Here is a 253,712-nt window from a genome sequence, read left to right as displayed (position 1 = left end):
TTTGAACACCCCCCCCCCACCGCTTCTTACCCTCATCTGGGCACCGGCATGTCCTGTGCTTGGTGCCGGTGCCCAAAGATCGGCCTTCTCTTCTGCTGGGCCTTGAGCATCTGCACATGCTCAAGGCCTGCGAGTTCACGTTCTGAACAAGACCAGGGTAAACAAGACCAGGGTAGGTTAATAAGACACGTAACAAAACATATAAACTTACTTCACACAAATGGGAAAAAGGGCAACAACTACAATCTTCGGGTAGCTACTACATAGCATCAAACAGCAGGTCTTCCCCAGAACCTTTCATTCTACTTCCGGGGTCAGGCTTGCTTGGGGACGCTGTGCGGCGGCTGCTGAACATTTAAAACTAAAGTGCCGGGAGGAGGTGAGTAAGAACATAAGAATTGCCGTTGCTGGGTCAGACTCGGGAGCTGCTGAGAGGTCGTGCGCTAGGGCGGAGTTCCTGGGCCCCACCAAACAAAGCAGCGTTCCGCTGCCTATGTGGTAGTGTACCCTGATTTGGTCTTCCCATATTTTGTCTCTTGGAATAATTTTTTTACACAGGATGAAATATGCCAATCTGATGGATCTAAACACAGACCATCCATATTTTTCCACAAATTTCTAATGCAATGAGGGTATTAGATTGCATGCATTAAGTTTACGGGAATTGCATTTCCTGTATCCCCATGTTTGTCCTGTTACTCGGTTAGCTTTAAATAGGTAAGTTAGAGATGTTGAGGGGGGGGGGGGGAGGGGGTTTGATTATACACTAGAAGTGATTCAGTGAATGCGTTTTCAGTGTTTCATCCATAGTAAAATATTACAAAACAGTATTTTGAGAGTCCTTAATGCTGACTTTGAGAACAATAATAACAAAATGTACCTGGCCCATTTGCTTTTTCTCTTTATATCAAAGGAGTTGTTCCCTGTCTGTTTGTGTAGTATGCTTCATTATCTATCTGAAAGTCTAGGAAAGTGACCCTATTGGATGAAAGCACTGCAGAGAGAAGTAAGCAGTCATGAAAGGATAACTTTTTAAATAGAAACATGGCTTCTTTTCTAGCAGCAGCAAACTTTAAGGGGTCCTTTTACTAAGGCAGGGGTAGGGAACTCTGGTCCTCGAGAGCCGTATTCCAGTCGGGTTTTCAGGATTTCCCCAATGAATATGCATGAGATCTATTTGCATGCACTGCTTTCAATGCATATTCATTGGGGAAATCCTGAAAACCCGACTGGAATACGGCTCTCGAGGACCGGAGTTCCCTACCCCTATACTAAGGCATGCTAACCATTTTAGCGTGCGCTAAATATTAGCACGCTAAACGCTAATGCATCCCTTATATTCTATGGACATGCTAGTGTTTAAAAGAGGAGGGTTTGTGAAACTTGGGAGACTGTAAACATATGCAATAATATGGAAAGAATACACAGGCTATTTGTTAAGTGAAAATTATGTTGATGGTTACTTTTAAAAACTCATTCATCTTCTAATTTCATTGCCATCTTCCCAAGCTCTTCTCTTTTTATTTATTTTTTTATTAGGTTTCAAATTAAATACAAAACACAAACTTTGAAGAGAAACAAAGTAAAATACAACCAATTTCCACATTGGATATTGAAATATCTATCAAAGAAAATAAGTACACCATATAGTCCTCAATCTGGCTAAGGGACAAAGATGCTAATCCTCCAGGGAAAGGAAAAACACAACAAGAAAAAAAAAAAATACTGTAAGTGAAATCGAGCCACACCCTTCAATTTCTATTTCTAACGGACTTGATTCTTATGCTAGATTTCCTTGGGTGCATATGAAATCCCCTTTCCTTCCCAAAAAACAAACAAACAAAAAAACGGAGCTGAACTGGATCATAAAATATATATCTAACATCCTGATAGGAAATAAAACATTTACATGGGAATCTCAACTGAAATATAGCTCCTAAGGAAAGAACTTTATCACAATAAGCTAGAAATTCCTTTCTCCTGACTTGAGTCCATTTTGAAACATCTAGGAAGATGTATATTCTTTCATCTAAATAGGAAACTTGCTTTAAGTTGTAAAATAACTTCAGGACCATCTCTTTACCTTGTTGAAAGACAAAGTTAACTAACCATTTGATGATTCCAGTAGGGCTGTTATATCTAGCTCTTCTCTGGCTTCATTCATATCCTTAAGAGTCCTTTTCAAAAAATATATTTTTTGTATTGGAGGCAACTTTGACTCAGGAAGCTTTAGTATAGTAATCAGGAAATTTTAAAAAAATTTCCCTTGAAGACATAAATATAGGAAATGGGAAGTTTAAAAATCTCAAATTTAAATTCCTATTTTGATTCTCTAAATTCTCAATTTTCCTTAGAAGTAAAGCTTTGTCCATAGTTTGTTGTTTAGTCACACTTTTTATTTCATTAGTAGTTTTCTCAATTTCTCCTATCTTCTCAGCATGTTTCTGAACTTTCGTTTCAAGTTGAACTATTACAGTTGATATATTTAAAGTTAATGAGATACAATTAATGCATACCATATGGAGATTTTCAATAGCTGCCCACAGGAAATCCAGCGTTATCACCAAGGGCTTAGAAAGTGGCTTGAGGTCAGGCAAACTTGACTGTTCTTGATCAGGCCTTAGGTTGCCTCCTAAGCCCAAGTATCCTCTGAGCTTACTACTACTTCTCCTCGGGATATCTTCACTGCTAAGCAGCGACGCATCAACCAGCATCGAGATCTCTCCTTCCGGGTTTACTGCTAGTGGTGTTCCCTTCCCTCTCGCGAGTACACGTGAGTCTTCCATCCGAAGGTACGCCTCCACTGCCTCTCTGGGAGCTGGGGGAGGAACAGGTCCCATTGGGCTCAGCGAAAAATCACTGTCCAAGCTGTGTCCTCCCTGCGGCACAGCAGCAGATTCGCCCAACATCGTTGAAGGTACTGTGGAAGTTGTTATAAAAGTTTGACGCGGTGTTGATGTTGCAGAAAAAAGTGGAAGGTTACTTCTCTGTCTCCCTCTTCTTTTAGGCATCGAAAAAATGTGCAGATAGCACTTAGTAGAGGAAATTATATTAGAAGAGCTTGAGCCTGCACTCACTCGTCTTGCCCCTCTCTTCTCTTTTATGAAAGAAAAGACAGAAATCATTCTCATTCACATTTCTTTGAAGGTCATTATAAAAAAAACACACACAACTAAAAATAATATTGACAAACCAATCAGGAATATGCAATCCATATTGGTTTCAGAAGGACCCTGAGATCTGAACATTGGTATTAAATCATTACTATAGTAGATGACTAAACAAACACATGGTTGAAAGCATTTATTTTTATACCTCAATAGACAAATTGCACAATACAAAGATTTAAAGAGTCTTAAAGGCAATATAACTTATTTTTCATGGGTCGTCAATATTCTATGAAGGATGGCCTATGTCTCTCCATATTGTAGCAAGAGTACTGGGGAACTAGAAACAGGGAAATCTTATTTTATAGCACTTGAGTTCTTATGTGAAATTGGGAGCCTATGTAATGTCTGTGACCTTTTGTTCTCAGTCTATAGATATGTTTTACTGCACTGTAACTTTCTGATATGAAGTCTACAGATATATAGTAAGTGCAGTCATAAAATCATATTTTACTATTTCTTAGAGCTATGATAAAATCAAGCGTGGAAAGACAACCAGTGATTAGATAAGGCTAGAAGCACACATTGCAAATTCCCTGGCAGTAAAATTCAATCTTGCATCATTCAGCTTGGGCCTTAATAGAAAAAACTCGCTTTACTTTCCTTAGTATATTGATTGTAAATCATAACTTTATCAAATTAAGTACATGATTTAATGCATACATTTGCAATTAAAGGACACAATTCAGACAACTAGGGAAAACATCCATCTTTTTCACAGAGAGAATTTTGCCCTCAATACATAAATCCTTTTACTACAGGAATATGCATCAGTCATGGTGTTGTTGTTTGTTTGTTTGTTTTTGTGTGTGTTTGTGTGTGGGGGTTGTCCCAAACTGAGCAATTCTCCGAACTATGAACTATACACGACAATTAACATAGAAACATAGAAATAGACGGCAGATAAGGGCCCACGGCCCATCTAGTCTGCCCACCTTAATGTCCCTCCCCTACCTTTGCCCTGTGAATAGATCCCATGTGCCGATCCCATTTGGCCTTAAAATCAGGCACGCTGCTGGCCTCAATCACCTGTAGTGGAAGACTATTCCAGCGATCAACCACTCTTTCAGTGAAAAAGAATTTCCTGGTGTCACCTTGTAGTTTCCCGCCCCTGATTTTCAACGGATGCCCTCTTGTTGTCGTGGGACCCTTGAAAAAGAAGATATCTTCCTCCGCCTCGATGCGGCCCGTAAGATACTTGAACGTCTCGATCATGTCCCCCCTCTCTCTGCGCTCCTCGAGCGAGTATAGCTGTAATTTGTCAAGCCGTTTTTCGTATGGTAGATCCTTGAGTCCCGAGACCATCCGGGTGGCCATTCTTTGCACCGACTCCAGTCTCAGCACATCCTTGCGATAATGCGGCCTCCAGAATTGCACACAGTATTCCAGGTGGGGCCTCACCATGGATCTATACAATGGCATAATGACTTCCGCCTTACGACTGACGAAACCCCTTCGTATGCAGCCCATGATTTGTCTTGCCTTGGATGAAGCCTGCTCCACTTGATTGGCAGACTTCATGTCCTCACTGACGATTACCCCCAAGTCTCGTTCTGCTACCGTTTTTGCTAGGATCTCGCCATTAAGGGTATAAGACTTGCATGGATTCTGGCTGCCCAGGTGCATAACTTTGCATTTTTTGGCATTGAAGTTGAGTTGCCATGTCCTAGACCATCGCTCCAGTAGGAGTAGGTCGTGTTGTCGGGCACTGAATCTTCGTCTGTTGTGCATTTGCCCACTCCATTACTCAGTTTGGCGTCATCGGCGAATAATGTTATTTTACCTCGAAGCCCTTCTGCCAAGTCTCTTATAAAGATGTTGAATAGGATCGGGCCCAAGACTGAGCCCTGTGGTACTCCACTAATCACCTCCGTCATTTCGGAGGGGGTGCCGTTCACCACCACCCTTTGGAGCCTACCTCCAAGCCAGCTCCCAACCCATTTCGTCAATGTGTTACCTAATCCTATAGAACTCATCTTGCTCAGTAACCTGCGGTGTGGTACGCTATCGAATGCTTTGCTAAAGTCCAGGTACACGATGTCCAGGGACTCCCCTATATCCAGCTTCCCCGTTACCCAGTCAAAGAAGCTGATCAGGTTGGATTGGCAGGATCTCCCCTTAGTAAATCCATGTTGTCGGGGATCCCGTAGATTCTCCTCATCCAGGATCTTATCTAATTGATGTTTGATTAGAGTTTCCATTAGTTTGCTCACTATCGATGTTAGACTCACTGGTCTGTAGTTTGCTGTCTCCATCTTTGAGCCTTTCTTGTGGAGTGGAATGACGTTAGCCGTCCTCCAGTCCAACGGGACGCTGCCTGTACTAAGGGAGAGGTTGAAGAGCGCGGACAGTGGCTCCGCCAAGACATCACTCAGCTCCCTAAGCACCCTGGGGTGCAGGTTGTCCGGCCCCATTGCTTTGTTAACCTTGAGCTTTGACAGCTCACCGTAGACACTGCTGGGCGTAAACTCAAAGTTACTAAACGGGTCAACTGAGCCAACCCTTGTCTGTAGCTGAGGGCCGAGCCCTGGCGCTTCTCGGGTGAAGACTGAGTAGAAGTATTCATTTAATAGTTGGGCTTTTTCCGAATCCTTTTCCACATAGTCTCCGTCTGGTTTCCTAAGACGTACAATCCCGCCTGAGTTTTTTCTTCTATCACTGATATACCTGAAGAAGGATTTATCTCCCTTCTGGATGTTCTTTGCTAGAGACTTTGCATGAGGAATTTAGCCTCCCTGACTGCTGTTTTGACGGCTTTTGATTTGGCCAGGTAGTCTGCTCTAGAGTCCTGCTTCCCTGATTGTTTGTAAGAGATGAATGCTTTTTTCTTCTCCTTGATCAGGTGTGTGAATTAAGACCATATATGTTTAGAATGTTAGTATATGTGCTTGTATGCTAGCATGCTTCTTATGGGAATATTTGCAGAATGGCAGTCTTAGCGTGCGTTAAATGCTAAGATGCCCATAAGAATATAATGGATGTCTTAGCATTTAGTGCGTGCTAATCTTTAGCGCATGGTAAATCAGTTAGCATACCTTAATAAAAGGACCCCTAACTGCCATTCTACAAATATTCCCATAAAAGGCATGTTAGCATACAAGCACACATACTAACATTCTAAACATATATGCACCTCCGTCTGTCCGGCAGGCCTGCCTTCATCTGAATGGTGGACCTGCCCCTTCCCAGTGCATTGTGGGATGCACCGGGGAGGGGCCAATTGTAATATTAGGCCTGTCTCCCAGTGCATTGTGGGATGTGCTGGGAGTAGCCTAAGATTCTGATTGGCCAGATTCCATAGGCCCCTCGTATTTTCATTAAAGGGGGTGGGAGTGGGGGTGTCCGGCAGGAGGGACTGGGCATCTCTCCTGCTGTGGTCATTACAGGAGGGAGGGGGAGGGTTCTGGCAGGAGGGACTGGGCATCCCTTCTGTCAGGGGATGTGTCAGCGGGGTGGTGGCAGGAGGAATTAGGTACTCTTCCTGCTGTGGAAATTCAGAGTCCTCCTGCCGGTAGTCTTTGCGCGGGGGACAGGGGGAGGGTTGGGCCACAGTCACTAAACTGATCATGGCAGGGAGATCCCTTGCTGCCATCAGTTCAGCGGCAATGCGATTCTCTGTCGCTTGTAATATGGGTGAGGGTTAGAGTGGTGGTTAGGCGGTTTAGGACACGGAGGCCCTATACTGAATCCGGGCCTTAAATGCTATTCTATAAATGGACATTTTGGTTCCATGCGGATCCTCCATTTCTACCCTTTGCATCCATTAGAATGCTTTTACATGTCACACATTCAGCATAGTGGTATCTAACATTTGGCACCATACATAGAATTCCCCTGTAAGTGAACTATATTAGGCATCTTGGCAGGTGTCTACCCTTGATGACCTGTTATAAAGTTATCCTCCATATGTAAGGAACAAATTTGGCTTCCCCCCCCCCCCAGTAATCATTTTCCATGCTATTCTGGGTTAAGTGGAAATGTGGAAATTATAGTAGTTCACATTTTCTGCAAAGACACCCTGTTATCTGCTACAGCAATGCCCATATTAGCTGATATCTTGTGTCATCTGCTATTTTAGCCTCTAATGCAGCATAGTACATAAGCTCCTATGCACCTGAATAAAACAGAGAGAAATATGCAAAGTGTAGGCCATGGATCTCATTTCAGAGAACGAGATTTTCTAACCTGAGGAAGAAGGGGTTACTTTCAAAAGCTAATCATAAACTACATTAACCCCTTCTTCTACTAAACCGCGCTAGTGGTTTTAGCGCAGAGAGCCACTATGAATGGCCCGCACTGCTCCCAATGCTAATGAGCGTTGGGATCAGCGCGGCTCTCTGCGCTAAAACCCCTAGCGCGGTTTAGTAGAAGAGGGGGTAAGTTAGTTCAATTCATAAACTTCATTAAGGTTCCCCTTTTAGGAAGCCACATCAGGCTTTTCTAAATCACTGGCTGCGATGGTATTAGCTCCGACACTCATAGGAATTCTATGAGCGTTGGAGCTTTAACCGCCGCAGCCTTTGATTAAAAAAAAAAAAAAAAAAGCCTACCGCAGCTTCATAAAATGGGGATATTAGTCTAATAAAAAAGGTATTCATTTTTTCCTTTATGTGTTTGTTTTAATTCTACATATTACCTTGTAGAAGGAGAATTTTTATTTATACAGAATAGTATCATATCAGCAGTCCCACAGAATCTCAGCCTATGTGGGTAAGTTTCAAACTCCTTACCTTTAGGACTAGGACTTGAAGATGGAATTTCAAATCATAGCCTAAATATCCAATAGTTCCTTTGAATTTCATATACATTTTTTCTATAAGTGCTTTCAGGTTCTCAATATACAGTATGCTAATCGTAACTGAAAGGCAAAATTTCTGCCTGGTGTTAAGGTTGCCTTAGCAACCAGCTGAGTCAAGACTCTGGCCTAAATGTTTAAAAGGTTGTGCGGTGACAGTATGGACATTTTGCAGAATATATTCAGAGACAGGCAGGCCAGTTCAACTTAGAGCTGAAAATGGTTTGTCCTTGCAAATGATTCATTTTACTTGGCAACCTCTTAAGTGTAATAAATTTGGAAGTTTGGTGGGTTTCTCCAATGATTTATGGTTTAGATTACAAAGAAGGATCTGTGTAAGGAAATATCAAACAATGCAATTTATCTTTTCAGTACTTGGATATTGATAAATAGAGTATATAATGCATCTTTTCTATGAAATGTTTGTGTGTCTATTACATATGCATATATAAACTACAGACCATTGTGAAGATGCATTGCAAACTCTATCAACTCGTATGCAGACCTATACAAATAAATAGCATTGTTTGATTTTTATATACACAAAACACGTTGGTACAAACATGATGTATGGTATTACACATATGAAATTGAGGAATTCATGCTAGCTGGTGTGCACTGTTAGAGGATTTGTTAGAATTTTTAAAAATCCTTTCTGCTTCTACATTACAGGAACAGGGTCTCCTTTCAGTTCTCACCTCTTCGTAGGCTAAGACTCTGTTGAAATCAAGTTTTCATAGTAATACAATACAGATAGAGATCTTGGTCTTTCTTCACCCATAACCAGTCTGGCTCCCATCCCATAACATAAAACGCAGTTAGAGCGCAAATTAATGTGCGCTGTCATGACTGTTGCCATGCTTGGGCCTAACAGTGTGTGCTATTTTGCTTATTAAATTCTTGACACACATTAATAAACAGGACCTAAGATTGGGAGGCATTTCAGAGTAACATGGGGAGTGGGGAGGTTGCTCAACCCTCTACAACTCACATCCCTTGAGGAACTAATTGCTGAAAACACCATCTGTGATGAAAGCAACCAGGTGCCAGAAGCAGTGATGGAATCTCAGTCTGGGAAACTCAAGAGCAGCCTGCAGCAATTTGCACTTATCACCTCTCACCTAAAGGAAAGGATGCAACGGGACCTGCTCAATCAAAATGGACAGAAATGTTTGATAGCAGAATGCTTACGCTATAATTTGGTGTCATAATGGTGCAAACTGAGGGTGGTAGATGCGTGGAATGGTCTCCCGGTAGAGGTGGTGGAGACATACACTGTGTCTGAATTCAAGAAAGTCTGGGATAGGCACATGGGATCTCTTAGAGAGAGGAAGAGATAATTAAGTTTCAAGTTTATTATAAATTTGATTGATCACTTATTCAAAATGCTAAGCGAAGTACACATCAATAAAATTACAAATTTTTAGGGTTACTGCGGATGGACAATAAAACTCTCATTGTCAATGACAGAATTTTGATATGCTTAAATAGTGCCCCCATTCCCCCATTATCTTCTATTAAAAAAGCAAACAAACCTTTCTTCTTTCACCCCCTCCCTTCCAAATATTTAGAAAAGTCTATGATGAGCATCTACAACTTAAATTGACATTGCCTCTCCTTGCAAAGGGTCGGAATAAATAAACTTCACAATTCCAACGAATTCAGAAAAGCTGAACGGACTTGCATAGTGAGCATATTATGAAAGGGAGTCCACAGCTTAAGAAATCTTTTCTTAACCCTTCTGCCCAGAAGATCCACTGAGAGGCGTTCCATGTGCTCATGTACCTGATTTTGCCACCACCATAGTGTGGGTGGAGAATCTCTAATCCATTGCTGCGTGATACTTTTCTTAGCAATCAGAAGTGCTTTGTGAAGAAATGAACCTGACAACTGTATGCCTTCCACTATATAATTCATGGTATCAAGAATACAATTTTTTGGTGTAGCTGTTTAACGGGTTCATAGACAACGGCGCGAAAGACAAAGGCGCGCGCCGATAACTGAGCGCAAGACGGAGGCGCGCGCTGAAGAAAATTACAGTTTTTAGGGGCTCCGACGGGGGGTTTTGTTGGGGAGCCCCCCCAGTTTACTTAATAGACATTGCGCCGGCGTTATGGGGGGTTTGGGGGGTTGTAACCCTCCACATTTTACTGTAAACTTAACTTTTTCCCGAAAAACAGGGAAAAAGTGAAGTTTTCAGTAAAATGTGGGGGGTTACAACCCCCCAAACCCCCCACAACGCCCCCACAATGCGGCACGATGTTTATTAAGTAAAGTGGGGGGGTCTCCCCCTACACCCCCCCTGTCGGAGCCCTAAAAACAGTAATTTTGAGCGGCGCGCGCCTCTGCGCTGCGCCTCAATTGTCTGGGCGTGCCTTTGTCCCGGCGCACTTTTGACCTGACACCGTTTAACGTCTCCTAAGCATATTACTAAGCCAGAATTGATGAATTTGTGGGTAGCCCCATAAGTTCAATGGAGTTTAAGAACAAAAGAATAGCCTTACTGGGTCAGATCAATGGTCCCTCTTGCCCAGTAGCCCATCCTCATGGTGGCCAATCCAGGACACTAGTACCTGGCAAAACCCCGAGTAGAAACATTCCATGCTACTGATCCAAGGTAAGCAGTTTGCTTCCTCCATGTCTTTCTCAATAAGAGACTTAGCAGGAACCTCTTCTGCCCAGTTACTTTTACACAGCGACCCCTAGGCACCCAGAACCAGCAGTATGCAGATCCAGAACCCAGAACCAGCAATGCAGAACCAGCAACCCAGAATCCAGAACCAGCAGTATGCAGATCCAGAACCCAGAACCAGCAATGCAGAACCAGCAACCCAGAATCCAGAACCAGCAGTATGCAGATCCAGAACCCAGAACCAGCAACCCAGAATCCAGAACCAGCAGCATGCAGATACTGGCAAAAGACATTTATACTTGATTCATAGTTGTTGTAAATGTGCACTTATTCTACTCAACTACTTGTGCATTTTACAACAGATGCTCTGCTCCACCCATGCAAGACTCCTAGTAACACCTACAAGCAAAACACCTGTAAAGTAATAACGTACCATGCTAGTCCTAGTACAGGCCAAGAAAAACAGAAAAGGCGACCTGAATAACATGTGACAGAAATCAAAATAATAACATTTTAAAATGAAAACTTAAAAGCAATAAATATTTTTTTAAAAATTAAAATTATGAATAACAATGCAATGCTTTGCACACGCCATATATATGTGAATATAAGTCGATCCGAGTATAAGACGAAGTACCCTTTTCGCCCACAAAAAGAGGAAAAATGGTTGACTCGAATATAAGATGGGGGGGGGATTATTATTCATGTGCCCTGCCAGGATCTGTGCCCTGCCACCCCCTTCCTCACTCCCTCCCCTGCCAGGCTTTGCACTCAGCCCTCCTCACTCCCTGCCAGGCTCTGCACCCAACCCCCTCCCTCCCTGCCAGGCTCTCCACCCTGCCCCCTCCTTGCCCTGCCAGGCTCTCCACCCTGCCCCCTCCCTCCCTACCAAGCTTTCCACCCTTCCCATCTCCCTACCCTGTACCCTTTCCCCCCTCTCTCCCGATGTCCTGCAGGCCTCCACCGAGCCAGCCGTATGACCAGGTGGTCCACTGGTAGGCAGGGACAGGAGGGATCCCTCCCATCTACTGTCCTGGCTGACTCTAACAATTCTTTTGTCCTCCCACTGCCTTCCCCAGTGTACCTTTTTGAATCTCTGGTGGTCCAATGATGAATCAAGCAGGAGCGAGTTTTCTGTGCTCCTGCCCCAAGCTTAGCCCCTCCTTCCCTGAATGGCTTCCTGAGTTCTCATGGCCCAGTGGTGTATTGGGCAGGAGCAAGCTCTTTGCACTCTTGCCCGTTCCTGAGCCGCTTCCTGAATGGCTGCCGCCAGTTCTCACATGAGAACTGGCGACAGCCATTCAGGGAGCGGATCAGGGCCAGGCAGGAGCGCAAAAACCTTGCTCTTGCCCAGCGGTTTTCAGCACCAGCTGTGGTGGTAACAGCATCGGAGCTGTTATTGCCATGGCCGGCAGTAAAAACTGCACTATGGTTTTCTATATAGGGGGTGGGGGGAGTTAAGATTTTTTTTACAATGCAAGTTTTTGGTTGTCTTGGGAAATGTAAAACAAATTTTATTTGTTTCTTCTCAATTATCTTTCTTTTTAGAGTCCAGACATCAGGAACTCCATAGTTATGGGATGCCCTATTTGGGGTCTGCTGCTGATGTTGAAACCCAGGTTCTCATTGACGGGTTAGTCAAAGCTTGATGGAGTTGCGTCCTCCTAAATCTCTTCTTGCCCTGTCTCATTTGATATTGTGGAACTCTAGGGAAGCAAGTATGTAAATTACAGAAATGCGGTATTTGTTGGTTGGTTTGTTTTTTTATCTTTGACCAGGATTTTAATGTGCCTTCTCTTTGCTTGCAAACTTTTGATTTTGGATTGATGATTATTCTTCAAACAATGACATGAAAGAAAATGCTAATATGTTTTCACAGATAAACTCCAGGCACATTCATCTAAAAAGCAGAGTTGTACTTTCCATTGATAGTAAAGAAACACAAGACATGTTTTACAATGAATATAACTCCCAAGTACCTTTAATAGATCAGATACTCATTCTCTTCAGTTCTATAATCCAGAAAACGGCATCATTTTTTTTTTTTTTTTTTTCAGTAATAGAATGTCAGATTAGTTCACAAATGCATAGTAAATATAATAGTTTATAATGTTATCTCTAATAAAAAATATCATCCATAAAGTGATTAACAGGAAGCTGCTGAGACCATTAGGAGGCAATTAATTTAATGAGGTACTTCAAAATGCTTATTTCACAGGATCAACAGCTAGTGGTTGATATTCAAAACCAATTATGTGGTCAGAGGCAGGGCCAACCCAATAAGTGTGTTCTTAAAAAACAACAAAACTCCAGGACGTTTAAATGGGTAATTTTGGATGCACTGTATTTTCACGTAGATAATGCGCACCCGTGTAAAACGCGCATACGGGTATAGCGTGCGGGAAACCGACATATATGTAAAAAAGTTTTGTATACCGCGCACACCTGTATACCGCACATGCTGCCCCGACTCTCCCGTCACCGCCCGACTCTCCTTTCACCCGCCCCGACTCTCCTCTGGCCACCCCGACTCTCCTTTCGCCCGCCCCGACTCTCCTCTCCCCCTTGAAGTCCTGTCCCCACCCTGAAAGCCTGATGCCCCCCCTGATGTCCGATTCACCCCCCCGCAGGACCGCTCGCACCCCCACCCCGAAGGACCGCTCGCACGCACCCGCACCCCCACCCCGAAGGACCGCTCGCACTCACCCGCACCCCCACCCCGAAGGACCGCTCGCACTCACCCGCACCCCCACCCCGAAGGACCGCTCGCACCCCCACAGCCTCCCAACCCCCCCCCCCCATCATGTAGAAGCTCCTACCGGTGTCCTGCTGCTTCCTCTTGGCGGTCCCGGCCCTTCTGTGAGCCCTGCGCCTGCGCTGCTTCCTCTTCCAGCGGTCACGCCCTTTCTCTGACGTCAGAAGTACCAGAAGTGGCATTAGGCAGACTAAAGCGGGAAAGGGAAGGCCTGCCATTTTGCAGGATCACAAGGAGCAGTGCAGGGTTTGAACCCACAGCTGCAGGGTGTCTGAGGCTGTAGCTCTAACCACTATGCCACACTCTCCACCTAACTCAAAAACACACCCGTGATCCACCTCCAACCATGACCACTTTCAGACCTGGATTCTCGAACGGCCGCCAATGTCCTAAGCACTGGTAGGCACCCACACCTCAGTTAAAGACGCCATCCAAATTGTATTTTTAACTGAGATTTTGAGGTGCACCTGAATCACGCCTATGTAGGCACTTTAGGCCGCCAAACACCAAAGTAGGCGTGGCCAATGCTAGAAGTGGCGTTAGGTGGCCTAAAGCACCTACGTAGGCGGGATTCATGCGAAGATGGGCTGCATCAGAGCGATTCTGAAACTGGTGCTGACGCGTGATTGACATGCGATCAGCAGCCGCTTTTACGGCAGCTGCCGATATTGGCGTCAGTTCTAGAATCTGAGCCTTACCCTCTCTTTTACTAAGGTGCGTTAACCAATTAGCGCTTGCTAATCGCTAATGCATCCATACATAGACTAACATGCACGCGTTAGCATTTAGGGCACGCTAATTGATTAGCAAACCTTAGTAAAAGAGGGCCTTAGTATAGGCACTTTGGGCTACATACCTACTCTTTATAGAATCAAGCTTTTTGAGTTAGGTTCTAGTTAGGTGGTCTAATTAAAACCCATTGTGAGGTGTTGAGTACCAATATCAGCATCAATTAAGTCTATTGATCAGTTAAGTTAGGCGCCAATATCGGCACACAACTTTAGAGGAACTTTACGGAATCAGGGCCTAAGTGCTCCCATTATCATTTTTTGCAGATGTTGAGCACTAATGTACAAATTAGCACAAGGTCTGCAAAAATTAAAAAAAGAAGAAAAATCCCTATTGTACTGCTGCATTAATAATGGGATTAGTGTGAAGGAAAGCTCAGAATTAAAATGGGCTAGGCCCATTTTTGTAGTAAAAAATCACCTTAGATAGGTGGGAACAACTAACCTTGATAGGGAACAACCTTAGATAGTGGAACTAACCTTAGATAGTGGAACTAACCTTAGATAGGGGAACAACTAACCTTGAGTTAACTACAGGAATACAGGATGTCCGAGGAGTTACTTGGAGAGACACCCAGGAAAGAGACTTGGGAGTGCTGGTAGACAGGTCGATGAAGCCATCTGTGCAATGCGCAGCAGCGACGAAAAGGGTGAATAGAATGCTAGGAATGATTAAGAAGGGGATCACGAACAGATCAGAAAAGGTTATCATGCCGCTGTACTGGGCCACTTACGCCCTCACCTGGAATACTGCGTCCAGCACTGGTTGCCATACATGAAGAAGGACACGGTACTACTTTAAAGAGAAGAGCGACTAAAATGGTTAAGGGGCTGGAGGAGTTGCCGTACAGCGAGAGATTAAAGAAACTGGGCCTCTTCTCCCTCGAAAAGAGGAGACTGAGAGGGCACATGATAGAAACATTGAAGATACTGAAGGGAATAGACTTAGTAGATAAAGACAGGTTGTTCACCCTCTCCAAGGAAGGGAGAACGAGAGGGCACTCTCTAAAGTTGAAAGTGGATAGAATCCGTACAAACGTAAGGAGGTTATTCTTCACCCAGAGAATGGTGGAAAACTGGAACGCTCTTCCCGAGGCTGTTATACGGGAATACGCCCTCCAGGGATTCAAGACAAAGTTAGACAACTTCCTGCTGAACCAGAACGTGTGCAAGTAGGACTGGTCTCAGTTAGGGCACTGGTCTTTGACCTAGGGGCCGCCGTGGGAGTGGACTGCTGGGCACAATGGACCACTGGTCTGACCCAGCAGCGGCAATTCTTATGTTCTTAAACCATTAAAAAATTACATTGGAAAAACAATACTGATACAAATCTCTTATGCTTTGTAAGAGTACTAAAAAAATCTCTCAATTGGCCACTGGGTGGCAACAAGACACCACTGACAAACTCATGAAAATAACATTACATGCAGTTTTACACATTCTAAGAAATCTAACTTTGATAACAATAGCAATGTTAATTCAAATAAACCTATAGAACTTTCATACTATTCTGGCTGGTTTAGCATGTAAAGGCCATTAGCATTAGTTTGAGCTAATGACTATCTGCTTAGCAAGGTTTAATAAACAGGCCTCTAAAGGATGACATGAATCTTCCGTCACAAACACCTAGGGATGTGTCTGGTAGTTGACTGCCTCATCTCAAATGTATTCAGTCAGCTGTGCCGCAGAAATGGTCTTACATAGGTGCTTTACATCAGGGCTTCTTCTTTGGCATTTAGCAATGTTTCTGCGACTTTCTTCGTGGTCCAGTGTAGCACTGCCAGTGAGCTTCCAGGCTGGATCTGGACACACGCTATTAGAAATTAAGAAGGGGGGTGAACAATGATCATGCGTAAATAAACCCGTGGAAAACTAAAATGTCTGAGTTGTTAAAAATTGAAGTAACTGCAGATATAATCTCAGAGAAGGAGACCATTAATTTGCAATATACAATGACTTTATTTATAATTTGGCAGGTCCTGGAAGAAGAATATTGTAATTTGGTGCATTTTTTTTGTTAAAGATTATTTAAAGCCGTCCTTTGGCAAGGTTCACTGCTGCTTGTGGAACCTAAATTGGGAGGGGGGAGGGGAGTGTTCTAGTGGTTAGACCTGCTGCCTCAGCACCCTGAGGTTTCAAGTTTGATCCCAGCCTGCTCCCCATGACTCTGGACAAGTCACCCAACTCACCACTGTCCCAGATACCACAATCAGATTGTGAGCCTGCCAGGACAGATAGGGAAAATACCCAAGAGTGCCTGATTATTATTCAATGTATCGTAAACCACTTTGGGTGAATCTCTTCATGAAAAGGCAGTTAATATAAATATGTACCTGGTTTCGCAGAATGCCTCAGGTGTTCTTCTCACATCTCTCTGTCATCCCTGGCTGTAATATAAGAACCAACACTCATGAGATGGTCCAAAACAATCTTTATTTATATTTTTTGCACTTCAGCTTAATCTACACAACAGCCTAGGAAGGAGAGCTATTGATGATGATAATTTTAGCAGCTATTTCCTGAATCAACTGATGAAACTTTGAGAGCAATGAAAGAGTGAAACTTCTGTTAACCTCTGTGTTTAACCACCATGCAATTTTGTTTCATTTACTTTCTTGGAGTTATCTATTCCTGGACAACACAGCAGTCCTTAGGGCATGATTCTATAAATGGGATCTAAATCCTCAGCACTGTTTAGAGCGGTTTTAACTGAGATTTGAGGTGCATACCTGCGCCTAGAAAAACGGCACTGGAATCACGCCTACTTAGACATTTAAGGCTGCTGAACACCAAAGTAGGCATTGCCAATTCCAGCAGTGACATGGGATAGGTACGTATGTACAATTCTGGAGACCACACCTTCAAAAAAGGATGAAGTCGGTCCAGAGGAAGGCTACTAAAATGGTGTGTGGTCTTCGTCATAAGGCCTATGCAGACAAATTTAAAGTTCTCAATCTGTATACTTTGGAGGAAAGGCGGGAAAGGGGAGATATGATAGAGTCATTTAAATACCTACGTGGCATAAATGTGCATGAGCTGAGTCTCTTTCATTTGAAAGGAAGCTCTAGAATGAGAGGGCATAGTTTGGAGTTACATTACATTACATTACTGACTTCTATTCCGCCTGTACCTTGCAGTTCAAGGCGGATTAAATCAGAAGATGATTGGACATTTCCAGGAAAAATTACAATTTAAAGAGCTGGTTACATAAAAGAGTCGTGAGGAGGGATTAAAAGATAGGTAGAAGAATAAGGGTTACGTTTCAGAGAAGTTACGTAGTGGAAGCTGGATGCTTTGATGAGTTTTAGGGGAAGGTGATAGGTTCAGGAGTAATCTAAGGAAACACTTTTTTACAGAAAGGGTGGTAGATAAATCTGGGTACATCTGTATTCTATATCCAAGGAATTGTTTCTGTCTATTTTTAAAGAATAGTCTCAAAATCCATGATTTATCTGTTTGTAGAGCTACAGTTATTATAAAGGTTGCTGGATTAGCAATTTCTTTGTCTGACGTCTCAAGAAGAGCTGAGACGTCTATAGCTTCTTGGTTTAATAGTCCTTGATTTGAGGGTTGATCTCTTGAAAGTAGATAATAAGCCTGAGAAAGTGGAGGTAAAAGATCCTCCGATATGCCCAAAACCTCTTGAAAGTATTTTTTAATCTTTTCTCTCGGGGCCCCCATTGTGACCCTAGGAAAGTTTATCAACCTTAAATTATTACTCCATGACATCTATATATATAAAATCGGAGGTATGTATGTGTGTATGTATGTGTGTGTGTATGTGCCGCGATCACGCAAATCGGTCAAGCCGATTGGTATGCAGATCCCTCACTACCTGTGGTGATATGTTCTGGGGGTCTCGCGGCCCACCTGCACACGTGGGCGGAGCTACAAACAGAAAATCGGATTTCACCCATTCATGTCAATGGAAAAAATGTAAAACGCTGCCATTCTCACAGTAATTCAAAAACGGCTTGACCGATTTGAACGAAACTTAGTATGCAGATCCCTCACTACCTGGGGTCATATGTTCTGGGTGTCTCCTGGCCCCCCTGCACACGTGGGCGGAACTACAAACAGAAAATCAGATTTCACCCATTCATGTCAATGGAAAAAATGTAAAAAGCTGCCATTCTCACAGTAATTCACAAACGGCTTGACCGATTTGAACGAAACTTGGTATGCAGATCAGTCACTACCTGGGGTGATATGTTCTGGGGGTCTCGCGGCCCACCTGCACACGTGGGCGGAGCTACAAACAGAAAATCATATTTCACCCATTCATGTCAATGGAAAAAATGTAAAAAGCTGCCATTCTCACAGTAATTCAAAAACGGCTTGACCGATTTGAACGAAACTTGGTATGCAGATCCCTCACTACCTGGGGTGATATGTTCTGGGGGTCGAGGTGGAAGATGATATCTTTCTTCTGAAGGGACCCTCGACCACAAGAGGTCATCCACTCAAACTCAGGAGAGGGAAGTTTCGTGGAGACGCCAGGAAGTACTTCTTCACGGAGAGAGTGATTGAGCATTGGAACAAGCTTCCAGTGCAGGTGATCGAGGCACGCAGCATCTCAGACTTCAAAAATAAATGGGATACCTATGTGGGATCCCTACGAGGGTCATGCCAAGGGATAGGGTCACTAGGGTATAGACTTGAAAGAGCGGGTCAGTAGAGTGGCAGTATAATTACAATTATACTTAAGGGGGTCATTAGACTTAATAGGGAGGGTCAATAGTGTGGGCAGACTTGATGGGCTGTAGCCCTTATCTTCCGTCATCTTTCTATGTTTCTATGTTTCTATGCCTAAATTTTAACTGTGGGACTGGCCACTACATGTGTTCTATGATTTGTGCCTTGCTTTAGGCATGATTTATATGAGTGGAATAGCACCAAGCACATTTTTTTTTGTGCCAACCTTTTTGGTCCCATATACAGTATAGTATCTGACTAACTGAGACTAGCCCTACCTGCGTACGTTCTGGTTCAGCAGGAACTTGTCTAACTTTGTCTTGAATCCCTGGAGGGGATATAGAATATCAAAACACTTCTCTAAAAAACAACTAATCAAAAGGTTGTCATGAAATCACCAGTCTTAACTGATATTGCAACTCGACAGCATTTCGATCATAAGTCAAATTTTCCAGCAAAATACCGAGCCAATGATGATCTCAAACAGGGGTGATCTCAATATAATATCCCAAAAACCCTGATGAGGATACCAGTCTTCAGGGGTGTCAAATTTTTCTGCTCAAGAAACAAAAAATATATTCTTATTTCTTATCATAACTCAACTAAGTATCAACAAATTATAACAAATGAATACGGCGTACAAGTGGGCCTTCACCCAACAATGCAATTCCAACAGACACAAGACAGCCCCTGCCACATTTTTTGGGGCACAATTGTACTTCTATTCCTACTCTACATTGCCAACTCCCACCATCCCTCACATCAAAGTCAAGAATCTGCTATCCTCCTATCTGCTCAAGAGCCCATCACTCTACCACAAGTTGAAAAGACCTGCCTCCTCCTCCTCATAGGCATCATCCCGAGGTGGCATGGGAAGGCAAGTGCCACCTCCAAAAAACAGCTTGCCACCCTAGTTTCATCACCACATTAGATCTCCAGGCTTGGGCTTTGATTGATCCCATTTCCTTCCTGTGCCTCTGAGTCTGGGAACCTGGCAGCAACCAGTGCTAATTTCAATGCCACAGAGATTTCTAGGCTATTTACTTGTGTGTTTATTCTGCTCTGTACCCACTATGGCAGGAGGATGGCTTTTGTGAATGCAGATTATATGTTTAAAATTATTATCATGCTGGTCCAGTTTACAGAATCAGGAGTCATTATTTTGCAGGTTATATCATTTAATTGCAATAATTTTAACCCTTTTACATGCTTTGCTGCTGGGAACAGGGGTGTGAGCCATGGATAGTCAAACCATCCCCTTTGATTGGCATTAAAAAAAAAATGCACTTGATAAAACCAATCCTGAGCACAGAGCCCACTCTGGCCCAAACGTTTCCTCCCTTCCCATCCCTCAGTACAATAGCTTCCATACCTCTCGACCTCCACCTTCCATACCAACCCTTCCCCCATCACTGTTCCCTCTAAGAATAACAAGAGTCCTCCACTTACAGTCGAGCTGTTTCATTATCACATTTTCAAATAGCGAGGGACAGGCAAGCTTTGCAGAACTCCAGGAAACCTGCCTGTCCTGAGTGATTGAAAATGCAATATTAAAGTACCACCTCCTACTGGCAGCAATGCAGTTGAAGGACTCCCGCTCAGCTTTGAGGGAACAGTGCCCACCATTGCCACATCACCATTTTGATGTGCAGAAATGTCATTTTGGCCTGCCATTTCCCATATGTATCTTGCTTCCCCTAAATATTTCTGTTGCCACTGCACTTCCTCCCCTTAAGAACTTAAGAACAGCCATACTACCGTATTTCCACAAAAATAAGACAGTGTCATATTAATTTTGGGTCCAAAAAATGCATTAGGGCTTACTTTTGGGATGTCTTATTTTTTTCATGTACAATTATCTCTCCCTTTCTCTCCTTCACCCCAATTCTTTCTCTTTCCTCCCCACTTCCCCTATGTGCAGCATCTTTCCTCCCCTCTCACTCATCCCCTTGTGCAGCATCTTTCTATCCCTCCTTCCCATCCCCTGTCCCACCGTGAGACAGACATACCTCCGCTCTGAGGCCTCCTAAAGCAGCAAAGGTGGGGGTTGCTGAATTGACGAGTCCAATTTTTTCAGCAAATCAGGCAGCACTAGTGTCAGGGATGGAGTCAGGGAGTGTCGGATACATTCAGTGGTGGGGGGCTTGGAGGGGGATCGATCTTAACTAGGGCTTATTTTGGGGGTAGGGCTTATAATAGGAGCATCTTTAAAAATCATGCTAGGGCTTATTTTCGGGATAGGTCTTATTTTCAGGGAAACAGGGTAGGTCAGACAAATGGTCCATCTAGCCCAGAATCCTGGTTCCACACTGGCCAATCCAGGTCACAAGTGCCTGGCAGAATCCCATACAGTAGCAACATTCCATGCAGAACCCCAAAGAATAGCAAGATTCCGGAATCCTAAAGAATAGCAACATTCCATGCTACTGATCCCATGGCAAGCAGTGGCTTCCCACATGTCTGTCTCAATAGCAGACTATTGCCTATTCCTTCAGGAACTTGTCCAAACCTTTTTTTTCAAACCCAGCTATGCCAACTATTGTTATCACATCCTCTGGCGAGTTGGGGAGGGGTGGGGGCTAAATTTACTAATTTGCTGCTGGTTCAATTTGTTTTTCCAAAATGGCATCATTGGTCCTTTGCATATTCAAGTTTCAAGTTTATTAATTGGCTTGTTCAATCGCTTAATCGGATTTCTAAGCGATGTACAATAAAATATACATACATAAGGAGACAAAAACATTACATACACTTAATTAATTATAATATAAACAAAAGGAAAGAGGGGACGAAATCCATTTTTATAGTAAAGAAAGGACATACAGGGAAAATACAAAAGGAAGTTGGAAAAATAAAAAATAAATAAAAAAAAAGCAGAATAATTCACTAAAATAACATTTTATACTAAAATTTAATTAAGTTGCAAATGCATCTTTAAACAGAAAGGTTTTTAATTCGCTTTTAAATTTCCCAAATACCTTCTCCTCCCGTAAAAACATGGGAAGCGCATTCCAAATCTGGGGAGCTGTACATGAGAAGATAAATTGTCTTCTTGTACTAATAATTTTTAGCGAGGGAATTGATAAAAGGTTCCGTTCACTAGATCGTAAGGTTCTTTTAACTGAATATGGGATAAGTAACCTAAATAAAAATGCTGGAGTCTTATTTTCTAATGTTTTAAAAATAATTGTACATAATTTATGTGTAATTCTATGAATGACTGGAAGCCAATGAGCCTTTTTAAGGAGTGGTGTCACATGATCAAATTTTTTAGATTTTGTTATTAATTTGATAGAAGCATTTTGAATAATTTGTAATCGTTTAATTTCTTGTAAAGCAATTCCTGTAAATAATGAATTGCAATAATCGATTTTAGACATCACCAGAGAGTGAATAAGAATATTAAGTGCTTTGGGACAAAGAAATTTAGAAATAGATCGAATTTTCCGCAACCTATAGAAGGTAGTTTTAACAATACTACTAATATTGAACAACATGTAGGAAACATACAGTATACACTCAGCTGGGATTATAGATAAGACATTACCAGAAACGTTATTGTTTCATTGACTCAGTTGTCCTTATTAGAAACAGATACGGTATCTTATCAAAAGCACCCAGCAGTAGTCAGACATTAAGGCATCTACCAGGAACAAAATTTAGAATCCCTCACTGCTATTAGATAAAATCTGTTCCAGTCCATTACTGTAAGTAATCAATACCGATAAGCATTGCTGTCTTTTTTTTTTTTTTTTTACCTCATCAAGCAATCTCAAATGTAAGAGGAGGAGATGTATAATTAAAGATGTTTTCAAGGTTCATTTTTATGAAAATGACGCCTTTAGTGCCTGACAGGCTGCTTTAGTAACAGTCATTTATTACTGGGTATTTAGTCAAGGTGCAGAGGCAGACAATTGACAGGAAAATGGCAAGTTTTGAGAGTTAGACTTTGCTCATTATCAGCCCATCTAGTTTCCCACTGAGACCATCAAATACCTGCTCACAGTTACATGCTAATTGCATGCATATTTCATTAGAATAGTGGCATAGACACATGGATGTGGGCATATATGCATATAAATGGCAGCACATATATTTTACAGATAGGTTTATTGCTTATTTGAAAATGTCGATATACCGCTGGTGCCTTATTAAAGTCTGGATAAAGTGGTTTACAATTACAAAATTTCAAATGAAAATATGAAAGAAAAGGATGCCAAAATTAATAGGAATGAGACACATTCACAACTAAAATAGCAAAGTGAAGATAACACAGGGGAAAAGGAAGAGGGGGATGGGTGGTAAAGTCTGGCCTCAAACTATAAATACAGTATTATCGGACCTGAGGTATAGACCAGGGGTGGGCAACTCCGGTCCTCGAGGGCCAGAATCCAGTCAGGTTTTCAGGATTTTCACAATGAATATGCATTGAAAGTGCATGCAAATAGATCTCATGCGTATTCATTAGGGAAATCCAGAAAACCCAACTGGATTCAGGCCCTCAAGGACTGGAGTTGCCCACCCCTGGTATAGACTCGTATGCCAGTGTTATGGCAGCCATGACAAGGAGTGGCGAAGTAGCCTAATGGTCAGTGCCTGAGAACCAGGGGATGAGGGCTTGATTCCTATTGTAGCTGAGTCTCCTCGATTACTGCAACATTATCTATCAAGTGCTTAGAAAAACATGACTAATCTAATCCCCTCTTTTACTAAGGTGTGCTAACCGATTTAGCGCTCGCTACACGCTAACGCGTTCATAGACTAACATGCACGCATTAGCGTTTAGCGTGTGCTAATTCGATTAGCGCACCTTAGTAAAAGAGGGCCTCAGACTGATTCAGAATACAGCGGTTAGATCAGGGGTGGGCAACTCCGGTCCTTGAGGGCCGGAATCCAGTCGGGTTTTCAGGATTTCCCCAATGAATATGCATTGAAAGCAGTGCATGCAAACAGATCTCATGCATATTCATTGGGGAAATCCTAAAAACCTGACTGGATTCCGGCCCTCAAGGACCGGAGTTGCCCACCCCTGGGTTAGATCGATCTTTAGCCTGAAGAAATAGGATCAAGTTACACCGTTCTATTGTGAGTTGCACTGGCTTCCTATGGAGGCTCGAGTTATGTTCAGGTTGCCTGTGTTACAAAATTGCTTTTGGCACTCTCCGCTCTATTTGTCTGATAGATTTCTCAGAGCATCTTACAAGAATAGTAGATGGTCACATGTCCTTTTCATTTTCCCATCTGTTCAGGGTTGCAAAAGCAAGAAATGTCACGATCATACACTTGCATACCAAGTCACTTCTCACGATAAAGAACTTTGATTATTGTTGCTTACATCTTTGCTCTTATCAACATTTTAGAGCGTAGTTGAAAACCTATCTTTTCTCCAAATATCTGGCCTATTAGCTTTTATTCTGCTTCTTTTATCATTTTCATTGATAATCTTTTGTAAACCGCATTGAACTTATGGTTATGCGGTTTAGAAGCATGATGTCATGTTATGTTATGCTTCTTGTGACTGTGGGCAGGACACTTAGGGCTCCTTTTACTAAGATGCGCTAAAAGTTTTAGTTCACACTAACCATGCGCTATATGCTAACGTGTGCATGTTAGTCTATGGATGCGTTAGCGGTTAGCATGTGTGTATATTTAGCGTGTGCTAAACATGCGCTAAAACGCATAGCGCACCGCACCTTAGTAAAACAGGGGGTTAATCTTCCGTTGACCCAGGTACAAAACAAGTACTAAACTAAACTAAAACTTACCCCCTCTTTTACAAAGGTGCGCTAAGCTTTATAGCGCGCACTACATATTAGCGCATGCTAAATACACGCTAAATGCTAACGCATGCATGTTATACTATGGACGCATTAGCGGTTAACGCACATGTTGATTTAGCGCGCGCTAAATCTGCACTAAAATGCTTAGTGCGCTTTTGTAAAAGAGGGCCTTAGATTTGCATACCGGGTCATCACCAATAGGAGCTCGACTCGGTTGACAGTGATAAAAAAAATAAGTTAAATTAAAAAGAAACTAATTTCCAAAATATTTAGAGAACAAAAAAAGTGTTCAAAGCTTTTCGGAATGAAAGGAAAAGATTAAAGGTTCTTAATGGATTAGGTAAACTATTCCAAAGCTCAGTCAGTTTGAAAGTAAAAGATTGACTAAATTTTCTGTACCTGTACCTGTATATAATATGCAAACAGACATGAGGGGAGCCACTACTTACCCTGGGATCAGTAGCATGAAATGTAGCTAGTCCCGTGTTTCCCCGAAAATAAGACACTGTCATATTAATTTGGGGCCCAAAAAAGGCATTAGGTCTTATTTTTGTGGAGGTCTTATTGTTTTTTATGTATATTATCTCTCCCTTCCTCTCCCCCACCAAAATTCTTCCTGTTTCCTTTCTCTCCCCAACATGTGCAGCATCTTCCCTCCCCTCTCACCCATCCCCTTCAGCAGTATCTTTCTATCCCTCCCCCTCCCTCCCATCTTGACTTGGCATGGTCAAGAAGGAGCATATAGGAAGGTTCACAAATAAACTTGTGATTATAAAATACCGTCATCAATGTTTGTACTTGTGAACATTATGCACGAATATTTACACCTGCATTCAAAGTGCGAGTTCTGCAAGATAAGCTAGCATTTTCTAAAGATGTATACTGTAAGCGCTTATCCTTGGAGAAAACGGGATAGAAAATGAATGAAATAAAATATTAAAAATGTGTCTTTATAAAATAGGATCTAAATAAGCACCTACCTGGTCTCTTAATATGCTCAGAAACAAATTTCTACATTGTTAACAGCACATGTTTAGGCCTTTTTACTAAACCACAGTATGGATTTACAAATTGGCAGGTCTTCGCATCGTTTCAATAATTTTTCAAGAATGCCATTCTTAATTAGGGCTCCAATTACAAAGGTGTGCTAAGCATTTTAGCGCGCGCCAACCACGAGCTAAACGCTAACACGTGCATGTTAGTCTATGGACGCGTTAGCGGTTAGTGTGCGCGTAAATTTAGCACACGCTAAAACGCATAGCGCACCTTAGTAAAACAGGGGGTTAATTTCATTCCGCATTATTTTAAATCTACACATCCTATGCCCTGAAAGCAAAATAAAACAAAACAAAACCCCCTGCAGCCTATATATGTTGCCCCCAGATCAGATGCACACATTTGGACATATATCCTATATCTGCAGGCAAACTAGTTAATCAATAATTGGTGTTAATTGGCAGGTCATTTGGGTTTACGCATGAATCTGCCCTGCGCCCTGTTCTATAAAATGCACACCTAAATTTTATAGCACGGAACTCATGGGAGGGGCGTGTGCTGGGCAGGGGCATTGCAGCACTAACTGGGTGTAATAGTCAGACAAGCATCTGTAACTTGTATCAAGGGAAAGAGTACACCCACTGCTGCCAGCCAGTTTCAGTTTTCCTCAGTCAGGTAAGAGTCTGGCCCCAGCAAAACCTTGAAGCAGCTCACAGGTTTTCCAGCAACAAACGGCATATTGGCTAAAGCAGAGATCTAAGGGTTGTAGTCAAGATGCACACAGGAATTATCTCTTCCTCCTTCTTTCCCTGGGGCCTCCTCTATCTAGTTCTGGCCCAGTCTCTTATACTTCCTGGTTCCTGTCTCCCTGACTCCTCCTTCCCGTGTCACTTCCCCCTAAAGAGGAGCTACCTATATTATGTTGGCTGTGGCATTGTGAGAGAGTATCCAGCAGGGGGAGTGGTAGTGTTCTACAGCCTCTCACACCCCAGTTGTTAGTAACTAGGTCTCATTGCATAAAATGAGGTCTGGGCTAAAATAGTACGAGTTATTGGTAACATTTATTTATCTATTTAAAAATTAATATACCACATATTGACTATATGGTTTACAAGCATAATAGAGGATAGCAAATAAAGACCTGTACGTTCCATCTTTTCTGCTCAACAAGATAAACTTATAGCATAAGGTATGATGTAATACTACATACGCATACTTGATCTTGATTTATTCTTGCCATTTTCAGAGCGCAGGCCATAGAAGTCTGCCTAACACCAGCCTTGTTCTCCAGCTACTGAAGCTGTCATCGAAGCCCCACTGCAGCCCATTCAGATCTTCCCAGCCATAATCAGTGCGGTGATCAGTGATCTGTACATCTATTTAGCAGTGCAAGCCATCCAGATAGCCACAGCCAGCATTTTTAAAAAAATGCTTACTACTTCAGCAAAATATTTTTCGGCAACGGTTAAATTACTAACTTAAACTCATGTACTGTGCTTTTTAAAGCAGTGTTCTTCAACCTTTTGACACCTATGGACTGGCGCAAATAAAATAATTATTTTGTGGATCGGCACCGGTCCGTGGACCTGCAGTTGAAGAACGCTGAGCTAAATCGTGGGCCAGACCCTGCCCATCTCTACCCAATCTCTGCCCCAGACCCCACCCCATAATAGTACTAATTGTAACACCATTTTTTCCATTCATTTTTCATATATATATACACACACACACAATATAATCGTATTAACAACACATAATGGTTAACCACAAAATTAAACTACACAAAGCACACTGTATGCTTCTCAACATTCATTCCTACCAGAATGCAGATAACTCCATGCAAATATGGGACCAAAAACTAAAAGTACTAATATATACAAACAAACCCTAAGATGCAAGACTCTGCATGCAGTACAACCCCAGAGGAAAAGAAACATGCATTTCTTCCTGAACAGACAGCACATGTAAATCAATCACTAAATAAAAAAATAAAATCATCCCCCCTACCGTTGTTGTCTCCCTCCTTCCATGCTGTGCCTTGCCTTCTGGCCTGCCCCCCGGTGTCATCTTCGGGCCGGCTTCCTCTTCCTCAGTGCTGCAGTGCACAAAGCCATGGGCAGCGACTCCTCGCGTGTCCCGCGCCTCATCATGAAACCTTCCCTCTGATGTTGCGACGTCAGAGAGAAGGCTTATGGTTCAGGTGCAGGACGCACATGGGAGCCTCTGCCTACGGCTTTTGCACTGCAGCACTGAGGAAGAGGGAGCAGGCCCGAAGACAACGCCGCATCGATCGCACCGTGGGTCGGCAGCTGAAGAGCACTGTCTGGGACCCAATGCACGTGCCGGCCCTGTGGACCGGCAGGAAATTTCTGAGGACCGGCGGTTGAAGAATACTGCTTTAAAGTATTGTGACTAGGCAAGGCCAAGTGCACCCAGTGCTGTAAGATTTCAAAGCACACATAATTTGTTTTAAAAAAAATTGGTTGAGCAACAGAAAAACTAAAATAATAATAATAAAAAAAAATAAATAAATATATATATGCCCCGTTTAGTTTTCTGTAGAAAACAGGTGTTGTCTTTCACTATTCTTACTATATAGTATGTGTTCATAGTGCCAGGGTAAGATAACATTGAAGTAAGGATCAAAGTACGATATGTGTGCAATTCTAATCTGAGTGCTGATAAATTCAGAAGGTTAAACATGTAAGAACTTTGGTAGAAGTTCCAATATTGTAGTTTTAAATGTTTTAAATATTGTAAATCTTCTAGGCAATCAGTATCAGGTGACATTGGCTTTATATAGAGCAGTGTATCGCAAACTGTGTTGTGGCACACTAGTGTGTCGCCCGAGATGCTAGGGAGGAGAGGCACCGGCGCCGGATGACCGCCTACAAGACGTGCCTCTTGTGACTAGCGCCACATCCTGTTGGCAGTCAGCCGGCACTAGTGCCTCTCCTGCTCTCTGTATGTCTTTCCTTCCCTTCCCACTGATGGCTCAGGGCCCTATCTGGAGGGCCTTCGCATTTGTGTGGACGTCGACGTGATGACATCACACATGCGTGCGACGTAGGGTTACCAGACGTACGGATTTCCCCGAAAATGTCCTCAAAAGGAGGACATGTCCAGGGAAAAATCCGGCACTTTGTCCGGGTTTGAAAAGCCTCCTCAAATCGTGTTGGGCAGAGAGGAAGCCCGCATATGCTCAGATGCTGCGCGCGATGTCATCGCGTGCCATCCACGCGTGCGCAGACTTCTTCCCTGCCTGACAAGAGCAGACAGCGGGAGGCGGGGACTAGGGCGGGATTAGGTTGTTAGAGGGCAAAGATGGGCGGAACTGGGGAGGCCTGACAACCCTAGTGTGACATCATCGCGTCAACATTCGGGCACTTCCGGATGCCTCGAGCGGCAGCCAACACGTTTAGTGTGCCGCGGCTTAGTAAAATTTGCAAGACACTGATAGAGAGCATTTCGATATACAAATTGTATCTAAGTTGGACAGTGCAATAGAATTCATGTCAGGCTTGCCGTAGATGTCATCACTACCAATACGTATTTTACAAACCCTGCACTAATATTATCTCAGAATAACTCACTTTTCAGCTCTTCACCATAGTGGCAACTCCTTTCACATGGACTACTCAGTCCGTAATTTGTCTGCTTCCTCGTAGGTCAATATTTAACAAACTATTTCAAGACCATGGTTCCATTTTTTCTCTTTCTCTTTTTAAAACTTATTTTCATAAAGTTACGCTTTTCTTAAATGATCAAAATTTTCACTTATGTTGTCATAAGGACCCGCTGCCAACATGAGCTCTGTTTTACCATTAGCTGCAGCAGTTGCAGGTGACACAACAATTGTAGGCAACCCCAAACATAACAGGATCGTATCCTGATGTTCCTAATGGTGAAACATGGTCCATGTTGGAGGCTGGCCTTTTTCACGACTTGTTAGTCTTGTTTGCCATCCCTTTTCTAATAATTCCTAGCATCTTGTTTGGTTTTTGGGCTGCTGCTGCACATTGGGTAGAAAGTGTCAGCATATTGTCTACAATGACACCATTCAAAATTAGATACCATTTGTTGAATCGTGCTTAGCGGCCCCTAAATCGAGTTAGACTCAGTCTCCAACTTAGGTGCTGGTATATTAGGCCAGGATTTTAACATGAGAACATAAGAATAGCCTTACTGGTCAGACCAATGGTCTATCAAGCCCAGTAGCCCGTTCTCACGGGCCAATCCAGGTCACTAGTACCTGGCCAAAACCCAAGGTGTAGCAATATTCCATGCTACCAATACAGGACAAACAGTGGCTTCCACAATGTCTTTCTCAATAGCAGACTATGAACTTTTCATCCTGGAAATTATCCAAACCTTTCTTAAAACCCAGCAACGCTATCTGCTCTTACCACAACCTCTAGAAACACATTCCAGAGCTTAACTATTCTCTAAGTGAAAAAAACATTTCCTCCTAATGGTTTTAAAAGTATTTCCCTGTCACTTAATTGAGTGCCCTAAAATACCAGCACCTAAGGTAGATGCCTACCAGCGCTTAACCCAATCCACACCCAATCTCTGCCCCCTAACCACACCTACTTTTCAGGCGGGTGTCGCTAGGTGCCTCAGTGTAAACGCCTACATGGTGCCTACCGAGTTAGGTAACTGCTGGAAAATTAAATTTTGAAAATTGTTTTTGGGGTTTTTTTTGTAATAGTGCAGTTCAATTAACAGCACCAATTGACCTAATTAAAAAAATTAAATTAGGCGCCTAGATTAGCTAGGCATTCTTTTTAGAATCAGATCCTTTGTGGTGTTTTTTTTGTCATTTCTGTAAATGTTTGTTTTATTTGTTTATATTTGGCTATTTTTTTTTTTCATGGAAGCAAAATCATTGAATGCACATTGCGCCCGCATTCATGAATAGTTTGCTCATGTGCAACGGAAGCCCTCTTTGTAAATAGTGTACAACAGTGGTTCTTAAACCTGTCTTGTGGGACCACCAGCCAGTCAGGATTTCAGGTTTCCCTAATGAATATGCATGAGGCAGAATTGCATACCTGTAACCTTTATTATATGCAAATCTACCTCATGCATATTCGTTAGGGATATCCTATACACCTGACTGGCTGGTGGTTCACCAGGACAAGTTTAAGAACCACTGGTGTGCGGTCTCTCCAAAGGGTATGTGGTGCAGTGGTTAGAGCTAGAACCTTAGCACCCTGAGGTTGTGGGTTCAAACCCTGTGCTGCTCCCTGTGACCCTGGCCAAGTCACTTAATCCTCTATTGCCCCAGGTACATTAGATAGCTTGTGAGCCCATCAGGACAGACAGGGAAAAATGCTTGAAGTACCTGTATGTAAACCACTTTGAGTGTGGTTATATAACTACAAAAAGGCAGCAAAAGATAAAACACACATTTTTATTTGATGATGTCATTGACATTTCCCATATTGCTGCAAATGAATGATCATCCCTACTGGGTACACGCTATGGGCTCCTTTTACAAAGCCGCGCTAGGGCCTTAATGCGCGGAATAGCGCGTGCTAAATTGCCGCATGCGCTAGCCGCTACCGCCTCCTTTTGAGCAGGCGGTAGATTTCTGGCTAGCATGCGCTAATCCGGTGCGTGCGATAAAACCGCCAGCGTGGCTTCGTAAAAGGAGCCCTATGACTATCTCACTTGTGAGATGGTTTGCAAACCCAGTGTCCTACCAACAGCATTGTTGAAATGCAGTAGAGAAACTAGTGTCTGAAGCAGTGGTCTCAAGCTCAAACCCTTTGCAGGGCCACACTTTGGATTTGTAGGTACTTGGAGGGCCTCAGAAGAAATAGTTAATGTCTTATTTAAAGAAATGACAATTTTGCATGAGGCAAAACTCTTTATAGTTTATAAAGCTTTCCTTTTGGCTAAGTCTTAATAATAGTATTGTCATTTATAGCTAAAGAGACATATGGTCAAGAAACTGTTTTATTTTACTTTTGTGATTATGATAAACATACCGAGGGCCTCAAAATAGTACCTGGCGGGCTGCGAGTTTGAGACCACTGCTATAGGCTAAGGCTCTTTACACCTGCATTGTGATGTCATAGAACTTTATGGTTTCAGAAACATAGTAGCTTGATAGCAGATAAAGGCCAAATGGCCCAACCGCAGCATCCACTATCTCCTCCTCTCCCTATTGGCTCAGGCTTTTAACATTTGCATCTCCTCTTCCTATAGGCCAGTGGTTTCAAACTCAAATCCTTTGTAGGGCCACATTTTGGATTTGTAGGCACTTGGAGGGCCGCAGAAAAAATTAGTTAATGTCTTATCAAAGAAATGACAACTTTGCATGAGGTAAAACTCTTTATAGTTTAAAAATCTTTCCTTTTGGCTAAGTCTTAATAATAATATTGCCATTTATAGCTAAAGAGACAGATGATCAAGAAACGGTTTTATTTTACTTTTGTGATTATGATAAACATACCGAGGGCCTCAAAATAGTACCTGGCGGGCCGCGAGTTTGAGTGCACTGGTCTAAACTAACCCAACCTTAGCCATCTGGTACTGTAGAAGAGTCCCAATTGCGACTGATGTCTTCTTGGTGTTGCTTCTTATTATCAGTGGAAAGCAGCTCATGGCACAGTGAAAACTGTTATTGGCTCTTTTTCCTGTACAGTGCAATAGAGGGATACCACGGAAGTCCTAAGCTTTGCGTCACTCCTGATGATGTGGTCTCCCTTAGTCTAAAGATGACCAGATTAGCTGCAAACCATGCCAATGCTTACATACCCTACCCAATAAGAGCCAGCTCTGTGGCTGCAGTGGGTGCCGAGCACGGCCAATATTGAGCATTCTCCTTCATTATGACCAGAGAGGAATGATCCACATGGCATTTGGCATCCCAGTTATTTGAAAATAGTGGTGCCCATGCCCTATCTATCCCATAATTGGTCCTGAAATCCTGACATCCCTCCCTTTCTCCTGTTCTTTCGCAGGATTTTGCTTCCCTCACAGCTTAAGTTTCACCAAGGCAGGAAAAAAAAAAATAAGGAAGGTACAGGGCTTAAGAAACAGAGCAAGTTCCAAAGCATTTTGGGCTGGAACCTTCAGCGCTGCGTACATCTAGCAACGCTACAGAAATGATAAGTAGTGGGTATATTTTTGTTTACAAAGTCTGTTTATTCTGACTCCTGAATTGAACTGAACAAAGACAAGGAAACGGGAAGGGGTAAAACGCGGACCTTACGAACCTCGCGGATCTAAAACTGCACGCCCTTAAAAATCTGAGGTCCGTTCCACTTGTAGTTTCTGGCTCTGACAGACCTCGATGACAATTTAGCTCTGACGGATCCTAATGCTTTTCCCTCCTTATGCTGAGACTAGCGACAAAACTTTTGCCCTAAGGTCTGTGCCACTTTTAGTTTCAGCATAGGGAGGGAAAAGCATTAGGATCCGTCAGCGCTAAAAAGTCATAGAGGTCTGTCAGAGCCAGAGACTAAAAGTGGCGTGGACCTCAGATTTTCAAGGATGTGCAGTTCAGATCCATGAGGTCCGTGAGGTCAGATGCACTGCAGACCTTTACACACATTTTTAACCCCCCCCCCCTAAAACCCAGCTATTTGCCATCCAGTGTCATATCGCGGGGATTCTCGGAATCAGCCCGGAGGGAGAGATCTGGAGGAAAGGACGATCGGGCTAATTAGCAAAAGCCACGGTGCGCCTCCTCCCTCCATAGCCATTAGGGAAGACAGAGCCAGGGGCCTCAGCTGAGCGTGCAGGGAGATCGGTGGAATAAGCTAAATGCCGGACTCGTCAATGCATGGACCTCAGATTTTTAAGGACGTGCGGTTTTAGATCCGCGAAGTCCGTAAGGTCCGTGAAGTCCGTGTTATACCCCTTCCCCAAGAAAACATTAGCTATCAGCTGAAAGGTGAAACCATTTACTGGGGTGCTGTCAAATATACCATTGAGGAACCTAAAGCACATGAAAATTTAAAAGGTCGGGCTTGGGAGAGTGAGGGACAGAAATTCAGGTGGAGAAGTTTTTCCTTTCATTTAATGTCCTATAATGCTTACACAGTCGAGCATTTCTTTCACTGCTGAAGAACAGCTCGTGTGAGGATCTGAGATAGTTACTGGCTTCAAGCCAGTCTCGTCCCTGTGGGTGGAGATACACGAAAGCTTAGAGCACTTCCACACAGCCACTTCCTGCAGCTTTCTTGCAACACTCCTGAAAAAAAAAAATATTAGTGTGGCTGCCGTGAGCAAGAATAGTAGACACTAAAACGTAAGTAATGATTCATTTCGGTGCAAGAACTGACAACCGTCACGTGATTATTTTAAATTCACGATCGAGCAAAAAATTTAATAGCTTGGAAAATAATTCACAAGCTTGAGCAGCAGACAGCACCAAACAGTTAAGAAAGCAGCTGGCTGCCTCAGAAAGGATTCTTGCTGCCTTTCACAGTGCATTATTTCGCTCTTGAAGATTTTCTTGACTCTTTGTTTCTGGAAAGACTGATTTGCAACATATTTTAAGATCAAACCGTCCATTGTAACTTCTTGGGTAACTGACCCAGCCTTTTGTAATGTAATCTGACCTTGAACTGAATAGGTAAAGGCAGAATAGAAAACCTGATTAACATAACATCAGAGAAATCATCCTACTGAGTTGTGTGCTCAAAGCATAGATTCAGAAAGCTGAAATGTATGAGGCTCAGTAAACATTACCCCCCCCCCCCCATGCTATTTAACTTATTTATAAATGATCTTGAAATTGGAACGACGAGTGAGGTGATTAAATTAGCAGATGACACAAAACTGTTCAAAGTTGTTAAAACGCATGCGGATTGTGAAAAATTGCAGGCAGACCTTAGGAAATTGGAAGACTGGGCGTCCAAGTGGCAGATGAAATTTAATGTGGACAAATGCAAAGTGACGCACATTGGGAAGAATAATCTGAAGCACAGTTACCGGATGCTAGGGTCCACCTTGGGGATTAGTGCCCAAGAAAAGGATCCGGGTACAAAACCACGGAAGCAGTTTTTAGCACAGGCCGCTATGCTGAATGCTCTGCGCTGCTCCCGACACTCATAGAGCAGTGCAGAGCATTCAGCGTGCCAGCCAGTCTTAAAAATCTCAATCATACCGGGTCACCCTCTTAAAAAGAAGCTCGACTCAGTTGACATAAAGAATACAGAACATAGACAAAGAGGTTTTGTATAAGGGGGCGGGGAGGGGGGTAAATTCCTTATGATTTTTGATAAACAGTCTAAAAAACTGATAACCAGTTAAACTGTTATCTCTCCCTGGAAAAATAAGTGCAACACTGCAAATGTCAGGGTCGGTTCTGCAGTACAGCATTTTGGAAGGACAGGAAATTCAGCCCTGTAAAAGAATGTATAAATACAGAAACTAATCTCTCAGATAAGGAAGGATCACAGTGTGCAAGCTTTCATATCTATCTAGTATTCTATGTGTCACTTCTGCAACGCAGGGCTCCTTCCCAGATCATCCCAGCAGCTGTGGCAAGGAATCACCAAGCCCCCTCACCCGTGGACTGGGCTGGTAGGTGGGATGCCCAATTCCTCCTGTCGCCACTCCTGAACCCCCCCTCAAAGTCCCCCGGCAGGAGGGATGCCCACTTGCTCTTTGCGCCAGCCCTGTCGATCCCCCAAACCCCTGACACTCCCCAACACCCACCCGACACAACCAACACTCCCCAATACACTCTTGACACCCCAACACTCACCCTACATTCCCCAACACTCATCCAACACTCACCTGACATTCCTCAACACCCCCCCCAACACTCCCTCACACCCCAACATCCCTCCTGATACGTCCCCAACCCCCTCCCGTACTTTAGGAAATGGCCAGCAAGAGGGATGCCCACTCCTGGCTGGCGGGTCTTCCCCTTCTCGGTGCATTCTGAGAAATACCGGGGAGGGGACTAAGGCTCTGATTGGCCCAGGTACCTAAGGCTTCAGCTAAACTTCAAAGACAGTTTAATGCTAATGTAGTATTGCAAGAAAATTAACTCAATAAGCCCACGAAAAACTTGTGACATCATCTGAGATCCTAGCTGGTCTGTTATGGTGGCATAGGCAAAAAGCCTTTCCAATTTTTTTGTTTCCTATTAGCTAGGAAGGCAACAATGGCATCTTCCATGAGAAGTTTACTGTCAGATGGACAACAATACGCAGAAACATTCCATGAGTTCCTTAATCATTCAACAGAGCACCAGTGCATGCTAGAATTCATTGAGAAGAAGCTGCCAGCCATTGTGCAAAGGTAAACAATAAAACATTTTGTAATAAAGGAAACCTCTAAACCAGGGGTGTCTAACCTTGGCCTTCGCTAGGTCGGGTTTTCAGGATTTCTCTAATGAATATGCATGCAATCTATATTTCATACAATGGAAGCAGTGCATGGAAATAGATCTCATACAAATTCGTTGGGGAAATCCTGAAAAGCCAACTGGATTGCGGCCCTCGAGGACCAAGTTTGGCCAACCCTGCTCTAAACCAATGAAACCTAGAAACATGATGGCAGATCAAGGCCAAATGGCCCATCTACTCTGCCCATCTGCAATGAATGTAAATGTAACCTGTGATGGCCTAATATATGGTGAAATGGGGTTCATGAAATTTTTTCAGCAACCGCTAGTATATTTTTGCTTTTAGGCACCATCTATGAGAATGCAGTTTTAGGAACAGGAACATAAGAACATAAGAATTGCCATCTCCGGATCAGACCCTAGGTCCATCAAGTCTGGCGATCCATGCACGTGGAGGCCCCGCCAGGTGTACCCAGGCATAGTTTTAGTCCCCATATCACTCTATGCTTCTCAGAAGGAGAAATGAATCTAGTTTACCCTTACCCGTATCACTCTATGCCACTCATAAGGAGATGTACATCTAGCTTACCCTTAAATCATAGAACGGTGGATTCCGCAATTATCTCTTCTGGGAGAGCATTCCAGGTGTCCACCACTCGCTGCATGAAACAGAACCTCCTGATATTTGTCCTGGACCTGTCCCCCCTCAGCTTCAGTCCGTGCCCTCTTGTCCGTGTCACATTGGACATTATAAATAACTGTTTTTCCTGCTCTAAATTGTCGATTCCTTTCAGAATTTTGAAAGTCTCGATCATATCCCCTCACAGTCTCCTCTTCTCAAGGGAGAACAACCCCAGTCTCTTAAGTTGTTCCTCGTAATCCAGGTTCTCCATATCTTTCACTAACTTTGTTGCTCGTCTCTGCACCCTCTCCAGCAGTTTTATATCCTTCTTTAGGTATGGAGACCAATGTTGGACGCAGTATTCCAAGTGTGGTCTGACCATCGCTCTATAAAACGACATTATTACTTTCTCCGATCTACTCGTGATTCCCTTCTTTATCATGCCTAGCATTCTATTTGTGTTTTTTGCCGCCGCCGTGCCTTACGCCGACGGTTCTCAGGGTCCTATCAATTAGTACACACAGGTCCTTTTCCTGTTCGGAAGGTAAATTATTTGCTGTTACTTGTAACTATTGACAACATCCTTCAGTATATACTGGAACTTAAGATGAATATGTATGCATTTGAATAATCAAATAGTAACCAAGTTTAAAAATGACTAGAAATCAATATTTTATTATAAATGTGTGTTTTGTATATGCTACTGCTATAATAATGAATTCCAACGATCAAAGAGGTTTATCCAACAAGGAATTGTCTTCAGTTAATAGAAATAGGTAGGGCATTCAGGTATGTAATTAAACATTTCCTGATTCAGAGATTTAATGACAGAACTTAGGACTTTTGATTTTCCAATTCTAGTAGAAATATTTATACAGGGAGAGATTCTATATATGGCACTCAAAAATTAGCACTGGAAAAAGTTGGTGCTATGTGCTATTCAAGTTTCCTAGTTATTTATATACAGTGGCGTTGCGAGGGAGGTTGGGCCTGGGGCGATGGTGCCTGGCATCGCTGCACCATGCACCCCCCCAGACTCTTCCCCATTGCATGGGCACCCCCTCCCCTTGTACCGCTTGAGATGTTCACCATAATTAGCAGCATATCTCACCTGCTGCTCGTGCTGACCTTGGCTCCATTTTGATGTCATGTTCTGCTCCCATGACCAGGAAGTGACATTAGAAGGGAGCTGAGGCCAGAACGAGCAGCAAGTGGAAGATTATTAAATTATAAAAAAGGGATTAAATTATTAAAAAAGGGATGATTAACAAGACTAAGAATGTTATAATGCCCCTGTATCGCTCCAAGATGCGACCTCATCTGGAGAATTGTGTTCAGTTCTGGTCTCCTTATCTCAAGAAAGATATAGTGGTGCAAGAAAAGGTTCAAAGAAGAGTGAACAAGATGGTAAAGGGGGTGAAACTCCTCTTGTATAAGGAAAGATTAAAACAGTTAGGGCTCTTCAGCTTGGAAAAGAGATGGCTGAGGGGAGATATGATTGAAATCTACAAAATCCTGAGTGGAGTAGAACGGGTACAAGTGGATCGATTTTTCACTCTGTCAAAAATTACAAAGACCAGGGAACACTCGATGAAGTTACAGGGAAATACTCCTAAAACCAATTGGAGGAAATTTTTTTCACTCAGAGAATAGTTAAGTTCTGGAACGTGTTGCCAGAAGATGTGGTAAGAGCAGATAGCATAGCTGGTTTTAAGAAAGGTTTGGACAAGTTCCTGGAGGAAAAGTCCATAGTATGTTAATGAGAAAGACACAGGAGAACCCAATGCTTGCCCTGTATTGGTAGCATGGAATATTGCTACACCTTGGGTTTTGGCCAGGTACTAGTGACCTGGATTGGCCACCGTGAGAACGGACTACTGGGCTTGATAGACCATTGGTCTGACCCAGTAAGGCTATTCTTATGTTCTTATGGTGCTTCTGCCAGTGAACATTTAGGGAGGTACGGGGGAGGGGGATGGAGAGGAGGAGAGGCACCACTGCCCTCCGTGAAGACAGTGCCTGTGGGTCCGTCCCACTAGGGACAGAGAAAGTACCTGCTTATAATGTATATAGCGCTGACTACATCTAGTAGTGCTAAAGAAAAGATTAGTAGTATTAGTAGTGAAACCAGGTGTAATCCCTGGTGCCCAATTTGGGGGCACATACCTGGTATTCTAAGCACTGCATGCAAATTTTAGGAATTATCACCTAGTCAGTGGCACTAATTGGCTCGTTAGTCAGTTAGGTTGGGCGGAATCCAGGGTTGTATGTGTAAATATGCAACTTTTTTTTAGCACATTTATCCAATTTAAGGGTCTATTTACTAAACTGTACTAAAGTTCTGCACTTAGGATATGTTATGGTATTAAAAAAAACCCTCTCTGTGTTAATTGTTTGGGGATTCCCCACACTTGGGGTGTGCGACTAACAAGCAACAGGGGAGTGTGTGGCACAGTGGTTAAAGCTACAGCCTCAGCCCCATGGGGTTGTGGGTTCAAACCCACGCTGCTCCTTGTGACTCTGGGCAAGTCACTAGAGCAGTGATGGTTAACCTTTTTGAGCCCGAGTGCCCAAACTGCCGCCCAAAACCAAAGAATTTCCTCAAAGTGCCAGCACGTCAATTAAACCTTAATAACAAGATTTTAGTATCTAAAAACTCTTTATAAAGTTGCCTGAACTATGTAACATCATTTTTAAAGGTTGGAATCTTTGTATTGTCAGAGAATCAATTTGATTCACAATCCTTTGGTTTTCATTTCAATTTATTGGCAATTTATAATGTTTTAATGATTTCATTCAATTTAATGAATTTAGGAAGAATTTGATTCAGTTACACAATATATTTTAAATGTATTATTCACATAACATGTCAAATGTATCCTGAGTAAAAAAAAAGATAAACTTCTTAAAACTGTTAACTGTGTCGAGACTCGGTGTGTATTCCCAAAGAGTCTATACATGTTTTTTTGTAAAATTTACAATCAAATTAGAAAATAGTTAAATCATTACATTTCTAATAATATGATGTAAAGAAAACAAAAGAGCTTTCAATTAAACCAACCGTTTTTATTGGAAATTCCAGATTGGAATACAACAGGGCCATGTAAAGTCCCTTTTTTAAATAACATCTTTAAATAATATTTAAATAACTTAGAAAGTGTCTTAACTGCAAACTGAAAACACTGCTTCATGTAAACATATGCATTGGGCATGCTCTGAAAAAAATTAATGTGATTTTTGTTGTTGCATGCATGCTGATAACTTGTCAATCCTTGGCTCATAGTGCGTTAATTTCAGAGCAACACATGCAGCACTCATGTCATCCGTTAATCTGTTTCTAGCATCAGATTTTATATGATTCAAAGCCGAAAACAGCTGCTCACAAGCATAGGATGACCCAAACAAAGTAAGAAGAGCAATCCCAAGTGCTTTCATGGACTTAAAATTGTCTGGCAGAGAATTCCCCGTGAGGAATCCCTCCGTCCCCACCCGTCCCCGCGAGGAATGTCCTCCATCCCCGCCCGTCCCCGTGAGGAATCCCCTCCGTCCCCGCCCGTCCCTATAAACTTCAGAAATAGTTATTTCATTTAATTATGCTACTGAATTAAAGGCTCTGGTAGAAACCCATTTACAAATAAGCAAAAAGACTTTATTAATTTGGAAATATTAATTGGGAAGAATACACACTTTGTAAACGGGTTTCTACCAGAGCCTCTTTGTTTATAAATTTTTATCAACACAACTAATATACTACTTTATCCTGAAGCAAAAAAAAAAGAAAAAAAGAAATAGAATTCTTTTCCTACCTTTGTTGCCTGGTTTCTGCTTTCCTCATGTTCTCATTCAGTTCCTTCCATCCACTGTCTCTCTTCCTTCTGCGTCTTCCATTTGCTCTGTTACTGTGCCTCTCCCTTTCTCCCCCCTTCCAAATTGGTCTGGCACCCATCTTCTTCCCTCCGCTCCCCCCATAGTCTGGCATCTCTGTCTTCTTCCCTGCCAGCGTCTTCTCCCCACTCTCTCTTCCCCATTTCCTTTCAGCGTCCTTCTCCCCCCCATCTTCCCCATGTCCTTTCAGCATCCTTCTCCACCCCCCCCCGTCTTCCCCATGGCCTTTCAGCGTCCATCTCCACCCCACCCCCATCTTCCCCATGTCCTTTCAGCATCCTTCTCCACCCCTTTGTCTTCCCCATGTGCTTTCAGCGTCCTTCTCCCCCCGTCTTCCCCATGTCCTGTCAGCGTCCTTCTCCCCCTTCTGTCTTCCACAAATTCTTTCAGTGTCCTTCCCCCCCACCCCGTCTTCCCCATGGCCTTTCAGCGTCCTTCTTCACCCCTTTGTCTTCCCCATGTGCTTTCAGCGTCCTTCTCCCCCCCGTCTTCCCCATGTCCTATCAGCGTCCTTCTCCCCCTTCTGTCTTCCACAAATGCTTTCAGTGTCCTTCCCCCCCCACCCCGTCTTCCCCATGGCCTTTCAGCGTCCTTCTTCACCCCTTTGTCTTCCCCAGTGCTTTCAGCGTCCTTCTCCCCCCTCCTTCTCTCCCGCCCCGGGTGCAGCACAGCCGGCCAGGTCCCCTTACTTTTGTGGTGCTTCCGCGACCGACAGACCGACAACAGCCCCGGTCTGACAAACCTCCCTGCCCTTAACCGCGAATCTAAATTTCCTTCTTACAGCTGCTGTAAGAAGGTAATTTAGATTTGCGGTTAAGGGCAGGGAGGTTTGTCGGACCAGGGCTGTTGTCGGTCTGTCGGGTTAGTGCCACAAAAATAAGGGGACCTGGCCGGCTGTGCTGCACATGGGGTGGGGCGGACCGCCCCCCTCCCTTGGTAGCCACTCGAGCCGCGAGGCTACTCCTCCTTACCTACCCTGCCTGCAGTACAGAGCCGAATGGAAGTCTTCCCAACGTCAGCGCAGACGTCGGAGGGAGGGAGGGCTTTGTTTACCGACGTCAGCGCTGACGTCGGGAAGACTTCCGTTCGGCTCTGTGCTGCAAGCAGAGCAGGTAGGGAGAAAAGCCGCGCGACTTAGTACATCCAGCCCCGCAGGAACCCCGCGACCCTCGGAGGCGTCCCCACGGGATCCCCGCGACCCGTGCAGCTCTCTATTGTGGACCTTCCTGCGTGCCAGCTGCAAGGCCTTCGCGTGCCACAGCTGGTACGCGTGCCATAGGTTTGCCATCGCTGCACTAGAGAATGACACGGGGAAAAAATTTGTCCCCGTCACCGCCCCGTCCCCGGCCGACTATCCTCTGCACCGCCCCGTCACCACCATTCCCTTCACCGCCCCGTCACCGTCACCGCAGCATGCATAAAAGCCTCAAACAGGTATGATTTTATATACTTATCTTTATTAATGTATAAAGGAAACATTCTTTACAACTTTACAACTTAGTTAACTATACAAAAACAAAACACAACCTGTACTTTTAATTGTCCTTATTTTTTAACCCGTGGATGAACAACAAATCATCTGCACAATGGGTTAAAATGCAAACCTGCTACCATGAAATCTGATTTTTAAGGGCATGCATTCGTGCAATTGTGCCACAGCAAATGGACTTTGGTGCATTTGCCAAGGGAGAATCGCTACTGTGGCTTTGTAAAAGGGGCCCTTACTGAGTGAAGTCTATAGTCACCTAGACCAGTGTTTCTCTCAACCAAGTTTCCCAGGCCAATCTCCACCCCTGACCCCCATCCCCATCATAATAGTAAATAGTACTAATTGTAATGCAATTTATTCCATTCATTTTTCATGTACACTACTGTATATAATATTAATTCATTATGGTAACCACAAAATTAAAAGAAACACAAAGCACCCTGTATGCAGAGAAAATATTAATTAATATTTGTTTCATTTTTCAAAGAGGTCAAGACAGATGACTAAAATATGCAATGTCACTTCAGAAACAAATATAGAAAAATAGACAAATATAATGCAAAATATAGATAACTGATATAAATTCTCAAAACTGACACATTTTGATCACTAAATTAAAAATAGTCATTTTCCATACAATTTTTCTATCACTAATCTTCCCCCACCCCATATATATTCCACAGGTTTTCAAAGAGATCAAGGCAGATGATTTTATGCAATGTCATATCAGGAACAACTATACAAAAATAGACAAATATACCCCCTCCCCTTTTACTAAATCGCAATAGCGGTTTTTAGCGCAGGGAGATGCGCTGAATGCCCTGCACTGCTTTCGATGCTCATAGGCTCCCTGCGCTAAAAACCGCTATTGCGATTTAATAAAAGGGGGCCATAGTGCAAAATATAGACAGCAGATATAAATTCTCAAAACAGACACATTTTGATCACTAAACTGAAAATAAAATCATTTCTCCCACAAGTGGACATGCTCTATGGCTGCTTTAACTGTAAGGCGCCTGAATCTAAGGCTATATGCTACCATTCTGTAATGGAACCTGCTATAGAATAGACGTTCCCTGCACAGTCTCAGGGTGCCTACTAGGAAGAACCCACTTGGAAAATTGCCCCTTATTTTTTAAGGATTATAAAAACAGAAGCAATAATATGAAAAACAAAACCCAGCCTTAAAACAGGCTGAATTAATTTGTGAACCATTATTTAAAGGATACTCAGAAAAAATATTGTTTTCCCTTAACTTAAATGAAATAAACATATTCCTATCCATCATTTGACTATAGCTAAAGGCAAAAGAACCTCATAGAGCTGCAGTGAAATAGAAAAGTGATTTTGTTTTACTGTAATCTCTGCATTAAGTAGATTTGCACACCCCAAGTTCCTTAAATCCTGATGCACTTCTAGCTTTTCCTGTATCAGACTTTGCAAGATTAATAAATGGAGCATTCTTCTGCCTGCCAGTTAAAGGATGAAAAAAAAAAAAAAGCCTATAAAGTTCAAATCACAGCTTGACTAAATTCAAACTTTTTTGATTTCATTCTTCTTGGCTGACCACAATAAGCACCAAGGTTGGGGAAGGGGTAAAACGCGGACCTCACGGACCTGACGGACCTCGCGGATCTAAACCCGTACCGCCTTAAAAATCTGAGGTCCGTGTCGGTCCATGTCCGTGGCGAGAGCAAGCAGAATCAGGTCCAATGTCCATGAGTTGTTTTTTTTCTCAAATTGTATACCACTACACTTGCTGCTTTTACTTGCTTCGGGCCTTCCTCGTTGCTGGGACCTGCCTACTTTCTGTTTCCGCGAAGGCAGGACCCGGCAGCGAGGAAGGCCCGAAGCAAGTAAAAGCAGCAAGTTGTAAGCTTCCCTCCGGGCCGGGGCTCTATCGTATGCGTGCCGGCTTCCCTTCTCTTCCCTCCAGGGGGGGGTGGGGGGAAGAGAAGGGAAGCCGGCACGCATACGATAGAGCCCCGGCCCGGAGGGAAGCTTACAACTTGCTGCTTTTACTTGCTTCGGGCCTTCCTCACTGCCAGGTCCTGCCTTCGCGGAAACAGAAAGTAGGCAGGATCCGGCAACGAGGAAGGCCCAAAGCAAGTAAAAGCATGCTGGCAAAAAAAGGCAGGCGTCAAACAAAATTTTCGGTGGCGAGTTAGCCCGGGAAGGAGCATCGGCGGCATGGGTGGTCATCTAAATCAGCCGGGGAGAACGCTTACTTGTACCTGACGAAGTGAAACGAGTGAATCCAAGCGAGGCAGCGACTGCAAACAAAATTCAAATCCTGGGCTCGGCTCCGAAATCCAATCGCTATTGCTGCACTACAACCCATTAAATATCAGGTATGGCAGTAGTGATTGGTCCCCTTCTTTGAGCAAAAAGAACTGACCAATGAAGAGCCTGTATATTAGGGGGCGGAGTCAATGCGGCAACGTGCAAGTCGGGTAGAGACTAGAGAGTTGAGGAGACAGACCACGCGGAGACAAACATGGCCGCCGGAAAAAATCTGACACCCGGTCGCGAACTAAAGACTCACGGTGAAGACAAGGTAAATAGCGGTACATAGAAGGGGGTACATTTGCCTGCAGGGACAAATCTTTTCACCGTTTTTGCGGGCGGTGAAAACTTTAGTCCCCGTGTCTGCGGCGATTTGGCTATGGAGTCTCCAAAGCCCGCAGCCAAACCGCAGCCACCCCGCGGCTCCCTGCGGGGATCGCTCCCCGTGTCATTCTCTACAAGTCACTAAATCCCCCCATTGCCCCAGGTACATTAGGCAGATTGTGAGCCTGCCGGGACAGACAGGGAAAAATGCTTGAGTACCTGAATAAATTAATGTAAACCGTTCTGAGCTCGCCTGGGAAAACGGTATAGAAAATTGAATAAATAAATAAACAGTGATCATTACTGGAGAAGGCTGTGGGTTGCTTTAATTATTATTGCATGGTTGGTATGTTTTAATAACTATGTTAACATATAAAACAGCTTAGTTATAATAGTTAATAAGCCCCTTAGAGTGGATTTTTATTCACATTAACAGGTGCATTTTCAAAACACTATGATGTCCCAAAAATGGCATAAACCGGCACTTGGATGTTTTTCTCGCCAGAACTTCCAAGTGCTGATTCTCAAAACCAACTTTCTGGACATTTTGCTAGGCTTCCTAGCCATTGTGTGTCCAAAATTCAAGGGGGTGGGGAGGTGGGGGGGGGAAAGTCGTGTTGGAAGCATTTTATGTGCGGGCTTTGAGAGTGCTTAGACTTGGACGTCTTGTACCATGGTGAGGCCCCACCATGGTACAAGACGGTGAGGCCCCACCTGGAGTACTGTGTGCAATTCTGGAGGCCGCATTATCGCAAGGATGTGCTGAGACTGGAGTCGGTGCAAAGAATGGCCACCCGGATGGTCTCGGGACTCAAGGATCTACCATATGAAAAACGGCTTGACAAATTACAGCTATACTCGCTCGAGGAGCGCAGAGAGAGGGGGTACATGATCGAGACGTTCAAGTATCTTACGGGCCGCATCGAGGCGGAGGAAGATATCTTCTTTTTCAAGGGTCCCACGACAACAAGAGGGCATCCGTTGAAAATCAGGGGCGGGAAACTACGAGGTGACACCAGGAAATTCTTTTTCACTGAAAGGGTGGTTGATCGCTGGAATAGTCTTCCACTACAGGTGATTGAGGCCAGCAGCGTGCCTGATTTTAAGGCCAAATGGGATCGACACATGGGATCTATTCACAGGGCAAAGGTAGGGGAGGGACATTAAGGTGGGCAGACTAGATGGGCCGTGGGCCCTTATCTGCCGTCTATTTCTATGTTTCTATGTTTCTTGTGGCGACAATCAAACCTTTCCCAAGATTTCCAGGATGGAACGTAGACGTTGAGCTAGACCTGTTTAAAAAGTGTCTAAGTGCTAAAAAGATTCCCAAACTGACCAGATGACCACTGAAGGAATTAAGTAATGACCCCCCCCCCCAACACACTCTCCCAGGGGTTACTGACCCTCTCCCTCCTCCCAGTAGTTGGAACCTAAGCACAGTACCAAGTAGAGTTTTGGATTCTTGCCCAGAAATAGCCAAGATGAAGAAATAAAATTTAAATTGAATTGGGTTGGACTGGATGGACCTTTTGGGTCTTTATCTGCCATCATCTACTATGTTACTATGTTACAAAAATCTGGATGAAACAGATATCTGTCTCTAGAACAGAAGCACCTGTTATGGGAAATCCTAGTAAAGCATCACACAGGTATCTTAGGTAGCCTAGTGTGTGGGCTAGTGAGCCATAGAGAGGAGGAAAGTGTGAGCCCACCAAACTCCACCAAAATCTTAATATACTGCCATATGGGTGCCACCTGCATCCATAAGGGCTATTGGGGTAGTAGACAGGTGTGTATAGTAGGTTTGGAGGGAGTTTTAGAGGGCTCAGTATACATTAAGGGGTTATGGTGAGATGTACTTCTGGCACCCTTTATGTGAAGTTCACAGCAGTACCCTTTAAGGTGCCCCACTGTTCTGTTGGCATATCAGTGTGACCAGTCTATTACAATGCTGGCCCCTTCTTTGTCCAAATGGTCTAGATTTGGATGTTTTCTTTTATGGTTGAAAGTGTCCAAAAAAGTTAGGTGTACCAAGGTTGGAAGTCCTGACAGCTAAGATATCTAAGTAGGCGATTTTTGGGGGGAAAAAAAAATTGGACATCTAATGATTTTGAGAATGGACATTTTGGGAATTTGGATTGTGGACGTAATTCTCAAGATGTTCAAAGCTGGACTTAGACACACTATCGAAAATGCTCCTTTAAGAGTCTATTTTACTAGAATTTAGTCCACTCTAAGGACTAAATTCAACAGTATATGTGACACCCAAAATATTGGCACTGCAAAAATCACTATTCCATAAACCGCGCTTAAAGTTAGGCACAGTTTATAGAATAGTGCTTATACTTGGAAACTATGGGCTAGATTCACTAAGCAAACCCATCGTCTACCGATCGGTTTGCGACCCGATTTTACTCCAGCCCGATTCACTTACCTCTCTGCCGACCATCCTCCGATCCTCGCATGCAAATGAGGGGAACGGCATGCAAAGTAGGCAGGGACGTGATTCACAAACTGAAACCCTGCAACACTGACTGGGCTGACCGATCACAAACAAGCGACTGCTGAGAACCAAACGCTCAAGCCCTTTCCGACTGCCCTGCCTTCTGCCGCCCTGCTCTCTGCTCTGTCAGCCCCGATCTCCTACCTGTCCCAAACTCCTGCAGCCCCGACTCTCCCAACCTTCCCCGCAGTGCAAGTCGTATTTGTGTAGTTTGAAGTGGAGAGCTCCATCTTCCCCACGGCCAAAAAATTTTTGATGAGCTCAATCAAAAGTCAAACAAATGATGATTTTTACTTATGATCATGAAGGCATCATCATCACAGACAAAGTTCCATGTGGAAGAAGTGTCACAGTAGTGGATTATTGTGATTTTTTGCAAAAAATGCACAGAAAAATGCACAAAACCAGACCTCAGTTGCTCTTGGCTGGGCCACTCATTCTTCACAACAATGCTTGCCTGCACATAAGGATAGTTGTCATTGAAAAACTACACAAATATGGCTGGGAGGTGTTACCTCATGCTCCCTACAGTCCAGACATGAATCCACCAGACTTCGACCTTTTTCCAAAATTGAAACAACCTATACGTGGACATCGTTTTGCATCTCTGGAAGAGCTTTCTTCCGCCGGTACCCGAGCCATTTGACAACTGAACAAAAACAGTGTCTTGGATGGAATAATGAAGTTTCCTGGCCGTTGGGACTCGGTCATTGCAAAGCAGGGACACTATATTGAAGGAATGTAAAGAAATACTTGAAAAAAAAATAAAACATGTAAATTTATAAAAATAGTTTGCATTATTTATGAAATGACCCTCATATATAGGTAGGTTTAGGCAGAAATAGAAATAGAGGAATCTGCCTTTTTGGAGAAAAAAAATCCCTTTTGAAAATATTTATTTAATAAAGAAAGTTAACAATAATAATTTAAAAAAGAATTCAAAAATAATAAGTATAAGGAGGGGGATGGAGGCCTGTGACGTGAGCAGGAGTAAGTGAAAGATTTTCATGATAGAACCCGAATTGGGTAGAAGACTCCATATTCTGTAATTTAAAGGAATGCCCACAATCCACCATTGACACCCTCCATTTCCGCACCCCCTTTTTTGACTTTTGTATAAAATTTAAGCGCAGATCCTGTGTCTAAATTTACATGCATAACCCTTAATTGATTCTAATTAACGCCAAGAATTGTTTCCTAAAATGCCAATTATTGGTGTTAATTAGCTTGTTATTCAATTAAACTGCGACCACAATTTGAGCATGTGACCCAAATTGCGGTTCATAGACAACCCCGCGAAAGACAAAGGCGCACGCCAACAACTGAGCGCAAGACGGAGGCGCGCGCCGAAGAAAATTACAGTTTTTAGGGGCTCCGACGGGGGGTTTTGTTGAGGAGCCCCCCCCAGTTTACTTAATAGAGATCGCGCCGGCGTTGTGGGGGGGTTTGGGGGGTTGTAACCCTCCATATTTTACTGTAAACTTAACTATTTCCCTAAAAACAGGGAAAAAGTGAAGTTTTCAGTAAAATGTGGGGGGTTACAACCCCCCACGCCCCCCACAACGCCCCCACAACGCGACGCGATCTATATTAAGTAAAGTGGGGGGGTTTCCCCCCCACGCCTTCCCCCCGTCGGAGCCGTAAAAACAGTAATTTTCTGCGGTGCGCGCCTCCGCGCTGCGCTCAATTGTCTGCGCGCGCCTTTGTCCTGGCGCGCTTTTGACCTGACACCCAAATTGCATGCACAATTCTCGACGCGTTTTATAGAATTAGGGGGTAAAGGCCAAGAAGACCATTTTATATCTATGGGCATTTTAGCAGTTAGCGCATGCTAAGCTTTAGTAAAAGAGCCTAATTTAACTGACAATGGGCTTTAGTGATTTGCTCCCTAATGGACTGTCAGGCGACATCTATGTTTTACAAAATAAGAAGACGCACCTATTAGTTCTTTTGCTTGTTAGGTTATTGCTACAAATAATAAAACATGAATGATTAGCTCTTTTTAATTGTTTGTGACTTTAGGCTTGCCAAAATCTGCAAAGAAGATAATTGTGCCGCCTTGCTTTCCAGGTTTGCAAACAGAAAGTCTACAATCGAAATCCTTGGTGTAGGAAGTGGAACAGGTGTGTTTCATGTCTTAACTGCCTGCTTTCATTTTTAAACATTATTCTCTTTATATTCTGAAATTTTGACTTTATGTTACCTTTCCTGTCTGTTTGTGACATAAGCTGAAGGCCTTTAACATATGTTGTAGCTTTGTATGCTGAAATTAATCTGCGTGCTCCATCTGATAGGACTAGAAAATCCTGTTGGTGACCTCTTGCACATTACCTAATCACCCAACAATTCATTTCTCCACGGCAGATATTTGAAGTTCATTTGATTAAAGAGTTTTACCATGCATGCAACATGGCAGAACCCTGGATTTTAATAATGTAGGAAGGCTCACCACGGTGTATCTAGAAGACATCTGTTGTAGAGCGCTTGCTTGTTACCTTTCCTATTTCTTTTTCTGTCTGGCAATATTTACTTTGTGAGTGATAAATATGAAAGGAAAACCATTGGTTTCCCTTAGTTTTTCTAGCACTATACTATGACTGTTACCTATTCTGGGCCTTGGGTTCTTTTAGCTTTGTCCATTGATGGAGATTGATAGAGCTGCGGTGCAGGAATAGATGAGGCATAGGAAGCCTGGAAAGGCGCACAGTCTGGTCTTGTGGAAAAATGAGGAGTACAGAGGTTAATTTGGCAATCCTTGTTGCAATTGCTCAATTACTGCCTGATAACTGCAAATTACTGCGGGCTAACTGTTGGGTTTCCCAAGAGTAAGTACATACCAAAAGAAGGGCTTGGCAAGATGTGCACTGGGAATTTATGAATAGCACATAAGTTGGGTGTGCATTTTAGGCCCAATTCTATATAGCGCGCTTAAAAATTCAGCGCCGACTAGTTTAATGCTAAGTGTGATTCTCTAAAAGTGAGGCAACCTGTATAGAGCAGGGATCTCAAAGTCCCTCCTTGAGGACCGCAATCCAGCCGGGTTTTCAGGATATCCCCAATGAATATGCATTGAAAGCAGTGCATGCACATAGATCTCATGCATATTCATTGGGGAAATCCTGAAAACCCGACTGGATTGCGGACCTCAAGGAGGGACTTTGAGACCCCTGGTATAGAGACAGGGGTGGGCAACTCCGGTCCTCGAGGGATGGAATCCAGTCGGGTTTTCAAGATTTCCCCAATGAATATGCAGGAGATCTGTTTGCATGCACTGCTTTCAATGCATATTTATTGAGGAAATCCTGAAAACCCGACTGGATTACAGCCCTCGAGGACCGGAGTTGCCCACCCCTGGTATAGAATCACACTTAGGGGGAAATTCTGTAAATGGCAGCTAAAAAAATAGGTGCTTATTGTGTATCAATCATTCTTAGGTGCTCATTACAGAATTGCAGTTAAAACTTAGGCACCTGTAATGTAGGCCAAGGTTTTAAAGACCTACATTATAGGCACCTAAGGGCTAGATTCACTAACCTGACTTCCGGGTCCGATCGGGGGCCGATTCCAGCAGGCCCGACCAATTCACAACAGCCAAATATTGTAATGAGGGCGATCAGAGGAACGCCCCCCTCTGCCCGCATGGATCGCTAGTGTGCGATCCTGACGCATGTGCAGACCATCTGCTTTCCCTGCAGATGGTCTGCGCATGTGTTTTGTGCCTGTTTTTTTTTTCTGGGTTTTTTTGGGGGGGCCCCTGATTCTCCTGCTTTCCCTGGGAAGGGCTATCCCCGGCGGCGGCAGCAGCCTCTTCCCTTTCGCCGACACTGTCAGCTGGTCATGCCCTGCTCTCTGTGCCTTCCCTGCAGTGTGAGCCCGCGGGTTTATAGCGAGGCTGTACTGCGGCGTGCAGCCCCACTTTAAACCCGCGGACTCACACTGCAGGGAAGGCAGCAGAGATCCAGGGCTTGGAGCAGAGAGGACATGGGGGAAGAAAGCAGGGCTGGAAGATCAGGACTGGACAGGCTTCCATTTGCTTGCAGAAAAAAAAAACCCGAGACTGACTGGAAGATCGGGGCAGAGTGCAGGGCGCCAATGGAGCAGGAGAGTTGGCCTAACTTTGACTAGCAGAGCATCTTCTTCCTTCTCAGGCTTATTCTGGGGTGGGAGAACTCACTATACCTGGTACCTGGGTAGAAGAGAAATATGCCTAGAATGTGCCAGGCCCAGGAATGGCTGGCCAGATGCTTTAATCTCCAGGTATCCTACCCAAATTGTAATTGTAATGTTGGGAATTACAGGCCAGTTAGTCTGACCTTGGTAATGAGTAAAGTAATGGAAACACTTCTTGAGTGGAGAATAGTGAGATTTCTATAATTGAATGAACTGCAGGATCTGAGGAAGTATGGTTTTACGAGAGGCAGGTCTTGTCAGACAAATCTGATTGATTTCTTTGACTGGGTGCAGAGTGATGTTTTTTGGGGGGTAGAAATCCAAGGGAACCATATGTGCTGGGAGGAAAGAGGCTGATATGCACGGACAGGGAGAGTGACTTTGGGGTGATCGTGTCTGAGAGTCTGAAGGCATTGAAACAGTGTGATAAGGCAGTGGCTGTAGCCATAAGGATGCTAGACTATATAGAAAGAGGAGTAACCATCAGAAGAAAGGAAGGGTTGATGCCCCTGTATAGGTCTTTGTTGAGGCTATACTTGGAGTATTGTGTTCAGTTTTGGAGGCCGTTTCTGGCAAAGGATATAAAAAGACTTGAAACAGTACGGAGGAAGGTGACAAAAAATGGAAAGGGATTTGAGCCAAAAGAAGTATGAGAAGAGACTGGAAAACCTAAATATGTATGCTGTAGAGGAGAGCACGGACAGGAGAGCTATCATACAGATGAACATAAGAACATAAGCAATGCCTCCGCTGGGTCAGACCTGAGATCCATCACGCCCAGAAGTCCACTCACGCGGCGGCCCAACAGGTCCAGGACCTGTGCAATAATCCTCTATCTATACCCTTCTATCCCCTTTTCCAGCAGGAAATTGTCCAATCCTTTCTTGAACCTCAGTACTGTACTCTGCCCTATTACGCCCTCTGGAAGCGCATTCCAGGTGTCCACCACACGTTGGGTAAGGAAGAACTTCCTAGCATTCATTTTGAATCTGTCCCCTTTCAACTTTTATGAATGCCCTCTTGTTCTTTTATTTTTTGAAAGTTTGAAGAAGCTGTCCCTCTCTACTCTCTCTATGCCCTTCATGATCTTGTAAGTCTCTATCATATCCCCTCTAAGTCTCCTCTTCTCCAGGGAAAAGAGACCCAGTTTCTCCAATCTCTCAGCGTATGAAAGGTTTTCCATCTCTTTTATCAGATGTGTCGCTCTCCTCTGAACCCTCTCGAGTAACGCCATATCCTTCTTAAAGTACGGCGACCAATATTGGACGCAGTACCCCAGATACGGACGCACCATCGCCCGATACAAGGTATTAATATAGAATCAAGTCTTTTCTACAGAAAGGAAAATGGTAGAACTAGAAGGTATAAATTGAGGTTGAGGGGAGGAAGACTTAGGAGTAATGTTAGGAAATTCTTTTTCATGGAGAGGGTGGTGGATGGCTGGAATACTTTCCCAAGGGAAGTGGTAGAGAAGAAAACGGTGACAGAATTCAAAAAGGTGTGGGATAAACACAGAAGTTCTCTAATTAGAAAATGAATGATATAAATTAAAGAACTAAGGCCGGTATTGGACAGACTTGCATAATCTGTGCCCCATATTTGGTGATTTTGGGAAGGGCATCAATGGGAACTCCAGTAATTTGGAACATGAGGATGTTACTGGATAGACTTTACGGTAGGTGCCCTGCAAAAATGGGACGGTTGGATAGGCTGGAGTGAGCTTAAAGGGCAACTTCAGAAGTTGTAATTCAGGACAGTGTCAGGTGGACTTTACAGTCTATAGTTCAGAAATATCAAGGAAAAAAGATAAGTTAATTTAATCATGAATTTATAATGTGCATAACTAATGGGCAGACTGGATAGGTCATTCAGGTCTTTATCTGCCATCATTTACTATGTTATAGAATTGGTTAGTGGTCTTGTCATAAATTGTATGGGGACAGAGATCTTAATACCGTGTTTCCCCGAAAATCAGACTGGGTCTTATATTAATTTTTGCTCCAAAAAATGCATTACGGCTTATTTTCTGGGGATGTCTTGTTTTTTTCATGTACAACAATCATCTCTCCTTTCCTCTCCTCCACCCCAATTCTTTCTCTTTCCTTTCTCCCCTCCACCATGTGCAGCCTCTTTCCTCCCCTCTCACTCATCCCCTTGTGCAGCAGAACCCCACTGACTCTTCCATTCGTGAGACTGACATACCATACCTCCGAGGCCTCCAAAAACGGCAGCAACGGTAGCACTCTGAATCGGCTGCTTGTGGCCTTCCCTCTTCTGCATCACTGATAATGTCATCAGTGATGTGGCAGAGGGAAGGCCCTGGCGGGGAAAGCTGCAAAGAAGCACGTTTAGAGCACTGCCATTGCTGCTGCTTTAGGAGGCCTAGGAGCGGAGGTAAGTCAGGTCTTACCAGGGTGGGGGGGTCGCTGAATCGACGAGTCTGATTTTTTCAGTGACTCAGACAGCATTAGTGTTGGGGAGTGTCAGGGACATTTGGGGGAGGCTTCGAGGGTCGATCTTAACTAGGGCTTATTTTGGGGGTAGGGCTTATATTGGTAGCATCTTTAAAAATTATGCTAGGACATATTTTCAGGATAAGTCTTTTTATGGGGGAAACAAGGTATGTATACTCTGGAAGAAAGATGGGAGATAGAAACATTTAAATATCTCTGTGGTGTTAATGTACTTGTGAGTCATTTTCAATGGAGAGGGCATAGCATGAAGTTAAGAGATAGGCTCAGGAGTAATCTTAGGAAATACCTCTTTACAGAAATGATGGTAGATGCATGGAATAGTCTCCCAGTAGAGGTGGAGACAAAGACTGTGTCTGAATTCAAGAAAGCATGGGACAGGCATGTGGAATCTCTTAGGAAGAGGAGGAGATCGTAGATGCTATGGATGAGCAGACTGGAAGGGCCATTTGACCTTTATCTGCAGTAATGTTTTTATGTTTCTATTAACTACCTTTATGAAGAGCATCGCCTAAGGCCGTGAACAGAAGGTACAGTGTAATAAAAAACTTACAGTTTTAACAGCATAACAATAGTGAAATGACCAAAGATAAACATACATACAACAAATGAGGTAAACTTGGAAACATCAAATTGAATCTAATAATAGGATTGCCATGAAACAGTATCAAAAACATACACATTTTACAGCAGAATGACCATGTAATAGAAATATGATAAATGTCAGTACAAATCAAACAATACCATAACCAACAGAATGGAAGAACATTCAAATAACAGATGTAATATGATGTCAGCAGAATGTCAATGAAATGCCTATAAGCACACGTTAGAATATTCGTAAGAACATAAGAATAGCCTTATTGGGTCAGACCAATGGTCCATCAAGCCCAATAACCCATTCTCCTGGTGGCCAATCCCGATCACTAGTACCTGACCAAAACCCAAAGAGTATCGACATTCCATGCAGAATCCCCAAAGAGTAGCAGGATTCAAGAATCCCATAGAGTAGCAAGATTCTAGAATCCCAAAGAGTAGCAACTTCCCATGCTACCGATCCAAGGCAAGCAATGGCTTCCCCCATGTCTTTCTCAATAACATAGATGTGATGTTGCTTTTCTACAATACAGATTCTCATATAATCCACCTTGAATTGAATAGGTAAAGGCAGAATAGAAAACCTGATTAATATAACAAGGAGCCAAGTACAGATATGCAGATTGGGACAAGATAACTAGTAGAGAGTCAGTTGGGATAAATAGATGGGTGGCTAAACTCAAGGCAAGTTATTTGTACAGTTAAACATGATGCAGTATAAGGAACTAGTCTAAACTGCAGTGTGTGTAGTAAGCTAGTCCAGGTGCAGAATGAGTGTAGACCAGGGGTCTCAAAGTCCCTCCTTGAGGGCCGCAATCCAGTCGGGTTTTCAGGATTTCCCCAATGAATATGCATGAGATCTATGTGCATGCATTGCTTTCAATGCATATTCATTGGGGAAATCCTGAAAACCCGACTGGATTGCGGCCCTCAAGAAGGGACTTTGAGATCCCTGGTGTAGACTATAGTCAGTCACACTGTGTATTAAAGGCTTGGGAGAAGATCTAGGGCTTTCACCTACTTCCTGAAGTACAGATAGTCTTAAGTTAGAGGTAGCCCCTTTGGAAGTGAGTTTCAGAAGGTGGGAGCTACTCCTGAAAAGGCTTGGTGGTGGGTATCACACCATACAATTTCTTTTGATGAGGGTACAAAAAGTGATACTCCTTGAGAGGACCTCAGGGGACTCAAATATGTATAAAGTTCTAACTTATTCTTTAAGTACTCTGGCCCGTTTTGACTACGGACCTTGACATAGAGTTTTTAAATTGCTCCCTGTAATATACTGGTAGCCGCCTCCCCCCACCCACACCCCCACCCAATGTTGTGCCAGATTCTGACCAACCCTGGTATCCTGTTTAGCATGTCTAAACAAACTTCACCACTTTGCTTGGCCAAATTGATAGCTAGTTGCTGTGATAGCTACAAGCAATTAATATTCTTTTTTTTTTCACAACATTCAATGATTCACTCAATCCCCATCCAAAATGTATTATGAGAATCAGTTTGCTTTGACAATTTAGGAAGCCTTTTATATTATAAAAAATATCCCGAAAGCTCAAACTGGATAATGTTTTTCTTGCATATCCAGAATTTTCTTAGATTTGTATTTCATAAGAACATGAGCTGCCATTCTGGGAGAGGTCAAAGGTCCATCAACCCAGTATCCAGTTTCCAACAGTGGCCAATCTAGGTCACAAGTACCTGGCAAGATCCCAAACAAGTAAAAGCAAGATCCATAAAGATTCCTGTATATTTTCCCGATGTTGTTACACCTTTAAATAAGAAAAAAACCCAAAAAGCCTTTATTGTAGGATGACTATCCATTTTCTGAGCATATTCAATTACAGCCTTAATAGTGAACGTTGTGGTAGCCTTTAAAATGCAATTATAGTGAGTTTAAATAATTGCAAGAGCCCAAATGCCAAATTGCTGATAATACAAGCTGCCACATCTTTCACTTCACAGTGCTTCCAGACCGTTATTTGTATGCAAAAGAGCAAACTGAAAACCATAGATTAAGTAATTACTTAGTTATTTAGGTTAAAAGAAGTGCTGGGCAAAGACGAGAAAAAACCCAATATCTGTTTAATAAAAACATACAAAATGTATTTGTATTCAGCTAAAATTCAAGCCTGTAAGATGATTTTAGATGTTTAAGGGGGGGGGGGAGGTTCAGCCAAACCTGGTTGGAAGTGAAAAAAATTGCCTTAAAATTTCAGTATTACATATTAGAATTTCAGTAAAGTTCAGTGTGGAAGTAGTGTTGATGGCCTATAAACTCCTTCACAGATCAAGGTAGTTTAAAGTTCATATTAAGGACTCTGTTCCCTCTAAGTCAGTGACTCTCAAACTTTTTTAGCTCTGGCACATTAAATGGAGCAAATGTTTTTCGTGGCACACTATAATTAAAATTGCAAAAACAACAAAAATTAAATGTGAGAGTTATTTAAAGTTCTTTAAACTATGCATGGGTAATTGGAACAACAGTGAAACTAAAGTAGATAGAATAGAATTTCTAATCAATGCAATGGATGTGTTTGTTTTTGAGTGCAAATTAACTCAAAATGCAGCTCGATAGCTGACAAGCAAACACACATTTCATCATCCACCATCTGCAGTTGTTCTCTCTTTTTTTAAATTTGTCTTTTATTTACATCAGAGCTGAAAATCCAAGTTCGCAAAGATAAGATCCAAACGGTAACAAAATCTCAATTGCTTTGTTACTGAAGTTAAGATAAGTACTGCATATAAAATAAGAATAAAATTACTTACATTACATTACATTACATTACATTAGTGATTTTTATTCCGCTTGTGCCTTGCGGTTCAAAGCGGATTACATAGGAAGAGAGCTGGACATTTCCAGGAGGGTACATGACATTGGAGAATGCAGATTGAGGGTATAGACTTAATGACAGAGTGAGTGTGTAGACATAATAACAATGGAAGATAAATCAGGTTATATTACTATGCATATCAAATATTCTGTTTCCATACGTTGGTAGGTAATCGGTTTCGGTAGGGTGAATTAGGTTCCAGGTATTTTTTTTATTTTTATTTAATTATTATTATATATTTTTTTTTTTTTAATATGTATTTTTTGTTGATTGATGGTATGGTGCCAGGGAGTGAGCAAACCTGGTTGGTGGAAGAGGAGAGGGAGATTAGGTAGAATGTAAATACTTTTTGAAGAGCAGCGTTTTGATTTCTTTACAGAATGCTTTGAAGTCAGATGTTGAGGTTAACAATCTAGTGATGGAGGGTTCGAGTTTTGCTGCATGCGTTGCTATGAGGTTATCATAACTTGCAGTTAGTTTTGAAGGACCAATCACATCGAAGAATGATGCTTGTCTGGGTGGTTGTATATCCTTATGCATACAGACACTCATAACATTGTGTACATGACATACATGTCATCTTTACTAGTGTATACTTATGAAGGGAATTTTTAAAAATAAAGTAAAATTCTGGAATCTCTCATGGCACACCTGGAATCTCTTTGGGGCACACCACTGTGCCATAGCATACAGTTTGAGAGACACTGCTTTTTGCAGAGAGGGTGTCCTGTACCTACAGTCCTGCCAGTGGGGGGTGCTGTTTCACTATTACCGTATTTTCTTGCATATAACGCGCGCGTTATACGTGGTTTTTACGTACCGCGCATACCCTTGCACGTTATACGCGTGTGCGCGTTGTACAAAATTTTTTTTACATAGTTCCCCCCCCGACGTCCGATTCACCCCCCCACCGCAGGACCGCTCGCACCCCCACCCCGAAGGACCGCTCGCACGCACCCGCACCCCCACCCCGAAGGACCGCTTGCACGCACTCCCACCCGCACCCCCACCCTGAAGGACCGCTCGCACCCCCACAGCCTCCCGACCCCCCCCATCATGTAGAAGCTCCTACTGGTGTCCTGCTGCTTCCTCTTGGCGGTCCCGACACCTGACACGATCGGGGCAAGAGGGAGCTCAAGCCCTCTTGCCCCAGCCAACCGCGGCACCCCCGACACGATCAGATTTCCTTGTTATAAAAAGAGGACACATGATCCCACCCTATACTGCCCCCCACCCCCACATGAACCTTATATCTTCTTCCCTAAACTTGGGGCTGTATCTGGAGGGCCTCCAAGCATGCGCGGATGCAACATGTAACATTATCGTGTTGCATCTGTGCATGCTCAGAGGCAAACAAGCTCCAACTAAACGCCTTACAAACTGAACTCCTTTGGATCCACAAAGAACATTGCACCTGCAACTGCCCTTCTCTCCTCTGGGAATCAACTACCATAACCACCAAAGACCAAGTCCACAGCCTAGGGGTACTTCTCGACTCTAACTTATCACTTACCGACCATATCTTGCAAGTGGTCTCATCTTTGTTCTACTATCTATGACAACTATGGAAATTTTATGTTGATGCAAATGGCCACGCCTAAAGCTAGACATGGCTTCTAGGCGTAGGTGCTATTCTATAAACCATGCCTAACTTTAGGCACCATTTATTGAATAGTGCCAAGGCTTTTTTTGGTACCGATTTTTTAGCCACAAAGAATTCAGTCACTAATGTGTGATTAGTACACACTAACAGGCTACCGCAGAAAGCTTTAAAGAGTTCTGTGAAATTTAGCCTATTTTCACATTCTAAACTGCATGTTACCGATTTTTTAGAAATATATTTGCTGGGGCATGTCATGGGTGGAAAGCGGGAATTAGCAATGTTATCTGGCTAGATCATCTTATTTCGCATGCACTAACTAAATAACTTGAGGGCTAGATGCACTAAAGTCTCTGATCATCTAACGATCATCACTAAACCAGTTTGATTAGTGTAGTGACCGATCTTATTTGCCAACCCGACATACAAATCGACTCAACATGTGGTTTTCCATACGATCGCTCATTTTCTGATTCCAGCATGCAAATGAGGGCATTAATATTAAAACCAGCCATCTGACTAATGTCCTAACTTTGCATGCCAGAATCAGATCAGAAAAGCCGACAAGTCTAGATCTGTCTGTAACACAGTTACCGACAGGTCTGCCTAGTTTTTTTTCTTTTTTTTTTCTATGGGCATAGATGTGCCCATAAAAAAAATGGCATGTCATGGGTGCCTGGTGGGGCTTTAGGTGCGGTGGGGGGGGGGAGAGTTCACCATGGCAAGAGGGAGTGGGCATCCCACCTGCCAATCTTCAGTTGGGGGTGTCAGTTTGGGGAGGTTTCTGGGGTTTGGGAGGGCCAGCGCTAGGAGGGAGTCAGCCATCTCTCCTGCCATTCATTGTGTCAGCGGTGTCATGGTGTTGGCAGGAGGGGGGAGGACTGTCATCGGGGGAGGGGGCTTTTTTTAATGGGACATATATTTTGTAACACATCTGTGCCATTAAAACAAGAAAAAAGCCCCAACAGCTGAGTTACAGAATGGGTCTTCCCTTGTCACTCATCTGTTCAGGCTTCCCCACATTTGCCCTGCACATGTGCCAAAGTTGCTCTGATAGCGACTGGTCGGTCGGGATTATGGTGAACCTCCGTGCAAATCATTTTCATGGACACTTGTTGGAACATCGATTGCTGTTCTACATTCATCCAATAAATCGTTCTTTTAGGAAATCATGTTAAGTCTGACCATCCTACTTGGAAAAAGATCTTTGAAAATTGCCCTTCCCAAGTGCAGTGAGATGAGTTAACCTGAAAGTTAGACTACGCTGAAAATATTTCCTTTTTGTGCTAGGTGAAATTGATCTGCAAATGATCTCACAAATACAGACTCACCTTCCGGGTGTTCTTCTCAACTATGATGTTATCGAACCTACCCAAGAGCACATTCTCAAGTTCAAAGGTGAGCTACTCCTGTTTATGAACTTGTAGCCCTATGGATTTTATTTTATGAAGGTGTATATAGAAGGGATCTATGAGCTTGTTTAAGTTCATTTCACCTTAAAAGACCATAGCTGAGGAGCTCAAGGCAAGTTTGGGATCAGGGAAAGAACTTAGAAACTCAGGTTTAGAAGTGAACAGGAAGGCCCAGATGACCTCAGCATTATGCTAAATATGTATGTATAAAGTACTAGTGTTTAAGCCCGTTACATTAACGGGTGCTAGAAAGCAGCCCCCTTTCCCTCTCCCCCTCCAGTTCCTCCCTGACTGTCTCTCAGTGGCCCCCTTCTGTCTCCCCCCCCCCAGCAAAGCTGCCTGCTTCCCAGCACACCCCTCCCCCCAAAGCAGCCCCCTTTCCCTCTCCCCCTCCAGTTCATCTGCCCCATTTCATCCTCTTCCCTTTGATCAAGGTCTCTCCCTACCTGTTAAGATGCATTATCTCTCACCTCCCAGTTCTGGCCCCTGTAATTTAGCATAGCTGTAAAAGATCGGCCCTCTCCCTTGCTCTTCCCTCAATTTCATACCCTCTTCTCCCCCTCCCTTTCTGCGGGTCGGGCGTCATCCTTACATTGTCCGCTCCCCGCCGGTATGCAGGTCGGCAAATAACCGGCAGAGCCAGCAAAATACAGGCTGCTTCCGGGAAGCATGGAAGAGAGGCCGCCGCTGTTCCTCCTCGCCTGCCTTTGCGTCCCCTTGTTGCTGGGCGGCGGCAGCGCCCTGGACCTGCACTTTTTGGGCCTCGAGGCTGAAGTGGCACTCAACCTGTTGCTGGGGGCGGACTGGACACGAAATTCGTGGTGCCGGAAAGGCTCTGGACGCAAGCTGGGAGGAAGACCGGCGGTTGCTGAGGCTGCGGCCGCCCGGAGATTGTGCTCAGCTGCCCAGGAATCCCGTTACACTCTCGGTGCGCCTCCGGGTCCATGTGCACGGCCTGCACTGCACACTCCAAAGAGGGGAGCAGAAGGAACGGCAATGGCGACAGCGGTTTGTTTTGCAGTGAGTAAGGGCGGGAGGGGGGGAAGCACCAGAGTGTTCCCTGCCGCCGCGTTCTAAAATAGAATCTGCCCATGGATCACACACCACAGCAGCAGGGAACACAAAACCTTAAATGCGCATGTGGCGCTTAGGGTTTTATTATATAGGATTTAGCTGCAGTCTTGCACTAAGCCTGGAAGGTAAGCCAGACATGTTGATATAAATAAGCATTTTTTCCTTTCATTCTGAACCTGGGCTTGGGTGGCCTTATTTATTTACACAAATCTTATCATAGGCCTAGAATCCTGACCCTTGGTACTCCATTATTGTACTCTCTTCTCCATTTGATTCATTACATTATATTTGACTTGATATTTATTATTTATTAAAAAATTTTTTATACTGCTTATAAGAAATAAGTAGTTTACAATCGACATATATAATTATTTAAAAACAACACATCTTATATCTATTTAAAAAACAACCTACTACTATCCACATTGCTGACCAAGTTATTCTTATCCATGTAATGCCATCATCAAAACAATGGTTCCGCTGATCTTTATCAATATCACTGCTCCTATAAAGCTAACAGTCCCACAAAGCCTTTTCACATAAACGTAGCGACAAATAATTGAGTTTTCAAAAGTTTTTTAAAAATATCTCTCGGTCTACACTAGCTCAACTGTCCTGACAATTTGTCCCACAAATTCACACCCGCAACAGAGAACATCGAATCTCATCATATTTTCAGATCTTAGTATCTTTCTTGGATCGTATATCTCCAACAAATCTTGAAAACATATAGCACTTGTTATAATATGAGTCATTCTTGCAGCAGAATTCATCAATACTTGCAATGCTTTACCTAAGTAACAGGCTTCTTTCTACCACTATTACAAATGAGGAAAATTAAAAATAACCTGATGCCAGTATTCACTTGGCTCTGTCCTAGTAGAGAGAACTGGACAGGGTTGCCTAATTAACTTTATTGGGATGTTCGGCCCAACTCCAAGCACTCTTCCTAGAACAGCACTCTGTGCCGATTTTTTTCTGGCACCCAGATTTGGGCACCCTATACTGAGGAGTGTGTGGCGTAGTGGTTAGAGTTACCGCCTCAGCACCCTGTGGTTGTGGGTTCAAACCTCAAACTGCTCCTTGTGACTTACTGGGTAAGTCACTTAATCCTCCACTGCCCCAAATTAGATAGAATGTGAGCCTGCTGGGACAGATAGGGAATATGATTAAGTATCTGATTTGTGACCAGTTCTGAGCTCCTTTGGGAGGATGGGCTAAAAAATTGAATGACTAAATAAATATGTGATTTACTTGTACTGTTTCTAGAATAGTGCCTAGCACTTAACTGCATCATGTTACTGTCAATTACTGGTATCAATAATGTGTGTAAGTGCGAGTATTCTATAAATATACTGTGCGTGCTATATTGAGACCTGATTCTTATAGTGTGACCAAAGTTGCACGCATAAATCTGTGCTCATTGCCAATTTGCGCGTACAACTTAATTGTTTAACAAGCTAATCAGTGCCAATAACTGCCAATTAACAAATAATAATTGGCACTAATTAGAATTTGCACGCACAAATTTCTAAGGCCCTCTTTTACTAAGCTGTGGTAGAGGTTTCTACTGTGGCCCAGAGTGCTACGTGCTCTGGTGCAGCTCTAACACTCATAGGTATTCTATGAGCGTCAGGAGCATTTAGCGCTCCGGCCTGTAGTAGAAACATCTACCATGGCTTAGTAAATTGGGGGGGAGGGGGGTCGTAAGTGCATTCTGTAAGGTGGTACACTTCTAGCGTGCCATTTCTAAAGGGGGTGTGGCTAAGGAAGCAGCATGGGCAGGTTGTGGGCATTCCTAAAATTTAGATACACTGTTATAGAACATGACTGATCTGAATATTTAGGTGCAGGTATTTAGGCCTGGTTTTCATTAAAAGGTGCAGGAATGTTTATTAAAAAATCTATACAAAATTGTAATCCAAAGAAGTGGCTCTCATATACATGGAGTACGGACCCAACACAGTCTGTGTTTCGGAGAAACACTCCTTCCTCAGGGATCCAAAATATCCTATGTATCACAGAAAGAGAGTCATATGGAGAACCAATTAAAATTTGTGAGTCGAAAACAAAACTTCTTCCGGGCTAATGCACAGTGTGAATACTGCAACCGAAAGTGAAAGGTTTTCATAAAAACATAAGATTTGCCACTTCTGGGTCAGACCAGGTCACACGGCGGCCTTTAGGTCAAAGACCAGTGCCATATTTGGTCTAGCTTTACTTGCGTATGTTCTGTTCCAGTAGGAACTTATCCAACCTTGTCTTGAATTCCTGAAGGGTGGCTTCCCCTATAACAGCCTCCGGAAGAGCGTTCCAGATTTCTACCACTCTCTGGGTGAAGAAGAACTTCCTTACGTTTGTACGGAATGTTTTCCCTTCTAACTTTAGTGAGTGCCCTCTCATTGTCTTCACTATGGAGAGGATGAACAATCTCGCTTTCTCTACTAAGTCAATTCCTTTCAATATCTTGAATGTTTTGATCATGTCCCCTCTCAGTCTTCTCTTTTCAAGGGAGAAGAAGCCCAATTTCTCTAGCCTCTTATTGTAGGGCAGTATCCCCAGTCTATTAACCATTTTTGTCACTCTTCTCTGGACCCTTTCGAGTAGTACTATGTCCTTTTTCATGTATGGCGACCAGTGTTGGACGCAGTATTCCAACTGGTGACATACCAATGGCCCAGTATAATGGCATGATAACCTTTTCAGATCTGTTTGTGATCCTCTTCTTAATCATTCCTAGCATTCTGTTTGCCCTTTTCGTCGCCGCCGTACTTTGCGCGGATGGTTTCATTGACTTGTCTACAAGTACTCCCAAGTCTTTTTCCTGGGGGCTCTCTCCGAGTATAGCACCGGACATCCTGTATTCGTGCATATGATTTTTGTTACCGACATGCATCACCTTGCACTTATCCATGTTGAACCTCATTTGACATTTCGCGGCCCATTCCTAAAGCGTATTTATGTCTCTTTGTAGGTCTTTGCAAATCCTTCTGTGTCCTCACTACTCTGAATAACTTTGTATCGTCCGCAAATTTAGTCACCTAAATGTTAGTTACGCTTACGGGCGCTATGTATGATTCTATAAACTGTGCCTAACTCAAGAGACAGTTTATAGAATCACAATAAGTCCCATTCTTTTTGGTGTTGATGTTTTAGGTGACATATATAGAACTTGGCCTTTGGGGCCTCTTTCTAAAAAATAAAAAAATGTCTGCCATTAGGTGCCTAGATTGGCACATCTAGCAACTCTAGATGTCTAACTTAATATTTTAATTGATCTAATCAGTGCTGTTAATTTGACCACAACATTAAAAACTAATTTAAAAAAATAATAAAATTTCAGAAATGCGTCTAACTCGGTAAGAGCCATTTTAGGTATCTATACCGAGGCACCTACCCAAAATGTAGGTGGAGTTAAGGGTGGAGTTTGGGCATTGAAAAAGTTAGGCTCCAGTAATTTGGGCCAAGGAAAAGCTGGCCTAATGTACCGGTGCCTAAGTTAGAGATGCCTAACTTTGCTTGACATGCAGTAGTTGCCGCTTTCAACAGCACCTATCAGTTTAGGTACCGTTTGTAGATTCAGGCCCTTGATGTCACTGTTTACAGTCACTGTTTAGAGAGCTGCCTTTATAGACTATTATCCTCTAAAATAAAACCCTAAGTGCATGTGATCCCTGCCTCCGTGATTTGTGCTTCCGTGGCCGTATTCCATTTGCGCCGCATGCGGCTGTTTGTGGCACATGCGGCGGTTAGAAGCTGGTCTCAATGAAAAAAATAAACAATGCTGGCCTACATGAAAAAAAACGCTGCCCACGGAAACGAACAGGAAGTGAAGGACCGCCGCATGCAGTTGCGCAATCAACTCTAACTCATTATCCCTCTCTCCTCCTCTTCACCCTGATGTCCCGGACTCCCTCTTCTCCATCATCTGCCCCTGTCCATTTCAGGGGGGGGGAGGGAATCGAGCACCCTGGAGCAGGAGGACAGGGAGAGAGTGTGAGGGTTGGAGATAGCGATGCTGCAGGAACCCTGGCAATGGGAAGAGGAGGAGAGGGCCCGATGATCTGGATGATAGGGAGAGACCGCTGGAATTTGGAACAAATGGTGCTGCTGGACAGGGGGAAGGTAAAAGGAAGGGAGAAGTGCTACTGCTGGACAGGGGGAGTAGGGAAGAGGTGCTGCTGGACAGGGGGGAGGTAAAACCAATGGAGAAAGGCTGCTGCTGAATAGAGGGAGCAGGGAAGGGGTGCTGCTAGACAAGGGGAGGTAAAAGGAAGGGAAAAGACCTACTGCTAGACAGTGGGAGCAGAGAAGGGGGGGGTTGCTGGATAGGGAGGAGAAAAAAGTAAAGAAGAAGGGCTGCTAGCACCCGTTAATGTAACGGGCTAAAAAAACTAGTTATTTAATAATATAATAGCTTTGAGCACTCATTTAGAAGTGAAGTTATCAATGTGGGTTTTTGTTAAGACGTGTTATTTTACCACAGATATCATTTTACGCATTGAGGTCTAGTTACTAGTTAGGAGTTAAAATATAATAACATGTCCTAACTGTAGCCCACAATGATAGCTTTGCCCCATAATCTGTATTCACATTAAAAGCAAATAAAGTAGTTTGAAATCAGCAACTAAAGTTTAAGTACTGCGTTTCCAGATCTTGTTGCAAAGACATCAGATCTCAAGAATATAAACTTCACCTGGCATATGAAGACCTCAAGTGAATATGAAAAAGACATGAATGAAACCCAGGAATCCAAAACATTTGATTTTATTCACTTAATCCAGGTAACAATCTTACTACTCTGGCATTAGCTATGCAGTTGTGATTCTGAAATTCATCTTCCTAAATTCCAGATCATTGAAAGGGTAATTCTGTAACAGGCCACCTAGCCTGTACACCAAATATACCAGCCTTCAAAGGAAAGATGTCTGAGAATTATTCTTCAGAAAATACGCAAATGCGTTTACACCTGCTCTTTAGGACACACAATGGTTCTGATATTCGGCTGGCCAAGGGGGTTATTCCTGGATATTCAACGTTGGGCCCTATTGGGCTTCAGCTTTGAATATCAGGTTATTTTTGAACTGGCTAACCCATAGCTGCTTAAGCCAATATTCACCATTTAAGCGCCATAGGTTAACTGTAAGCACATAAAGATAGGATAGACTTTTATGCGGCCCCATTTATGTGCTTAACCTGGCCGTTTAAGGGCTGAATATCATTGTAAAATGCTAAAGTATGCAAGTCTGTCCGTCAACCAGTTTCTAATCCAGTTAAACATAGAAACATAGAAATAGACGGCAGATAAGGGCCCACGGCCCATCTAGTCTACCCACCTTAATGTCCCTCCCCTACCTTTGCCCTGTGAATAGATCCCATGTGCCGATCCCATTTGGCCTTAAAATCAGGCACGCTGCTGGCCTCAATCACCTGTAGTGGAAGACTATTCCAGCGATCAACCACTCTTTCGGTGAAAAAGAATTTCCTGGTGTCACCTCGTAGTTTCCCGCCCCTGATTTTCAACGGATGCCCTCTTGTTGTCGTGGGACCCTTGAAAAAGAAGATATCTTCCTCCGCCACTTTGGGTCCTAACTTCAGCCCGTCAAGTTTGTTCAAGAGGCTCCTATGAGGAACCGTGTCAATCGAGCACATCATGCAAAGAGAAAAATCAGTAGAGAAAGATACTGTGCTTTACAAGGATGAAGGTCAGCACAAAGGAGAAAGACCAGAAACGCAGCTAAAGATGTCTCTCTATCAAAAATTAGCTACCTGACTAAAGACCATAAAAAGGTTCAGGACAACTATCCATAGATTGTGATGTCCTTTTACTAAGCTTTGCTAAGAAATGGGTTTAACAAGCGGCTACCCGGGACTTTCCCTGACGCTGTGCCTATTTTTAACATAGCTGTCATAAGGGGCACTTTTGCATTACTTGAATTTCTTTGCGTGCACTAATGTTTGCATTAGTGCAAGCCCGTTAAAAAATCGTTATCACGGGCGCGCTTACTGCTTCCTATTTAGGTTAGACACTCTAACCAGTTAGGGCTCCTTTTACAAAGGTGCGCTAGGGCCTTAACACGCGGAATAGCGCACGCTAAATTGCTGCACGTGCTAGCCGCTACCGCCTCCTTTTAAGCAGGCAGTAGTTTTTCGGCTGAGACTGGAGTCGGTCCAGAGAATGGCCACCCGGATGGTCTCGGGACTCAAGGATCTCCCATACGAGGAACAGCTGGATAAGTTGCAGCTGTACTCACTCGAGGAACGCAGAGAGAGGGGTGACATGATCGAGACATTCAAGTACCTCACGGGCCACATCGAGGTGGAAGAAGATATCTTCTTTTTCAAGAGTCCCGCTTCAACAAGGGGGCATCCGTGGAAAATCAGGGGCGGGAAACTGCACGGGGACACCAGGAAATTCTTTTTCACTGAAAGGGTGGTTGATTGCTGGAATAGTCTTCCACTTCAGGTTATTGAGGCCAGCAGCGTGCCTGATTTTAAGGCCAAATGGGATAGACACGTGGGATCTATTCACAGAGAAAGGTAGGGGAGGGTCATTGGGGTGGGCAGACTAGATGGGCCGTGGCCCTTATCTGTCGTCTATTTCTGTTTCTATAGCGCGCGCTAATCTGTTGCGTGCGCTAAAACCACTAGCATACCTTAGTAAAAGGAGCCCTTAGTGTGGCATCAGTGTATACATGGTAGCTGATTAACATATCCCTGCCATTTTCCACTCCGACATGCCCCACTAAAAAATATAAAATATAAAAAAAGCCATAATTAGCATACAGCATGCAAAGATGGCAAAACTAACATGAAGGATTTAGCTTAGCCGTGTTAACCCATTTTTGCTGCATTAGGCACACCTTAGTACTTAATGCAGCTTAGCAAAAGGAGTCCACACTGTGATATAACACGCATTGTCTTAATTGCCTATAAGGAGAGCAAGTTGCAGAATGTGTAGCCTCTTAAAAACCTTAATTATGCCTTAGCACTTTTTTTTTTTTTAGTTGCAGTGACAAAGTAAAATTGTGGGCACTATACTAGCCTTTCATAAAATAGATCAGCAACTTAAATACACCATGCAAATTATACAGTATATATATATATATTTTTATTTATTTATTTATCATCAGATGATGTATTATGTAAAAGATGCATCTTCAACTCTTAAATTCTTCAAGAGCTTATTGGCATCAAATGGGATACTTCTTATCCTTATTATTTCAGGTAAGTGGACTCCGCATAGAAAGAATAGTTTAAACTAGCTTTGATATTTTGAATCTAGGAAATACGGACACGTCAATAAGACTCACGAGAGAGCCAGTGAAAAGAATTGAGCAACAATATAAATTACCTTGTAATGTAAATTGTAAATTCATTTAAAGGGGGATGTTATCATAGGCAGGCTTTTAGAATACAGTCAAACCTCGGTTTGCGAGTAACGCGGTTTGCGAGTGTTTTGCAAGACGAGCAAAACACTCAAGCACATCGTGCTTCGCAAACCGAGAATTGACTTTAATTAATTAAAAGGCTTGATCGGCACTGATAAATTAACAATTAGTACCTTGTAACTGATGTAAATTGGACTTAATTGGAAGGTAGGTACCTAACTTGGTAGACGCCTAGTTCAAGATGCCGGTCAGAAAGTAGGCATGGTTAGGGGGCAAATTGTGGGCGTATTTTTCATGTAGACGCCTAACTTATGCGCACTCATGTAAGCTAAGAAAACCCTGGCATAAATAGGGTGCGCTTAAAGTTAGGATACCTATCGACACCTAAGCCCACTTTAGGCACCGCTAAGTGTGATTCTATAAAGTGTGCCTAACATTTATAGAATCACCCATAAGCGCCACACTGCTCAGTGCCTAAGTTTTAGGCACTGTTAATCGAGGCCTTACTGTTTCCTATTTAGGAGGCGCTAAGTGCTCCTGGGTTAACAGTGCATTAGGCACAGTAAATATAATGTGCTAGCTGGCCAAAACGTCCACTCCCGCTCTCTACCCATGCCATGCCCCCTACATGAAACATTATGAAAAATTCAGTTGCATGATGGCCAGTTTCTGTGCATTGACCCCTCATTAAGGGCTTAACAACCCTTAGTAATAGGGCTCCAAGGTCTCCTTGCATAAAATGGGACCTTTCCTAAATTAGCACATGTTAATGGTAAAATAACATATCATAATGGTAGCTCTTAAGCAGTGATAAATTGCCACATCTGCATTCAATCATTATTGTTGATGCTTATGCTAGTATTTTATAAAACACATAGGCCCTGATTCTATAAATGGCATCTAGTGGCTAGGCGCTGCTCGGTGTAGCTGTCAATCAAAAGCTAGATGTCGTTTGTAGAATCGGCTTTAGCAGCGCCTAACTCAAATTAGGCACTGGAATATTAGGCCAGGGTTTTCTTGGCCTAATGTACTGGCGCCTAACACAGATGCCTACTGGCGCCTAATACAATCCATAGGGTAGGCACGGGTAGGCATGAGTAGGTTCCTTGGTGTAGACGCCTACATGGCGCTTACCAAGTTAGGGACCTACCCGAAAATTAATTATTTTTTTAATTAAATCTTTATTGATTTTTAATCTAAAACAGTGGCATACAAATGAAAGAACAGTATGTGCATCTACATCAGTACGAGTCCCGATCTAGGCACCTATTGGTAGGCACTGTGTATAGAATCAGGGCCATAGTCCCTTATTTGTCTTTATGAAAATGCTCAGATGGGGCTGCTGAAAAGTTCTCAGCCCAACCAAGAAGAGAATGATGTGGAGCCATGAAATGCACATGTTATTCCACACTTTATTTGGCACTTTTCGTTTCAGTGATATGAAATAAAACGAAAAGTGTCAAGAAAAAGCATGGAATATTGTCACACCCCCGGTACCGGGTAGTCAGAATGGCTACCGGGCAGTGTGCAAAAACACAGTCACTGGCGTGCCTTCGCGGGTTGAAGGCCCTGCTGGTACTAATATGAGGAGCAAAAATAAAAATCAGAACAGCCTGATTCCCCTCAGAATGATAAGTCTTTAATGCACAACATAGCTTCATTCAGCCATGTGCTTAATGCTCAAAAGTTTAAGGCAAAAACACAAGAAACAAATACAAACAGAACTTGATCTTGCATGAGACTGCACTCAGCCTTTCCTCAGGTAAGTACAATAGTCCTCAAACAGCTTTTTCACAGAAGAAAAGAAAAACTGCAAAAACAGGAGCTGATAAACTTGCACAGTCTTTATAGCAGTCATTCATGAAAGTTCATTACTCTCAATAAAGCACACTGTGGTTGCCTGGCTCCAATCAGGCTTCTCCAGCCGGCTTCAGTAACTGGTGGAGATGGGGAATTGCTGAATCCACAATTAAAGCTGCCAATACTGGCCCCACAATCCCAACCCAAGGATCTTCTGTGGATTCTCCCCACACAATTCCCACTAACACACTCAGTGGCACAGTTCTCCAAACAGAGTAAAAGAAAGAAAAACCATACTTCACATGGAAGATTGCACAGTCCTTCAGCAGTGAGCTTGGCAATGCTCACTCTCCCAGCACAAGTCTCAGCATTCAAAAAACAAACACAGGGCCAAAATCAAACTTAGCTTTGTTCCATAGGCACCTCCTCAGGTTCCAGGTAAGTGTCCATAACTTCCTCTGCCTGAGAGCAGACCGGCTGGTTCACCAGAGGGACAGCTTCTAAGTCTTCCATTTCAATCTCATTCACTTGGTTGTCCCGGGAGCACCTGGCCATAAGTCTCCTTCCACTGCTGGATCCAGACTGCCTTTTCCAAGCTTGCTCTGCTGACTTTGATTAGACCTGAGAAAGCCACGCCCTAACCTGAGGGGGGGATTGGCGGGCTTTTGCTGAGCCTTCTGCTGCTGCTCAATTAACTTCAGCAGGTGAGTACTAGCATGATTAGGAGTCTGCCTGCTAGGGTGCATTTTGCTAGGAGCTGCTCTAGGCTTAGAGAAGTTAATAGGCTCATCCTGCTTCCCCTCCTCCCAGGGCTCCTGCTCTTGGGCACTCTCATAAGGGCTAGAGTCTTGCTGTCTGCTGTTGGAAGAGCTGCTGCATTGATCAGTTCTTCTCAAGGTTAGGGGTTTTTGTCCTTTCCCTGGCACAAACCTAACTACAGTGCCGGGTTTGTGACAATATCTTGAAATCTTCATGGCTCCACATCATTCTCTTCTTGGCTGGTCTGAGAACTTTTCAGCGGCCCCCTCCTACTGTGATGTCACAATGCTTCATTCCACCAATGCCTAAGAGCCAACCTCATCGTTGATGTCACAATGGCTTCGTTTCCCTATACTTGTGCCCCTTTACTAGATGCATTTGCCTCACTGAGATGAAAAGTGTGGAGTATCTTGAAAGCTTCATGGCTCCACATCATTCTCTTCTTGGCTGGACTGAGAACTTTTCAGTGGCCCCCTCGTATATAGGCACCTACTTGGCCTCTTAACCCAGGTGCCCAGTTATAAAATTTTCTTTATTACATCCTGATATGTTTGTTTTAAAATGACTGATCTTTTCCATTTGGTATGGTCCTCAAGTTTCTTTTAAAGATCCTGTTGGAAAAATCTATTGATGCCGCAGTCTGACCTGGAAATACATCTTCCCATCAAAATTTGACCTTGTTCTTTTTGTAATGTGTTATTTACCGTTTACTCTCATTGTGTGGACTAGCACAGCAACCCCACGACATATGTTTTGTGTAGAAACTTTGACATTTCCTCATGTCAACAAATATCTTTGCACTTACCAACTCTTTAATTACATGATCTTCTATTAGGAAGCAGTGGTTGGGCAAGTTTATGGAAGACATATGGACATCGTTTACCACTGAATGATCTTTGTGTATACATCACGTCTTCTGACATCAAAAACATGCTTGATGAAGCAGAGTACAAGTACACATATTATGAGCTGCCGTCTGAAATGGACATAACAGAATGTTTTGTTGAAGGCAGTAAAACGGGAACACTGTTGTTGGATTTTTTGACAGAAACCTATAACTTTGAGAAAACTGCGCCACCTGATCTGAAAGCAGAAATAATGGACACTCTCAAGCAGCCTGAATGCAGCATAATAAGAGACGGAAAGATAATTTTTAATAACACCCTGACTGCACTCCTTGTTGAACCATAAATATATTATGCAGTTTGTCACATGATTAATTTCTCAAATCAAATCTTGTATGTACTACTACTGCTTATCATTTATATAGCACCACTAGAGGTACACAGCGCTGTATACAAAACATGTAAGAGACAGTCCCTGCTTCACAGAGCTTATAATTTAATAAAAACAGACAAACAGGACTAATAAGGGATTACGGAATTGCTTATGGTGGGAATGATTATTTTTTAAAATGGACTATTTATAAGCAAATAGGAGTTAGGAGTTAAGAGCAATCTCAAAAAGGTGGGCTTTTAACCTAGATTTGAATGTAGCCAGGGGAAGTGGCGCCTAGGGCGGTGGTGTCTCTCCAACTTCCTCTTCTCCGCCCACCCCGTTACTTCCCAACCCCTCCTGCTGCGCTTACGGTCCCTTCCTTTCCCCGTACCTTTCTCAATTTCCCAGGCGAAAGCAACGGCACAAACTTGCTGCCCGCATCATGTTGGCTATCCCTCTGACATCACTTCCTAGGTGCGGGGCCCGGAAGTGACATCAGAGAGAGGCGACACCAACGTGGGCAGCAAGTCTGTAATGCTGTTTGCACAGAAAAAAATTGAAAGAGGTGCAAGGGAAGGGGCACACGCGCATGGCAGGGGGAATCGGGAAGGAGAGGGGGCGAAGAGGAGGACGGGTGTCTGTGCCCTTTATAAAGACCATGCCCGGGGCATACCACACCCCCTCCTTTACTATACCAGTGGCTAGAAGTAAAGCTTGTCTTAGGAAGCCTATTCCAGCCAGTTGAGCTCAGTTTCTTAATTTTAATTACTAAAAAGTTGAATTAAACATTTAAATACAGAGCCATTCACAAGATTTGAGTTGGCACAAAAATATTTATTCATACTCTAATACCAGACGATAAGCCGGAATATCATAAAAACATGATCAGCATATATTAATTTGTTTATAAAATATACATCAGTAATTATTTCTGCAGCAGTACCATGACACAGCATTTCTGAAAGTGAATTTCCCATGAATCGTGCTGAGCAATATGACAGGTATATGGATATGAATATATTGGAGGTTAAGTCAGGCTATTTTAGCAGTAGTTTCATGCCAATAAGATCCAAGCTGACCAATAAGGATGCCTGCTGAGGATGATTCACAATGCTACTCGAGGGCTGGGAGGAGGGTTTAGAATGCTGATCAATGTGGTGGGGGCTCACAATGCTGCTCAGGAGACTGTGGAGATGTTGGGAATACTGATCTATGCCAGGGTTGTGTTTTCATGGCGTAGTAACTGCCTGCCAGCAGTACAGGTGTACATGCTGCCTTACTGACAGTGCATACAAGCCCCTAAATAACAGGCACAAATATTACATAATTGCTATACAGTTAGATGTGGACTTTGTATAGTTTTAGAAGCATGTGGATGTAGAACAAATTAGGATTTGAATGTTACTATGTTATATAATAAACTAGTGTTTAAGCCCGTTACAAGCAACATTTCCCACCCTTCCCTGTGCAACAGCAGCATTTCCTGGCCTTCCCTGTGCAGAAGCAGCATTTCCCACCCTTCCCTGTGCAACAGCAGCATTTCCTGGCCTTCCCTGTGCAGAAGCAGTATTTCCCACCCTTCCCTGTGCAACAGCAGCATTTCCCGCCTCCCCCTTCCTTTCCAGACATAAGACCAGTGGTGAATCTAAGGCCTGTAGCAATTTCTAAAAGCATTCTCTGATTTGGTTCATTAATAAGAGACAACTGCAAATTCCTTTTTCTCAGCGCTCACAGCCTTTATGAGACCAGCTAAATTTCCTCCTGTCCCCATGTCTGATCGTTTGGGGTAAAGAATTTTGCTCTCTGCTTGTTCCCTTTCTATTATCTGCCGTGTTTAAATTGAGAGAAAAGCGCTCCACCGCGCTACCGCTGGCTTCGGCGTCTTCTATCCACTGCAGCCAACCCTAGCGGAAACAGGAAGTAGTCAGAGAGGGCAGGCCGCAGTGGACAGAAGACGGCAAAGCCAGCGTTAGCGCGGTGCAGCGCTTTTCTCAATTTAAACGCGGGTAAGCCGTCGAGAAGGAGGAGGCTTTGGCGGTGGTGGTTTTGGCGGTTAGTGAGGGCGGGAGGGGGGAGTCGCTGGCTGTGCTGTGCTTTCCCGATCTGGCCGCCGCATACGCACTCTGACCACGGACCTACGGATCACAGATCACGCAGGTTTGAGTGCGCATGCACGGCTAGCGTTTTATTATATAGGATTTGCTGTCTTCTGAAACTTTGTTGACTTATTTAAATATTTATCCCATGTTCATTTTACAGGAATTATAGTAACTATTATTGAATACTGAATAATATAATCCATAACTCTATTAAATGCCTCGAGGACACATGATGAGAGCTTTTAACTCAGGGTCTCTCAAACTGTGTGCCAAGGCACAGTGGTGTGCCACGAGAGATTCCAGAATTTTACTTTATTTTTAAAAATTCCCTTCGTTATGTATACACTAGAATAGATGACATGTACGTTTCGTACACAAGAGTCTGTCAATGTTATGAGCATCTGTGTGTGTATGGAAACAACCACCCAGACAAGCATCATTCTTTGAAGTGATTGGTCTTTGAAAACTAATGGCAAGTACAGTAGAACCTTGGTTTGCAAGCATAATTCGCTCCAGAAGCATGCTTGTAAACCAAAGTGCTCATATATCAAAGCACATTTCCCCTTAGAAAACAATGGAAATGCGGGCAATTCGTTCCACATTCCAAAAAAGACACCCCCCCCCCGAGGCCACTGGCACCCCCCCCCCAAGGCCACTGGCACACTTCCACTCCACCCCCCGGAACTGACTTCGCCCACCCCACCCCGGAGAACCGCGATCGGGTACTGGCACTGGCACCAACCCACAGGACCGCTGATTCTGCTGGGCCTTGAGCATCTGCGCATGTTTAAGGCCTTCTGGCTCCCGCTCTCTCTGAGATTCTAATGAGATTCTCGCTGTGTCCGAGAATCTCATTAGAATCTCGGAGAGAGCGGGATCCAGAAGGCCTTGAGCATGCGCAGATGCTCAAGGCTCAGCGGCAAGCGGCATGCTCTTTGGGCACCAGCACATCCTGTGGGTTGGTGCTGCATGCTGGTGCCCAATCATGGTAAGGGTTTGGGCGGGGGGGGGGGGGTGGTGATGCCTCAAATATTGAGTCAATGCTCGGTTTGCGAGGCAAGATTTGCGAGAGTGTTTTTCTCGTCTTGCAAAACACTCGCAAACCGAGGTTTGACTGTAATTTTATTTTTTATGGAGTAGTTATCCTAACTTGAGCAACAAAGCAATCTGGGCTTTGTTACCATTTGGATCTTCTTATCTCTGCAAACTTGAATCCTCAGCTCTGACAGAAATTAAATAAATAAATAAAGATAATGACTGCAGATGTTGGATGATGAAACAGGTGTTTGCTTGTTGACTATCGAGCTGTGTTTTGAGTTAATTTGCACTGATTAGCAATTCTATTATATCTACTTTAGTTTCACCATTGTTACAATTACCCAGACACAGCATAAAGAACTTTAAATAAATAACTCTCAGATATAATTTTCGGTTAGTTCTGCAATTTTATAATTTAAATTATAATGTGCTGTAAAAAACATTTGCTCCGATTAGTGTACTGAAGCTAATAAAGTTTGAGAGACACTGTTACAATTATACATACAAAATCGTTATAATGGAGGGGCTAAGAAGACGACGAGATAAGGATCTTTGTAGGGGACAAGCGTTGGATGACTATGATAAAACCTTTACGGATCCCGATGTGAGAATTTGAATCGGAAGACTTTACATGGTTCCCAGCATCGTCAGATAAGTCACTCTGTAACTTATGTGGCGGGGTTTTCTTCATTTTGAGACTTTTCAAGAGAGTTGGGTTGGAGGTTTTTTTGCCTGTGATAGTTAAAGAGGCATATTTTTAACATTGTGTGCATAATACTGTCGGATGTGATTTGAGGCTTTTTCTCCACCTTGATAGTTGTAAAAGAGCTTGAAGTCTCTAATGATTAGCTCCTTCATTGATACAAGTATTACAATTTTGTATGTATAGTTTTGGACATTAGTGATTGTTATCCTCTATATTATTTGTGTGTGTAGAACATAGAATAACATGTGAGCACCCAGATTCCATTACAGAACAAGAGTGGTAGTGTTAATTTCTCTATCCTGCTTTTCTTCTGATGTTCCTACCTCTGTTGCTGCCTGCCCAGGCTGATCCAGGCTTTGCTGCCTATTCAATCCAATCCAATCCTTAGTCTTATACACCGGGTCATTCCCCACAGGGACTCAAACCAGTTAACAAAAGTTAATTTAAAAGAACATAGGAGAACAATAATTGGACAGGAAATTCATCTATTACCATCTCTTATTTGTCAGCTAAATATTTCTTAAACAGATACATGTTCAAAGTTTTCTAAAACATGTCAAGGAGGAAAGAAGTCTGATTTCTGAAGGGAGGTCATTCTAGATTTTCACTAAGGTAAATGCCATAGAGTGTGAAAGCCCACCTAGAGTTTGAATACCTCTAATAGAAGGGAATACTAATTTGAATTTATGTATACCTCTAGAAGAAAGAGGTCAATGAGAGTTGAAAGAAAGGGTACATAACGGGAAAAAAGTCCCATATAAACTTTTAAATACAACATTGGCTCACTTGAATGGAACCCTCCAATATACCAAGAGCCAATGCACTACCCTTAATAATGGAGTAGCATGATCGTATCTATTTTTATTAAAGATCAATTTGGCAATTGTGTTCTCGATAAGCTGTAATCTCTTTAAGTTACACTTACTTAAACTGATGTAAAGAGAATTTGCATAGTCCAAATGAGCTAATATAATAGCCTGGACCAATACAGCAAAATGATGTTGATGAAAAAAACGATAAACTCTCCTTAACATCCGTAAACTACAGAAGCATTTTTAAGATACATTGTTAATTTGGTTAGTCAAAGAAAGAGTAGAATCCAAAACAAACCCAAGGATTCTGGATGAAAATTCAATCTTCAAGGTATCACCAGAATTTAGTCGTACGGAAGAGGGTAAATTATGTGTAGTAGGGCCAAACCATAGAAGTTTAGTTTTGGTGGCATTTAATTTCATACGCACAGAGGAGGCCCAACCTTGAAGTCTTGAAGTATAAGAATTAATATCTGCTGTTAAATTCGACAGTGATGGATCAACGCCAAGTAAGATGAAAATATCATCAGCGTAAGTAAAAATCGATTCTGAGGTAGATAAGTTCAAATATTTCAGTGTCATCATATATATATTAAATAATATGGGAGACAATGGAGATCCCTGAGGTACTCCGCAAATAGGAGGCCAAGATGGAGAGAATTTACCCTCAGCGTGTACTTGATAAGATCGTAATTTCAAGAAGCTGCTGAACCAATTCAGAACTCTCTGATCCAAACCGATATTAATCAGTAGTTGTATGAGAATATCGTGATCCACGACATCAAAAGCTGCTGAAAGATCAAATTGTAACAAAATAGCACAACGGCCATGGACCAGAAAGTGTTGAATTTTTGCCACCAGTGAAATAAGAAGAGTTTTAATAATATGGTTTGAACGAAATCGCAGAGTTAGGACATTCATTATAGTCTGTAATTCACTCAATAGGCATATAGATAGCTGACCAGTGGATGAGAGGGTTACTTGGCAGCTTACGTGCCTGGTGGAAAGGTGTTGTGTGTCATTTAAATAAGATTTTAGACAGTGCTGTTCTGGTACATGTGGGTATCAACAACAAAGGAAAGTGTAGAAGGGAGTTTCTGGAAGCCGAAATTAGGCTTTAAGGTAGAAAACCGAAATCTAGAATCTCCAGGAAAACATCCTCAGAAATGTTCTCCATTTCACTTGCAGGACCCAAGAGGCAGGCGGAGATCTGGGTCTCAATGTATTGATGAGACAATAGTGCATGGAAGAAGGATTTGGATGTGATAGAAACTGGGCAACATTCTGGAGAAAAGAAGAGTCTTTTCTGAAAAGATGGGCTCCACTTAGTAGAATCAGGCTGCTGACACTAAGGTTTAAACAGGATATAACACAGCTTTCAAACTAGAACTTGGGAGAAAGGCAAAGTTTCTCTGGAGTACATGGTTTGCAGTAAGGTATCTTTAAAGGTACTATCAAAACAGTGAAGTTAGGGAATCCCACTGGAGAAGCTGAAAGAAAACCAAAAGAAACTTGGGTGTCTTTAAGAAAAGAACAGACATGGAAGATTGCAAAATATCATTACATTAGTGACTTTTATTCCACCATTACCTTGTGGTTCAAGGCGGATTACATTAGAGCAGTGGTTCTTAACTTTGTTGGAGGTACTGAACCCCACCAGTTTCATATGCGTGTTCACCGAACCCTTCTTTATTCCCTTAGTTTTGCCAGAGCTAGACTAGAATTACTCAACTTGGCATTGCAAATCAAGCAATTAGGACGCTGACTCCCATCACGTTCCGTTATACATGTGAATCCATATTGTACATATTCGTCCAACCACTTTCGTATTTTGCTCGACATAGTTAGTAAGGGATTAAAATATTAAGATAGGTATCACACGACGTACCATCACAACAGTTACAATTCGACTACTGTGCGCATCAAATCCCCTGCAGCACAGATAGGCCAAGCGATGTTGCATGATCACCTGCAGCCAATTATGGACAAGCGGGGCGTATCATCACGAATCATAAGCGCTTCGGTCACGTTCAATCATCTAGCAGTTAAATCACAAATTTTGATCAGGAATTGATTGATGTATATAAGGCGTTAGTTACAGATTGATAGCTCAAGAAACCGAGTACACGATCAGTCTTGATCAAAATCACTGAATAACTGATAGATGATTGAACGTGACCGAAGCGCTATGTGAGTCGGAGGTGTGTTTTGACCTCTGCCAAACCCGCAAGACTGACTCACCGAACCCCTGGGGTTCGGTCGAACCCAGGTTAAGAACCACTGCATTAGAGGTTATCTGGACAATTCCAGAGGAGATTACAAAGTTGAGCAGTTTACTTTGGGGGATTAAGATACTTCCTGTGGAGTTAGCTTGTTTAGACGGATTTCTTGAATAGCGCTCCCATGTTATATCCATGTTATATCACTCTCAACTGCTACGTATATTGCAGTATTTTGCATTACTGACATTTATGAGGACTCCAAGAGGTTGCTTTTTTTTTTAATGCCAATTTGCCCACCAACATCAGCCAAGCTGCATTGTAATGTGGAGATTTAAACTTCTCAATGGCTTTTTTTTCTGAGAATCAAAGCAAGATAAATACTGAACAGAGGCGAGATATAGCTCTCTTTCTCTCTGTACCATAAACAAGTGGATGAGAAATAATAGATTGGTGCATTCAGAACTATTAGTGATCCCCAAAGGTGTTTTATTAGCACAAATAGGCACAGTATGAGCATGCAGTTAGGCAGGGAATGTGCCATCTTTTCTTTCCTTTCAATGAGATACTTGTTCAGGCAGGGATGCAGTTCCTTGAACTCTGAGTACGACTCCATGGAAACAAGGCTGCAGGATATCCCCCAATAGGGTGACTGATACAGTCCATTGATTATATACTACCCTTGTGCACAAGGTACAAAATAAATTAGAGGAAGTTTAATCAAAATTCAGACACTAAAAGGAGAATTCTATAAGAGGGTACCCGCTATAGATATTCGCCCCTCTGATATTCAGTGCTATTTAATTGGCCAGAAATGGTTGATGGCCAGATAAATAGCACTTAGCTGGCTAAGTATTAATATTCAGCATGAGATGGCTGGTTATATCTACTGAATATTGATGTTTAAGGGGAAATTCGACAAATGGTGCCTTTACTTAGGCACTGGTAGGTGACCTACCGGTGCCTAAGATAATAGGGAAATGCTGTTTGAAATGGGAAATAACTTTAAATGTAAAGCACCTACTAGCACCTAAAGAAAAGGCACTGGAATCGTGCCTCTGGAGGTGCCAAACGGTGCCTAATGCCTCTATGGGCGTGGCTAGCACTGCATGTTGCGTTAGGTGCCATAAAGCGCCTACATAAGCGCGATTCATGACAAAAATAGGTGCCGGAAATGTAGGCCTGGAAAACCCTGGTCTATATTTCTGGCGCCTATCTTTCCCGGAGGCGCAATTCTCTATATGGCGCCGTCACGTCAGAAATTTCAGGAATGCCCCTGATACACCTGTGACCCCCCTCCCCCCATTGCTGCACACCCTTTTTCTAAAATTTACACGCAGATCCAAGCACATATACATGCTTGCATAGTTTTAAGTTTCAAATTTATTAATAAATTTGATAAATCGCCTATTAGAATCACTAAGCGATGTACAAAATCAAAAATAGAGTATAATAAAAAGAAACAAACATTTAACAAAGTACTTTCGTCAAAAACAAACATGAGTTGGGAGGGAAAGGATAAAAGTTACAATTTTCACTTGGGGTAGAAGAAATGGGAAAAAACAAGAGGATAAGGGGAAGTAAACCACAGCATAATTTGGAATCTCGCTAAACATTTAAATATTAAAAGCATCTTTAAATAAGTAAGATTTTAAAAGTTTTTTGAATGTTATAATGTCCTTTTCATTTCTAATATATTGTGGCAGGGCATTCCACCATAGAGGTCCCATCACAGAGAATATGTCTGCTCTTCTTGTACCGATAATTTTCAAAGAGGGGACTGTAAGGAGGTTTTGACCAGAAGAGCGAAGTGAACGTTGGGAAGTGTGAGGTATTAATAGTCTAGATATGAATTGAGGTTCGTCGAAGGCTAGAGTTTTAAAGATGAGCAGGATTATTTTAAAGGTGATTCTATGACCAATTGGAAGCCAGTGAGCATCTATTAGTAGCGGTGAAACATGATCGTATTTCCTAGCATTATATATTAATTTAATAGCGGTATTTTGAATCAGCTGAAGTCTCCTTTTTTCTTTCTGTGTGATGTAAGAGACCCAAATATAGAAAAAAACGTAAAAAAATTTTTTCGAACGTTCACATGTTGTTATAGGAGGCTTGTGATCCCTAAATCAGTGTTTTTTTTTTATTTTGACATTTTAGTAACTTTTGGGGAGGATGTTGTAAAATTGCAACGCTGGGCCTGTAAGGTAGCAGAATTTCAATAGTGTCACTCTCTCTCTGAACACATGTAAGGAATAATTAAAAGTTTATTTGTACTTTACAGCTTATAAAGACCCACCTAAGTTTATGTATATACACAACAACAATAGTATAATAAAGAAAAAAGTAATTTTTATTATCAATTTAATACAAAAAATGAGTATCATATAAAAACGCAAATTTTTCCCTGTGAAGCGCCCATTGACTTCTATCAGCGGTAATCAAGAAATTTCGTGTTTTTGCACAAAAAATTTCATGTTAGCGCAAATCTTTTGGCAGTTTTGTCCCAGCGTTGAATCTTCTCCACTGGTTGTGGGCCAGCAAAGGAAGACACAAGTGTAACCAGTCTGTTGTCAAACCATTTCACAGCACAAATGTTGTGATTTGACTCCACTCTGACATCAAAGCTTCCTCTTCCCTTTTTCTTCAAGCTTTTCTCATCCTCAAGATTACAGTTTGGAAGGCGCACTTGTCTGGCTGTTCCTGTGTAATGAATTCCACAATCCAGCAGCCTAACTATCAATGGGATGCTGGTGAAAAAGTTGTCTGCATAGATAATAATAATAATAATAATAATAACTTTATTCTTGTATACCGCAATACCATGGAAGTTCAATGCGGTTAACAATAGAAGAGACTGTACATTTACAGCGATGATACATATTACAGTGTTGTTACATTTACAGAGATGTTACATAAATAGCAATAATAAAAAGGCATATACTAAAGAAGAGACAGTACGTATATAGCGATGTTACATGTTATAGCGGTGGTAAATGGAGGCAATGAAAAGGCAGGGCAATTAGGTAAAACAGAAATTGAGAAAGAGAGGCCATAGTGGCTTGGGAGGGGGGCATAGTCAGAGGGAATGGAGGCATGTCGAGGTCAGGAGGATGCAGGGAAGGAGGGAAGGCAGCGTTAGCGGAATTTGTCGAAGAGGTAGGTTTTTAGTGACTTCCTGAACAGGTGGTAGGGCGGGGAGTTGGAGATGAGGGCGGTAAGGCAATTGTTCCATTTGCCCGCTTGGAATGCTAGGGTTCTATCAATGAATCTCTTGTAGAGGCAGCCTTTTAGGGAGGGAAAGGTGAATAGGTGGGCGTTTCGTGTGCGAGAGGGGCCTGCTATTTCAAGGTGCTCAGACAAGTAGATTGGGGAAGATCCTGTAAGAGTTTTGAAACAGAGGCAGGCGAACTTAAAGATGATCCTTGCCTCAACTGGAAGCCAATGGAGTTTGGTGTAGTAGGGGCTAACATGGTCGTATTTTTTGAGATCATAGATGAGGCGGACGGCCGCATTTTGGACTGTTCTAAGACGTTTGATGGTATTTTTATAGGATCCCAGGTAAACAATGTTGCAGTAGTCTAATATGCTTAATACCAGAGATTGAACGAGTAGACGGAAGGCTTGGTGGTCGAAGTAGCGTTTGATGGTGCGCAGTTTCCAGAGGGTACAGAAACATTTTTTCACCTGGGCACTGGTATGGTCATCGAAGGTTAGGGTGCGGTCCAGGATGACTCCAAGGATTTTTATGGTGGGTAAGATAGGGTAATCTAGCCCATTCAATCTGAGGGAAGTGTTTGTTAATTTGTGGTTGGGACTCGCTAGGAAGATTTTGGTTTTTTCAGAGTTCAATTTTAATTTGAGTTTTGAGGTCCACAGTTCTAACTTGGTGAGGATAGATGCGATGAGTTTTTCCGTTTCTAGAGTGAGTGAGGTAATGGGGACAATGATGGTGATGTCATCTGCGTATATGAACGATTTTAGGTTAGAGTTTGCTAGGCTTCGTGCCAGAGGGGTCAAGTAAATATTGAATAGGGAGGGGGATAGGGGAGAGCCTTGTGGGACTCCACAAGGGTTACGCCAGTGGTGGGAGAAGGCTCCATTAGTGTGGACCTGGTAGGTACGGTTTGTTAGGAAGCCTGTGAACCAATCTATTACCTGTCCGGAGATGCCGATGGAGTCAAGGCAGTTGAGCATAATGTCGTGGTCGACCAGGTCGAAGGCACTACTCAGGTCGAATTGAAGTATCAGGGCGCTTTTACCCAGAGAGAACAGGTGGAGGAGGTAATTTGTCAGGGCAGCTAGGACGGTTTCGGTGCTATGATTTGGGCGGAAACCGGACTGGGAGTCATGAAGAATATTGAACTTGTCGAGGTAATTCGTAAGGTTGTTGTTGACAAGACCTTCCATGAGTTTTTGGAAGAGTGGTATGTTGGCGATGGGTCTGTAGTTGGTGATGGAAGAGATTGGCTCCTTGGGTTGTTTAAGGATTGGGGAAATGAGGATGTGGCCAAGTTCGGACGGGAAGTATCCCGTGGACAGGCATAGAGATACCCAATTGAAGAGTTCTGCTTTGAATGATGGGGGGGCGCATTTCATGATGGTGGGAGGACAAGTATCTAATAGGCAGTTGGAATTGGCGTATTTAGAATAAAGTTCGAGGAATAGATTCCAGTCAGGATTTACAAAGGAGGTCCAGGACATGTCGGCTATTGAACCTTCAGTATCTGCTGCGCGTAGGTTGAGTGGGGGATCGGGGCTGTGAGCTGAAAGAGACAGTTTTAGAGTGTGGATTTTGTTCGCGAAGTGGTCGGCTAGAGTGATTGCGGAGGGAGGGAGGTCGGAGGTGGAGCGTTTGTAGTTGTGACTATGTGGAAGTGTGGAAGCAAGTTTCATCACAACATCCCCTGATAGTCCAAGTTCAGATCTTGCCCGTATTCCATTCACACTGCCTTGGTACACATCAAAATCACAAAGTATACCAGAGATTCCAGTCCTTGCCCACAGCTTGAACCCCCATGGGTTTGGCTTGCCACGCATGTACTGTTTGATGCTGCTGAATTTCCCCCTGAAAGGGATCATCATTTCATCAACAGAGTTATGTTCTTCAGGGACCACTTTTAGGCATTTCTCTCTGAAAGCATCAAGCCATGGTCTGAGTTTCCAGAGTTTGTCACTTTTTTGTTCCATCTCAGACACGGTTAGATTGTTCACAAAATGTAATGATGTCAACAGAGACTGGAATCTGTTTCGTGACATTACATCAGCGACAGGACTGTATCTTGTGTCTGCTTCCCAGTACATACGGACTCCAGGCATTTGGACAAGACCCATCTTCAGATACATGCCAATCATCTGCTCTATTTCCTTTGTGTTTGTGTTTATAGATGATCCTTTCTTCTGAAAACTGTACTGATTTGTGTTATCTGCCAGAGCGTTGATCATATCTTCTGTCACAAACTTCTGAAAGTACTCCAGTGGTGTGCAGAGGGAATGGACATCATTACTCCAAAGCAGGCAACAGGGTTGTATGACTTCATGGCCAGATAAACAGACCTATTTACACATTCAACCATCCAATGGTGTTGCAGAACTGAACAATAGGTTCTATTAGTAATGTACATGAAGTTTTAAAAAGAAAAAAAATGGGGGAGGGTTTATTTTGTAGCCTTAAATGTGATGTTGTAATATTACAACACTGGGTCTCAGGGGAGTGCAGACAAAACCTTGCTATCACTTTGACCCACTGTTGTAAAATTACAACATAGAAATAACCAGCTCTAAATCTCTTAAAATCAGTATATTCAATGATGTCATAAAATCTGCATGATCTACACATATTAATGATCACATAAAAAAATATTTCAAGCTTTTTACTTACTTTAGTCCTGATGTATCCCGTCCAAAACAACAAGATGATATACTCCAAAGCAGGCAACAGGGTTGTATGACTTCATGGCCAGATAAACAGACCTATTTACACATTCAACCATCCAATGGTGTTGCAGAACTGAACAATAGGTTCTATTAGTAATGTACATGAAGTTTTAAAAAGAAAAAAATGGGGGAGGGTTTATTTTGTAGCCTTAAATGTGATGTTGTAATATTACAACACTGGGTCTCTGGGAAGGAGAAGTGCGTTGCAGTAGTCGAGTTTTGCTATAATTAATGAATGGATTAGTATCTTAATGGAATTAGGGCTCAAAAATTTGGCTATCAACCTGATAAGACGTAGTTTGAAAAAGCAGTTTTTAACAGTGAGAGAAATATGATCATGGTAGAGCAGTTTGTCGTCGATTACTACTCCCAGGATTTTGACTGTGGGGACTAGATTTAGTGGAGTATTATTGAGGGTAAATGAGTTTATCAGAGTTATATCTTTTCTCCAAGTAAATAGCATAAATTTAGTCTTTTTTATGTTAAGAGCCAATTTGTTTGTATTAAGCCAGTTTTGTATTGTTTCCAGTTTATGATTAATGGATATAATTTCATTATTGTTTTTTGGATCCAAGGGGTGTATAAGTTGTATGTCGTCAGCATAAGAGATTGGAGTGAAATCTATGGATTGACATATGCTTAACAGTGGGGAAAGGAATATATTAAACAGGAGAGGAGACAAAATGGATCCTTGAGGGATTCCGAAAGTGGAGGAATAAGTTGTGGACATTTCGTTATTAAACTTAACGGAAGAAGTGCGATTAGCGAGATATGAAGTAAGCCAAGTTAGGACTTTCTCTGTTATGCCTATTGATTCTAACCTTTGTAACAGTAAATCATGGTCTATGGTGTCAAAGGCGGCCGAGATATCTAATGAAAAAAGAATCACAGATTTGTGGTGGTCTAAGTGATATTGAATGTTTGAAGTTAATCCTATTAATGAATATTCTGTATTATGAAATTTTTGAAATCCTGTTTGTGAATGTAACTGGATCAGCACCAATAAATGCCCAGTTGTTAGAACTCAATTACGGTAACAGTGCTAATTGGCTCATTATTCACTTAAATTGCACATGCAAATTAGGCACAGGCTCAAATTTGAGCATGGAATTTTTAACATCATTTAAAAAATTGAGGAGTTAAAGACTAGAATACCATTTATATACCTTCCTGATACCTAAAACTAGGCAGATCCTTATAGAATTACCCCCTTAGATAGCAAATATATAATAAAGCATCTAGATTAATAGGGCAGTAAAGAGCCTATTTATTTTTACAAATTATATCAGCACAAAATCTGCTGAGATAGTGTCTAGATTGTGGGCATTGATACGTATTTATGCCTGCTTGGGACTAAATATAGTGGGAGTCTAAAACAGGAACTTGGAAAGTATACACTTACACATATATTTTATAATATATACTGTGTGTGGCGCAGTGGTTAAAGCTACAGCCTCAGGACCCTGGGGTTGTGGTTTCAAACCTACACTGCTCCTTGTGACCCCCCCTCTTCCCTATTGTCCCAGGTACATTAGATAGATTATGAGCCCACTGGGACAGACAGGTAAAAATACATGAGTACCTGAATAAATTCATATAAACCATTCTGAGCGACCCAGGGAAAACAGTATAGAAAACTGAATAAATAAATAGTGTGAAAAGTTTCTGTGTGTGATAACCAGAGCTGGTATTGTGACATCATAATGCCTCATTCCACCAGTGCCTAAGAGCCAACCTCATCAGTGATGTCACAATGGCTTGGTTGTCCTATACTTGGCTCACTTTTACTACATTATGATTTCTAGAGTGGCGCAGTGGTTAAAGCTACAGCCTCAGCACCCTGGGGTTGTGGGTTCAAACCCACCCTGCTCCTTGTGACCCTGGGCAAGTCACTTAAACCCCCCATTGCCCCAGGTACATTAGATAGATTAATAGGACAGACAGGGAAAAATGCTTAAGTACCTGAATAAATTCATGTAAACTGTTCTGAGCTTTCTTGGGAGAATGGTACAGAAAATTGAATAAATAAATAGTGTGAAAAGTTTCTGTGTGTGATAACCAGAGCTGGTATTGTGACATCATAATGCCTCATTCCACCAGTGCCTAAGAGCCAACCTCATCAGTGATGTCACAATGGCTTGACTGTCCTATACTTGGCTCACTTTTACTACATTTTGATTTCTAGAGAGGCGCAGTGGTTAAAGCTACAGCCTCAGCACCCTGAATTTGTGGGTTCAAACCCACACTGCTCCCAGGTCCCAGGCACATTAGATAGATTGTGAGCCCACCGGGACAGACCTGGAGAAATGCTTGAGTACCTGAATAAATTCATGTAAACTGTTCTGAGCTTAGAACAATATAGAAAATTGAATAAATAATAAATTCTGCCTAAGTTCTACCCAAACTCCTCCCTCTGAACATGCCTACTATAGACATTTATACATTGTCTTGTATTGCACACACTTTTAGGCATGACGTTTATCATATAACAGTGTTTTATTTGCTAAAAAAGTTTACGTATTTCCCAAAATACATCAATGGAACTTATGAGCCACCCAGTTGAAACAACTCCTGGCACATATGGTCCGATCGCTGTCAGCTTTAAACAGTGGCTGTAAGAACTGCTCAGCGTACCACAGATTGACCAGAACCAAGTCTTTCCATCCTTAGAAAACCCCTGACCCCTGACCAAACCAGATCTTATGAATATATTTATAAAGAGGATTGTGCTGGAGCCCTGGCATCAACCTAATTTTACTCCCAAAAGTTTGATGTACGGTTTCCTTACAGAGGCCCGCTGCATGTTGGAGCGCAAGCAACACAACCCAATTAGCAATGTGTAATAACAGGGGTCACAATAAGGAATCCAGCGGGTAATGAAACGTGGCTCTGTTGCTCTAAAGTTTGCTTCTTAAAATTGCAGATAGCTGGATTAAACACGCAGTCTTACTTCATGGGAGATGGATAGTGTTAATAGCCAGGATAGTGTTACTATCAGCTCTAATCGCAAACGCCTCGCTCCTCGACTACAGAAAAATGGTCACGCGTTACCCTTGTGAACTCCAGCAAGACTAAAATTCAAAACAACAGCGTACCCAATTTTATTTGTGAAGAAAAATGCAATTAATTACAGCGACAGTGCAACAAGTACACTGCCAGCAGGTGATCATCGCTAATGAGAAATGATAGCAGGAAGTAATGGCTACAGATATGCCACTGGAATTACTTCGTTTTATAGTGCATTCACTTTATGGTGCAATAAGGGCACATGAGGATTTTAACTTATTCAAGCTGCTAAATGCCACCGTCAGATGTTTTAAAGTAATAGATACATTTGTTGGTTGTTATAAAAGCTGTGAGAATAAAGGCACAGTCTACTAGCATATACAAAATTTGCTATTCTTCAGAACAGATATTGAGTAAAAGCTGTACTCCCTTAATAAAACTCAATCAGATCTGTGTTTATGTTTATTCAACTTTGATATCCCGCTGAAGCTTTCGACAGTTCTCAGTGCGGATTGTTATACATTGCAGGCGGACCTTAGGAAATTGGATGACTGGACGTCCAAGTGGCAGATGAAATTGAATGTGGACAAATGCAAAGTGATGCACATTTGGAAGAATAGCCTGAATCACAGTTACCGGATGCTAGGGTCCACCTTGGGGGTTAGCGCCCAAGAAAAGGATCTGGGTGTCATCGTAGACAATACGATGAAACCTTTCGCCTAATGTACAGCGGCGGCCAAAAAAAGCGAACAGGATGCTGGGAATTATTAAAAAAGGGATGGTTAACAAAACTAAGAATGTCATAATGCCCCTGTATCGCTCCATGGTGCGACCTCATTTGGAGTATTGTGTTCAATTCTGGTCTCCTTATCTCAAGAAAGATATAGTGGCGCTAGAAAAGGTTCAAAGAAGAGCGACCAAGATGGTAAAGGGGATGGAACTCCTCTCATATGAGGACAGACTAAAACGGTTAGGGCTCTTCAGCTTGGAAAAGAGACGGATGAGGGGAGATATGATTGAAGTCTACAAAATCCTGAATGGTGTACAACGGGTACAAGTGGATCGATTTCTCACTCTGTCAAAAATTACAAAGACTAGGGGCACTCGATGAAGTTACAGGGAAATACTTTTAAAACCAATAGGAGAAAATTTTTTTTCACTAAGAGAATAGTTAAGTTCTGGAACGCGTTGCCAGAGGATATGGTAAGAGCAGATAGAATAGCTGGTTTTAAGAAAGGTTTGGACAAGTTCCTGGAGTAAAAGTCCATACTCTGTTATTGAGAAAGACATGGGGGAAGCTACTGCTTGCCTTGGATCGGTACATGGAATATTGCTACTCCTTGGGTTTTGGCCAGGTACTAGTGACCTGGATTGGCCACCGTGAGAATGGGCTACTGGGCTTGATGGACCATTGGTCTGACCCAGTAAGGCTATTCTTATGTTCTTATGTCTCAAACTAAAAGCATTATTAATAAAAGAGAGAAAGAAACTCCATATAATATTCACTCATTTTTAATTCAGAAACATACCGTACAGCGAAATATTAGAGAAACTGGGCCTCTTCTCTCTCGAACAGAGGAGATTGAGAGGGGACATGATCGAAACATTCAAGGTTCTGAAGGGGATAGACTTAGTAGATAAGGACAGGTTGTTCACCCTCTCCAAGGTAGGGGGAACAAGAGAGCACTCTCTAAAGTTGAAAGGGGATAGATTCCGTACAAACGTAAGGAAGTTCTTCTTCACCCAGAGAGTGGTAGAAAACTGGAACGGTCTTCCAGAGTCTGTCATAGGGGAAAACACCCTCCAAGGATTCAAGACAAAGTTAGACAAGTTTCTGTTGAACAAGAACGTGCGCTGGTAGGGCTAGTCTCAGTTAGGGTGCTGGTCTTAGACCAGAGGGCTGCCGCGTGAGCGGACTGCTGGGCATGATGGACCACTGGTCTGACTCAGCAATAGCAATTCTTATGTTCTTAATACATATGTTCAACTGAAGAAGACTTGCTCCTTCCTGCTCCGAGGCCCACTGGCCTAAAATGGTGGGCCTTCCCCTCCCTAGTGCATTATGTGATGCACAGGGAGGGGTCTCTGTATCCCAAGGCTCCTCCTTCTATATCTCAGGATATCTCCTCTTCATTTAGAGAATCCACTTTGCCTATTCTAGATCCGGGTATCAACCTTATAATCATGAATGAAGTGTGCTTCAAGGTTACAGGGTTACTTGTGACATTTATTTTAAGAAACACAATTCTTTTTTTTTTTTTCTTTTTTATACATCCATAAACCAGCATTTATACAGTATGCCTGAATTTTAAAAGTAGAGGCATAGGAGATGTCTTAGGCCAACTTTCAGTTACATATGTTTTATTGATAATAAAATGTCCAAAATGTATAAAACAAGACTTCACATCCAATGTACATTAGGTCCTGACTAGGTTCTGAGTTTCGGTGACAGCGTCGCCTTCCTCAGGGGACAAGGAACTGAAATTGTGATAAGGTACATAACATTAAAATAATACATGAATAATATAAAACTATTAGCATGATGAAATTTATAAAACATCAATAGTACAGAATAAACATGATATAATAAATATGACAAGCATATGTAACTGAAGGTTTGTCTAAAAGACATCTCCTGTGCCTCTTCTTTTTGTTGCTCTGTTTGACTACAAGGCCTGGGACCTTCTTCTCCTCTTTCTTCTGAATTCTAAAAGTGGCAGAGTTAGGAAGGTGCTAGTAGGCGCTCCATTGGCACCTAAGTTAATTGTTTAATTGGCTATCAACAGTTAGTAATTGACTATGCCATTAAAAACCAATTAAAATAAATTGAAAGAAAAAACTGAACCAGTATCGCGTCTATGCAGATGCTTAGCGGTGCCGAATGTCAATAGGAGCATGGTTATGGGCGGGGTTGGTGTCCGGTGTCGCTAAACGTGATTCTGCATTGAAGGCCTGTAAAACCCTGACCTTCATTTCTGGCATCTACCTTTGACACAGGCCGCAATTCTGAAAACGGCACCATAATCTGACTGACATACACCACTTTCAGAATCCAGGCCTATGTTCATATGTCTTAAATCCCAATTTCACAAAGCTAGGATATAAACTTCTAAAACTAAAGAATGTCAATACAGCAAGAGGGCACGGTTTGGGTGTGTTGTAAGTGGGATTAGTGCGGGACATCTACATAACATAACATAATAGATGACGGCAGATAAAGACCCGAATGGTCCATCCAGTCTGCCCAACCTGATTCAATTTAATTTTTTTAATTTTTTCTTCTTAGCTTTACCCAGTACTGTGCTTGGGTTCCAACTGCCGAAATCTCTGTTAAGACTTACTCCAGCCCATCTACACCCTCCCAGTCATTGAAGCCCTCCCCAGCCCATCCTCCACCAAACGGCCATATACAGACACAGACCGTGCAAGTCTGCCCAGTACTTACCTTAGTTCAATATTTAATCTTATTTTCTGATTCTAGATCCTTTGTGTTCATCCCACGCTTCTTTGAACTCAGTCACAGTTTTACTCTCCACCACCTCTCTCGGGAGCGCATTCCAGGCATCCACCACCCTCTCCGTAAAGAAGAATTTCCTAACATTGCCTTTGAATCTACCACCCCTCAACCTCAAATTATGTCCTCTGGTTTTACCATTTTCCTTTCTCTGAAAAAGATTTTGTTCTACGTTAATACCCTTCAAGTATTTGAACGTCTGAATCATATCTCCCCTGTCTCTCCTTTCCTCTAGGGTATACATATTCAGGGCTTCCAGTCTCTCCTCATACGTCTTCTGGCGCAAGCCTCCTATCATTTTCGTCGCTCTCCTCTGGACCGCCTCAAGTCTTCTTATGTCCTTCGCCAGATACGGTCTCCAAAATTGAACACAATACTCCAAGTGGGGCCTTACCAATGACCTGTACAGGGGCATCAACACCTTCTTCATTCTACTGACTACGCCTCTCTTTATACAGCTCAGCATCCTTCTGGCAGCAGCCACTGCCTTGTCACACTGTTTTTTCACCTTTAGATCTTCGGACACTATCACCCCAAGGTCCCTCTCCCCGTCTGTGCATATCAGCTTCTCTTCTCCCAGCATATACGGTTCCTTCCTATTATTAATCCTCAAATGCATTACTCTGCATTTCTTTGCATTGAATTTTAGTTGCCAGGCATTAGACCATTCCTCTAACTTTTGCAGATCCTTTTTCATATTTTCCACTCCTTCTTCGGTGTCTACTCTGTTACAAATCTTGGTATCATCTGCAAAAAGGCACACTTTTCCTTCTAACCCTTCAGCAATGTCACTCACAAACATATTGAACAGGATTGGCCCCAGCACTGATCCCTGAGGGACTCCACTACTCACCTTTCCTGCCTTCGAGCGACTTCCATTAACCACCACCCTCTGGCATCTGTCCGAAAGCCAGTTTCTGACCCAGTTCACCACTTTGGGTCCTAACTTCAGCCCTTCAAGTTTGTTCAACAGCCTCCTATGAGAAACTGTATCAAAGGCTTTGCTAAAATCCAAGTAAATTACATCTAGCATATGTCCTTGATCCAGCTCTCTGGTCACTCAATCAAAAAATTCAATCAGGCTATGATGGCTATGGGATTTAAACCACCTATCTGGGATATCTGGATGTCAGAAAAGTGCTGTTATTGAGCAGGGCTCCACTGAATGGATTAAGGGAGCTCTCTTGATTTCTCAGTGATGGCCGCACCCCATTAAAAAACAACATTGGCAAGTCATGAGCTCTTGTGTCAGCTTTGTGGCAAACAAATGTTTATATTTCTAAAATGGCAGGAATAAAACTGTGGAATGGCCTTGTTGGTCACATTTGGAAATGTGGGGATAGGAGTTCCTTCAGGAACTTGCTGAAAACGCAATTATTCGTTGATGCATTTCTTTGAGCATTTGACCTATTGCAAGGATTGAATCTTTCTGCTTTTGTTTTTATCTGTTCTGACCTGTTTTAATATTTTATGTATGTAATTTTATTGTAAACCGTTTTGAAATAAAATAGTATAGAAATTTTTTAAATAAATAAAAATAAAATTGTATTGCCATTTAATAACATAAATGTATGTGTGCTATCACAGAGATGGCCATGTTCTTGTTTTGCCTCATTGATATTTTGGTTGTTCATTGGTACATAAAAAAATAAGACCATAGGTTCATCAAGCCCAGTATCCTGTTTCCAACAGTGGTCAACCCAGGTCCCAAGTACCTGGCAGAAACCCAAAGAGTAGCAACATTCCAGAGCTGAGATTGTGATGTCATAATACCTCATTCCACCAATGCCTAAGAGCCAACCTCATCAGTGATGTCACAATGGCTTGATTATTCTATATTCGACTCACATAAGAACATAAGAATTGCCATACTGGGACAGACCGAAGGTCCATCAAGCCTAGTATCCTGTTTCCAGCAGTGGATAACCCAGGTCATAAGTACCTGGCAGTAACCCAAAGAGTAGCAACATTCCAGAGCTGAGATTGTGATGTCATAATGCCTCATTCCACCAATGCCTAAGAGCCAACCTCATCAGTGATGTCACAATGGCTCGATTATCTTATACTTGGCTCACATAAAAACATAAGAATTGCCAAACTGGGAAAGACCATAGGTTCATCAAGCCAAGTATCCTGTTTCCAACAGTGGTCAATCAAGGTCAAAATAGCCTATTATTCAATTAAGTTAAGTGCCTACATTGGCTAGGCATGCCAATGTAGAAGTCTAACTTTAGGCCTGGAGTTCGGGAAAAAAGAGATGAGGCTTTTGGGGGAAGGGACTGGAGGCGGAATGAGACAGATTGAAGGCAGATTGGGGATAAAATACGGCGTGCTAAGCATCTGGGTTTGTCCATCGTTAAATATGGTAACCCTAGGTTATAGCGTACTGTTGGAGTATATAGTATACAGTACATACATGACTATTCCAGTTATGCATGTAAGTGCTAGCTGTATGCTCAGAAGACTTCTATATTTTTGCACTTAACTCAGTGCATAAATGCAAAAAGGCATTCACAGGGGGCATATGGATGTGGCATGGGCGTATCCAACATTTAAGCACATAATTTACAGAATACTGTAAGCTATATGCTAAATTTAGGCACACACATGGCATAATGGACACACTTAAATGTTGACCCATAATTGCCCACCAATGTTCCCTCTAGCAAGAGTCTTCCAACTGTATTTCTAGCAGTAGAGGGTGGTGTTTCGATACTGTGTTTTCAGTTGCTAGGGATTGACATGTCCTTTGGACTCCTGCAGAATTCGAAAAGGTGATATTGAAACAATCCCTCCATTGGCAGGAATATAAGTGGAAGACTCCTGCACAGCTTAGAGGGCAACATGCTGCATGCGGTTGGCTAACTTTTGGCACCCTTTATAGTTTGATTCTTACACATAGTAACGTAGTAGATGACAGCAGATAAAGACCCGAATGGTTCATCCAGTCTGCCCAACCTGATTCAATTTAAATTTTATTTCTTCTTCTTAGCTATTTCTGGGCACAAATCCAAAGCTCTACCCGGTACTGTGCTTAGGTTCCAACTACTGGGAGGAGGGAGGGGGGTCAGTGACCACTGGGAGAGTGTGTTGGGAGAATGTGTGGTCATCTGGTCAGTTTGGGAATCTTTTTAGCACTTAGACACTTTTTAAACAGGTCTAGCTCAACGTCTACGCTCCATCCTGGAAATCTTGGGAAAGGTTTGATTGTCGCCGCAAGACGTCCAAGTCTAAGCACTCTCAAAGCACGCACATAACATGCTTCCAACACGACCCCCCCACCTCCTTGAATTTTGGACACACAATGGCTAGGATGCCTAGCAAAATGTCCAGAAAGTTGGTTTTGAGAATCAGCACTTGGAAGCTCTGGCGAGAAAAACATCCAAGTGCCGGTTTATGCCATTTTTGGGACCTCTTAGTGTTTTGAAAATGCACCTGTTAATGTGAATAAAAATCCACTCTAAGGGGCTTTTTAACTATTATAACTAAGCTGTTTTACACAACGCCTTCTCCTCTCCAGTACCCCAACAACATGCTGTATGCAATCTGTAGGCCAGTTGCAAGATTTGTATATTTGTTGGTTTGTATATGTGTCTTTCCTATTTCCTATAGCTTTTGCAATTAAACAGGCTCAATAATTTGGATCAGACCATGCATCAGACTTAGGATGTGGAGGTAATGGTTTTAGGATAGTGGGGAGGGGGGAGCAGGTTGAGACGGTTGGGGTTGGCCTAGAAGAAGGCAAAGTTGCTGAGGTTGGGCTATTGGAAGCATGGGGAAAAGTACAGGGTTCATAGAAGAGCAGGATACTGGGGTAGTGAAGGGGTGAAAAGAAGGCTAGCTTGAGAAGGGAAAGGGACAAAGGGTTAGAGAGAGGGAAGTATGGGTGAGAGAGTTCATTTTCCACCATTTTGCCCTGTGTACTAGAAAGTAAACCACCCCAGTGGTGGTAATTGGAAGGAACAGTGGGGATAATGCCCATGCCCAAACTTAGACCTTGGAAGTACTGACCTTTTGCACTGCGTATTAGGAATTAAACTTCACCCTAGTGGTGGTAATTGGAAGGAACAGTGAGTTTAATGTCCATGCCCAAACTTAGACCTTGGAAATACTGTCCTTTGAAAGGAAGAGGGACCAGTGATTCTATGCATGTACCAGAATTTTGTGCCCTTTGGTCTGAATGTTTTAAGCTAACCTTTGATACATACAGTGCGTTATGATAATCTTAAAACACCAGCATCACATTTTTATTACAGCTGAAAGTTAGCTATTTTGAACAGAAGTGAGATACCCAAGTAGAATAATTATAATTTCAATTCTAGAACATCCTTTTCAGAGTGTATATACATTTAGCAAAGAGTTACTATTTAAATACCTTTGTTTTAGAAGTTTGCAACCCATCCCTCAAGAACCATATGGCGGGGGGTTACCTGTGTGAGGTGCAGCGTTTTCGGAGGTGTTTCTGGGCCCTGGACGACAGCAGCACTTTGATTACATCTCGAGTGGCTGACTTCAGTTCCTGAATCTCGGCGGGCACCCGCGGAGACAACAGCCCTGACGTCAGCCGGGTCCTGCACGAGCAAGTGAAAAGGACGCCGCTACTGCCTGCCTGTGGGGGTTACCTGTGTGAGGTGCAGCGTTTTCGGAGGTGTTTCTGGGCCCTGGACGACAGCAGCACTTTGATTACATCTCGAGTGGCTGACTTCAGTTCCTGAATCTCGGCGGGCACCCGCGGAGACAACAGCCCTGACGTCAGCCGGGTCCTGCACGAGCAAGTGAAAAGGACGCCGCTACTGCCTGCCTGTGGGGGTTACCTGTGTGAGGTGCAGCGTTTTCGGAGGTGTTTCTGGGCCCTGGACGACAGCAGCACTTTGATTACATCTCGAGTGGCTGACTTCAGTTCCTGAATCTCGGCGGGCACCCGCGGAGACAACAGCCCTGACGTCAGCCGGGTCCTGCACGAGCAAGTGAAAAGGACGCCGCTACTGCCTGCCTGTGGGGGTTACCTGTGTGAGGTGCAGCGTTTTCGGAGGTGTTTCTGGGCCCTGGACGACAGCAGCACTTTGATTACATCTCGAGTGGCTGACTTCAGTTCCTGAATCTCGGCGGGCACCCGCGGAGACAACAGCCCTGACGTCAGCCGGGTCCTGCACGAGCAAGTGAAAAGGACGCCGCTACTGCCTGCCTGTGGGGGTTACCTGTGTGAGGTGCAGCGTTTTCGGAGGTGTTTCTGGGCCCTGGACGACAGCAGCACTTTGATTACATCTCGAGTGGCTGACTTCAGTTCCTGAATCTCGGCGGGCACCCGCGGAGACAACAGCCCTGACGTCAGCCGGGTCCTGCACGAGCAAGTGAAAAGGACGCCGCTACTGCCTGCCTGTGGGGGTTACCTGTGTGAGGTGCAGCGTTTTCGGAGGTGTTTCTGGGCCCTGGACGACAGCAGCACTTTGATTACATCTCGAGTGGCTGACTTCAGTTCCTGAATCTCGGCGGGCACCCGCGGAGACAACAGCCCTGACGTCAGCCGGGTCCTGCACGAGCAAGTGAAAAGGACGCCGCTACTGCCTGCCTGTGGGGGTTACCTGTGTGAGGTGCAGCGTTTTCGGAGGTGTTTCTGGGCCCTGGACGACAGCAGCACTTTGATTACATCTCGAGTGGCTGACTTCAGTTCCTGAATCTCGGCGGGCACCCGCGGAGACAACAGCCCTGACGTCAGCCGGGTCCTGCACGAGCAAGTGAAAAGGACGCCGCTACTGCGGCGCGGCCGCAGGGCGCGGCCGCAGGGCGTGGCCAAAGGGGCGTGCCCTAAGGGGCACGTTCTGCCCCTTGGGAGCCCCTTTGGAGACACTGGGAGACATTGGACAAAGTTGCTGGAGCTGTATGCTAGTAAGTCAGTAAGTTGAATAAATTAAGCAAATGGGGAAAAGGAAAGCTAAACCCAAAGTATCAACTCCAGTAATAGTTGGCCCTATAGATAGACATTTTATGTCTTCCGATGTCAGAGGAGGTAATCAGGATGCTGCATCTTTGTCAGGGGCATCGCTCAGCCCTCTGGAAAGAACTCCTCCTCCTCTACCAAAAACAACTGTGGGTTTGGATTCCCAAAGAGGTTCCAATTCTCAAACTGTGGTTCCTATGGAACAGGAGGCATCTTCTTCATTATTTTATGAGGAAATGCCTAAAGCTATCTCTTTTCAAAGGGAGGCTTTTGCTCCATTAGAAACCCGGAATGAGCCACAGGAAATTTCCCTCAAAGATTTATGGTCAATTAATGTTAGAGTAGAAGAGTTGTTAACATCAGTGGTAACACAAAATGTTAAATTTTCAAAAGAAGTAGTTACTAAATTAGAAAATATTGATTCAAACTTGAAAATTGTTGAGAAACGTACTCTGATTATGGAATCGCAAGTATCAACACTACAAACTTTGTCATCTTCTGTCCTTAAAGATTCACATATTACCTATACAAAGTTTGAAAAAATGGAGAATTTACTTAGGGCAAGGAATCTAAGATTTGTCAATTTTCCAAAAACTCATTTATTGACTTCAGAGATTTTGATTCGTAAGTATTTTAAAGAAATTTTGGGATTGGCAGATCCAGATTCCTTGCCAATAACAAATATGTATTATATTCCACAGAGAAAGAAAGTTTCGGCAGAAATGGGATTAGACCAGTTGGAACAGATAGAATTTGACTTGACAGGTTTTTTGGAAGATTCACAAGATGTAATCCAAACTAGGTCTACGCTATTAATAACTTTTGCTAGGGAATTAGATAAATCTTTAATTATGAAGGCTTATTTTCAAAATAAGCAAGCAAAGTTTTGTGGATATAATGTGTTAATATTTCCGGATGTAGCCCAGGCTACACAACTTAGAAGAAAGTCATTTTTGAATTTAAAATCACGACTGTTGGCCTTGGGAGCTACGTTTTATTTAAAGTTTCCATGCAAATGTTTAGTGAAATTTAAGGAGAATGATTATATATTTTGGGATTCTATACAATTAGAGCAGTTTTTAAAACTTAATGAAACACAAGTAATTGCCACTTGATTTAACTGTAATATGAGTTCAGTAGAATAATGCACTGTTTAAATTGATCTTGGTTTTAAGATCTTGATTATATTTTTGATTATAGTTGAAGTTAAGATCAGGATAATCCCCCGTAATGAGGACTTGAGGACAAATGAAAGTAATGTAAGATTAATTCTTTAATTTCTGAAAATTGTGATATTATGTTCCTTGTATTATTATTTGTATAAATGATAATGTTTAAAATCAAATAAATAAAAAAAAAAAAAAAAAAAAAGAACCATATGGCTAGTCTGGTTTTCAGAATGCGAATACATGAGTTACATTTACATAAAACGGAACAGCATGAAAACCTATCTGATGCATATTAATGAAAGATATGTTGACAACCAGATGGACTGTGTGGTCCTCCAGGGCCGTCCTAAGAAGGTTCACATCACCTGGGCCAGACCTTTCCATACCTTTGTCAGCACATTTAGCTAATAGGCTATGTAATCCCTAATTGGACAAAAAGCTATTCAAAATAAAACAATGTACAACAGGAATTTGCTTCATCTAAGGCTCTTCAAAGCTCCATTTTGGAAATAATCAGACATAGGGCAGATTAACCTAATGTTAGCTAAGTAAAAAGTCCCATAAGTTTGTCATAGTGGACAGTTTTATATCTGGCTGCTAGAAATAAGATGCCACTTTTCCATAAGCTGTGTGTCTAATCTATTAAAAACACATGTAAGCATTTTGTAGAATGCTAGCATATGTTGGCACATTTAAGCACAATCACTTATGCTGAATCTAAAGTTGTCAAACACAGGCATCTAAAGTAATAATTTAGCTTTAAAGTTACATGCATAAGTGGGAGCCTCACCATGCCCCTCCCCTGTAAAAGTGTCTTGCATTTAGACACCAAGCAAATTATGTGCCTAAATTATAGCTTAGCACTGAGCGCTCTGAGAGCACTTAAGTACATAAGTGTACATTTATGAGCATAAGTGCTAGCATTCTGTACTTTAAGCATGCAATGGTGCTTGGATTTAAACACCCTCCGCCTGATATTCAGCGTTATTTAGAATATAAGATGCTCAGTCTCTCGGTCTCCCAAGGTCCTCTTGCCATTTTTCACAAACCTCTTCTGATTTACCAACTACAAACAACTTTGTGTCATCAACAAATTTAATTATCTTACTACAGCGTTGTGCAAAAGTCTGGAACCACTTGGTGAATTTTGCATTCCTTCAAATTTCTGGCCTTTTATTTTAATTTTTTTTGTTGACCCAATAGATTTGTCTATGCACCACATCATTTGGCTATTAGAATCAACTTTTTATTCTAGTTTGGCCTTAAATTTCTGAAGAGCCTTAAAACTTTTTTAGTCTTTCCTCATACGAGAGGAGTTCCCTCCCCTTTATCATCTTGGTTGCTCTTCTTTGAACCTTTTCTAGTGCCGCTATATCTTTCTTGAGATAAGGAGACCAGAACTGAACACAATACTCTAGGTGATGTCGCATTTAACTCTACCATGTTTTCTATTCCTAATCCACAAGTGAACTTTGTCACCTATCCCATGACTCTAATTTTCTCAGAAGCCTCTCTTTTTTAATATATTCTTTATTTAGTTTTCAATTTAATACAAAGCATAATGCTTATCAGGCAATACAAAGAAAAAATATACAACCAAAATAAATTGGTATTTGAAATTAGAGAATAAATAAATTACTTATTTCTTATTTATAGTCCTCAAAGTCTAGGAGGGAGACAAGAAAGAAAACTCTTCCAGGATAAGAGATTAAATACAGTAATTTTCAAAGAAATAAAGCACTCAACAACTTCAACTTATTAAATTAGACTAGAATTACACTAGATCTTCCTATGGTGAAAATGAAATCCCCTTTCCTTTCAAGAAAAAACGAAGCTGACAGGGCTCATAGAAAACATACCTATATTGCTGATACAAAATAAAACATTTGCAAGGAAATCTTAACTGAAAAGTGGCACGCAAACAAATAACTTTATCCCGATATGTTAGAAATTATTTCCTTCTTACTTGGGTCCTTCTAGAAACATCGGGAAAAATATTAATTTTTTTCACCAAGATAAGAGACCTGCTTCAGACCATAAAATAGATGAAAAACAAAAGACACAATTGGCGTTGCTCGACCCATTAGTTCAATGTCTGGTGATTCCAATAATATTAATAACTCTCTTGTGTATCTTCATTCATTTCCTTGAGTGTTTTTTCGGGTAATAAATCTTCTGAAGTGGAGGTACATTCACTTCTGAAACTTTTAAAGTGAAAATCAAAAACTCCTTAAAGATTTTTCTTGCAGTTTGAGATTTAGGAATGGGAAAACTCAAAACTCTTAAATTAAGATATCTATTTTGGTTTTCAAGATTTTCTATTTTACAAAAAAAAAAAAAGCTTTATCCATTATTTGTTGTTTAATAGTATTTTTAATTTCCAGGTAGTTTTGCTGAATTTCCCCAATCTTCACCTGATGGTCTTGTATGTCAGTCACTAATTTTTTTAACTTTTCCAGAGACTCCAGTCATCAATGAAATAAAGTTAATACATATAGTTTGAAGACCTTCAATTGTTGACCAGAGGGAATCCAATGTTACCACTTGGAGTTTAGCTAACAGCTTGGTGTGGGGTAACTGGCATAGGTCTTGCTCAGGCTGTAATTCTCCAGCCTGGTTCATGCCTTCTCCGAGCTCCCCAGAAGCCTCTCATGAGAAAATACTCATTCTTCATGCCCCCCCCAAGTCCTCATATCTACTACCCAACATTTATTTTTTGTACCCTTGCTTAAGGTTACTAGTGCTCGCCGCACAACATTTTCAGTAACTACCCCCCTTACTTGGAACTCTTTGCTCCTTCATATCAGAGAGGAAATAAACATGGAAAAATTTAAGGGGGCTTTGAAATGTTTCCTGTTCAAAGACGCCTTTGAGCACTGATGTTAGCCTACCTTCCCCAGACAGTACATTGCAGCCATGAAGAAGCTCTTCCCTTTTCCTCTTATTCTTCCCTTTTTATGTTCTCTTTTCTTTTATATTGCAGTTCACCCCCCCTCCCTCTCATTTTCTTATATGTCCATCTTTGTCCATGCAATTTGTTTGTTTTTTAAAAATTTAATTTTAATTTGGTATTCCCCATTTTATATTGTATATCGACTAGAATCCAAGATAGGCAATCAATCAAATTTTTATTAAACTTGAAACTTTATCAAAAGTTTTCTGAAAAGCTAGATACACTACTACATCAACCGGCTCACCTTTATCCACATGTTTATTCACACCTTCAAAGAAGTCAAGCAAATTGGTGAGGCAAGATCTCCCTCGGCTGAACCTGTGCTGACTCTTCCTCATTAAATCATATTTGTCTATGTGTTCCACAATTTTATTTTTTATCATTGTTTCCACCATTTTGCCCAGCTCTAAAGTCAGGCTTACTGGTCTAATTTCCCAGATGTCCCCTGACTCTTTTTAAAAATTGGCGTAACATTGGCCACCTTCCAATCTTCAAGTACTACAGATGATTTTAGCGACAGGTTACAGCTCACTAACAGCAGGTCAGCACTTTCATGTTTGAGTTCTTTTAGTACCCTGGGATGTATACCATCTGGTCCAGGTGATTTAGTACTTTTTAACTTGTTGATTTGGCTTAATACATCTTCCAGATTCACTGAGATTTCTTTCAGTTCCTCTGCATCATCACCCTTCAAAACCATTTCCAATTCAGGTAGATCTCTTACATCTTCTTTCGTAAAGACCAAAGCAAATAATTTATTCAGTCTCTCCGCTATAGTCTTACCCTCCCTGAGCACCCCTTTTGCTCCTTGATCATCCAACGGTCCCACGGATCCCCTCACAGGTTTTCTGCTTATGATGTACCTGAAAAAATTGTTATGTGTTTTTGCCTATTTTGCAAGTTTCTCTTCATATTCTTTCTTAGTTTTCTTTATCAGTGCTGGTTACCTCTCTCTGAATATCCCGATCAGTGGCTAGTCCGGTCTCTACCTATGTCATACAATATAACTGGTTAGTGCTAGTATTCACTGACTGACTAGCTAAGTTTAATGGCCAGTAAGACCTGGCCATTATGACTTAGCTGATCAGCCGATTAATATTGGTCTGACCAGCTATGCCAAATCAGTAAAAACAGACCAGAAATTCAATGCTGGCCACCAGATAGAGCCCCAGCATTGAATTTCCAGGTACGCCACCGACTGTGGGAAATAGCCGAGCAACCTCCCATGGTCTGAAACTCAGCTCCTCTGTTTATAGAATGAGGGTGCATTCTGAGGGTGTATCATATAGATCAGTTTAAAATATAAATATATAAACCTTATAGATTGAAAGGTTTTTTTTTATTATTAATGATCATAAATTCCTTTCGTTATAATGGAGTGGGTTAATGTAAAATGTTACTTTCCATAGAGGAATTTTCAATGATGTCCAAAATTATCTTCAATATTTATACATGAATATAAGGCAGATTTCTCACAGCGTAAGATATTTCCTATGGGTGAACTTTACCATAAACTGTACTATAAATCATCGCTTTGTGGAATACCAGAAGGCATATATAAAAACCCATATCTTTACTGCACATATATTCCCATTAGCCATAATCTATTAGTAATTGAAGTTCATTACAATTTCTTGTAGACTTTATTGCTATCAAGCTGCATGACATACTGAACCTGGCTTGCATTACAAGAAGTCCTTGCTGGGAAATATCCTATTAAAACTGACAGGTCATTTGTCATTTTGATAATAAACCCAGGAGATGCCTGCAGAATGTAAGTCGTGTAACCCAATGTGTATTAGGGAAACTCTTTTCTAGTTCCTACAGCACTGCTAACCTCTAAATTTTCCATGAAAATGTTTTAGGTTTCCAACAAAGATAAAAATTGGAATTTTAGCATATCCGGTACTAAAATGGATTTTTGCCTCCAGGGTGAAAGATAAAATAAATAAAGTGTATTTACATTTTTACACATTGCCCTTCTCCACATTTGCACTACAGAGCAGATGGATTGCAGTTAAAACACTCATATATTTATTTATTTAAAATTTTTTTATAACGCCTAAAAACCTAGGCAGTTTACATAACAACATGCACAATAAATAAAAACAAAATTTACATATATCATCAGAAAATCACATCTACTCCAAGGGCTCCTTTTATGAAGGTACGCTAGAGGTTTCAGCGCACGTACTGGATTAGAGAGCGCTATAGCGTGCATTAGCCAAAAATCTACCGCCTGCTCAAAAGGAGGCGGTAGGGGCTAGCGTGCATGGCAATTTAGCACACGCTACTCCGCGTGTCAAGGCCCTAGCACGGCTTTGTAAAAGGAGCCCCAAATCTCCCTACTATAAGAACATCAACAATCAAATAAATCCTTCATATTTCTAAAAGCAGCTGAAAGCAAAATTGTGCACATTTCATCAAAGAACCATTTCTGGTCCCACCCTGCTACATTTCTCATCTCTTGTGGATATGTTATGATTTGAGAGGGCATAGGATGAAGTTAAGAGGTGATAGGCTCAGGAGTAATCTAAGGAAATACTTTTTTTTACAGAAAGTATGGTAGATGTGTGGAACGGTCTCCCGGTAGAGGTGGTGAAGACCGAGACTGTGTCTGATTTCAAGAAAGCCTGGGATAGTCACATGGGATCACTCACTAATGAATGAGATGGCAATAGAACCGCTAATGTATTACTATACAAGCCAAAACGGGTTATCAATTGCAGCACTGGGGATAAACTTTCATAGCAGTGGAAGGAAAAGAATCTCAGAAACCCGCTCAGAATCCGACTCAAGGTAAACTTAGGCTGAGACTTATCGGTTCCGGCTTTCTGTCATAGATTCCAAAAAACCTTCCAGCTATTTGTGAAACAATACCAATGCTGTGACGTAATACCAATTAAAAGTGTGAATCAAGTAGTGTAACTTCTTCGTTTAACACCATAACACTGGAATTCGCACCACGCTCAGATTGTTCACAATAAAATACACCAACTCAGATACAGTGGCAAAAAATGGACCACAGCTTTATTGTCATTAAGAACAAACCTTAATAAAATCAGCTTATCAACATTTTCAAAAACAGTGTAGCTTATTCTCAAAATTCTGGAGCTACTCAGTGTCGAACTAGCTCCTCTTCCAAAATTCTCCCCCATTCCCCTTTCGGCAAGAATCGCTGTGCCGTAGAGTCTAGCTGCCACCCATGGCGGTATCGCACATGAGCAGTTACAAAATTTAGTCAACAAATCTGTTGCATAGTTTCAAGTTTCAAGTTTATTAAATTTTTGATTAATCGCTTTGTCATATTTTCAAAGCGATGAACATAAATACAAAGTAATAGAAGTAAATACAAAATTACCTTATTAAAAAATAAAAAATAAAAATTAAATATAATCTAAAACATTAATTGTCCATAAACAGTAAACATATACTATATACATACTTGACAAGACATGAATAAAAGGGAAAAGGGATAAGAAATACAAAATTCAATAAAAAGAGAGGTAGGGGCAAAACATGAGGTTGGGAATTAAAATTAATGCATCATTGTGTTCCTGTTTATGAGTACTTAATCGAAAGCGTCTTTGTAAAGGAACGTTTTTAGGTTGATCTTAAATTTATCGATATCATGTTCTTTTCTTAAATAGATTGGCAGGGAATTCCATATTTGTGGCGCTGTAACCGAAAAGATAGCCAACTGATCCAAAATTATTTCCCCAACATAGCATTTTTTCCACAACAAAACTGCAACCAACCCTCCCCCCCCACCGCACCCCCAAAACAAAAAACCGCTAAAGAGAGAACCCCCAAAATAGGGAAGGGCGGGACAATTTTCACCACCGACCCTAACCTTCCACACTCCCTCTAAACCCCTAATTCTCCACTGCAATTCTCCTCAGAAATCTCCTCCAATCCCAGAGCCCCATTTCCCAGCCAATCCTCGCTCACTCTTACCTACACCTATCCCTATACCTTTTACTTCCACCCCTCCCCTTACCTAACTTGCCGAACAACCCACTACCCATTCTCCTACCTATCTGATAATATCTAATTAACCCTTTTCCCCAAAAAACAATCTTCGCTGGCTCATCCAGCGTTATAAGCCTGCAGATTAATCTTATAATTAATTATAAATATAATTATAAATATAAATTAATTATAAATATAATTAAACACACTGCTTATTTTTGAAGACCTATTCTTTGCTGCTGGTGGAATTGTAGCCGTACGTGGCAGGGATTACCTCTGAAGGAGTATTTATAATATCAAACTGTTCCGTGATTATCCCAATTTCTTCGGTGAAACAGGTCCTGTTGGGAAGGAACTGTTAGTAAGATAAGTTATATTACAGTTCAAAGGTTTGCACATTATCCTGATTCGAGAGATTATGATGATTAATCATCTTCATCTTAAATTAGAATACTTTGATGGCATGTTTGATAATAGTTAATATCCTTATCTCATAGGTCTTCAAAAATAAGTAGTGTGTTTAATTATATTTACTGGTGTTAAACGAAGAAGTTACACTATTTGATTCATACTTTTAAGTCTCAGACTAAGGGCTCCTTTTATCAAGCCGCGGTAGCGGTGTTAACGCACTCAACGTTTCATCACGCATTAACCCCTGTGCTAGCCTAAAAACTACTGCCTGCTCAAGGGAGGTGTTAGCGTCTAGCGCGGTCGGAGGTTTAGCGTGTGGTATTATGTGCATTAAACCCCTATTGCGGCTTGATAAAAGGAGCCCTAAGCTTAACTTGAGTCGGATTCTGAGCGGGTTTCTGAGATTCTTTTTATTTATAGTATTTATATACCATTTATAGCCTAAGTGGTTTACATTCATTTTTCCCTATCTATCCCAGTCCTTCCAGTGCTACGAAACTATCACTAGTGCTGCATTTGAGAACCTGTTTTGGCTTGTATAGTAACATGAGATCTCTTAGAGAGAGGAAGAAATAATAGTTCCTGAAGATGGGCAGACTGGATGGGCCATTTGGCCATTATCTGCCATCAATTTTTTTGTGTTTCTAAGATAACTGCATACATATCTCCCTCCGTATTCATGGTTAATGCGTTCCAGCAATAGGTGCAAATATGAAAAAACCATGAATAACTTTTTTATACGTTATTCGCAGTTTTGGGAAAGTGACATCGCTTTTACTATTGAAACCACGAATAACTTATCAACTGTTATTCACAGTTTTTGAGTACGAAGAGGAGAAGGCATCGGATGCAGGAGCGGAGGGAGTCTCCAAGGCAGATGCTGGTGCTATGGTTGGAACCGGCACTACTTTGGGTTGCAGCCTGCTTGCTTCCATTGTGTGGCGAGCCGCAAGAAGAGCAGGAGTTAGAGACTCTGGGCTGGCACTAGGACACAGCTTCTACCAGCTGCCTGGGTTGTCCTCGTGGGCCAGGAAGCACCTGAGAAAATTCTATTTCCCCTTTCTCCATCACGACGAACAGAGCAGTCTGCTCCCGGGTTTTGGTCAAAAACTCTGCAAACTCGCTCCCAGGGAGCTCAGCTGCTTGGGGATTTGCCTTCTTGCCGCGGAACAGCGTTTCATTTTTATTTTATTTTTAACAAGTCATTATTTGTGTTTTGAGGTGTTTGGGCTAGTTTTCTCAGCGATTTCATGCATGCTGGGAAGAAGCCTTTCTCTCTAGGGATGCTGGGAAGTAGCCTTTCTCTCTAGAGATGCTGGGAAGAAGCCTTTCTCTCTAGGGATGCTGGGAAGAAGCCTTTCTCTCTAGGGATGCTGGGAAGAAGCCTTTCTCTCTAGGGATGCTGGGAAGTAGCCTTTCTCTCTAGGGATGCTGGGAAGAAGCCTTTCTCTCTAGGGATGCTGGGAAGTAGCGTTTTTCTCAGTGCACATTGGGAAACATGGAAGCAGCGATTTTCAGAGTTACAGTAATAGTAAGTGATAAACTTTTTTATCGGTACTGTACATTACAAAGAAAAAACTTTAGTGATGATGTTTTGGGGGGAGCGGAGTCAACAGCCGAAAAATCGCAAATAATCAAAACCGTAGATACAGAAACCATGAATACAGAGGAAGAAGTGTAAATAGGACCACATAGAACAAGTCTTAACACACTTAACCAGCTGTTTTAGCTGGCCTTGTATGCCTGGATATTCAATGTTAGTGCCAGGACATGAGTTGGCATTGAATATCTAGGAATATAGCTTGTGATAGTCAGTCAAACGTTAACAATTGCAGGCTAAATACCAACCTCATAGATTATAAAATACCTTAATTTACATGCATACATCTTCACCTGCTCTCAAGTAGGCATAATGTCTGCAACAGGTAAGGAGGTATAATACCTGCCAAATTTAGGCCCCCTTTTATCAAGTTGTGTTGGGGTTTTTATTGCGGGTCGCTGCGGTAACAGCTCTGACGCTCACAGGAATTCTATGAGCATCAGAGTTTGTACCGCAGTGGCCTTCAATAAAAGACCCTAATGCAGCTTGATAAAAGCTTGGGCCTTACCCAAGTATGTTATAAAGACAATTAGGAGCCTATGTAATATGCATAAAATGAGCTTCTTCCAGTCTATGAAATAAGTATAAAATGAGCTTCTTCCAGCCCTGTTATAAAATTACCCTCCATGAGTCCAAAGTTATCCTAATGCCTGATCAAAATAAAGCACCTTCCCTTTTCTGCTCAATATAAACAAATTCCCCTCTGCCCAGACATCATAAACTAATTCAATTCAAATTATTGCTGTGGCCTTAGATAAAGCATAAGCTCGGATTCCTGTAAGTGGAGCCTCTCTGGATGACAGGACTATTAATAACAACTTATCAGCTCAGCATAATGGATGGCTTTAGAGAATACAAGCGCATGATAGATTTAAAGCCGATTGGAACAACCTCTCTTAACATCTTCAACATTAAGAAGGTAGTTTTTGTGTAACAGGCAGCCTAAAATTATGAATATTATACTTATTTCATGCTTATTGTAAAAAGCCATGTAGGCAACTATATGCCTTCCTTTAATAAGCAACCAGAACAGTTGCAAATGCAAATACACAAATTTGCGCCTGAACTGAGAGAGGCACAAATGTGTCCCTGTGTATTTTATAAAGTACTTGTGTACATGGCAAATCAGCCTCCACTCCTTCATGGGAATGCCTACGTACTGTATAGATTGAATATAAGAAGGAACTAAGGCCAGTACTGGACAGAATTGCACGGTCTGCATCCCATGTATGAACATTCAGTTGAGGACGGGCTGGGGAGGGCTTCGATGGCTGGGAAGGTTTAGATCAGGGGTCTCAAAGACCCTCCTTGAGGGCCTCAATCCAGTCAGGTTTTCAGGATTTCCCCAATGAATATGCATGAGATCTATGTGCATGCACTGCTTTCAATGCATATTCACTGTGGAAATCCTGAAAACCTGACTGGATTGCGACCCTCAAGGAGGGACTTTGAGATCCCTGGTTTAGATGGAGTGAGTTTTTGGTGGAGACTTTAGTAGATAGAACCTAAAGCACACTCCCAGGCAGAGCTCTAGCTTTCTGGCCCAGAAATATCTTAAGAAAAAGGACCCTTTAAATGAAATGATTAATTTATAGAGCGTGTATGGTTGGGCAAAGTGGATGGACCATTCGCGTCTTTATCTGCCATCATTTACTATGTTACTATGTAAGAATATGTTTATTGTTCGAGTGTGTATAGACACACAATTTTAGAAAAGATTTATAATGTAAAGTTTCCTTTACAACAACCTCCTAAAGCAAAGCTTTAATATTTAGTCTCCAATTATTCATTGTGGTGCCATTTTGAAGATGCTGATACCAGGTTTTGCAATTTGAAGACTCTGATACACTTTGGGAAGAATAACCCAAATCACACTTACCGGATGCTACGGTCCACCTTGGGGATTAGCGCCCAAGAAAAGGATCTGGGTGTGATTGCAGACAATATGATGAAATCTTATGCCCTATGTGAGACGGCAGCTAAAAAACAAACAGGATGCTAGGAATGATTAAAAAAGAGATGGTTAACAAGACTAAGAATGTTAAAATGCCCCTGTATCGCTCCATAGTCTGACCTCACCTGGAGTATTGTGTTCAATTCTGGTCTCCTTATCTCAAGAAACCGGCTAGAAAAGGTTCAAAGAAGAGGAAACAAGATGATAAAAGGGATGGAAATCCTCTCGTATGAGGAAAGACTAAAAAGGTTTTAAGGCTCTTCGGCTTGGAAAAGAGACAGTTGAGGGGAGATATGTTTAAAGTCTACAAAATCCTGAGCGGAGTGGAATGTGTACAAGTGGATCGATTTTTCACTCCATCAAAAATTAAAAAGACTAGGGAACACTCGATGAAGTTACAGGGAAATACTTTTAAAACCAATAGGAGGAATTTTTTTTCACTCAGAAAATAGTTAAGCTCTGGAATGCGTTGCCAGAGATTGTGGTAAGAGCGGATAGTGTAGCTGGTTTTAAGAAAGGTTTGGACAATTTCCTGGAAGAAAAGTTCATAGTCTGTTATTGAGAAAGACATGGGGGAAGTCCCTGCTTGCCTTGGATCGGTAGCATGGAATGTTGCTACTCCTTTTGACCAGGTAGTAGTGACCTGGATTGGCCACCATGAGAACAGGCTACTGGGCTTGATGGACCATTGGTCTGACCCAGTAAGGCTATTCTTATGTTCTTATGATACTTTTGCACTTTTAGATTTTTCACTACAAACAGCAGTTCTGGTTTTTCCCAATGGCAGTGTAACAGTTTTGAGTTTTTATTTGAATTTAATTTCAATTGTATAACCCCTGCTTTTGGAGTATCAAGCCAAAACAAGGCCTGTGTTGGACCCAACAATAAATCTTTGTTTGTCCCACACTTTGAAGGCCCTTGATGCTTTTTGGATTGATCCTATGTGATGTACTTTGACCTTCTCTTTCACTTGATTGCTCTCCAATTAACAGGCAAGATTGAAAACAGCTAATAAAAAGTCACATGGCAGCATTTTGAACCAGTCAAAGAGCTCTTAGTACAAAGATGGTAATTCACTATATAGAAAATCCCAAGAATACATTTAATTTCCATCAATAAACTCTACTTATAGAAGAGGGCTTTTTGGGCATTTATTTGTTAGACTTATAGAAGAGGTGCATTTTGGGCATTTATATATGTATGTGCATATATACTGTATATATGTATAAGCAAGTATTCTAAACATTTATGCACATAAGTAGCATGTAGTAGTTGGGAAATAGGACCGATGCCGGGCAGACTATTATAATCTGTGCCTCATAACTGGGAAGGGAAAGGTCCATCATTCTCAGCATGCGGCCCTTTAGGCAGGAGAGAGTGGGCTTCTCTCCTGCCGATTTATCTTTGGAAGGTCTGAGGATATTGGGGGGAGGTACAGAAATGTTGGGGCTATGGGGGAGATGTGGGGGGTGGGGGAGCCAGGGATGTCAGGGGAGGGGTGCAGGGTTCAACAGCTCAGCTGATCCTGGCAGGGAGAATCCTCTTCTACTGAGCCAGCAGGAATCCCCAAAACCGGCTCAGCTTATGGGGATTCCTCTATCGTGATCAGCTGATGGCAAGCCCTCAATGTGCTGTTTTTTCCCCTCATCTCTGGGTGTTGGGAGGGAATCATGACCATTGGGGGAGTAAAGGGGGTCATGCCTTAAATCATCCAGTGGTCATCTTGTCAGTTTCTAGAAAAAGTTGCCTGATACCACTAAGATAAGTGGATTTTTTTATTTTGATATTATTTATACACTATAAAGCATAATTTTGTATAGCGTGATTTTTACACATCAATTGGGGGTGGTGGAGGAAGGCTAGTGATTAAAACTGTTGTCCGTACTGGCTGAATGGCCTTTGGGCTGGTATGTGAACATGGACATATGGTCTGAGGCCTCTCCTCTCTGCCACCAACCATCTAACCTTTTATGGAATATGCCAGATAATTGATGCATTTATTCAGTCTTACATTTTGAAGAATATTTTTGTCTTGATTTTTGCCATATATGGGATACAGACTGAAGAAGTCTGCCCGGGACTGTCCTTACTTCACCACTACTGGCGTTGCCTTCTGAGCACCACTCCTGCCCCTCATAACACATCAATTGCCATGAGGTCACTTAAGTTTAGTTTTGACTCCTCTCTGTGTGTATCTCAAACATTTACAAATCCCATCATTGCTTCTGTCTTTCACCACCTTCGCTGAGAAGGTATTCCAAGCATTCGCCATCTTCTCCATGGAAAAAAATATTTCTCGATGTTTCTTCTAAGGTTACCACCTTGCAACTTCAATTTATATACTCTAGTTTAATGATTCTCAACCCTCACTGGGAGCACATCTAGCTACTCAAGTTTCTAGGATTACTACAATGAATATGAAGTTTTGCATGCTATGGCTCGCCAATATATATGTGAATTTATCTCATGCATATTTGTTGTGGTATTCCTGAAAACCTGGCTGGCTAAGTATTCCTTTAGGAGTGGGTTGAGAAGCACTGTTCTAGTTCACTGCTTCCTTGTCTCTGGAAATTATTTCTTTGTGTGCTAAGACCTTTCAAGTATTTAATAATCTGTATTTCTCCACTATCCCTCTTTTCCTCTAGGGCAGTGTATCTCAAACTGTGTGCCTTCTGAGATTCCAAGTGTGCCGCGGCACACTGAGGAGGAAGAGAGGTGCTTGCCAGCTGGCTTCCCTATGTGGTACAATGCCAGCACTGCTGATTCGCCAAACACCTGTATGTTTCCCCCTTCTCTCTAGCGTCCTCTGCTTCCCCCTGGCCTTCCGGTCTCACCTTTAAAGCTAATTACAGCAGCCTGCAGAGGATCGCAAATGATTTTATTTTCAGTATAGTGATTGAAATGTGTCAGTTTTGAGAATTTATATCTGGTGTGTATATGAAAAATGAATGGAAAAAAATTGCATTACAAATAGTAAAAGGGATGGGATCTGGGGCAGAGCTTGGGTGAGCCTAGGGAGGTCTGTGTTTGGGGTACTCAGTTGATATTTGTTAGATTTAGCTTGAAGTAGTTGAGAAACACTGCGGTATGCAATCAGCTGGCGCCATTGCCTATCCTTCTCTCCGGCCTTCTTTCCTGTTGGCATCCCCTATTGGCATCTCAGGGTCCATCTGGAGGGCCTCTGTACATGCACAGATGTGAACATGATGATGTCATGCATATGCGTGCTGTCATCACAGCGACATCCGCGCACTTCTTGGTGCCTCAAGCTGTGGCCACTACCTTTAGTGTGCCCCAGCTTGAGAAAGTTTGAGAGACACTGCTTTAGGGTAACCATATCTAGATCTTCAAATTTCTTCTTTATTCCTATGCAGTGGCATAGTAAGGGAGGTGAGGGCGCGATCTGTCCTGCGTGAAATGTTGGTGGGGGTGCCGGCAGCCCTCTTCTTCTCCATCCCCCCATCTCCTGCTTCTTCTAATTCCTCCTTCTCACGCGCCTTCCCCCATACCTCTAGTTGAAGTTGTTGTTTGCAATGGTCAACAGCATGCTCTTTGTGACCCCGTCAGCTCTCCCGCTGATGTCACTTCCGGGTGCCGTGCTCAGGAAGTGATGTCAGAGGGAGAGCCCACATGATCGTGAGGAGCACTTGGTTGACCACCGCGAGCAACAACTTATACTAGAGGTATAGGGGAAGAGAAGGGGGGGGGGGCATGCACGGCAGGCAGGATCAGGGAATGAATGGGGGGGATGGAGGCGAGGGCGGGGAAGATGCACCACTGCCCCGGGCACCTCTCACCCTCGCTATACCATTTTTTGGGCCTCCTTCTGAACTGCTTCAACTCTATTAATCCTTAAGCAAGATACAGCCTCCAAAACAGAACACAATACTCCAACTGGGACCTCACCAACATCCTATGCAGGGATAGTAATGCCTTCTTTCTTCTCTCTATGTGGCCTAACATCCTTCTTGCTACCCCTCGGTCCCTCTCCCATTCTATACATATTAGCCTTTCATCACGTAATATTTTTATGCTCCAAATGCATCTCTCTAGCTGTTAGACTACCTATGTGGAACTTTAGCCTTTGGCATTTGGGAGCTTGCTGCCACTGACTCCAAAACTGAGAGGAGGGGGATATTGAATTAGAACTGACTCAGTAGGTAGCACAAACAAATCCTGATCTTCTAATAGTTCGATATGCCCCTTAAAGACACTACAAAAGAGATAGCTTTATAAATGCAGAAAATACATTTGGCATTTTAGAAAATGTGTACCCGACCTATGTGGAACATCATAACCTGAATTTATTGAATAGTTATCCTTGGGTACATCACTGATATTAAAGCAGATGTACCTTTTACAATCCCTTCAAAGGGTCTGTGTGGTGTAATCCTGAAGGCTCTTTACAAATGGGTAAATTAGTGGAATCAAAGGAGAGGCAAGGTATTAGAATTTGAAAGGGAAAAGCAATTTGGAGTGTCAGCAGGCAGCCTAGCCGTATGAACGACAGAACACTATGTAAGGAGAGACTGCTTTCTGAAAGATTATATTAAACAGCCTGGCATCTATAGCTTGTCACTGTCATTACAAAATGAAAAGAAGAATTCAAATAGGCTTAAAAGAGTCAAACCCGCAGGGCTATATTTTACCAAAGCAAATATGAAACATACAGTGCAGGCTTATGGCACTCGATACAGTGCTGTCCACTCTTTAGGGCATAATTTAGGAGGTCCAGAACAAGCTCAAATAGGATCCACTCCATTTTCACAAATTAACTTAGAACTTGTTTAGGATTGTTTACTTTTAAATTGATTTCTCACTTGGAATCGCAAAAAAGCATTGTTAGTTTCGGTGACAGGTCAAAAGTGCGCAACGACAAAGGCACGCTGACAACCCAGCACAGACAACTGAGCGCAAGGCGGAAGTGCACCGAAGAAAAACAGTATTTTAAAGGGCTCTGACGGGAGGTGTTGGTGGGGAACCCCCCCCACTTTACTTAACAGAGATCGTGCCAGCGTTGTGGGGGGTTTGGAGGGTTGTAACCCCCCACATTATACTGAAAACTTCACTTTTTCCCTAAAAAAGAGGGAAAAAGTAAAGTTTCCAGTAAATGAGGGGGGTTACAACCCCCCAAATCCCCCACAACGCCGGTGCGATCTCCATTAAGTAAAGTGGGGGGGGTTTCCCCACCAACACCCTCCGTCGGAGCCCCTTAAAATACTGTTTTTCTTCAGCGCACTTCTGCCTTGCGCTCAGTTGTTTGCGCTGGGTTGTCGTCGTGCCTTTGTCATCGCGCGCTTTTGTCTATGAACCGTTAGTTTCAGCTCATTTATTTAAAACATTTATAGCCCGCCTAAACCTAAGTGGATTCCCAACCACATACGTGCATATAAATCAAACACATACAGAATATCATTAAAACAAACACATAAAAACAAATCCAAATGATTAACAATCCATCATGCATTTGTTTATCTCTTCACCACTGCTTCTTATCTACCCACATTAAGGCCCATCTATATATATAAAATCGGATGTATCTGTGTGTGTATATGTATGTTCCAGCCTAACTCTGAAACGCATAGAGAGATTTCAACCAAACTTGGTATACATATGACATACTATCTGAGAAAAAATATTGTGGGGGTGGGAAGGGGGTGACATATAAAAAAATATTGAAAAAGACAGATATTAGTGTCTAAACCCATAGGGCTCCTTTTACTAAGGTGCATTAGGGCATTAACGCGCGGAATAGCATTGAGCTGGCGTTAATTCTAGCCATGTATCAAGCGGTGCAGCACGCGGTAATATCCCGCATGCGCTAAAAACGCTAGCGCACCTTAGTAAAAGGAGCCCATAGTTTTCGGCTTTGCTGAGATGATGTTCCAGCCTAACTCTGAAACGCCATGGAGTGTTTAATTAAATAAATAAATATCAAGCAAGCCTTTGCAGCTACATCTCCCGCAGTGGCAATCAGCAACCTTTATCGTCACAGCGGAGAAAACGTGCCTGAAAGCGTGGATGTTCACTCTCAGCCACTATCTCCACACCACCATCCTTTGCCCACAATTCTGTAGGTGTGGCTAACGCCGTTAATGACCCTAGGCATCCTTAGATGCCTCCGTAGACACGATTCATGTCAAACATAAACACTGGAAATGTAGGCCTTGAAAACCCTGGCCTTCATTTCTGGTGCCTATGTTTGAGGTAGCCGCGATACTACAAATGGCGCTGTAGCGTGATCGACATGCGATCGGTGGATGTTTTTTCAGCGACCACCAATATCGATGCTATTTGTAGAATCCAGCCCTAAAAGTGTTATTTTTAAAAGCTTCTTAAAATTTCTAATCTCAATAATAATAATAACTTTATTTTATATACCACCATATCACAAACAGTTCTAAGCGGTTTACAAGGGAAGAGACAACGGAGAAGTTCCAGAGAACTTTTGAAATTACACTGGCATGCTAAGCTTAGTATGGTTTATCTGGAAGTGTTTTGGAAGTACATCAGGTTGACGTAAATCAGGTTGAAGTGGGGTCAGAGAAATTTGTCAAAGAGATATTTTTATTGACTTCCTAAACGTTTGGTACGAAAGTGCATTTGAGATCCAAGTTTCCAAGTTTCCAAGTTTATTAAATATTTTGATTTATCGCCTATTCAAAATTCAAGGCGATGTACAAGTAAATAAAAGTTTTTGGTAACGTACATACATTAATTAAATTAAAAAATAATAAACTTATGTATACAAATTACAATACATTTTAGGGGGAATTACTACAAACTATAATGAAACAAAAAGAAAATTATTTAATGGTTACAATCGTTATTAAAAACATTAAATTCAAGGGAAAAACATTAGGAAGGGGAAACAAAGACATTTGGCCTAGTAATTAAATTAAGAATATGAAGGATTTAGTCGTTAAAAGCATCTATAAATAGAAAACTTTTTAGTTCAGACTTAAATTTTGACAGGTTTTTTTCTTGTCTTAGGTATAGTGGGAGGTTGTTCCAGGTTTGAGGGGCTGTTATTGAAAAGATTGTGCTACGTCTTGTGTTAATAACTTTTAATGATGGAATTGCTAATAGGTGTTGGTCTTGAGATCTAAGAGATCTAGAGGTGGTATAAGGTATCAAAAGTCTATATATAAAGGCTGGAGTTTTGTATTCTATAGCTTTAAAAGTGAGTAAACATTGTTTATATAATATGCGATGTACTACTGGAAGCCAGTGTGCTTTCTTAAGTAGGGGTGAAACATGATCAAATTTTTTGGCTTTATAGATTATTTTAATAGCGGCATTCTGAATTAATTGTAACCGCCTAAGCTCTTTCTGTGGCAAACCTATAAGTAATGCATTACAGTAGTCAATTTTAGAGACTACAAGGGAATGAATTAAGATATTTAATGATTTTGCACATAAAAATTTTGATATCGATCGAATCTGGCGAAGTCTATAAAAAGTAGATCTTACCACTTGGCTTATGTGATCATGGAAAGACAATTTATTGTCAAATGAGATGAAGTTGATTAAACATTTGTTCCATTTGCCTGCTTGGAATGATAGTGTTCTATTGAGGTATCTCTTGTAGGTGCAGCCCTTTAGGGATGGAAAAGCGAACAAGTAGGTACTGCATGAATTAGTTGTATTTGGGAATTCGAATTGGTGAGACAGATAGGATGGGGATGAACCTGTCATGGTTTTGAAGCAAAGGCAAGCAAACTTACAAATGACCCTTGCTTCCACAGGCAGCCAGTGTAGTTTTTTTGTAATATGGGCTTACATGGTCTGATTTCTTGAGGCCATAAATGAAATGGACTGCAGCATTTTGGATGACTCTCAGTCATTTGATGGTTTTCTTGAGAGATCCCAAATATATAATATTGCAGTAGTCTAAGGTACTTAAGTTCAGGGATTGAACCAGCAATCGAAAGGAAAAGAAATCGAAGTATTGTTTAATGGTACGAAGTTTCCATAGAGTGAGAAAGCATTTTTTGGCTTGAGTATTAGTGTGATCTTCAAATGTCAGGCTTCGGTCCAGGGTGACGCCAAGGATTTTGGTTGTGGGATTAATTGGGTAGTCTGATCCATTTAGTCTCAAGGAGGTGTTCAAGATCTTGTTATTGGGACTTGCCCAGAAAATCTTGGCTTTTTCGGGATTCAGTTTTAGTTTAGAGTGCATAGTTTAATGTTCTACCTTGGTAAGAACGGATGAGATGAATTGTTCTGTCTCTTGGGTCAATGAGGTTATGAGAATAATAATTGTTATATCATCCACGTATATTTACAATTTCAGTTTTAAATCGGATAACATATTTCCCAGTGAAGCCATGTAGATATTGAAAAGTGAGGGGGAGAGTGGGGAGTCCTGTGGCACTCCGCAGGGATTGGACTAAGCTTGAGAGTAGGCTCCTTCACTGTAGACCTGGTAAGTATGTTTTTTTTAGGAAACCCGTGAACCAATTTACCTGTCCGGAAATGCCGATGGAATCAAGGCACCTAAGCAGGAGGTCATGATCAACAAGGTCGAAGGTACTGCTCAGGTCGAACTGCAGTACCAATGCGCTTTATTCCCAGGAAAACAAATGGAAAAGATGGTCATTCATGGAGGCCAAAACTGTTTCAGTGAAGTGATTTGTTCGGAAGCCAGATTGAGAATCATGTAGAATGTTAAACTTCTCTAAATATTCTGTGAGGTCGATGTTAACCAGACCTTCCATTAGTTTAAGAAAGAATGGTATGTTGGCAATGGGTTTGTAGTTGGCCGTCAGGGAAACAGACTCCTTTGGGTTTTTGATAATAGGAGTCACGAGGATATGACCAAGTTCCTCCGGGAATTTACCGGTACGCATGCATGATGAAACCCAGTTAAAAAGTTCAGCCTTGAAGGAGATAGGAGCTGTTTTCATAATAGTCAATAGGCAATTGGATTTTACATATTTTGAGTAAAACTTGAGGAAGTGGCTCCAGTCTGGGTTTTCAAAGTGATTCCAGATCATATCAACAGCTCTACCTTCTTTGTCTATGGCAGGAGACATGATAGGTAAATCTATGCTAGAACCTGCAAGAGACGATCTCAATTTGTGGATTTTTGTAGCGAAAAAGTCAGCTAAGATCACCGCAGGGGGTGGGGAGTCTGTATTGGAGCGCTTGTGGAATTCAATATCAAGCAAAGAATTGACTATTTTGAAGAGTTCGTGACTATTTAAAGTAGGAGAATTAATTTTTTGGGGAGTAATGTTTGCTATGCTTTTCTTTGATCATTATTTTGCATTCTTTAACCTTTAGTCACCAAATAAATCTATCCTCATCTTTCCCTGATTTGCACCATATTCTTTCCAATTTGCATAATTCTCACTTTAAGACTATTAAGTTGGTATCGTACCAGTTGTCTGATAAACGTTGTCTTTTTTTTAACGTTTTTTCAGAGGGGCTATGTCGTTTGAGACCTGATCACTAAAGTTTTTTCATCCAAAAATGAAGTTAGGGTCAAAAGCTGGGTTGAAGATTAAGCTATAGTGTGTCCAAAATTCTACTGGGTTCAGCTGTCCTCTTGTGCAAATAGTTTTCTCTTTTAATCCAGCATAGTTCAAAGTTGCATAAGAGATGGTCCGACCAGGGAGTATTGGACCAGGTTTTACCTTTGAGACTTATACTGGGGGTCATTGGGGCATTAGAAAGGAATGTGATCAGATCTAAGTGGTGACCTTTCTGGTGGGTTTTAGTTGAGGATGGTTTGGAGAACCCTAATGATGTAAGGAAGGAAAGTAGGTCAGTTACGTTGGAATTGTCTGCCTGTTCGAGGTGTAAATTAACATCCCCAGCTATAAAGTTGTAGACACCGGCTATCAAGTTTGTAATTCCTCTTTTGCTAGGTGCCATTTGTTGGGGGGAATGTAAAATATTGTGAGGATCAAATTGTTTTTGCAATACTCTTTAGATATTTTACAGGTGAGAATTTCCAGGTCAGTAGTCAGTTTGGAGTCTAACACTTGGAACTTTAAGTGGTCTCGGAGAATTATTGCTAAACCACCTTCTCTTTTTTTGATTCTTGATAAAGGGATAATTTTGTAGTCTGAAGGTAGTATATCACCAATTGTACAACCAAATTATTCCTTAAATTCACTCCGGCCAATGAAACGGCCATTTTCCTCGTACTAGCATACGTCACCTTTTTCATCACATCCATAGATAAGCATATTGATGCCTCAGATCACAACGATCATCGTGGTTGATGCAGACTTATAGCATTCGACAAATATGCTTCTCATCATTTTATTTTTCATATTAGGAGCATTTAAGAAAAGTGAATACAATCTTAGCAAAAAGATTTGGGCACCTACCAGAGGGGAGACTGTAGTGCAGTGGTTAAAGCTACAGTCTCAGCACCCTGAGGTTGTAGGTTCAAACTCTCACTGTTCCTTATGACCCTGGGCAAGTCACTTAATCTCTCCATTGCCATTAGAGAGCTTGTGAACCCACCAGGTCAGATAGGGAAAAATGCTTAAGTACCTGAATAAATTCACATAAACTGTTCTGAGCACCACGAGAGAGCAGTATAGAAAACTGAATACCGGTAAATATTCTGGGAACAACTCCAGGCTAGCGAAATAGTACTAACCCCCTCTTTTACAAAGCTGTAGTAGCGGCTGCCATGTGGCAAAAGCTCAGACGTCCATTATATCCCTATGGTGTCGGAACCCTAAGTCAGCTAACCACTAATATTCAGTGAGAGATATCTGGCTATTTCCTGCTGAATATTCCAGTCAGTAGCTAGCCTGGTCATCAGTTATATCGTGCAACTTGGCTGGGCAGCAGCAATACTGATTGGCTCATCGGCTAAATTGAGCGGTCAGATAGACCTGCAGAAATAGCAGGTCTATCTTTGGCCGCTATGATTTAGCCGGTCAACTGATGAATAATTAGCTTGGTCAGCTGGTGTCAGGTCAAAAGCGCGCCGGGACAAAGGCGCGCCCAGACAATTGAGCGCAGTGTGGAGGCGTGCGCCGCACTAAATTACTGTTTTTTAGGACTCCGACGGGGGGGCGTGGGGGGGAACCCCCCACTTTACTTAATAGACATCGCGCCGCATTGTGGGGGGTGTGGGGGGTTGTAACCCCCCACATTTTACTGAAAACTTCACATTTTACTGAATACTTCACTTGTTTTTAGGGAAAAAGTTAAGTTTACAGTAAAATGTGGAGGGTTACAACCCCCCAAGCCCCCCATAACGCCGGCGCAATGTCTATTAAGTAAACTGGGGGGGCTCCCCAACAAAACCCCCGTCGGATCCCCTAAAAACTGTAATTTAGTGCGGCACGCGCCTCCGCGCTGCGCTCAATTGTCTGGGCGCGCCTTTGTCTTTCGCGCCGTTGTCTATGAACCGGTCAGCTACTTCAAACGCAGCTGAATAAAGACTGGAAATTCAATGCTGGTCACAGGATATGGCCCTGGCATTGAATTTCCAGATTCACCGCCGACCGTGGGAAGGTTGCTGGGCTGCCTTTCACAGTCTGAAAATCAGATTCCTAATTTTTATCATCCTTTATAGAATTGCCCCCCTATAGGCATAAAATTACGCATCTAATCTGACTAACTCCCAGACCTCTTACAAAGGCACAGTAGTGGCTGCCGCATGGCAAATGCTCCAATGGCCATTGAATCCCTATGGGAGTCAGAGAGCGATTACTGCGGCCCACTACGATAATCGCCTATGTAAAAGCATCGAACACAGAAGTCTTTTCAAGTGTCACGCCCATACATATACTAGATGCAGGCCCAATGAATTCCTCTCCTACTGCAGCTATGGGCATAACTGAGTTGTGTTTCTCATATTCTTTGATATATTTTTCTATAAGAAATGACATCACATCAGTCACTTAAATCGCTCCTGACTGGAGATCAAAGACTAAAGTCAATTAAGTTTTTACATTAAATGTGCTTTGTCTTCAAGCTAGCGGTCTGCAAAACTATTCACAGCAAAAGTGAAAAGTGAAAACAAGACTTTATCCCTCTGCAAGGAAGTATACTTCATCTTTCAATTAAAATACCAAATAACACCATTACCTACTGGAAAATTACCTGCAGGATTAAGGCATAGGGATGTGCTTAGGGCCCACAAGATTGTGATGGAGGGGAGATCTTTATCTGAATATAAGAATTGTCATACTGGGACAGACTGAAAGTCCATCATGCCCAGTGTCTTGTTTCCAGCAGTGGTCAATCCAGGTCACAAGTACCTGGCAAGACCCAAAGAGTAAAACAGAGTTTGTGCTGCTTATCCTAGGAATAAGTGGTGAATTTTTCCATGTGCATTATAATAATAGCTTATGGACTTTTTTGTTAGGAAATGATCCAAACCTTTTTTTAAACCCTGCTAAACGAACTTTTACCACATTCTCTAGCAACAAATTCCAGAGTTTAATTAATCTGGCCTTACCCAGATGCTGAGCTGTATTGGTACATACAGGACTAGAATATCATTAATTATGACCTGTGTTATTAGTACACACTATAGCACACCCAGGGCCTAGAGTCATTAGCCTATTATCCAAGAAAAGGTGGAATCATTAGCCAACATCATTTACTGCTCCGCTCCCTCTCCAGGAATCTTTAGGCCAGCAGCATTTTTAGCTCATAAAGCATACTTAAAGCACTTGAAATTCAATCAGTAATCCACCAAACAGGGATTGGGATTGGTGAAGGTTGGGAAGAGTGCTTGTTATGGGATCGGTAGAGTCTAGAGCAGGGGTATCAAAGTCCCTCCTCGAGGGCCGCAATCTAGTCGGGTTGTCAGGATTTCCCCAATGAATATGCATGAGATCTATTAGCACACATTGAAAGCAGTGCGTGCAAATAGATCTCAGGCCCACTCATTGGGGAAATCCTGAAAACCGAACTGGATTGCGGCCCTCGAGGAGGGATTTGACATCCCTGGTCTAGAGCAGGGGTAGGGAACTCTGGTCCTTAAGAGCCGTATTCCAGTCGGGTTTTCAGGATTTCCCCAAAGAATATGCATGAGATCTATGTGCATGCATTGCTTTCAATGCATATTCATTGGGGAAATCCTGAAAACCTGACTGGAATACGGCTCTCGAGGACCGGAGTTCCCTACCCCTGGTCTAGAGGGTGTGCTTGCTGAGGTCTGGAGCTAGAAAGAAGAGGAAGCGTTTGTTAGGGTATTGGGGCTAATATAGTGGCATTCAAATGCCTACGGAATTTCAAAAGTGCTTTTGTTATGTTGTATTTTGTTTACTTAAGAGCCAATGAAGGTTTATCCTGCTCTGCATGTTGAAATTAATATAGGGAAGTGAAGTGGTTAGAAGTGTCTGTACTGGTTGTATATCCCAGTGGTTCCCAATCCTGTCCTGGAGGAACACCAGGCCAATTGGGTTTTCAGGCTAGCCCTAATGAATATGCATGAAGCAAATTTGCATGCCTATCACTTCCATCATATGCAAATCTCTCTCATGCATATTCATTAGGGCTAGCCTGAAAACCCAATTGGCCTGGTGGTCCTCCAGGACAGGGTTGGGAATCACTGGTATATCCTGTGACTTAGGGGGCTCATTTTCAAAAGAGAGAAACATCCAAAAAGTGGCATAAAGAGGCAGATGGATGCTTTTCTTGCCAAATCCTTCCAATTTGCTATTTTTTGAAATCTATTTTCTAGAGCAGTGGTTCCCAACCCTGTCCTGGAGGAACACCAGGCCAATTGGGTTTTCAGGCTAGCCCTAATGAATATGCATGAAGCAAATTTGCATGCCTATCACTTCCATCCTATGCAAATCTCTCTCATGCATATTCATTAGGGCTAGCCTGAAAACCCGATTGGCCTGGTGTTCCTCCAGGACAGGGTTGGGAATCACTGTTCTAGACAGATATCTATGCTGTTGATCAGTAGTTTATCTAAATCTCAAGAGGTGTGGGGTAGAGGATGACACAGGGACAAATTTTCCCCCGTCCCCGCGGGAACTCATTTTCCCATCCCTTCTCCGCTAGTTCTTTTCCTGTCCCTGCCCCATTCCTGCAAGCTCTATCCTCATCTGCACAAGCCTCAAACACTTTAAAATCGTAAGTGTTCGAGGTTTGTGTGGTTAAGGCAGAGCTTACAGGAATGGGTCAAGGACAAGGACAGCGACAAAACTCACGGGGACAAATTTGTCCCCATGTCCTTCTCTAGTGTGGGGTGGGCGGGTCTTGGACAGGCTTATGACCTGGGCATTTTTCTGCCATAATCAAACATTTAAGATTATGTGCAGGTCACAATTGGGACGTTTGGGGCTAGATATGTTTTACTAATGAATAGTAACATAGTAACAATTCTGGAGGCCACATTACCGTAAGGATGTGCTCAGAATTGAGTCGGTTCAGCGGATGGCCACCAGGATGGTCTCGGGGCTAAAGGGTCTCCCGTACGAGGAAAGACTGAGCAAATTGCAGCTCTACACTCTCGAAGAGCGTAGGGAGAGGGGAGACATGATTGAGACATTTAAGTACATCACGGGACGGGTCGAGGTGGAAGAGGATATCTTTCTTCTCAGGGGACCCTCGACCACAAGAGGACATCCGCTCAAACTCAGGGGAGGGAAGTTTCGTGGAGACGCCAGGAAGTACTTCTTCACGGAGAGAGTGATCGAGCATTGGAACAAGCTTCCAGTGCAGGTGGTCGAGGCACGCAGCATCCCAGACTTCAAGAACAAATGGGATACCCATGTGGGATCCCTACGAGGGTCATGCCAAGGGATAGGGTCACTAGGACTTGAATGAGCGGGTCAGTAGAGTGACAGTATAATTACAATTATACTTAAGGGGTCAGAAGACTTAAGAGGGTGGGTAAATAGTGTGGGCAGACTTGATGGGCTATATGGCCCTTATCTGCCGTCATCTTTCTATGTTTCTATGTTTCTAACGGCAGATAAAGACCCGAATGGTCCATCCAGTCTGCCCAACCTGATTCAATTTAAATTTTTTTTATTTTTTTTCTTCTTAGCTATTTCTGGGCAAGAATCCAAAGCTTTATCCGGTACTGTGCTTGGGTTCCAACTGCCGAAATCTCTGTTAAGACTTACTCCAGCCCATCTACACCCTCCCAGCCATTGAAGCCCTCCCCAGTACCTAAAAGTTGTCCTAACTGACTAGATGGCCACTGGAGGATGTAAGCATGATCCCTCCCACACTCCTCCATTGGTCACTGACCTCATCCCCCCCCCCCCCCCCCCCCAAAGATGTGAATGAAACAGTATATACCTGACAGAATGACAACTTCAGATGCTATAGTCAGTCCTAGCAGAGCAGCAGGCAGGGTCCTGGAATAACTTAGCAGGCAGTGTGGTCAACTATAGAGATGGGGATTCAGCTCCATATTCCACTCTAAGTACTACACTTCTGGTGGAACATGTGAGCCTTCCAAAACTCACTCAAACCCACTTACCTCGCTTACTACTAAAAACCTTGATACAATGAGGGGAAAATAAGAATTCTGATATTCTTCAAGAAATATATTTATCACGTCAAGACTCTTTAAAGTTGAAGAGGGATGGGTTAAGGGAAGCATGTTTTGTAGCATCTCTGACCAATAAATAGAAAATGAGGTAGTAATTCTGTTAAAAAATGTTTCAAGACATCATTCTTATTTCATAGAAGTCTGATGAAGAAGGCCAATGGCTACAAGTGGCAGTCAGTATTAGGGGTGAACTGATCAAAATCATTTGCATTTACCCTCCCTCCACAGATTCTCCAGAATTCTTCCATACATTTGTCGTAATAGTTGGGGGGAAGGAGGATTTCAATCATTCTTTATACCAAGTGCTGCATTATACAATGTTCATGCCTTTAAGAAGTGATCGAGTCTTTATGTCTTACGATCCACGAAGACTGAGGGAAGCCTTCCAGATCTCTGAATTTTCACACGTCCTCTGAGTAACATCTTAAAATCCACAGGCCTCTTACTGATTACTTATGCTTCAACCATCAGGAAAAAACCCCCGAATGAGGATGGTGTTCATAGGATAATAGTCGGTCTCTACAAATAACATTGCTACCCTTTTTTCAGTTCACCAAAAAACAGCTGAATCATCCGCAAGACCTTTGAAATAAAGATTGTCTATATAGATGAATCAGAAATTGAACTTTTGGTCACATATCCAAGTCACTCAGCCTGAAGTGTCCTTTATAGAATAACAAACAAACTTTATACAGGTTCTATGTGCAATTGTATAAATTTTTTGTGAATTTCTTAAATGTTTACACTTTTAAACAGGAGGGGAAGACCTCAGAAGCCTGCACCATCAAGAATATCAATTCTCTAATGATCATACAGCAGGACAGGTTTTTAATCATAGGTCTCACACTCCCCTCCACACCGGTTAACAGCTCAATGTTCTGATTGTGTGTTTAAACACCTCACACATTTAAACCGGTGAATAAAAAATGAAATGCACTTATCTGTAGTTAAAGATAAGAACCCGACGGGACCCGTTTCGCCACTCTATAGGCTTCGTCGGGGGACTTTTTTTGAAAGTGCATTCAGTTTAGACTAACACTTCAAAAAATGGCGCCTAGGGTGGATTTTTCCCAGCACTTAATTTATCCTATTGCTTGTATTTTTGTTTGTAGCAAGAATTCAATCTCCTTTTGTTAAGGTATCCTGGAATGCTGAAAAGTTCTCAGCCCAGCCAAACAGCTTCCTAAATTCTGAGTGTTATTTTGCCACTGTAGCTGAAAAGAAAATTATCTTATTTCATTAAAGTGCTAATTTGCAGAAACAAAATTCTGTGTTTTAACATTGTTTCAGATTAGAGAATGATACGGGGACAGATTTTTTCTCGTCCCCGCAGGAACTCAATTTCCCCATCCTGTTCCTGTGAGCTTTGTTACTGTCCCTGTCTCCATTCCTGTAATCTCTGCCTTAACCACACAAGTCTCGAACACTTATGATTTTAAAAGTATTTGAGGCTTGTGCAGATGAGGACAGAGCTTGCAGGATTGGGGGATGGGCAGGAAAAGAACTTGCCGGGACGGGATGGGGAAAAATTTGTTCCCGTGTCATAAGAACAAAAGAATAGCCTTACTGGGTCAGACCAATGGTCCATCAAGCCCAGTAGCCCGTTCTCACGGTGGCCAATCCAGGTCACTCGTACCTGGCTAAAACCCAATGAGTAGCAACATTTCATACAGAATCTCAAAGAATAGCAAGATTCCGGAATCCCAGAGAGTAACAAGATTCTAGAACCCCAAAGAGTAGCAACATTCCATGCTACTGATCCAGGGCAAGCAGTGGCTTCTCCCGTGTCTTTCTCAATAACAGCCTGGACTTTTCCTCCAGGAACTTGTCCAAACCTTTCTTAAAACCAGCTCTATTTTAGGTCACTGATTGAACCATATCCACGTCATTCTCTTCTTGGTTGGGTTGAGAACATTTCAGCAACCCCTCATACTTTCTCTTCTTTGTAACAAGAAAAATCTTTTTTTTTAAACGTTAAGCTGCTGAATGTAACATGCAGTGGATCATGGACATGAACATTGTCTGCCTAGTGTGTTATGTTGGGGAAAAAAAGGCTGAGTACCGCTGATGGCAAAGAACTAGAGATCAAAGGGCTAAAATAATCAGCTATTGCAGACTACTATGATTACAGTTATAATGAGCCCACCACTGTTAAATGGGACACACTAAGAGGGATCATAATCACTCTTTGAGCAAAGATAAGTAGAATCAGAGAAAAAGAATTATGTAGATCAGAGCAAAATTATTGTATTACTCAAATGTAGAGATCCATTTTAGTAAATGCAGACCACAAGGTCTATTGAGCTACTGAGGAGCCAAGAGGAGAAAGGTTTTAGTAGCAATGATGAGTTTGGTTATGAAAAAAAACAAAACCTGGACCTGGAATGCTGGGCTAGAAATGTCTGCTTCCAGTTATGGAGTAAAGGGGAGGGGGCGCCGGCACCTCTCTGACCCCCCCACCCCACTTGCACTCTCCCTTCTACCGACCTTAAATCTTCAGCAGCGCAAGCAACTTCTCCGGTCTGTTGCTCATGCCGTTCTGGCTCCTCTCTGAAATCACTTCCGGTCACAGGGCCAGGAAGTGACATCAGAGGGAAAGCCAACACCAGAATGAGCAGTAGGCTGGAGAAGCCGCTCACGCTGGTGAAGATTTAAAAAGGAGGACGGGAGGGTGTGAGTGCGGCATGGGGTGTGGGGAAGGAGCGGGGGACATGAAAAGATCAGGGGGGCGGAGAGGAGGGCATGGGGTGCCATCGCTCCTTGGCATCTCCTTCCCTCATGACGCCACTGTTTGCATCACCTAGTAAGGCATTTTGAACTGAGAATGTGAAGGGTTGCTGAAAAGTTCTCAGCCCAACCAATCAACTCCCTAGATCAGGGGTGTCAAAGTCCCTCCTCGAGGGCCGCAATCCAGTCAGGTTTTCAGGATTTCCCCAATGAATATGCATGAGATCTATTAGCATACAATGAAAGCAGTGCATGCAAATAGATCTCATGCATATTCATTGGGGGAAATCCTGAAAACCTGATTGGATTGCAGCTCTCGAGGAGGGACTTTGATACTCCTGCCCTAGATTCTAAGCATTATTTTGCTACTGTAGCTGAAAAGAGTGTTATCTTATATTTATCAAGTGCCGATTTGCAGAATCAAATTCTGTGTTTTTTGACATTATATCTGGTCATTGATTGAACCATGGCCACGTCATTCTCGTCTTGGATGGGCTGAGAACTTTCCGGCACCCCCCTCGTGTGATCTGTCCAGCCAGTGGTCAGGCTGAAGCTTGGCTGGATTCAAGAATGTGACCATGTTTATAGAGGATCCACCAAAGTTTCAGGCATGGGTTCAAGTGAGATCCTAACACAAGCCAAGTCTCACTCATTAAGAGTGTATGACACTAATTTGAAAGCTCTCTCACTCTCATGCCCTATTTCTCACACATCAGAGATTTAGTATCAGTGCACTGATCTTGATCTCTGCTTTCATGAGAAGGAAGCCATAGCGAAGTATACCAAGTGGTCCAACTAGTAAGAAGAAATCTGAGTATATCTTTTTGCCTACTGCTTTCCCTTTTCCTTTTATTGCAATTATATGTGCTCTTAAACCAGGGATCTCAAAGTCTCTCCTTGAGGGCCGCAATCCAGTTGGGTTTCAGGATTGCCCCCATGAATATGCATTGAAAGCAGTGCATGCAAATAGATCTCATGCATATTCATTGGGGAAATCCTGAAAACCCGACTGGATTGCGGCCTTCAAGGAGGGACTTTGAGACCCCTGTCTTAAACCAATGTATATAGTTTTTTTTTTAGTTCAATCTTTATTAAATTTTATCATCTTACAGAATAATACAATTCACCAATAAATCATTTCATATGTATACTTACAACAAGAAATTCTTAACAAGAAACCAACATTATCTTACCACCCATCCCCCCTTATCCAAGCCCCCATCCTTCCCCCTTACCCAGCCTCTCCCCTACTTCCCTTCCATTTGTCTGGTAGGTCGTTCATACAATCACACATACTGCTTAAGAAAACCCTCTAAAGGGCTCCATACATCCTTAAATGAGGCCATATTCCCAGATCTTTCAGCTAAGTTAGCTTCATACCGATAGAAGAGACATGGAAAGGCATAATTAAAAAAATGTCTAAGTCCCACATCGGTGTCAGCTCACCCTCTGATGTCATTTCCTAGCCGCGGGTCCCGGAAGGGACATCAGAGAGAGCGCCAATGCCGACGCGAACAGCAACCCCATGCCCAGAGAATTAAACACGGTACAGCGGAAGGTAAGAGGCGTGCACACACACGGAAAGGAGAGGAGGGGTGTTGTAACTTTAGCAAGTCTGCTTCTGGGGTGGACCACGCCCTCCTCCCCGCACCCCTCTTTCTATGCCACTGGCAGATATATAACTGACCTTTTCTATTTTTCAACCAATCAACATATGAGAAGCTCAAACTTGAATCTCATTACCCCACTGGTTAGAGCAGGGGTAGGGAACTCCGGTCCTCGAGAGCCGTATTCCAGTCGGGTTTTCAGGATTTCCCCAATGAATATGCATTGAAAGCAGTGCATGCAAATAGATCTCATGCATATTCATTGGGGAAATCCTGAAAACCCGACTGGAATACGGCTCTTGAGGACCGGTGTTCCCTACCCCTGGGATAGAGGATGTAAATTTAAAAGACATCATCAACATCTCCTCTCATATCTGGCAGCATTATTGGATAAGGATCTGAAACAATTACCGTATTTTCACTCATATACTGCGCACCCGTGTAAAACGCGCACACGGGTATAGCACGCGGGAAACTGTAATATACGTAAATAAATTTTTATATACCGCGCATGCCGCCCCGACTCTCCCGTCGCCGCCCGACTCTCCTTTCACCCACCCCGACTCTCCTTTCGCCTGCCCCGACTCTCCTCTGGCTGCCCCGACTCTCCTTTCACCCACCCCGACTCTCCTTTGGCCGCCCCGACTCTCCTTTCGCCCACCCCCGACGCCCGCCACCCTTTCTAGGGCGGGACCGCCGGAAGAGGAAGCAGCGCAGATGCAGGGCTCAGAGAAGAGGCGGGAACGCCGGCAGAGGAAGCAGCAGGACAATGGTAGGCAGTTTCTCCCTGATGGGGGGGGGAGGCTGTGGGGGTGCGAGCGGTCCTTCGGGGTGGGGGTGCGAGCGGTCCTGCAGGGTGAATCGGACGTCGGGGGGGGGGGAACTATGTAAAAAAAAAAGTGTACAACGCGCTCACGAATATAACGCGCATGGTTATCTGTTTGTAAAATCGTGTATAACGCGCGCGTTATATGCGTGAAAATACAGTCGTCATGCTTGCGAACACTTACAGGCAATTTGGGAAACACCTAAAAACATATCTGTTCCTAAAATACGTAGGCAGCTGCACTGCACAATCCATCCCCACAACAACTGACCGCTAAACTTTAACTCTGTTAGAACTACTCAATCTGTAACATTTTTAAATCATTGTAAACCGCATAGAACTTCATGGTCCTGCGGTATATAAACTGTTATTATTATTATGTAGATTGGATAACTGACTGTTAGAAATATGTTTGCTTCTGACTCATTAAACTGTTAAAAATATTTCTAAAACTCCTGTTTTCAGTGTTTAAATCTGTTTCAGATAACAGTTAGAAGAAGCACTTGGGATTTAAGTGAGCTCAGGTGTCTAAGATGCTACCAAAGTTCAACAGAAGGAGGCGCTTTGGTGCACTTGTTGAAGTTTGGATAAGGGTATTTCAGCTAAAGGAAGAATAAGAAGAGATAAGAAAAGGAAGTGCCTCAGTGGTGTAGTAAGGAGGGTTGACTGCCCCCGAGCGCTGTCTTGGTGGGGGAGCTGGCACCTCTCCTCCTCTCTGCCACCTATTTGGCTCTTCGCTGGCACAAGCAGCATCTCCGACCTGCTGCCCACGCTGGCCTCAGCTCCCTCTCTGAAATCACTTCCTGTTTGCATTTGGAAATCCCGTTCACGCCGACGAAGTTAAAGAGGTACGGGGAAGGGGCGTGCACACGGTGGGGGCAGGAGCGGAGGCGGAGAAAGGGGTCGGGACGCCACCGTCCCGGATGCCTCCCACTCTCGCTGTGATACTGTGTACATGGTTTTTAAAATGTTGCCTCATTTTAATATTTTATGAATGTTGAGTTTATGGGTGGGTTTGTTTTCTTCACACATTCGTCTCAGATGTGTACTTTCTTTGCTAAAGCCCTTTTAAGTACACAGATCAATTCATAGTTATAAACATGCGCACAAGTGATTTGTTTAGGCACACAGTTGAACCATAAGCACATTAATGAATGTATAACCCCAGGTGAGAGGGTCTGTTGAGCACAAAGGGTCTGATACTATAAATGGCACAAGTGACATCATTCCATTTACATAATAATGAGCTGTTTTGCATGCATTTTCCTGCATTGTATCTCATTAAAATGTAAGTTGAAGTAACTGAAACTAACATGCATTAAGGTAAAAAAAGGCATCATATACAGTAGCTATTTAATGGGTAAATAGCATGTATGATTGCGGTAACACACCTTGACAACTACCCCTTCTAAGGGGCTGATGCTCAAAGGTTCACTGTAGAATGAAACTCTATTGCAAACCCAGTGCAGAAAACTTGACCCAGCAAGCTCAAAATAATGAGTATGCAAATTTATGCCACATCAAAATCTGTGGCAAATCTGCAGCTCAGTGCAAAACATGTCAACTTTCCTGTAAGCGTCAAAGCAGTGATTCGCTAAAGCACTGACAGAAAAATTGCCTTAAAAAAAATAAGCAGCATGCCACAGCAAGCTCCCTGATATCTCTTTCTGCCTCCCCTCCCCCTCCTTCACAAAAATTTCTCTGGTCTATAATAGCATCTACCCTGACCCAACTCCTCTCCCTTCTCCAAACCTAAAAAAAAAGGATGGCCCAATGATCCTCTGATCCCACCCCTGGCCACTCCTCCCTTCCTCCTTACAGTCAAAAATGCCCTGGCGGTCCGATGGCTCCCAAGCCCCCTTCCAACGGAAATACATCCCCTTTTTGTACAGATAGTTTTGGGCCATTCATTCATTTACTCAGCCCTATCCATTTCACTTCTGAGAGTACACAGATAGAGAAGTCTTACATCCACTAGCCACTGGCAAACAAATAACATTGAATTTAAGCCCAGAGAAACATAACATTTATAACTAGTTTTTAAGCCCGTTACATTAACGGGTGCTAGAATAGATGTGTCTGTCTGTCTGTCTGTCTGTCTTTCTTTCTGTCTCTCTCCTTGGCTGCTGTCTGTCTTTCTGTCTCTCTCTCTCACTCTCCTTGGCCACTGTCTGTCTGTCTGTCTTTCTTTCTTTCTCTCTCTCCTTGGCAGCTTTCTATCTTTCTTTCTATCTGTCTCTCTCTCTGTCACTGCCTAACTTTTCCATCTTAGCATCAATGTGTGTGTCATTGTGTGTATATTCAGTCGGCACCTCTTGCTTTACACTACCCAAACTGTGGTCTTCTTCCCGGTTCTTGTCTTCACCATTCACATTCTGCTGGGCTGCAAATTCGCCATTCACTGGGGCAGAAACATCTGCACAGGGCTCCTTCCTCTCTGTCTCATTCGTAGCTTCCTCTCCTGTTAACTTCTCAACGTTCATCATGCTGTTTTTGTTTGTTTTCTGAAGTGGCCCCCTCAGCATGGGCTTTGTTTTCCTTCTGATTTGGTTTCCTTGCTGACTCGGACTGCTGCTTCTTCACGTCATCACCAGTGTTGCTGTCACTATCACTGTCCTGCCCTTTTTCCATCTGTTCTCCGGAACTGCCACACGTGCCATAAACTGCCACAGGCTCCACCACTGTACGCATCGCAGAAGCAGCATTGAGAGAAAAGCGCTGCACCGCGCTACTGCTGGCTTCGGCGTCTTCTGTCCACTGCGGCCAACCCTAGCGGAAACAGGAAGTAGTCAGAGAGGGCGGGCCGCAGTGGACAGAAGACGCCGAAGCCAGCGGTAGCGCGGTGCAGCGCTTTTCTCTCAATGCTGCTTCTGCGATGCGTACAGTGGTGGAGCCTGTGGCAGTTTATGGCACGTGTGGCAGTTCCGGAGAACAGATGGAAAAAGGGCAGGACAGTGATAGTGACAGCAACACTGGTGATAACGTGAAGAAGCAGCAGTCCGAGTCAGCAAGGAAACCAAATCAGAAGGAAAACAGCGGTGCAGCGCTTTTCTCTCCATTTAAACGTGGGTGAGCCGGCGAGAAGGAGGAGGTGGTGGTTTTGGCAGTGAGTGAGGGCGGGAGGGGGTAGTCGCCGGCTCTGCTGTGCTTTCCCGATCTGGCCGCCGCATACGCACTCTGGCCTTGGACCTATGGATCAGGGATTACAGATCACGCAGGTCTGAGTGCGCATGCGTGGCTAGCGTTTTATTATATAGGATTGTGTGGTATTCAGGCATGCATTTATCTAGGATTGCTCTGGGAAGGGTGAAAATGGGATAATTATGATGAGTTTAGTTCTAAATTGGGGGAGGGGGGTCTAAAGCTGTGCAAATGAACTGAGAACAGGGACTAGCAGAAGATTTTCTTAGGATGCCCTCGACATCAGTTTTTTGGAAATATCAAAATTATTGATTCTAGAAGAGCAACTGTATTCTAGGACAACATGCAAGTCATAAATCAATATAATTTCCATTGAACTTTGTTGATATAACTTATACCATTTCAGGTCTGAAGTGAACAAAGTACTGTTCATGGCAACATTTGTTATGCTGTCATAACTGGAGGAAAAAACTATTTTCATAAATATGCAAATACCTTTGCCGGGCCTGCTGTAGCGTTTGCAGCTACTACACAAGATGTCACTTTTGAATCAGGTAATAACAAAGAATGTTAAAGGTACTGCTGGAAAAAAACTGCAACCAGCACGTTGCACGTACTTGTTTGATAGGAGCGTAATTGTATTAAAAAGCTAAAATTAATTGCACCAAATTAGCAATGCTTGGATGTTTGCCAAGTCATTTAAAAAAAATGTAAAGCAGTCATAATGCACCATAAACTTGTTTTGGAATTTCAGTAACCTCACTTAAATTTGACTAGTATGATGCATTGGCAGTTTTATGTGCTGAGACACCTTGGGTAAAATGTATTTACATGGTCCAAAGCCCTTGGTCGGCCTAACATTCTGGCATTGTATTTTTGCATTCTGTTTGGCCTTTAATGAAGCAAATTTCAGATAAAAAAGCTGCAAGTTTTCCATGACGAAGCTCTGTGGTTTATCATCTATTACTATAGCTCTCTTTCATTTTTAAAGAAGGTAGCATAGTCAGTATTTACCCCAAGACCTGTATCACAACATATGCTGTAGAAGAAGATGGAAGTCAGGGACTAGAAAGTAGGCGATGCTGAGGTTCTCTCTATGTTCAGTTTAAGTTGCTGTTCTTGAGATTGTATTAGAGACAAATATTTCTTGTGCATGTGCTTTATGAGGAAATGTCTACTCTTCTGTGCATGATTTGTTGGGGGAGAGACCAAGTAGTTCTATGAATGTAGAATATATGTTTGGATTTAATACTGTAGGTTGAGGGACTATGAGGAGAGCTGTGGCTTTTGGGGGGGTTGAAGAGAGCGACCTTTTGTGCTAGCTCCTTTCGGCCCTTAAGGGGGCTTGCAGACACTCGGGTCCAAATTCTGTAACCAGCGCCTACATACGGAGGCGCCCATCTAGATAGGCGCCTGTCTAATTGCATAACAAGCCAAATTAAGCTTTTTAACCAGCGCTGATTGAAACATAGGCACCTATGAAGAAAAACGCGATTCTGTAAGAAGGCGCCTCTAAAAATTTAGGCGGCCTTTAAAATAGGCGCTATGCATGTTAGGCGTGGGCGTGGCTATGTGTTAGGCGCCTTCTTATAGAATCACTGCTGGTAAGCGCTCAGCTAGGTGCCTAACTTTTAAATGTGCCTAGAGCTGGCCTATTTAATGGGCGCCTCCAAAATAGGTGCCCAAATAGGTGACGCTCAGCGTGATTCACTAAACAGCACCCAATTTTACTTGAATCATGCTGAACAGTGCCTATGTAGGTGCCTAACTTTTGGGCGCTTCTTATAGAATTTGCCCTTCAGTCCTGCACTGTTGCCCCCTTACTTTTGGGAGTAGGATGGGGTGCAGCAAGGGGCAGAACAGTGGTTGAACAGGGCAGTGGCAGGTATCAAGTGCCAGGTATCAAATTTTTATCTTTCAACAAGTTGGCAACCCTAGGTGTACCATTCATGTAGATGGCAGGAATCTCCAAGCCCCACTAACCGAAGATATCTATAGTCTGCTGAACCACCCATATTGTTGGTACAATCCATGGCACTGAGTAAATTGGACTACTGCAACATTCTTTAAATTGTGTTTGTTGCGAAGGTTGAGATATTTTTTTATCGCAGGACAACTTCAAAACAGTCATTGTGTTGATGATTACTGCAATGTTCTCTATTTGAGGTTGCCCAAATATGTGTTGCAGGCCATGCAAATGGCACAGAATGCCGCTGCACGTATGATTGTAAGGGCCTCTAAATTTGATCATATCTTGCCGATTTTGTGTGATCTACATTGGTTGCCGATACAACTTAGAATCAAATTTAAGGTCTTATGTACAATTTTTAGGCTGCTGCAGAATAACTGCCTGATAATGTTGCGCTCTGGTCTATAAGTCTATCAACCATCACACATATTACATTACATTCCATGGACGGGATGAGTTTGACCGTGCCACCCTTGACCCTTGTGAAGCTATTTATAACTCACAAAACTATGCTTTTCGCGCAGGGTCCGGTTTGCTGGAATGCTCTTCCTTTGGAGCTAAGGCATGCCCCTAAACTAAACTAAACTAAACCTTAGGTTTGTATACCGCGCCATCTCCACAAGTGTAGAGCTCGGCACGGTTTACAGGGTTAGACTGAAAAGGAGCTACAATGAAGGGTTATAGGAAAGGAGCTAGGAAGATAAAGAGGGACAGGGTACCAAAGAGCGGGAGGTGTTAGATTTTTGAAAAGAGCCAAGTTTTCAGGTGTTTGCGGAAGGATTGAAGGGAGCTTGAAATTCTGAGCGGGGATGTGAGGTTATTCCAGAGTTCTGTGGTTCTAAAGGGGGGGATGTTCCTAGTTTTCCTACGCGGGATATACCTTTTGCAGAGGGAAATGATAGTTTCAGTTTTTGGGAGGATCTAGTGGAGTTCCAGAAGAGTGGGATAACGGGAGGGAGGATGCCATGTAGGATCTTGAAAGCTAAACAGGCACATTTAAAGAGGACTCTGGAGTGAACTGGGAGCCAGTGAAGTTTGGACAAGAGTGGGGAGACGTGGTCGAACTTGCCTTTAGCGAAAATAAGCTTGGCCGCAGCGTTCTGGATTAGCTGAAGTCTATGGAGTTTTTTTTTAGTTAGGCTTAAATAGATGGAGTTGCAATAATCCAGTCTAGAGAGGATGGTGGATTGAACAAGGACGACAAAGTGAGAATGATGAAAGTACGATCTCACTTTCCTCAGCATATGAAGACTAAAGAAGCATATTTTTATCAAGAAGTTGAGGTGGTCATTGAAGGAGAGAGAGGAGTCTATGATGATGCCAAGGACTTTGCTTGAAAACTCAAGCTGAAGAGTGGAGCCGGAAGATAATGGGATGGAGGTGGGTAAATGACCTAATATTGGGCCGAGCCAAAGTAGTTTTGTTTTGGACTCGTTCAATTTCATTTGTACAGAATGTGCCCAGGATTGAATGTTCATTATACATGCGGATATGTTCTCAGCAAGGTTAGTTAGGTTCGAGTCGGTCTCAAGGAGGATGAGGATATCGTCAGCATAGGTGTAGAGAGTTTCCAGGGGGGATAGATGAAGGAGTTTCAAAGAGGACATGTAAATATTGAAAAGGATAGGAGAGAGGGGTGAGCCTTGCGGGACTCCACAAATCGGCTTCCAGGGAGGGGATGAGGTACTGTTTATGTTAACGGTGTAGGAGCGTAAGCATAGGAATTTCGAGAGCCAGTCTAGGACTGTGGAACTTATGCCTATTTCAGAGAGTTGGAAGATTAGGATATCATGATGGATGACGTCGAAAGCTGCGGAGAGGTCGAATTGTAGAACTACAGCGAATTTGTTGCGAGAATGAAGTTGTTTTACCTTAGAGATTAGTGAGGCTAATAGGGATTCGGTGCTGAAGTTGGGTCTGAAGCCGAATTGGTGGGGTAGGAGAATAGAGAATCTTTCTAGGTAGGATGAGAGTTGAGTGGATATGATGGATTCTAACATCTTGGTTAGGAGAGGGATATTTGCTATTGGACGGTAATTGGAGGGAATAGAGGGGTCAAGGTCGGTCTTTTTCAGTAGAGGGGTTAGTGCAATATGTCCCATTTCGGAGGAGAAAAGGCCCGATGTTAGAGCAGTGTTTATAAGTTTGGTGAGGAAAGTGATGGCCTGTGTAGAGATATTCTCGAATAGGTAGGAGGGGAAAGGATCCAAGGTACATTTGCAAGTTTTTAGTTTGAGGCAGAGTTTAGAGACTTGCAGTTCAGAAACAAGCTCAAAAACGGTCCAGGATCTGTCGGCTGGAATGGGATTGGAGACAGGTAGGGAAGGGTTGAGGTCAGTAGAGATTAGGGAGTTGTAGGAGACTGTAGGCGGGAAGGAGCATCTTAGGGTGGTAACCTTTTCATTGAAGAATTTTGCAAGGGCATCTGCTGATAGAGACGAGGGGAGCAAGGATGGGTCCTTTTTTGTAGTTAGGGAGCGCCAAATGTTAAACGACGCACTGATCTGGTTGTTGGATCTGGAGATTTTATCTCTGAAGAAATTCTTCCTGGCTTTTTTTAGTAATGAATTGTAAAGTTTAATATTGACCCTCCAGGTCTGTCTATCTGAGGGGGATTTAGATTTTTTCCATTTGCGCTCCAAAGTGCGACATTTCTGTTTCAGCTCTCTATGGAGCGGTAGATACCAAGGGGCCTTTCGGGGGTAGGAGATGGTTTTTGTGGATATTGGAGTGAGGGAGTGATAGATGGATTCGGAGAGGGAGATCGAATTGCACCAGCAGGATTCAGAGTCTGTAGGCTTAGGATTGGAGGAGAGTTGGTTGAGAAATTTGGACCAGAAAAGATTACTCAAAATTTTCTTGTGGAAGGTTATTGAATGGGAGGAATGGAATGGGGATTCAAGGTGTGACATGAAAATAGGGAGGCAAGTAGCCCCTAAGAAGTGGTCAGACCAAGGGACTTGTTCCCAACGGGTGTCATCGGTTTAAGTTTTGAAGGCAGTAAGGTCGAGGAAAGTGGTGAAGTCTAGTGTATGTCCTTTTTCATGGGTTGGAGAAGAGGTAGGTGAGGGGAAACCTAGAGAGGTTTGATTCAGTTTAGGAAAGGTTTGAAAACTGCCTTATTTGCACGTTGATTTATGAGGTTATAAATTTGTCTGAGATGGGTCTTATTGAATACCTTTCTTTGAAAACTGAATGACCTGCTTTTCTTGTTATGTGGTTATTATGATGTTTTAAATTTATGTGTTACTGTGCATGTTTTTTTCTTTTCTCTTTTTTTTTCTGGCTTTCGCCAGAGAGGTTTTGTTTGGTGATGGCTTGCTAATGTATGTTTTGTATTTGATTATGTATGTAACTTTGGAACCCACTTAGCATTGTTGGATTTGCGGGATATAAATATTTTCAATAAATAAATAAACATTATTTACTTGGCTGCCACCCAAAAAAATCTATATAGATTGCGTATTATTCAGAATGCGGCGGTCCGATTGATTTTTAATCTGAGTAGGTTCGATCATGTTACCTCTTCTTTTTGAGAACTTCATTGGTTGCCAGTGAAGGCCCATGTGAAGTTTAAATTCAGTTGCCTGTGCTTCAAGGCATTATTTAGCCTCATGCACAATTATCTAGTGGATTTGTTCAAATTTGTTGATTCAAAACATCCTAGACGTATGCATACTTTTTCTGTCTTTCCATCAGTCAAAGGATGCAAATTTTAAAAAATATCATCACTGCCTCTTGTGCTATCAGGCAGCATCATGGAACATGGATTTACAATCTTTAATTGTACGTTTTAGTACCTACCACATTTTAGGAGAAACTTTTTATGTTATGTTATGGTGCTTCTCCAAAGGCTTGACACTGGCACCACAGGCATACTCAATTCTCATGCCCATTCAGTTCAAGTGTGCACTACAATCATACTTAAATGAAGTGCAGATCACATATCTATATGAGGGGCCACTGAAAAGTTAGCCCAACCAACAAAATTGGGGCAGTCTCCATTGAGGGTGAAGTGGAAGATGATATTTTCTTTCTCAAGGGACCCTTGGCCACAAGAGGGCACCCGCTCAAACTCAGGGGTGGAAAATTTCATGGCGACACCAGAAAGTATTTCTTCACAGAGAAAGTGGTTGATCATTGGAACAAGCTTCCAGTGCAGGTGATCGAGCCAGACTTTAAGAATAAATGGGATACCCATGTGGGATCCCTACGAGGGTCAAGATAAGGAAATTGGATCATTAGGGCATAGACAGGGGGTGGGTAAGCAGAGTGGGCAGACTTGATGGGCTGTAGCCCTTTTCTGCCGTCATCTTCTATGTTTCTATGTTTCTATACACTTAGGGTTCCTTTTACGAAGGTGCGCTAGCGTTTTTAATGCATGCATCGGATTAGCATGCGCTATAGCACGTGCTAGCCGAAAAACTACCGCCTGCTCAAGAGGAGATGGTAGCGGCTAGCGCGTGTGGCATTTTTGTGTGCGCTATTACGCGCGTTAAGGCCCTAACGTGCCTTCGTAAAAGGAGCCCTTAGTCCAGTGATTTTCTACTTATTTTGTTCTGTATTTTTCCAACGGAACAAAAAAAAAATGGAAAATCACTGATCTAAGGGGAAAATTCTATAAACAGCATCCCAATTGTATGCGGTGGTAGGCCAATTGGGACGCACATTAAAAAAACAAAACACCCCGAGGCAGGCAGCCTACATTGTAGGCATTTTCATGAGCCTAGGGAGGTGAGTATGGTCGCTTAAGCTTAAGCTTGGTCAAGGCTAGGCGTGGGTGTGGTTTCACCCGGAAGTGGCCTTAGATGAGCTTAGGTGATCCTAGGTGTCGCCTTAGGGCCGCAACCAACAAAATGCTGGTCTACATTTCAAATAGACGCTGCCACTGATCCGATCACAGCAAGTTTAGCGGCCGCAGCAGTGAACCTGTCCCCCCCCCCCCCCCCCCCGCAATGATGACCGAAAGGAGGGATACCCACTACGACCTGCCAGAACCCCAAAGAACCATCTCAAATGTCCTCGGCAGGAGCCCAATTCTTCCTGCTGTCAGCCCCGAGACATCCCCAGGCAAGAAGAGTGCCCATTTCCTCCTGCCACACCCCTTAACATCCCCCAGCAGAAGGGATGCCCACTCCCTCCTGCCAGAAACCCACCCACCCCCTGAAGATCACCGGCTCCCCATCATTCTCTTCTTGGTTGGGCTGAGAACTTTTCAGTGGCCTCTTCTATTGTGATATCATTCCACTAATGCCTAAGAGCCAACCTCATGGGTGATGTCACAATGGCTTGGTTTCCTTATGCCTGTGCCCATTTACTAGATGCATTTGACTCATTGAAACAAAAAGTGTCAAGTGTGGAATAACTTGTAACTTTCATGGCTCCACACCATTCTCTTCTTGGTTGGACTGAGAACTTTTCAGCAGTACCTCCTATTGTGATGTCATAATGCCTCATTCCACCAATGCCTAAAGAGCCAGCCTCATCAGTGATATCACAATGGCTTGGTTTCCCTATAGTTGCGCTCATTTACTAGAAGCATTTGTCTCATTGAAATGAAAAGTGTGGAATGACTTGTACGTTTCATGGCTCCACATCATTCTCTTGGTCGAGCTGAGAACTTTTCAGTGGCTCCTCATATATTGCATCAACAGCCATATTTCGTCTCTCATTTAAAACACATATGCTATCCTTTGTAGGTGGACTTCTTTGGCCTTCTCTTCCTCCTGCATTTTCTCTAAATTTCCTTACTTAGGCCTCTGCTCTTTTATCAGTTATCAGGCCCTAGCCAACTGGCAAAATAAAATGATTAAAAAAACAAGGGCATCTTCTGTTGTGAAGCCAATTTAGCAGTAAAAATCCCTTGAACTGGCCCTGAATATTGACCTGTGTATTTATAAATGAAAATGTCATTTGATTTCCATGTAATTCCTAAGAAACCCCCCCCCCCCCCACACACACACACACACTTTTTATGAAGTAAAACATGCATATGTTAAAGCAGTGGTCTCAAACTCAAACCTTATGCAGGGCCACATTTTGGGATCTGTCGGTACTTGGAGGGCCTCAGAAAAAATAGTTAATGTCTTATTAAAGAAATGACAATTTTGCATGAGGTAAAACTCTTTATACTTTATAAATCTTTCCTTTTGGCTAAGTCTTAATAATAATATTATCGTTTATAGCTAAAGAGACATATGATCAAGAAACTGTTTTATTTTACTTTTGTGATTATGATAAGCATACCGAGGGCCTCAAAATAGTACCTGGTGGGCCGCATGTGGTCCCCGGGCCGCGAGTTTAGACCACTGTGTTAAAGAGTAATAATAGCACTCTATCCCACCCCACCCTACCCCCATTTTACAAAACCGCAGAAGCGGTTTTAAGCACAGGCCAGCATGCGCTGCTGCCAACCACTCATCGAAGGTCAAATTCTATAAGAAGCACCCAAAAGTTGTTCAGCGAGATTCAAGTAAAATTGGGTGCTGTTGAGTGAATCGGGCCGAGCGGCACCTATTTGGGCACCTATTTTGGAGGCGCCCAATAAATAGGCCAACTCTAGGCATAACTAAAAGTTAGGTGCCTAGCTGAGCATATGATTCTGTAACAAGGCGCCTGACATGTAGCCACGCCCACGTCTAACATGCATAGCGCCTATTTTTTGGAAGGCTGGCTAAATTTTTAGAGGCGCCTTGTTACAGAATCGCGCTTTCTTGATAGGCGCCTATGTTTCAGTCAGTGCTGATTAAAAAGCTTAATTGAGCTTGTCATTCAGTTTAGATAGGCGTCTATCTAGTTGAGCGCCTCCGAAATAGGTACCTAACTTTAGGCGCTGGTTACAGAATTTGGGATCCGAGTTCCTATGAGTGTCAGGAGCAGCGCGGAGAATTCAGTTGTGCTGTCCTGCGCTTAAAAACGCTTCTGCGGTTTTATAAAATAGGAGTGGGGGGTGTGTTTATGTGTCGGTGAAAAAGTAAATGGCATAGTTGAACTAACGTGTGGTTGAATGGCGACCTTTGCTTTAAAAAAATTATCCGTCCAGGAAATTGCTGTGTGTGCTCGCTCACCAACTTGTGCTAATGCTTGTTCTTACATTTTATTCTTTACTGAATACATGTTCAAGGCTTATTTCACTTTCAGCTTGCCGAATGGTCTTGTGCAGAGGTCAGGATGGGTTTAATAGAAAATGTCAGAATGAGCACAGTGGCAAACATTTTTTTTTTATTACGGGTAACAGGTGATCTCTTTACATCTTTCCCTTAACACATGCAGTAACCATCTCCACTACAAACAACTGGGTAACTGATAAACAAGGAATTGTTCCAAAGGTTAATATCAGCAACAACAATAAAGGAACAAAAAAAGAAGCTTTTAATACCTTTTAAACCAGGGTGGCGCTCAGAATCCAAGGATGGAATGGAAAAGCTCAATGTGGGGAACAAACCCCTATGTAGTCTTTCACAGAATCTATCATTGCACCAACTTTTGTGATAGAAAGATGATTAAAAGTACTTCTTAAAAAACAATGTAATTTCTTATATGTCCATGAAGTGAATTGAATGTCCAACACCTTATAGCTTGAAGCTATAAGGTGTTGGACATTCAATTCACTTCATGGACATATAAACTTGAAGCTATATGGTGTTGAACATTCAATTCACTTCATGGACATATAAGAAATTACATTGTTTTTTAAGAAGTACTTTTAATCATCTTTCTATCACAAAAGTTGGTGCAATGATAGATTCTGTGAAAGACTCTATAGGGGTTTGTTCCCCACATTGAGCTTTTCCATTCCATCCTTGGATTCTGAGCGCCACCCTGGTATTAAAAGCTTCTTTTTTTGTAACCATCTCCACAACATTCTTCCTACAATCTCATAGATGAATGAACAATGAGACCTAACTAAACTAAACTAAACCTTAAGTTTATATACTGTGACCTCTCCATAATTATAGAGATCGACATAGTTTACAAGAGCTTAATATAGGAAGGAATAACATATTGGATTTGGAGGTTGAGTACAGGGGGGAGAAGAGTATTACATTTTTGTAAAATGCCTAGTTTTCAGCTGCTTAAGGAATAGTTAGAAGGAGTCCTGATTCCGTAGTGGGGCAGTAAGATTATTCCAAAGCCCTGTGACTCTGAAGTAGAGAGATTTTCCCAATTTTCCCGCGTAGAGGATACCTTTTAGCGAGGGGAAGGATAGTTTAAGTTTTGGGGCCTGGTGGTGTCAGGACTCGAGGAGTTCCAAGATAGTGGGATTAGGAGAGGGAGGATGCCGTGTAGGATCTTAAAAGCTAGGCAGGCGCATTTAAAATGGACCCTGGAAATTATTGGGAGCCAGTGGAGTTTGGACAGAAGTGGGGAAACATGATCAAATTTGCGTTTTGCAAGATCTCAATAGAGGCCACAGCTCAGGGTTGAAAAATAGGAATTTGTCTATGAAAACACTGACCCCCGGGCTTCATAAAAGGGGGCCCATATTACCTGTTACTCACCCCCTCTTTTACTAAGGTGCGCTAACCGATTAGCGCGTGCTAATCGAATTGGCGCACACTAAACTCTGACGCGTGCATGTTAATCAGCGCACACTAATTTGATTAGCGTGCGCTAATCGGTTTGTGCATCTTAGTAAAAGAGGGGGTGAGTAACAGGTAATATGGGCCCCCTTTTATGAAGCCCGCGTTAGGTTTTTTTAATCTCCGGCAGCAGCGGTAAAAACTCCCATGCTCAAAGGAATTCTATGAGTGTTGGAGATTTTACCACCACAGCCAGTGATAAAAAAGCCTAAAACAGCTTCATAAAAGGGGGGGGAGGGGTTGTTTTGGAAATTTATATGCAATGTCCTGATACTTGATACCTCATAATTGGTTTTAATTGGACTTAATTTAAAGTTAAAAGTCTAACTCAAAAAGTACAATGCTATAAAAAGTGTGCGTCTAGTCTACTGTGCCAACCTAAAAGTTGGCATGCTTAGGGGTGGATCATGGGCTTATTTTTGAGTTTGGCACCTCTTTGTGAATTAGGCGCCATTAGGTACTTAACTTAGATGCAGTTATGTAGGCGAAGAAAATCCTGGCATAAATAGATCACACCTAACTTTAGGATATCTGGCGACATATTTTGGATGGGCCAATTGGTAAAATAAATGGGCATAAAATTTCCTCTCCATCCCGTGCCCCCGCCCCATCTCTGTCCTCTTCTCTCCTCCTTAGGCCCCCCCCCAAAAGCAGTACCAGCTGAAGACCTCTTCTGAAGACTGAAGACGTCCATAACCTCTTTTTGCCAATCTCAGGAGTGAGCAGCTCATGCCAACATTAGTGGTTCAAGAAACCTGCCACTGACTGTCAAGCTTGCCAAAAGAGCGTTCTAGGTACCGTCATAGAAACTCTTCCACTGATAGGGCTTGAAGATTCCCTCAGCTACAGCAAAGGAGTGCTGCTGCTGATTGGGCCTGAGTCCAAACCCTTCAAGTTGTGACCTTCAAGTATTTTATTTGCATTTTGTGCTCAACATTTTACTTTTGTTTATGTTTTATATAAACTCATATCTAAAGTATATGTGTGTGTTTTCTGACATTTTGTTAACTACTATGCACATTCTCAACATATCATGTAACTTGGAAGAAATGACAAGCTATAATCTAAAAACATCTCAGTTTATTTTTATAAGTATCCTTAGAAGCACATTTCTTTTCACTATGCAATTTGAGCCCATTGTTCTGCTTGTGTTTAATTCCTTTTTATTTTTAATGCACTAATGAAATCAAGGATTTAAGGGTAAACTAGATGCACATCTCCTTATGGGAAGCTTAGAGTGATATGGGGACTAAAACTATGCCAGGGTACATCTGGCGGGGCCTCCGTGTGTGCAGATCGCCGGACTTGATGGACCTAGGGTCTGATCCGGAGATGGCAGTTCTTATGTTCTTAAGATACTGGAATATACAATCTCAATGCGTGCTTGCTTTTCCTAGCTATTTTCCCCCCAAATATTCTAATCCAAATAAACATTAATGTAGTAGAAATAAAGAATAGTTCTACATTATACTCATGTAGTGAGAATTCATGGTTTTTAAAGGACAATTGTCTGCCTGTCTGGACTGTTGCCCGATAAGTCTTGAATTTTTTTCTCTGCCTTCTTAAAGACAATAGAACAAGATATGGAAATATTTTAGCTCAGCCATTTACCCCAGATTCTATAAATAGCACATACATTTCTGCACGCAAAACTGCATGCTATCCTGAATGCTTGTGCAACCAAATTGGGTGCTATCAATTACTGGCAGAAATTGGCAACAATTGGACTTTTGCGCGCATTTTACTAAGTGTTGTTCTATAAAGATCAACACACAAATCTTATGGCGCACAACTCAAAAGGAAACATGGCATGGGAGAGGCATGGACAAGTCAGGAGAATTCTCTAAAGATGTGCGCAGTATTACAGAATTAGGTGCCTCTTGCCCATTCTGTTTATATCCTTTTTTGAAAGCGCAGTCTTCAGAATTGTACACAATATTCTAAATGCGGTCTCATCAGAGTAGTGTTACCAAACATCTGGGAAAACCCAGACATGTCCTCTTTTTAGAGGAATGTCCGGGATTCTGGATGGACTTCCAAAACCTGGCATTTGTCTGGGTTTTAGAAAGCTCCAACAAGCTCTGGCCGCATCTGGAGGGCCTCTGAGCATGCACAGATGACATCACACACATCCGTGCATGCTCCAGGCCCTCCGGATGCGGCTGGAGCTCATCCGGAAGAAGAGAGGAGGCTTTGTGGGGGCAGGGCTTGAGGCAGAATGGGGCAGGGCTGGATGTGGGACTGGGTGGGGCTGGAGGCAGAACAGTATGGGATTGGGCAGAACAAGGTGAGGTCATGTGTCCAGGGTTTCCCAGAGAAAAATATGGTAACTCTACATTAGAGTCTTATACAAGGGCATCAATACCTCGTTTTTCCTGCTGGCCATACTTATCCCTATGAACGCTAGCATACTTCTAGCTTTCACCATTGCCTTTTCAACCTGTTTGGCCACCTTAAGATCATCATACTATCACACCTCACACCAAAATCCTGCTCCTCTTTCGTGCACAAAAGTTCTTTACCCCCTAAACTGTACCGTTCCCTTGGGTTTTTGCTGCCAAATTTCAGACTATTCCTCAAATTTCACAAGGTCTTTCCTCATGTTATCTACTCCATCATGAGTGTTTATTGCAGATTTTGGTATCATTTCCAAAGAGGCAAATCTTACCAGACAGCCCTTGAGCAATATTGCTTTCAAAAATAAATTCTCTGGTCACCCAGTCAAAGAAATTTTATCATATTTGTCTGACAAGACCTGCGTCTAGTGAATCCATGTTACCTCAGGTCCTGTAATCCATTGGATTCCTGAAACTTCACTATTCTCTCTTTTAAAAGTGTTTCTATTAATTTACTTACCAGAGAAGTCAGACTTACAGGCCTGTTGTTCCCTATCTCTTCCTTATTTCCACTTTTGTGGAGAGGGACTGTATCCTCCCTTTTCCAGTCCTCTGGTACCGCTCACAGCTCTAGAGAAGCAAAGAAAAGGTCAGTACCCTCAGATGTATACCATCTGACTCCATTGCTTTGTCTACCTTTAGTTTAGCTAGCTCTTTATGGACACAGTCCGCTGAAAATTGTTCAGAGTTCACCACACCTCCAGCCCTATTTGTGTTTGCTTTATGTGGTCCTGCTCCTGGCGCTTCAGTTGTGAATACAGAACTGAAATATTTGTTAGGCAATTCAGCCTTATCGTTATCAGCTTCTAAATATTCCTCCCCTTCATTTTTGAGTCTCGCAATGCTACTTTTGCACATCCTCCTATAACTAGCATATTTTTTAAAAAATGTCTTGTTCTGCTGTTTTACCATGTCAGGTATTTATTCTTCCATTTGCATCTTTGCTTTCCTGACTACTCGACCAGCTTATCTTAACTTTTCCAGATATTTTTGCCTGTCTTCTTCTTTCTATGATCTTTTGTAGTTTATGAAAGCTAACCTCTTTTTCCTTACCTTCTCAGCTACAACCTTTGAGAACCAAAGCGGCCTTCTTTTCCTATTACTTTTGCTTACTTCCTTTATAAAATGGTTTGTTGTCCTTAAAATAGCCCCTTTTAGTTTTGCCACTGCTTTTCTACTTCTTCCAGATGTTTCCATCCAGACAATTCGTTGATGTAACAAACAAAGTTAGTGCACTATGCTTTTTAGCTCGCGCTAAGCACACGCTAAATGCTAACACATGCATGCTATCCTATGGATGCATTGAGTTAGCGTGCACTAAACGAACATTAAAAACACTTACTCCACCTTTGTAAAAGAGGGCCTAAGTCCAATATGGCCCCGTCATGCAAGGGTTTCATTACCAACTGCTAGAACAGTTCTCCTTCCAGAGAATCCAGGATCTTTCTACTTCTAAAAGACCCCACAATAGAGATACCCCAATCAACATATGGAATATTAAAATCACCTATTAGTAATATATCCCCTATATTTTTAATGCCTTCTCTATCCACTTCTGTCTATAAAAGCCTGTATATCACACCAATGCAAATACATTTTCTTTTCCCTCTTTCCAGAGAGACCCACAATGCCTCTTCTTTACCATGTAGATCCTGCAATTGTGTAGCTTTAATATGATCTTTAACATATAATGCCACTCCCTCTCCTTTTCTTCCTACATTGTCTTTCCTGAACAGATTATAGCCTGGTATAACTATATCTCAGTCATGGCTCTCCGTGAACCATGTCTCCATGATCACCACTATAATCAACTCAGCCTCTTCCATAACTTTGTCTCCCATATTTTGAGCATTATTATGCTCGGCTTTCCAGATATTGCCCCTTTTTCCCATGTGAATAGGGGTGTTTAATGATTCATTTACCTGAGGACCTGTTCTTACCTGGATGCTTTGATCTCCTCACTCAGTCTCAATGATTCCATTTTAAAGCCCTCTTCAGTAGGTTAGCCATTTTGCTACTAAAGACACTTCTTCCCTTCTTTGATATATGCACACCATCCCTGCTTTGCAGCCCTTGCAAAATCATCCCATGGAATCACAATGGAATCTCATGGAATCATAATGACACTATCCACCCTGCCATGCATTCATCTCCAGGATGTGGGCTTCTTTGACTTGGCCTTTACCCTTGACAGGGAGGATAGACAAGAACACCACCTGTGAACATGTCTATTTCACCTTCTATCCCAGAACCACAAAGCCACCGTTGATATCTTTGGAGGGATACCTAGCAGTATTATTAGAGTACCCGCTTCTTGTACAATTTGGCACACATAGATATGAACTTCTTTCACAGTCTGATTTGTCACATAAACAACAACAAAATATGAAAGTACAAAAAAAGTGCTGTTTTGTGGCCTTCATATTTTGTTATTGTTTATGTGGATCCCCACCATTTATATATATATAAATGGTTAGAAAGCATACTCTACCAAATTATGTAAACATCTATCTATGAGGGATCTTCAAAAGGTTTCCACATTTTTATTATTTTATTAAATATCTCAAAAGCACATTACATCACTTTTCCACATAATCACCCTGTTCCCTACTGACTGGTCACATGGCATTCTACGACATACCCTCTTACCACCTCTTCCGCCCCAACAATTTCCCGCAAAAACACGAGAATGCGGAAAGTTTTTGAAGAATCCTTATATATCTCTATCTACAAGATAGGTAGTTAGAAATTTGCATAATTTGGTATAGGATGTGCTTTCTAACCATTTTTATGCAGTGTTTTAGAAGAGAGCATCAATGTCTTTAAACAAAGAAGGACATAATGCCAGTCAGCTAAAAACAAGACATATGTCCATGCATTGCATGCAGAACTGTTGGAATAGGGCTTTCCTGAACTAACAGACGTATAGCCCAAGGCCCTTTTTATATCTGGAAATTGCAAGTACAACTGGCATACATCTGGCAATGATCCTGTACACTAAATCCATTTGGTAGGCCAGATGGTCTGAGACTTCCAGCTTTTTAATCTCGCACATACAAACTACTATATCCTGGAAAACAACTAAATAGGACATGATGGTAAAATGTTTGACTTTATCAGTATTGGAACTACATGAACTAATAAGATGAAAGGTATTTAACTGAAGGGGAAAAGATAGAAATACCCCTTCTTTTGCAGGAATAACATTACAGATTAAATTTTTTGAAAATAGAACTATAATAAATTGGAACGAATATACCTCCCCTGGGATGCAAGACTATTTTATACTAAAAGTCATTGAAATTTTTTTGCCCTGCTGTCTTGCAGAACAGTGATAAAATAATGTTACTTTAAAAATGCGAACACAACTGAACATTTAGGGCCTGTTTTACAAAACCGCGCAGCAACATCCCCAAAGCCCTTTAAATCTCTATGGGTTTCGGGGCTGTTACTGTGCAGCAGCCACTAGCGCGGCTTTGTAAAACAGGCCCTTAGACTTCATTTGCATTATTAAGTAGGTAAAACTAAGCCAATAAATTGTCTCATATGAAGGCGTGAGTGGCCTAGTGGTTAGATTTACAGCCTCAGCACCCTGAGGGTTTGGGTTCAAGCCTCATGCTGCTCCTTGTGACCCTGGGCTAGGGCCAGTTTTAGACATGCTGGGGACCAGAGCAGAAATTAAGGGGGGGGGGGTCCTGATCCCCTCTCCTTGATCTCTTCACCAGCCATTACTTCTGCACATAAAACAATTTTAATTGACTTCTTCACACAGAAAAACACAGTCAGACCTGTGAACTGGGAGCTCCAAGAAATTAAACTCAGCAAGTGCGAAAACATTGGATATGCGCTTATTTTTGTACTGAACACACAGGGGGTCCCAGGTCCAGGTACCTAAAAAATTAGCCACCTTCCTTGTTGTGGTTGGTGGGGATTCCAAAGCCCTGCCAACGGAAGGCCGCCCCCTCTAGTCTAGCAGTCAGAAATCTCCAACCTCTGTTTTTAGTGGTAGGGTCACTGAACTATGACCAGTTGCAGAGCTTGGAAAGTTCTGACCACTGGACTGTAGGAAGAGGTCTTCAGCTGGCATGGCCTGAGATACCATCTTAGGTATTTATATTTTGCATTTGAGCAGGAAGCAAGGAGAGAGTGGGAAGAAAATTTGGTAACCACCCACTTTGGGCTCAGTACCACTGCCCACACCTTCCCACCTGCTATCTCGCAAATAATAAACACAATAAAAAGCTAACATATTTGCAACAAGGCCCCTACATAGAAAAACACAACTATAAGCAACCACAAACTTAAAATATGTATACAAAAAATTAAACTTAAACTTCAAGAAGCCATTTGCTGCATGAAGTGCAACACTAGAGGAAGAGAAACAGCACTCTACACTTTGGAAAATAAAAAGAAAGCAGTGCAAATTTACTGTAAAACTGCATTTTCTGTTTATTAAATTAAAAATAAAATTATTTTTTCTGCATATATTATCTGGCCATTTTATTCATGTTTATCCCAGTTTCTGCTTTCTTCAGTCTTTTCTTAATTTTCTTTCCAGGGTCTTCAATCTATCTGCCATTTCACTCCCTTCCTGTCTTCTTCATTTCCTCTCCTACATCCATCTCTGACTTTAACCTTTTACTTTCAGTTTTCCTCCATTTATTTTTCTGCATCTCTCTCTGCTTTTATTTATAGCTTTATTTCCATCTCATCTTATTATTCTCAAGTTTTTTTTACTAACTCTCCCTTCTCCCCCTTCCAACATCTCCTCTTTTCACTTTACTTACTAGTCTCCTCTCTTGCCCCTTCACCTAGCATATCCTTTCCCCTCTTTCCTTCAGTATCTCAACCCTCTCTCTCCACCTCCATCCAAGATCTATTTCCATCACCTCTATGCAGCATCTCTCTGTGTTCCTCTCTTCCTCCTTCTGTGTCAGCATGCCCCCTATCTGCCTATTACACCAATGTCCAGATCACCCTATGCCTTCTTACTACCTCCACCCCATGTCCAGCATCTCCCATCTGTCTTCCTACTCACTACATGTCCATTTTTTCCTTCACCCTACAACCCCCATGTCCAGCATCTTCCTGTGTTCCTTTTTTCTTCCTTATCTGATTTAGCAGCTTTTTTTGATCCTTTCCTAAACCAGCCAGCCCACTTTCTTTCCCCATCCCATTCCAGTACCTGCCCTCTTTTCTCCATCTTAATCCAGCAAATACCTTCTATCACCCTACTCCCTCCATGATCACTATCTTCCATCCAATCCCAAGCAGGCATATTCCCTTTCTTTCCATTCCTTATTCGGCATCACACATCCCCCTCCATTCAGCTTCTTCCCCTTGTCTCCCTATTCCCCCTTCACCATGTCCAGCATATCCCCTCTGTATTCTACTCCCTCTACCCATGCCCAATATCTTCCTTCTGTCATCATACTCCACCCTATTGTGTCCAGAATTTTCCATGTCTCTCTGCTCCCTGCAAGGTCCAGCATCTGTCTTTGTGTACCTATTCTTTCAACTCCCACTTAGGTCCAATAACTGTCCTCCCCCATCTCCATTCTGTCACACCCATCCCCTTCCCATCTCACGCATATCACATTTTCCCTCTCCTCACAATCCAGCATCTCTATTCCCTCCCTTGACTGGCTGACCATGATCCACATCCCCTTAGCTCGCTGGCCCCAATCCACTCTTCCAGCATTCGGTTGCCATCAGCCTTGCCTTCGACCCTGGTCTAGCTAAATTGGGCGGCAATAAGAAAGACAAAACCTGCCAGAGCTTCCCTCTTGCCTACATCGCTATTTGCTATAAGCTCTGCTGGTCTCAGTCTTGCCCCTCAAAAACAGGAAGTCACTTCAAAGGTATGTATGTGTATGTGGGGGGGGGGGGGGGAATCAAGATTGGCAGAGCCTATAGCAATGCAGGCAAGAGGGAAATCCCATGGCTTCTGTCTTTGTTATAGCCATTCAGTTTAGCGGGACTGCAGCTAAAGGCAGGGCTGATGGCAGCTAAGTGAACTGCCCAGACCAAAGGACCCCCTGGAGTTATGAGGCCCAGGGAAGCTGCCTTGTTTGCTCTTCCCTAATACCAGCCCTGCCCTGGGAAAGTCATTTAATCTTGTTGGCCCAGGCACATTAAGATGGATTGTGAGCCCACTGGGACAGATAGGGAAAATGCTTGAGTACTGAATGCAAACTGCTTAGACAACTTCCATCGATAAGCAGTATTTAAATAACTAATAATACTATATTTAAAACTGATGATTTGGGGCAGTTTTCAAACTTAAGGCATAGAGGGATGGTAATCCTGAAATTTATTTCAAGTTTCAAGTTTAATAACATTTTGATATACCACCTTATCATTTATTTCAAGGTGGTTATACATTTTAAAATAGGGCAGAAATAGATAATATAATTTAACATAACTTTAACAAAATAAACATACACAATTAGATAAAAACAATGACACACGACTGGAGAAATGGATATGAGTGGAAAAGAAGGGGAGAACTACAATGATGAAAGAAAAGTAAGATATTAAAAGTATAAACAAAAGGGTGGGGTTAAAAACAAATAAAAGATAAAAAATGTTTTGTTGTTTTTTTAAAAAAAAAATCCTTAAAAGGACATTTACACTTGAAAGGCATCTTTAAAAAGGAATGTCTTAAGAAAAGATTTAAATTTCTCAAGATCAGTTATCTCTCTTAGAGCATTTGGTGCTGAGTTCCAGAGGGTCGGGGCAACTACTGAAAAGATAGTGTTTCTTCTAGTGTTAATATGGTTCAAGGCTGGGATTTCCACTGCTAAAGCAGTGCTTTACCCATGAGAATGTTGTTTGAATGAATTTCTCTCCCAATTTGTGGATTAAAAAAGTACATAACCCTACTCTCATTCAGGAGAGGTGTTTTTCAGAAACTGCATTTAAATACGTGATGTTAGATTTTAAAAAGTATCCCCTGGATTTTATATATGGCCCCCAAGTTTATGCACCCAAATTTAAGTGCACTGCCGCGATGTGCACATAGGGCTCCTTTTACGAAGGCGCATTAGCGGTTTAATGCGCGTAATAGCGCACGCTAAACCGCCAGCCACGCTAGCTGCTACCGCCTCCTGTTGAGCAGGCGGTAGTTTTTTGGTTAGCGCGTGATGAAAAGTCGCACGCGCTAAAGCCGCTAACGCGGCTTCATAAAAGAAGCCCAATTTAATTGGTTAATGAGCTCTTAACCATCAATAATTTGGTGCCAACAACCAAATATTTATGTTAATTGGCACTCATTAAAATTTGAGCCCACATCTGGCTTACACTATTCTAATAATGTGTAACTCAAAAGAGAATGTGGTCAATAGCATTCCGAAAAGTTAGGGTTACCAGACATACGGATTTCCCTGGAGATGTCCTCAAAATGCATACATATTTAAAAATGCTAAACATGTTTCAACAAGACGAACACAATAAAACATTAACTAATGGTATCATTATTAAAATCTTATTTTCAATTCATCTAATGTACCTGGGGCAATGGGGGGATTAAGTGACTTGCCCAGAGTCAAAAGGAGCAGCGTGGGTTTAAACCTACAACCTCAGGGTGCTGAGGCTTGTAGCTTTAATTACTGCGCCACACTATCCCCTTGAAAATGATAGACCCTCTCCTTCTGTAGTCTTCACCAGCTTAGTCTCACCCAGCACAAAGTTTGTTCCCTGGACTTTCCATTTTCTTTTATGATCCTGAAGAGTGTTTAGCTAATGAGAGCTCAGCAAAGGGAGCTAACGAGTCAAGTTCATATTATGTACTGCAGCCACTTACCAGCATTAATTTGCCAACTAGATGGGTGCCAGGAGGATGCTAGACAGCACCGATGCGTAAGAAAGTTAGGGCACCCTGATAAAGAGACCGCAATAAAGGCAAAAGTAAACCAGGTCACTTTAAATGAAAGAGCAGAGATTAAAAACTGCACATTATCCAAGTTAATTGAACTTGAACATTGTAGAAAAAAAAATAAATAAATATAACAACAACACATACTTTGGAACGCCTGCATACAAATTCTAGAAGCCTAAAAATAATATGGAAAAATTATAGTACATGGCACTAAATGAAGAAGTAGATACAAACTGTATTTCAGAAACCTGATAGAAGGAAGATGCTGCATAAGCAATGATAAGTTAGATGCAAGGCAGAGAATTTGACAAGAAGATTGCTGTAGAGGCAAAAAACCATAGCAAGTTTGTTTGTTCGGGGGGGGGGGGGGGGGGGGGTGGTACATGAAATACAGAAAAACTACGACAAAGTAAATTGGACAATAAAGTCATCAAGGAGTTAAGAGCTAGATTCTGTAAATGGTGTAAAACCCCCCCACTGAGCTCTATTCTATAAACACTTAGGGCTCCTTATACAAAGCTGCGTTAGGGCCTTAACGCGCGGAATAGCGCGCACTAAAATGCTGCGTGCGCTAGCCGCTACCGCCTCCTCTTGAGCAGGCGGTAGTTTTTCGGCTAGCACGCGTTATAGCGTGCGCTAATCCGGTGCGTGCGCTAAAAACGCTAGCGCACCTTTGTAAAAGGAGCCCTTAAGGTTAGACACAATTTATAGAATAGTACTTACACCTTACTTTAGGCATGTCCATTTACACCAGTGGTCTCAAACACGCAGCCCGGGGGACACATGCGGCCCGCCAGGTACTATTTTGAGGCCCTCGGTATGCTTATCATAATCACAAAAGTAAAATAAAACAGTTTCTTGATCATATGTCTCTTTAGCTATAAATTACAATATTATTATTAAGACTTAGCCAAAAGGAAAGATTTATAAACTTTAATGAGCTGCCGGACTTGATGGACCTAAGGTCTGATTCGGTGAAGGCATTTCTTATGTTCTTATGGAAAATTGTTATTTCTTTAATAAGACATTAACTATTTTCTGAGGCCCTCCCAATTACCTACAAATCCAAAATGTGGCCCTGCAAAGGGTTTGAGTTTGAGACCACTGATTTACATCATCTAAACCGGGGGTGTCAAAGTCCCTCCTTGAGGGCCGCAATCCAGTTGGGTTTTCATGATTTCCCCAATGTACTGCTTTCATTGTATGCTAATAGATCGCATGCATATTCATTGGGGAAATCCTGAAACCCCGACTGGATTGCAGCCCTCGAGGAGGGACTTTGACACCCCTGATCTAAACCCTGGAACAAAACCTTGCGTCTAAAGATAGGCGTGAGTCCCCCTTATTCTATAATTATGTGTGTAACTTGACAGAATACCCCTGGTCCACCCATAAACCTCCTATTCCCACTCCTCCTTTTTTTGATTCACATGTAAAATGTAGGCACTCAGCTAAATTTATGCCTGTATCTTTTAATTAGAAGAAATTAATGCCAATAATTGCTTAAGATTCCAATTATTGGTGCTGATTGGCTCATTATTGAATTATATTGTGTGCTCAAATTGGGTTTGCTCCCAAATTTGGGCATATAATTTTTAATGTTTTTTTTTTTCTTTAATAGAATTTAGGGGTAAAGAGCTGAGTCAGACCAATAGTCCATCAAGCCCAGTAGCCTGTTCTCATGGTGGCCAATCCAGGCCAGTAGTACCTGGCCAAAACTCAAAGAGTAGCAACATTCTATGCTACCAATCCAGAGATTTACATACAGTACTGATTACTGCAGGCTAAAACAAATAACCATAAGTAGAGACAAAGGACTTGGCTTGTTTCCTTTCTTCTCTTTCACTGGTGCCCTTGCTGGCATACTGATGCCATGCTAACCTCCAATGCAACATCTATAAGAGACTTTACTGGACATAGGACTTGTTAATAAAACCAATAAACAAAACCCCTTTTAGTGTGCATTAGAAATATAATGTGTGGTAATTATCTTAACACATGTAAATTCATAGGTTAACATGCATTAAATTGGTTATTAGGCTCATTTTCAAAAAAGATAGACGTATAAAGGACAGCATAAACCAGCACTTGGATGTCCAAGTGGGCATTCTCAAAACAGACTTTCCAGACGTCTTTCTGGTCTATTTCTCTCCAGTGCATCTAAATCTTAAAGGGGTGTGTTAGAGGCATGTTTTGGGACATCCTGAAGGGATAATCAAACCTTTAACAAAAGGTCTGGGGCACCATTTAGATATTTGGGGCTAGACCTGTTTTAAAAAGAATAAGGATCAAATATAAGCAAGTCATTGTGACATCTGTACCTGGGACTTTTATTATGACATTCACTGCAGTAACCCTTAGAGTGCCCCTCTGCTCTGTTGTGCAGATATATGTAAGCCATGTGAATCTGTCATACAGACTGGGAAATTTTGTTTTTTTAATTCACATCTTTGGGTGGTAGGAGGGGGGTCAGTGACCACTGGGGGAGTAAAAGGGGGGGGGGGGGCTCATGCCTTAATCCTTCCAGTGGTCATCTGGTCAGTTTGGGTACCTTTTTGATCCTTATTTTTAAAACAGGTCTAGCCCCAAACATCTAAATGGTACCCCAGACCTGTTTTTAAAATGAATAAGGATCAAAAAGGTACCCAAACTGACCTGATGACCACTGGAGGGATTAAGGCATGAGCCCCCCCCCCTCTTACTCCCCCAGTGGTCACTGACCCCCTCCTACCACCCAAAGATGTGAATTACAAAAACACAATTTCCCAGCCTGTATGACAGATTCACATGGCTCATATACATCTGCACAACAGAGCAGAGGGGCACTCTAAGGGTTACTGCAGTGAATGTCATAATAAAAGTCCCAGGTACAGATGTCACAATAACTTGTTTATATTGTATGGGAACCCTCCAAAACCTACTGTATCTACAAAAAGATGACACCTGCAGGAATAAGGGCTATTGTTGTGGTCTACAGTTGGGTACAATAAGTTTTGGATGGGTTTTGGAGGGCTCACCATACAATATAAGTAGGTTATAGTGACGTGTATCTTGGACTTTTTATGTGACATTCACTACAGTACTTCTTAAGAGTGCCCTTCTGCTGTGCTCAACCATCTGTGGACAGTTTGCTAAAAATGCAGGCTGTTTGAAAAGCTTGCTTTTCTGTATATTTCATGTAGGCATCTTTAAATTTGAGAATAGCCAAAAAATATAGGCGTACTAAGGGCCAAAATGTCTGGACAAGTTACTTAAAAAAAAAAAAATAAGACATCTCCTAATTTTGAAAATTAAAATTTTCTCTACTGGATTTCTGGATGTTTTTCCCAAAATGTCCAAACTCAGACTTAGATGGCCTATCGAAAATACCCTCTATGTGTTCAGTACATTTTTAAAGATACAAACAGAGAGAATACAAACCCTAAGTTTCAACTCGTATGACTTTTAGTATAGAATCTGAACTATTTGGTAACCTCCAACCAAGCTTTCTATTATGTCTCACTTAAAATCTTCTAAATGTGCTGCAGTTCAGGTTTCCACTAAATACTGCATGCTCCTTTAAAACATTATGTTATATTTAATCTTCATCATCGTTAAAAGTTAATAGCTTCAGTCTGTTTTCATTTACTTGTATGGTATGGAGAAACGGCAATCAAAAGCAAATATGTTGCAGATCTGAAAATATGAGGCAAGAATCCAAGGTACTCATCTAATGTAATCTGTTTATTTTTCATTTATCTAACTTTACGACACAAAGATGTGTTTTTTTTTGTGTTAATTAAAAGAAAATAATTCATCGCCTGCAGTGACTATCTGGCCACATTTATATTTCCAGCTCTACAGTATATGGTTAGTGCTTCTGATTTTTATTACAGCCTAGACTCTGTCTACAAATGGCTCTAGAAAACAGCTTCTGCCACTTGGAGCACGGGTGCATTGTTGTCATGTTTCTTTCTGTTTCAATGCTGCTTTGAACGTTTTTCTGCTTGCCACAATTTCATAAAACTCAAACGAATAAACAAATTGTGAATCATCACCATTAAGTTACCTGTTTCAAATGCTCAGCCTAAATTTTGTTTCTGAACTGCTGTCTGCTGTAATCAGGTTAATGTTTTTTCGTGTTCCATGTATGCAGTGATTTTCTGTCCATCAAACTTACCACTTCAGTCACTGCATGAACTATTGTTGTATTTCAAAAGTCACTTCCTGTTCTCTCCTCTAACAACAGCTGTTACATCTGAAAAGGAGAAGGAAGAAGGAGTCTGAGGATGACATACAATACATATCTTTATGATGCAAATAAAATGAATCCCCCTGTTACTTGATCCATATACGAGGGGGGTGCTGAAAGGTTCTCAGTCCAACCAAGAAGAGAACGATATGGATATGGTTCAATCAATGATCTGAAACAATGTCAAAACTTAAAATTTTGTTTCTGCAAATTGGCACTTAATGAAATAAGATAACACTTTTTTCAGCTAAAGTGGCAAAATAACACTCAGGATTTAGGAAGTCGGTTGGGTGGGCTGAGAACTTTTCAGCACCCCCTCGTATGTAATAAAAGTGAACCAAGTATAGGACAATCAAGCCATTGTGACATCACTGATGAGGTTGGCTCTTATTGGTGGAATGAGGTATTATGACATCACAATCTCAGCTCTGGTTACCAGACACTGAAACTCATCACACTATGAGAGGGTGCTTAAAAGTTCTCAGCCCAACCAAGAAGAAAATAATGTGGATATGGTTCAATCAATGATCTGAAATAATGTCAAAACAGAATTTCATTTCTGCAAATTGTAACTTAATGAAATAAGAAAACCCTCTTTTCAGCTACAGTGGCAAAATAATGCTCAAAATTTAGGAAGTTGATTGGTTGGTTGGGTTGAGAACTTTTCAGCATCCACTCGTATGCTGGGGATAAAAGATCATGTCTATATTGGATCCAAACCCTGAGGATTCTTTCAGGATTCTAATGTCATGGAATTAAAACAGTTTCCAATTCAATTAATTCACTTTTGCCTTTTTCTAGGTGCTGTTTTCAGTCAGAAAATTATTTTACTTGAAACATGGATCTTTTTTTATGATATAATTAACATTTGGATTCTAGTACATGAGCTGGAAGGGCTTTGCCAAAGGTCAAATGAGCTTCTGCAAGAGGAAGAATTAAAACAAAGAGAAAAGCAAGCATTTAAAATATAGCCTTGAGTAAAGTCATGGAAGATAAAAGGAGACATGAAACAGCAAGCATCTCCTCATACCAGTTCTTCTCTCACCCCAAGTAAAAGCATGCCTTTCTAGGGGATTTGTTAACCACTATAGCTATGCTGATAACATTACTATTGTCCTCCCTGTCACCTGCCTATCACCCACAGAAATTCAAAGAATTGACTCAGTCTTATCCACCATAGAAGGGTTGATGTCACACTTTAAGTTAAAACTAAACACTGATAAAACAAAATTCTTTCTAGCCACCTCTAACAACTGCACCTTGGATGCTCTAACTCTTAGAGGAAATACCTTTCCCATCACCCCTTCAATCAGAATCCTGGAAGTTCACCTTGATAGACAGCTATCTATGACAACTCAAATGGGCCTATTTAAGCAGACTGCTTTGGAAACTAAGATCCATAAGAAAATTCTATGAACTTGCACCTTTTAAATAACTAGTCCAATTGTTAGTGTTAAGCCTCCTGGACTACTTCAACATTTCGTACCTAGCAGGACAATGCAGGTATTTCCAGAAACTAAGTATCATCCAAAATATTGCAGTAGGACTAATTTTAGCCTGAAAAATTTTGACTACTTAACTCCATTCTACTAAAATCTACATTAGCTTCCTGTTGAGGGAAGAGTTCTCTTCAAGTTTGGCTGCCTCTTCTACAAAGCCTACTGTCTAACTGCTGTTCATGTTCTCATTTCCAAGCTGCTCCACACATTCCCATCATTTTTTATCTTCCTTTCAGTCAAAGACTGTACTAAGAAAATATTCATTACATGACTCTTATCCTACCAAGCCACTTCCAGGGATCCCAAACTGGGCTGAATGGTTAGAATGTCAATCTCATATATGCATTTTAGAAAGCTATTAAAAACCCATCTGTTCTCAAAATTCTTGTAATCCCTCCAAAGTAGCATATTGATATGAAACTATTGTTAACTTGTCGATGCCAATGTTTTATCTAGTGTAGCTCACTGACAATAGTCAGTCCATCTCTTTTGTAAACCAAATAGAACCGAAAGACTTTTGCGATATATAAATACAAATTTATGTTATGTTATTTGCAAATGGTAGAGGGGCTGATTAAGCAGACTGTCTCCACGTTTGGTTCAACGACCTAGGTGCGGGTCTGGTTCTCATAAACATTCATTGTTTGTCACATAACATGGGCAAGTTGAGAGGAGTGGGAAGAACACAATAGAGCTGTTTGATTCAGGAAAAAATTTTTGATTCGATTTTACCAATTGAATCGATTTTTCAATTTGCTATGGTTTGGTTTGCTTTCTATGATATAGCTTTAAAATTTACTGGCAGGTTTATTTCACAAAACAGGAATTTACATCAAAAGGAAGGACTCCGGCAGAGGAAAAACCCAAGAGCAACCCTGAAACGTTGAGTCTGATTTTTGTTTTTTTCAAAATGAATCGTAGTAGCAGTAATACTAAATCCGGTTTCTTTTGTTTTCACAGTATTATGGCTAATGGAAGTTGTCCTATAACATTTTGCACTGTCTTGTTTGTTGATTTGTTCTGTGTCCTGTGGAGACGCTGCATTGCACATCACCTTGATGTTTATTCATGAAGTACAGTCTATCAGATCACAACTAAGGGCTCCTTTTACGAAGGCGCGGTAACGGTTTAATGCGCGTAATAACGCGTGCTAAACTGCCCAACGCACTAGCCGCTACCGCCTCCTTTGGAGCAGGCGGTAGTTTTGGGGCTAGCGCGGGGGTTAGCGCGTGATGAAATGTCACACATGTTAAAGCCGCTACCGCGGCTTTATAAAAGGAGCCCTACATAAAATGACTAAATACTGAGATCAGTATTCTATGCCCCCTGTTTCAGAAGATTGGACAAACATGGCTCAGGTAATAGAAGTTTTGAAACTCTGCACAGATGAAATGTGGGATCTAAATTCAAGAAGATAATCCAAATAGTGAATATCCTGAATCAGAAGTTAGAAAGTTTTAATTGGCAAGAGGGATTGAATTCATAATTGGTGCCGGTGCTAATGATTTCCTTGTAGCTGCAAGTGCGAAATTGGTTGAAACTCTTCACATGTGAGAATACTCGCAATAGACATCCCATGCTATCCAAGTTGATTTAGTGAAGGGATAGGTTGATAGGTCACCAAAGTCAGGGGGCAATGGAGACACAGTAGGGGAAAGATTGGATTCCCTGACAGACAGTACTCAGCAAGACTAGCACCTTGTTATCTACCATTGTTCCTCCATTTTTATCTGTGACTCCTCTGTGGGCCCCACAAGAAATACATTCTCTTCATAGCAGTGGTATAGCCACAGGGAGTGGGGCCTTTGGAGCCTTGCCCCCCCTCACTTTCGCCCCCCCCCCACACACACATACTCTAGGCTCAATCTCCCCTCTTAAAGTGCAGCACCGTTGGTGTCTGGGTGGTTTGTTCCCAGTCCTGAGAGGTGGTCTTTAGGATGGTAGATGTTTTTGGTTTGTTTGTTGGATGGGGGGGGAGTTGGGGGGGAGAGCAGTTATTGCAGATGGGGGAGCAGAGTTGTATAGGGGGATGGGGGGCTGGTTCTTGGGCCTGGTCAAAATACATTAACCTCACTTCAAAATTTAATATTTGAATTTTGTTCCTCTTCAAATAACCCTTGGATTTTAGGTGATTTTAATATTCATTTAGATGATTTAACTAATTCTATTACTACTGACATGCTAACTTCTATTAGCTCTCTTAATTTACAACCTCATATCCAAAGCTCTACTCATATTGCAGGGCACACATTAGATATGATTTTAACCCCTAAGTCTAATACTTCTACTTTTTCAGATTTGCATATTATACCAGTTCCCTGGTCTGACCATCACCATATTACAATCAAATGCTCCTCTAAGTATATTTTAAGGCACCCTCAACGACAAAAAAAAGATATCTCGTATCGTAACTACTCTAATCTAGATTCATCAAACATAACTTCATCACTTAGCATACAAACATTAAATTCAAATTCTAACACAATGGAAACTCGTCTTACTAACTGGAATTTAGCTATTAAATCTTTATTAGACAAAGAAGAACCCCTAATTTCTAAAACAGTTTCTTCACGCAAAATACTAAACCCTTGGTTCTCAGAAGAGCTCGTCTTCCTAAAAAAAACAGCTAAGATCTCTCGAGAGGAAGTGGCGTCAGAATAAATCACCTCTAAACTTGAAATTTTACAAAGAACATGCCCACTTTTATAAAACCAGAATTAATCTTGCGAAAAAAAACTACTACTCTTAATAAAATTTCAAAGACAAAAAAATCCTTCGATACTGTTTTCTATTATTAAATCAATTGCCCCCAATTCTCAGAGATTAGATATTAATTTAACAAATAGTCTTACTGCCCAGGAGCTTGCTGATAATTTTTGTAAAAAAAAATTAATGATATTCGGAATACATTTGTTCCGGTTACAACCAATACGCTGATACATACTCCTAATGACTATCACTTACCATTTTCTAAATGTTTCTCATTTAATCTCCCCACATTAGATGACATAAAACATCTTTTTCTAAGAATTAATTTAAAAGGTACTCGAGATGAGATCATTCCTCCATTAATTTTAAAAAAAATTCTTCTTATGCTTTGGCCCTCATATCCATAATCTTATCTGAAATAGCTTAGAACTGGGTCTACTACCATCAGCATGGAAAAAGACCTCCATTATTCCAATAGTAAAAGACCACAAAGCCAGTCTTGAGAACGCTTCAAATTACCGGCCCATAGCTAACATTCCTTTTTTGGCAAAACTAACTGAAAGACTGGTATTTGAACAATTATCAGATTTTTGTGGAAACAACTAATGTTCTACACCCAAATCAAACAGGTTTTAGGAAAAATCATTCTACGGAGTACTCACTAATTGGACTAACCACAAACATACTTTATCATTTAGATCACCATAACTCTGTTATTCTTTTTTCTCTTGACCTATCAGCAGCTTTTGATACCATTGATCACTTATTACTTCTTGACAGATTGAAATCAATAGGAATTGGTGGTCAAGTTCTCGATTAGTTTAATTCTTTTCTCTCTGATCGTTCATCTGCTGTTATCTTTAAAGATACAGTTTCAAAACCTTATACTTCTAATTATGGTATCCCTCAAGAATCCATATTATCTCCGCTTTTATTCAATATTTTTCTTTCTCCATTATTAAGCCTATGCCAATCTATAGGCTTCACTTCCTTCACTTATGCTGACGATGTTCAATTGCTCCATCCATTAAACCCAGAAAACAAAGATGAAATAAATAGAAAGCTACTAGAAATCAAACAATGGCTTAGCTCTAATATGTTAGCTTTAAACATACAGAAATCCAAAATACTATTTTTCCCTTGGAAAAAAGACATAAATCTAAGTGCTCCATTTATATTAGATAATGTTCATCTAAAATCAGTAAAATCCCTAAAAATACTAGGTATCACTATAGATGATAGGTTATCTTTCCACGAACATATAACCAACACTATCAGATCTTGTTTCTATCGGCTGCGTATGATCCGCTCAATTGCTAAATTTTTAGAACCAAAATCACTTAATATATTGATCCATTCGTTAATTATTTCAAAACTTGATTACTGTAATTCTTTATTAATAAATGCCATCCAAAAAGAAAAGAAACGTCTTCAGATAGTTCAAAATACCGCCATCAAATTAATACACAATCGCAAAAAATTTGATCATGTTACTCCGCTCCTGATTGAATCACATTGGCTTCCTGTTGCTCATCGCATTACCTTTAAAATTTTACTTTTAGTTTTCAAAACACCGTCTTCAAACGAACCCCAATTCATTAACAAATTACTTATTCCCCATAGTACATCACGTTCTTTAAGGTCCACTAATCAAAAACTCTTAACAGTTCCATCACTGAAAGTTATTGGAACTCGTCATCATGATATTTTCTCTGTAATGGCCCCAAAATTATGGAACACCTTACCTCAGTATCTAAGAGAGGAAAATGACTTAAAACATTTTAAAGGCATTCTGAAGAGTTTCCTTTTTAAAGACGCTTTTAATTTATAATCATACTTGATGATTACCTTCCTTTTTTATCTTATTCCCCTTACCTGTTGTTTTTACCATTCATGTTTCCTTTATGCTTTACCAACCTATCTAAACAATCGCCTCATCCAAGCAACCTCAACCAGACATAGAAAAACGCACTCCCCATTCACACCTCCCCCGATCAAGGAAGTAAAACAGACAAAACAATACGATGGCCTCCTAGCCACTCGAGCCGCAAAACTGGATAACCAAATCTCCAACCTATTGTTAACCACCCCAGACTACAAGATTTTCAGAAAAGAAATAAAAACTATACTCTACAAGAAATTCCTGAAACAGTCCTAACCACACCTACTCTTAACAACTTACTCTTAACAACACTTACTCTTAACAACTCTAGAAATGACAATTGATCGACTCTTTACAACTCTCTACAAATGATCTACTCTTTACAACGCTAGAATTGACTATTATTCTTCCATTGTAACCCCCATTCTTTATATATTTTGTAACCCCCATTTTTATATCTTTTGTAATCCGCCTTGAACCGCAAGGTAGAGAGCTGCACAGGAAGGGGATGACGGGAATCCCGCGGGACCCGCGGGCATCCCGCGGGTTCCCCCTTCAGGTCACAGGGATCCCGTGGGGACGCCCCTAGGGTCGCGGGAATCCCATGGGGACGTCCCCTAGGGTCGCAGGGATCCCGTGGGGACGCCTCTGAGGGTCGCGGGGTTCCTGCGGGGCTGGATGTACTAAGTCGCGCAGCTTTTCTCCCTACCTGCTCTGCTTGCAGCACAGAGGTGAACGGAAGTCTTCCCGACGTCAGCGCTGACGTCGGGAAGACTTCCATTCGGCTCTGTGCTGCAGGCAGGGTAGGTAAGGAGGAGTAGCCTCGCGGCTCGAGTGGCTACCAAGGGAGGAGGGCGGTCCGCCCTGCCCCGGGTGCAGCACAGCCGGCCAGGACCCCTTACTTTTGTGGTGCTTCCCCGGACGACCGACAACAGCCCTGGTCCGACAAACCTCCCTGCCCTTAACCGCAAATCTAAATTACCTTCTTACAGCAGCTGTAAGAAGGAAATTTAGATTCGCGGTTAAGGGCAGGGAAGTTTGTCAGACCGGGGCTGTTGTCGGTCGGTCGGTCAGGGAAGCGCCACAAAAGTAAGGGGACCTGGCCGGCTGTGCTGCACCCGGGGCGGGAGAGAAGGAGGGGGGGAGAAGGACGCTGAAAGCACTGGGGAAGACAAAGGGGTGGAGAAGGACGCTGAAAGGCCATGGGGAAGACGGGGGGGGAGGGGGAAGGACACTGAAAGCATTTGTGGAAGACAGAAGGGGGAGAAGGACGCTGACAGGACATGGGGAAGACGGGGGGGGAGAAGGACGCTGAAAGGATATGGGGAAGATGGGGGGAGAAGGACGCTGAAAGGATATGGGGAAGACGGGGGGAGAAGGACGCTGAAAGGACATGGGGAAGACAGAGGGGGGAGAAGGACACTGAAAGGACATGGGGAAGACAGAGGGGGGAGAAGGACGCTGACAGGTCATGGGGAAGATGGCGGGAGAAGGACGCTGAAAGGAAACGGGGAAGAGAGAGTGGGGAGAAGATGCTGAAAGGAAATGGGGAAGAGAGAGTGGGGAGAAGACGCTGGCAGGGAAGAAGACATAGATGCCAGACTATGGGGGGAGCGGAGGGAAGAAGATGGGTGCCAGACCAATTTGGAAAGGGGGAGAAAGGGAGAGGCACAGTAACAGAGCAAATGGAAGATGCAGAAGGAAGAGAGACAGTGGATGGAAGGAACTGAATGAGAACATGAGGAAAGCAGAAACCAGGCAACAAAGGTAGGAAAAGAATTCTATTTCTTTTTTTTTTTTTTTTGCTTCAGGATAAAGTAGTATATTAGTTGTGTTGATAAAAATTTATAAACAAAAGAGGCTCTGGTAGAAACCCGTTTACAAAGTATGTATTCTTCCCAATTAATATTTCCAAATTAATAAAGTCTTTTTGCTTATTTGTAAATGGGTTTCTACCAGAGCCTTTAATTCAGTAGCATAATTAAATGAAATAACTATTTCTGAAGTTTATAGGGATGGGCGGGGACGGAGGAGATTCCTCACGGGAACGGGTGGGGACGGAGGAGATTCCTCGCGGGGACGGGTGGGGATGGAGGGATTCCTCACGGGGACGGGTGGGGACGGGTGGGATTCCTCACAGGGACGGGTGGGGACGGGTGAGACTTTGGCGGGGACGGATGGGGACGGGTGGGATTTCTGTCCCCGCACAACTCTCTACCACAAGGTAATGGCGGAATAGAAATCTCTAATGTAATAAATACAATTGTAGTTCTGCCCTTTTTTCCCTTATGTATCTGTTAGTTTATATGTCAGTATGTCAAATTTATGTAATCTATTATAAATAAGCTAATGTGTGCACCTTTGTTTTAATTTTTATTTGTAAATCGCTTAGCAAATTAAATTAAGCGATTCAATAAGTTAAAAAATAAACTTGGAAATTGAAACTTAAACTTGAAACTTGAAGTCTCAGAGTACAGATTCCCAGTTTGCTTTGGTTTTGGTGGCCTTGAGGGTATGGGGCTAGTCCTTCCAGTTTGGCAGTAGTTGGGGGATTGGGGGTGGGGGAAGGGATGGGGGGAGGGTACGGGGACTCTGCTTGTGTTGTCATTTTTGTATATGTATTTGTTTTGTGAAATTTCAATAAAATTATTTCAACACTAAATGGCTGACAGGAATTCCAAAGCTGCGTCATCCAGTTCCCAAGCTGTTTCTCTTCTCTCTAGGGCTGCCTGATTCACAATTCAAATTGATTCCCTGATTCAGTTTGGCTGAATTGATTGCTATAGCGCTACCAGATGCACACAGTGCTACACAGAGTCACAAAGAAGAAGAAACAGTCCCTGCTCGAAAGAGCTTATAATCTAAACAGGCAATACAGAGAAACAGGATGCCATGGATACAGTTTAGGGGAACGGTTAATCAGCTGGCTGGGTCGGAGGGCAGAGGGGAGTGCAGGATAATCAAGCCATTGTAACATCACTGATGAGGTTGGCTCTTATTGGTGGAAGGAGGCATTGTGACATCACAATCTCAGCTCTGCTTCCCAAAGACTGAAACTCTTCACACTACTACTACTACTATGAATTATTTCTATAGCTCTACCAGACGAACGCAGCGCTGTACAGTCACAAAGAAGACAGTCCCTTCTCAAAAGAGCTTACAATCTAAATAGACAAGACAGACAAACAGGATATCATGGATACAGTTAAGGGGGAACGGTTAATCAGCTGGCTGGGTTGGAGGGTAGAGGAGTAGGGTTAAGGATTGAAGGCTATATCAAAAAGGTGGGTTTTCAGTCTGCTTTTAAACAAGGGAAGAGAAGGGACTTGATGGACAAACTTGGGTAATTTATTCCAGGCATAGGGGCAGCTAGATGAAAGGAACGAAGCTTGGAATTGGCAGAGGAGGAGAAGGGTACAGCTAAGATGTAGAACAATTCTATGATGAAAGAAAGTCTGAGAAAGCTTGGGAGAATAGTCAGGTTTTCAGGCCTTTTTTAAATTTCCTCTAAGAGCAAGTCGGGGGGGGGGGGGGGGCCTTCCAGAACATGGGAGCAGAACAACAAAAAGCAGAGTTGCAAGAGAAAGCATGATGTAGCTGTTTAGGAGACAGAATAATTAGATAGTTAACCAGGGAAGATCTGAGCAATTGCTGGAGAGTTGCCCATTGTTCTGTTAAACTTTCCACATCAGAGAAGCGGAATGTCATTTAGTGCCAACATCCTATGTGAGCTGACTGCACAGGTGCCCCCACTGCTTCCTGCTTCTGACGAAGCCCATGTTCACCCTTCATACCCTGCAGAAAAATGCCCGTTTGCTCTGCATTTCTCGACTACTCCCTGAAGGATACGGCTGTCACTTCCCTTGGCCCCCAACTGCAAGGAGTTCCTTACCACCAGGTTCCGCAAGACTAAAAAGCGTCTGATCTCTTCATATTTCCTATCCGTGACTGTCTTTATTATGCTCGTGTCATTATAATAAAGTAACCAGAAACCACAGTCGTCTCCCTTCATCCTGGCCACCAGCCCTTTATCATTGTCCTAATTACTACGAACATGTTGGCCAAGTGGTCCCTTCTGCTGGTGCACCACTGTTGGGCATACTCTCTGCTCCTGCCTGGTCCAGCTGTCACCAGCAATTAAAAATGAATCCATATCCTTACCAATCTTTGTGAAAATTATCCGTGTGAGTTGGAAGCATATGCTATGGAGCCAGTAGGGAGACAGGCAGCTGTTGGAAGTGGAAGAGCAACTCTTTAGCTGACCTCTGCCATTGCAATTGCTCCTCCTGGAGACACCTGGAAGAAAACCCACATCAAAGAGGACTGAGGCATCACATTATAGTCCCCTACCAATATGAAGAAGCACTGTTGAATTTTTTTTTTTTTTTTTTTGGGGGGGGGAAGTCATTAAAAAAATGCCTCTTGTTCTTGGATAGGAGCATATACTGTATTTAAGCTAGAGTAAAGAAAACACCTTCTATTGATCTATTAAAAAAGAAAGAGTGGGGGGGGGGATTCATCAATATATGCTAGTGCTAAGAGAGGTTATTTTAGCACAAGGTCTTATTGGATAAAATGGGACTCTGTAGTACAATAGTATGAATTGTGGTAAAATTAACCCATTTTCACACATTGATGAATTCCCCCCTAAATGTCTATTACTTCCTATTAAGATTCTCATTTACAGTTTTTTACTAGATCCCAAGGAGCTAAACACACCTCTCGGAGGCTTTTGTATCTTAATAACATTTCATCCATCTTCAAATTATGTTTCTTGGATCATTACAATACGCGGTTTCATGCAATTTTGCCTTATGAACTACATTTCCATTTATGCAAATAATTAAATCATTTAACATGGATTGCCATTACCATCAGCATTATTGCATTTTATAAGCTTGGCTTTGGAAACATAATTATTCCTTTGTTATTTGATATTATTCTGCCAGGATTATTAGGTTGTTATTTCATCGCTGTCTTATTCATTATTACCTCATTTATAATGGTCCTTTAACACCAATATTCACGTTTGCTTCACTATGCTTTCTGCAGTATTCACTTCTCAACTATCATACTATTTGTGGCAGCGTGGCTAACAGTCTGGGAGTCCCACAGACACAGTCAGTGTAAATCCAAAGGAAACTGTTTCTGTCAAAGACTCAAGGCTCAGATTCTCTAAAAGTGCGTCCCGATTTTAGACAGCTGTAGGCGTCCTACAGCTGTCTAATCAGCCAATCGGGATGCACGTTTTTAAAAAAAACAAAATGCTCCCCAGGCAGGCCGCCTATATTGAAGGCGAGGCCCTGATTCTGTATAGGACGCCCGGGAGAGGCGTCCTATTCAGAATCGGCCTAAACTAAACCCCGATTCTGTAACCGGCGTCCATGTTACAGACGCGGGTTAGAGAATCGGGTTAGATTAGACACGGCCCGCTACACTTATCGCGGCAAGGGATCTCTCTGCCGCTATAAGTATAGCGGGCCGCGGCCTGTCCGATCGGATGCCCCCCCCCGACACTACCGACCAACCGACCGCCCCCCCGACACTACTGATGCTGGCAGGAGAGTGTCCAATCCCTCCTGCCCGAAGACGGCACCCCCCCCCCTCCTACCCGAAGACGGCACATCCCCCCCCTCCTGCCCGAAGACTGCACACCACCCCCCGGCGCTAACAACCCCCAAACTAACCTGTTCTTCGGGCCAGACGGTTCTTTCCCGTCTAGCCGGTAAGCCCGCCTCGTCGAAATGAGGCGGGCTCGCCCCTTCCCGGCCCATCCCGCCGAAGCCTAAGGCCTGATTGGCCCAGGCTCTAGAAGCCTGGACCAATCAGGCCTTAGGCATAGCGGGTCCGCCCATCCCCACTTGGCCAATCAGACCTTAGACTTAGTGGGGATGGGCGGACCCGCTATGCCTAAGGCCTGATTGGTCCAGACATGCCTGGGGAGCATTTTTTTTTTTTAAAACGTGCATCCCGATTGGCTGATTAGACAGCTGTAAGACGCCTACAGCTGCCTAAAATCGGGACGCACTTTTTGAGAATCTGGGCCAGGGTTTACTACAACCAAATGGGGAAAGCTTACTTAACTCTGTGATGAAACTCTTCAATCTCTTAAACAATCACAGCTCTTGTAAGGATATATATTTATAAATTAGTAAAAGTGCTCAGACCACCTAACCCTATGATGACACCAAACTGCGGGTAGAATCGGGATCATCATAGCATTTTTACTGTCCCTGACCCAACCTTTAAGTTTAATTATATTCACTTTATTCTAAAAAAATAGTCATTTTATCTGTATATCAGCAGGTTGGGTACTCTATTCACCGCAGTATTATCGTGCAAACGTGCAAATGTGTAAACTGGATATTAAAGTGCTTTTCTACTACTGTGTCAGCTCTAGTAAAAAAAAAAAAATGGAGTTTTACCAGAGCTGACACAGTAGTAGAAAAGCACTTTAATGCACAGTTTGCACATTTGCACGATAATACTGCGGTGAATAGAGTACCCAACCTGCTGATATACAGATAAAATGACTATTTTTTTTTTTAGAATAAAGTGAATATAATTAAAGTTAAAGGTTGGGCCAGGGACAGTAAAAATGCTATGATGGTCCCGATTCTTCCCGCAGTTTGGTGTCATCACTAAACATAGGGTTAGGTGGTCTGAGCACTTTTACTAATTTATAAATATATATCCTTATAAGAGCTGTGATTGTTTAAGAGATTAAAGACGTCAGGGTTTAACATGACAACATGTACATTAAAAATGACTTCTCATCTCTTCAGCAGTCCCATCTTGTCAGGCTTCTACAGCGTAGCTCAAGTCACTTACACATAAATCTGGACTTTGCTCTAGTTAGAGACACTCAAGTAGGAGTCCTCACAAATAAAGAAATGTGCTCTTTACCTCTGCAGTCTTCTCTTGTAACCCCTGGGTGGATACTTCTTACTTTTAGGTTCAAACTTTGGAAATAGGGCCACTCCGTGCTTCCCTGGGTCTTCCCCACAGATACTTGCAGCCTAGCCTACACCTTGGGAGGATTCCTTCACTTCTGGTCCTCCTTAGGAGACTTTTGCAAGTAGGTGCTTGCCCCTGGAGACATCTTCCCTTGGGGCCTCTCAAATTTACTTTGTTCCAGGACATTAAACCATCTCCCAGCCTGAGTCCCACCCCTCTGACACAACTTAATTGCAGTACAAAAACAGTACAGAAAACATCATACAGCTATAGAGAAAGGCCAGCCACTCCAGATATCTTAAGCTTTCAAAGACAAAAAAGTGGAGAAAAGAGATCTCAGAGCACTTCATCCCAACAGCTCAGTCCAACAGTCCTGTTTAGGGGATCCAACATAATCATAGGTCTCAATATATGTATTTATCAGAGTAGCAATAGACTTATCTTCACTGCTATAATCTCTGGGTTTCTTGAACTTCTCCAATCCAGACCGGTTTCAAATAAGTTTCACATGCAACTGGTGAAAATGTCCTAAGCCCAACAGCAGTCCTGTTTCGCAGAAGCTTTTTCAAGAGCAAAGCACAAATATTCAGCCAGTCAGAAAAGTATAATTCAAACAAAAAATTAATCCAGACTTAATTGCAACATTTGGTAATGCAAAGTTATCCATATACATTTTCCACCAATATGTTATTGTAGCACAACCTGGTAACTAAAAACATTGACCCTTGTCTAAAGCCTAATCCAGTGGTTCCCAAACCTGATCCCAGAGGCACCCTAGCCAGTCAAGTTTTCAGGATATCCACAATGAATATTCATGAGAGAGATTTGCATGCAGGGAAGGCAGTGCATGCAAATCTCTCACATGAATATTCATTTGTGGATATCCTGAAAACCTGACTGGCTGGGGTACCTCCAGGATCAGGTTTGGGAACCACCCGGCCTAATCCCATGGAAAGAAATTCTCCTAAATACTTTCAACATAAATCAAGAGAGCTCTAGACTTTCTTTAGAACCAATAAACAAGGTGGTGTAGTATATCATTTTTTACTGGTCCAATGAAAGTTACTATGCCCTAGAGATAATTAGGTTTTCTCCAGAACAAACATGATTATTATAGTTCTGTAGAGCATAATATACAATAGCATATTTAACAGGACAATCAGATGCATAAGTGCTAGCTGGGTGCTATGTCTATTCCAGAAGATTAACATGCCACTCGCTTGGCAAATAAATGAAAAGGGGCATGTACAGAGTGAGGTATTAACCCCAGAATTAATCAAAGTTATAAAAAGGGACTGATAAATCCAGTTTGCTTCAAATAAGGTTATGTACAGATTAGCTGATGAGAGTGCTATTGTTGATCTCAAAGCAGTACCCAAGATTTGCATGTAATATTGTCTTTCAAATAAATAATAATTTCTCTGAAAGCTGTGCTAGATGATCCAACGAGAAAGTCAGAAGGCTCTCCACAAAGTTGGGGGGGTCTAGTATTCAAGATCTTCTGTACTACCACCAAGGCCTCGTAGTGTAAAGAGAGAACATGTCTAGGGTCATGAGTATGAAAGCAGTGCATGCACATAGATTTCATGCATATTCATTGGGGAAATCCTGAAAACCCGACTGGATTGCGGCCCTCAAGGAGGGACTTTGAAGACCCCTGATCTAGCAGGTTGTAAGAAGCATTTTAAAAGGCTCACTTTGATTCAGAACACAGCTGTTCACTTAATTTTTAATTTGGGCAGAATTGAACACGTAACGTCTAACCTTTGCAAATTACACTGGCTCCCAGTGAAAATGTGAGTTATTTTTTTTAAATTTGGTTGTTTTTGCTACAAACTGTTATATGATACAATGACTTTGCCACAAGGCTATTGAGAAAATATACATATTTTAGAGGCAAAGTCTGAATAAATTATGCTAAACTGAAAAAGATCATGCATTCTACCTAGGTCACATGATAAGTCCTCAGACAATGTTCGTTATTACCGTATTTGACAAATCTGAACCTAAGTTGAAGTGAGATAATATTATTAAGAGAAGGGTTTATATATGTGGCTTTGGATTTTTCCTTTTTTATTTTTTTCTGATATGGATTTCCCCAAACCATCTTAATAATGGCCTATGGATTTTTATTTTGGGAAATTATCCAAACTGTTTTTAAACCCTGCTAAGCTAACTGCTTTTACCGCATTCTCTGGGAACAAATTGCAAAGCTTAATTACACGATGAGTGAAGAATTATTTTTTCTGGTTTGTTTTACATCTATTACTTAGTAGATTCATAGCATGCCCCTAGAAGCCTGGCTTTATGAATTTGGGATTTGAATCTCTATGCAATATGGATATCTACATGCCAGTTTTCAAAAGTCAAAAATACACATAGAGCTTCTGAAATAATCTCCTTAAAGTCTAAAATAGATGCTTCTGTAGCAAATAATTGGTACACACTGTAAAAGTCCACTTCTCTGTGCAATTTAGAACAGGCACTATTGTCAGCAGATTCTGCCGTAAAATACTAGTGAGATTTGATATGTCCCAAGCTGGACATCTCAATTCTGATTTATGCATCATTTTAAATCTGCCTCTCTATGATCAGGTACCACCTGCATCATTAATATAAGTAATTGTAAAATAAAAATTGTATCTAAAGCATAAAAGAACATGGGGAATGGAATTTTTTGGGAGGTTTTTTGACCAGTGATAACAACAAATATCTGGGATCCCCAAAGATTAGATAGAGAGCCGAGTTAAACAATATGGTAGCCCAACAAAGCTATGTAACAAGGTCAAAAACAAGTATTTTGGGAGAGAGCAATTTATGAAGGGCTTATAAGTTTGTTTGGTTTTTTTAAAGTTTCCTTTGTCTTTTAAATTTTCTGTAATCTAGCACTTCAATTGTGTAATTCCAGTTGGTTTCAAATGCCCCTGACTCTCATGGATAATTGATTGACATTGAACTTTTCATGTTTTCACTATTGTAGCACAACTAGCATTTTCAGGAGTCTGGCAGCAGCTGGGAGTTCAGGATTCAGAACATTCCCACATTTTAAAAATATACTATACTCTTCTCCCTCCGTATTCGTGGGAGTTGGGTGCAGAGCCGACCCGCGAATTGGGAATAATTACGAATAATTTTTGGGCTGGCTCTGACCCACCCCCGCCTCCCTCCTGCGTCCCGGACCTCCCCAAAACCTTACTTCTGCTCTCCCTGTGGTAGGCTGTCTGGCCACTGGCAATTACAGCATCTGCTTCCCCTTCCTGCCAGCAGTACTGCTGCTCCTTGCTCTGAGCTGTGCGCCGCTCCTTGCTATGTGCTAGCTACATGGAGCTCCTTGCTAGCTACGTGGTAGGCTTCAGGTTGGCTCTTTGGCTGCTACCCCCTGGCGGTCTAGTGGTGACGCGGGGCAGAAGCGATCTTCCTACGCTCTGTGTTCCCATTGCAGCCATTTTGATGACAGCTTTGCACGGGGCAGGAGCGTAGGAAGATTGATCCTGCCCCGTGTCACCACTAGACCACCAGGTAAGATCCGAGGAGGTTCGGGCAGCATGCAAAAAAAGAAGGAAAAAAAATCGCAAATAAGCGAAACCGCGAGTAGGGAAACCGCGAATCCAGAGGGAGAAGTGTATAAGAAATTTTAACTTAGCTTACAATTGGTCAACGATCAACATTTCTGGATCAACTATTAACAGTATAAGATAACCGAGAGCATAAGCGTATCAATTGTTATGATAAAGATAAAAAGCATTAGTAATGATGAAAGTCATCTTGAGTTCATTGAAGAGTTAAGCTCTGAACTAAAGCATAAATCATTCTGAACCTTACAGAAGCTATACTGCAAAAATATACAATCCAATCCAATGCTTTACTAAAATGTTTAATTGATACTATGCAGTAATTCAAAAAGAACAATTTAAAAACATTACCCAAGTTGTGCCTCTTTTACTGCTTTTTCTGATAAGTCTGAGAAATGTTCTCAAGGTTAATTAGAAAAATTATCTCACCAGTAAAAAATATCAAGCATTTGGAATCTCTCTCCTTTGGACACACTAATCTTCGCCAGATCTGTTCTAAGAACGGCTGTGATCCATCAATGTCAGTTTCTGATCAGTTAGTAAGCAAAATCAGAGATTCAGCCAATGTGCGGCATTACTTTACAACACACCTGTTATCTTAATGATACCAGCAGTTTAAAGGTTTTCTCCTTCAACTGTATGCAAGACAAGAACAAAAAGAAGGAGGAAAACTGAGCAACTATTACATCCTGGATCTTGATCCCGTGGGAACCAATTTTCAAAAGTTTTGCTTCTAACTTCAAATTTATGCTCCATAATTGCCATCTTTCAAATATACAAAATTTCACTAATTCACTAATTTCACTCCTTTTACGAAGCTGTGTTAGGGCATCAACGCGCGGAATAGCGCGCGCTACATTGTCGTGCACATTAGACGCTAACGCCAGCATTGAGCTGGCGTTAGTTCTAGCCGCGTAGCGTGCGGTGTAGTGCGTGGTAATATCCTGCGTGTGCTAAAAATGCTAGTGCACCTTGGTAAAAAGAGCCTTTAAATTTAGGAACATTGAAAGTGAGTGGCAACAATAGTGGATTTAGGGCAGGGGTGTCCAACCTGCGGCCAGAGGGCCGCATGCAGCCCCGTGAAGTATTTTGTGCGGCCCTGGTCAAGGGCAATGCAGTGTTTCCTCTGCTGCCCCCGGGTGTTTACCGTCTTGCCAGCTCCCTCCTCTGTCTTGCTGCAGCGTTTGCGCATTTGTGTGACCCCAGAAACATTTTTTTCAGCCAATGCGGCCCAGTGAAGCCAAAAGGTTGGACACCCCTGATTTAGGGTGAGGCCCACTGATTTTCAGCATTAGGCTTATACTGTATATTGATCAATCAATATTCAGACAGTGAAGGTCAACATCTTTTTTAACTTTTTTTTTTTTTTAATTAATTTTTGCTTTTAGCCCTTTAAATGTTGACCACCACAGACAGACGTAAGCCCCAGTATTCACTGCCAGCTTGGCACTGCTATTGGTAGCTGACTATTGTGTCATACTGCCAACACTTATGTGGGTCTCAGCTGATACTCAATATGCAATCCCTTCTCATTTCACAACAGGAAGGCAATGCTGCCATCATGTCAATTATGTTGACTACGCAACTGAAAAAACGTGTGAAGCAGGCAAACAATAGGCAAGGTATGATCCAATAGAAACATAGAAGGTAATAGAAAAAGAATATTTGGTCCATCCAATCTGCTCATTGTGCATAATTACTGTGTTGCCTTAGATCCTACGTGATCTAGACTGCTCTTTTTCCTTGTTTATTAAAAGCATGCTTGACTTCAATACTTATTTTTCTTATCATCTTTGACCGCTAAGATTGGGAGTTAGGAACCTAACTTGGCATCTCTGGATATTTATTATGCCTGAATTCCTACATTTATGCATTTAGGCCCAGATTCTCTATATAGTGCTGATATCGGTGGCCGCCTAAACAGCAGCTGACGATCATATGTCAATTACGAGGCGGCACCATATATAGAATTGCGCCTTTGGAAAAATAGGCACCAAAAATGTAGGCCAGGGTTTTTCAGGCCTACATTTCTGGCGCTTATTTATGTTGTGAATTGTACCTACATAGGTGCTTTATGTTGCCTTCCGGCGTTAGCTATGCTCATAGTGGCATTAAGCACCATAAGTGCCTACAGAGGCAAGATTACGGTGCCTTTTCTTTAAGCGCCAGTAGGCACTTTAATGGTTTTTTTGCCATTTTTAATGGTATTTTTTCAATTAACTTAGGCACCATTTATAGAATTTCCCCCTTAGGAGGGAATTCATCAAGTAGCATTACAGTTTAACACATCTTAATGCATATTAAGGGAATTAGCATCTGCTAAATTCTAAAAGTCCAAAGGAATAAAATGGACTTTGGCATTTAGCATGCATTAGTTTTCTTAATGCACATTAAGTTAAGAACTCCATTCATTAGCCAAATCTCTCTTATCTGTACCCTTCTCTTCTACTGCCAACTCCAGATTATGCCCTTTCGCTCTTGCTGTACCATACGCCTGGAACAATCTGCTCGAGTCAGTACATCAAGCTCCGTCCCTGGAACTATTCAAATCCAGAGTAAAAGTCCACCTCTTTGAGAATGCTTTTAATTCATAACCCCCTCACTCTAAGCATCCTGAGAAACTCTCTAAGCCCCTACTTGTCTGTTAATTTAGGTTGTAATATAGGTTGTAAGCTCTAGTGAGCAGGGACCATCTCTTAAATATGTTGTTGCACAGTGCTGCATATGCCTATCAGTGCTATAGAAATGTTAAAAATGAATAGTAGTAGTAATAGTAAAGGTGCGTTAAGCCCTAACGCTGCTTAATGAATTCCCCCCTTAGCAGATTAAAAAGTAGGTCTCTAACAGGGCTGGATTTAGGGTGGGGAAATAGCAGCTTACCATTGACTTTCAGCACTAGGTAGTTAATGGGTTCTTATACTAAAGTGCGGTACAATATGGGCTTGGAACAATCCAGATCTACTTAGAAGTAGAGAATGACACGGTGACAAAATTCATCACCGTCCCCGTCCCCGCGGATAACCGCGGGAAACCATCTTCATGTCATTCTTTAAGGAGAGAGGGAAGAATCAGAGTATAATTCGGCACAACCACTGACCCGCAAGCTTTGCTTTGAAGAATGATGGTGTAGAAGGACTGAGGTTGAAACAGACACTACAGAATGACAGTCTCTGGTATCCAGAGCAGATATTGTGATGTCATAATGCCTCATTCCACCAGTGCCTAAGAACCAATCACATCAGTGATGTCACAATGGCTTCGTTATCCTTGGCTCACATAAGCACAGCCACTGACCCGCAAGCTTTGCTTTGAAGAATGCTGGTGTAGAAGGACTGAGGTTGAAATAGACACTAGAAAATGACATGGGATTATTTCCCGCGGTTATCCGCGGGGACAGGAACGATGATTAATTTTGTCACCATGTCATTCTCTACTTAGAAGTACAGTGTTCCCCCGCAAATTTGCGGTTCGCGAATCACAGACCTGGTCATTCGCAGTCTGCTCCAACCACCTCTTTCTGCAGTAAAGTCGGGTTACACCAATCAGGAGCTGCATGTCAAAGCAGCTCCTGATTGGTGTATCCCGACTTTACTACAGGAAGAGGCAGTCGGAGCAGACCGCGAGTGATTTCCTTCACCCGCCAGTGCTACAGCTGCCCTCTCCTGCCTCCTCTGCCTAAAAAATGCATTTGCAGTTTTTCAAAATTCAAAGGGGTCCTGGAATGGAACCCCCCTGAATTTCGGGGGAGTACTGTACTAGGAAACAGCACGACATCAAAAGAGAAAGAAGACCCTCCACAAACAAAATGCCCAGCAGATAGGTACTGGGAAGAATTCTCCCCAATTTCAGAAACAGAGTTAATAAGATTGCTACCCAAATACACCAAATAATGCTCATTAGATGTCTGTATTTCTTTCTACAGGAAAGAAAACTAAATAAAGAAAAAAACATGTTTTTACTGATAAGCCCATCCAGAATCACCAACAATAACATTCAAATAACACTGCATAATGCTACACTGAAACTTGAATCAGAACTGAGAATCCTAGGGATTATATTCAACAAGAACTTATCCTGGGAGGTCAGAACCACAAACATTAGCCAAGAAAATATTCACAACACTGAGAAAACGGAGACAAATTTGGCATTGCTTCACCAAAGAAAACTTTTAGATCTCGGTTCAGTCACTGGTACAATCCCAACTAGATTTTTGCAATGTCCTTTGTGTAGGATGCAAAGAAAATATATGGAAAAATCTACAAACCATTCAAAATATAGCAGCCAGATTTATTTGCTCCACAATCAAATATGACGAAGTGACATTCCTGTACCTCAAATTACACTGGCTCCCCTTCAAAACTATGTTCACTGATCTTTTTGATCTTCTATGGCGAAACACCAGGCTACATGTTGAATTTAATTGAAATACCACCCAAGGACAAATGCAAACTGACCTGTAACCATATAAGAATAAGAGGGTCCTAGAGGTATCAAATACAAAACTATTCACTCTTCAACCATCCCATACTTGGCAGCAAAATGATGGAATCCTTTACCAGAATAATTAAGGAACACCCTCTCCTACCATAACTTTTGTAAAGGCTTGAAAATCTATCTATTAGGAAAATACCTTACTCCCCTCCTTCTCACCCACAAACCGCCCAAACCATAAACCAATGCATCTCGATAGATGACAAAGCTCCCTACACACTGGAAAAGTGACACTCATACCAGAACCCGTAGTATCGAGACCACACCACCAGACATAGTCAATCTTCTTTCCAATCCAAACCATATGCCATAATCATACATCAACAAGAACACAAAGTGAACTCTAATGAAATAATGTAATCCTTCTGGGGCATATTAGCGAAATAGTTTCTGCTTTTTTTTAATAATTGACTAAAACTAAAAAAAAAAAAAAAAGGAAAGACATTAAAAAAAGAAAATGACATTAGCTTGGGGGGCCCCCACAGATGCCAACTACCCCCCTCCCTCCCCCCCCCCCACTTCCTCCATCTTTTTCCTCCATCCATGGATCTTTGATGTTCAAAGGTGGCAGGGGTGATTCCTACCTTTCCAGTGCTATATTTCAAAATGGTGTCAGTCAACCCCAAGGATAGCGTCATTTTGAAATAAGGAACTGGTTAGAGTAAAAAAAGTTGGTCCAATAAAAAGGTATCACCTACAACTTATTTGCTGGCCCTCATTTCTTCTGAACACAGAAAATAAATATGTAGGCAGCAATCTCTAAAGCTCTTTACTTTAAAAACAATTGCAGGATATCTACCGATGAGTGCGGTAATATCAATGTATAAGGAGCTAGCACGCCCCGAACTGCCATTTCTCATCATAGCTGTCATTTGCTATGGTCATTTTCATTAATTTAGTTGAACGTCAAAGTATGTTATTAATAGCCACATTGTACTGATATTTGTACTGGTAATTCTATACTACTGACACTTATTATAGCAAGCTGACAAACCAATCCTTTACAAAAGTAGATTATATTTATCACATGTTTACTGCCCACAAACATATTTTATTAGTAGTATATAATACAATAATTTGAAAAATAAGAAGCAAGTTATAGTTTTACAGCCAAACTTTATTTCACTTTGCTCATTTTGATGACAACAAAAGGAAATATATGGAGCACTTTACAAAGGGTTTAGACCAGTGTTTCTCACCTCGGCCCTATGACGGAGGCAGTGTATGCAAATCAAGTTTATGCATATTCATTGTGGATATCCTGAAAACCTTCCTGGCAAGGGAGTATTCTAGGACTAAGTTCAGAAACACTGGTTTAGACTCCTATATTGATCATCAGGCCTGAACAGCTCCACCATTCAGGGAATAGATAGATGGCATTAACATGCTTACATACGAGGGGGTGCTGAAAAGTTCTCAGCCCAACCAACCAACTTCCTAAATTCTGAGCATTAGCTCAGTGCTAATTTGCAGGAACAAAAATCTCTGTTTTGACATCGTTTCAGATCATTGATTGAACCATATTCACGTCATTCTCTTTTTGGTTGGGCTGAGAACTTTTCAGCACCCCCTCATAGTGTGAAGCATTTCAGTGTTTGGTAACCAGAGCTGAGATTATGATGTCATAATGTCTCATTCCACCAATAAGAGCCAACCTCATCAGTAATGTCACAATGGCTTGATTGTCTTATACTTAGCTCACTTTTATTGCATATGAGGGGAGTTCTAAAAAGTTCTCAGCCCCCCCCAACCGACTTCCTAAATTCTGAGCATTTTGCCACTGTAACTGAAAAGAGTGTTATCTTATTTCGTTAAGTGCCAATTGGCAGAAACAAAATTCTATGTTTTTGACATTGTTTCAGATGTTCGATTGAACCATATCATAAAAACATAAGAATTGCCATCTCCGGATCAGACCCTGGGTCCATCACGTCTGGTGATCCGCACACACGGAGGCCCCGCCAGGTGTACCCTGGCATAGTTTTAGTCTCCATATCACTGTATGCTTCCCAAGGGGGATGTGCATCTAATATACCCTTACCTGTATCACTCTATGCCACTCTTAAGGAGATGTGCATTTAGTTTACCCTTAAATCCTAGAACAGTAGATTCTGCAATTACTTCCTCTGGGAGAGCATTCCAGGTATCCACCACTCGCTGCGTGAAACAGAACTTCCTGATATTCGTCCTGGACCTGTCCCCCTCAGCTTCAGTCTATGTCTTCATGTCACACTGGACATTGTAAATAACTGCTTTCCCTGCTCCATTTTGTCAAATCCTTTCAGTATTTTGAAAGTATTGATCAGATCCCCTCGCAGCCTCCTCTTTTCAAGGGAGAACAACCCCAGTCTCCTAAGTCGTTCCTCGTAGTCCAGGTTCTCCATACCTTTCACTAACTTCGTTGCTCGTCTCTGCACCCTCTCTAGCAGTTTTATATCCTTCTTTAGGTATGGAGACCAATGCTGGACGCAGTATTCCAGGTGTGGTCTGACCATGGCTCTGTAGAGCGGTATTATAACGTTCTCTGATCTACTCGTAATTCCCTTATTTATCATGCTTAGCATTCTATTTGCTTTCTTCGCTGCTGCCGCACATTGCACCGACGGTATCAGGGTCCTATCTATCAGTACACCCAGGTCCTTTTCCTGTTCCTTTTCCTGTTCGGTCCTTTTCCTGTTCGGTCTTTCCCAGAGTTACACCTGACATACTATACTTGTGATCTTTATTTTTTCTGCCTAAATGCATCACTTTGTATTTTTCCACATTAAAATTCATCTGCCATTTATCTGCCCACTTCTCCAATTGATTCAAGTCGCTCTGGAGTTCCTCGCTGTCCTTCTGCGATCTGATTTCCCGGCATAGCTTTGTGCCATCTGCAAACTTGATGATTTCACTGGATGTTCCTTCTTCCAGGTCATTTATGAAAATATTACATAAGATGGGTCCAAGTACTGAGTCCTGGGGTACACCACTAGTCACTTTTTCCCATTCTGAGAACTTCCCATTTATGCCCACTCTCTGTTTTCTGTTCTCTAGCCATTTGCCTATCCATCTCAGTATATCTCCATCTATTCCATGGCCTTGTAATTTCCTGAGAAGTCTTAAACATGTGGAACCTTGTCGAACGCTTTCTGAAAGTCCAAGTATACAATATCCACCGGTTCTTCACTATCAAATTGTCTGTTCACTGTCTCAAAAAATTGAAGTAGGTTCGTCAACCATGATTTCCCTTTCCTGAAGCCATGTTGACTGGCTCTCATCAGGTCGTGTGTGTCTAGGTGGCGGACTATGCTATCTTTGATCAGCGCCTCAACCATCTTTCCATGGACAGACGTGAGACTTACAGGTCTGAAGTTGCCTGGCACTCCTCTCGATCCTTTTTTAAATATCGGCATGACGTTCGCTATCTTCCAGTAAAATGCGCAGATGGTACATTGTTGCATGTCTCCATTCCTTCTCTAGTTTTATTGCAGATGCCCGCCAATGATGATGAATGGTTTGGATCGTTGATCATTCCTTTGTAGTCCTGGAAGAAAGAGCTAGCAAGGCTCAACAAGTACAACATCTGCCTGGGCATTACAATTTATGGGGTCAGCACACACTATAGCAGAGTGGTTGAAACATCATGTATCAGGGTGATTCCCCCAATATTTTCTAGCTTATGAACAGGACTTGATCACTCTGGCATACTAAGCAATAATTAAGGTGACTCATCAAATCAGCAAAAGTTAAATATCATTAGGAACTACACTGCCTTGCACCAGTACTATGGTCTAAGAAGATTATCCGTCATTGTCAATAGATTAATTTTGATACAGTTTTTAAGGTAACACTGCACAACAAAGTTTTTGCTTCCTGAACACTGCTGGGTGTTTCTTATAGAATTTTGGGTGCTGATCATGAATATTACATCAAAAATTACCCATCACGTACCATTTCAGAGAAATCTTCAATTTTGTCGTGATTTTTTCTTATATTTGGATGCAAACAATTTTTTCTCCCATAAGTGTCTTATCAACAACGGTTTGTGCCGCCTGGGTATGTCCATGCATAAAATCTAGCCAGGTTGGAAGCTGTTTTATGGAAGATGACATCCTGGGCATGTCTGGGCAGGTCTGAACGAGCTTGCGCTGTCTCACCATGCTATAATGGTGGCTTCCATACACCGATCCTGCTCATTTGGTTAATATAGATAGTCCGTGTGTGTATATAGTATCAGTATAGTAAAGTATAGTAGTATAGTAGCTGTAGCAATATAACAGTAAGTAAGCTTGATGCTATAGACGTTTTGGTGTCGGGCAATATGTCTCGTCGGTGTCGTAACAGCCGCGACACATTCTGCTATATCTGTGGGGAATATACACTTACGCCTCAGAGACGTTCGATGACTGCCCTTGTAAAGAAAGCCTATCATCTGTATTTTGGCTGCAAAATAGGTGATCAAGACAAGCAATGGGCGCCTCACATTTGCTGTGCGACATGTGCTGTTAGTCTGAGAGCCTGGCTCAGAGGTACTCGAAAGACGATGCCATTTGCTGTTCCGATGATATGGCGAGAACAGAAAGACCATGTGACGGACTGTTATTTCTGTTTGACTAATGTGTCTGGTTTCTCTGCCAAAAACAAGAAGTCAATTGAATATCCTAATCTGCCTTCAGCAATGAGACCCATGCCACATGATGACAGTCTTCCAGTTCCGAAACCACCAGAGGATTGGACCTTAGACGAACCAGATGAAGAAACTGCAGTGCAGGGTTCTAACAGTGACATTGACCCGGATTTTGAACCATCCTCATCAGGCGATCCACATCTGATAACACAGTCCGAATTGAACGATTTGGTCAGAGATTTGGGTCTGTCAAAAGCAAAAGCTGAGCTGCTAGGTTCGAGACTGCAGGAATGGTGTTTGCTATCACCAGGTACGAAAATTTCTGTGTTTCGAGACCGGCATCATGATATAACCAAATTTTTTGCACAAGTCGACAGTCTCTGTTTCTGTTGTGACATTGAAGGATTGTTCTCGGTCTTTGGTTGTGATCACAACCCGGAAGAGTGGCGTCTTTTCATTGATTCGTCAATGTTAAGCCTGAAAGCTGTTCTGTTGCACAATGGCAACGTTTATCCTTCAGTACCTGTTGGCTATGCAGCACATATGAAAGAAACATATGAGAATATGGAAATGTTACTAAAGTATGTCCAGTATACCAGGTATAACTGGAATATCTGTGGAGACCTCAAAGTCGTTGCTCTGTTACTAGGACTGCAGCTTGGCTATACAAAGTACTGCTGTTTCATCTGCGAATGGGACAGCCGAGACAGAGAGTCGCACTATTCTAGAAAGAACTGGCCACTCCGTAAAAAGTTAGTTCCAGGACAGAAAAATGTAGCACATGAATCGCTTGTTGACCCGACAAAGATATTTTTGCCTCCTCTTCACATTAAACTGGGACTCATGAAGAATTTTGTGAAAGCAATGAACAAGGAAGGGGAAGGTTTTCGTTATTTAAGACAGATGTTCCCAAGAATAACTGATGCCAAGATCAAAGAGGGTATTTTTGTTGGCCCCCAGATCAGACATGTTATGAGTGACAAGCGATTTGAAGATCTGTTAGTTGGGCCGGAAAAAATTGGCTGGAAAGCCTTGAAAGACGTTGTTGACAATTTTCTGGGCAATTACAGAGCCCCAAACTACATTCAGCTGGTAGACAAACTTCTCAAAGCATACAAGAGAATGAAGTGCAATATGTCACTCAAGATTCATTTCCTCCATTCACACTTGGACTTCTTCCCCGCAAATCTCGGTGCTGTGAGTGACGAGCACGGTGAAAGGTTTCATCAAGACATAGCTACGATGGAGAAACGATACCAGGGCAATTGGAATCCGTCAATGCTTGCCGACTATTGTTGGATGCTACAACGTGATGCACCAGACACTGAATATAAAAGAAACTCGGGAGCAAAACACTTTTAATTCTGTTTCATTTAGTCGCTTGTGCGAAACGTAAACTTGACTATATATTTTATTGTCAGTAAACATAAAAATGTCTATTTCTCATAGTTCTTACGTGATGCAGTAAAACCAAAACCATATTTGAGCATACCAAGTTGGTACCTGTCATAATCACCAAAAACTTTTCAGGAATCAAGACTTAACCAAAAAATTGTTGTGCAGTGTAATTGCTAAGCTTAACAAATAAGATGGTGAATTTGTATAGCGGTTCTGTGATCTTCATATAAAGCAAAATTGAGGTATTACATACATAGTAACATGGTTGATGACAGCAGATAAAGACCGAATGGTCCATCCAGTCTGCCCAACCTGATTCAATTTAATTTTTTTTTTCTTCTTTGCTATTTCTGGGCCAGAATCCAAAGCTCTATCCGGTATTGTGCTTGGGTTCCAACTGCTGAAGTTTCCGTCAAAGCTCACTCCAGCCCATCTACACCCTCCCAGTCATTGAAGCCCTCCCCAGCCCATCCTCCCCCAAACGGCCATATACAGACACAGACCATGCAAGTCTGCCCAGTACTGGCCTTAGTTCTTCAATATTTACTATTATTTTTTGATTCTAGATCTTCTGTGTTCATCCCAAGCTTCTTTGAACTCCGTCACTGTTTTCCTCTCCACCACCTCACTCAGGAGCGCATTCCAGGCATCCACCACCCTCTCCGTAAAGAAGAATTTCCTAACATTGCTCTGGAGTCTCCGACTCCTCAACCTCAAATTATGTCCTCTGGTTTTACCATTTTCCTTTCTCTGGAAAAGATTTAGTTCTATGTTAATACCTTTCAAGTATTTGAATGTCTGAATAATATCTCCCCTGTCCATCCTTTCCTGTAGGGTATACAAATCCAAGGCTTCCGGTCTCTCCTCGTACGTCTTCTGGAGCAAACCTCCTATCATTTTCATTGCCCTCCTCTGGACCGCTTCAAGACTTCCTATGTCCTTCGCCAGATACGGTCTACAAAACTGAACACAATACTCAAAGTGGGGCCTCACCAACGACATGTACAGGGGCATCAATAATGATGGGGTTCATCTGTCTGATATGAGCTGGGTCCTATTCCTGGTGACTATATAAGATCACTTAAAATTATTTTTTTTTCATTTATAATGGCCATTGCAATCATATCTAGCATAACACTGAAGAATTGATTTGGGGAGTGACATTAAGTCTGAGGCTGGGCAACCCAGCCCTATGATTGAGTAACTGAACTTACATAAGAACATAAGAATTGCCACTGCTGAGTCAGACCAGTGGTCCATCATGCCCAGCAGTCCGCTCACGCGGCAGCCCTCTGGTCTAAGACCAGCACCCTAACTGAGACTAGCCCTACCAGCGCACGTTCTTGTTCAGCAGAAACTTGTCTAACTTTGTCTTGAATCCTTGGAGGGTGTTTTCCCCCATAACAGCCTCTGGAAGAGCGTTCCAGCTCTCTACCACTCTCTGGGTGAAGAAGAACTTCCTTACGTTTGTACGGAATCTATCCCCTTTCAAATTTAGAGAGTGCCCTCTTGTCCTTATCTACTAAGTCTATCCCCTTCAGTACCTTGAATGTTTCGATCATGTCCCCTTTCAATCTCCTCTGTTCGAGAGAGAAGAGGCCCAGTTTCTCTAAAAGGGAGGAAGGGGTGTCGATGCAGCTAACACACCAGACACTGTATTGCTGAGGTCATTCTGTACCAAATAACTCACATTAACACATTAGCTAGATTGTGAGGGCTAGTGGTCTTGCTAGAATGGCGAAGATCACCCAGAGAACCTCCTAGATGCTTTAAGCACTATGGTCTTGCTTGGCTGTGAGGCCAGTTGTATGCTAGTAGCCATAAATGTTACCCAGGATGTAAAAGCAGCAAAGGTGGTTCAAGGAGAAAAAAACAACCAAGGGTGCAGAAAAAAAAAAGGATTTTATTAAAGCAGGATCCAACTTCACCAAGTTTCGGCATAAGCCTTCATCAAGGGTCATTAGAATCTTTAATAAAACAAGTTTGCAACAAATGATCTTTTCACTTGCGATAGCACAGCGTTTTTTTAATAACCATCTCAAATGTGTGGTGCTAATCTCAAGTGAAAAGGTCATTTGGTTGCAAACTTAAGAAAATGTGCACATGGGTACTAGGAAGAGGAGGAGACATTGGGCAAGTGGCTGATACTTGGAAATATAAAATCAGATTTACTGTATTTTGTCATTTTCCATTACCTGAACGGAATCTCCAGAGTCTGAAACCGGTAAGTTATTTTCTTTTTCCCCCCAGAAGAAATGTTCACATTTCTAAGTCAGCACTTTATGACACACATTAGGAAAAACTATTATACTAGTATAATGGATGGCAGCAGCATTTTCAGTGCTACACCTTGAAGTAAATGGTAGGATTTTCAATCATTTCATAACCTTGAAACTGCAAAGGTATCAAATTGGTATCATGAATATAGTGCAGTAACAGAAATAACTGGGAAGGTTGCAGCTGTGCATAGAAATGTGGCAGAACACTAACAACTCTCCCCCCCAAAAAAAGAACAGATCCCGAGAAATCATCAGCAAACAACTGAGGGAGATTAGCAAATCTATCCTCTATACTAAAACCATAAGTGCGCATGCGCACTTACAGTGCCGTGATCCCTGCCACTGTGATCTGTGCCTTCGTGGCCATATTCTATTTGCGGCGCGTGCGGCTGTTTGCGGCGCATGGCACATGCGGCGGCTTCAGCAGCGGTTGGAAGCCGGCTTCAACAAAAGAAAAAAAACGCTGCCCACGGAGACAAACAGGAAGCGAAGGACCGCCGCATGCAGTCGCGCAATCAACTCTAACGTCCATATGGGGGGGGGGGAAATCGAGCACCCTTGAGCAGGAGGACAGGGAGAGAATGTGAGCGTTAGAGATAGCTCCACATAAGGCGCCGCTGCAGGCACCCCGACAACGGGAAGAGGAGGAGAGGGCCCGATGATAGGGAGAGACCGCTGGAACAAATGGTGCTGCTGGACAGGGGGGTAGGTAAAAGGTAAAAGGAATGGATAATGGCTACTATTGAACAGGGGGAGCAGGGAAGGGGTGCTGTTGAACAGGGGGGAGGTAAAAGTTAGGGAGAAGCGCTACTGCTCGACAGAGGGAGCAGAGAAGCGGGGGGGGGGGGGGGAGGGGAGTTGTTACTGGACAGGGAGGAGAAAAAAGTAAGGAAGAAGGGCTACTATCAATTGTTAATGTAACAGGCTAAAAAACTAGTTAGACATAATTTCTCAAGTAGCTTGAAAACAATCCACCTTATTTTTAAGCACCATGGTCAGTACTGGCCTCAAATAATGACTGTGGTGATTGTAGCAGTTTTCCGGGTCTCGCCGTGTCTGGGTAGGTAGAACTAACTTTTCAGCCATCATGCTGTGGCTTTCTTCAGGAAATGCTGTGAGGTCGGCAGAGTGTCTTTATTTATAGTGGGTCCACGGAACTGATTGAGAACAGGGCAGTCTGTGGGTCAAGAAATTTGATTTTGGGCTGGACTGTGGTGTCTATGTTCATGCCCAGATATATAGCAATGGGCTACGCCCGGGTACCGGTGCTGAGTATATAAGTAATAATAATAATAATAACTTTATTTTTCAATACCGCCATAGTCAGATGACTTCTAGGCGGTTCAACATCAAAAGAAGACTGGACATCCGGCGAATTACCAATGCATGAGAGGGAGTTACAGGAGAAGGGTTGTAGAGGAGGGAAGTGTAAGAGGGGTTGAAAGAGGGAGGGAAAGTGAGAGGGGAAGGAATTGCCTGAGGAATGCTTCGAGTTGTAAGGGAAAAAGTGTAGTGAACGCGGAATGGTCTATTTAGGTGATGAATTTGTCAAACAGAGCGGTTTTGATAGATTTTCGGAATGCGTTGTAGGTCTGTCTTGTTTTATTTATATAGTTTCCCAGCCAGGATTGTTGTCTGTTTGCTTGGAACATGAAGGTTCTGTCAAGGTAGGATTTGTATTTGTAGCCAATAATTTTAGGATAGGCGAAGATGTTTTTGTTTCTGGTTGTTGGTGTGGGGTTGTGTAGAGTAAAGTGTGTTTGCAGGTAGGAAGGTGCTAGGCCCCAGATTTGTTTGAAGCAGATGCATGCAAATTTGAACTGAATTCACGCATCGATTGGTAGCCAGTGCAGCATTTTGTAGTATGGGCTAATGTGGTTTTGTTTTCAGTCCGAAGATTAAGCGAACTGCAGTGTTTTGTACTAATCTGTTTTTTTTATTGTTTTTGTGGGATACCCAGGTAGACGATGTTGCAGTAGTCCAGGGTGGATAGGATCAGCGATTGCACCAGTAACCTGAAGGATGTTGTGTCAAAATATTTTTTGATTCCATAGAGTGTAGAAGCATTTCTTCACTGTTAAGTTTGTGTGGTCGGCCATGGTCAAGTGCGTGTCTAGAGTGATACCTAGGATTTTTATGGTTTTGGAAATAGGATATTCGTGGCTGTTTATTTTCAATTATGTTTTCGTTATTTTGTCTTTGGGGGTTGCCAAGAAGACTTTTGTTTTCTCTGTGTTTAGTTTGTTTGAAGTCGGTGTACCATTTTTCGATTTCTTTCATTGTGTGTGAAACGCTGTCTATAATTTCAGTTGAGATGTTATTTATGGGGATTAGGATGGATACATTGTCTGCGTATATGTAATGTGTTAAGTTTAATTTTTGTAGTCAGTGACCTAAGGATGCTATGTAAATGTTGAATAGAGTAGGCGATAGAGGGGAGCCTTGGGGTACCCCTGACGGGTTATTCCATGGGTTGGAGTGATTTCCGTTGCTGGCAACTCGGTAGGATCTGTTTGTTAGGAATTCTTGGAACCATTCCTTTACCTTTCCCGAGATTCCCATTGCATCAAGGCACAGTAGCAATGGGAATCTCGGGAAAGGTAAAGAAATTGTTATATAAGATTGCAGCTGGATAATTATCTGGATAAGTTAGGGCAGCTTTTTTAACCTCCTAACTTATCAAGATAGTTATCCAGGTACTGGGGCCAAATATTGGTGATGCCAACTCTGGACCAACCCAGAACTCGGCAGATAGCAACAGGGCAGTCAGTAAAGATTTTCAGCTCCATTTTCCAGTTAATGCCATTATCTAGTTAGAAGCTACTTCTACCAGAATGTTTACCACTAAAATAGGTTTGAGCTAAAACTATATCCAGTATAAACTATATATAGGTTTGAGCCAAAAGACATATAAGGAGAGACTGGAAGATCTGAATATGTGTACTCTAGAGGAGAGGAGGGACAGGAGAGATATGATACAGACATTTAAATACTTAAAAGGTATTAACACAGAACCAAATCTTTTCCAGAGAAAGGAATATGGTAAAACTAGAGGGCATAAATTGAGGTTATGGGGCGGTAGAAAGTGTTAGAAAGTTCTTTTTCATGGAGAGGGTGGTGGATGGCTGACATGCCCTCTCAAGGGAGGTGGTGGAGAGCAAAACAGAATTCAAAAAAGTGTGGGACAAACACAGGGGATCTCTAATCGGAAAGTAAAGGGTATAAATTGAAGAACTAGGGCCAGAACTGAGCAGACTTGCATTATTTGTGTACTATATAGGACTATATGGTTGGGATGGGCTGGGGAGGGCTTCAATGGGAACTACAGTACTTTGGGCTGGTTTAGAAAGGCTGGGGTGAGCCTGAACAACAATTCCAGTAGTTGGAACCTAATGACAGTGTCAGGCAGACTTCTACAGCAGAAATATCAAAGAAAAGAAAAAGAAAATAGACTCTTGGACAGACTGGATGAACCACACGGGTTTTTATCTGCTGTCATTTACTATGTTACTATGTTAGGACACAGTTACTATGTTACTATGTAACTATGTTCTATGTATTATGTAACTATGTTATGTAACAGTAACAAAGATTCAGTAAATTTTACTGAATGTGGCCCATGGTGTACAGTTCTGGAGACTGCACCTTCAAAAAGATATAAGCAGGATGGAGTTGGTCCAGAGAAAGGAAACTAAAATGGTTAGTGGTCTACATCATACGGGTGCATGTCCCTGTCCCTGCCTCATTCCTGCAAGCTCTGTCCTCATCTGCACAAGCCTCAGACACTTTAAAATCCTAAGTAGCAGCATTCTAGAGCTCAGATTGTGATGTCATGATGCCTCATTCCACCAATTCCTAAGCTCTGTCCTCATCTGCACAAGCCTCAAACACTTTTAAATCATAAGTGTTTGAGGCTTGTGCAGAGCTTGCAAGAATGGGGCAGAGACAGGAACAGCAACAAAACTTGCAGGGATGGGACAGGGAAATTGAGTTCCTGCAGAGACAGGGAAAAATTTTCTCCCACGTCATTCTCTAGTCTGCATTATTGGCTGCCACATGATAAAACCCACACAAGCTACTTAATACAGCTGAGCAAAAGGGGCCCCATAGTTTCAGCTGCATAACTACTTGAAAGTATCCACTTATCTAAGGGAACCAAAGAGTCTACTGAGAGATTCAATAAAAGTTGGGCAAAGGCATGACCACTGTTGAAAGAAGAGTAGAAAATATTTAATAACTTGAAAGATCAGTAATAAAAGGTATCTGATACTTATTCAAACAATTGTTGGTTTTGTTGAGAATCTGGAAAAGTAGAATATTTAATGCTCTAGAGCAGTGGTTCTCAACCCTATCCTGGAGGACCACCAGCCAGTCAGGTTTTCAGGATAGCCCTAATGAATATGCATGGGGCTGATTTGCATTCCTTGCACCTCTCTTATATACAAATCTTTTTCATGCATATTCATTAGGGCTATCCCAGAAACCCAACTGTCTGGTGGTCCTCCAGGGCAGAGTTGGGAACCACTGCTCTAGAAGCAAGGATGCACATATTTTGGGTTTAAAGTTGCTTTCTGATGTAATAGCATTGAATGTGTCACCCAGTCAGATAAAAATACACTAATTTCTCTTTGCTGTATTACTGAAATTAAAATTGTTTTAAACAACAGCAAAAATATTTATTGTAATTATATTGTAACACAGCAACAAACCCTAGGAAAGAAACATAAAGTCATATGTAATTATCTCCATTTATTTATTTTGCAAGATGTTTACTAAACCACTTAAAACGGTTAGTACGAGTCTTGGCATATAGTAGTTGTTAGCATGGACTTGTGGTAATGGGTTTCCACATTCTAAAACCAGTCTGATAAAATCCCATGCTAACTACTTATTACAGGTAGAAATGGAATCTGGGCACCTAGCGTGTGAAACTTTAATGCATGTTATCTATAAGAATATCCTTACTGGGTCAGACCAATGGTCCATCAAGCCCAGTAGCTCATTAGCAACATTCCAGCATAACAAAGAATAGTAAGATTCCGGAACCCCAATAAGAGCAACATTCCAGAGCTGAGATTGTGATGTCATAATGCCTCATTCCACAGTGTCTCAGAGCCAACCTCATCAGTGATGTTACAATGGCTTAACTGTCGTATATTTGGCTCACGAAAGAACATAAGAATAGCCTTACTGGGTTAGACCAATGGTCCATCAAGTCCCGTAGCTCGTTCTCACAGTGGCCAATCCAGGTCTCTCATATCTGGCCAAAACCCAAGAAGTAGCAACATTCATGCTACCGAACCAGGGCAAGAATGAATGCTAATAAGGTTTCTGCACTTGATGCCAGCTCAAAAGCGAGGAAAAGATAGATGTTGTAAAGTACAGGCAGATTGTGAAAGAAAACTTGTCCCCCATCTGCTGTAGATCTGGGGCTCAAGAGAAGATCCACCATTCGGCAGAACACTGATCCTTAGTAGAAAAGAAAAAAACAACAAAAATAAATACCAGACTTCAAAATATCTTTTGAGTAGTATGAGCTCCCCCTAAAATCACAAATCAGGAATCATGGGATACTGCTAGACTCATCACTGTCTCAATCACCTGCAGCCTCTCTCTATATTGAAAAGGCAAGTCTGATCACAGTGGTGCATGTCATGATAACATCATAACTAGACTACTGTAATGTTCTTTACATTGGTCAAACCAAAAAGAGTTTGCATCAACTCCAACTAATTCAGAATGCTGCAGAATGACTAAGAGAAGTCTGCAAGTGGTGTGACCACAGCACACCCTTCCTGCAAAAACTATACTGGCTACCACTACATTACAGAGCTAAACTTAAAAAATCTCTGAGTTTCAAGATCCTCAAACAAAATGGGCCAGAGTACTTAAAGAATAAATTAGCCTACTTCACACCTTTGAGACCTCTTACGAAAATGTGCTGAAAAGTTCTCAGACCAACCAAGAAGATAAGGACATGGATATGGTTCAATCAACGATCAGAAACAAAATAGAATTTTGTTTCAGCAAACTGGCACTTAACAAAATCAGTTTTCCAAGTTTATTAAAATCTTACTATCCCACACCATTGCCAATTCTTCTGGGTGGCTTACAATCTAACAATTCTGTGATACAGCCAATAAACAAATTCCAAACAAGCAATGTATACATGATTCTGAGGTTAAAGGCTGAACTACAATTTTTATGATAAAAGAAAGGGAGGGTAAGTACAATTTGGTAATCATGTGTTCTGCAGAACTTCCTCAGTGCAGCTACAGTAAATCTGATATACAATTCTATTTTAGTAAAAAAATTTACTACTATGTTTTACAAGCAGCTGCAAATTTTCAATAAAATTTTAAGAACTTAAATTTTTTAAAAAAAAAGTTTTAAGATTAATCTTAAATTTTTCCAAAGATTCAACAATCTAAAAGAAAATGATTGGGAGTTCCAAAGTTTGGAACCAATTACTGGAAAAATAGCCTAACATATTCATGCACTATTTCTTGATATGTTGGGATTGAAAGATGATTTTGATCCTGATCTCAATGGTTTTAATGGTATACATGTATATGGAATTAACAAATGCATACAATATAGAGGTTCTCCTGTATTTAATATTTTAAAAATCAGTAAAATAATTTTATAAGTAGTTCAATGGTTTATAGGTAACCAATGTGCTTCTTTCAAGAAGGAGGTTACATGATCAAATTTACATAAATTGTAGATCAATCAAATAGCCGTATTTTTAATTATTTGAAGCCTTCAGATATCCTTGTAGCATATATCCACAAGCTACAATAATCAATCTGTTGAATCACTAATGAATGTATCAATATGTTCACAGCTTCTGGAAAAAGTAATGAATGAATGGATCTAATGAGACATAATTTAAAGAATGATCGTTTAACTATCTGTGAAATCTGAAGTTGATAAGATAGTTTAGAGTCAAAGATGACTCCTAAGATCTTAGTAGATGATACATAGGAGATGTTATATCACTTAATTGGATTGGAACAGGTGTTTTTACCTGTTTTCATGATGAAAATTTAGATGTTGACTTTTGCAGGTTAAATTTAAGTTTATTTTCAGTTAACCAATTTGTAATATAGACCAAATTCTGATTTAAAATTGTAATTTCAGAATAGGAATCCAAAGTATATAACATTTGGATATCGTCCACATAAACAATCATTGTAAAACCTGTTGATTGTGCCAAAGTCAAAAGTGGTACTAGAAAAATATTAAACAAAAGTAGTAATATCGAACCTTGCAACAGGCCAGTTTCCAAATTAAATGATGTTGATTTTAAATCCTGAGAGATTACTATGTTTGGATGATTCTCTAGATATGAGCCAAATCATTTTAGCGCAATATCTATTATACCTAGATCTTGAAATCGAGAAAGTAGTAAAGAATGAACCACAGTATCAAAGGCAAAAGATAAATCAAGCGATATCATCATAACCTTTTTAAAATTATTGAAAGCTCTGTATATATAAGTAGTAATTCCCATCAAAGCAATCTCAGTGCTATGATAATGAGGAAATGTCTTCTGGTGAGCATATAATGCATGAGTTTTGTCCACAAAATCCTGTAATTATGTATATACAGTTGCTTTAATAATCTTTGATTAAAAAAAATAAGGTAACATTCTTTTCAGTTACAAAATAGCACTCAGAATTTGGGAAGTTGATTGGTTGGGCTGAGAACTTTTCAGCACTCCCTTGTATGTAATAAAAGTGAGCCAAGTATAGGACAATCAAGCCATTGTGACATCACTGATTAGGTTGACTCTTATTGGTGGAATGAGGCATTTTGACATTACAATCTCAGTTGTGGTTATCAAATATTGAAACTTTTCTCACTCTGAGAGGGTGCTGAAAAGTTCTCAGCCCAACCAACAAGAGAATGATGTGGAAATAGTTCAACCAATGATCTGAAGCAATGTATATATTTAAAAAAAAAACCCACATAATTTCGTTTCTGCAAATTGGCACTTAATGAAATAAGATAACACCTTTTTAAGCTACAGTGTCAAAATAACACTCAGAATTTCGGCTGAGAACTTTTCAGGACCCCTAATATGTAATAAAAGTGAGCCAAGTATAGGGCAATCAAGCCATTGGACATCACTGATGAGGTTGGCTCTTACTGGTGAAATGAGGTATTATGACATCACAATCTCAGCTCTGGTTACCAGATAATGAAATTCTTTACACTATGAGGGGGTGCTAAAAAGTGATCAACCCAATTAAGAGGAGAATGACATGAATATGGTTCAGTAAATTATTTGAAACAATGTCAAAAGATAAAATTTAATTTCTGCATATTGGCACTTAACGGCATTAGATAACACTCTTTTCAGGTATAGTGGCAAAATAACGGCCAGAATTTAGGAAGTTGATTGGTTGGGAATGAGAACTTTTCAGCACCATATTTAGGTATCTTTAATAGAATCTGGGTCAAAATGCCCCTAAGCTAGTGTTCTATAAAATGATGTCCCTCATAGAGCACCCTTTACAGAATACTAGCTTAGCACAGATCACCCTGGTGCCTAACTCTGAGTGCTATTGATTGAATCTACAAGATAAATTGGCAATTTTTCAAAAGACAGTTCGAGTAAGGAATTCAAAATCCAATATTCAGCATATAGTCCTTACTTCTACATTCCTTTATCTCCTTAGCATTAATTCATACCAAACATTCAGATACAGTGGAACCTCGGTTTGTGAGTAACACGGTTTGCGAGTGTTTTGCAAGACGAGCAAAACACTCAGCAAACTTTTGACTTGCAAACCGAGAACTTTTGACTGCCCCGATAAACGAGCACTTCCGGCCAGCTTTCCATTCAAAGCTGCTAAGCCGCGCGCTTCGTCATGTGAGACAGTAGTCCTTGTGGAATCTCTTTATACCCATCGCATGAGCGTTTTTTTTTCCATCTTTTCCTGTGCGTTTCCTGAGGCAGGACCGAAACATGCATGTCGGAACTCGCAAGCTGCAAGTTAAGTTTGTCTAGTTCTTTAACTACAAGTCTAGTAAACAGTAGTTTTTTCACATCAAAAACATATATGAAATGATATAACGTTTTGTTTACTTTCCATGCGATGATTGGGCTGTGAGGTGGTTTTTTCTGGGGTTCGCCCCAGTTTTCCCCTCCATGATTCTGAGCAAACCTGTGAACTTTGTTATATCATCCATATAATACTTTGAATAGGTCTATGGAGTGATTTTTTTTCTCATTTCTCATGACTACCCTAACACCACCACCAGCAACACCTCGAATCCGGACAGTATTATATCTTTTCGTCTAAACAACAGAATCCGGACAATATTATCTCTATTCGTCTAAACAACCTATCACTATCTACTATCTGCTTCCAATTTATCCTGGAAAAGTCCAGAATAACAATTGTAACTTAACGCATTCTTGATTACATGTACTGCAATGCTACTGGAAATGTCCAGTCTTCTAACTTGTAATCCGCTTAGAACCGCAAGGCACAAGCGGAATAGAAATCACTAATGTAATGTAATGTAATGTAATATGCACTTTATCACTCTTGTTACATTGTTTATAACTTGTCCCCCTTTTCATATTTGACTGGTGTCTGCTCCTTCTTATCATAGGCAAAAAAAACCCTCCACTGATTGTTTCTTCAAACTGTCACTAAGCAAAACAGAAACCCTCCATGTGTGCATTCCAGTCACTTATCTGCGCTTTGTTGACAAAGTTGCAAAGAGGTTGCTCGTGATTTAAATGGGCCTGCCGTCCTTGGGATGGCTCTCAAACAACTTTCATCACACTCAAAAAGTTCTCCAAATTCCCTAACAAGAGACCTTGTTTCAGCGAAGAGTAATTGTTGCTTCGAGGATATGAAGCCGAACCATGCACCGACAAAATTTCCATGGCCCATCTTCATTATCCATTATTCACTTACATCACTTTTATTTGTGAATACATTTATTAACCTTTTTCATCAAGACCATCGGTTTCATACTTTTGTTCTTGCCTGGTTTCTTCTCTTTTTTTTCCTGTGGAACAGTTTGGTGATTTTCTTTGTTTGGAGTTTGAAGAAACAATCAGTGGAGGGATTTTGGGTTTTTTTGCCTATGATAGGAAGGATTGATCCAAACAGACCGGGGATTTTAAATTACAGTCCACTTGAGGGGGCAATACTTTCAAAATAGAACAAAACACAAAAAAAAACCCCTCTCATCAATACTGGGCAAGTTTCTCAAATAGTATCTTCATATAACATTTAAAGACTTTTAAATATTTAAATGTGCTCATAAGCTCTTCAGCAAGACGCCACAGCAGCGGTACAATGTCGCTGGAAAGGTGCTTGAATTTTAATCATAACACATTGCATGGAGCAAGGATTCTCGCTTCTACTGGAGTGGCAAATGTTATGGCTCTACAAAAGTTGTTTTAACAGTAGACCACTTATCTGAAAAGGTCAGTTCACGGCTCCAACACAGTCTGTGTTTCGCTACGCTACATCAGGAAGCCGGAAGGATGAGCTTTTTATATTGATTTTATTTGCAGTGTGCAGTGCCTGAGTCCTTTGGTCTACACACTTGATGTTGAAAAAAGACGCCCAGTAGAAGCAAGAATCCATGCTCCATGCAATGTGTTATGATTAAAATTCAAGCACCTTTCCAGCGATATTGTACCGCTGCTGTGGCGCCTTGCTGAAGAGCTTATGAGCACATTTAAATATTTAAAAGCCTCTTTAACGCAACCTGAGTTCTCCCCCTCTGCCAATGTTACCTCCCCGAAAGCCCTTTCTCTCCCTTCACCCTTCCCCCTTTCGACGTATATTGCTGTAATCCTCTCTTATTCACATTGCAAATATCTTCCTGTAAACAGCTTTAATCTCTTGTACCCTGTCCTAACCATTTCGTACTGTAACCTGATCTAAAACATTTGCTTCATGGTGCAAACTTCCTGTTTTCTCATTGCATATATCTTCTTGCAAGCAGCCCTAATCTTATGTATCCTGTTCCAAACATTTGTATCTTGTTGTAAACATATGTCTCTCGCTGTAATCACTGCATTCTCTCACTGCACGATTCTTGTTGTAAACTGCTTTGAACTTATGGTATAGTGGTATATAAGAAATAAAATTATTATTATTACTAAATGTTATATGAAGATACTATTTGAGAAACTTGCCCAGTATTGATGAGAGGGGTGTTTTGTGTTTTGTTCTATTATGATAAGAAGGAGGCAGCTATATTTTACTTTATGTAAATTGCTGCAATAAGTGTATTTGAGGCTTTTTTTTCTCCATTTATGATTGTAGGTTTCTTCCTAAGCAATAGCGCACAGACCTTCTGTGTGACAAACTGATTCTGTCGTTGACATTTAACGTATGAAGATTTATATAATCAAGACTTTTTGACTTTCACATGTACAGTGTAATTAACTTTTTGAATATTACTCTAATTCTTGCACATTGAAAAGGCTCAGTATGCTGTGAAGATAAGCCTAATTTTAATACACATTTGAACTGTACAGTATATATGAAAAAAATGTGCAAAGGTGTGAAGACTTATACAAAGCTTGGCCTCAAAAAATGTCTGGCTGTGTTTGTACCTAGTGACTCATTCCAGGATTTTGCCTGTTTGAATTGCCAATGCATCCATAAAATGCTAATATGTTCAGTCTAGTAAACACCGAAACTGCTTAGTGGTATTTTCCTTGGACAGTTCACCAAGCTACACCATTGCATTCAGCTTATGAAATGTAAAAGTTGTTTGCCTGAGGCAAACAAGATGAAGTGTAACAGGAATGCTTAGGAACTGTTTGTATGCCTGATTTGTTTTGCAGTGTTTTTAGTCTTTGCTTTTGATTGGATCGGTGCACTGCAACATGAAGGGCATTTTAAAAGGCTAGAAAGTGAATATGATACATTTGCAATTATATGACCAACAGCGATATTTTAATGTCAGAAGTAAATTATAACATTGTACAGTGCATTGCTGCTGACATGCATTATTCAAAGTGTGACAGACTAAACTAAACTAAACTAAACCTTAAGTTTATATACCGCATCCTCTCCACGGAAGTAGAACTCGGCACGGTTTACAAGAACTTAAAATATAAGAAGAGACAGGAAAAGGTTTACACGAGCTTATAAATAGAGTGGAAGAGTAAAGGGGAAAATAGAATTACATGTTAGAGAAGAGCCAAGTTTTCAGTTGCTTGTGGAATAAATGGAGGGAGCTCGGGTTCCGCAGCGGGATAGTAAGGTCGTTCCAAAGACCTGTGATTTTGAAGAGAAGTGATTTTCCCAGTTTACCTGCATAGAGAATACTGACAGACTAAAAAAGTTGGGGCTGTTCTCCCTGGAGAAGCGGAGACTTAGACGAGACATGATAGAAACCTTCAAGATCCTGAAGGGCATAGAAAAAGTAGACAGGGACAGATTTTTCAAATTATGGGGAACCACAAGTACAAGGGGGCACTCGGAGAAATTGAAAGGGGACAGGTTTAGAACAAACGCTAGGAAGTTCTTTTTCACCCAGAGGGTGGTGGATACATGGAATGCGCTTCCGGAGGCTGTGGTAGGCAGGAGCACGTTACAGGGCTTCAAAGAAGGTTTGGATAGGTTCCTAGAGGACAAAGGGATTGAGGGGTACAGGTAGGAGTAGAGGTAGGTTATAGGGATAGGAGTAGAGGTAGGTTATAGAAATAGTCAGGGACCACTGCTCAGGCAATAGGCCTGAAGGGCTGCCGCGGGAGTGGACCACTGGGTGAGATGGACCTCTGGTCTGCCTCAGCGGAGGCAACTTCTTATGTTCTTATTTAGTGAGGGGAAGGATAGTTTATATCTCTGGGCGGGTCTGGTGGAGCCAGGGCACGAGGAGTTAAAGGATAGTTAGGGAAGGAAGGATGCCGTGAATGATCTTAAAAGCCAGGCAGGAGCATTTGAATTGGATTCTGGAAATCACTGGGAGCCAGTGAAGATTGGCCAGGAGTGGGGAGACATGGTCAGATTTGCGTTTTGCAAAGATCAGTTTGGCTGCAGTATTCTGGATAAGCTGGAGTCTTTGAAGGCTTTTTTTTTTGTTAGGCATAAGTAAATGGCATTGCAGTAGTCAAGTTTGGAGAGGATTATGGATTGAACGAGGATGGCGAAATGTTTTTGGCGAAAGCAGGATCTTACTTTCCTTAGCATGCGGAGGCTGAAAAAGAATGATTTTGCCAAGGAGTTGAGGTGGTCGTTGAGGGAGAGAGAAGAATCAATAATGATGCCAAGGACCTTGCTTGAGAACTCAAGGTGTAAGGCAGCGCCTGTGGGTAGTGCGAAGAGGGTAGGCAGGTGTTCTAACTTTGGGCCAAGCCAGAGTAATTTTGTTTTTGATTCATTTAGTTTCATCTGTACCGAGAAGGACTAGGAGTGGAGACTCATTATGCAAGACTGTATGCAGACTGTATCACAGTAGATGCTACTCTGATATAAGAACTTTTTAAGCTGTATGCAGTCTGTTGAGGACACACTTGCTATGCAAAAGAATGTGTTTTTAAATGTGAGAATATTTACAAAAATATAAATCAAAATGGAGATAGGACATGAATCATGTGAAATCTCTTTGTATGTCAAATATTTTATAAATATAGTATACAGTATACTCAAATTTCTCTATATCCAAAAAGTAATTTAAAACAACAGGCCAAATTCTATATATGTCTTTTCCATTTGTTTTCATATCTGCGTTTTTTAATTCAACATCTCTAATCCATTAAAACATGTAATCATCCCTACAGAACTGTTGCGTAAATATGCAGGATTCAACATTCAAAGAGTTGAGTGGTTCACTTTAGGCATTAGGCGACAATGCTTTCATTTTTAAAATTCCGTGTTAGCCAGTGGGTTCGATTTTGCGTAACTGGACAACCCATTAATCAGAAAAGGTCTTGCCAGTAATACATAGCAGAACATAGGATGTGACAGGGTATGGTCCAAAGTAGAAAATGTCAAGATGAAAACCAGGAGATAAACCTCCACAAACAAATCAAGAACCAACAAACAACAGCGGAGGTCCGGAATATTGTTGGTGTGCCAATTTATTCATCAAATCATAAAGTCTTGTGCGGTGGCGTGACACATATGGGTTTCGGCCTCTACTGCCTGCCTCAGGAGCCTTTGTAAACCAAAGCATGATTGTAATGTGTGATGTAGATAATGATAGATCACAACACAATTTCACATACAATATTCTGAACCTCCGCTGTTGTTTGTTGGTTCTATAGTAGAAAATGTCATGGAGACAGGGCTGGATTTAGATGAAAAGAGGCCCTAGCCTATTCCACTCCGTGTGTTTCAGAGTTAGGCTAGAACATACATACATACATACACACACACATCCGATTTTAAATATATATAGATTAGCAAGGCCCCAGTAAATAAATATGCATTTGGTGACCTATACATCTGGAACAACCATTTTACAAAGAACATATGATTAAATAACCTACATTTTTATGAATTAAACTCACAAGAGTATAAAGAGAACTTGCTGACAGTAAAGAGTTCTACTTTCTTATGGTAAATGAATGTAAAAATCTTCACAGTCCCCTACAGCTAAGCAGAAAATGACATATTAGAAACACCTTTTTTATTGATGCATTTTATATTATGGAAATATGTTGTTCATCAAATTCTACTCAGTATACCACTGAATGCAAATCCATGGGAAAGGCAGATGAAAATAAATTCTGTTTAGATAAAACTGAAATAGTGCTAGCAAACTTTAGCGAATATAGACCTGCTATCAATATTTGTAAGCCTTGAACTTTGTACTCATCAACTTGCCTGTAAATGGCAATTTAGATAGCTAGTAAATATCTGAGGCCTAACTTTCTCAGAAACACATTAAAATACAAAGCAATTTTGCAGCTCTAATGCTATGTCAATATTGCCTGACAGAAGACAAATGTTGTTATTTTTCTATTTTCCTTCTGTATGAAAGTTCTGGGTTTTTAAAAAAACACTCTTTTTACATGTCAAAAACACTAGGCTGATAGGAGGGAAAATGTATGCCAGATAAAAGCTGTAGTAAGCTTTAAAATGATTCCAGATCTACAGCAATCTAAAACAATAACAATTTTGCACCGACACAAAAGTCGGTGACGGGACAACAGCGTGCGAGACAAACGCGCGCCGACATTTGAGACTTCAGCGTGGCCGCTCTAAAAGCTTATTTTAAAGGGCTCTGATGGGGGGGTGGGGGGACCTCCGCCCACTTTACTTAATACTGTTCGCGCTGCCGTTTTTTTTTTTTGGGGGGGGGGTATAACCCCCCACATTATACAGTGATATACTTAGCCCTAATGTTTTGAGACCTGCTTTGTCTGTTCTGGACATGGTGACTACAGGGGGCCATAGAAGTTGTGGTCAGTGTTCAGTGTGTCCTGTAATGATTGAGTCTGACAGGTTTCTGCACCCTAAGACTGGTAAAGTTTACAAACTACGAAGTGCCACTTCATGTAGAAGAGAGGGGGTGGTTTATATTATAGTGCGTCCCTGTTCTATGATCTATGTGGGACACACTTATCGTCAATTCAAGACCAGAATAATTGAGCACAGGTCCTGTCTGCACACTCGGAGGTTGGAGGAGCCATTGGTGACACACTGTTTGGAAGCTAATCATGAATTCGGGGCTCTACGTTGCACAGTAATTGAACACATTGCCGGGGGAATGGGAGGCGTTTACTCTGGCAGAAAGAGCAAAAATGGATTTTCACTCTGCCCTCTGTTCAGCCTGTGGGACTGAATGCCCGGATTGAGTGGGCGGCCTTCTTTGGTGTTTGAATGCCTGTGATTGGTGGATCGTGTCTGGAGGTGGAGCTTGTGTGCTATTTCTAGCTGGAGGCTGTGGAGTGTCTTAGCACCGGTATTGTTCTGTGAAATGGTGCGAGAGCCTGAAGAGCTTGGTGGGTCTGGATAGAGCGTATGTGAAGCAGTGAAGTTGAAACCCCTGACGCAGCAACCAGAGCGAAACGGAGGGTTCCCCGTTGGGTTCAGTGGCTGCAGGGCCCAGGAGGTGAAGGACTGAGAGATCCTGGATGCCGAAGCAGCTAAGCTGTTCTCTTTTTTTGCTGTGTTCCACGCTGAATCCTGGACTACTTTGCTACAGTGCTGATTTACCCATTTTTTCACAACTGAGGGCTGTGTGTCCCAGTGTGTTTTGTAACATCTCCCTGCAGGCTACCATAGAGCTTTTTCTACTGGTTCTATATTTTGGAGTACAGGGTTAGCCTTGAAAGGTGAAGTTTTTTGCCAGATGAAGCTAAACTGAGGCTTTTTCTCCACCTTTCTTTTTCCCTGTTACTACCTGTTGTGTGATTGGCTTGTGTGTGTGTGAAATTAAAGCCTGTTAGTGTTGCAGAGGGGAGGTTTGTTGTCCATATGGGGTTCTGATTTAGAGGTAATATTATTGGGGTTCCAACCCCCCCAACCCCCCCCCCAATGGCAGCGCGAACACTATTAAGTAAACTGGGTGGGTTCCCCCCTCACATACCCCGTCGGAGTTCTTTAAAATTAACTTTTCCGGCAGCACGCTTGAGTCTTGCGTGCAATTGTCTGGGCTCAAATGTCGGCGTGGCTTTGTCTCGTGCATGAATGACTGTAAACCACCCTTCGTATGACCCTAAAGTTATTGGCTTAGGGGGGGAAGTTATCAAGGTGTGGTAAAAGGTAGGCTGTTAACATCCCTTGATTTACCATCGGCGTTACCAAACTGCAGGTTGTTGACTCCCATGATAAATGCATAACGCTGCTTGTGAGCCACCTGTGTCAGCCTGTTTGAAAGGAGGGCATGTGGCGTGGTGACATTTCTGACGGGGGAAAAGTGTCAGGCGGACTTTGGAAGTGTGGATCTTCAATGGGAAAGAGTTGTTGGGAGGACTTGACAGGTGGGGGGGGGGGTCTTCATTGGAGATGCCTTCATTTAGAAGATTCACTGGGGGGGGGCATGTGATGGGAGTCTCAGTTGGGGGGATGGGGAGCATGCTCAGGTTGGTGGGTGCTGTGGCCTTTTACATTACATCTGTGTGCTGGCCCCTTTAAGATGCAGCCTGATGGTAAGCTGGGGTTATTTTACTGGCTATATCCTGGTTGCAGCTTCAGTAAAATTAGGGGCCCTTTGGGGGGGGGCGGGTGTTCATCTGGAGCCAGTTGGACTGCACGCATGCATCAAAGACTTTTCAGTTAAGTTATATTTGTTCACTGTATTTGATATGTTTATTCGTGTTTCTCCTGTTCTTTCATTTTTGGACACCCAGAATAGATTCATCTACCAATACCTACCTCTGGTAAAACCACGTTGACTTGGATCCTGCAATCCATTAAAATCCAGAAACTGCACTTTCCTCTATTATAGGAGGGATTCATTTCATTCACTTGCTACCAAGGCCAGACTTACCAGCCTGTAGTTATATCTTTAGCTAGTTTCACCCAACCCGGCACCCTGAGGACCACTAGCAGACCTTGGTTCCAAATTATATCTCATTTTTAAGCATATGTGCTTATATCTAGTCTAAAACCAGTTCCATTTACGTAGTTTGGAAATTTGGATAAGCATACCAGCTTGTGGCCCTCGAGAACTGGTATGAACACCCCTACTCCGAGCAATATGGTATTTCTTCTGCTTTTTCTAATATAGACTGCCAAATTTACAATCCCCCAATGTTTGCAGAAGGTTAGCAGAATTCATAAGCCATGAATTACATAAAGGATCCCTGAAGGAAGTTGGCAGGTTAGCTTTACTAGACTAGAAAAAAATAATGTATAATATAAGATGCTAAAAAGTCACAGATTTATATGGAAATCCCTGGATAATCTGGAAACGGCAATAAGGAATTTTTAATCTGCTACTTGTATAGCAATGAGGTTCCCAGTCAATGAATGTGTTCACCAGATGACTGTCCAGGGGAAGCTGCACTTTTTTAATATTTCTGCTTGCACTGAATTTATGTGACTGTTTAGAAATAGAACTTAGATTAAGTTTGCAGTGGCATGCATAACAGCATAGTTTCAGGATGAAAAGTGAAATAAAGCTCTTCATTAAGGATTATTTTCTCATCAAAACTCTGTACAGCCTTACCACATTGTTGCACAAAGACTATTTCCTACAATTAATTTCTCTGCCAAATATAAGAGGACCATAATGCTTTTTTTCAGATATCAAATCAGTCCAATTTCATTAAGAATTAAGTGATTTTCCTGGTCCCTCTTCATGTAGATACCTCTTCAGTCAATTAGCATTGTCACTTTTAATTTCCACTATTCAGATACTGGTCATTTCCCATTAAAGTCTTGTTAAATAGAATCATTATGACGTGACAGATAATTCTGGAGCACCGTATCAGAGAACAGGAAGTAGATATTCATTATGCTGCTGGCATTAACTAAAAGTTAGATATTACCGATAACCTTAATCAGACATTACAAGGGGCCGCTGAAAAGTGCTCAGCCCATCCAAGAAGAGAATGATGTGGAGCCATGAAACTTACAAGCTATTCCATACTTTTCTTGACACTTTTCGTTTCAATGAAGCAGATGCATCTAACAAATGGTACCCAAGTATAGGGAAACCAAGCCATTGTGACATCACCAATGAGGCTGGCTCTTAGGCATTGATGGAATGAAACATTATGACATCACAATATCAAGAGAATGATATGGAGTCATGAAACTTACAACTTATTCCATACTTTTCTTGATACTTTTTGTTGCAATGATATGAAATGAAAAGTGGAGGCGGTAGCGGCTCGGCCGGCGGTTTAGCGCGTGCTATTATGCGCATTAAACTACTAACGTGCCTTCGTAAAAGGAGCCCTATAGTTTACATTTTTGGGTAAAGAAGGCATGTCATGAACTGGGAATGGATGTAAAAGCATTATCTAGCTCAGGGGTGTCCAATGTCGGTCTTCGAGGGCCGCAGTCCAGTCGGGTTTTCAGGATTTCCCCAATGAATATGCATGAGATCTATTTGCATGCACTGCTTTCAATGCATATTCATTGGGGAAATCCTGAAAACCCGACTGGATTGCGGCTCTCGAGGACCGACATTGGACACCCCTGATCTAGCTAGTGCAATTGTATTAGCAAATGATAATGGGACAATGCAGACTTAATGGGGGACCACTTAGGGCCTAATTCTATAAATGGTGCCTAAAATTTAGGCGCTGAGTAGTGTGTCATTAAAGCAAAATTCTATAAAAGTTAGGCACACTTTGTAGAATCAAACTTAGTGGCGCCTAAAGTAAGCTTAGGTGTCGATAGGCATCCTAAACTTAGCTGCACCATATTTATACCAGGGTTTTCTTAGCCTAAATGAGTGTGCCTAGGTCCAAAACAGGTGCCTTGGTCTAGGCCAGGGGTAGGCAATTCCGGTCCTCGAGAGCCGGAGCCAGGTCAGGTTTTCAGGATATCCACAATGAATATGTATGAGATGGATTTGCATGCACTGCCTCCTTGAGATGCAAATCTACCTCATGCATATTTATTGTGGATATCCTGAAAACCTGACCTGGCTCCGGATCTCAAGGACCAGAATTGCCTACCCCTGGTCTAGGCACCTACCTCAAAATGGTAGGCACCTATCAAATTAGACACCTACCATCCAATTAAACACAATTTACTTTAATTATTAGGTGCTAATTATCAGTGCTGATTAAGCCTTTTAAATAATTAAGTTAGGCACCTAGATTGGCTAGGTGCGTCGATCAAGACGCCTGATTTTAGGTGTGCAAAAGACAGGAGAAATCACCTACTCACATCGGAGAACCAACAAAAGACAGTGAAGTACTTTATTCGTTCATAGAGAGACGTGACACGTATAGTACGTGTTTCGGCTGCATCAGGAGTTTACACTCTAAACAGACTGTTGGTGATGTCAGTCTCTCTTCCTTGTGAGATCTTATTGTAATATGGCTCTATTATGATGTGAATTGGTGTATCGCACCTGGAAATAAATGCTGTAGTCTTTACGCTCTTTGTTATGGTCCAATGAAATCGAAAACCTAACTTTAGGTGCCATTTTTTCCACATTGCAATCCTTTTCATCTAGACCGCTGAACCGGTTGTGGACAGTATTAAAGTTCCCGAGGAAGGGGAAGTTTCCTCTAAAACGGAACTCTGCAGAACCAAATATAGGACGCCATTGATGTTTTGGATACATTAAAGCACACTGTTGGAATTGTCACCCACTGGGTAGCTGTAATGCCAGGATGGGTGACTAGGCCGAACTCTGCGCGCCACTCTAGAGGGAGAATGACCCTTCAGGGTGAAAGCAGCCAAACTGCATAAACACAAAATTCAAACAGTCAAAAACAACTCTCAAACAGTTCAGGATTTTAAAGGTTGAATTCAGTTTTATTCTATCACCTTCTCCAAGGGTGACAAGCTCAGGCTTTCAGGTAAGTTTGCTTAGCAGGCCTCATTATCTTGCCAGCAGAAAACCAAAATAATCCTGGCTTTTAGACATACAGCTAAACCTTTCTACAAGTCTCGCAAAGTTCAAAGGTTTTGATAATTACCACACCACAAAACCTGACAAAGCTCAGTTTTCTCTCTCAAGCAAAAAACAAAACAAAACATGCAAAAATGGCTACTTGCTCACTGTGCAGAGGTTGATCTCCATTTCCTCTGTGTGGTTAGGAACTGGCTCTGGTTCAGTAATGTCCATGCTTTCCATTCCTTGGTCTGGCTCAGGAGTCTGAGAATCGTCCAAATTCAGCCATGCCATGGGGTCACCTTCTTGGACCCTCTGCTTTGGCTGGAGAGGTTTTCTCAGCAACTACTCCTGAACTGCCCTGGCTAGCTTCTGCAAGCTAGGCTTAAGTCTGTTGGAACCACACCCAGGCCCAACTGAGGTGGCAGCTGACTTTAGCTCTCTCTGGCTCCCCCAGTGGTCATTGAGGAGATTTTCCTCCTCCCTGCTAAAAGGGTGCTGCCTCGGCTGAAATGGTAGATAGACAGCTCTGGGTGATTTATACTGTCTTTTACTATAAGCTTGCTTCTTTCTGTGGCATGGAAGCACAGTTACTCTCCTTTCTTGTGTGTCAGGACCAACTATAAAGTCTGAACTGTCACAGAATTTGAGAGATAAGTAAAGTGTTCTTTTTTTCAAAGTCATATTTGGTCTGCATTACAGTTGTACATGGATATGTTGGATGCTGAAAGATATAGGTTGCATTGACTTTATTATGATTGCAGCTTATATTGAAGGACTGAATAGAAGAAAGGACTCTATTTTTTGTTTAAATACGTTTTTGCACAAAGAGAGGTCATGGGATGTTTCACACATGTTCACCCGATTGGGTTAAGAAAAATTAACAACTCTGATTTATGGGCTTTGTTTCCTTCATGAGTTGTGATAAATGAGGACTCTCATTCATCAATAATTATTATATTGTAGGTATGTATTATATTGTAGGTATTAGACTCTTCTTATTGGAAGTGTGTTCCCTTCTCAGTCAAATTATTATACTGTATACATAAAATGGTTTTCTCAATAATTCTACTGTCTCTATCACTGAAGGAATTTTATGGTGACTATATTGAACATTCTTTCATCATTGGGTTGATTTGTTTAAAATATTATAGAATTGGGCCGTTAGTGCCTCCTAAATAGAAGGTGGTAAATACTCCCGGTGCTTTTGCATTAATGTTTTTGCAGGTCACACATGCTAATGGAAACATTTATTTATTTATTCAATTTTCTATACTGTTCTCCCAAGGGTGCTCAGAACGGTTTACATGAATTTAATTAGGTACTCAAGCATTTTTCCCTGTCTGTCCCGGTAGGCTCACAATCTATCTAATGTACCTAGGGCAATGGGGGATTAATAATAATAATAATAATAATAATAATAACTTTATTTTTATTTTTATATACCGCCAACTATCTTGCGACTTCTAGGCGGTTTACAATAAAGAGGAGTGGTTTACAATATAGAGAAACTGTAGTTACAATATAGATAAACTGTAGTTACAATAAAGAGAGACTGTACATACAGCGGATTAAAGGGTATAACATTGTACATCTGGTAGTTCCAACATTAATAAATATTAACAGCAGTTTGTGTGCCGTGCTGCTTACACATGATTAGAAATGTTCCTTAAATTGAATATAGTGTTCATGGTTGGTGATTGGGTTGGGGTTTATAATTTAATGATTTGGGTATGTTGTGGTATTATAAAGGGGGCTGATGTTCTGGTTCGTTATCTAAGTATTTCAAGAACAGGTATGTTTTTAGGTGTTTCCTAAATTCACCATAATTGGTTGTATATGCAATTATTTTTTCTAAGTCTTTGCCCCATGTGGCTGCTTGGTACGATAACAGTTGTTGATGGTATCTCTTATATTTACACCCTCTAGCCGGTGGGGAGACAAATTTCAGGTGTGTTTTTCTTTCATGTCTGTTGGTTGGGAATGAGAAGAAGAAGAGACATGCTCAGGGTCACAAGGAGCAGCGTGAAGAGGACCTGGGTTTGGTGCATGAGAAAGTCTCACATTAAATGCTCCAAGTCCATTTCTCAATGCATTTGGGTACAAAGATCCCTAAGCAAGATGTCTAATATCACAAGGAATGGCAACGAAATTTATTAGGATGGTGTCTGTGGAATCTTCTAGGAAAATTGTCAAACCATATCTATCCAACTGAGACCCCTCCACCAGTTCATCCTATTGGTCTCCTAGCACATTTTGGGGGTAAATAAAAATATTTAACCATGGAAATAGTTTCTGCATTAGACAATTCCAACATCTCTTTAAAAATATTTTCTAATGAAAATCTCTGCAGATAGTAAATGAGTAAAATTAAAATTAAGGAACCGAAGGTTCAGTCATCTTAAGGAATGTTCTAAAGCCTCTATCATACAATGAACATAGAGGCTATCTTTAATTGCAGAAAAATAGACTTCTGAATAGAGGACACCTTAACTTCAAAAGAATTACGGTAAATTGTAAAGCTACTGAAGGACTGATTCAAAAGAAAATTGACAAAGCTGAAGAATAACCTTCCTCAGTGATATCTCAATTCTAGTAAGAACCGTCCATATGTCTTTCAGAGGTTTAGGATTCAAATCCAATGAAAATGTTACTTCTTTAGAAATAGGCAGTAAGATTGATGGAACACTTCCCTCATTCAGGGATCAATGCTCCAGTGACCCAGGACTCATCTCTTTATTTGGCTGTGGTTGTAGAATTCTAGCAGAGGGAGTAAAATAAGCTCCATCTAAAGAAGAGCCATCTGACTGATTGTCTACCATAAGACCAGTAGTCACATGTCTATCCATAAGCCTTACCACTTTGGGCATAGATGAAGTCAATACCTCTCAGTTTTGTTCTTTCTTCCCCATTACTCTCCAAAACCAAAAAATAATCTTACCAAAATTCAGATCTTGAATGACCCAAATTTCAGCATTATCAATGGAATCAAACAAAAATGCTCCTAGACCTAGGGACTCCCAAAGGGCTTGTTATGCCCCTTAGGGCATGCATTTTGGCTACATCCTGTGGCTGTGCTACAAGGCAGCAAGATTTCATGGATAAGTTCTAGCTCCAAATGATGATGTCAGACATATCATTCCAAAAATCTAGAAACATAGAAACATGACAGCAGATAAAGGCCAAATGGCTCATCTAGTCTGCCCATCCCTCTCTCTGAGAGGTCCTACATGCCTATCCCAGGCCCTCTTGAATTCAGACACAGTCTCCATTTCCACCACCTCCTCCGGGAGACTGTTCTATGCATCTACCACCCTTTCTGTAGAAAAGTATTTCCTTAGATTACTCCGGAGCCTATTACCTCTTAACTTTATCCTTTGCCCTCTCATTGCAGATTAAAGAGACTCAACTTCAAATTAAAGAGACTCAACTCATGTGCATTTACATTACATAGGTATTTAAACGTCTCTATCATATCTCCCCTCTTCTGCCTTTCCTCCAAAGTATAAAGATTGAGATCTTTAAGTCTGTCCTCATATGCCTTATGATGAAGACCACATACCATTTTAGTACCTTCCTCTGGACCGACTCCATCCTTTTTATATCTTTTCGAAGGTGCGGCCTCCAGAATTGTACACAATATTCTAAATGAGGTCTCACCAAAGACTTATACAGGAGCATCAATACCTCCTTTTTCCTACTGGTCATACCTCTCCCTATGCAACTTGGCATCCTTCTAGCTTTCGCCGTCTCCTGATTGGCCCAAGCGCCTCAGGCCCCACCTGTGGGCGGGGTTTCTGCCACCTGGGCCAATCTGGCCCCATTCTGGACCCTGCTGGCCTGCTGGATGGGCGGGCTTGGCACCCGTCCGTCTGGCCAACTTAACAGGTACTGGGAAGGGGGATGGGGGATTGTGGGGTCGGCTGGGGGGGTCGCGGGTTGGTGGAAGGGGGTCCGATCAGGGGTTCTGGGGGGGGGAGTGGTCATTGGGGGGAGGGGGGTTGTGTCGAGGGCAGGAGGGCCTGGGATCCCTCCTGCCCGTATTGTAGTGGGGGTGGGGGATAGGGGGTCGCCGGAGCCAGGAGGGCTTGGGCTCCCTCCTGGCCCAATCCAGTCGGGTGGGTCACCGGGGCCAGGAGAGCTTGGGATCGCTCCTGGCCCGTTGTGTCGGAGGGTGGGGTCGCCGGGGCCAGGAGGGCTTGGGCACCCTCCTGGCCATATCGAGTCAGCAGGGGGGGCACGATCGCCGGGGCAAGAGGGCTTGGGCTTGCTCTTGCCCCAATATCGTCGGGGGTGCCGCAGCTGCCGCGGGGAAGGAGGGCTTGAGCTCCCTCTTGCCCTGATGTTGTCGGGGGGGTCGCGGTTCACTGGGGCAAGAGGGCTTGGGCTCCCTCTTGCCCCAATGTTGTCAGGCGGGTCACGGTTCGCTGGGGCAAGAGGGCTTGGGCTCCCTCTTGCTCCGATATTGTTGGGGGGTCGCAGTTCGATGGGGCAAGAGGACTTGGGCTCCCTCTTGCCCCGATGTTGTCGGGGGAGGTCGCGGTTCGACGGGGCAAGAGGACTTGGGCTCCCTCTTGCCCCAATGTTGTCGGGGGGGGGGGAGGGGTTGCAGTTCGACATGACAGGAGGGCTTGGGAACCCTCCTGCCTGGATCGTTGTGGGGGGGGGGGGATTCTGTAACCGGTGTTGTTTTTGACAGACACCGGTTACAGAATCCAGCTTTTAGGCGAAGGACTGGCTCCTCCTTCACCTAAAAGCTCTTCTGTTGGACGTTTGGGGCTTAGGCGTTTTTTTGGTTCATTATGACCAAAAAGTGTAGACGTCATGGGGGTATACTTGTAGATGTAGTGGTGATCTGGGCGTTTAGTAGAGGCAGGCCATAATCAAAACAAGGACGTTTGTTTTGGTTATGGACACTTTCCCTGCTTCTGCGTTGAACGTTTAAGGACTTAGGCCAAAAGGGGACTTAGACCTTTTTTTGATTATGCCCCTCCACGAATTTAAGAAAATAATTTAAGAAAATAAAAGAATAAATTAAATATACTTAAGAGGATGGAGAATTAAATACACTTAAGATGTAGGAGAGGATGGAGATTTTTTGATCGATGATTGATATTTATCATCATACTACTTTTGGGGTAAACTTTATATGATCCCCAAAGGGTGATTCTGAGATCTTTTCCTCCATTTAGGCTTGAATCTTGTAGTATCAGCTTGTGGTGGTACTTAGTGTGCACTGATCCCATAACTATTCAGAGATGCTTGAGTGCACCCTGTGGTAATGCTTGTTACCCTGCGGTAAGCACTCATTACTAAAAAGCGCCCCAGAGTTTTGGAATAGAAAACGTCATAGAAGGCTGATACATAGGGCTCCTTTTACTATGGTGCGCTAGCATTTTTTGCGCACACAGGATATTACCGTGCGCTACGCGGCTAGAACTAACGCCAGCTGTACTCACTCGAGGAACGTAGGGAGAGAGGAGACATGATCGAGACGTTTAAGTATATTACCGGCCGTATCGAGATGGAAGAAGAGATTCTCTTTCTCAAAGGACCCTCAGCCACAAGAAGGCATCCGCTCAAACTCAGGGGCGGGAAATTTCATTACAACACCAGGAAATATTTCTTCACAGAGAGAGTGGTTGATCCTTGAAACGAGCTCCCGGTGCAGGTGATCGAGGCAAACAGCGTGCAAGAATTTAAAAGGAAATGGGATGCCCATGTGGGATCCCTTAGAGAGTTAAGCCAAGGGAACCTGTTACCAGGAGTGGGATCCCTAGGATAGTAGACTTGGGGGTGGGTCAGTAGAGTGGGCAGACCTGATGGGCTATGGCCCTTATCTGCCATCATCTTCTATGTTTCAGCTCAATGCTGGCGTTAAAGTCAGCACGCGCGTCAATGTAGCATGCGCTATTCCGTGCGTTAAAGCCCTAAAGCGGCTTAGTAAAAGGAGCCCATAGATTGAATAGTTCTGTAATAGTTAAAACCACCACAGCCATTTTTAAATCAGCTGTTGGATAAAACTTTTTTTTTTTTTTAATGAACGTTTTCCTATCTTTGGCCAAAGGCACAATTCCTGGTAAACATCTATAACAATAAGCAATAGATTTGCAAATGCTTATATAAATTACATGTTAACTCCACATAACTCCCGTTCTTATCAGATTTCTTAATCCTCTTCCTAGGAGCTACACAAAATGTTTATATTAAGTCAAATGCAGCTGCTTTTGCCAGGAGCTCACTAAGCATTGCAGCCATTGAAGCAATTAAAAAAAAAATTGCACAGAAGGTAATTAAAAGCTTTACTGGTTCTTGCTATTAGACTGACATTTTAAATGCCTCTAGATGTTTTATTGTGCCAATAACCTATTTCCCTAGTCTCCAAGAGACTTGCAATTGACATCAGTAATTTACCAAAATAATCTACAGGTAACATTATGTACCAAAACAGAAACAGATATTCAATCAGGTTTTTTTCCACAGCCTTTACTATGGATTTTAATGAAAATATTAGGTTTTGGGTCACATATGTTTTTTTTACATTTAATTCTATCAGCTCTGATTACCATTTCTCAAGAATAACATTTGGTTAAGACGAGGATAATCAATGAATTTTCAACAATAGTTTAACTAGAATGGTAGTCTGATTTTCTAACAAGAGCATTAGATCCTTACAGAAAACTATATAAAGTACTGTATACAATAGAATAAGTTAATATCTTATTGTTACTTCTGTAGGCCTGACTTCCCGCCCCTGCCACATGGTGTGGGGCTCTAGCCAACTCTTTGCGTCAGGGGGGTCGCCTGCCCCTCACCAGGGCTCACAAAAAGATTTGTACTTGCAATGAAATGCAATGAGTACAGTCACTCACGGACTCACAGTTCACACTCAGGCTTGGACGTAGGCCGGGGCTGGATAAATCTGGTAGACCGGAGGATGGGCAACTCCAGGGTTTTACTCACCCTACTCTATCTCGTCATTATCCGCTCTGATGAATGACAGCTCAGTTCTAAGTATGAGTGAGCCAAACTTGGACTTCACTGGCATTGGGCGTGTCAGTATTTATCTCAGCGAGCCCGTAAACTGTTGTTTTCAAATATTTTTATGTCACCTCTTCCCACCCCCCATAGTATTTTTTCCCAGATAATAAGTCATATGTATATCACGTTTGGTTGAAATCAGTCCATGCGTTTCAGAGTTATGCTGGACCATACATACATACCACCAGTTGTTATGCTGTATTTTCTTGCCAGAAATTTCACTCTGCCATAAAACACAAAAGCCAGATAAGGGAAAAGGCCTCAGAAGCCACGGGATGTATTAACACCAGGGCTATGGTTGAGAGCTAAAACTTGATCTAAGCTCTCCCCACGCTTCGATCATCAGCCAGAAAAACTAGAACTTTATTGAAGTTGATTAAGAAACACTATTTAAACTATTTACATGCACTCAGGGAAAGGCAGACACTTTGGTTCCATCAATAGATTTCCCCCTGTCACTTCCAGTTCACTCAGAGTAAAAGTTTACAATCTCTTCAACAATGGCAGACATCTGGTTCATTCAAAAGACTTCCCCCTGATACTTCCAGTTCCCTTTAGTCTGAACTATTTACAATTTCTTGTCAATTTCTTTCCAAATCTTCCTGGGAGTCTCCTTCAGTCTTGGGCTTTGGCGGGAAAGAGAAACAACCAAAAGCCTATTTCACACTCCCTCCTCCTGGGAAAAGGGATCTCCAGCTCCTCCCACAAAGCTTCTCTAGCCACAGTCAAGATTCAGTGACCTCCTGAAAAATCCTCTACCGGTGTTTTTACAGCATTTTTCAGGGGGGCCACTTCTGTGAACACAGTACATTTGAAAGGCGATAGTAAATGTTGAATGTATGTAACCCTCCTGCCCTCCCATTTGTTGTTTTTTTAATTTAATTTTTATTAATTTATAATATTTTGCAAGTGTTACACTTGTTTCAGAAATAAAGAACATAAAATATAAAGAAAAAGAAAAAAACATCATTAGTGGTATACAAATTATTGTCTTTCTTAGACTACAAATTACCAGGGAGATCCATTAAATTTCATGGAGAAAATGAAAAGAAAACTAATATCGGAAAGCTGACTATGCTTAACAACCCCATATTTCTTAAATCCAGCTGATCACAACTAATCTCCAGAGATCTTTTTAAGGTCCAAAAAGGCTCTCAGTTGTGTTGGTAAAAAGAAAGTGTACTTAGTCCCAAGGTAACGAACCAAACATTTGCAGGGGTATGCTAACAAATAAGATGCCCCCAGTTCTTTTGTTTCCTCGCGCATAGAAAGAAATTATTTTCTGCGGTCCTGTGTTATCTTGGATACATCCGGATAAATCCAGATTCTTTGTCCAGAAAAACCCTGACGCGAATTCCGAAAGTAAAGTTTCATTATATGATTTAAGTCTTGTTCAAATACAAAGGAGACTAAAAAGGTCCCCCTTTCCTTTGCATCGGAAAGGGGTTCCTCCAAAATTGCAGTCAAATCTTTTTGTACCAACAAATTTCCTTCTTCATCAGCTTTAGTCATATTAGTAGGAATATGGTATATTTTATTAAAAGGAGGAATAGCTTGTTGAGGAATTTTGAGAATCTTTAAAGTAGTCATAGGCATTTAAAGCTGGTGATTTTGGGAAATTTAATACCCGTAAATTTAGTCTCCTATTAAAGTTCTCAAATTGTTCCAGTTTAGAATGAACATAAATTTTATCTCTGACCAAGGTTGTTGTTATGTCCTTTAAATCTTTTACTTCCACTTTAACAGATGTTAATTGTTCAGCAGAGTCATGTTTGATCAGTTCTATAGTTTTTGACAAATTATCTACTTTCCTTGAAAGGCTAAGTACCTCTTGTGTCGATTCAGTTAACTTGTCATCGAGCCTCTGTAGAACCTGCCAAATGGTCTCCAAAGTTACCACCGGTGGGGACGAAGGCGGCGGCAAACTCGCTGCAAGGCCCAAAGTTGTTTGCTCGATTGTCTTCTCCAAGGGTGCTCCTCCCTCCAGGCTCAGCTCCAGATCGGCGACTTCCGCCTCTAGAGCCCCTGCCAGGGCAACCCGTGCTGACGGCGGTGCGCTAGACAGCGGAGTGGACAGCGATATCTCATGCCCTAAGAGGTTGGATGCTCCATCGTCCGAACCTACAGCAGGGCCCTCTTCTCCGCGAGGCGGGGTTGAAAGCTGACTCAGGAACCTCTTGAGGGTTTGTTGTTGTGCCGGTGTGGAGGTTCTGAATTGAGAGGGAACCAACCTCAGAAGTCCCTTCCTTTTAGTGTGCGGTATTGTAGAAGAAAAACGCTGCAAAAACAAATGCAGCGTTAGAAAGCAGACAAGGAATTAGCCGGCTCCACAGGAGAGGTAGGAGAGCCAGTCTAGCATGCAGCCATTTTGGATCCTCCCCGCCCTCCCATTTGTTATTGTATGATTTTAGCTAATATGAGTAAGATATCTAAAGCTGAAGGGCTATGTCTCAGCAAGGGGAAGTGGGTGCCTGAGTCATTAGGAAGATTGAAGTTGGGGAAATGGAATTGCATATCAGATACTGCTATCATGATATACTACTTATAGGAGTACAAATATCATTTCTCTATATCTTTTTTGAATTTCATTTTATAATTATACTATTACTGAACAGTCCAAAGAGCTTTAAATATAGTATATGGTAACCCTAATATAATGAACTCTATCCAGTAAAACACTGGCCTATATTGCAGATTAGCAGATCACCCGGCGTTGCCTGGATATTTATTTATCCCAATGGTCCTCTGTATGGGGCTGAACTTAGACTTCAGTGGCATTGGGCGTGTCAGTATTTATCTCAGCGAGTCCGTAAACTATGGGTCAGACACTAATATCTGTTGTTTTCAAATATTTTTACATGTCACCTCCTTCCCACCCTCCATAATATTTTTTCCCAGATAGTAAGTCATATGTATATCACGTTTGGTTGAAATCGGTCCATGCGTTTCAGAGTTATGCTGGACCATACATACACACCACCAGTTCTTATGCTGCATTTTCCTGTCAGAAATTTCACTCTGCCATAAAACACAAAAGCCAGATAAGGGAAAAGGCCTCAGAAGCCTTGTATTAACACCAGGGCTATGGGTGAGAGCTAAAACTTGATCTAAGCTCTCCCCACGCTTCAATCATCAGCCAGAAAAACACTTATTATGCTGCAGTAATTGTGCTATATATAAATAAATAATTTTAAATGGACTGTTGCAAAAAGGACTTAACTTATCTTTATATTGATGCAGTGTATTTGTGAGTGCCGTCCATAACTAGTATTGGGGGGAAGGGGTGTCAAAAGTGACTGATAAATAAACTGAATGCCTGTGGTATGGGCCCCAAAATGACGAACTGGATTAAAGCTGGTTAAGTGGAAGGAGAAAAAGGGTAATGGTAAATGGAGTTTGATCGGAGGATAAGGATGTTGTTAGTGGAGTGTCGCAGGGATCTGTTCTTGGGCTAGCTTTATTTAACATCTTTGCGAGTGATATTACAGAAGAACCATCTGACAAAGTTTATCTTTTTGCAGATGATATCAAACTCTGTAATAGAGTAGACACTCTGGATGATGTGAATAACATGAGGCAGGATCTGGCGAAGCTTGAAGAATGGTCTGGCAATTGGCAGCTAAGATTTAATGCTAAAAAATGCAGGGTCATGCACTTGGGCTGCAAAAATCCAGGAGGAGACGGGAGTGGTTCCTGGGGTTTGGAGAAGAGCGGATGTGGTCCCTATTCACAAAAGTGGCTCCAGAGATGAAGCAGGAAACTATAGGCCGGTAAGCCTCACTTTGGTTATTGGAAAAATAATGGAAGCATTGCTGAAAGAAAGCATAGTGAAATTCTAGAATCTAATGGGTTACAGAAATCGAGGCAACATGGTTTTACTAAAGGTTAATTGTGCCAAACAAATCTGATTGAATTTTTGATTGGGTGACCAGAGAATTGGATCAAGGGCATATGCTAGATGTAATTTACTTAGATTTCAGCAAAGCCTTTGACACAGTTTCTCATATAAGGCTCTTGAACAAACTTTACGGGCTGAAGTTAGGACCCAAAGTGGTGAACTGGATTAGAAACTGGTTGATGGACAGACTCCAGAGGGTGGTGGTTAATTGGGTTCGCTCTGAGGAGGGAAAGGTGAGTACACTTCTCCCTCCGTATCCACGGGGGTTAGGGGCAGAGCCGGACCACAAATATTAAAAACAGTGAATAAATTTTTAGGCCGGCTCTAACCACCCCCCTGCTTCCCCCGGCATCCCTTAAGCCTTACCTGGTGGGTATCGAGAGACTACGAGAGCTCACGGCAACCATTTCCTATGAGTGATCTGCACAGGGCAGGAACGTAGGAAAATTGCTCCTGCCCCGAAAACCCACTAAACCACAGGTAAGGCTTAAGGACGGGGTCTAAGAGGGCTTAAAAATAGCCCCCCAAATGAAAATAGATCTAAAAAAAACCAAAACGAATAACCGAATCTGTGGATGCTGAAACCGCGGATTCAGAGGGAGAAGTGTAGTAGAGTCCCTCAGAGTTCAGTGCTGAAGCCGATCCTGTTCAATATGTTTGTGAGTGATATTGCCGAATTGTTAGGAAGAAAAGTTTGCCTTATTGCGGATGATACCAAGATTTGTAAGAGTAAACACCAAGGAGAGAATGGAAAACAAGAAAAAGAATCTGCAAAAGTTAGAGAAATGGTCTAATATCTGCCAACTAAAATTTAATGCAAAGAAGTGCAGAGTAATGCATTTGGAAATTAGAAATTTGAAGGAGCCATTTGTGCTGGGAGGTGAGAGGCTGAAATGCACAGATAAGGAGAGGGACCTTGGGGTGATAGTCTGTAAAGATCTAAAGGCAAAACAAAAGTGTGACAAGGCAGTGGCTGTTGCCAGAAGGATGCTAGGTTGTATAGAGAGAGGCACGACCAATAGAAGAAAGAAGGTATTGATGCCCCTGCACAGGTCGATGGTGAGGCCCCACTTAGAGTATTGTGTTCAGTTTTGGAGACCGTATCTTGCAAAGGACATAAGAAGACTTGAAGTGGTCCAGAGGAAGGTGATGAAAATGGTAGGAGGTTTGTGCCAGAAGACGTATGAGGAGAGACTGGAAGCCCTGAATATGTATACCCTGGAGGAAAGGAGGGACAGGGGAGAAATGATTCAGACGTTCAAATACTTGAAAGGTATTAACGTAGAACAAAATATTTTCCAGAGAAAGAAAAATGGTAAAACCAGAGGGCATTGTTTAAGGTTGAGAGGTGGTAGACTTAAGAATAATGTTAGGAAATTTTTCTTTACGGAGAAGGTGGTTGATGCATGGAATGCACTCTCGAGGGAGGTGGTGGAGAGGAAAACGGTGACAGAGTTCAAACAAGCGTGGGATGAACACAGAAAATAATGTGTATATATTGAAGTAACTGAGGCCAGTACTGGGCAGACTTGCACGGTCTGTGTCCTGTATATAGACATTTAGTTGAGTATGGACTGGGGAGGGCTTCGATGGCTGGGATGGTTAAGATGGGCTACAATGAGCTTTGATGGAGACTCCAGTAGATAGAACCTAAGCACTTTATCAGGCAGGACTCTGGGTTTCTGGCCCAGAAATATTTAAGAAAAAGGACCATTTAAATTTGGAGAGGGCTTAGGATGAAGTTAAGAGTTGATAGGCTCAGGAGCAATGTAAGAAAATACTTCTTTATAGAATGGGTGGTAGATGCATGGAATAGTCTCCCGATGGAGGTGGTGGAAATGAAGACTGTATATGAATTCAAGATAGCATGGGATCTGTTAGGGAGAGGAAGAGATAGCGAACGTTGTGGATGGGCTGACTGTCATACATTTATCTGTCATCCATGTTTCTATACCTTCATCCTTCTAGTGGTCATCTGGTCAGTTTGGGGATAGACCTGTTATACCAACAAGTAAGTGCCAAAAAGGTGCCCAAACAATCAAATTATGCCCTGGACATTTTCTAAAATGTTTGATTATTGCAGCAAAACATCCAAATCATAAGCCCTATGACCTATAACAAACTGCAAAAAACAATAACTGATAAACAATGGAAGACTCCTGAAATTCCAATTTGTTGGCCAAACATATAAGGCATGTGGTCTAGGAAAAATGTCCGTGCATGTTCAATTATGCTAGATGATTTATAAGGTTTAAGTATGTGCATCTGCTGTTTAATAAGAACGTACCTAAGCCAATAGGGATGGGCAGTCATTGCGTTGACATTTCTCAAAATGGACAGGGTTTTGCTTGCCAATGACAGGTTTGGCAATGACAGCACCCCCTTAATTCAAGCCCCACCTACGATCCAGTGACTGCCCCTTCTGACTGTGCTACCGCCTGCTCCTCTTAGCTCCCCCATGCCTACCTCAATCTCTGATGGTCTAGTGGGGGTATATTGGGCAGGACCAATGCCCATTTATTCCTGTCCATGGTTGCTACCACATCTAATAGGGTGCCATAACCTATTGCCACAATATAATCCACTGTTCGTACAGACCTCATACACCGGAGCACTACTCAAATTACTGTTGTGCTCTTACTGGGGTGGTGCATTCATCATTGGTCTGATTTTATATGTTCTCTTAATGAAAACAACTGTGAGCATCCAAATATACCAGAAGAAGCACTTAATTTCTGGTATATTTGGATGCCCACAGTTGTTTTCATTACACGTTTAAAATTAAGAGAACATATAACATCAGAACCTGAAAATTTTCATTTTGGGTCATCTTCCATGATGAGAAAAGAGTGGGGGAATCCCCAAACAAAAATGAACATTCCCCTAAATGCCACAGGAAACAACACAAAATGACAATTTTCTGACTACCCTACTCTATAATTTATGAGTTTCAGGTTTATGGTGTACATTCAGTTATTTGAAAAAAAAAAAAAATCTGTCTGCTTCTGAGTTACAGTATAGCACTTCAAAATTCCATTGACATTTAGGGACCAGTTGCTATAAATAACCTTGGTGACAGGATTTTTTTTTTCTTCTAGTTTTAAATTGAAAAAAGTCTCTGAACATAAAGTAGATGAGACAGAGTCTCTAAAAATAAAGGTTTCATCTTAGCTTACATGAGATGGAGCTTTAATAAATATGATTAATCTTCCTATAGATTAAGGCCCAAATTCTGTAACCAGCGCCTAAAGTTGGGCACCTATTTTGGAGGCGCCCAACTGGATAGGCGCCTATCTAAATTGAAGAATAAGCTCAGTTAAGCTTTTTAATCAGCGTTGATCGAAACCTAGGCGCCTATCAAGAAAGCGCGATTCTGTAACAAGGTGCCTCTAAAAATTTAGACGGCCTTCAAAAAAATAGGTGCTATGTATGTTAGGCGTGGGTATGACTATGTGTTACGCGCCTTCTTACAGAATCACTGCTCTTAAACATGCTTAAGCGCTTCCGTGGGTGCCTAACTTTTACTTATGCCTAGAGCTGGCCTATTGATTGGGCACCTCCAAAATAGGTGTTGCTCAGCGTGATTCACTAAACAGCACCCGATTTTACTTGAATCGCGCTGAACAGTGCCTATAAAGGCGCCTAATATTTGGGCACTTATAGAATTTGCCCTTAAGTACCACCATAGAGAATGAATAATCTACCCATCAATAGGGAATCTTCTAGAACAAAGAAGTCATATTACAAAAACAGACTTATCCTACAATACTTCAAGTGAAATCTAGACTATCTGAATAATAAATATTGGTTGGTTTGCCTGAGCTGCCGAGTAAAGGAATTCCCAAAATTTGATAAGGTGGCAAAATGCCAGCACAATCAAAAGCGATAAATAAATCCTAGGGGTCCTTTTACTAAGGTGCGTTAGCCATTTTAGTGCACGCTAAATCGGCTAGCGCGCCTTAGTAAAAGACACGCCCCCTAATAAATTAAAAAAGATTATGCTAAATTTATTGAGCAGAAGCCCTCTAATCAGTACCGTATCTGTAAAATAAAGTCCTTTCCTTGTGTTAACCTCTGCCCTCCCCCATGAAGCTTTCCATCTTTATCCATCCATGTGATCATGTATTTCCAAGTCAAAGAGACAGCAATTCAGTGCTGGTTTAACTGTGTGAACACATGGACATATGTTTTTGATGCACATAAGCAAAACAGGGCTACGTCTCTGGGTTTGATGAGGGTTAAAACAATAAACAGCTTGGACTCCCTATTTCGATATGGAGATATAAAATTGCCATATTGCACAAAATGTCAGCTTTCATAGAAAAATAGATTTCACTTACATGTTACACATAGAAAGCCCTGAGTAATATATATGTTTTTGTAAAATGTTCTTCTTGTGCACACCATCAAATACACATATTTTTCCATGACCCTCTATGTATTTTACAAAAGATTCCTCTTACAGTAAGCCTTTTGTAAAATAGATAGCAAATTTTGATCATCTTGACTGGACAGCTCTATAGAAATTTAGTATAAGATTTAATACAGCGTGCTACCACATTATCATACACTAGTGCTGTTAGCTCATACTAAAAATAAATAGATCTTACTGTGTAAATTGTGACCTGTGGTAAATAATACATATTAATGTACATTGATGTATGGTAATGGAATAATATTTTTCAATAAGTCTAGCCTACCTAGATAAATTTCAGGTTTAAACTTACTGGAGATTCCTATAAATTATGAATTTTAACTTGAAAATATTGTCTTCGAAGCTTGGATGTGATTTTTCATAAATGTAGGGCCCTTTTACTAAAGTGTGTGCAATTTTGGGCATGAATCAAAGATATATGTGTGCAGTAATTGGCTAAATTGGTGATAATGAGCAATAAATGACCTTAGCAAGCACTAATTGACCTTAATTAGTGGTTATACATGCATCTGGTCTGTGCCCTTCAATCTGTTCAAAATGCTGCTGTATGATTCATATTCCACGAGAATTGCCACGCTCACATTATCCCTGTCCTCAAGTCACGAAGGGCTAGATTCACAAACCTGCCCGATCGGGCCCGATCCGGGCAAGTCCGATGAATTCCCTAAACTCAAATATGCAGATGGGGGTGATCAGAGGAATGCCCCCATCTGCCGGCACGGATCAGAGGTCTACGATCCCAACACATGCGGAGACCATCTGTAGATGGTCTGCGCATGCATCTAGACCCGACTTTTTTAAAAAAAACTTTCACACGCGCTAACTCTCCTGCTCTCCTCTTCCAAGACCTGCTCTTGCCGCCTTCCCTGCAGTGCGAGCCTGCAGGTTTAAAGCAGGGCTGCACTGCGGTGTGCAGCCCCACTTTAAACATAGAAACATAGAAAGATGATGGCAGAAAAGGGCTACAGCCCATCAAGTCTGCCCACTCTAATGACCCACCCCATTAAGTCTGAGTGCTGATGACTTAGTTCCTTAGCTCGACCTTCGTAGGGATCCCACGTGGATGTCCCATTTATTCTTAAAGTCGAGCACGCTGGTGGCCTTGATCACCTGCACCGGAAGTTTGTTCCAATGATCCACCACCCTTTCCGTGAAGAATTACTTCCTGGTGTCACCACTAAATTTCCCTCTTCTGAGTTTAAGCGGGTGCCCCCTTGTGACCGAGGGTCCCTTGGGAACGAATATGTCGTCTTCCAGCTCGACACAACCTGTGATGTATTTAAATGTCTCAATCATGTCACCCCTTTCCCTGCGTTCCTCTAGAGTATAGAGTTGCAATTTGCCCAGTCTTTCTTCGTATGAGAGACCCTTGAGTCCGGAGACCATTCTAGTGGTCATCCGCTGGACCGACTCGGCTCGAAGCACATCTTTACGGTAATGTGGCCTCCAGAATTGCACACAGTATTCCAGATGAGGTCTCACCATGGCTCTGTAAAGTGGCATTATGACTTCAGGTTTGCGGCTGACGAAGCTTCTCTTGATACATCCCATCATTTGCCTTGCCTTGGATGAGGCCTTCTCTACTTGTTTGGCAGCCTTCATGTCTGCACTGATGATTACTCCCAAGTCCCGTTCTTCTGAAGTCCTAGCTAGTGTTTCTCCATTCAAGGTGTATGTTCTGCATGAATTTCTGCTGCCGAGTTGCATGACCTTACACTTCTTAGCGTTGAAGCCCAGCTGCCATGTCGAGGACCAGTTTTCCAAGTGATCAGATCCTGCTTCATACTATCCTTGAGATTGCTTTCACTTACTGTATTACACAGTTTGGCGTCGTCGATGAACAGTGCTACTTTACCCTGAAGCCCTCGGGTCAAGTCCCTTATGAATATATTGAAAAGGGATGGTCCCAGGACTGATCCCTGCGGCACTCCGCTAGTCACCTCCGATGTCTCAGAGAGGGTGCCGTTGACCACCACCCTCTGAAGTCTTCCACTCAGCCAATCATTGACCCATGCAGTTAGTTTCTCACCCAACCCCATCGATTTCATCTTGTTTAATAGTCTACGGTGCGGGACACTGTCAAAAGCTTTACTGAAATCCAAGTACACTATGTCCAGAGACTCTCCCGAGTCTAGCTTTCCTGTCACCCAATCAAAGAAGCTGATGAGATTGGACTGGCATGACCTGCCCCTAGTGAATCCATGTTGACAGGGATCCCTCAGATTCCCCTCATCCAATATCATGTCTAATTTCCCTTTAAGTAGAGTTTCCATGAGTTTACACACTATTGATGTGAGACTTACTGGTCTGTAATTCACAGCCTCCGCTCTGCAACCCTTTTTGTGCAGAGGAACAACATTGGCAGTTTTCCAGTCCAGGGGGACCCTCCCCGTACTTAGGGAGAGATTGAAGAGCATGGCTAACAGTTCCGCCAAAACATCGCATAGCTCTCTGAGCACTCTTGGGTGCAGATTGTCTGGTCCCATGGCTTTGTTCACCTTGAGTCTTGACAGTTCTCTGTAAACATCAGCTGGTGTGAACTCAAACTCCTGAAATGGGTCATCCATGCTTTGCTTTGCATCCAGCCGAGGTCCGTGCCCTGGTGCCTCGCAGGTGAAGACTGAACAGAAGTAATCATTCAGCAGTTTGGCCTTATCGGAATCTGTTTCCACATAGTTCCCTTCTGGCGTTCTAAGGCGTACTATCCCGTTTGCGTTCTTTTTCCTGTTGCTAATGTACCTGAAGAAGGATTTGTCCCCTTTCTTAATGTTCTTCGCACTGCAGGGAAGGCGGCAGAGTCAGAGGGAGCAGAGAGGACATGTCAGTCAGGCGTTCAGGGCAGGCTGATCAGGGCAGCGGGAGGCGTTATGGGCAGGAATATCTGGGCTCAGGAGATTGTGGCTGACAGGGTAGAGAGCAGGGCTTCAATAGAGCAGGAGAATCAGAAAGACGTTTTCAATTGCTCCCCAGCAGTCACTTCTTCAATTGATTGGTCAGCCCAATCGGATGTGAAATTGTGTGTTGTGAATCGCATCCCTGCCTACTTTGCATGCATTTCCCCTTATTTGCATGCACAGATTGGAAGCAGATCACAAGAGAGGTAAGTGAATCAGGCCGGAAGGAAATTTGGTCGTAAAGGGGTCGCAAACCAATCAGTACGCGATCGGTTTGCTTTGTGAATCTAAGTCTTTATTGGCTCCAAAACTGCTTCTGAATCCATTTCAAACCTCTCTTACTGACTTACACTTGCATTAACTCTGTAGCCCCTCAATATCTCTCCTCACTTATATCCCCCTATACTCCCCCCATGAACACTGTTCATCGGGTAAGTCCCTCTTATCTGTACTTTTCTCCTCCGCCGCCAACTCCAGACTCCATTCCTTCTTTCTTTCCATGCTGTATACCTGTTACCCGTCCACCTAAGAATGGAAAAAAAACCTTGACAAATTCATAGGGGCCATGAAAATTGTCCTTTTTAAAGATGCCTTTCAGTCTGATTTTTTTCTGCTTCTCCAGTTTTCCAGCTCTTACCTATTCTCTGGTAAACAGCTCAGAACCCCCTGCCCCCTCCCTATTGTTTTTACCTTTTATGTCTGCTTTTCTTGAATTATTGTAGTTCTACCTCCTCCCACTTGGTTTTGAGTTGTGTCTGTTATTGTCCATGTCAGTTATTTTTATGTTTTTATTATTGATTACAAGTATCCCCTTTTTATTGTACATTGCCTAGAAATCACGATAGGCGATTAATCATAAATTTTAATAAACTTGAAACAGGCTGTCAAAGTCAATATGTCATGCTCCGTCTCTAGCAGTATTCAAATCCAAGCCAAAAGCCCACTCTTTTGGAAACTACTTTCAACTATTAATTCCCACTCACCGTCAAATACCTAAACCCATCATATCACTCTTTGTAGTCATGGCTGAGTGGTTAAGGTGATGGACTAGAAATCCATTGGGGGGGGGTCTCCCTTTGCAGGTTCAAATCTTGCTGACTACGTGACCATTCATTACTCTTGTAGGAGAGTGTGGTGCAGTGGTTAGAGCTACAGCCTAACCCCACACTACTCCCTGTGACACTGGGCAAGTCACTTATTCCTCCACTTCCCCAGGTACATTAAATAGATTGTGAGCCCATCGGGACAGATAGGGGAAAATGCTTGAAGTATCTGTATATAAACTGCCTTGAGTGTGGTATACAAGTCCCAACACCTTTCTCTTTCTGCTGGAAGCTTCCCAACCATGAGATGTCCTGTCTGTCCAAATTAGAGTGTAAGCTCTTCAGAGCATGGACCGTCTAATGACTGTTAAATGTACAGCACTGCGTATGCCTTTCAGTGCTATAGAGATTAAAAAACACAAAAAAATCTATTCAAACTAGTAAAAGAGCTTACCAACACCAAACCCTACCTAGCCACCAATGGAAATAAGCCCCCATCAGCCACCCAATTAGCAGAATATTACAAAAAAAGATCATAACCACTAGATCCACCTTTAAAAACACCCTAAGCCTCGTAGATGAAGTATCACTACAACTCACAGAAGAAAAGTCCTAGCAGCAGACAGAACCTGGATCAGCTTTCCAACCAGCAGGGGATTCTTCTTAAAAGAGAGCGGTGCCAACAGGACCTGCCTGTTTTTCACGCACCAGGACCAGTGGGCAGGCAGAGTAGAAGAAGGCAGGAGCCCGAGTCCTGCAGGGGCGCGCGTGCTGACCCGCCCCTCCCCCGAAACCAGCAGGGGATTCTTCTTAAAAGAGAGTGTCGCCAATGGTGCTCAGCCATTTGGCGCGCCGGTGAAGGCGCATGGCAAAGGCATATGCGCCTTAGTGCTGCCTTTGTGAAGCAACGACCAGTGAAGCGATGAACAAGATTGACTCTAAAATATCATGATAAGTATAATAACCTGTTATAGCTGATATTACTGTATTGCACTGGTTATAGCTGATATTATTGAATTGTATATCTCCTGATATAGCTGATATTATCGTATTGCACCTTCCCCTGTCTATTACCCGATATACTACTCCTCTTCTTCCAAGCAGTTTAAACAGTAGGCAAAAATGGCGACTTTCAACAAATATCTACTGATACTGGGGATATTATATTTAAAATGTTATAGAAGCTGGTGTAACGATGAAAAAACCCCCAATCCAATTCCTATTCATTTCTCCTGGCACAGACCAACTAAGATGAGCAAACAAACTGAGCCACATCAATTCCTTTATGATTATTCAAAGCTAGGCCCGTTACAAATACCCGTGGTTAATAGAGCTCGAAATTCATTCAAACCCCATAAAAACAAGATCAAGGAAAGAAAATTGAAAAAAATAGAATGCTTTAGAACACCCACCCCAAATAAGTATGATAATCTAAAGGGATATTACCTGAACACCCGTTCAGTAAGAAACAAAGCTCAAATACTGCACGATTGGCTGGCGCAAACGAGCCCCGACTTCCTATTTTTGACTGAAACATGGATGATATCAGACACCGATACGATTATGAAAGAAATGTTACCCCAAGGTTACAAAATAATACCCCTATCGAGAAACTGGAAAAAAGGGGGTGGTATAGAGATAATTTTAAAAGAATCCTTTGATTATAGCACAATAGACTCAAAAACCACAAAAGACCTAGAAATATTAACTTACAAGGTCACCAACACCCAAAAGACCTAGAAATATTAACTTACAAGGTCACCAACACCCAACTGGAAGAGGCATTAACTGTGACACTTTTTTACATTCCCCCCCAAAAGTGGACTAGCACTAGAGAAGCGTTATTCGAATACCTCACTACTAACACCCTGAAAGGTACATACAACCTGCTACTGGGAGATGTAAACGTTCACCTAGAAAAAGTGGAAAAACCAGACGTGATAGAAATTGACACTTTCTTAAAAACTCTCGGTTTCATAATACCAAAACCAGAGAAAACGCATGAAAAAGGCCATCAACTAGACATAGTTACCTTTTCACAAAAATAAATCCCTAACCCAAAGATCCACCATAGCACAGGGGCCTGGGAAAAATGCATCTAGTCAGATCACTACATATGTAAATTTGATATATATTAGCAAAAAAAAAAAAATCACCCCAACAAAAACAAAAAAGAAAAATCCCAAAACCAACCACAATCATCAGAAGAGGAACTATAAATCCAACAGAATTCTGGGCCCATTATGAACTACAACCCAAAACTGAGGAAATACAGGACTTCCCAACTAGATGGACAAAGTTTAGCAAAGAAGTGCTAGATCAAATAGTACCATTCCAAACATACAAAAAGAAAGAAAGGGAACTAAATGAATGGTTCTAACTCTGAATTACTAACTCTAAAACAGGAACTGAGAAAACTAGAAAGAATCTGGCAAAAACAAACAAAGAGGAAGACAAAATACACTGGAAATAAAAAATGAAAAACTACAAAAATCTGATTAGAGAAAAACGAACAAAACACCACGCACAAAAAATAGGGACACCCAAAACAAATAGCAAAGAACTGTTCAAGCTGGTAAACAGACTAACAGACACTACTCAAATCCTACTACGGGAAAATGAATCTATACCCTTGGCAGAAACCCTCGCCACTTTCTTCAACAACAAAATCTTAGACGTAAGAACGACCATACCTCCACCCTCACCCAACCTTGAATTCCAACTCGGACCCCACGAAAAGAAACCTAGAGTAGACATGCTCTGGAACCATTTTGAACCTCCAGACTGCCACCAATTTCTAACCTGTTCAATAAATATACAAAATCAAACTGCCTACTGGACGTATGTCCTTCCAAGACCTTGAAAACAGCCACACTAGATTTTAAAAAGGATCTATTTAATTGGGTTACAACCACTCTCACAGAAGGAACATTTCACGAGGAAATGGGACATATACTGATCACACCTATCCCTAAGGATCAAAAAAACTCATCAGCCCTGAAAACCAACTACAGACCCATAGCAAGCATCCCCTTATTTACCAAGCTACTTGAAGGATTGGTCAACTTGGAGCTAGTAAACTATCTAGACAAATTTAGCATACTCAATGAACACCAATCAGGATTCAGAAAAGGTTTTAGCACTGAGACAGTCCTAGCCTCAATCCTTAATCACCTATACAGCCTATTCAGCAAAGGAACAAGTGCTCTGATTTTACAACTAGACTTCAGCAGTGCTTTTGATCTTGTTGATCACGAAATAATGCTACACTGCCTAGATGCAATTGGACTTATGGGAAGAGTAAGAAACTGGATACAGGGTTTCCTAACAAAGAGATCATACCGTGTGGTTAGTGGTGGGACATACTCAAACTCCTGGAAAAACCCCTCGGGAGTACCACATGGTTCACCACTACCACCTACACTATTCAATATTTACATCTCATCCCTAGGACACTTAATGCAAAAGCTAAACTTAAACTATTACATATATGCAGATGACATTTCCATTTCAATCCCAGTGAACAGCATAACAAACGAGACCTCAGAATACATTTCTCATATTATGACCGAAATAGAACATTGGCCAATCAACTTCAAACTGAAACTAAACACAGAAAAAACAAAAGTCTTGCTCGCAAGCCCAACGGACAAAATTACCAAAACAACGTTACATATAAAAGATCACGACTACCCGATTACTAAAACAATAAAAATATTGGGAGTCACATTAGACACACAATTGACAATGGTTGACACAAATTTAGAAACATAGGAAATGACGGCAGAAAAGGGCCACGGCCCATCTAGTCTGCCCACACTAATGGCCCACCCCCTAACTACCTCCACGAAGAGATCCCACATGCCAATCCCATCTTTTCTTAAAATCTGGCACGCTGCTAGCCTCAAATATCTGTTGTGGAAGATTATTCCAGCGATCAACCACCCTTTCAGTGAAGAAATATTTTCTGGTGTCGCCATGAAATTTCCCATCCCTGATTTTCAACGGATGCCCTCTTGTTGCCGTGGGTCCTTTAAGGAAAAAGAGATCCTCTTCCACCTCGATACGGACCGTGACATATTTGAATGTCTCGATCATGTCTCCCCTCTCTCTGCGTTCCTCGAGTGAATACAGCTGCAACTTACCCAGTCGTTCCTCATATGAGAGATCCTTGAGTCCTGAGACCATCCGGGTGGCCATTCGCTGAACCGACTCAACTCTCCGCACATCTTTTTGATAATGCAGCCTCCAGAATTGTACACAGTACTCCAGATGAGGTCTCACCATGGATCTGTACAACGGCATTATGACCTCGGGCTTACGGCTGACGAAACTTCTCTGGATATAGCCCATGATTTGTCTAGCCCTGGATGAAGCTTTCTCCACTTAGTGGTAAAAAAGCTTTCTCCACTTAGTGGATCAGCTTTGGTGGAGGGGGATAGGCAGGAAGGAGGGCATGGGATCCCTGGCAGCGGCAGCGGCAGCAGCTTCGGTGGAGGGGACGATGGGCAGGCAATAAGGAGGGCATGGGATCCTCAGCAGCAGCAGCAGCCATTAAGGAGGAAGGGGGTAGGAGACCCATGCAGTGCTGCGTACCCACAACAAGTGGCTCGCATACCCCTACGAGTATACATACCACGTGTTCAAAAACACTGCTTTAGGTGATTGTAAGTGTGGGAAGTTTAGTGAGAAATAGCAGTTCTGAAGAAACCTGTCCTTTAATACTTAAGAGAGGAAGCTACGGTGGGGAAAGGGGATTAAAATTATTTTTGTTTCCAAAGCTGTGCTTAATAAAGCCAGTGCGGGGGGTCACGTGATGGCTGGTTCCTGAGCGGACGCCCGTACACCGAGCTCCGCTCTGCTTCCCCCGACTTCTTCCCCTCTCGGCGCGCTCCTGACAAGTACATGTCTTAAAATACGAGGCGCGGCCGTTGCTAGGCACCAGGAACCGGCGGAGGGAAAAAAAAAACGCGGCTTGCACACATCTGTGAAGACGCATGCTGCCTGCGAATTTGTGGCCGATGCAGACCCTTAGGAGCCGGGAGCCCGGAGCACAAGATGGCGGGGGACCACGTGCTGGCTGGCGAGTCTGAGCTCTGAGCACTGCGATCCACTTTGCTTCCATCGACTTCAGCTGCTTCCTCCCTTACTGGTGTGCTCCTGACCAGCCCTTGCTGGCTGCTTGATTCTTAAAGGCACAGTTGCAGATAGTCACCTGGAGCCGGCTGGGGGCTGAACACCACAACTTGCACTCTCTAGCGGCGGAGTATGCCGCCAAAGGTTTCGCGGCCGACAAAGACCTCTGGGAGCCCGGCGAGCAAGATGGCGGAGACTCAAACGGACGTCGTGACGGCCCAATCCCCAGACGAGGTGATGCAGGTCTCCATGAGGCACCTCTCGCAGCTGCTTGATGAAAAACTGGCTAAGCTGCATGCCTCCATGGATGACCTTAAAGATACCTTGGTGGGGCAGGCTGCACAACTACAACAAGTAGAAGAGCGACTATCGGCTCAAGAAGACAGGGCTGGAATAGCTGATAGCAAGCTTGTTTCTCTGGAGGCTCGGGTTTCCCAGCTGGAGGAGAAAGTGGAAGATCAGGAGAACCGGGCTCGCAGAAAGAATCTTAGATTTATTGGAATACCAGAGACGGTACATGATTCTGAGCTTAAGCATTTGATTGAACAATGGCTGCCCAAGGAGCTTGGATTCCCGGACGCTGAGGGACCTGTGGTGGTGGAGCGGGTTCACCGTGTGGGGCACCGACGCGACTCGGATGGTAATAACAGACCTCGAGCTGTGCTGGCCCGCTTCCACAACTATGCTGTCAAGGCCCGCTTACTTGATCTGTTTAAGAAGGCGCGACATCTGCTATACGAGGGTGCTAAGCTATTGATATTTCAGGATTTCTCTACTAAAGTGGCGGAGCTGAGAAGAACCTTCACGCCTTACTGCTCTCAACTGGTTTCCAGAGGAATTCGATTTGCTTTCCTTTACCCGGCTAAGGTGCGCTTGACCTATGAGAACCGCACCTTTACGGTATCTAAGGCAGAGGAGTTGAAGCGCTTCATTGAGAGTCTCCCTGCTCAGTAATGAGCTTGTTCTTTAGGGAACATTCCTGCCTGAGGACTAGGAGAATTCTGTTTTGGGGGTGAACCTTCGGGCCCACCATGATTTCTCATGGACTCATCTAGGACAAGGACTATTCTTGCCTGTTTGGATTACTTTGCTGCCCTTTGGATAAAGCCTATTTGTTTGGATATGGTAGCGATGCCACCGGATACGCGCTGGAGGGCCTTTGGCGGTTTGCTGGCGAGACACCTGGGGAGGGGGTGATCCTACCCCTCTCAGCCGGCTTTTGCGCAGGACTGGACATCTGATAACTATTTTTTGACTCTCACTTTGATTTGAATTGGGGAGCTAGCTGCCTTGTTCTGTTGTGCGGGGCTGGCTGTCTTGGATCTTTTCTGTTATTTTTGACCCTCTGTGTTTAGCCTTTATGTCCAGGGCCTGGGATGTTTTTCTGTCCTCTGTTTTTCACTGTTATATTTTATCTTAGTTGGGTCATAGCTGCGACCGGTACTTGTGGTTGGAGTTGCGTGGGGGGGGGGGGGGTTGGGGGAGGGTGCGGGGGGAGTGTGAGCATCTGTGTTTGAGTGTGGTGGGTGTTGGTGGCATGGGGGTGTGGTCGCCAGTGTGGATGGGGGCAGAGGCGGTGGGGTTGCTGGAGGGGAGGGGGGTGGGTCATTTTGATTGTAGGGGGGGGGTTCGTTTGAAGAAGTTGGCAGTTGTGTTGGTGGGTAGTTTGGGGTATGGGTTGCATCCTGGGAATCTGGCTCAGACTGTTTTTCTGTTTGAGTGGACGGAGCGCCGGCTCGGCTGGGAGGCTGGTGCTGCCGCCCCATATGATCTTTGGTCTTTTTTGTGTACTTTGGTTATATTTGGTTATCATGCCTGGGGTTAAGATTGCTAGCTTTAATGTAGATGGGTTGCACTCTCCTGTTAAGCGTAGCAAGGTGCTTCAGTACTGTAGGAAACTACAGGTGGATGTCTTGCTTCTCCAAGAGACGCATCTTAACGCGTCTGAGCATGCTAAGCTCCGCAGGGATTGGGTGGGTGAGCTTGTCTTTGCTTCCTTTAATAACAGACAGAGGGGTGTAGCTGTGCTTTTCCATAAGAAACATACCTGTACTATGCATAAAATGATTTCGGACTCTGAGGGCCGGTATGTAATTTGGGCAGGGGTGTTTCAGGGAACGAAATATGTCTTTTGCTCTATCTATGCCCCTAATGTGTATTCTCATCGTTTTTTCTCTGTATTAGTTGCTGCCCTTGCTCCCTTTTCCGAGTACCAACTGGTGCTCGGTGGGGACTTCAATATTACTGCTGACCCCCTAATTGACTGTAAACCTCCCAGACCTCGCTTACATCATGGGGAACACAAGGGGATCAACTTTGTTGCTTCGCAGTTGGGCCTTGTGGACCTTTGGCGCACGCTCCATCCAGACGAATCTGATTTTACTTTCTATTCACCAGTGCATAAAGCACACAGTAGATTGGATTATTTGCTAGTTGCCCCGTCCCTTTTGTCCGGAGTCCGTAAAGTGATGATTGAGGACGGAGTACTCTCCGATCATCACATGGTCTGGATGGAGCTTCTTGATTACCAGGCGCCCCAGAGGACCTTGTCCGGCTGGAGAATGAATCCCACTTTGTATGAGGATAACGATTTCCGCACTTTCCTGGCAAACCAATGGGATTCTTATCTAACCGACAACTCCTCTTCTGATGTTTCCGAGGTGGTATACTGGGAGGCTAGTAAAGCTGTTCTACGGGGTAAAATTATAGCTTACACCTCCCATAAGCGGAAGGTACAGGATAAGGCTCTGCTGGATCTGTCCCGTCAGCTGGGTCAGGTGCGGGGGGAGTTGCATAGAAAGAGTTCCACAGCCCTCAAGAGTCAATACGTGGAGCTGCGACGTCAAATTAATGATTTGCTGGCGCAGAGAGCCCTGCGGGATATTCAGATGTATAAATACCGTTTGCATAGGTGGGGCAACAAGGCAGGGAAATTGTTGGCCTCCTTGGTCAACCGCAGGGCCCGCAGGCGACATATTCCCAAAATCTGGGCTCCTGATGGCTCTGAGGCAACTTCGCCCGAGGCTATTCAACAGAGCTTTGTACAGTTCTATCGGGCTCTATATGATCGGGGGAGCTGTGACACTGAGCAGAGAGCAGAGTTTTTTCGTGGCCTTACCCTTCCTGGGTTGTCCCAAGACCAGAGAGATGCACTTAATGCTCCAGTGCAGGGCGTTGAGATCCAGAGAGCTATACGGGCGTTAAAGCTTGCAAAAGCTCCTGGCCCGGATGGACTGGGCCCCGAATATTACAAATTGCTGGGGGAGAAGATTATTGGTCCCTTTCAGGCTTTATGTCAGGCCATGTGTGAGGGGGGCTTGCCTTCACATCGGCTCACTCATGCGCATATTGTTGTTTTACCGAAACCTGGAAGGGCGGAAGACCAGCTGGGGTCCTATCGGCCTATATCTCTGTTGAATCAAGACATTAAGCTCTTCGCGGCCATTATGGCCGCACGTCTTGGCAAGGTCTTGCCCGGTCTGGTTCACCCGGATCAGGCCGGGTTTGTGCCAGGGCGGTATTCTTCTGCTAATGTTTTACGAGCCCTATCTGTGCTACAGAACCCGGCATTGCTACGGAGCCATCCGGGTCAGGAGAATGCCCTTATTGTCAGCCTGGATGCGGAAAAGGCATTTGATAAAGTTCTCTGGGATTATCTGTTCTGGATTTTACCACAGATGGGCATCATGGGGAGCTTTCTGGCCGGAATTCGGTCGCTCTATGAGCAGCCGACTGCACAGATCTTGGTGAATGGGGCGCTCACCTCCTCCTTCTCCCTAGCTCGAGGCACGCGTCAGGGATGTCCGCTCTCCCCTATGCTGTTCGTATTAGCCCTTGAACCTCTAGCGATTAAGATCAGGCACACTACAAAACTGCGGGGTATACATCTGGGGCCGCAAGAATTTAAAATCAATCTATTCGCGGACGATATGCTTATATTTTTGGGGGATGCAACTACGGGAGTGCCTGCTCTAATTCAGATTATCCAACAATTTGGTATGTTTTCCGGTCTGAGCATTAATTTTGACAAGTCGGAAGCTTTGGCGGTCTACTCGCAATGTGCGGCTCACCATGATCCTTCTTTTCCATTAAAATGGTCTGGGGGCACGCTTAAATACTTGGGAGTGTTTTTGCATGCGGACCCTCGGGTGGTATATAGGAAAAATGTGCTAGACAAACTAGATGCGGTTGGGGCGCTTTGCAAGAGGTGGATGGACTTTCCGATTTCTTTTCTCGGTCGCGTTGCTCTTTTTAAGATGGTCCTCTTGCCGAAGTTGCTCTATCCTCTGCAGATGGTGCCTCTGTGGATCACATGTAGAGATATTAGGAAATATAAAGGTATTGTTTCATCTTTTATATGGCGCTCTAGACGGGCGCGAATTGGTTACCAAAAGCTTATTAGAGAGCGGTCTCAGGGTGGGGTCAATCTCCCGGATCTTCGTCTCTATAACGTGGCGGCTCTACTTCGTTGGGTGCACGAAATCTACACGGGTGAGACTAAGTTTGCCCCGCAGGGATTTTGGTCCATGTTGGCGGACCCGGTATCAGTGTTCAATATCTTGAGACCCGGGGCTGGCGCTTGTGCTTCCTTGTTACGACCTCTGCGGACCGCTTGGGGTTGGTGGCGCAGGGAATTGGGGGGCTCGTCGGGCCCCTCCCCTTTCTTGGAGTTCGTGGCTAACCCTGCTTTCCCTGCGGGTACACATATTTTCTTTGTGCGGGCTAGTCGATCCGGGTGTCGATTTGTTGGCCAGCTTGTGGAGCTGGGTTCGGGGCGACTGCCAGATTTTTTTGCATGTCAGGAGCACTGGGCGTGGAGTGCAGGGTCCGTACTGTTTTATCTACAACTACGTAGTTATTGCTCCTCGCTTCGGCTGCCGTCTGGGGAGTTACCTACCTTTTCCTCGTTGGACAGGGCTTTCCTTTCCCTCTCACTTGAATTTAACTCGCTATCGGCTTGGTATAAACTGGGGAGAGACTGGAGGCCTGCTGAGGTTTTTTTGTCCCGGATGGCGGCTGGCTGGAGCTCTGAGTTGGGTGAAGAGGTTACGGTTGATGAGTTGTCACAATGCTTTGTGGATGGTGCGGGGGTGACTCCTAATGTTGCTTTACATGAAATTCATCTTAAGATCGTGCATAGGGCGTATGTAACCCGCTGCGTTGGACACACGATGGGCCTGTGGCCTGATGCCTTTTGTACCCGGTGTCCTGCTCTCAAGGGGACGCTGGTGCATCATTTTTTGGAATGCTCTTTGGTGGGACCGCTGTGGGTACGTGCACTTCAAGAGGTGGAAGATGTTTTGGGGCGCTCCCTGGAATGGTCGTACAAGACTCTGCTGCTTGGTGTCACGGGTCCCCTGACTGAGGCTGGTATTACTGTGCCTTTGCAACGCTTTGTGCTGGTGGCTTTGGGGCTCGTTAAGAAGCTCATTCTGCAGCACTGGGTGGGTAGTGAGTGCCCTACGTTCCAACAATGGAGAGCTAGTATGTCCCAGATGGCGATCTGGGAGAGGCAACGCAAGAAGGGTGTCACTAGTTGGCAATCAGTGGCTTATGTGGAGTGCTGGGACTCGTTCTAAGCTGGGTCGGTTCCTCAGGATGCAAGGGGAGGGGGGTGGGTGGATTTGGGGCAGGGGGAGGGAGGGAGGTTTGTTTTCCTGTTGTTCTGTTTTATAAATGAAAACTGTGAACTTTCATGGGAAGGCTCTGTTTGAGTGCCTGATTTCTGGCCTAGCTGTATAGTTTACCTGTTTACTGTATCTATGGTGTTATTCCTTTTTGGCTTGGTTGCTGATTGTACCTCTCGTGATTGGTTCATTCAATAAAAATACATTCAAAAAAAAAAAAATAAAGCCAGTGCTGGCTCAGGCAGAAGCTAAGCTAAAGAGGCTGGAGAGCCTGAACAGCTTTAGGATTGGACCGGGGATAGTGGGCTGAGAAGGAAGGATGGTGTGGCCCCTGCCCACTTTTAAAAAGGGAAGTGTTCAAGAGGGCAAGTATTCTTTCTGTTTCTTTGTTAATGGGCATGTAAAAAAAAAAAACAAACATGGAACATTGCTCTTCTGTCAGATGGGGAACTTTGGGAGGGTTTTGGCCATCTAGATCAGGGTGGATAGGTTTCCTCCCCACTGAGCCTAGGAGTATTGATAGGGCAGTGGTGGATTATTGATACAATGGAAGAAGGTGAGAAGCCCAAAGGGGGAGGGAGGAATAACTAATGGAAAGTTTTAGGAGAGAAAGAAATTATGTAAGAGATCCAAGCACCCAGGATAAGGAATCCGCAAGAGGCATTAGCCACAAGGAGGAAGGAGGCCATACTTGTCTCTGATACTCCTGTATTTTAACTGAGTGTTACTAAAGTGTTTTGATTGATTATGCTGAACACAGTTATGGATTTTGATTAGCCCAGAGAGATACCTGGTATGCTTTAAAACCAGGCAAATAAACATAGTGTGGAAATCCAGACTAGACCAAGTATCCCAGTTCTTCTTAATATTGCACTCCAGTTCCATCGCACTCCAGGTTTCACTCGGCCTGGTGCATGTGTTGGGAGTGTTTGGGTTGGACGGACTGTCCAACTCGATCACCGTCACAATACTTAGTCCAGCGATTTTCCACTTTTTGCATTTTTGTATTTTTCTGACGGAACAAATAAAGTGGAAAATTGCTGGACTAAGTGTTTTGCCCTCAGTGGAGACTGCCCCAACTTTGTTGGTTGGGCTGAGAACTTCTCATAGTCCATTTAGAACTTCTCATAGTCCATTTAGAACAATTGTTCTGTGGGGCATTTGTGTGTGACATGGCTTATTTTAATTTATGCTGGCTGCATCAGATTGCGGCACGTTAACACAGTTAGGCATAATTAATTGCCTTTACGGGATTTTAGTGTGCATCAATTGCTTTTATATAACCCAGCTCAATAGAACTCTTTTAGTACATGTTTGATATTTCAACCATAGTACCCTGAACACTTCAATTTTGTTGGAATGGTGAACAGCTTTACCTCACCTGTCTGAGTAATTATGAGGCATATGATCAGTTTTTTCTATGCATTTACCATCTCCAGCATTTAGTATGCTTCTGTGGTTTCCTGGGACTGAACGCAAGCACAAACCGTGATCTTTTGGTCGCTCAATAAATTGTGCAGGGAAACAGTCCTGTGTTATCTCTAGAAACATATACTTCTCAGTCGGTTTGCAGTTCTTAATCCAGTTGGTGTCAAAGCATTTAATATGATCCATTCTTCACCGGGAACAGTAGTTCTATTTACTGCTGGGAGATTGATAACCCTCTGTGTTATCAATCCCAAAGCTCTGATGTGGGACACAGGCATCAACCAAAAAGATTCCTTTTGTGCTATCAATCTCAGAGTTCCCTACTGTCTCCCAGTCTTAAATCAGTCTGGTTGATATCTTTTCAGGCTTTGTACTCCTCTCTCGGCAGTCTGCCTAAAATTAACATCATTTACTGACATTGTTGTAGCATTGGTTGCAGCTACTACCTTTTCTGCTTCTGTGCCAGGCAGGGATGCCCTTACTCTGCTCCTTTAGAACCCAAGAATTACTGGGCTATTTCAGTCAAGCATAAGTTGTATTAATGTGTGGTGGCACTGCCAGTGTTTGATAATTATAGCTGTGTTTAGAACTCTCTGCATGATAATAGATCACACAAGCCCCATGACATGTTATCCTGTTCTACACCTATTTTTGAAGATTGTAATGCATTTCTATTACTAAGCTTTCATCTTAGAGTTAGGTTAAAAATGGTAAAAGCATACTAGCCAGATATGCTCTTATACCAAACCTCTGTCATATAGATGTTGTAGAAATAATTTGCGAGTAGACTTATAAGTATAAGTCAGCAGCAAAGTGGCTAGTTAGGTATTATTTTATAAAGGCAGAAGTGTCAATTAGGGGCATTTTGAAAAAACTAAGGGCCTGTTTTATAAAGCCACGCTAGCGGCTGCAGCGCGGTAACGGCCCTGAAGCCCATAGAGATTTAAAGGGCTTTGGCTTTGTAAAACAGGCCCTAAGATGTCCCCCCAAAAAGGAGCATAAATTGGCTCTCGCCAAAATATCCAATTGCTGATTTTTTGCCAGCTTTCTGGACATCTTGCAAGGTATCCTAGTCACTGTGCATTAAAAACTAAAGGGATGTGTTTTGGACGAGCTTAGAGTTGGATGTCTTGCAGCAATAATCCAAGACGTCCTGGATGGAACTTTTCCAAGACGTCCTGGATGGAACTTAGACATTCTGAGCTAGACCTGTCTTAAAAGCATCTAAGTGCCAAAAGGAACCCAAACTAACCAGATGACCACTGGAGGGATTAAGTAATAACCCCACACATTCCCCCCAGTGGTTACTAAGCCCGCTTCCCCCCCCTCCCCCCAACACACAAACACACACAAATCTGAATGAAACAGGACCTAGACTAGTTTTAGGAGAGTAGCACAATCTGTCCTAATACCATATCTGGACTATTGTAACACACTATATTGCGGCATTATAGAACAGGAATGCAATAGGCTTCAAACTACTACAAAACACAGCGGCAATTCTAATTCTCAAAAAGAACCGATATGAGAGGGTAATTTCACTATTAGTGCAACTTTACTGTCTGCCAATGAGAAGAAGCATCCAGTTCAAGATTGCTTTGTGGACCATACAGGCTATCTATGGAGAGAACTTAGAGGGACTAACTTCTAGCATCAAAGTACAGTACCACACTCTTTCTTCAACTCACTCACTATGCAGTACTACAAACTATCCTCCCCATCTCCCTAACAAGTACAGTGAAAGAAGATGTTCAAAACCACCTACAAATATTAGGGGCCTCTCATATAGAATAAACTGTCAATGCACCTAAGACAATCCATCAACTATCTTGAATTCCAGAAGAAACTAAAGACATACCTTTTTTCACTCTAGTTACTCTCTAACCCTCCACCCTTCCTCCTAAACCAATGCTCCTCCTAACAATGTAACTTAAGAGCTTATTGTAAATCACATTGATTCCTTGCCTAGAAGGAAGCATGTTTGGCTCAGTGGTTAAAGGTATTGTTTCCATCTTCTACAGGTCATGGGTTCAAATCCCTGGTATGGTCAGGTACCCCAGCACTTATTCCTATTTTTTTTTTGTGGCAATCTGCCATCTAGATACATATTGATGATGTCACAATGATGTCAAGGTTGTGCATCAAACATATCTACTTGCTCTGTGCCACAGCCATTGTGAGTAGGATTTCTCTTATTTTCTTAAACTTTAGGAATGAAGTTTATCATGTGCTTTGCTTGAGTAATGCATTATTAAACTCCATTTTCCATTATTATCAAAAAGGAGTCATTTTTACACCAGAAATTAGAAGGTGTGGAGGGGCATAATCAAAAGGAACGTCTAAGTCCGTTTTCGTCTAAATCGCAAGTCATCCAAAGTAAAAAACAGCCTAGGACACATTTTCGAAAAATATGTCCAAATTTTTTTTTCTTTCAAAAATCATCCAAGTTGCTAAATCGTCCATCTTTATACCACATTTTTGTTCAATTTTCATCCAAGTCAAAAACGCCTAGAACAAGCCCTGTTGGACATGGGAGGGGTCTGCAAAGTGATGGACTGAACACCCAGACATGGCACCTAAATAGTGGGGTACCTTACTGGGCATTGCAGTGAACTTCACAAAAAGGGTGTCATGTCTTCTCCTCACTACAGCTCCCTTATAGGTCATGGTGAACCCCCCAAACCACCTCCAGAATCCCCTAGACCAACTTATCTACCTTCCTAATAGCCCTTATGGCTGCAGGAGCCACTTATATGCCAGTAAAAAAGGGTTTTGAGGGTGTATAGGGGAGTGCACATGTTTAAGTATCAATGCAGTGATTACAGGGGCTTATGGACATGGGTCCTCCTCTCCATGAGTCCCTAACCCACCCCAAGATGGCTTAAGCCGCATCTGTGCTGGATGACTAGGCTTTCCTATGCCAGGCTGCCAGGTGATGATGGTCTGGAGGCTGAATTTTAAAGGTGTGATTATGATTTTTATGGGGTTGGGGGGGTTGGTGATCACTAGGGTAGAGTGTGGGGGTCTGCTTTATGTGTTTGCAGTGCTTATCCGGTGACTTTAGGTGGGTTTTTGTGACTTAGACCATGTTTTAAATGGTCTAAATCACAACGTCCAAGTTCCATCGATCCTGGGCTCTATAACTTTCGGTTATTATACATTCTGTACTAATAAGTCTAAGCCGGCCCACATCCTGCCCAACTCCTGCCCTCAACACTCCTCCTGAAACGCCCCATTTAGCTTTGGTCATTCAGCGGCACTATGAAGGCCTAGGTCGTTTAGAAATACGTCCAAAACCAGTTTTTATTATCGGCACTTGGATGTATTTGGACAATGTTCGTCCAAGTGCCGACTTAGGCCAGTTTTTGGACGTTTTACTCTTTCGATTATGAGCCCTTTAGTATACAATATATATATATATATATATATTTTTTTTTTCCATGTGCTTTGAATGAGGAACACAGATGACATAAGAGGAACTGGACAAGTATTGAAGGTACATGTTTGATATTTGTCCTAGATAAATGATTATGAATCAAGAGGATATAAGCTTGGATTTTGAATTGATGTGGCTTACTCTCTGAGTGTATGTGGTGCAGTGGTTAAAGATACAGCCTTGTTACCTTGCAGTTGTGGGTTCAAACCCTTCACTGCTCCTTGTGACCCTGGGCAAGTCACTTAAATCCTTTGAACCCACCAGGACAAAAAAGAAATATGATAAAGTAGCCAAAGATAAATATAATAGTTGTACTTCTGTGAAATTAGGCTGCCTTCTGATGCCATTTTATTGCATACAATTTCAATGTAAAAAAAACCAGCATAAAATTGCCATTTTAATAACATCATAACGCTAAAACATGAAAACGTTATAAACATTGTGAAGACATCTATGCGGCGCCTATAGGGCAATTCTATAAAGCATACCTAACTATGTAGACATGCTTATATTCGCTGAGCACCGCTAAGCGCGATTCTCTATTGTACATCAATGCTTAATGTTGAGCATTCTGCTGCTGGACATCTAAACTACACCTAACTTTTTGACGTTCTTTATAGAATTTTCCCCAAAGAGTCTGATTCTTACAATGAAAGACTCAACAACTGCTTCAGAAAAATATACTTACAATCTGGCCCCAGCCTGCTTATAATTTTCTTCTCTGGTCTAAAATCTGTAGTTACTACCCAAAAACCTATACCTCTGGCTAAACGCAAAGGAATTTATATAATCTGTAATTAAAATCAGCCAATTAAACTTGTTCCAATGCTCTGTTATTTAACTGTGTGATTCAAGTGCTGAGCAAATAATGTGACAAATACTGAAAATACCTCCATGAATAAAATTAAGAGTTCACTGCTATGGCTTGAAAAATAAATGGTTGCTTATTAAATATTTTCCTATTTCTGGATCATGAACAAAAGGAAATATTTTGCACAAGTCACAGGGGATTGAATGACAGAAATTGCTTATTTCAAACCGTACTCTTGAAATTAGACAGTGTAGTGAATACAGATTTTCAGAAAGCTTTTGACAAAGTTCTTCATGAGAGGCTCCCGAGAAAATTAAATAGTCATGGGTTAGGAGGCAATGTTCAGTTGTGGATTAGGAACAGATAACAAGGTTAAATAGTCATTTTTCTAAGAGGAGGAGGGTAAAGAGTGGAGTGCCACAGGGATCTGTACTAGGACTGGTGCTATTTATAAATGATCTGGAAATTGGAACAATGAGTGAGGTAATTAAATTTGCAGATGACACTAAACTGTTCAAAGTTATTAAAATGCATGCAGCCAGTGAAGAATTGCAAATAAACCTTAGGAAATTGGAAGACTGGGCATCCAAATGACAGATTAAATTTACATTACATTACATTACATTAGGGATTTCTATTCCGCCTGTGCCTTGCGGTTCTAGGCGGATTACAATATAGAAGATGTCTGGGCAATTCCAGTAGAATTACATTACAGGATAAGAGTAGATTACAGGAACAGTAGAATTATGATACAACAATTTAACAGAATGGTACATAACACAGAGGATAATACATGTCACAGAAGATAATACATATCACAGGAGATAATATATATCGATTGAATCAAGTTAAATCAGGTGTAGTGTAGAAGAGTTACAGTACCTTCTAAATTTAATGTAGACAAATACAAAATGATGCACATTGGGAAGAATAACCCAAATCATAATTACCAGATGCTAGGGTCCACCTTGAGGTTAGCGTCCAAGAAAAAGATCTGGGTGTCAATGTAGATAATATGCTGAAACTTTTCACCCAATGTGTGGTGGCAGCCAAAAAAAGCAAACAAGATGCTAGGAATTATTAGAAAAGGGATGATAAACAAGACTAAGGGGTCCTTTCATCAAGCCGCGCTAGCGGGGTTAGCACGTCAGACATTTCATCTCGCACTAACCCCTGCAGTCAGCTAAAAAACTAATGCCTGCTCAATGCAGGCGCTAGCGGCTAGCATGGCAGGCGGTATTACGCGCGTTATACCCCTACCGCAGCTTGATAAAAGGACCCCTATGAATGTTATATTGTCTCTGTATTGCCCTATGTTGTGACATCACCTTGAGTATTGCGTTCAGTTCTTGTTGCCTTATCTCAAAAAAGATATAGCGGAACTAGAAAAGGTTCAAATAAGAATGACCAAGATGATAAAGGGGATGGAACTCCCTTCATATGAGGAAAGACTAAAGAGGTTAGGGCTCTTTAGCTTGGAAAAAAGACAGCTGAGGGGAGATATGACTGAAGTCTACAAAATCCTGAGTGATGTAGAATGGGTACAAGTGGATCAATTTTTTACTCCATCAAAAATTACAAAGACTAGGGAACACTCAACGAAGATACAGGGAGATACTTTTACAAACAATAGGAGGAAATATTTTTTCACTCAGAGAATAGTTAAGCTCTGGAATGCATAGCCAGAGTATGTGGTTAACATAGCTGGTTTTAATAAAGATTTGGACAAGTTCCTGGAGGAAAAGTCAATAGTCTGCTATTGAGGCAGACATGGGGGAAACCACTGCTTGCCCTGGATAAGTATTTATTTTTTTATTTTAAAAATTTCTATACCATTTATAACTAAATGGTTCACAGAGTTACATTATCATGGAATGTTACTACTATTTGGGTTTTTGCCAGGTACTTGTGACCTGGCTTGGCCACCGTGAAGACGGGATATGGGCTAGATGGCCCATTGGTCTGAGCCAGTAAGGCTATAATGTTCTAATTATTTTCTTATACTTATTTGTTATGAAGTTTACTTTGCTATACATTTTTTCAGACATAAGATGTTCCAAACAGATAAATAATTTCATTGATAAAAGAAGTGATTAAGTAAAGGCTGAATCCCAGGTGTCCTATCCTAATGCCATAATCCACATTCTTGAGCTCATCATCTCCTTGGAGATAACTGAATATTTAATACTACAAGCTTGAAAGTGATAATGTTTTTCTGGTTATTCAACTTTGTCTTTCAAAATGGCATGCAATTTAGATTGTGTCTTGTAAGAAGAGGGATCCCTGTGGTCATCTCGTATAATGCTATGCATTACGTTATATTCATTCTTATCTCAACAGAGTACACATTGGAGAATAAAATAGTGCTTCATAAAACAGCTATTGGTAGTTGGTATGTAGTCTGTAGAGCTGCTATAATTAGGGTTCGATAGCCTCTTAAAACACAATCTTACATTGGTTAAATCATGGAAACTGCAAAATTTATGATATCAGATGTAGCAGTTGGTGTAAAATAACATCTGAAAAATGTTGAACTAGGCCCTAGATACTACCTAGGTTCCATGTACATCCTCTATAGCAGTCCAGCTCCTCTGTTTCAAGGAGGGGAAGCTGCATTCATATATATACCTATGAATTAATGCATATACAAGTCATTTGCATACTTCTTTTACCTCACATACAATGCTCACTTGTAAAATGAATGTGTGAAACAGAACTAGATAAAAAAAAAACACAACATTCAGGAAAAATGGATAAAATATGGAAAACAACTTTCTTTTTGGGGGGGCCTTGGCACATCTCTAGTTGGAATGCTTATTCCCATATAAATTGTCAAACTTAGGCCTCCTTTTACGAAACTGTGATAGCAGTTTCTAGCGCGGGGAGCCACGCTGAATGGCCCTCGCTGCTCCCAATGCTCACTGAGTTCCTATGAGCGTCGGGAGCAGCGCGGCTCCCCGCGCTAGAAACTGCTATCGCAGTTTCGTAAAAGAGGGAGGTAAGATTTAAAACCAAACAGGACGCAGAAGTGAGAAGCTTTACTATAACCTTACTGACTGGCAGTTTACCTGTTCTTTCATGTAGATTTGCATCTTGGTTGACCTCATTGACTTGAGACCACATGACCGTACTAGTTGATGAACCTGAAGCAGGTGGCTGTCTGCCAAAACACGGGCCATGCCAGGTCCAATCGCTGGGTCCAATTACTTTTGCTTTAATACTGCAGCTAAGCTTATTTTCAGTAAGAGTAAATTCAATCACGTGACCCCCTCTGCTCAAGGAATTACATTGGCTCCCAGTGTATCTCAGAATTCAATCCAAGTGCATTTGTATTGCATTTAAAATCTTATTTGGCATTTTCATCACTTTGATTCCTTTAGACTAGAATGTGCATAGGTCTCATCTTGCCAGAAGTTCTCAAAAATTAAAACTTACATTAACCCTCTCTCAGTGGTAAAATCAGAACCTTCAAGAGATTTAGTCATTCTTTTGCTTTTAAATTAACCAAATTTTGGAATGCTTTACCGCTTACGTTAAGAAGTTTAGGTTCTTTTGCTTTATTCCAGAAAGCTCTGAAAACCTTTTTGTTTACTAAACATTTTGGAAACTAACTATTCTAGTCTACTTTCCTTGTCAAGTTTATGCATTATGTATTACATTTCTGTTAACCGAGTCGAGCTCCTTCTGGTTGATGACCCGGTCTATAAAACTAAGCTTTAGTTTAGTTTAGTTTAGTAATAAAATTGTGATTCACACCATATGTATTTGTGTGGAAATCCATTTTCCTTCCCTATGCCTCTATGAACTGTCTTTGTGATCATGTAGAGATTGCTTTTCCATTTGGTTATCCTTCTGCACTGCAACTCTTCCTCTCTATGGGATCCTTTTATTAAGGTGTGCTAACCGATTTAGCACACATTAGGACCCCCTTTATAGGTTATCAAATAACAGTCCATCAGCTGCACTGTAGAGTACTGTTCCCTCTGAGTGGGAGTCCTCTGACCTACAGTTCTGCCAGTGGAAGTTGCTGTTTCACTATCACATTTTCAATAGTGAGGGACAAGTAAGGTCTGCAGGACTTCAGAGATCCTGCCTCTTCCTTGTAATTGAAAATGAAATATTGAAGCACCGTTCCCCACTAGCTGCAATGCAGCTGGAAGACACTTGCTCAATTTAGAGGGAATACTGCCCCCAGTGGAGCTAACATTAATAGAAGTGAATTGAATGTTAGGCACATAACTTGGTAGGCATGATTCTATAAAAGTTCTACACTTTTTCCTCCGTATCCACGGAGGTTAGGGGCAGAGCTGGCCCGTAAATATTTTAAAAACCCAAATAATATCAGGGCCGGTTCTTCCCCTAACCCCCGCTTCCCCCTGGCTATTTTAAGCCCTGTAACATCCCCCCCCCCTTAAGCCTTACCTGGTGGTCTAGCAGGTTTTCAGGGCAGGAGCAATCTTCCCACGCTCCTGCCCCATGCAGGAAATGGCTGCCTTGAGCTCCCGTAGTCTCTCGAGCCATTTCCTGTGAGCGATCTGCACGGGGCAGGAGCGTGGGAAGATCGCTCCTGCCCCGAAAACCTGCTAGACCACCAGGTAAGGCTTAAGGGGGGGGGGCTTACAGGGCTTAAAATAGCCTGAAAAATTTAAATGGGTCTTTGGGATTAAAACCGCGAATAACAGAATCGGCGGATGCTGAAACCGCGGATATGGAGGAGGAAGTGTATGTCTTGTCCAAAGCGCCTGTCTAAAAATGGGTGCAGTTAAGGGCAGATTGTGGGTGGGTTTGTTTGTTTGTTTGTTTTTTTTAGTTATGATCACAATTATCAATTATGGGCTGATGTGTGCCCAACTTAGGCACAGGCATTTAGGCCAAGAAAATCTTGGCATAAATACAGTGCATCTAAAAGTGAGGATGCTTAAGGCCATGCTAAGCGCGATTCTATACAGTGCATCTAACTTTTATAGAATCGTGCTTAGCGGCATGTTTTGCTTAGCAACAATTGTGCTTTTAGGTGACATATGAATAGATAGAACTGGGGTCACAATGCAAGATGGGCCTGATTCTTTAAAATGTGCATCCTAATGGCAGGCGGTGGTAGGCGTCCTACCACCGTCTGGCAGCCAATCAAGATGCACATTGGAAAATAGAAAAAAACCTCTCTGACACAGGATATTCACATTGTAGGTCTCTGGATCGTGTCTACAGAGATGTGCAGCATATCTATGTAGACGCGTAGTGACGCTTAAGCACACCCAAAGCAGGGTGTTGGCTTGCCTTTGCATGGACGTGGTCTTGGGCGGGCTTAAGCATCGCTACACCTCTATGTACAATAGACATGAGACAGATTCTTTAAATATAAACCTGCAAAATGTTGGCCTACATTTCAAGCATCTGACTGGGACTGTAGATACAATTCTCTTTTGGACACCAATGTGTGATTGACACTTGATTAACAATGTGTGATTGGCGGCCACTTCTTTGGCGGCCACCGATGTCGGCATCCAAAAAGAGAATCAGACTTGACATGTTTCAACCTGTTGTTCACTAGATGAACTGTACAGCTCACTGTACATCCTGAGCTCTGTTTTAGATCCTAGGAAAGGAAAGGAGATGAGATTTGATATGCAAGGGCTGTTCAAAAAGTATCAGACCTTAATTTTTCTTGCATAAACAAATAAAGCTAGGGAGACGTGGTTTGGTGTACGTACTTAGGTGACCCTAAAGTGCATGCTTGGATTTTTTCCTGCCTACAGAAGCTATCAGTTGCCGGCAGACCGCTGATGAGTGAGGAAGTGTAAGTGAGCACCGTCCGATTTTCATTTTTGACAATTGACAGAAAAAGCTGAACAACGCTACTGCGTTCAATTTTGTGTAAAACTTGGCGATTCCCAAGTTGAAACGATTCGCAAGATTCAACAGGTCTTCAGGGACGAAGCAATGAGCACCACATAGATAAAGGAGCGGTACAACCGCTTCAGAGATGACTGCACATCAGTGGAGAGTGAAGCATGTTCTGGTAGGCCCTCAACATCCAGAAATTAGATTGTGATTGACTAAGTGAGGACCCTGGTGATGCAGGATCGTCGAATCACCAAGAGATTCTGTGTCGCCTTCATAACGCATTGAGATGCAAACGGCCGGACCTGTGCACCTGCCCATTCTTCACATTTGATACGAAGTTTCCTGGCCAAACACAACACACCTGTGATTCCTCAGGCTCCCTACTCTCCTGACATGGCTCCGTGTGACTTCTGGAATTTTCCCAAGCTGAAAATGCCCCTGAAAGGGACCAGATTTCAAGACAAGACATCATGCAGAATGTGACAGACCAGTTGCGAACAATCTCAAAAGAGGCGTTCCAGCACTGCATCCGACAGTGGCAGAACCGTTAGAAGAAGTGTGTGGCAGCCCAAGGGGACTGCTTTGAGGGAGATTAGTATAAGATTATTGTATCTGAGTATTTTTTATAAATAAAGGTCTGATACTTTTTGAACAGCCCTCATATTCCTTTGCTGTGTTGACAATCAAAGCAGTTTACATAATATCTATATTAGTGGTTCCCAACCCTGTCCTGGAGGACCCCCAGGCAAGTCGGGTTTTCAGGATAGCCCTAATGAATATGCATGAAAGAAATCTGCATATAATGGAGGTGCCAGGCAGTGTTCCCTCTAAGCGGGCGGGTGTTGTGAGCAAACTTTTTTCACCGTGAGCCAAAAATATCGGGCGCCAGCAAGTTATGAGCCAACTCGCCCGATTCTCCTCTCGCCGCCCTGCCATCTGCCGTACGCCTCTTCCGATCGTGCGCTGTGACGAGAAACGTGTGCGCTGCGATGTAATATTTTGTGCGCCAGCGCACGCCAGCGCAGCTTAGCGGGAACACTGGTTCAAATGGTTTTATTTATTTCCCCAAATTTATTTTTGTTATACGCATTGAAAATATTTGATATTGCGTTTAAATCAAAATCTCAATAAACTTGAAACGAGTGCCCGTGAGATTGTGGGAGGGTTAAATACTCAAAACTTAGAAGTTTTTGCTACGCCAGCTTTCTGGTATCTTTACATACAGTGGCGTACCTAGCATATGTAACATCCGGGGCCCATCATTTTTTGGCACACCCCCCCATCTGTAAGAAAAACATGATTTTTAGTAACAAACCACACGTCACACATGAGTACCTAGGAAAAGGCAGCATCTTACATATTGCAGTGAGCAGTACATCAATACACCCATTGTAAAACTAAACAAGCCAGACCAGCACAGATCAATCCTACACCGTCAATCCTAACAGAAAACCATGTCTTTCGAACACACAGAACACAGAAAACACCTTCGCCTAGTAAGGAATATGTAATCACAAACTAACCCCTCCCTCTTTTACAAAACTGTAGTGTGGATTTTAGCTACGGAGGTAACAGCTCTGATGCTCATAAAATTCTGAGCATCAGAGCTGCTACCACCAAGGCTGGTGCTAAAAACGCTTCACAGTTTTGTAAAAGGGGGGATAAAATAAAAATACATAGACAAAGGTTAAATTGAACCAGCAAGAAGCTGGACTCTGCATACAATGCTTCACAGAAACAGTGACACATGTCTCCTAAAGCAATAAATAAATAGAAATTTTTTTCTACCTTTGTCTTCTGTGGTTTCTCCTTTCCTCATCTTCTTGTAACTCTCTTCCTTCCATCCACTGTCTGCCGTCTCTCTTCCCCTATATGGCATCTTCTCTCCTTCTATGCCCCTTCCAGAAACTGTATGCCTCCCCCTTCCATCTCTCCTTTCACCCCATTGGTCTGGCATCTCTCTCCTCGCCTTCCCTCTCCCACACCTCTCCTCATAGTCTGGTATCTCCCCTTCCCTGATTCTCTGGCATCTCTCTCCTTTCCTTTTCTTCCATCTTTCGCTCCCCCTCCATGCTCTCACATCTCCCCCTTCCTTTTCCCTTAGACTGGCATACCTTCCTCCTACGCTCCAAGCCCTGGCATCTCCTTTAATTCCCTCCCTCATCTTCCTTCTCCCTCCAGCTGGGTACCGCAACACTCTTCCCTGCAGCTCTGCACTTCCCCACAATTGCCATGCTTCGGTTCCTCTTCTTCCTTCCTTCCTCCCCCCCCCCCGCGGGACCCTGCGGCACCATCAACTCTTACTCCCTCTAATGTCGGCCCTGCAGCTCCAGACTTCCTCGCACCTTCTCCCCTCCCCCTTTGGATCGCTATTATTTTAAATGTTATAGCCGCGGAGCTGTATCCATCAGTGGAGATGTCTAACCTCGGCCTGCCCCGGAACTCTTACTGCAACAGTGACTTCCTGTTCCTGCCTAGACGGGCGTCTGCTGCAGTAAGAGTTCCGGGGCAGGCCGAGGTTAGACATCTCCACTGATGGATACAGCTCCGCGGCTATAACATTTAAAATAATAGCGATCCAAAGGGGGAGGGGGGAAGGTGCGAGGAAGTCTGGAGCTGCAGGGCCGACATTAGAGGGAGTAAGAGTTGATGGTGCCGCAGGGTCCCGCGGGGGGGGGGGGAGGAAGGAAGGAAGAAGAGGAACCGAAGCATGGCAATTGTGGGGAAGTGCAATCCCCCCAATGCGTCCCCTTACCTTACCGACGCGTGTGTGCGCTGTGAAGAGAAACTTTGCGCTGCGATGTAATATTTTGTGCGCGAGCGCAGGCCAACGCAGCTTAGCGGGAACACTGGTGCCAGGCATGCAAATCTGCTCCATGCATATTCATTAGGGCTATCCTGAAAACCCGACTGGCCTGGGGGTCCTTCAGGACAGGGTTGGGAACCACTGATCTACATTATCCTCATGGCAATGAAGGGTTAAGTGATGTGCTCAGTGTCACAGGGAGTTGTAGTGGGAATCAAACTGGATTCCCCTTGTTCCCAGGTCACTGGAATAAACATTAGGCTACTTATCCATATCCTAGTCACTCTACTACAGTTGGTGTATGGAACTAACATTTTTCCTAGGTACTGTACATTTAAAATATCTAATATGACCTGCATTGCATGCATAAACTCAGCTGTCTGAGGCTATAGCAATATTCATGTAGGACAAAAACCACACCATCCTGCATGCAAACCATTCTGAAACATAACTTTAAAACAGGCATACCAGATTTGTGGCCAGAGTATGTGTCATGATGAGATTGCATAAGGATTCCTCCCGTTGAAAGCAGATGAGCCATGACACGATGTGCTTCATGCTTCATTATTTGAAAATGCTAGCTCTGCTGCAACAGAGGAGAGAGACTGTAAGTGTAGCCATTTTGGGAGTAAGTCTATAAACAAGGTGATAATCTTTACATAGTGGCATACCTAAGGTATGTGACACCTGAAGCCAATCAGTTTATAACAAACCCCCATACCCCCCATATAAAAAGGGATCAGAAGAGCATCCCCTAGGAGCTGCACCCGGGGCAGACCACCCCTGCCTCCCTGTCCCTTGGTACGCCACTGTCTGAGGAAGAGGATTTTGATCTCTGACAGTTAGTAAAAAATATATTAAAATTAATCCAATAAAAATATATCTTATTGCCATTT

The 253,712-nt window shown here is 42.3% G+C and overlaps 1 protein-coding gene, 2 long non-coding RNA genes and 1 other non-coding gene across 8 annotated transcripts; 3 read left to right on the top strand and 1 right to left on the bottom strand.

Moving 5' to 3' along the window:
• Nucleotides 1-15,532: 15,532 nt before the first annotated feature.
• Nucleotides 15,533-133,005, bottom strand: LOC117361328. The gene is made up of 3 exons (XR_004539630.1): nucleotides 132,684-133,005; nucleotides 16,471-16,524; nucleotides 15,533-15,950 (listed from the first exon to the last, which is right to left on the bottom strand). It is a non-coding gene; the product is annotated as an uncharacterized LOC117361328 (long non-coding RNA).
• On the top strand, nucleotides 33,750-74,856 carry HNMT (histamine N-methyltransferase). 4 transcript variants are annotated; one of them, XM_033946505.1, is made up of 7 exons: nucleotides 33,750-33,874; nucleotides 35,734-35,880; nucleotides 49,058-49,158; nucleotides 60,001-60,108; nucleotides 65,850-65,980; nucleotides 68,330-68,423; nucleotides 71,982-74,856. In XM_033946505.1, the coding sequence occupies exons 2-7, from the start codon at nucleotides 35,744-35,746 to the stop codon at nucleotides 72,335-72,337; spliced, it is 927 nt and encodes a 308-aa protein (XP_033802396.1). In that variant the 5' UTR covers nucleotides 33,750-33,874; nucleotides 35,734-35,743; the 3' UTR covers nucleotides 72,338-74,856. The 4 variants fall into 4 exon arrangements, with proteins under 4 accessions (XP_033802396.1, XP_033802398.1, XP_033802395.1 ...); XM_033946507.1 differs by having other exon boundaries at nucleotides 33,752-33,874; nucleotides 49,106-49,158; nucleotides 71,982-74,855; XM_033946504.1 differs by having other exon boundaries at nucleotides 33,768-33,874; nucleotides 35,730-35,880.
• A 348-nt stretch (nucleotides 133,006-133,353) lies between the features above and the next one.
• LOC117360548 lies at nucleotides 133,354-145,027 on the top strand. 2 transcript variants are annotated; one of them, XR_004539446.1, is made up of 3 exons: nucleotides 133,354-133,419; nucleotides 133,902-134,049; nucleotides 144,683-145,027. It is a non-coding gene; the product is annotated as an uncharacterized LOC117360548 (long non-coding RNA). The 2 variants fall into 2 exon arrangements; XR_004539447.1 differs by having other exon boundaries at nucleotides 133,364-133,423.
• An 82,674-nt stretch (nucleotides 145,028-227,701) lies between these two features.
• TRNAS-AGA lies at nucleotides 227,702-227,788 on the top strand. Its single transcript has one exon. It is a non-coding gene; the product is annotated as a tRNA-Ser (tRNA).
• The last annotated feature ends 25,924 nt before the right edge of the window (nucleotides 227,789-253,712 follow it).

This window comes from Geotrypetes seraphini, chromosome 5, assembly GCF_902459505.1.
Source record: "Geotrypetes seraphini chromosome 5, aGeoSer1.1, whole genome shotgun sequence".
NCBI classification, from domain to species: domain Eukaryota; kingdom Metazoa; phylum Chordata; class Amphibia; order Gymnophiona; family Dermophiidae; genus Geotrypetes; species Geotrypetes seraphini.
This window is presented reverse-complemented; position numbering and strand designations above follow the sequence as displayed.

Excerpts from the sequence above, each read along its gene's own strand:
- HNMT (XM_033946505.1), top strand. The coding sequence starts at position 35,744 with ATGGCATCTTCCATGAGAAGTTTACTGTCAGATGGACAACAATACGCA. Across the intron at positions 49,159-60,000 it reads TGGTGTAGGAAGTGGAACAG|GTGAAATTGATCTGCAAATG; the intron begins GTGTGTTTCATG and ends TTTTTGTGCTAG. Across the intron at positions 60,109-65,849 it reads GCACATTCTCAAGTTCAAAG|ATCTTGTTGCAAAGACATCA; the intron begins GTGAGCTACTCC and ends CTGCGTTTCCAG.